The 275809-nt window shown below is 35.1% G+C and overlaps 37 protein-coding genes, 6 long non-coding RNA genes, 1 other non-coding gene and 6 pseudogenes across 72 annotated transcripts; 21 read left to right on the top strand and 29 right to left on the bottom strand.

Annotated features, from left to right (window-relative positions):
* The first annotated feature begins 5165 nt into the window (after positions 1-5165).
* Positions 5166-6213, top strand: LOC104750654 (zinc finger protein GIS3). Its single transcript, XM_010472482.3, has one exon. It carries the CDS (start codon positions 5399-5401, stop codon positions 6140-6142), a length of 744 nt encoding a protein of 247 aa, XP_010470784.1. The 5' UTR covers positions 5166-5398; the 3' UTR covers positions 6143-6213.
* A 236-nt stretch (positions 6214-6449) lies between these two features.
* On the top strand, positions 6450-8920 carry LOC104750653 (uncharacterized). Its single transcript, XR_761690.3, has 4 exons — positions 6450-7408; positions 8005-8244; positions 8351-8448; positions 8567-8920. It is a non-coding gene; the product is annotated as an uncharacterized LOC104750653 (long non-coding RNA).
* Positions 8921-14826: 5906 nt separating this feature from the next.
* Positions 14827-15550, bottom strand: LOC104750652 (uncharacterized). Its single transcript, XM_010472480.2, has one exon. It carries the CDS (start codon positions 15426-15428, stop codon positions 14946-14948), a length of 483 nt encoding a protein of 160 aa, XP_010470782.1. The 5' UTR covers positions 15429-15550; the 3' UTR covers positions 14827-14945.
* An 11715-nt stretch (positions 15551-27265) lies between these two features.
* LOC104750651 (uncharacterized) lies at positions 27266-28701 on the top strand. Of its 2 annotated transcripts, XM_010472479.2 has the most exons (3): positions 27266-28127; positions 28216-28293; positions 28397-28701. In XM_010472479.2, exons 1-3 carry the CDS (start codon positions 27474-27476, stop codon positions 28400-28402), a joined length of 738 nt encoding a protein of 245 aa, XP_010470781.1. In that variant the 5' UTR covers positions 27266-27473; the 3' UTR covers positions 28403-28701. The 2 variants fall into 2 exon arrangements, with proteins under 2 accessions (XP_010470781.1, XP_087346588.1); XM_087490462.1 differs by lacking the exon at positions 28397-28701 and having other exon boundaries at positions 27381-28127; positions 28216-28299.
* Positions 28702-32169: 3468 nt separating this feature from the next.
* On the bottom strand, positions 32170-33871 carry LOC104750650 (uncharacterized). Its single transcript, XM_010472478.3, has one exon. The coding sequence runs from the start codon at positions 33299-33301 to the stop codon at positions 32501-32503; it is 801 nt and encodes a 266-aa protein (XP_010470780.1). The 5' UTR covers positions 33302-33871; the 3' UTR covers positions 32170-32500.
* A 3515-nt stretch (positions 33872-37386) lies between these two features.
* On the top strand, positions 37387-44457 carry LOC104750649 (glutamine--tRNA ligase, cytoplasmic-like; annotated as a pseudogene). The gene is made up of 25 exons (XR_015584865.1): positions 37387-37640; positions 37957-38231; positions 38681-38847; positions 39668-39834; positions 39945-39995; positions 40085-40177; positions 40296-40395; positions 40511-40603; positions 40718-40779; positions 40860-40974; positions 41052-41135; positions 41381-41533; positions 41656-41711; positions 41793-41883; positions 41969-42055; positions 42152-42349; positions 42439-42537; positions 42619-42750; positions 42859-42995; positions 43094-43289; positions 43372-43472; positions 43558-43687; positions 43773-43859; positions 43953-44082; positions 44170-44457. The product of XR_015584865.1 is annotated as a glutamine--tRNA ligase, cytoplasmic-like (transcript).
* A 3449-nt stretch (positions 44458-47906) lies between these two features.
* On the bottom strand, positions 47907-51336 carry LOC104750648 (transcription factor MYB62-like). Its single transcript, XM_010472475.3, has 3 exons — positions 49068-51336; positions 48852-48981; positions 47907-48761 (listed from the first exon to the last, which is right to left on the bottom strand). The coding sequence occupies exons 1-3, from the start codon at positions 49219-49221 to the stop codon at positions 48176-48178; spliced, it is 870 nt and encodes a 289-aa protein (XP_010470777.1). The 5' UTR covers positions 49222-51336; the 3' UTR covers positions 47907-48175.
* Positions 51337-52717: 1381 nt separating this feature from the next.
* LOC104750646 (protein AE7-like) lies at positions 52718-55091 on the bottom strand. 3 transcript variants are annotated; one of them, XM_010472473.3, is made up of 6 exons: positions 54870-55091; positions 54376-54520; positions 54029-54134; positions 53832-53931; positions 53271-53316; positions 52718-53045 (listed from the first exon to the last, which is right to left on the bottom strand). In XM_010472473.3, exons 2-6 carry the CDS (start codon positions 54497-54499, stop codon positions 52948-52950), a joined length of 474 nt encoding a protein of 157 aa, XP_010470775.1. In that variant the 5' UTR covers positions 54500-54520; positions 54870-55091; the 3' UTR covers positions 52718-52947. The 3 variants fall into 3 exon arrangements, with proteins under 3 accessions (XP_010470775.1, XP_010470776.1, XP_019093138.1); XM_010472474.3 differs by lacking the exon at positions 54870-55091 and adding an exon at positions 54713-54851; XM_019237593.2 differs by lacking the exon at positions 54870-55091 and adding an exon at positions 54656-54802.
* Positions 55092-57802: 2711 nt separating this feature from the next.
* Positions 57803-60726, top strand: LOC104750644 (universal stress protein A-like protein). Of its 3 annotated transcripts, none has more exons than XR_015583813.1 (8): positions 57803-58101; positions 58243-58334; positions 58418-58536; positions 58651-58825; positions 58916-59319; positions 59651-60113; positions 60197-60308; positions 60451-60726. XR_015583813.1 is itself a non-coding variant. In XM_010472468.3 (4 exons), exons 1-4 carry the CDS (start codon positions 57909-57911, stop codon positions 58727-58729), a joined length of 483 nt encoding a protein of 160 aa, XP_010470770.1. In that variant the 5' UTR covers positions 57803-57908; the 3' UTR covers positions 58730-58875. The 3 variants fall into 3 exon arrangements, 1 of the variants encoding a protein (XP_010470770.1); XR_761689.3 differs by having other exon boundaries at positions 59651-60116; XM_010472468.3 differs by lacking the exons at positions 58916-59319; positions 59651-60113; positions 60197-60308; positions 60451-60726 and having other exon boundaries at positions 58651-58875.
* LOC104750645 (endonuclease 2) lies at positions 58792-60569 on the bottom strand. Its single transcript, XM_087490461.1, has 9 exons — positions 60435-60569; positions 60183-60354; positions 59967-60077; positions 59817-59872; positions 59658-59741; positions 59495-59587; positions 59346-59410; positions 59162-59235; positions 58792-59065 (listed from the first exon to the last, which is right to left on the bottom strand). The coding sequence occupies exons 1-9, from the start codon at positions 60555-60557 to the stop codon at positions 58971-58973; spliced, it is 873 nt and encodes a 290-aa protein (XP_087346587.1). The 5' UTR covers positions 60558-60569; the 3' UTR covers positions 58792-58970.
* Positions 60727-65829: 5103 nt separating the features above from the next.
* LOC104750643 (acyl-acyl carrier protein thioesterase ATL3, chloroplastic-like) lies at positions 65830-67821 on the top strand. The gene is made up of 5 exons (XM_010472467.3): positions 65830-66087; positions 66217-66317; positions 67168-67277; positions 67376-67471; positions 67578-67821. Exons 1-5 carry the CDS (start codon positions 65939-65941, stop codon positions 67695-67697), a joined length of 576 nt encoding a protein of 191 aa, XP_010470769.1. The 5' UTR covers positions 65830-65938; the 3' UTR covers positions 67698-67821.
* An 11697-nt stretch (positions 67822-79518) lies between these two features.
* On the bottom strand, positions 79519-79625 carry LOC147925709 (small nucleolar RNA R71). The gene has a single exon (XR_015585619.1). It is a non-coding gene; the product is annotated as a small nucleolar RNA R71 (small nucleolar RNA).
* A 17971-nt stretch (positions 79626-97596) lies between these two features.
* LOC109129618 (uncharacterized) lies at positions 97597-98496 on the top strand. The gene is made up of 3 exons (XM_019238087.2): positions 97597-98018; positions 98096-98296; positions 98380-98496. The coding sequence occupies exons 1-3, from the start codon at positions 97737-97739 to the stop codon at positions 98494-98496; spliced, it is 600 nt and encodes a 199-aa protein (XP_019093632.2). The 5' UTR covers positions 97597-97736.
* A 2416-nt stretch (positions 98497-100912) lies between these two features.
* LOC104750642 (transcription factor bHLH109-like) lies at positions 100913-102251 on the top strand. The gene is made up of 5 exons (XM_010472466.3): positions 100913-101226; positions 101312-101377; positions 101472-101537; positions 101622-101777; positions 101872-102251. Exons 1-5 carry the CDS (start codon positions 100948-100950, stop codon positions 101953-101955), a joined length of 651 nt encoding a protein of 216 aa, XP_010470768.1. The 5' UTR covers positions 100913-100947; the 3' UTR covers positions 101956-102251.
* A 162-nt stretch (positions 102252-102413) lies between these two features.
* Positions 102414-102997, bottom strand: LOC104750641 (uncharacterized). Its single transcript, XM_010472465.3, has one exon. The coding sequence runs from the start codon at positions 102810-102812 to the stop codon at positions 102606-102608; it is 207 nt and encodes a 68-aa protein (XP_010470767.1). The 5' UTR covers positions 102813-102997; the 3' UTR covers positions 102414-102605.
* A 2042-nt stretch (positions 102998-105039) lies between these two features.
* LOC104750640 (reticulon-like protein B14) lies at positions 105040-106418 on the bottom strand. Its single transcript, XM_010472463.3, has 5 exons — positions 106139-106418; positions 105863-106049; positions 105651-105780; positions 105507-105576; positions 105040-105376 (listed from the first exon to the last, which is right to left on the bottom strand). Exons 1-5 carry the CDS (start codon positions 106227-106229, stop codon positions 105207-105209), a joined length of 648 nt encoding a protein of 215 aa, XP_010470765.1. The 5' UTR covers positions 106230-106418; the 3' UTR covers positions 105040-105206.
* Positions 106419-106818: 400 nt separating this feature from the next.
* LOC104750638 (uncharacterized) lies at positions 106819-108415 on the bottom strand. Its single transcript, XM_010472462.3, has 3 exons — positions 108118-108415; positions 107814-108022; positions 106819-107283 (listed from the first exon to the last, which is right to left on the bottom strand). Exons 1-3 carry the CDS (start codon positions 108208-108210, stop codon positions 106980-106982), a joined length of 606 nt encoding a protein of 201 aa, XP_010470764.1. The 5' UTR covers positions 108211-108415; the 3' UTR covers positions 106819-106979.
* A 2918-nt stretch (positions 108416-111333) lies between these two features.
* On the bottom strand, positions 111334-114863 carry LOC147925708 (uncharacterized; annotated as a pseudogene).
* Positions 114864-114869: 6 nt separating this feature from the next.
* Positions 114870-115860, top strand: LOC104750636 (uncharacterized). 4 transcript variants are annotated; one of them, XR_015585286.1, is made up of 5 exons: positions 114870-115016; positions 115166-115210; positions 115346-115414; positions 115509-115605; positions 115693-115860. It is a non-coding gene; the product is annotated as an uncharacterized LOC104750636 (long non-coding RNA). The 4 variants fall into 4 exon arrangements; XR_002035926.2 differs by having other exon boundaries at positions 114872-115016; positions 115509-115623; XR_015585285.1 differs by having other exon boundaries at positions 114875-115012; positions 115509-115623.
* Positions 115428-116677, bottom strand: LOC147925707 (uncharacterized). Its single transcript, XR_015585288.1, has 2 exons — positions 116056-116677; positions 115428-115743 (listed from the first exon to the last, which is right to left on the bottom strand). It is a non-coding gene; the product is annotated as an uncharacterized LOC147925707 (long non-coding RNA).
* Positions 116678-117833: 1156 nt separating this feature from the next.
* Positions 117834-121058, bottom strand: LOC104753682 (putative two-component response regulator-like APRR6). Its single transcript, XM_087492733.1, is given in 8 exon segments — positions 117834-118001; positions 118134-119075; positions 119159-119360; positions 119438-119514; positions 119603-120068; positions 120070-120083; positions 120172-120321; positions 120944-121058. Coding segments are annotated over 8 exon segments (2103 nt in total). The 3' UTR covers positions 117834-117864.
* Positions 121059-122745: 1687 nt separating this feature from the next.
* On the bottom strand, positions 122746-125592 carry LOC104750635 (zinc finger CCCH domain-containing protein 15). Its single transcript, XM_010472461.3, has 3 exons — positions 125195-125592; positions 124310-124930; positions 122746-123431 (listed from the first exon to the last, which is right to left on the bottom strand). The coding sequence occupies exons 2-3, from the start codon at positions 124928-124930 to the stop codon at positions 123084-123086; spliced, it is 969 nt and encodes a 322-aa protein (XP_010470763.2). The 5' UTR covers positions 125195-125592; the 3' UTR covers positions 122746-123083.
* Positions 125593-125948: 356 nt separating this feature from the next.
* Positions 125949-128824, bottom strand: LOC104753681 (putative zinc finger protein At1g68190). The gene is made up of 8 exons (XM_087493271.1): positions 128774-128824; positions 128276-128694; positions 127822-128177; positions 127291-127731; positions 126786-127049; positions 126517-126705; positions 126247-126443; positions 125949-126166 (listed from the first exon to the last, which is right to left on the bottom strand). Exons 4-8 carry the CDS (start codon positions 127696-127698, stop codon positions 126154-126156), a joined length of 1071 nt encoding a protein of 356 aa, XP_087349397.1. The 5' UTR covers positions 127699-127731; positions 127822-128177; positions 128276-128694; positions 128774-128824; the 3' UTR covers positions 125949-126153.
* Positions 128378-130685, bottom strand: LOC104750633 (uncharacterized). Of its 2 annotated transcripts, none has more exons than XM_010472459.3 (7): positions 130516-130685; positions 130312-130387; positions 130172-130233; positions 129796-129929; positions 129286-129496; positions 128774-128948; positions 128378-128694 (listed from the first exon to the last, which is right to left on the bottom strand). In XM_010472459.3, the coding sequence occupies exons 1-6, from the start codon at positions 130516-130518 to the stop codon at positions 128781-128783; spliced, it is 654 nt and encodes a 217-aa protein (XP_010470761.2). In that variant the 5' UTR covers positions 130519-130685; the 3' UTR covers positions 128378-128694; positions 128774-128780. The 2 variants fall into 2 exon arrangements, with proteins under 2 accessions (XP_010470761.2, XP_019092988.2); XM_019237443.2 differs by having other exon boundaries at positions 128378-128690; positions 130516-130681.
* A 1252-nt stretch (positions 130686-131937) lies between these two features.
* Positions 131938-133218, bottom strand: LOC104750632 (uncharacterized). The gene is made up of 2 exons (XM_010472457.2): positions 132490-133218; positions 131938-132380 (listed from the first exon to the last, which is right to left on the bottom strand). Exons 1-2 carry the CDS (start codon positions 133175-133177, stop codon positions 132358-132360), a joined length of 711 nt encoding a protein of 236 aa, XP_010470759.1. The 5' UTR covers positions 133178-133218; the 3' UTR covers positions 131938-132357.
* Positions 133219-137773: 4555 nt separating this feature from the next.
* Positions 137774-144434, bottom strand: LOC104753679 (WAT1-related protein At1g68170-like). Of its 4 annotated transcripts, none has more exons than XM_087490352.1 (8): positions 144252-144434; positions 143637-143767; positions 143480-143542; positions 139183-139299; positions 138801-139041; positions 138549-138707; positions 138275-138426; positions 137774-138177 (listed from the first exon to the last, which is right to left on the bottom strand). In XM_087490352.1, the coding sequence occupies exons 1-8, from the start codon at positions 144327-144329 to the stop codon at positions 138009-138011; spliced, it is 1110 nt and encodes a 369-aa protein (XP_087346478.1). In that variant the 5' UTR covers positions 144330-144434; the 3' UTR covers positions 137774-138008. The 4 variants fall into 4 exon arrangements, with proteins under 4 accessions (XP_087346478.1, XP_087346480.1, XP_087346481.1 ...); XM_087490354.1 differs by lacking the exon at positions 144252-144434 and adding an exon at positions 143864-143954; XM_087490355.1 differs by lacking the exon at positions 144252-144434 and adding an exon at positions 143864-143954 and having other exon boundaries at positions 143719-143767.
* Positions 144435-146948: 2514 nt separating this feature from the next.
* LOC104753678 (uncharacterized) lies at positions 146949-148647 on the bottom strand. Its single transcript, XM_010475896.3, has 3 exons — positions 148056-148647; positions 147483-147612; positions 146949-147395 (listed from the first exon to the last, which is right to left on the bottom strand). Exons 1-3 carry the CDS (start codon positions 148547-148549, stop codon positions 147108-147110), a joined length of 912 nt encoding a protein of 303 aa, XP_010474198.1. The 5' UTR covers positions 148550-148647; the 3' UTR covers positions 146949-147107.
* Positions 148648-153731: 5084 nt separating this feature from the next.
* LOC147925706 (uncharacterized) lies at positions 153732-156279 on the bottom strand. The gene is made up of 9 exons (XM_087493270.1): positions 156081-156279; positions 155475-155692; positions 155158-155392; positions 154832-154880; positions 154673-154710; positions 154476-154572; positions 154319-154360; positions 154163-154251; positions 153732-153995 (listed from the first exon to the last, which is right to left on the bottom strand). Exons 2-9 carry the CDS (start codon positions 155554-155556, stop codon positions 153992-153994), a joined length of 636 nt encoding a protein of 211 aa, XP_087349396.1. The 5' UTR covers positions 155557-155692; positions 156081-156279; the 3' UTR covers positions 153732-153991.
* A 75-nt stretch (positions 156280-156354) lies between these two features.
* LOC104750630 (ABC transporter I family member 17) lies at positions 156355-157537 on the top strand. The gene is made up of 2 exons (XM_087493269.1): positions 156355-156852; positions 156928-157537. The coding sequence occupies exons 1-2, from the start codon at positions 156669-156671 to the stop codon at positions 157368-157370; spliced, it is 627 nt and encodes a 208-aa protein (XP_087349395.1). The 5' UTR covers positions 156355-156668; the 3' UTR covers positions 157371-157537.
* LOC104750631 (binding partner of ACD11 1) lies at positions 157460-159480 on the bottom strand. Of its 2 annotated transcripts, none has more exons than XM_010472456.3 (6): positions 159160-159480; positions 158745-158813; positions 158523-158626; positions 158358-158433; positions 158185-158268; positions 157460-158103 (listed from the first exon to the last, which is right to left on the bottom strand). In XM_010472456.3, the coding sequence occupies exons 1-6, from the start codon at positions 159169-159171 to the stop codon at positions 157612-157614; spliced, it is 837 nt and encodes a 278-aa protein (XP_010470758.2). In that variant the 5' UTR covers positions 159172-159480; the 3' UTR covers positions 157460-157611. The 2 variants fall into 2 exon arrangements, with proteins under 2 accessions (XP_010470758.2, XP_010470757.2); XM_010472455.3 differs by having other exon boundaries at positions 157460-158106; positions 159160-159300.
* On the bottom strand, positions 159365-163375 carry LOC104750628 (protein POLLEN DEFECTIVE IN GUIDANCE 1). 3 transcript variants are annotated; one of them, XR_015585284.1, is made up of 11 exons: positions 162425-163258; positions 162179-162330; positions 161847-161950; positions 161584-161668; positions 161249-161322; positions 160913-161063; positions 160661-160828; positions 160372-160469; positions 160169-160291; positions 160012-160080; positions 159365-159915 (listed from the first exon to the last, which is right to left on the bottom strand). XR_015585284.1 is itself a non-coding variant. In XM_010472452.3 (11 exons), exons 1-11 carry the CDS (start codon positions 163086-163088, stop codon positions 159706-159708), a joined length of 1902 nt encoding a protein of 633 aa, XP_010470754.2. In that variant the 5' UTR covers positions 163089-163375; the 3' UTR covers positions 159365-159705. The 3 variants fall into 3 exon arrangements, 2 of the variants coding, with proteins under 2 accessions (XP_010470754.2, XP_087349394.1); XM_010472452.3 differs by having other exon boundaries at positions 161584-161672; positions 162425-163375; XM_087493268.1 differs by having other exon boundaries at positions 161584-161672; positions 161847-161895; positions 162425-163277.
* A 52-nt stretch (positions 163376-163427) lies between these two features.
* On the bottom strand, positions 163428-165328 carry LOC104750627 (heat stress transcription factor A-8-like). The gene is made up of 2 exons (XM_010472451.2): positions 164869-165328; positions 163428-164543 (listed from the first exon to the last, which is right to left on the bottom strand). Exons 1-2 carry the CDS (start codon positions 165109-165111, stop codon positions 163662-163664), a joined length of 1125 nt encoding a protein of 374 aa, XP_010470753.1. The 5' UTR covers positions 165112-165328; the 3' UTR covers positions 163428-163661.
* Positions 165329-167931: 2603 nt separating this feature from the next.
* On the bottom strand, positions 167932-168806 carry LOC147925705 (uncharacterized). Its single transcript, XR_015585283.1, has 2 exons — positions 168693-168806; positions 167932-168149 (listed from the first exon to the last, which is right to left on the bottom strand). It is a non-coding gene; the product is annotated as an uncharacterized LOC147925705 (long non-coding RNA).
* Positions 168807-169113: 307 nt separating this feature from the next.
* On the top strand, positions 169114-181714 carry LOC147925703 (putative caffeoyl-CoA O-methyltransferase At1g67980; annotated as a pseudogene).
* On the top strand, positions 178519-180194 carry LOC147925704 (uncharacterized; annotated as a pseudogene).
* Positions 181715-182988: 1274 nt separating the features above from the next.
* LOC104750625 (tapetum-specific methyltransferase 1-like) lies at positions 182989-184425 on the top strand. 2 transcript variants are annotated; one of them, XM_010472448.3, is made up of 5 exons: positions 182989-183148; positions 183272-183357; positions 183444-183588; positions 183670-183804; positions 184027-184425. In XM_010472448.3, the coding sequence occupies exons 1-5, from the start codon at positions 183095-183097 to the stop codon at positions 184309-184311; spliced, it is 705 nt and encodes a 234-aa protein (XP_010470750.2). In that variant the 5' UTR covers positions 182989-183094; the 3' UTR covers positions 184312-184425. The 2 variants fall into 2 exon arrangements, with proteins under 2 accessions (XP_010470750.2, XP_087349393.1); XM_087493267.1 differs by having other exon boundaries at positions 182993-183148; positions 183447-183588.
* Positions 184426-184520: 95 nt separating this feature from the next.
* Positions 184521-186753, top strand: LOC104750626 (CDP-diacylglycerol--inositol 3-phosphatidyltransferase 1). 2 transcript variants are annotated; one of them, XM_010472449.3, is made up of 11 exons: positions 184521-184722; positions 184895-185005; positions 185103-185187; positions 185290-185339; positions 185564-185603; positions 185696-185740; positions 185850-185915; positions 186005-186119; positions 186208-186264; positions 186340-186438; positions 186530-186753. In XM_010472449.3, the coding sequence occupies exons 2-11, from the start codon at positions 184939-184941 to the stop codon at positions 186587-186589; spliced, it is 684 nt and encodes a 227-aa protein (XP_010470751.1). In that variant the 5' UTR covers positions 184521-184722; positions 184895-184938; the 3' UTR covers positions 186590-186753. The 2 variants fall into 2 exon arrangements, with proteins under 2 accessions (XP_010470751.1, XP_010470752.1); XM_010472450.3 differs by having other exon boundaries at positions 184546-184717.
* Positions 186713-189547, top strand: LOC104750624 (glycerate dehydrogenase HPR, peroxisomal). Of its 4 annotated transcripts, none has more exons than XM_087493265.1 (14): positions 186713-186811; positions 187005-187188; positions 187274-187357; positions 187459-187599; positions 187741-187862; positions 187957-188038; positions 188125-188197; positions 188280-188371; positions 188450-188524; positions 188615-188722; positions 188805-188882; positions 188964-189008; positions 189098-189212; positions 189371-189547. In XM_087493265.1, exons 2-14 carry the CDS (start codon positions 187066-187068, stop codon positions 189391-189393), a joined length of 1161 nt encoding a protein of 386 aa, XP_087349391.1. In that variant the 5' UTR covers positions 186713-186811; positions 187005-187065; the 3' UTR covers positions 189394-189547. The 4 variants fall into 4 exon arrangements, with proteins under 4 accessions (XP_087349391.1, XP_087349390.1, XP_087349392.1 ...); XM_087493264.1 differs by having other exon boundaries at positions 186728-186816; XM_087493266.1 differs by having other exon boundaries at positions 186780-186816; positions 187001-187188.
* Positions 189548-203158: 13611 nt separating this feature from the next.
* Positions 203159-203704, top strand: LOC147925702 (uncharacterized). The gene has a single exon (XM_087492732.1). It carries the CDS (start codon positions 203159-203161, stop codon positions 203702-203704), a length of 546 nt encoding a protein of 181 aa, XP_087348858.1.
* Positions 203705-205978: 2274 nt separating this feature from the next.
* On the bottom strand, positions 205979-209621 carry LOC104750623 (uncharacterized). 3 transcript variants are annotated; one of them, XM_087490397.1, is made up of 6 exons: positions 209519-209574; positions 208677-209326; positions 208542-208592; positions 208411-208451; positions 207771-208005; positions 205979-206464 (listed from the first exon to the last, which is right to left on the bottom strand). In XM_087490397.1, the coding sequence occupies exons 2-6, from the start codon at positions 208693-208695 to the stop codon at positions 206175-206177; spliced, it is 636 nt and encodes a 211-aa protein (XP_087346523.1). In that variant the 5' UTR covers positions 208696-209326; positions 209519-209574; the 3' UTR covers positions 205979-206174. The 3 variants fall into 3 exon arrangements, 1 of the variants encoding a protein (XP_087346523.1); XR_015583767.1 differs by lacking the exons at positions 208411-208451; positions 208677-209326 and having other exon boundaries at positions 209519-209621; XR_015583766.1 differs by lacking the exons at positions 208411-208451; positions 208542-208592; positions 208677-209326 and having other exon boundaries at positions 209519-209613.
* Positions 209622-239206: 29585 nt separating this feature from the next.
* Positions 239207-241246, bottom strand: LOC104750622 (E3 ubiquitin protein ligase RIE1). Its single transcript, XM_010472445.3, has 5 exons — positions 240526-241246; positions 240146-240262; positions 239906-240038; positions 239658-239816; positions 239207-239571 (listed from the first exon to the last, which is right to left on the bottom strand). The coding sequence occupies exons 1-5, from the start codon at positions 240999-241001 to the stop codon at positions 239410-239412; spliced, it is 1047 nt and encodes a 348-aa protein (XP_010470747.1). The 5' UTR covers positions 241002-241246; the 3' UTR covers positions 239207-239409.
* Positions 241247-241435: 189 nt separating this feature from the next.
* Positions 241436-243437, top strand: LOC104750619 (uncharacterized). 2 transcript variants are annotated; one of them, XR_015584852.1, is made up of 8 exons: positions 241436-241589; positions 241708-241834; positions 241908-241983; positions 242074-242146; positions 242232-242327; positions 242405-242455; positions 242535-242881; positions 242983-243437. XR_015584852.1 is itself a non-coding variant. In XM_010472443.3 (8 exons), exons 1-8 carry the CDS (start codon positions 241527-241529, stop codon positions 243301-243303), a joined length of 1161 nt encoding a protein of 386 aa, XP_010470745.1. In that variant the 5' UTR covers positions 241439-241526; the 3' UTR covers positions 243304-243437. The 2 variants fall into 2 exon arrangements, 1 of the variants encoding a protein (XP_010470745.1); XM_010472443.3 differs by having other exon boundaries at positions 241439-241589; positions 242528-242881.
* On the bottom strand, positions 243397-245002 carry LOC104750621 (annexin D5-like). The gene is made up of 6 exons (XM_010472444.3): positions 244764-245002; positions 244527-244672; positions 244225-244443; positions 243943-244158; positions 243771-243860; positions 243397-243702 (listed from the first exon to the last, which is right to left on the bottom strand). Exons 1-6 carry the CDS (start codon positions 244837-244839, stop codon positions 243499-243501), a joined length of 951 nt encoding a protein of 316 aa, XP_010470746.1. The 5' UTR covers positions 244840-245002; the 3' UTR covers positions 243397-243498.
* A 224-nt stretch (positions 245003-245226) lies between these two features.
* On the top strand, positions 245227-248161 carry LOC104750618 (IAA-alanine resistance protein 1). 2 transcript variants are annotated; one of them, XM_010472442.3, is made up of 11 exons: positions 245227-245904; positions 246000-246083; positions 246226-246275; positions 246462-246513; positions 246606-246728; positions 246819-247042; positions 247114-247257; positions 247357-247464; positions 247547-247648; positions 247740-247784; positions 247886-248161. In XM_010472442.3, the coding sequence occupies exons 1-11, from the start codon at positions 245586-245588 to the stop codon at positions 248039-248041; spliced, it is 1407 nt and encodes a 468-aa protein (XP_010470744.2). In that variant the 5' UTR covers positions 245227-245585; the 3' UTR covers positions 248042-248161. The 2 variants fall into 2 exon arrangements, 1 of the variants encoding a protein (XP_010470744.2); XR_015584710.1 differs by having other exon boundaries at positions 245251-245904; positions 247114-247261.
* A 386-nt stretch (positions 248162-248547) lies between these two features.
* On the top strand, positions 248548-250017 carry LOC104750617 (E3 ubiquitin-protein ligase SINA-like 2 pseudogene; annotated as a pseudogene). Its single transcript, XR_015583401.1, has 2 exons — positions 248548-249239; positions 249671-250017. The product of XR_015583401.1 is annotated as an E3 ubiquitin-protein ligase SINA-like 2 pseudogene (transcript).
* Positions 250018-250627: 610 nt separating this feature from the next.
* On the bottom strand, positions 250628-251236 carry LOC147925701 (uncharacterized). The gene is made up of 2 exons (XR_015583720.1): positions 251104-251236; positions 250628-250853 (listed from the first exon to the last, which is right to left on the bottom strand). It is a non-coding gene; the product is annotated as an uncharacterized LOC147925701 (long non-coding RNA).
* Positions 251237-255253: 4017 nt separating this feature from the next.
* Positions 255254-256590, top strand: LOC104750615 (putative clathrin assembly protein At1g68110 pseudogene; annotated as a pseudogene). Its single transcript, XR_015585410.1, has one exon. The product of XR_015585410.1 is annotated as a putative clathrin assembly protein At1g68110 pseudogene (transcript).
* LOC104750616 (protein BASIC PENTACYSTEINE3-like) lies at positions 256469-258100 on the bottom strand. Of its 2 annotated transcripts, none has more exons than XM_010472440.2 (2): positions 257968-258100; positions 256469-257551 (listed from the first exon to the last, which is right to left on the bottom strand). In XM_010472440.2, the coding sequence occupies exon 2, from the start codon at positions 257528-257530 to the stop codon at positions 256706-256708; it is 825 nt and encodes a 274-aa protein (XP_010470742.1). In that variant the 5' UTR covers positions 257531-257551; positions 257968-258100; the 3' UTR covers positions 256469-256705. The 2 variants fall into 2 exon arrangements, with proteins under 2 accessions (XP_010470742.1, XP_010470741.1); XM_010472439.2 differs by lacking the exon at positions 257968-258100 and adding an exon at positions 257812-257938.
* A 5293-nt stretch (positions 258101-263393) lies between these two features.
* Positions 263394-265669, bottom strand: LOC104750614 (uncharacterized). The gene is made up of 7 exons (XR_015583746.1): positions 265354-265669; positions 265043-265065; positions 264758-264877; positions 264582-264675; positions 264097-264416; positions 263783-263968; positions 263394-263619 (listed from the first exon to the last, which is right to left on the bottom strand). It is a non-coding gene; the product is annotated as an uncharacterized LOC104750614 (long non-coding RNA).
* A 1835-nt stretch (positions 265670-267504) lies between these two features.
* LOC104750613 (protein indeterminate-domain 14) lies at positions 267505-270182 on the top strand. Its single transcript, XM_010472436.3, has 4 exons — positions 267505-267632; positions 267982-268213; positions 268305-268707; positions 269175-270182. Exons 2-4 carry the CDS (start codon positions 268060-268062, stop codon positions 269887-269889), a joined length of 1272 nt encoding a protein of 423 aa, XP_010470738.1. The 5' UTR covers positions 267505-267632; positions 267982-268059; the 3' UTR covers positions 269890-270182.
* The last annotated feature ends 5627 nt before the right edge of the window (positions 270183-275809 follow it).

The raw sequence follows: 275809 nt of genomic DNA, 5'->3' as shown, positions 1-275809 counted from the left end.
ATGCCACGAATCTGGATCCAGAAATTAATAAATAGGGGGTTAGCATCTGGTAAATTGGGTTGCCATGATTCCATAGCCACCATCCACTCATTGAAACTCCAGCGTCCCCGACGGTATACTAGTTGGAGAGCTTCATAAGATGGGAACATAAATTGCGACCGCCCATGTTCCACGACTCTGCCAATGACAGAATTATCCATTCCCCAAAGCCGAGGAAAGAAACGGATCATTGCACGGAGATTTTGCCTCCGGGAATTCGCGGGGCGGACAAGGAGGCTGAATTGAGAAACCATAGTTGCTTCTTGACAGAGGTTCACCGGAACTTCAAAAGAACCATTAGCATTCATGTTAACATCGGTCATTTTTGTTGTGAATTGGAATGAAGTAGAATGAAAGACGAAACACTAGGGAAGAAATGGATAAAAGGTGAAAAAGCCAATGATTACACGGCGGGTATAAATAGTGAGAAAAATAACTGCAGAATATTTAGATTGAGAAATCGAATTAGAGATGTGTAAAAGTTGAGAAAAAAAAGGAAAGATAACCGCCCACTCGGATGAATTCCAACCAATATCGTGAGGACAAATCCTGAGTAAAAACCGGCAGACTAACCACGATGGGAAATACCAGAGATAGGCTCCACGGAGGAAAGAGACAACGGTTACGAAGAACCGACACCAACAGAGGGAAACACTTTCGCCCGGATTTTCTCTTATTAAGTATGTTTAATGGACTTCTTTTTAAACTTTAAGTATGGTTACATGTAAACATATTTTTTTCCTAGAATCAATAACTAAAGACAACGTTAAGGCTTAGATGTAAGAAAGTAAACTGTAATAATATTCCATAAATGTAAGATATTTGACTTTGATAAATGTTTTGAGATCGTATCTGAAATATAGATACGCACGATAGTGCGACGGGGACACGTGGGACACACAGAAGTGAGATGTGAGACTTTTGTTCTTTTTATTTTTCACATCTTCAATAGATTCTCATGTTTCTTTCTCACACATTTCAAACTTTTGGGCTTCTGGGTCACTTCAGATCACATCCCACACCCACATTATGATATGATTTGTTATGTTTATGATAATATTTGCTTGCATCTACTTCGTCTTGACTTTACTGATCACTTTCCGTCTGTCGGCATCTTTTTCACTTTGTAATAGTATATTTTTTAGGTGAATTTTAAACAAAATAAGAAATTGAATAAATGTGATAACTGATAACAATGTTCTGAAGTATTTTCTTTTTATATATATAATTAGTTAATTTATTTTTCAAGTTCCAGAAAAATTTAGATAGTTCTAGACAATTCAATTAGGACCAAAATCCACGGTTGGTTTAGCCCGACTAGAAAAACTCTGGATTCAGGCATAAATATATATATTTACAGAAAAAATTAGATTTTTTGGGCTCAGTCCGTTCAGGCTATAAAATTTTATGGGTTTAGTCTTATTGGACTCGAACTAGTCCAAAAAGCCTTTAAACAAATATATTTATACCTTTTTGTTAACATTTTTATTTGATTAATGATTTCTTGTAAATAAAGTTTAAAACTCTAATCTTAGTTTTCATATTTACTTAATAACCTTAATTCTTTTAAAATTTTTTTCTCTTAAATTTTATATGAATTATATATTAGTTTATTTGCTTAAAGTATATAAAGTTGATTTGGTTTTAATATTTTTCTTTTAAATTAAGTTAGTTTTAGTGAATATAAATTATTTAAATTTTGATTGATTTGTTTTATATTGCACATTTAAACATTGCTTTTCAAGACATGTTACAAACTTATAAATTTGAATTTTTAATTTGTAAGATAACTCCGAAAAAACCGGAAAAAATTTGTAACCATGTTAGGACCGGGCTGTGCTTTAAAATATACATTCAAAAATATTTTAGGCTGGACCGGACTCAAATATATGTCGGTTTTATGGATTATAGGACGAGCTGGGCCGAAGCAGCCAGATTAACACCCCTAGATAGTTCATGAAAAAATATATATACAAATCCATTTTTTTAATTTATCTTATTTTATTATAATGATAATTATACGACTGAATTTAATAATCTGCTGAATATGCGACCACAATTTCACAAACAATTCCGATAATCTCGACTGGAAAACCTGATGATTTCTTAGTTTGCATGCACATACTCCATGTGCGAGACTCGCTTTCTCTTATTTGTCTAATTGTATGTGTGTAAGTTTAAATGTTTGCGCGACAATTGAATTTATTGCCATATCTTGATTTACATATCGAATAGAATATGGGAAAATTAGAAATGAAGGAGCTTTTTTAAAAACTTTGTACATTTAGAACTTTTTTAAAAAAGTTTGGTCAATTAGGTTTTAGAGGAAAATTATAGTCCATTTTACCCTTAATCACAAATTAAATTTTTATTTTTTATTAACTGAAATTAGAAGAAAAACAAGCAATGCTAAAAATCAGTTTCTTTTTTTTTTCTTCACATTAAAACCAAATTAAAAAAAAAAGGTAAAGGTAGAAGGTGATGACGTGAGAAGCATGGAGGAAGAAGAAGGGAATTCAAGGTTTTTAAGGTGTAGGATTTCTGTGAGTAGAAGAACAATTGACGCCATTGATTTTTGATGATGATCAACTCTAAAGAAGCGCTTGTTTGTGTATCTCTCAGTTTGTTTTAGAGTTTTAATGTGCAGTTTGTCTTGTCATGTGATGATTCTAATACTTGATGACTTTCTTACTGTTAAAATATTTCCCTTTTTTTAGCATTGAATCTTCCAACTTTGAACCAACATCATCACCAAGATTAGTATTAATAGGCTTTTCTAATAAATCATCATTCAGCTTATGTGAATTCCTTGAAATAATAGCAGCTGATTTTCCCCGATCAACTCCCACATCATCACCATCACTTGTATCATGTGGGTCTTTATTCAAATCGAACTGGACTTTACTCATATGATCATCAACTATTCCTTTGAACGTAACACACAACCAAATCATGTAAATGAAAATTTCGTGGAAGGTGGAAGAGAGGGAAAACAACCGATCATGTTAGGTTAAGTCATGTCGAATGTTGATTTTTTTTTTCTGTATTTGTCTTTTTCTAAATAATTAAGAATACACATTCTTAAATATATTAGAACATATCTAAACAATAAATACAGAATCGTAACCATAAATTAAGATTATTTAAAAAATATTGACTTTCCTTATTTAATTTATTTTCTTTCTATTTCTATGGTATTCTAAGTTTTACAGATTATAAATTCTAAAATGTCTATGATATATCTTCTCCTTCTTTTAGTATACATGATAAAACGTGGAAAATATATTCTGAATTGATGTAGAATGAAGAAAAATGTATAATACATATTCTTAATTTTGTAGAACATACAAAATTCAGGTTCTCAAGTTTTTAGAACAAATTTTCCGTCTAAACTTCGTAGAACATGTACAAACTGTAAAATAAATAATTTAATTGTTTTTTCCAAACATTTGTCCATATACATTTTGATACAATTAAATAAAAAAAATCATCATTTAGTTTAGATTTTTTAATATTTCCTTAACGAAATTATAGTAATTAATTATGATTAGTATAGATGGAAAGAATAAAAAAGCATAAATTATATATATGTAAAGTTGTAAAGTAATTTACAGAAAATGTGTATTGTATATCCCACATCGACTAAATATTTTGGAATATGGTTCATAATCACTATAAATATATGACTAATATGTTTTGAGTACAAATGAGCAGGAAGCTTGATTTATCAGGTATCCAAATTTAACAGTTTAATTTGGTTCTATATTTGAACATATTTCAACTTTTAAAAAGTAAACATATTATAATATATTTACGTTTTTTTAAAAAGTTTAAGAGATTATAAATATTTAAAATTTTATAGAATGTTTAAATTATTATAAATATTTGAACTCCGTCGAAAGTTTAAAATATTATAATATATTTAAGTCTATAAAATATTTAAGTAATACTAATATTTTTACTTATAACAATTTTAAAATATAAAAAAGTTTGAGTTAAACCCGAAAACATGTATTTTTATCAAACTATAAATTAAATTGGTTTTTTACAATTTTGCTGAGATTTGATATATTAAATATTAACTTCTAAATGATAATCTAAATATACACAATCTCACTATAAATACAATGGTTTCCTAACTATTGAAATATCTCACACTAAAATTTAACAAGCAACTTCTTTTCTTTTGACGACAAACCAAAATAAAGAAAAACTTATCCTCTTACAAAACTATTATCCGATATTGCGGTGTGTCTATCCTCTTACAAAACTGCTTTGTGATATTGTGGAGTGTCTATTCTCTTACAAAACTACTATCCAATATTACAGTGTATCCATTTCCGTGAAAAGATACATTCGACAAACTATTTACTTTATTAAGATTTTCAATTTATTGTATAACCCCAAATATACAAATAAATACTATATAAATAAAAAAAAATAAATCAAAATAAAAAACTACATTACAAAAATAAAAAGCACAAAAAAAAAAGTAACTAACAAAATATTTAATCTTGTGCTCGGGTATCACCTAGTTTATTTTTTTTTATTTTGGTTGTAGTTCGACTCTGCTTCCGGATAGTTCCTTTAATATGAAAGACATTTTCATAATGAAGTAAATTAAGAAGAGTTTAAAGGTTAAGGAGATGAATAAAGAAACTAATAATGAAAAACACGGATAAAAAAAACGATTATTCAAGTAAGACATAAGTATGCCACTTCAATGAAATGACAAGTTTGCCTATGACAAGAGAAATAAGCATGTTTCACAATACACATAAATTTGTATCAAAATGCGTTATTGATTTATTGATAATTTTAAAGTTTATTTTGATAATTTCATCGTAATTATTCTCTCTGCTTAGAATCACATTATATATATATATATATATATAAAAAAGTAGGTGGAAACATATGAATTTTCCCGAAGAGAACAAGTAAGAATGAACACATAAAAGTGGAGCCGAACTTAAAACTTTCCCTTCACATGAAAAAAATAAAATAAGGAGACAAATGAAATCCAATCGGGTCCCATTATCCATGTCGTCTCGGTTCGTGTGTTCCTCAAACTCCCACTTTCACTGTTCTTTTTCTTTCTTGGGATGTCCGAAAATTAAAACAAATACGAAGAAAACAAAAACCAAAGTTAATCAACCAAACAACAATCAATCTCTCATATCTTTCACACAACACACACTTGTACAGTGTCTCCCATGTTACTGTTCAAACTCACACATCTCAGTTTATATATAAATAATACTGCCTCCTCCTCACTCATCAACCCTCTTCATATTATAAACCTTATTCTAACCCTTCTCTTTCTTTCTATAACTCTCTCTCTAAACGCGTACATATTATAATGGAGGAGCTAGATTTTAGTTCTAAAGTAACAACTACTTCTCGTTTAAAGCTATTTGGATTCAGTGTTGAGGGAGAAGAAGATTTCTCCGATCAATCAGTCAAAACTAACCAGTCATCCATATCACCGGAACGTGGCGAGTTTCCGGCGGGATCTTCCGGAAGAAGTGGCGGTGGTGTACGAAGCCGAGGAGGAGGCGGAGGAGGAGGAGGAGAACGTAAGTATGAGTGTCAGTACTGTTGTAGAGAGTTTGGTAACTCGCAAGCTTTGGGAGGTCACCAAAACGCTCACAAGAAAGAGCGTCAACAGCTTAAACGCGCTCAGCTTCAAGCTACACGAAACGCAGCCGCGAATTTCTCAAACGCTGGATCAGCGTCTCAGTTTCTAAGGAATCCTATAGTCTCTGCCTTTGCTCCTCCGCCTCATCTCTTATCATCATCATCATCGTCTCCTCAGCCTATGGGAGGTCCTTGGATGTATCTTCCACGTGTCTCTCCTTCTCAGCTCCACGTGTCACATGGTTGCGTGATCCAAGATGGCTCCGGTGGTGCGGGTGTGGGTGGGTTCTCGTATGAGTATGGAGCTCGAGACTCTGGATTTGGGATTGTTGGGTCTCAGATGAGACATGTTCAGGCCCATGGACCGAGACCATCGGTGAATGGGTTTACAAGAGAAGTGGGAACTACGTTTGATGATGGTTTAGGGTTGGATTTGCATCTCAGTCTTGCACCAGCTGGTCATTGACATTTTTTTCTTCCATTTAAGCTCTTTGTATATTTTTCTACATTTTTAATTAATTAATTTATTTCTAATCATTTTTTCCAACATTTTAGTGAATTTAAATGCCTGTAATTTGTTTGTCTCAAAATGGTTAACCAATTCCTAAACTAAAACCAGAATGTAATAATTGTTCTGGAATATTTGTTGAGACTCCAGAAAAAAGAAACAAAAAAAAAACAATAGGACTGCAGACTATAATAATATCAAAATAAACGTTTAGAGTTAGGACATAACTTATATAAGTTGTGTCAGGTGTACTGTAAGTGATTCCATAGAATGTATAAAAACATACAAAATAATTCAGATCCATATTATATCTTAATTTATTGAAAGCCTTTTATCATAGTGGCCAATATAGAATTCAAAGGTGAGTATGAAAACTCTAAAATTTTTTTTTTTTTTTTTTCGTCCTTCAAAAACTTTTCTCACATACAAGTTTGCAGCAGAATTGAGCTTAAAATTAGTCAAAAGGGCCACGTTATGCAATATAACCTTTTGAGTGAATGCCTCTATATATATATCATATAGTTACATTTTTGTTGCTACAAACAAATTAGTAACAAATAATATCTAGTGACAAATTTAAATTAATAAATATTGTAGCTAATTAGTTACTAAGTATAGCTATATAATGACAAATAGTAACATATATAATTTGTAGCAAAATTGCTACATATTTTGTGACACAAAATATTGTAACATTGTGATAAACAACGTTAAATGTAACAAATTTATAGCAAAAATAACTTTGGAAACTAGAACCAACACTCAGGGAAAAAAAATTAACATTTTCCTTTGTCTGTTTGGACTTTGAGACGGTAAAAAAAAAAAAAAAAAAAAAACTTAGACTCGAAAAACAAAACTTCACAGATATTTTTTCCTCGTTTTCACCATTTTCGCCGTCGTAACCTACGATTCGCCTTATCCACTCTACACCATGGTCTTCTCATCCCTCCGGGCCGCCAACACTTCCTCCAGCCACATAATCGCCATCGGAAGCTTCCTCGACGATTAAAACAACCGCATCGACATCTTCTCTTTTGATTCCGATCCGATGACCGTGAAGCCTCTCTCCAATCTCTCCTTCGAGCATCCTTATCCTCCAACGAAGCTAATGTTCAATCCTTCTTCTCTCCGTCGTCCTTCATCCGGAGATCTACTCGATTCTTCTACCATTGAGCATTGAGCCTATCTCGGTTCTCAACAGTAGCAAAACGAGTCTACTCTTCAGTGAGTTCTCTTATGTGTCTCTTGTCTATATTTCTCCTTTTTATGTTTCTTACCGACCTATAACCTGAGTAGATATAACCTGTGAGATTCTTATGTCGTTTATTTATGGAATGTGCTTGTGGCTAGTGAATGCTATTTGATATATCCGTTCATCTTTGTAGAAGAAATTGTTTTTTAAGTGTTATGGTTTGATTTTTCTGTTGTTGAGATATTTTGTTTTTTGGTTGATATTTCAGCAAGACGACCACATTGAACTTTGATGCTTCTGATCCTTTTGTGGTTCTAGAATCAATTCCTATCCCTTTTATCTTGATCTCCAATCTCATACTGAAATTGTTATCAAGTCATGTGTTTCTAATAGCTGATAATCTGAATTCATTGAATGTTGGAACAGAACATTCATAATTGGTCCTTGTTGCAAATAGTGTATCTGATTTTAATGGTAGAGACAAATTAAACATTCATTTTTGGTCCTTGTTAAACTTTTCTTAGATCGGCAAGTAAGAAAAATTTGCAGGTCTGCTAAAGCTTGTAGTTTAGATGTGCTTGTTTGTTTTTAGCTGCTAAAGTTGAAGAGATATTCGTTTCTCTCTCAGGAACCACAGAAAGAGTCTAAGCCTCTCTCACATGCGTTAAGAGAAGACAGAACATCCCATGTGCGTTTATGAGCAGCTCCACTGTCCTAAAAGCTGGAATCAATCACAAAGTTATTAACTTTATAGTCTCTTATTTGTAATTTCCATTTCCTCTTCTAAATACACCACTTTAAATTTCATTCGACCTATGAGTTTTATGAATGATGTAACCTAAACACAATAACGATATTGCTCCCCCATGTAAGTGTTTTCTACGACTCTCTACTATTTCCATGTATATATATATTTGCTGTTGTTTCCCCATCTGGTTGTTTAACTGTGTTCTTACAAATGTTTTTGAGTGTAGGAAGTTGCTATTTTCGGGACTGTAAGTTGTCTTGTATTATGGTGAGACTGAGTTTCTCGATAAACTGGAGATGGTGACTATTGATGGCTGCAAGAAAGGTAATTAACTTCTCTCAATGCGGTCTGATGTTCTTGATGTTTACTTTTTTAATCGGTTCTCAAATTTCTAGTGATATTGTTCTTATACTAGAGGCTAAAGTTTTGAAAATTTCTGCAGGTCAAGTTCAGTTTATTTCAGTTTCCATTAGATGGTATTCACAGGCAACTCAAGTGCACATGGTAGAGTTGGTGCCACCGCTGTCGTTTGCTGCTTCAATCCTTCATCCTTGAGTTCTTGACTGTCGAGGTTCTTGAGTTAGCTGGAAACGCTAGCAAATATCTGAAAGTGAAGAGTATAGCTCCATGGCCTTTGCAGTTGGTCATGAGAGGATGTGGGAATGATAAGTTTAGGACATGATTTTGTGTTTTTGTTTATGAATTGGTTTGATGGTTACATGTTCTCTTCTAGAGTCCATGTTTGTAGTTCACTTTGTATGTTTTTTTAATGGAAAAGAATTTGTAATTTATGATTTTTTTGTTGGCTTTAGATCTTTAGAAATCTATCAATTGATGAGCAGTTATAATAGGTGTACAATTTGTAACGTTTTGTAACCATTTGCTACTAATATGTTTGACGGAAATTGTCGCCAATTAGCGTAGATAACTGTATCAATTAGTGGCAAATGGCGATAATTTCGACTGTCTCTAATCTGTAGCAAGTTGCTACGAGTTGCGATGAAGGAGTCAGTTTGTGACGAATACATAATTACTAACTTTTTTTGTAACAAATCTATAACAATTTATTTTTGGCTACGGAAAACAAGTTATTCCTACACAATTTTTTGTAACTATACAACAAAATTTGACTAGTATATGTGTAATTTTCCTAAACTCCAATTAGTATCGTAGTAATTAAGCGTACGGCTTAGTCAGATACGGTCCGTGTTCTTGTTAGTCGATTACCCAATCTTGTTAGAAGTAAAATTTGGTTAGAATTAAATTTTGTCAATTACCCAATTTGGTTAGAAATAAAATTACTAATCTAACACAATTTGGTTAGAAATAAATTGTATACAGATTGTAGGACCACTCAGTCTTTTTTTCAATTATGGGCATTAGATATGATATTATGATCCAACTCCAAACTATCAAAGTCAATTCCTCTATATTCTTAAGTTTACTCCCGTTTGAGAGCATACATGTACACACTAGCAATAGCAACGGCTATATAATAAAAAATTAGAGTTGATAGTACAGTACATACGTTTTGACGAATAGTAGTGTATTATAAGATTTTTAAATTTCTTTTTCTGTGCTACAAAATTTGCCAATCACGGAAAACCTAATGAATATAATGGGAATTGACTCGAAGTATGAGAGTACTCATACATACCAATATATGTGTTGGTATGTCGAGGCACATGCATATAAACATACATGAGTCGAAAGATATCAATTATATTTGTTAAGTTAAGTGACTGATACGTTATTTTTATTTATTTTATTTTTTGCGGCTTTAGTAAATATTATTAGGAACCTACATGTTATAAGTATAAGGTATAGGAGCACTTATATAATGGAGGAATCTAACACTATTTTAACATTTGTTTATTACGTGTATTTGATTATTTTCTTACGAATGTCGATGTGTATTACCAAAACTAGAACAACTTTTCAAAAAACAATAGCTTAATTGACGTAACATTTAAAAATAAATATGTCACAACTCAGAAGCTAGGAAGGATCCCCGGGTACCTGAATTTGAAATAATAAAATCATTCTAGTCTACTACATATGATATATTATAATATGTAGAGGGTAGACCAGCGCATTTCGTGTTTAAAAGATGAAATGGGATCCTCGTCACCATGAGCCAATAATATAAATATAGGACACAAAGTATATTTTGTTTTAGATCTTTTGTAATGCAACTGGCATGTATTTATTTATGTCCCTGTCTCTGTTTATATAGTATATGGGTATGGATGTGACGGGAATTGGGGCAGCTGGGCATTAAGATTTTTGTGCTCAAACCAAAAAGTTTAGAAAGTAGTTATGGACATTGATTGGTTAGACCATCATTAATGGTGGAATTCATGAACGTTGCACAAAAAAAAAAAAAATTGTTTTCCAATAGTTGTTATTTAGATTTTCAATGTATATGTTTGCTAAAATATCAATTTTATCTCAATTATTTTAATATTTTAACCAATAAAAAAATAGAAAATGTATTAAAAAAAAGGTATAATAGAGCATTGATCTATTTTCTTAATTTGTGTGCAAAGCTCTAAAATGACAAGTAAAAAAAAACGGAGGGAGTAGTATTTTAATTGAAATAAGTGTAAACCAATAATAAGTGAACAGTTGTATAAACAGTATAAGAATTCTTGCTTCCCAAAGCAACATGAGAAACGATTTCTCTTCTCTCTCTTATCATTTAAATATATTATATTTTTGATGTATTAAAATTTTGGTAAAGTAACCAGACAGCAACCACCACTAATGATGCTCTTAGTGACTTAAGAGGATGTAATGGGTTACAATTTTAATTACGGATCATAACGTTTCCACGTAAGATACTTTTCTACCCGTCGGGGACAAAATTGCGTTTTGAAATTTGATGTATGAACGGATTCAAACTAATCCTGAGCAATGGTTTTTAGGCGTTAAAACGTTGGATGAAGGGCTTAATTAGATCGATACGATAAGCATACAAGCGAAGAATGATTCAAGATGTCGAATTAAACAATATCTAGGTCATGTAACACTGAATTATTATTAATCCACTCTTCTGGTATTACACTTTGCACATCAGCTATAACTAGTAATCATTGCATTTAAGCCTATTAAGCTCAATATCCCCTAAGCATTAAACCCCCTGTTCTAAATCATTGATCACTAGAGAACAACATTTTTTTTGTAGCACATGGTCCTGATTAGGTTTCTGGATTCCACTTGGTTCTTTCAGCTTTAACCGAGTCTGGTGGTCTAAAGCGTCTACGTATTTTCTCCCGTGCAATAGTTTGTAATGCTGTTTCAAATAGTTTTTGGCTCTGAAAGTATTTTTCTATCAATACTGCGATATTCTTGCTAGCATTTCTCCCTTATACTTGCGACGATCCCCCAGTGTTAGAGGTCAAACAGGTTCTCATTAGATAAAGATGAAAAAAACATCATTTCGATCAAATAATGTTGAATTTTTTTGCATAGTACAACATTTTGAGAAACTAGTAGTGACTATGGCATTTGTTTGCTTCTTTGTCTAAATGACATTCTTTTCATTAGCTATATTTTTGAGATTTTGCTATAAAAATTGTACGTACTACACAATCACACATCGTGCGTACGTACGTATCTACATATATTTTGGACGTACACAACAACATATCCAAAAGTAAAGATGGTTATGTTGTCATGAAAAGTGCTAATCCAATATTCAAATGACTATTTCCTAATGAAAACGAAAAAAAAACAACTATGAATGTGCTTCTATGTGTTATGTTTTGCTATTAACGGGCTACCTCATCCGCATCACTGACAAAACTGTTTGTAACCGCGTAGCTTCACTCGGTTCTTAATTACAATCGAGCAATGCAAGAGGATGCTCCTGAAACATTGTTCTATTCTTTTCTACTACTCTTAGGAATAGTCTTTAAATTTTCTGTTTTCGAACTAATTAAGCTTTTTTATTACTTTGCTTTAATCAATAAACTTAACATTGAAAATTAACAATAATAATTAATAAGTGTATTTTGTACGAAGAAAAAAAGGAAGTGTATTTAATGTAGTAAAACTGTAAATTAAAAGGTATCCTTTTTGGAGGGAAAGTTTTTTTCATAGTCCCAAAACGTGCCCTTTCGCTGAACCATGTGTCCTTTTTAAGGAATCATCAAAGTCCTTATCACACCATCAATCATACAATATATATACCCTAATCTAAAAGACACCCACTATATTATAACTATTGAGGGTACGTCTTATTTCTGCTTTTGCTTTACCAGTCTGACAATTACACATTATACATTGCATATAATCTCATTGTCGTAAAATATCAAAATCTTCGGATCTTCAAGACTTCAATAATGTATCATGCATGCACATATGCATCCCCACTGAAAACGAAAATAATATAGATAACAATGATTTCTACTTTATTATACACTTAATTAGCCCGCTGTAGACAGTAGACTTGACTTTTAACCTGGCGATAACAAATTCTCTAGCTAATAACAATTGTGTAATACACACAGGCACAGAGACAGGCGTACATATGGAAAAAAGTTCAGTGTTTCGTATGGTCCTCATCATGCATATTGCAGTCCGATTATATCAAACATAAGTACTGTGTGTGTGTGTGTATTACACGATTGTTATTAGAGATAACATAGCATTCTTATATCGAAAATTGGGTTACAAAATTGTTTCCGATGTAAAACAGATTATCTATTGTTTGTTCGAATTAAGAGAAAAACATAACATTCTTATATACTTTTATATCGGAAATTATTTAAGTCGAAATATATCTTCCACCTATTTTCTATTTTATTCAGTCTGTAATTTTTTTGATAATTTAATTTCTCGATGATATTAAAAAAAAACTAATGTTTGACTTAGTAAATTAAAAACTCAAAAAAATATCGAATGTAAAAGTCATATGACTTATACGTATATATAGTCGTTTTGAATAAACATTATTTGCTTATTTTTTATTTCGTTGATGTGGATTACCGGACAAGGGTCAGGCTGGTATGTGACTTCTGTTGGTACAAGTTCGTTGACATTTTTTTTTTGTTTGACATCGTTTGGTAAAAGATCTTTAACACATGTTTTGTTATCCCCTCTAACAAACCAAAAAAAATAATTCTTTGTTTAGGAGTAATGTGTGGAGATAGGGTAGTGGTTAAAGTACGTTGTGGTAGGTTAGGGACAAACACTAAGATGAAAATTCAGATTCCATCCAAGTAAAACGATAGGGCTTGCGTGGAAAGTGATTAAAACATTTTAAAGCAGGACAACCCCTAGGGTTCGGCTTTTGTTGACGTGAAATATGGAAAGAGAAGAAAGTTGCGTTGGATGTGTGTCGAAGCCTCGTTGGTTCCAAGTAAGTTTATGGCTTAAGTATATCCAAAGAAAGTCCCTTTCTCTCTTTAACGTTTTTGCAATGTAGTTACAATTATGATGTCGATGGATCAATTCAATATAGGATAAGAATAAAGTACTAGATCTTGTCGGGGATACACATTTTTTGCCCTTTTGTTAAGATCATTCTCGTTAGTTAGAAAATTTGAAAAATAAATGAGAAAGTTACATGTGAAATGTATAAGAAACAATCCAAATGAGCTTACGATCCATTAAAATGTTTCACGTAATAAGTATATGGATTTGAATAGAACATGGTCTGAGAATTTGGATTCATACATGTAGCCTATTAACTGAAATAAATAAATCAGAAATAGTGGCCGTTCTAGTTTATTTGAAAACACTGATTGCTTGGACATAGGCACAATAATCCAAGAAGAATCTATAACTTTAAACTCACATGGGGCGGGACGTAATGTTCGCTCATTTTAGAGTTCATTGCTTAAGTAGTTGGTCCACATAAAGATATCTTTTGGGAAGCGAAGTGCCATGAGGACCCAAAAAAACTAAAAACAAAAGTGCACGTATGTACGTGTTCGATAAATACATAACAAATTAACAATATACTGTCACTCATGAAGACACTAATTGAAGTGGACTAGCGTACGATACTGTCCTACCAGTTTCAGAACACATTACGAAGCAAAAGTGGTAAAAGGACATGTCTTCTTGACTTCCTCTTGTCGATCTCTCATTCGTTGCTTCAACAAACCTCCTTTTATATCTTTCTCCTGCTAATATATGTTATGGAACTTGCGTATAAACATATTGACTACATTTTGCGAACATGCAAGTACAATTCGACGGCCCAATAGGCTATAGCTAATGGCCATAAAATTGTGTGATTAAAATTGTTCAAATATGGCCTATGCCCATAACTATATGTGATTGGAACTGTTTGGTTTTGGATTCCAAGATATTCCCCAAAACAATTTAAAGAATCAAGATCGCACAAATGTTATAATGGTTCACTCCAAACGTGAGAAATTTTACTTTTACTTTTACTTTTTTGTCAACGGTGAGATGTCACTATAATCAGATTCGAAGTTCTTATAAAACCACTCGCTCTTTGGCGATCTCAACACCTACAAGGAATATATGAGAGGAAACCTGTAAGACAAACCAACATAAGTCTAGAACGGATAAAACACCTAAAATGTCCTTTTAACGAACCCTCAACATAAATGAAGAGGGCTTCATTTCCAATTAGACGGGCCAATTTCTTTTCTTACAAGCCCAATGTAATTCCTTTTTTTTATTTGTTTTCAAGAGCCTTCAATTCTAAACTCAAGCAAGAAGTGATAAAACTGAAAATTGTAAACTGATATAATCAAATAGAGTGAAATAAATGAGACCTTTGATTATAACACGAATATAAAATATTCCAAAATTCAAAAAAGTAAATAATGTTTGGTCAATCAAGCAAATTCCCTCGCCTGCATCCTCATCTCATTGTAGAAATTTTCGATGAATCTCTCAGCCTTCAAGTCAATTGAATCATCTTCACTGAAGTAATCGAACGGCTGTGGAAGCTCCCTTGCTGGAGAAGCAACTCCGAGAGCATAATGCAAAGGCTCCATCTCCATCCAACTTTGCGTTATCGTATCGTCATTGCAGCCAATGCACCGTGAAAGAATCAATAGCTCGTAAATGCGTTTAAGACCCGGTCTAGTTATCCGAACTCGCTTCCTACAGCAACGAATAAGTGATGTACGTGAAGGCGAGAACTGATACTCTTGGAGAAAGTTATAGTTGTATTGCTGAAGGATTTTGACCCTTTTGGATGACCTTCTTCTTTTTATGGGAATGAGCTTGAGTCTAGGGATGATGGGTCTTCCCAAGATCGAGACTTTTAGTAGTTTTGAGACCCTCTGGAAAATGGGTCTTCTTCTTTGGGACATTTTGATATAAAAGAGACTTTAGAGTTTAATTCTTGGAAAGGACATCAATGTTCAAGATTTATAAAAGATGAAAAGTTTTGAGTTTTTAGATCTAAGCAGGAGCGCCAAGCCAACCTGTTAAAAAGTCATGGTCGGTTTGGTTGTCTACTTTTTCAATTATATGTCTATGTATGTAATAAGTAGCCGTTGGAGGTTCCTTTTCAATATAATTTTTAATATATATATATTTTGATAAAGGTAATATTTATAGTTACCTTTTTATATAGGGTTGAAGTGGAAACCAATGCTCTTTCCTGTACACATGTATTTGTCTTGACAGTTTAAGTTATAAGTTAGAGTTTGTTACACAGAAATATTTACATTAAGTTAGGATTTGTTAAATCAAAACCTCTAATTTAGGATAAATAGAGGTTACGTCTAAAATAAATAGAGCTAGGTTACGTTTATAATTGTTGGCAAAAAATAAAAATAAATAGAGGTTACGTCTAGGTTGAGTGGAGATAAATAAAGATTACAAACTGAAGCAAAGCTTAATTCGTGGTTGTGACCGTGAACTGTCACTTTAAGCTAAAAATGTTTCATTCTACTTACTTTAATTAAACTAGATGAATACCCACCCTATGCCCAGACTTATGACTTACTATTTTTACAATTTTGCTACTAATTTGTTTTTTATGTAGAATTTATCTTTGTTTATTTATTTGTGGAAATCTTGAAAAATATAATTTGACGTTAATTGTTTTAGTACTTCACATACGCTTTCTCATTTTGTAATTGAATTATTAGATACATGCATGAACAACTTTGTTTTGAGAGATTTAAACATTCTATAATTTTTGTCTAAAACAACAATTTTTGAAAGCTTGATTTAAGAATGCATATTTTGTAACAAAGAGTTTTTTGGTTGAAATTTTTTTACATTCGTTCAAAAAAAGCTTAAGTATTTAGATATATTCATACTTAAACTCCTGAATTAAATACTATGAAACACTAACATTTTCTTTTATTAAGAATTGCAACTTGACGAACTCTTTAATAGATATAATTAAGATAGACATCTTTCTTTCATGTTAACTCTTCAACTTCTTAAATATAACTCTAAATTTTGGTTTTTAATAAGAATTCATTTTAGTTTTCTTTTTGACAACTTCTAAATATTAGAATATATGAAACCAATAGTCATGAGTTTATTCAACTGTCTTTCTCTTTGTCTCTGTATTTTTCTAAACCAACATTCTACAGTTTTATTCAACTATCTTCCATTTGATAGTGAACAAAACCCCAATCTTCTTTATATATAAAAGTTTATTTCTTTAGGAAAAAAACTTTCATGAATTTCTCTACAATATTAACCGATATCTCTATCACTCCTGCAACTCTTCAAACTATTGACAAAATTGTAACGCCTAAACCATATGCCCATACATTCATGGTTTACGCCAAGAAGAAGAAGTGGCTCTTTGATTCACTCCCGATGATCTTTTGTCTTTTGGTGATACATTTATTTTTTTGGGACATGTTCTAAGCCTCTCTAAATTTCTTATGTAAATATTGAAACTATTTATGATATTAAAAAAAAGAATAAAAGACATGAAATATCTTTCATATTCTTTTTAAATTTAGGTTTGTTTACTAGACATGTGACACTGTCTCAATTACTGATATGTCACTCATATGGAGAGAGTTGACTATCTTTCATGATATAAATTATGAGAGTAAGTTTTATAAACAATTTTAAACTGCGCACAGCTCATTTCAGAGAATTTAAAAATAAATAAGAAAACAAGTATAAAATACAAAAAAAAACTATGATTGATTATAAAAGTTATACGAATTTTAAATAGTTAAACTCTCGTAGGTAAAACTTGGCTTAAGAAATTAGAAGTAATAATTATAAGAGAAGTTTGGCCTATAAAACTGAAAAAAAAAACTAAAATCCAATGGCCACATAATTTACATGGCCGTGGTCCAATTACACTTTGTCTTTCTTCTGTGCATTAAGAATTTTTAACCCCTCATAGTTTTTGGCTCCCATGTATTAAAAAAATAAAGTCGATTTATTCGTACGATGATCCTACTAAAAATATTTAGCATGCTTTTATATATGTCACGTTTATAATTTGTAAAACAAAAAGAAAATAATCGAAATATAAATATATGCTTATAATTAGTGAAACGCATCATTTTATATAGAATATAAGTATATATATTAGGTTAGGCCCTACACAAAAGAAAAAAAAACATGCCCTATGGAAAATTCATAAGTAATAGTAATATGAAAAGATTAGATTATTTAAAAAAAAAATTAGTTTCATAAAAATTTATAAGAAAAAATAACAAATAATGATTTTTTTTCTATGTGAAATATTGCAACACATTTAAATATCATTTTGTTGGAATATAAAAACACACTTAATAATTTACTTGTGTTATTGAAATATATGATTCTAAATTCTTTTAACAACAAACTTACTAAACATTGTTAGTAAAAGTCCACAAACATATATAGTTTTAAAAAATACCCAACAAAGATAAAAGATCTCCTAAATTAACATACTAGAATGATCATCAACCGCTTCACTAACTTGTGTCGTGGACAGAGTATAAAACTGATATTAAATATTATTTTGTAGTTAACAAATATCGTAATTCTATATATAATTGTTTAGGAGATAATATTAACATTATTGCATAATCGAACTTGGTTTCATAGGTTAAGATTAAGACGATATGCATTGGGAGGTTGTCATTAGAATTCTTAAGAATATAAAATAAAATAAAAAGATACTGACTTTCCACATAACAATTTATAATTAGGTTAAAATTTTTTAAAAATAAATAAAAAATAAATTAAATTATATGTATTAAAATAATAAATTTTAGACCAATGCTTATACTCTAAGTTAGAGATATAAAGATAAAATTATATGTCACTTGAAATTTTGCTTATTGGAAGCGTGGACTCTGCTACGGTTTATAGTAATTAGATGATCAAAGTACTTTCTAATCTATGATCATGAGTCGGATCATATAAGTATGTCCTCTAACTCGAAAGGAATTTTCAAAGTATGCTTAAGAATATTGCCATATTGGACTCACAATTAAATCCATACACGTGAAAACTTTTAATCGTAATTAATATCTCACAAGCTACCCATAACATGAAGAAATGAAGATATTTGTCTTACAACTCTCGGGAAAGACAAAGAACACGAAAAGAATGTTGTAGACCCTGCACAAACAAGGACATTGAGAAAACTACAACGGATACGAACACAAATGAGTTACCATCTTCACCCTTGTGCATTTCATGATTATCTTATCGGTCGACTATCAAATGTAACAAGAAAAATGTGTTCAAAGCACTTGAGGACTGTGCCAAATTTTTACTAATCTGGTGCATTTTTTTCTTTTAAATGAGCCCTTCTCTCTATGAGTAGGAGCTGCCACTTTTTTTTTTATCTACTCTTAATTAGTATTCTCTCTAATATTTTTCAAGTATTTTTTGACTTTTCTCTTTATTCTCTATAGTTTAGAATCTTTTTTTATTCGAGCACTGTAACATCTGCGAACCAAATTGGCTGGTTAATGGGTGTGTGTCGATTGACAGTTTTAATCCATTTTTGGTGAGATTTGTTCATGTGGACGAGAGATTTGAGGCTGGAAACGTGATAGAAGCTTGCTAGGAGTGTGTTTTCGCGAGTTTAGAATCACATTCGTCATTTTTAAAGGTGAATGCATGACCATGGATGATCTGTAACAACCCTTCCCGTGGACCCCACTAGCCTCACTGCTAGCTTGCCCCCATAGGCCCAAAGCTGGCCCTGCAGGGCATCGATCCTAACCCCTCACCGTGGTAAATGAAACTACTCATCCAAATCCACAGTAGGTTATTGGTGCGCCAGACGTTCCTCGAACCCTGGTCCTCACCCTTTATCAACCTTCCCATATGACAAGTTGCCACCAATTGATCCTATGGGGGCAAGCTAGCAGTGAGGTTAGTGGGGTCCACGGGATGGGTTGTTACATAAAAATCAATTTTTATATGACAACCCGTCCTGCGGACCCCACTAGCCCACCGTTAGCCGCCCCAATGGACCTCAAGCTGGCCCTGGAGGGCATCCATCCTAACTCATCACTATGGATATCCCAATCCACCAGTTGGTTATTGGTGCGCCAAGCGTTCATCGAACTCTGGTCCCCATCCTTTAACAACCTTCCCACATGACTGCGGGAAGGTTGTTAAAGGGTGGGGACCAGGGTTCGAGGAACGCCTGGCGCACCAATAACCTACTGGTGGATATGGATATCCACAGTGATGGGTTAGGATCGATGCCCTGTAGGGCCAGCTTGGGGCCTATGGAGGCAAGCTAGCAGGGGGAGGGGGGGCTAGTGGGGTCTACGGGACGAGTTGTTACATGATCTAAGCTTGAGAACCCTTTGTTTCGGTGTTTTATTGATTGATTGATGTATTTACCTTGATTGTTATGAGCTTTGCTTGTCTCTGTTGCTTGGATTCATTCTGTGAGTGCCTTGGACGAGTGGAAGTTATTTTGGGATGAAGATTATCGCTGTAGATTACAGGAAAACGATGTTCGGCATCTGCATCGATCAATGCAAGGAGTGTGTCGGTCGACGCAAATGTGAGGACAGCGCGAGAAACCTAATGAGCATCAATCAACGTGAATTAGGGTTTTCGAGAAATGTCGAGCATGCGTCGATCGACACTAGATAGTTGCATCGAGTGACACAAGAAGTGTGTTGGTCGACGTAACCTTCGTCGGGTGTCAGTGTCGATCGACACCAAGAGGCTGTCGGTCGACACATCCATCTGAAGTGTTGTTTGTTGCATGGTTTGATTGTTTTATTTGTTGTTTATTGAATGGAGATTCTCAATTTGTTGTGTTTATAGCCCAATAGATGGGAGGATTGCCTCACAACGTATTTATGATAATAATCATGCATCTCATTTGTGTTGTGGTGCACGTAAAGGCAAAGTGTGATTCTAGAGTCAAGACGATGAAGAGGAGGATATTCTAGAGGCTCAGTTGTTTTGTTTTATGCTGCTGATAGGTTGCTAGAATGGAATGTAGTGGTCTAGAGCGGTTCTTTAGGTTATTGGTTCATTATTCTATGACCTTGTCTATGTCATTGGCATTGTTGGATAGATGTTATTGTTTTATTCGTTATTAGTTTTTTAATTCATTGGTTTAATGTTGGTTATTTCTGCTGTTTGGTTTGATTAGGGGTTAGGTTTTTAGTGAATATGAGATCACTAGTTTAATATTATATTAAAAACATAAAAAATGGGTTGGGTAGTTTCAGTTTGGTCGCAGAACCCTTACGGTTCTATGTACGGGTTTATTAGGCTTTATGTTGTTGATGTTGTGGATTGCATTCTTTGATTGATTATATGAGTTAGTCAATTGTGTGTGGCATAGAGTCCTAGAACATCCTCTTTGAGCCTTCATTGTGATTCCATGGTAAGTTTTGTTTTTGTGTATGGTTTCAGATTCTTTGCTTAGCCTTCTGTTCATGGTGGTGCAGATGGTTAGAGGTGGTGTGTCGCTGGTCGTGGACGCGGACGTGGTCGTGGTAGGGATAGAGGCCCAATTGCTCGTGACACTATGGACCACAGTGTAACGGTGGAGGGCGTCAGCGAGTCATATATATTCCATGAGAGGTCCGTGAGTGTGGCCGGTGGTGGTGTCGATGGGGCCATAGGCACCGGTAGAGCCGGCGTGGGCGGTGTCGGTGCCAGGATGGCCGGTGGTGCTGGACTTCTGGGTACGAGGATTGCAGTAGGTGGAGCCCCTGGTAGAGATGTTAACCTAGCGGGCTTGTTGGCTTAGTTGTTGAAGCGGTTGCCCAGAGTTGTATTGGGTCAAGCTCTGGTGGTACCACATGTGGCAGCAGAGGTGCAACAGCCAGTTGCTGCAGCTGCGGGAGCTCATTCCCAGCATGATGAGGGAGATGGATAGGATCGATACGGTGAATTTCTTGGGTGGTACTAATCCTAATGTGGCTGATGCGTGGAGGACGAGGCTGGAACGCAACTTCCAGTCTCTCAGATTTGCTCAAAAGTATTGGGTGGACATAGGGGTTCACAACCTGACAGATGATGCTCACTTATGGTATAAGTCGGTGGTTGCCAGGAGGGTGCAGAGTGAGGTGACTTGGGTTGATTTCGTGGAGGAGTTCAACCACAAGTATTTCCCTCGGGTGGCGCTAGACAGTATGGAGGTGTAGTTCCTACAGTTGTCTCAAGGGACTTGGTCTGTACGTGAGTTTGACGTGGAGTTTGGTTGGCTATTGATGTATGGGGGCCGAGCGATGGAGTCTGAGGAGGCTCAGGTCAAGAGGTTCATGAGGATCCTTTGTGACGACCTGAGGGTCCACTGCAGAGGACATAGTTATGCTACGAGGGCGGAGCTGGTTGAAACTGAAGCTGAGATCGAGGAGGATATCTGAACACATACAGTGACGGTCAGTCAAACAGTCAAGTCGAGGAAGACTCAGTATCTTGGAGGTTCTGACAAGGGCGGCAAGCCTTCACAGGGAACCAAGAGAAAGGGGAGGCTGCGTAGAGGTCGAGTGGTGCAGGATGCTACGGGTGCAGTAGCACGAATCACAAGGTGGCTAGCTATCCCCAGAGGAGTGCTTTAACGGCAGCTCAGACAGCGGTTCGCGTATCCTACCACTATAAGAAGCCTAGGCACATCAAGTCCAATTGTCCCAAGCTGCAGCAGATGGCGGTGGCAACGGTGAAGCATGGAGTGCAGCCGAATGCACGGATAGAGCATGTGCCAAGAATGTACACGACCGTAGACACATGAGGAACCAGTGCCGGGGCGATCACAAGTATAATTTATGAGACTAAGACTTGGTGATTTTCAATAGTTTGAGATTTTAAGATTTGCTTGTGATAAAGTGTTAGGTTCTTAGCAAATGAGGTTTGTGTAGGGACCTTATTGGTGGGCGGGTTTAGGTCCCACGTCATGTTTGATTCTGGAGCAACCCATTGCTTCATTAACCTGGGGTGCGCTGAGAGAGCCAATATCAGAGATGATCCCGAAAAGTGAGCGGGAGTTGTAAGAGTCGCGGGAGGCGAGTTTCTGAGAGTCTTTGGATGGGGAGGGGTGTGGATATTCAGATAGCAGAGATTTGATTACCATTCCTGTGAAGTTGTATGATGTTATCCTGGGATGGATTGGTTGCATCGGCGCAAAGTACATATGGATTGTCATCAGGGTAGAGTGGAGTTTGAGCGTCCAGAAGGGAAGTTGGTATTTGAGGGAGTGAAATCAACTTTGGGGAGTCTCGTGATCTTGGCCATGTAGATCGGGAAGATGATCGAGAAGTGAAGTGAGGCTTATCTAGTTACAATCTCGATGCCAGAGTTAGTGGAGCAGTCTACGGTTAGCGGTATTCAGGTTGTTGAGGAGTTCGAGAATGTGTTCTAGTCGTTACAAGTGTTTCCACCATCTTGTTCTGATCCCTTTACGATTGAACTGGAACTATGGACGACGCCGTTACTAAGGCGCCTTACAGGATGACTCCAACAGAGATGGCAGAGCTGAAGAAACACTTGGAGGAACTTTTGGTCAAGGGATTCATTTGTCATAGCGTCTCAACGTGGGGAGCGTCTGTGTTGTTTGTTAAGAAGAAGGACGAGAGTTTCTGCTTTTGCATTGATTATTGGGGTCTAAACAGGGTCACTATGAAGAACATGTACCCTCTTCCCAGGATCTATGAGTTGTTGGATCAGCTAAGAGGTGTTACTTGGTTCTCCAAGATTGATCTGGCGTCGGGTTATCATATGATCCCGATAGAGGAGGCAGATGTGAGGAAGGCGGTCTTCAGGACGAGGTATGTACATTATGAGCTCGTGGTGATGCCTTTCGGGTTGACTAATGCACAAGCAACGTTTATGAGACTAATGAACAGCATGTTCCAAGAGTTTCTGGATATGTTTGTTATAATTTTCATTGACGATATCCTGATATATTCTAAGAGTTTTGAAGAGCATGAAGTGCATATGAAAGCAATTATGGAGAAGGTGCAGGAGAAGATGTTGTATGCTAAGTTGAGCAAGTGTAGTTTCTGGCAGAGGGAGATGAGATTTTTGGGTCACATTGTCTCAGTGGAGGGAGTCTTTGTGGATCCAGAGAAGATTCAGGCCATCAGGGATTGGCCTAGATCACGGAATGCTAATGTTATCAAGAGTTTTTTTGGGTTGGCGGGTTACTACAAGAGGTTTGTGAGGGGGTTTGCGAGTAAGGCATGACTAAGTTGACAAGAACCTAAACAACCGTTCTAAACTACTACATTCCATTCTAGCAACCTAACAACAGCATATAACAAAACAAACAAGCATCTAGAACATCCTCCTCTTCATTGCATTGATTCCACATTCGCACTTTGCCTTTACCTGCACCACAAACACAAATTAAGATGCATGAGTTGTCATAAAAACTCAATGAGCAATCCTCCCATCTATTGGGTTATACACACAAGCAATTGAGAATCTCCAATCAACAAACAACAAATAAGTAATCAAACCAGGAAAAGCAAGTATCAGCCGCTTGCTAAAGGGTTTGTGTCAACTGACACCCTCTTGGTGTCAATCGACACAGACACCTGGCGAAGGTTGCGTCGACCGACACACACCCTGTGTGGATCGATGCAAGCACTTTGCGTAGACCAACACACTCCTTGTGTCGATTGACGCATGCTCGACATTTTTCAAAATCCCTAATTGTATCGATCGATGCTCGTAGGTTTCTTGCGCTATTCTCGCACTTGCGTCAATCGATACACGCCTTGCGTCGGTCGACGCAACTGCTGAGCATCGTCTTCCTTGAAGCTCCAAGTCAGATCTCTGTTCCTAAATGCATCAAACTCAATCCACAGCCACAAAGGAGTCTCACAAATCCTCAAGTACCATGAAAACACTCCAACAAACCAAGAAATCAACCACACCACACATAAACATGAAAATCTGAGAATCTCAAACTTAGATAAGCCATTGTCATGCACTTACCTTTGTAATCAGAAGATTCTGACCAAAACTGACGAAAACATACCCTTAGCAAACTTCTATCAGGATTCTAGCTTCAAAACACTCAAAGGTACCTTTTCTCTGTTTTATTTTCTCTCGAATCGAAAAATGAGGCTACTCTAAAACCTATGTCGAGTTCCATCTTATATATCCCGGTTTAGGACTTCCTAAACCCAAACGGCGTCGAACCGATTTGTACCGAGCCAAATTTATATATTCATTAATCGAATATGGTTTAAATTGATTGATTATTAGTTATTTATAAAAAAACAAATTTAAATGTTAATCATAACAACATATTTTTATAAATAGATATAAAACATAAGTTTACCACAAAATTATAATACATTTCACTCAAACTCAAATACCAAACAAAATCAAAACATTTCTCAACTCATCCACTTATATTCAAAATTATGTTGGATACTCTTATTTATAAATAAAAAAAATTCTTAAAATTAAATAACTTACACTAAAATCAGGATTCAACATATTTAAAAACCTTTGACCAGAAAAATGTTATTTCATTTTCCTAATTATTCTATGTGCATGACTGTATATGTGTTTTCTAGTGATGATATATTTAATTAGACGCTATTCAACCCTAAAACTATTTAAAATTTGATTTTATCTATTAGTAAGGGTAATTTAGGATAAGCGATAATTTCATAACAATAACATACAAATAAGCAAACTTGAAAAATAACACCTGTTATTTTAGTTTTCTCATTATATATATATATATATATATATATATATATATATATATATTAAAATTCTCAAGGTAAGGTGATTTAAAACAAAAAGAAAAAGAAAAAAGAAAAAAAAATAAGTAAGTGTAATCATAACTCACAAGTTCACAGCACATGTGAGATTCCTAAAATTGTAGTCTGAAACATTAAACAAATCTTAATTCCCTAAACGAGTTATAGATTCTACAAAGATTATGCGGTATGTTAAGAGATCTACGGATACAATACAATCACAAGTCAGAACAAATCGAACGGTTATATCATGTAACAAATAACATAATGAATAAAAAATACATATTTCTACTCTTATAACGAAATATAACCTGTTAAGGTAAACACAAACTTTTTTAATAAAGGAGATAAATAAATACCTTTTGAAGTAACAATGTTAATAAGGGGTGTTCATTTTGACTGACAAAAAAATAGATGTAATTCGTACCGAACCAAACTTATGTATTCATTAATCGAATCATATTTTAATATGGTTTAAATTGACTGATTATTAGTTATTAAAAAAAAAAGCAAATCTAAATGTTAAACATAACAAAAGATTTTTAAAAAAATTGATATAAAACATAAGTTTACCATAAAATTAAAATACATTTGACTCAAACTCAAAATCTAAACATTTCTTGACTCATCAACTCATATTCAAGATTACGTCAGATACTCTTATTTATAAACTAAAAATTCTGAAAATTAAATAATATGCACTAAAATCAGGATTTCAACATATTTAAAAACCACAAAAAAATGTTTTTTTTTCCAAAAATAACACATCTTAGTTTTTTTTTTCCAAAAATACCACAAAAGTTTTTTTTCCAAAATTACCACAAACACAAAAAAATTGATTTTTAAGGATGTAAAATTTTGTTTTTTAGGTTTTGGGTTGACACATTTAGTTTTAGGATATAGTTTTTAGGAGTAGGGTTTAGTATTTAGAATTTAGGAATTAATTTTTAGTATTAGAACTTTAATTCAATTATGTGGTATTTCTGGAAAAAAATACATTTTAGTGTTATTTTTGGAAGAAAAAAAACTAAATTGTGATATTTTTGGAATAAAAACATATTTTAGTGGTATTTATAACAATTGCCCTTTATTCTATATGTGTTTCCTAAAGATGATATATTTAATTATGCGCTATTCAACCCATAAAACTACTTAAAATTTGATTTTATCTATTAGTAAGGGTAATTTAGGTATAAGCAATAATTTCATAACAAAAACATATAAATTAGCAAACTTGAAAAATAACACCTCTTATTTTAGTCGCCTTGTAATATAAATGAAAATCCTCAAAATAAGGTGATTTAAAAAAAAACAAAGAAAAAAAAAACATAAGTAACACTAATCACAACCAGTGTTCAAGAAAGCGCTAGGCGGTATGTGGGCGGTGACCCAGTGCCTAGCGCCTAGAACGCCTAGTCGGAATTTTAAACGTTTTTAGGCGGTTTAGGCGTTTACAATATGAACATTATATATATGATATTATATGTAAAATTATATAAAAATATATGTTAGAAGAAATAAATAATAATAAATCATAAACTAAAATTAGTAAAAATACATTTCTTTAATTTAGATTAATAACATATAAACATTTATAAATATTTATATGAATATAAAACTTAAAATTTTAAATATATGTAGTTAAAAATAAAAACATACATTAAAATAAAAAAATTTGTGATTTTAGGCGGTCTAAGCGATCGTCTAGGCGTCTGCTGAGCGCCTAGCGCTTAGACGGCGCCTAGGCGGCCGCCTAGACCGTTTTTTTGAACAATGATCACAACACATGTGAGATACCAAAAATTCTAATTAGAAATATTACGGCCCAATTGAACAAATCTTAACTCCCTAAACGAGTTAAAGATTCTAACAAAGATTATGCGGTGGGTTAAGATCTACGGATACAATCACAAATCGAACGGTTATAACCCAATCCCATCACTTAAACCGACATATCAAACCCGGGAAAATCTTAAACCTATGCGCCAAAGGCCCAAAAGAAGAGAGAACTCACAGCGCATTTTAGCAAAACACCCCCACAAACAAAACTTATACTTTCCCCAAAATACCCTTCAATGTTAAAAAACGGCACTTCGTATATAAATAAACCAAACTCTTTCTTTCTCCGTTTCTCTCAAAAAGCCACAGAGCAAAAAAAAAAAAAAAAAATTCCCAAACAAAGAAGAAGACGAAAGCGAGAGAGAAGGTTTAGGTTTTCCAATGGCGACGACGACGGGACACGAGAGATCGAAGGCTCTTTACAATTTCTCGTTACCGAACTTATGGGGCACTCGAAGACAACTAAGGTGTATGAAGGCCGCTGATGATTCCGACGGTGGTGGTCGCTCCGGCGGTGATCAAAGACTCCGACGCCGATCGTCGAATTCCGAATTAGATCATCGAAATCAACGGTCTCAGGTCGAGGAATCTTCTGAGAAAGAAGGAATCGAAGAGTTTAGGGAGAAGATTATGTTAGATCTTAGAAACGTTGCTGATAAGATGACCGAATCGATTTTTAGGGAACAAGTCCTCGTCGGCGACGACCCGGAACCAGAGACGGAGATGGAGATGGAGATGGAGGATTCTCCTCCTCCTCCGCCGCCGGAAGCGCCGGGAGCAACGGTGGAGGAACGGCCGTGGAATTTGAGGAAGAGGAGAGCTGCTTGTAAAGCTCCGATTCCGAGGATGGATTCGAATCAGTACAAAGGGTTAGGGATTGAGGAGAACAAACGAGTAGTGAAGGATTCGGTTTCGATGAGATTGGAGTATACGTTGTCTAAGAAAGAGATTGAAGATGATTACATGAAGATCTTTGGGCAACGACCACCGCGTAGGCCTAAGAAACGATCTCGAACCGTTCAGAGACAGATGGATGTAAAAAGATCGAATCTTTTTATTGGTATGTGAAATTTGTTTTTATTTAAAAACTGATTTTTTTGGGGTTTTTGTTTTTTGGTTGCAGTTGTTGAATCCAGCTTCTTATATAACTGAAATTACTGAGGAGCTTTACAATGTTCGTGACCCAGCTGAGAGGGGAAAGGTATGATTCTTGTGTGTTTTTTTTTTACTTTTTATGTGTTAAAGTTTGTATTGTTTACTTTACTTGTGTGTTTTGCTGAATTTGTGATTTACTGATTCTGCAGAGATGATGATGATGGATTGAGGAAGGAGTTTCATAGCCTTAATTTGCTGACTTGTGGGATCGGGTTGAAGTTTGTGAATTGGTCTTTTTTTTTTTTTTTTTTTTGGTGTTTCTTTTAGTTATTCTTTGTTTAGTTTTGGGTTTCTTGTTATGTTCATTAGCTGAGAATAACCTGTACAAATGATATGGGAACAAAAAGTAGGTTCTGTTTCATTAGAACATTACTCTTTTGTTTTTTCATCAGTTTAAGGCAGCAAAGAAAAGCCAATATTAAATCAAATAATAGGATTTAACATTTTTATCAAATCCAAGCTCAAACGTTTATAAATGTTGTGTTGAGTGTCATTTCTCATTCCTACTGATCGATGATTGCTCCTTTCCGGCGTATTACTTACTAGCCTATCCCCTTTTCGCTTGACCGTGGTGACACGAGAATGTGTTTGAAGACTTTTGTATGTTTTTGCGGGTAATGATTCTTGTTTTTGGGTGCGTTGTATATTAGAAGAAGGTGCAGCAACTTGTACGGTCAATGAAACTCATGTCAATTATATACAATTCAAGGCGTGTGTGCTTATTTATATACATTAAGTGGACCAAATTATTCCGTGTGAGGGCATTCTTTTTCCCGCGTTGGGTTGTTTTCACTCAGTGTGACTCGGTCTCTACCGGTTTACTTTTTTCCGGTCTGATTCAATTTCGTTAACTCAATAGCTACTAGATTTTAACCCGCGGTGTACCGCAGACATATAATTTATATTTTATGTTGTATCCATCTGTTAAATATTAAATGTTTTGTAAATAGATGAATAACTAAATTTTCTAGTTATTGTATGGCTAAATATTTATATTATTTTTTAACCCGCAATACACTTCATGATCATTTGTTTGTTATATTTAGTTTGTTTTGTTTAGTGTTTGAGATTCTATTTTGATTTTTAATTATTATAACAAAAAAATAAGAGATCTAAATACATAATCAGTAATTATATGCTGTGATTAAGTCACATTTTTTCTAATGATTTAATTATTTTATACAATCTTAGTTAAATCAACTGATTTTATGTCAAATATTCTAATATTAGTAGTGTTGATAAATAATTAAATGAGAATTTAACCTGTGTTAACACAAATTTAATAATATTTTATTAATTTCAACATGTTCTCATTATAACCCATCTACTATATAACCACATTATATAGTATTTTAGAATTTTTTAATTTTACATATTCGTAATAATTAAAAATTTTATTAAGTTTATATATGATAATTATAATATTTAAATAACTATCAATCGAAGTTTTTCTTACGTTAAGAATCAAAGCTCACTGATTTTGGAAAACAAAATGGGAATCAAATTGTTTTTTTCTTCGTTTACGAAGGATTCATATATAGAATATCTTCAAAATACAACATAATGTATGGTTAAATATATGATAGTTTCTATTTCCATATTGATTGCTGTTATTTTTTTAATTGAAATAAAATGTAAAATATTTAGGAAACAAAATCTGGAGTAATGTTAGTTTTGAAATTTTTTTAGGGGTTAATGTTGTAAATAACTTTTTAAATAAACAAAAGTAAAAGGGCATAACACAAAATGTATTTCAAAAATGTTAATATAGATGGTCAGCTAGTAAGATGTTTTAGAGTAATGTATTAATTTTGGAAAATAATAATAACTTAAAAGTGTGAGACTATAAATCTTTATGTTATTTACATTATTTCATTTAACTACATGGCTATGATAAACTTTATTTTTAATACTTAACTTTATGATTATATAGACAATACTAAAAAAAACAACAATATTATTAAAAATTAAAAACCTATGATTATCTTTTTTAAAAATTCAATTATTTTTATATTATTAATGATAAATTAACTAATCAAATTAATAAATATTGATAGTATTTCTGTTTAAAATATATTTGGAAGGCGACAATATTACTACTTATTACATGTTTTGATCTTCGACATGAGAAAGTGTATAAATCTCAGCCTACAATTTCTTATTTAACAAAAAATATGTGACAACAACACAAATAAATTTTTTAGAGTTTTTGGTAAATTTAAAATTTTAGATATTATAGAGAATTTTAGATATTATAGAGAATTTCAATATTCTATCTTTGCAAAAAAAAAATCTAGTCAAACACACAATGTTATTTTTTTCTTTCAAGTTTCCTTCTTTGCAGGTTTTATTAATCATATAAAAAAAATAGAAATATAGTTCTCTTTTTATACATCATTTGATGTTATACAAAATCAATATATCTCAATGCACAATCTCGTAATATCTTCCAAAAAAAAGTATAGTAAAAAATTTAAAATGTGATCATACGTAAGCAATTTATTTAAAAATTACTTCAAATAATAGATATGAGATTGTATTGCCTACATTACCCTTTATCTACCTCTTTTATATAAATTTGATATTTAATATATATATATATATATATATATATGTATTTATAAACATTGTTTCTCTAAAAATATGTTTAAACATGTTTCATACAAAAAGTGCTGATCATGTTATGCAAAAGTTACTTCTCATATAAATATATAATATAAAGACAATTGGTTCTCTTACATTGTTTGCAAATTGCGATTGCATTGGTTTGAATTTGATCATACTAAAAATGTGTTTTCTTTTAGAGATTTATTTAGAAATGTCTTTTTTGGTTGTGCCTTTTTCAAAAATATTCATTTGGCTGACTCTTTTTTAAAATACCTCTCTTAGATCTGAATTTTTTTTTTATATGGTCTATAAGATACTTCTAGATGGTAACTACTGCTCGAAAACTTGTTACAAGTATTTATAAGGGTTTTACAATGTCTCACAAAGTATTTAAAATTTATACATGTATAAAGGTAAATTTGTGTATACTTTATTATGTGCCCACACGTATTTGAGTAGATCTTAGACTTTTAGGTGTATTTTTAATAATTTCTTAAAGATGAAACATTTTTGAAAAGTGGTATTAGAAATAGGACACTTTTCAATTTCCCTCTCTCCTTTTACTTTATAGTGCTATGAAACTCTCCAAAATAACAAGATTTTGTGTGTGCATTTCCAATGCAATGAACTATGTTTTGAGTTTTTTTTTGTTTTACAATTTATATGTACTCTTAAATTTACTATATTATTGTAGAATATGTGAGGAAAAGAAGTTTGCATTTTATAGACTTTTTAATTTTAATATTAATGTTTAACTTGTTTTAGAAATAATTTGGATTGTTTTCAAATGTATAGTTGGTAATTTGGTATCCACTTTGATATTTTAACATTCTCAATTGGCTATCCGCTATCATATTCACCTGGATACTAGCTGTAAATTTGTAAAATTACTCTCTCTTTCACAAACATTTCATTCTAGAGTTTTACTTTAATTTTTTAATAAATGTTATTTTATATTTTTATTGTAATTTAAACACTAAAATTCTTCATTTACCTTCAAACCAAAACTACATTTCCTTAAATTTCATTAATTAATAATTTATTAGATAAAAACATACATCGTTTAAAATATGTCATAATGACATACTATACATATATGGAGACTCGTGGCTAATTACCGTACCCAAGTCTAACGAGCTTACCTCAGCTCTATTGCTATTGCGACCTCTCTCGAACGACGTAAAATGCCAGTCAAAGTAAACCTAAGAATATATGCATGGACATATCACCACGAAGATTTTTTTTTTTTTTTTTTTTTTTTTTTTTTTTTTTTTTTTTCTGGTAAAAGGTTAAAACCACGAAGATTTCATTCTTCTTTAATCAACAATTTTATCACCACGATGATCCATTCTTCTTTACATATATCTTTTTCTATTTACGTGTTTACAAAACTAATCTTATTACCACAAAGATCCAATCAACGAAGTGTACCTACGCTTCTGCTACGCTTCCTAGTTTGTCAATTATTCTTGTTTTTTGGTTTTTGAAATTACAGACAAAACCCACATGCTGTCTAATCTTCACATGTGCTGTCTATATTAATATTACACATTATACAAACAGTAAGAAAAATAAATAAATAATAAAGACATTTCTTGTTTGAACTGTTTTTTCCCCCTCCGGCCACAAAATGCCAAAAGATGTTTTCATAATTTTGTCTTTGTGTTGGTCTTACCACTACAGAGAGATCCAATGCTGAAAAATCCCTCGGCGACGTTTGAGATGAACGCCGGCGGTGGGAAGTTCAGGACCGGACTGACTCGAATCCCACCGTTTCCGTTTCCGAAACTCTTTCTGCCGTGTGACTTCGAGTGATAAGGGACTGAAGAAGCTGAGAGCGAAGATGATCTTCTTAAAGGAGACGTGTGTTTAGGAAGATTGTGAGTCTTGTGAGTTTGATGGGTTTCCTTGGGGTTCAAGTTAAGGTTAGGGTTTGGTGTGGAGTTGCTGCGTGAGAGGAAATGAAGCGATCTGATCAGCCCTTTGCTGTTTCGGCCTTTGTCGTAGTTGAGACTTATGCTTCTCTTGAACTGCAAAAACAGTCCTCTTGGCTTGTCGTTGAAATCAGATTCAGGATTTAATAGAAGCTCTTTGAGTCTCATCTTCTTTTCGGGTGCTCTCGATGAGGAAGAAGAGGAAGAGGAAGAAGATGATGATGATGACGAGAGAGAAGCTGATCTTTGAACACGGAAGGTTACTGCCTGTGGTAAATCTTTCTTGATCTGTACGGGAAGAATCTTGCCATCGGAGAAGAGTTCATCAGCCGGAGACACTTCTTGAACGGAACAACTTGAACCAAAGCAGAAATCCAAATCTGAACCTGATTCAAGAAGTGTTGTGTCTAATCTGACTTCACCGTCGTCCGTTGAGTCTATATCGTAGGAGAATGAGATTCTTGGACTAATTCCAGAACCAGAGGCCTCCGAACAACAAACGTCAATAGCCATAACCTCTCTCCCTCGCTCTCTTTTTCTCTTTTACACACACACACACACACAATATCTCTCTCTCTCTGTCTCTCTCTCTCTCTCTCTCTCTCTCTCTCTCTGTATATATGTATATGTCTTCGTTGGATATCATTCAAGAGCCAAAGCCCAGGAAAAGATAAAGAGACCTTGAAGATTTGAAAACGATGTTAAAGAATGGAGAATGGATCGAAGAAGATTTTGAAGTTAAAGAAAGGAAAGAAAAAAAATGAAGATTCTCAAGTCAAAAATGGCAGCTTCAGCTTTTCTTTTCAATTCTTTTGTAACTTGTCTTACGAAGCTAAGGAGACAATAGGAGATGGAGGGACTAATCAGTTGTTGTAGTTTTCACGAGAACACAAAAAGAAAAAGAAGAGGAACAGCTAAAGAAAGATAAAGGAATAGGGAAAGAAGAAAACAAAATAGTAAAGTAATGTTGAGATTTCAATCTATTTGCCCAAAACGAATATAAAAAATATATTTACCCACTATTATTTGTCCTCGTTCGTAAAAAGATGCTTAAAATGTATGTAGCTGAGCAGTTTATGCAACATAAACTATTGTTGATGTGTTCAGCATAATCCATATAAAGACAAATGATATATGACAAAATAAAAAATGTTAATGATGAGTTGAATCTAACCAACTTTAGTTACTATTTTTAACTGTTTGAAATATTAAAGTTAATGTAATCAAGAATGTGTCTTACAATTATCATGCAAGTCGCACGAATACACTGAACGGCGATCACTTTGAGGTTCTCGACTTGCACACAATACATTAAAAACGTAAAAATGAATTAGACAAGTAGCAACATTGAGATTTTTTTTTAAAATAAATGATAATTGGAAGAATTATTAATAGATATAGCAAAATAAACATTCATTTGATAAACTCGATCTTAAGATAGGAAAATAACATAGTCCGGAAAAAAACTTCATTTTTCTTTTAAACATTTGTTTATTGTTAATAACTTTTTTGTTTCTTTGGTAGTAGAATTTCAAGAAAAGTATCACCAAGTAATTTCTTCTGTTTATCTTTTACCTTTATGTTGGAAAGGCCATCTGATAATAGTGTCTGTATTTTGAATCTACATAGTACCACATTATTACATTAATGATAACCGATGGTATCGTTTGATACATTGTACTTGATCATTGCCATATCTTATTTCTTAGATATTTGAATATGTTTTTCACTATTGCATAGATGTCTGCAAAGGACAGTAATAATATCCACCAAGATCACTAAACAACATGTTAAAAATATGATTTAATCAGCAATTAATGCATGTTTTCTGGTTTGAAACATTGCAGCTGTAAAGTCGCTCGCTCAATGATCTGAACAAATTGGTATATATTATATAGTATAATTTATATATTAGGCTTTGAATGGTTGATACATATGTTGTAAATCAGACTTTGCATAATAATATTTTGGTAAACAAAACATCGGACTGTTGTAATATGTAATAGACAATAGTATACACTACAAGATATAACTAGTTTGGACTATTATCACAAAAACCCTGAAAAATGAGACTATATAACCTCTGCAAAGCTCCATCCTTTCATCTCACAATCATTTGCAAGAAAAAAGCCATCTCTTCTTATCATTTTCTCATCTCTCTACCAAAAAAGAAAAACCATGGATGCCTCTTCTGCTGCTTACGCCTCTATTTCAGGAGGCATTTTCACTGCACTGGTTTTCTTACCCATCAAGAAGATTACTAATAATAAGAAAGAGAAAGTTAATATTAAGATAATGTGATTTTGTATTGTTATACCTTGAAAATTAGATACTTATTAATTATAAAGTATAATATAATATATATATATATATATATATATATATTCCGCACATATATAATGCACGTTTAATTTTAAAGATTTATTATAACAAATATTTATTATCATCGAGTTTATTTTGATTGTATTTAAGATTAGTGAAATTATGTTAATTATATTAGTTATATTTCACTAATTTGGTATTTGTTATTAGACTTTTTAACATAGCCCAACTTAAAACGTTTGACCTATTGGTTTTAAAAACAAATAAGATGGCATTTATATGTAAATAAGTTTATATTTTGAGGGTTGATTGCTAATCGGTGCTATAATGCTAACACATCAGTTTTTTTGGCCAAAATGGTTCACTATTAATATATAGGAGATATGAAGTTTATGATAGTACAATGTTTTTGGGGAATAGAAGAAAAAAAAGCAGACCAATGGTAATTAAATTTATGATAGTATGAAGTTTTATACTAAATATGTAGTAGTATGAAGATTTTAAGTTCGGAATAATGCATGTTAAGAGCATCTCCAACCCATTTCTCCAACCATACTCCATTATGGAGTTAAAAATTGAAATCTCCAAATTTTATTGTAAAATAGAAATGAAGGTCTCTAAATATAGAGAAAATAATAGAGATCTCTATTTTTAAGATAGAAATAGAGATGAATTGGAGCAAGATTTGACTCTAAACTCTATTTTGGAGATGTAAATGAAAATGAGCTGGAGATAGAAATAGAGATGGTCTAATCCATAATGGTGAATGGTTAACTAAGTGCAAATATGTCTAACTTTAGTTCACAACTTACTACACAACCATAACCATTCAACGTTTTAAATAGATAAGGTATAGAAGTATTGTATTTTAAATCAAAGGTAATTAGATCAATCATACTTTCCTTATGTATATCACAAATGTAGAAACTACTAATTGCTGGCGACACCATTATGCATATAGTAAATGAAGAGTCAGGAGATGTTTCTGTGAAATAATGGAAGTAATATGCTCTAATCATGTGAAGAGAATATAGATCACGTACGTGAGTTTTACCAGTTTATTATATACGCGACTAGGGAGCATGTGTTGTGGGGTTTGATCCGATCTCTAACTGAAAGATTATAGAATACCGAACAAGATCTAGAGAGAAGCATCTTCGACTTTTGTTAATTTTTTCTTATTTCTTAAACTGATTTTGGTATTTGAATATGGTAAATTCGTGTTCAGCTGAACAGTTCCATAACTTAAATTATACAAACTGTTGATACGTTGTTTGTTGTTGTTTTTTTTTTTTTTTTCGTTTTATAATTTTAAATTGATACGTTGTTGAATGGTAATTGTATTTGCTACGCCCGGCCCTTTTTTTCCTTGTTTTCTTTTCGGTTCAGCAGATCAGTATAGGAATAATCATTAAAATAAATAGAATTTATCCATGCGGTCTTTTGTATATAAAACATAAGTTATGGGTTAATACAACCTAATTATTAAATGAGTTAAGTCAACTAATAAAGTCATTTAATTTTTAACTCATTGAATAATATGTTGAGTTAACCAGTATGACATCCCCTATACATAACTAAAGATAAATTAAAAGCATTAAACGATTTTAAATAAATCGATCATTTTAAATGCCGTATTAAATAAACTTATTGCTTATATAATTATCTTTCGAGAATCGAGACTAATTCATTATATCATAAATATTGTTAAAGTACTTAAATTTTTAACATAATTGATGTATATGTATTTTATAAGTCTGTCACATTCTTTTGTGTTATTATACTTGTAAATAAGACATATCCACCAATAATATTTTCATCGCGTATCACTATTTTTATTTGTGTTTTCTATCGCTTCTAGTAATAATTTTTAACAAAATTTTATAGTCCTAGATATGTTGCATTGACGACCATCAATTATAACAACAATTACCTATTTTGATATTACTTTACAAAAAAAATATCCAATACATTGATCTTTTGGCACAAAAAATTATATTATAAATATTGTAACAAAATAATTTGATTTTATTTTTAACTTTATTTTACCTATTTATTTTTTAACTCTAAATGATGAAAAAAAACAATAAATGTATTTGGAGAGAAAAAAAGACACAAAGAAAGATATGCTACATGTCATCCTTTTAAAACTTGGTTTTGAAAATTAATCTTCAAACTCAAAGTTGACCAGCTCCAACGGGGGGTTTAGCTTAAGTGTCTATCTAATAAGTGTCTATCTAATAAGTGTCTATCTAATAAGTGTCTATCTAATAAGTGTCTAAAAAATAAATTAATAATACCAAAAAAAAAAAAAAACTATAGACCCGCATACGTGTCAGTCAATACGTGACACAATTTTTTTTTTTCGCAAATCGTCTCCACCGACGGGTTCTCAGGCTGTCTCCGTCATCGTCTTTTGTTACCAAGCCATCTTTGCTTCGTCCTTTCGTCTCTCGTGGACTAAAGTCCGATCAGACGCTTCTACAAGTAATTGACTCCGAGATCAAACGATTCTTTTGATGCCGATGTGGTAATATCTCGTCTCTATCTCTTAGTTCCTGGAGAGAAAAGTAACGAATTTTGTGACTACTTTGAATTTCTGATTAGAGAATTGCATGAAGCAGTGTTGACAATTTGACAGATTCTCTGTGGTGAGTTTGCTTTACCCAATAATAAAGAAAGCTATAAAAGCTTCTTCAATGGAAGCTCATAATTAAATCGAACTGTAGACCACTTAGTTTATCTATGCCTTCAGTTCAATTCATTTTCGAAATTTTAATCATGTATTTGCATTTTCACAATAAAACTTAAATGTTTCTTCTTGTTCTGTTTTGTTAAATAAGCAGTTCGCTTGAATCGAGTTAATTCAATGGAGGATTTGCATGGTGGTGCTGAAGAATACACATTTTTTGTTTGAAGGAATGGTGACAGTGGCTTATTACCACCTATGGAGAGCCTCTCTTCTTTTTATCTGTTTCTGGGTATCTTAGGGGGGGGGGGGGGGTAGCCATGGCTTTTGGTTTTCCTAGGTGAAAGCCAATGACACCAAGTCTGAAGAAACTCCAAGTTCATCATCTCCTCCACATGATGACTCCTCTGAAACTGCATCATCACAACCCAGGTACTCTTCTCTTTAAACACACTAGATTCCATTTACGTAGCTTGGTTTGGAACCATCTTGATTTATGGTAGCTTAATTTGTTGATACATACATCATAAAACGAGTTAGGGAATGTTATACATTTGAATTTTGCATTTCTATGGCAAAAGGCTTGTGTTTGTGATAGTACTAAAGAAGTTACAGCGGCTTAATTCTTCTTAGCTACAGGCTAGTGTTTCTATTCTAGCCAAGGACTGAATGTAGCAGATTAAGAGTTTTAAGTTGGTTAAGAGGGAGCAGATAGTGAGTTCTGTCTGGGTTTTGTAAAGGTGGTCTGAGCATATTGTTCTGGGAGTTGGATTTTCTAGGCTTTGTTGTTAGGGCAGTTGGTTGAGAGTTCTGTCTCTTTGGGTGAATTGGAATAAGAAAAGCAGTTGAATAGTTCTGTCTCTTTGTTCGTTTGTATCAAGGTAGTTGGTTTTATGACCCGGGAGGACCTCTGTACATGGACAACTCTTTCCCTGTCCTGACGCAGATGCAGAAATGCCAGGGAAATGGAAGACCTGGCAAGGGATATGCTCTTGAAGGTGTCACAAAACTAAAGCTGCATCTTCCTGATGATTTGGTCTGCCTTTCGGTTAGATTAATCTCTTCAGTTCTCAGTTTCTTCTATATGTCTTGTGTGTTAAGTATTCTACCTTTCACTTTTACAGAAGTTTTTTAAAAATTTAAAATTTTAGATCCTTAATAGGTGTAATAAATAATAAACCTTCAACTTTTGATCCAAGTATCCAACCATTGGAGATGCTCTAAAAGTTTTTTTTTTATAATGGCCATTATTGCCACGGCCCCTAATAGAAACAAAATCCAAAATCCTTTATTCCAAAACATTTAACTTATACATAAAGAGTCTTGGCTTTAAAAACAATAACATTAACATATATTTACAAACCCATAAAAACTGAAATTGAAACTGTAAAAACCTTTTAACTCCCTTCTTCGTTCGTTCATTACGCCGAATCTTCTTCTTCTTCTTTAATCTCCGGTAAATATTTGCTGCCTCTTTCTTCGAAATTGTGAGGTTAATCCCTTTCTTATTGATTTACTTGTAATCCTCTTCACCATCTCTAGCTAGGGTTCTTCCTCGTTTTCGTTTCCTCCTCTTTACAATCTCTCGCTCCCTCTCGTTTGCTTCGTCTTCACCTTCTACTCGCCATCACTAATACGACTTAAAGTTCTCGATTTATATATTGCAAAAAGATTCTTTGGATGTCTCACTGTCATGATCTTTTGTACTTTATTTTGCTTTGGTTTCAATTTTGGGTTGAACTAGTGTTGTTGCTTTAATGTTTGCTTGTGTTAATAGTGATTATAATTTGTAATCTGTTTTTGGGGGTGTGACTGTGCTTATCAAACCTAGATTTTTTTATTGTTTCGTATTTTACTCTGCTTCTTAGTTGGCGGCCTCTCGTAAAAAAACCCTAGGGTGAAGAAGATGAGTGTTAAAGAAGAAACCTCAGCAAACTCTAAGGAGCTCTTCCTCAAGATTGGTTTGGATGAGGAAACCGTAAGCAACATCCGCAGCAAAACTATTACCTCTGATCTCACTGACATCATCTACGAGGTTCTCTTTTATCACCCCATAAGAAACGCTACTCAACTTGATATATCAGATTGGTCGTCTCTCCAATATTTCTCCTCAAAGTCTACTGACTTCTTAGGTTTTTTGTGCAGGCAGGTGTGTCTGATGGATGTGACAGAACTATTGGGAATCTACTTTACTCTGTGAGTTAATCTAAACCCTAATATACTGTAGTTTGTTTGCCAATAATGGTGGTAGAAGCTTACTAATGGTGGCAATGATGTTTTGTTAGGTTGCAACTAGGTTTCCTATAGGTTCTTTTGTGCATCGTTCAGAAGCTCTTGTGCATCGTTCAGAGTTGATCAAATACATCATGTCCTCTAAGGTTTGTTTTCATCAGTTTACATGATCTGTTTTTTTCTCTCTCTTTTTCATATATATATATATATATATATATATAACTAAACGTGTTTTGGTTTTCCTGTGTATTATCACATCTGCAGATTAAGTTACCAGCACAAATGGATGCTGCATTAAAGTATTTTAAGGATGTTGATTCTAATGGCTTCAACCTGAAAGAATTTGAAGAAGCATGTGGTGTCGGTATGAAAATCTTTCCGATGCAATCATGAGCACTAAGTGTATATTATTAAGCCAGTGACGACAAGTACTCGAAGTTACGTTGATAGTTTCATTTGATGTTATATATTGGAACAAGGGGTTGTAGTTTCAGCTGAAGATATTGAGAAAACTGTTAGTGACGTCTTTGAAGAGAACAAGAAAACAATATTGGAGAACCGTTACCGAGAAGGTTGGTCTTTACATAATTGATCTTGTTGCTCTCCTATTTGATTTTTTTTTTTAACTTCTCACAGAACGTGATGCATTTATGTTTCTTTTTTTTTTTTTTTTTTTTTGTGTGTAGAGCGTAAACTATTGGTAGATGTCCGGAAAACGTTTCCATGGGCAGATCCTAAGATTTTATCGGTGAGCATATATTATGTTTTCTTAGATGGAAAAAAAAAAAAAAAACTTCGATTTGCTGATTGAGATTCATGTTTTAATAGAAACTCATAGGTGAAAAATTGTATGAATTGCTTGGTGAGAAGACAGCAGCTGATAATGAGAAACCGGCAAAAAAAGAAGGAGAAGAAAGAGAAGCCTGCCAAAGTTGAGGTGAGTGTACGTAGCTAATGTTCTTATGGTTCTTGTAATGATTTATGTAAGAGTTTTAAGTCTTCATAACTTTGGAAAAGAAGACTAATGTGGAAGCTGCTTCGCAGCCTTCTGAAGAGGAGCTTAATCCATATTCTATATTCCCTCAGCCAGAGCATAACAAAAGGGTAATAAATCACTTGCCTTTAGTCTTTTGAGTTCTTTCTAAATACTTTCAAGTAGTCGTAGCATGAGAATATGAATAGAGGCCATGCATATATGATTTGTATTACTTATAAGCTCTAATTGTGATGAAATGGAACAAAACTGCATTGTGAAACATATGGAAGATATGAATGAGTATTTTGAAAATTTGGTAATATAATTCTGTTGTAACCTTATTATTATTACATGATATATTATTTTTCATCAGGTTCACACAGAGGTGTCTTTCAGTGACGGCTCTGTTCTCAGATATAGCAACACTAGAGAACTTCTTGATAAGCATTTGAAGGTGACTGGAGGAAATGTTTACACCCGCTTTCCCCCTGAACCGAATGGGTATCTTCATGTCGGACATGCCAAGGTAAAATGTCCATATATGAATGAGGTTTTTAGATACTCTCTTATGGATCATAATGTTGTATGCTTGGTAAGACCAACATGTTGGTTATACTGCTTAGTAATCTAACAATGTTTTTACTTCAGGCTATGTTTGTAAATTTTGGTCTTGCAAAGGAGCGAGGTGGTTGTTGTTATCTGCGGTAATAGTTCTTAGCTTTTAGCATAAGATTGCTTCTTCTTCTATAAACACATTGCTTAGGATTCTTTTCATGATGTCTCAGGTTTGACGACACGAACCCTGGAGTCGAAAGAAGAGAGTATATTACTCACATTGAAGAAATTGTTAACTGGATGGGTTGGGAACCCTTCAAGGTATTATCATCATCTTATATGCAACAAATACTTACTAGTTTTGTGTTTGGAGTTGTCTCACCCTTACCTATATTTTTTCTTGTAGATTACATACACCAGTGATTATTTCCAAGAGTTGTATGAGTTGGCAGTGAAGTTGATAGAAACAGGCCACGCATATGTTGATCACCAGGTTGAACAGAACTAAGTTTAAGCTGATAGTGGATTCGTCAGTATCAAAGTATGAGCAGAACTGATTCCTAATAGTATATGGTTTTTGTTATCTCAGACTGGAGAAGAGATCAAAGAGTACAGGGCGAAGAAAATGAACAGCCCTTGGAGGGACAGGCCTATCTCAGAATCATTGAAACTTTTTGAAGAAATGAAATGTGGAAATATTAAAGAAGGGACGGCGACCTTAAGAATGAAAATGGATATGCAGAATGATAATTATAATATGTATGACCTTATTGCATATCGTATAAAGGTAAGTGCAAAAACAGACTTGTCGCATAATCAAGATTTTCATGTTTCTCTTTTGGTGACTTGATTTGACGTGTTAATTTTTGTTTATAGGTTACGCCTCATCCTCGTACCGGTGACAAATGGTGTATCTACCCAAGCTATGATTATGCTCATTGCATTGTTGATTCTCTTGAGAACATAACACATTCGGTTAGTCTTAGATTTTTATTAATATATGTATATCTCTGACATACAATATTCTTATGTGTGTATTGTATATGTTATATGTAGCTCTGTACGCTCGAATTTGAAACTCGGCGTGCATCTTACTACTGGCTATTACATTCTCTGGGACTCTACATGCCTCATGTGGGGGAATATTCACGGTTGAATATAAGAAACACTGTGATGTCAAAGCGTAAGGTTGGTCACAAAACTGGAACCTGATCATACACTAACAGTTATGAAAGCCTTTTTTTTTTTCTAGAGAATCATGATTCTGATTATATCATTTTGTTTCTTTTGTTGTAGTTGATTTACCTTGTGGAAAACAATCATGTCGATGGTTGGGATGATCCGCGTCTGATGACACTTGTTGGTTTGAGACGGAGGGGTGTGACTCCGACCGCGATCAATGCTTTTATACGGGAAATTGGCATTACAAGAAGGTTCATTTCTGTTGTTAGCTGTTTTGGTTCACTAGGAATTTTTTGATCTATCTTAATTATTTTTTTTGCTAATAAACCTTCAATTGTAAATACTGCAGTGATGGTAGCATGATAAATGTGGATCGTCTTGAGTTTCATATCAGAACGCAGTTGGAAAAAAACGCTCCCCGAGCTATGGTGGTGGTTGATCCTCTTAAAGTGGTCATCACCAATATGGAATCCAATAAGGTCATAGACCTTGATGCACAAAGGTGGTACGATGGTCGAAGCGACGACCCCTCGGTCTTTTACAAGGTGAGAACTCTGTTCTTAAGGACTTTTTTAATTTTTATCTATGCATAATGTGAAATGCCTTTGGTTTTGGTTTTTGGTATAGGTTCCTTTCTCTAGAGTTGTATACATTGACCGAGATGATTTCCGACTGGAGGATTCAGAAGATAACTATGGGCTTGCCCCTGGTAAATCAGTTCTACTAAGGTAAATGCAATGCTACAGATAGACACATGAAGCTTTTTTAAGTTACAAAAAAATAATAATAATAGTAATGGTTCATGTTTTGCAGATATGGTTACCCTATAAAATGCACTGGTGTTGTTTATGCTGAAGACAATGAAACTATTGTTGAGATCCACGCAGAGTATCATCCTGTAAAGACGACGTATCATCCTGAAATGCCGAAGAAGAAACTAAAGGTTCTTTTAACAAACACTAGAACTTTTACCTTTGCTAAATGTCCTCATTTGGATTGGTCTTTATATTTTGAGTTTTCTTTGGCAGAGTTTACATTGGGTCGCTGAACCCTCCCCTGGAATAGAGCCATTGAAGGTCGAACTTCGGCTTTTCGATAAACTTTTTAATTCAGAGGTAAGCCATTTTCTATGTTTTTTTTCGTTTTCCTTGTTTTATGGATAATCTAGCCAAGACTTGTCACCTTTTCTTGTCGCAAACAAATAACAGAACCCAGCAGAACTAGAGAATTGGCTCGACGACATCAACACAAACTCAAGAGAGGTAGTTTCAAATGCTTTTGCTGTACCAGCCCTTAAAGAAGCTGTGCTTGGGGACATATTCCAGTTCGAGAGGAAAGGTATATTAAAACATCCCAAGTGTTTGTTTCCTTTTTCGTTTATTGAAAATCAAGAGCTAGAGATGAAATATTTGAGTTTCTTAACAGGTTATTTTGCGGTTGACAAAGATTCAACCCCCGACAAGCTAGTGTTCAACCGGACAGCCAAATGGAAGAGATCCCCGGTAAAGCTAGCAAGTGATAACACTCAGGCCCCTTCTAGATCGAGGACAAGCGAATTAAATAAAAAATAATCGACATCAGTTTTTTTAGTGTATTTGTTACATAGTAATATTAGTGATTACCAAATTTATTGATTGTTTACTTAAAATTTGTTGTTTATATAATGTTTTAATACAAGTTTTCAAAGGAAATAATAAGGAAGAGGTCTTGATAGTTGATAATTGTTATACTATATTGGCTTGATACGCATGGAATCAACAACCGTTGTTGCCTTTGTTTTTTGTTTTGTTCATATCTTCAATGTATATTGAGAGTTTGTTCAAGTCTTTGGTCAAAAATTTTAGCTCGTCAACATTACGAACCATAACCATTGGATCTTCTTTCTCTATCTGCTATAGTGTGATGTTGATACTTACTGTCCTACAAAGTGGCCGAAAGCTTTGTGGTAGAGAGACTAAAGAGAGTTTAGTCTTTTCACGCATGTGATTTTGATTGAGTCGAAAAATTGAAAGTGATTGTTGTATATACGCTAGAACCTCTATAAATTAATACTCGGTAAATTAATAACCTCTATAAATTAATAAATTTTTCCGGTCCTATGTTGGGACTAGTGTAATTTTAGACACTATTCGATAAAATAATAAATTAATAAGTTTTTGAAAATCTCATGTAAAAATATGGTCCTATCAATATCATAAATTAATAATCAAATAAACTAATATATATATATATCTAAGAAAATCTAGTGAAATATGAATTTATTGTTGTTTGTTTGTTCTTGAATTTGCATTCTTGTTGGAGAGCATCTCTAATCTTTCTGACTGCATCAAAAATTTCTGGTGTTGTGTTCTCAAATCGCATCTAAAAATTATAGAGAGTTCTTGACGCGATAATTGCTTCGTTACGTGTAACTGGTTCTAAAGGTACTGTCATATCTTCTTTCAACTACATCATCACCTTGAAAAATAGTAGTATTAATTTTTTCTAAACTCTGAATTTTTGATAAAAAATTCTCTTCATAAATTAATATTTTATTAATTTATCGATAAATTAAAACCTCTATAAATTAATAAAATTTCATGGTCCCGATTTTATTAATTTACACAGGTTCTACTGTAGCTTCATTTTTTTTTAACCTCCGTCGACATCATTCAGTCTTATTTCTACCTCTACATTGCTCAAAAGTTTAATAATTGGTTCGACGAATGTGGAATTTAGGGTGTATGAATATTCTATAGAGGCACATGGAAATATTACTGATTTAGGAAGGAATAAATTGCCCTTTGCCATTGGGGTTTAAGGATAAGAGTGCTGCTGACGTTATTGTACTCCTTTCACTAGGCCTGATTCTATGCTCTCTACATGTGTTTCAGTGCAGAAGTGCATATGGCATCACTTATCTTTTTTTTTTCTATTTGTTAGCCTTCCTTTTTTTTTTTTTTTTGAAATGAGACAGTATAATTTTGTTTCCAATGATCACGATAACAAGACGCAATAATTAAAATTTCATATCTAAAAAAAAAACGAAATTTACATATGATAAGAAATAAACTTACTAGCTAGATTACTTCTCGTGTGGTGCACATAAAATCGTTTGAATAGTTAATTTCATAGAAATGTAAAATGGTCAATCGTGTTGATCTTTGTACAGTTGATAGAATTGTTCACAAACGCACGTGCCAATACACAGTCGACATGTGAGAATGGGATACGAGGTTACGTCACTATTTACCGGAACATGCATGATAATTTTTTCATGTCTTAGGTTTGACTAAAATTTGATTTTGAATAGTTTATGGAAGTGAGGATTTAACTTGTTTGAAAGAATGTGAACTAGATGAAACACGGAACTAGAAAATGAGTATGTTTATGCGTTATACGTGTAACGAGTGGTTGTAGGATTTGGTGCCAAAATAACACTGTTTGCTTTAAGAGATGGTCATACTCATAAGTCAGAACTTTTGTTGTGTAAACTTGTAAATGTCTTGTTTCATGAACCAAACCAGCTGGTCTTGTTTTTTTTACGTTGGTGTCTCTTCTTAAACAACCATCTTGACTTTGGACTTTCGACTTTCTAATAGTCTTTCCATACTAACCTACCTAACCATACTAACATTTAGTATACCGCTCTACTTCATCATAATTTGTTTTTCTTATCCAAAACGTATTGAAATTAAAACTCAGCTTTTTTTTTTAACAAAGTATGGGCGGGGTCGGCTAACATATTTTGTTTGAAGTAAAGTAAACTGAAGGTGGACAGAGGATAGTAAGTTCGAAAAATATGAGTTTCTGGAATTAAAAGTCTAGTTATAGAGCTTTTCTTATAAAACTTAAACATCTATTTCAACTAACATATACATATATCCGTAATTAATGAATATTTGACCTATACAGTAATGTTTCTTTTCAAATTGGGTTTATTTTACTCATGTCTTTTCTAAAAAGCTATTGGCGTTTATTAACCAGGTTTAGATATTATTAATCATACGCGACATAATGAGTATGATTGGTAAATTTGAAGTAATTTAGGCTCAGAGCGGTGATTAATATCTGGATTCAATAATACAGTAATATATACATACTTTTTTTTACTTTATATGTACTTTCTGAATGACTAAATATTTGCGTGGAAAGATTCGTTTATTATTCGAAAGAGTAACATGAGATATATGAAGTACTCCCTTTCCTCTGTCTCACATAGATGGATGTTTTGACACTTTCACACGTATTATTAAGAAAAATTTTAGTTTTTATTTGTAAATTAATTTATAATTATTTTTTGGTAGAGAGAGAAAATATAAACTAATAACAATTCAAAATTTTAAATATTTTCAATGATTACTTTTTAAAATTTACAAAACATCAATCTTTATGTGACAAAAAAATATACCAAAACATCAATGTTTGTAGGACAAAGAGAATAGCATTTACATACAAAGTGAGTATGATCTTTCGTTCATGACCTCTCAAAAGTGCATCAATGTTTGTTCCAATTTTTTAGTGTGGTACCTTTGGGTTCAAATCATTGTGGAGTTTCCATGTACTTCTGAAAGGATTTTTGAAGTGTCCTCCAATAATTCGATCCCATCAACAAGACTTCTCCAAAGCCACCTTTCTCTATCGTTGTAGTTGAAGCTCTTTTGGGATAATAACAATAATAAATAATTGTTATATGGGACCTTTCTCCTCTATAATCTTAAATAAAAAGCATAAGGCATTGAGAATCAACAAATTTACAGAGAGCGCAATCCATATCTATAATCTATGATTCGTTGATTCCACACAAAAAAAAAAAAAAAACGATTTATGTCAATCAAAGCCAACTCTCCTGTTATATCGTCAACGTTCTTCCTGAAGGATCACATCAGATATTGGCGAAGAGACAAATGATTATGTCTCTATCGCCATCGTTAAGTTTTTTCCACCTGTTTAGGTGATCCTCTCTCACTAAAATACATATCTCACAAAGGATTCACGACTAGGGACTACCTTTTCCTATTTACTCCAACCTTAGTCATTTTTTTTTCATCTGAATTATATATATCCATTATATTATACAAAATTGGAATACATGAATGAATACTGTTTTGATACACAACACCGACAAAAGTCGAAACCGTTTCAAAAACTAGAAGAAAAATGCGCAAAAAGACAAAATCAGATCCATTATAACAAACTATTATTATAAATACTTATCAAAAGACTTTGATCATATACTAAAATGACAAATATATAATAAGTAGTTGAATACTCGCAGCAAAGTTATAAAAAACACACTAATTTAACACACTTTAATCCTCGACCCGAGAAGAATATGGGTTAAGGTTAAGAACTTCTTGGTTACTAAAGAAAATTAAAAAAACTAGTATAGTACTCTCCATATTAAATAAAGCCATTGGTGGTGGACTCCACCCTCTCATCTCTTGACGACTTAATTATACTCCCTAAACTGCCAAATGTCATCTATGTTCCACATGGGATCCTGTGTGACATCCTCGTACGCTGAATAACCATCCGCCACATGGCACTGCATTGAGATGTCCGAGTTTCTCATGCAATCCTCCATGCCAGGGATATATCCTCCCAATTCTTGATCATTGCCTTCATGAAAACACATCGAACTATCGGCGATGTTGGTGTTGTTATGATCCATAAAGTGTGGTAGTGTCCATGTTGACGTACTAGAACTGTCCATGTTGCTGATACTTAGGTTCTGACTCGAGAATTGTGTATCTTTTTGTATACTCGTCATGGAGTCTTGAGATTGAGAAGGAAGAAGAAGAGAGTTGTTGTTGTTGTTGTTGTTGTTTTGGGGACAACAATAAGTAGTAGTGGATGAGTTCTGCTCCATCTTCTCGATCAATCTTGGAACCCAAAAACTACGAACAGCGTCAAAGAACTTGTCGCTATTAGATTCGATGTTGAGTTGACGAGCTTGTTTTTGAACTCTTGTTCTCCAATAGTTCTTGATCTCGTTGTCCGTTCTTCCCGGTAAGTACTGTGCAATCTTGGACCACCTTAGGATACAAATATTCGTTTAGAAATAAAAAAAGACCAAAGTAACAAAAGACTCTTTGAGATATGAGAGTTGAGAGTGACTCACTCACCTATTACCCCATTTAGAGTGAAGCTCAAGGATCAAAAGCTGTTCTTGAGGAGTTAGATTCCCTCTTCTGATGTCTGGTTTCAAGTAGTTTAACCATCTCAATCTACAACTTTTTCCTGTTCTCTTTAGCCCTGTTTTATTCAAAGATAGTGATTATAGTAAAGTGAGAGAATCTAGCTAATATTAGCAAATCAATATCATGTTATTGATTTATTACCAGCACATCTGGCGACGTGATTCCAACGACCTTCACCGTTGTGGAGAATGTAATTTGTGAGAAGCGTGTCTTCTTCGAGAGTCCAAGGTCCTCTTCTTAGCTCTACATCTTCACTTTCTTTAATGAAGCTCTTTTTCTTCGTTGATTTTTCCATCCTTACCTTTCAATCTTTTCACTAATGCTTCTCTACTTTGTTTTGTGGGTTTTCGTATATATCTTTTAAGCTCTCTTATGCATGCATGACTGTATACATAGAGAGAGATAGGAAGACTTTAGTACTTTGAGAGGTGAAAGTGAATCCACAGCTTCTTGGGAATATATATAGAGAGACTCGTGGTATTGGAAAATGTTCTTACTTTAGCCATCAGCTTGCTTTTTTCCAATAAAAATTAGTTGTCACACGTTTCCAAATTTAATTATAATTCTTACTTAGTTGGCTTCTCATTCTTCTAACTCATTAAAGTACATATACATTTATTAATTGAGTATGGTTATCTTTATATACATGCAAGAAAGCAAAACCATTTCTATTTTCTAGACAAATTTTCGACAGATTTTCTAAATGAAATTGTGATGGGTTTACAGTAACTTTTAATATTGAAAATTTCATAATAAAAAAAAATATTATTACACAGAAAAATATAAGAATGAAAATAGGTATAACAATTAAAAAAAAATAAAATACATATTACGTTTAGATAAATAATCTGTAACGGAGAATATCACACATCTTATAAGATAATATAACCAAATCATGTTTGAAATCAATTTATTTGCTATCGCAAAATATTTCATTACCATTTTCTTAATTAGAATCGTGTCTCTGCTCTCATCTAGTGCAATTTTCTCTACAAATGTTTTACCGAGCTATCACAAATTCAAAAGCCAAACAAATATCTATATTTGGATTTGTCGAATCCTGCGATAAACCCTGGTCCAGGAATATAATTTATAAGAAGCATAGAATATATCTATACAGTTTCATTAACTTTTTTTTTTTTTTTTTGTGACGATGAAACAGAAATGGAATTTTGGTGACATAACTATATAGATTAGCCTACCGAAAGATGAAGGGGGTTTAGGTTTCCGACGTCTAACGACTTGGAATAAAACACTCTGCTTGAAATTCATATGGCGGTTATTTTCTTCGGATGACTCTCTCTGGGCGAAATGGATCAGAAATAACAAAATAAGGGACGAAGTGTTCTGGCAAATAGATGAGAAGAAGCAGCACTCTTGGACATGGAAAGCCCTGTTGAACCTTCGCCCTCTCGCAATCCGTTTCCTCAAATGCGATTTAGGAAATGGTGTGTCGGCCAGCTTCTGGTTTGATCGCTGGAACTCTCTTGGCCAACTCATACATTTCCTGGGACCTTCAGGTCCATCACGTAGTGATATACCTATTCACAACACTGTAGCTGATGCTTGCTCTGCTAATGGTTGGCTTCTGCGTCCAGCAAGGTCCCCACAAGTTGAACAACTTCAAATCCTTCTCACAACAATCCTTCTGCCATCCCAATCTTCGGAACATGACATTTATCTTTGGAGCTCCCAAGGTGAGGACCGAGACACATTCAGTACCAAGGTAACATGGGAAAGCCTAAGAGAGAGAATGGACCCGCAACCGTGGACAAAGCACGTCTGGTTCAAAGGTGCAGTTCCTAGACACGCATTCATGATGTGGCTCACCCAACTCAATCGCCTCTCCACAAGAACAAGATTGGCATCTTGGGGAATGCAACTAGAAACAGCTTGCTGCATCTGTGGCCTGTACCCGGAAACTCGAGAACACCTGTTCTTGAATTGTGATTTCAGTGAGGAAATTTGGTTGTAGACAACAAGGCGACTGGGATACACTCCGTTTGTCTTTCATACTTGGGAGGCTTTTCTAGCGTGGATGGACTCTACCAATGCCCATTCTTCCCAAACTCTACGCCGACTCGTCTCTCAAGCGGTGATTTATTCCATCTGGAGGGAGAGAAATAACCGGTTACACAACAACAACACTCCACCGCATATTCTATTTAAAGCGCTGAACAGGCAGATCAGGGATGCAATCCTGGGGAAAAGTCACAGGAAAAACTTCAAATCACTTCTTCGGGACTGGTTGATTCATGTTTAACTCTGTTTTTTAACTCTGTTTTCGGTCTAATGTTAAGATTGACCTTGCTTTCTATTCTTTTTTGGCAAGTTCTATCTTCGTGTAATACATGAATTGTACTAGGTGCAATATATTTTCATTAATGAAAATTCACATTTTTGCAAAAAAAAAAAACTATATAGATTAGATGTTCACATGTAAAGAATATGGAATATAATTTTGGATGATGAAAGTACGATTTAGATTCTCAAATAAATTAATTTAACTATACAGAAAAAAAGTTTACAATACTATTCTAAGCCAAAGAACTCATCTACTTCTATAATTGTCTTTACCCCAACTTTGCCTTTATACTACTTTTATATTTGATATAATGTTGCTAGGACATAAAACATAATTATTGAGTATATAGGAAGAATCATACAGATCCTTATTCGAGCCAAACAAAATATTACAAAAAACCTAATAAATCATTGTCCTAGAAATTATTGATTAGATAAAAATTGTATGGAAGCAAACAAAAAAAATTGGTACAAACACCCCAAATGCTTAACCTAAACTAGAAGTCTAGTTAGTGGTCATGATTCATGAATTACTGTACGCCGATGCGTCACTATCCCACACATTTATAAATGTATGTATATAAATATTGTGGATCGTTACGAGTTAGTCCATTATATTCTATGATTGTGGACACATTAGTTTTACATAGCATTTTAGAATTATATAAATTGAAACTTTGATATAAATGGTAAAAGCTAGAAGACAGCTATTTCTTTTAACTATAATTTCTAGAAGCCAGCTAAGTTATGCTGACTTCGTAAAGCATATATCCTTTCAAACTTTGAATATTCAAAAGAGTCTTCCTAAAATAAGTTTTCGTTAGCTCATAACTGTATTATATACTATTTTGTTTAAACAAATACAGTAATTTTAGAAAAATAAGGAAGGGTCGTGTCGCTTTGGTCTACCGGGTAAAGTAAAAAATGTCTATGTGCATGTATTGTAAAACTTATGGTCTTGCTAATATACTCTCTCGTTAACTGTTCAACCCAATCTCTTGAAGATGATGATAACTCCCAGACCCAAAAGAATTTGTAAATAAAGCCTAAAGACCAGGAATAAAGAAAAATAAAGTCGATTTTGACATTTGTGTCTTCATTATCATCTTATTAAACAATCAGCAAAACGACATTTTAATAATTTGTTAGTATATGATGATATATACATTAGCTAGTAAGGATCGACTCTAGCCGATTCTTAAGTCGGTAAAGTTTATATTCAAAGCACCAACATTACGATGATTGCAACAGTCTATCAAAGCGTTACAAATTATATCCTTTCCAAAAATATCCATCTCGCTATCTTAAGTTTCCTTTTTGGTATAGCAGTGGCATTAAAACAAGAGAATCAAATCATTAATATCTCATTCCGTGGATAAATTCTCACAGTTCAATAGTCTGCTTTTGCTTCATAAACAAGTTGCTGACTTTGTAATAATGCATTTAGAGATAGACGGAGAGAGATAAGTGAAGTACCCAACTTGACGTAATGAAATCGAAGTGACACTTCAACTTTTATTAAGGAAAGTGTTATTGAGACTTTATTGAAATGATTGGGAACAAACTTGAAATCTGAGTAAGAATTACAATGCAAGTCCTAGTCGATGCAATGGATCAAAATCTTAGCAGATAAAACAGAGACATGTATGGATAGTGTAGTGTACTCTGAGACCACAAGGCTTGTGTAATCACTTGCTCACAAGAAAATAAAAGCAATTCACTCAGCTGGAAGCAGGCATTCATCGACCATCTCCACGAGGTTTGGATTCTCTAGTGCAGCCGCAACACGTTCTTTGTCGTTTAGTTGTTTATTCACTGCGTTTAACGATCAAGAAACCAAACATCATGTGACATGATTCATGTCTAAAAGAAGTACACTTTTACCAGTAGTTCAAACAAAAAACAGATCCATCCCTTTGGGTATATTTCATTTGCTACTTTGAGAATCAACTGCAACATATTTTCATTGGCAACAAAGGTCGGTCTAAACCAAAACACGCATACCAAAGACAGATGGATAGATTTTGAAACATGACATACCTGCATCCTCTGTTGCATGACTACCAGGTGCTACCCTTATATCAATCTGAAAAATACAGAGCCGTTACAAAAGATTGAGGCACATAAAAACATTGTGCGTGTGTTCTTTTGAGGCAGTGGTAGTGACTATATAGTAGAGGCTAAAGCTATATTCCCTTAGCAAGTATCAGAACAGTTGCTTAAGAATGACACATAAAAGGCCTTTCCCTCACATATCCAAGGAGAATATGTGTCCGTGAACGTTTATTTAGTGTGATACTTCTATGCTCTTTCTTTAATTATGTTTAAACTACTCTCAGCATTGCTCAAGTCAGAAAAAAGGGCTTAGAAGAACATCTTGACAATGCTCAAAATACGCAAGAAAAGAGATCCAGAGCCAAATAACAAGAATTTCACCAAATGTTTGCTCAGTTTAGTTATGTTCAATTCAAACCACTCTCAGTAATGCATGAATCAGAAAATGAACACAGAAGATCATATTAAAAAATCTCAAAAATATGCAGAAACAGAGAAAAAACTAGAGAACCTAACAAACGATGGTAATCATAAAGCTTTGTATACCTTGTATCGAGCAGGAAGGCTACGCAGAAGTTTCACGCGAACACAAAGACCAATAATGGTAGCCATGCTACAATGTTCCATAGTTGGCGTAAACGTAACCCTGAAATGAAACGGCAAGCGCTCAGCAGATTGGCTCAAAGTAAAACTATAATTCACTCCATACAAAAAAAAAAAAAAGGTTCAATCCCAACATTTACCTAACATAACTGTTGTCATCATCCACTTCAACTGAGTCTTCCGTAACTACTCTGAGATCTTCCAGAGTATTAGGATGCTCTGGATCTTTGATATCTCTTATATGATTTGTAAATTGTTAAGGAAAAAAAAGAGATGATCCCAAGTATCTTTCTACTATTATCAACTAACACAAGCTTATGAAGCAAAGTGGCATGTTCAAGTTGTTCCAAAAACCTAAGCTTACACTAACTACTACTAATCTCAAGTCCTAAACAAACACACAAAACTAAGATTTGCAATTGAGTAGTTTGTAAGAGAACTTGATGATTAAAAGAGTGTAGGTAAGTGCAAGATTGAAAAAGGATATCAAAAATCTCGAGATGATCAATTGGTTCTGGTGTAAACTCATCGGTGTTGCTTGAATCAGTTCGAAGACGCCTCTCTTTCTTCGGGTAAATGATTGGGTTCTCGTTGATTAACCCAGACACCATTTTTTTTTTATTCTTCCTCCCCTGCCAAAATTGATCCAATTAGTACAACAGATACAGAGAGACTCGTCTAAGAATCAACGACAGCCAAAAAAAAAAAAAAAAAAAAATCAAAGCTTTTCAATTGGGAATAACAAAACCCTAAAACAAAAACAAAACCCTAAATTCGTAGGGGAGAAGCAAGCGGCGGATTGAAAATGGAAGAAGCAGACAAACCCGAGTTCAAAATCAATCAATCAGCAAAGTTTGAAGCTTTAATTTGGTTGAGTCAAAAGTTTTCAATTTTACGATTTTTTTGAAGAAACTAAATTTACAGGAAAATTAAAAATATATGAGAGATAGGTCAAAGAAACATAGAGTTATATAGGCTTACGTGTACGATAAGGATTTGAGGAAAGCTCTCTGTGAAACCTCGTCGCCAAAAGGAACAGAGATGAGAGATGATGATGCTAATTTATTTTTGACTCGTAATTAAACGATGATATACGCTTCCAAATTTAAACGAAGATAATATGTTTTAACATTTTTAAACGACATCTAATTTCTTTAGTTAGAGTTAAATACAGTAATATGCAAAATGGTTACAAATACAACTACAACGACATATTTTCGAGAATTAAGATATAATTTTAAAAAATTATTGTTAGATATAGGCTTTGCTTCAACATTTCGTGAGGTCCAAACAGAACATCCCGCAGATTTTAGGTTATATAAAATTAAGATTTCACTTTCTTTTTATCGGTCTATTTGACATTTAATTTAAAAAATTTAATATTTACTTTTAATTAAACAACACATTTATTATATACATTAATATACGCTTTTTTTTGAACAAATTTACATTAATGTATACTTTAAATTAATTTTTTACTATTAAATTATAACTGAAATTACAGAAATTGTGAATTAACTTTTTCTCCTCCATTCATTTTTATTTAAACACATTATTAATTATAATTGTAAATTTCTAATTTAATTATTTTAGAAATGTAACTTTCATTCTCACATCCTCCTCCACCATATCCCAAATTCTAAATATTTTCTTTGTTTTTATAATGTTCTTGCAAACTCAAATAAGAATTTGATTATATTTTTTGTTTACTATATATTTTACATTGTTTTGAATTTTATTGTTTCTTTGTTTTATGCACTTCTCCTTTTCTTATTTGTTTTCATATATTACTTTGATTTAGAATACATATGTATTCTAATATGTATAATAAATTTTAATGACCATAATAATATTTTGGTTATAACCATCTCATAATAAGGAATCAAGTTAAAGAAAACATCTTAATTCTTTACTTTAGATGTTTTATTAGTTCTTACAAATTCATGTATATTTATTTTATTCTTAAAATTGAAATGTACTCATGAAAGAAATTTTTGTAATATAATTATCAAATCAATTTTTTTTACCTCTCTCTTACCTCCAACAAAATTGTAATAAATATATTTTAGAATAATCATCATTATATCTACTCTGTGATTCAACATATAAGTATATAAAAGTCATTATTTTTAATTTAATTCAAATATGCACTTTAAGGATTTTGCTATATAAAAAAGCAATTTTGATATTTATTTCTTTCTAGCTTTTACTACAAGAATGAAAAATTGAAACTAAACCTAGCAATATAACTTAAATTAAGGAGAATATTATAAAAATTGTAATATAATTATCAAATCAATTTTTCTTAACTCTCACTTACATCCAACAAATTTGTAATACATTTATTTTAGAATATATTCAGTTTGTGATTCAACATATAATGATATAAAAATCACTATTTTTAATTTAATTCAAATATGTAATTTAAAGATATTTCTATATAAAAAACAAATTGATTTTTTATTTTCTATCTAGGTTTTTATTACAAGAATTATAAATTATATCTTAAACTAAGGGGAATATAAAAAGGGAATCATATTTTAAAACTTTGAGTGCACCTCATATGATTATATAGGAAATACGTATTTTTTACTTTCAAAATAGTTTAGCTTTTAATTATTAAATACTTTAGGTTATGTGATAGTTTATATGAAAAACTTAAATTATATATTTAAATCACATAGTCAAATTTCGTTTTTATTATTAATAATATTTTAGTACATCACATGCTTAAAAATACTAATGAAAATTATTATCAAAGTTAAACAATAAAAAATAAATAACTTTAAGAGATATGTATAATGTATGTATGATTATATGTTAATAAGTTATATGTTTTGATATTGTATGATTTGAATAAATAAAAGTGTAAAAAACGTTAATGACATTTAAATTAATTTGTTAAGTTGTTTTTGTACGATTATCAAATAAATTTAAATTAATTAATATATTCTATTATATAACAATCCGCGCATTTGTGCGAGATATTATCTAATATTATAAAGAAAGAAGACGAGCAGAAGGGAGGAAAAGGTTTGACCAAAGATCTAGCTAATACACTTTTTGTCTTCTCGTTTGAGATTTCTTAGATTTGTTAATCTTGGATCTATCGCGGATGTTAATTTGGGGTTGATTTTGGATCTATCGCTGATCTCAATTCGGTTTTGAATTTATCACTTTTGCAAATCTCAATTCGATTTTGCAATTATTTTGTGGATTTTTAAATAGTTACCATAATAACTTAAGTTTGAGAGCATAAAATTTAGTATTAATTGATCAATACACATCAATTTAATTTTACCAATGTGAAACATTGACCATACATTATCATAAATTGAGTAATATATATTCCTTTAAAAAAAATCAAATCACAACATATACAAGAAAAATCTATATATTTATTAATCAGATATTTTCCTAGATATTATATGATAATTTGTAAGTGAAATCAAATATATACATATTAAATAATAATACTATTATAGAGGATGACAAAAATATATACATATTTGGTTGAGATTACTGTACAAAATATGTATACTTAGTCTTTTTGTGATGATTAGTAATGTAAGGAAACAAGAAAATTAAACTTAAAATTGGCTCAGAATATATATCTTAATAATCTTATAAAGATCTGATAATAGATTGATAAGTAAAAGAAGGCATTATAGATGTTACATGATTCTCTAATAAAAAAAAATACAAACTAAAAAGTTTTGTAAAATTAATAAAAGTCCCGATTATGAAATTTTATTAATATATTTATTTATAATAATAGTATTATTTTGATTCATAAACTGATTTTAAGACCAGAAAAATATTACTGATTTATATATTAATTTATAGGTATTGATGAAAATGAAGTTCTATCTACACACATTAATAGTATCTTTGTGATTTTATTATATCAACACGTGCCTTCCACTATAGATCAACACGTCACACATCATTCTGACTTGATCAAGTCAAAAACTCTTTCTTCTTCTCCAGAAGACGATCACAGAAGAAGAAGAAGAAACCATGGCGGAAGAAGAGAAAAGCGTGAAGAAGCAAGTGATGGTGGCGATTGATGAAAGCGAATGCAGTAAAAGCGCTCTCAAATGGACGCTAGAGTATCTCAAAGATAGTATCGCCGATTCCGATATCATCCTCTTCACCGCTCAACCTCCACTTGATCTCAGCTGTGTTTATGCTTCCTCTTATGGAGCAGCTCGTAAGTATCTTCTTCTTCTTCTTCTTCTTCTTCTTCTTCTTCTTCTTCTTTCTTAGCAGTAGATCCCCGGCGATTTGATTTGTTGAACAGCTTGTTTATGGTTTGGATTTTGAAATTGAGGTTTGGATTTCTGTGGTGTAGCGATTGAGCTTATAGACTCAATGCAAGAGAATCATAAGAACGCTGGATTGAATCGGATTGATCAAGGGGTCAAAATTTGTGCTGAGATTGGGGTTTGTCTCTACCACAACCATTCTTGTTGTTGATTTACAATCTTGTTTGTAGGTATATCATGGTTTGGTTGATTGTGTATCAGGTTACTCCAAGAAAGGTGATGGAGTTTGGAAATCCTAAAGAAGCGATATGTGAAGCTGCTGAGAAGCTTGGTGTTGATTTGCTTGTTGTTGGAAGCAATGGTAAAGGAGCAATACAAAGGTGTGTAGACAATACTTTGATGTTTCAACTTGTTAACCAGAACATTAAGATCGCTGAAGAGTTGAGTTTTTTGAATGATTATAATGTGGCTTGTATTCTCTTGTCTGTGAACAGGACTTTCCTTGGAAGTGTTAGCAATTACTGTGTTAACCATGCTAAGTGTCCAGTTCTTGTGGTGAGAACAAAGGCTTGAAGACCACTTCTCTTCACAGAGATTGATAATACTTGCCTGCTGTATGTGTTGTAAACGTATTGTGATATATAATGCTCTGCTTGTTTAAAATACTTGGTGAGTACACATAATTTATTTTGTTTGTTAAATAAAGAGCTTTTGATGTGCTTGGAGCTTGCAATCAGCATTCTTAGTTTCAACATGCAGTATTAATCTGATACGAAGAGACTTATTAGAGACATCAAATGTTATAAACTCGGCTTCAACCGAAAATCCTGTTTAGGGTAGCTGCCAGTCTCACCCCTCCTTGTGCTAAGCGCTGATACACTATTGGTAGACGTGAATTAAAGTACTCATCTGCAAAGGATACATTATGTTCTTGTTAGCTTCTTTATTTTGTGAATCATCATAGTTTTCAGGTGAATCATCATAGTTTTCAGGTGAATTATGTACCTTCTAGAGTGTCTCCTTCAGTTACCCCCTTATATGCCCAGTCACAGGCTGCTTGAATTCCTTCGGATGCGTATCTGTATATGAAGTTAACAGGGGAAAGCGTGGGGAAGTTAAATCTGGTTCGTGCCGGCTTGAAGAACAATCACTTTTATTCAAAGGTACTGTAATCTTGTATCTGACTTACATATCTGGGCAAGCTGTCTTCTTGGTGCAACTCTCCCATCTCTTCACTTGATCTGCCCATTCTGTCTGCATTTTTAGTAAAATATGTCAGCAAGTTAGAAACACCTTGTAGCAAACAGGTAGAGAACAGTCCTTTTGATTCAAAAGTACCGTGATATTTTTTTTGATTGCGTCCACCATTCCTTCTAGTTCAGAGTTATAGAGATCAGCTTCAGCTGTTTCTATTATGCTGGAATCCCATATCTGTATGAATCTAAATTATAGAGGCTTGTATTATCTGATGCTTAAATTATGTACGTTTGGCAGTTCTTACATGGTGGAGGTTAGCTTTTCTCCTGTACCAATGCACTTCGATGGTGTTCCCCCCTTTGTCCGAAGCATAACCAACATGTAGAGGCTGCATTTCAAAACTATTCTAGTTAGACATATCAAGCTAAGAGAACGGTCATCTTGATCGAGTTTATAATTATACCTGATGGATATCACCCATGAAATGAGACACGAAAAGCAGGGCCTCGGTTAAGTTGTCTGTAGACAAGAAATTTAGAAAAGGAACATGAGAGGGAGATAAAAGATGAGCGAATTGGTGAATAGCAAGAAGGTGGCAATGTCTTGGTACTACATTGTGACTTGGATGAAGCTGCAGTGTTGTAGGAAAGAAGCTGTGTGGTGTAATTGTAAATGGCTCCTGCAACACATCTTCCTTTCTCTCCATCTTCATCCTTGCAGTCCCCTTGAGACCGGAGAAAGACAAAATCCATTAGAAACTGTGGTTTTGGAACCTTCTCACCTATGTTTTTTGTAGTTTTATATGAAAAGGGTCTTATGGAAAACTCACTATTGTATTGGTAGGAACATACATCAGGAGTGTTGATGTAGTGAAGAGGAGAAGACCAGTGGTATCTAAACTTGACACGATCAGCCCATAAACACAAGCTCGACAAATCCCCTTTTGCAGATTCAGGTAACAGCTCTTTCACCGCCTTCGCTGCAGTTTCATCCAATCTAGTCTGTTCTTCTCCTTAACTTGTTAGTATTTACATTATTTTGAATCAAAACTAAAGGAGGGAAGAAGACTAAAAATCAAAACCTGTGCGATTTTACAGATGATTTCATGACCTTCTTTCCCCCAGCCATGGGTGTTAGGTGCTCCATAAAGAAGCCAAACAGTGATGATCATCATCACTACATGTAGCCCTCTTTGGTTTGCCATTTCAGAGTTCTTTGAAATATGTGTTGTTATTTTTCTATGAGATGGGTGGGTATTCATTTGGCTCTTGACTCTTGTATATATATGCTGATGAAGAATAGAGACGTATAAGGAAGTAAATCCAGATATTAATGTGTTGTGTGTGTGAAATGAAAGCAACTTTTTATTTTTACTTTTGACCAAGTGTGTGAAATCTTTTGAATGTCAAAAGAAAGAGATGGGTATATTGATTTGGTAGATACGGTATTTTTTTTTTTGTTCTGTCTTTTTTTTTCCCTTCCTGTTTAGGAAATGAATCGTGTGTGAAATCAAATGGATTCACTTGAAAACGTATGTTTTCTTGGATTTGTTTCGGTTGGATCTGTGATCAATGTATAACTGTTTGTAAATAATGGTAGTCCAAAATCCCAGTACAACAAAAAAAGTGAATCACAAGAAAATATGCACCACAGTGACCACATCGTTAAACTCATACCCTTTATTTGTAAAATAAAAATATGGGTGCAAATATGGATTCATGAATTTTTATGTATTTGAAAATTCAAGCAAAGTTATGTTACGGAATCAACGCTTTTATATAAAATATATACAAAACAATGTATTTTTGGTTTTATCATTTATAGTTAAAATTTATATTGTTCTAGGACTTAGTGATATATCGTTGGATTTTTAAATCCATATTTTCATGGATTTAGATGTGAAAAATATAAAGACATAAATTTTATGTTATTTCAAAATCAAAAGATCTGATTTTAATGGATTATTTTCCAAATCTTATGTGAATTGATAAATGAACCAATAAATACTCCTTATTTTGTTTGTTTGATTTTGAATAACATATTCATATGAATATTATTAGGATCATGAGACACTATCACAAAACGATATGAATCAATTGTGAGGCTAGGACCATGAAACGAGCACATCTTAAGCCATGGTTAACACTGAGTTACAAAAATTATTCCGCTAGTTGCCTAAGTCCTTCAATCCTAAAAACAAGATGAAATTCATTTATCTTATGTGAATTTATAAATGAACTAGTATATTTTGTTTCTTTGATTTTGAATAACATGATATTCATATGAATTTTTATATCTAATATTTTATTATCCGCAATTACCACGATTTATTTGATATCATGTTATTTATATAACTCTCATTGATAATTCACCACATGGACTTTGGATGTCTAATGAATGCTTTGTAAAATTATGTAAACACTAAACAGTATCTGTCCTGATTTAGGGGTGTAAACAAAACAAAATTTGAGATTTATTAATAAATCTTTTCTGAGGTAAAAACAATTTTTTTTTTATAATTTAAGAAAGTATCAGACGTAATTATATATTATTATTTATTACTAAGTAAAAAAGATTATTATGCACAAGTTAAATTGTGTATTTGAAATTAATTAAAATATTATTCTATGAAGATTAATACATGTAATTTATGTATTATGAATAAATGATAAATTGGGCATTAAGTTTTGTTGTGGTTTAGTAGTTGGCTGTATTTTGGAAAGTGTCAAATCATAATATTCAAATTTAAATATAAAAATTACTATTATATGAAATTTTGTTGTTTGTTTTCAATGTACTAAAATCACACAAAAAATCACACAATGGTTCAACTATATCAATAATTCATCTAATTAGATAACACATAATTTGTTTATTAGCTATTTATAAAGAAATTTAAATTATTTTCTACTTTTTATGTGTAAATGCCAATCAATAGTTGAAATATTTTGGTCATACAATTTTCTAATTAAAAATAATATAATTAATATATTGAAAAGTTCTAAGTATCTAAATTTGGCAATAAAGAAAACTAAAATATTTTAATTTGGTAATTTTACATATCAAATCAAAATATATTATGTGTATTTGGCAAATCGGTTTAATAAAATAGGAATAAGTAGTAATTGGAAAAAAAAAATGTTTGACGAAAAAGATAGATAAATTTAAATATAAAATAAAATAAAATATGGGAGTATAATATGGGGCTTGTCACGTAAGCACAAAATTATCTTTTAAGTTTTAATATATAGTAAAATCTCTATAAATTTATATTTGATAAATCAATAAATACTATAAAATAATAAATTTCTCTCCTCTACAATGCAAAAACTAAGATTACAAGATAATATTTTCTTAGAATCCCTATGTAAATATAAATATGTTATTATATAAAGTTGGGTTTTGAAAGTTAGCCATTAACAAGATTTTGACATGTGTCAAGTTATCAATGTTAGATTTTAACATATGTAAAAGTTAATATTTAATAGAAAGAATTTGATTACAAAATAAAAAAATTATTTATAAAAAAAAGATACAAGTTTTTCTAAATAATTATAAGGAGATTATATATATATATATATATATATTTCATAAAATTCGAAACTATAATATTATTTACTTTTTTAATTTTAAGTTATTAATTCTACAAAAAAAATAGAAAAAGGGATAAAAGAAAATATACAGTTAATTATTAATTCTAAATTTCATAAATATTCACTTCTATATAAACATAGATCGTTTCATATTTAAATAATTTATTCAAAAACAAAGTTTTCAACTTTGTTTAATTGGGAGAAAAAATTAATGGGAAGGTAATTTTTTCTTATTTTTTAAAACCAAAATTTTCTCCTACTTTTTCCTTTTTCAGTTGGGAATAGGTAAGATTAATATGTTGACCCAAAAAAGATTAATATATGTGTCTTCTTTTTCTACTACTGTATTTTAAAATTTATTGTAGTACTGTTAGATTGTTTTATTTAATTTATATTTTCATCTTTGAACTATTTGAGATTCATATATTATTATGCTTATAATTTTCGATTGTTTCTTTAATTATGCCAATTAGTTTGCTAATCAAACACAAGCGTACAACAAACATAGATAGATAGATTGGAAAAAAATAAATTGTTGTTGATAGATCCATAGGAGCTCAAAGACTCTAACACCCTGGTCTGCGAAAAAGTTTAAAAGAATTGATTTGGTCACATACGTCACCAAAATATACTTATTTTTTTGTCAGAGGTGGAGCCAAGGTTCTCTCCATGGTGGAGGAGGTTGGACGCAAGATTATCTCCCCAAGGGAGAAAGGTGGAACCAAGGTTCTCTCCATGGTGGAGGAGGTTGGACGCAAGGTTCTCTCCACAGGCGTTGAGGGCGGAACCGAGGTTTTTTCCATGGCGGTCATACATTATTGTGATGATACATCATTGATTAGTATATTATATAATATATAAACACATTAAGCCAACTATTTTACTTTCTCTTTGGTATATTTACTATCACAAATACATTGAGAAATTTAACATTAGTTACTATCAAAAGATTTTGTGATGTTAGAAAAAGGTTTTTAATTTAATTTGTTGTCGGAGCAAGCTATTTTGAGATAGCAAAAATATGTGAACATGTTCTCTCCACATAGGAGAAGGCAGAGTCGAGGTTCTCTCTATGGTAGAGAAAGTTGGACATAAGGTTATCTACCCAAGAGAGGAAGGTGGAGGAGGTTGGGCGCAAGGTTATTGTGACAACCCATCCCGTTAACCCCACTAGCCCACCGCTAGCTTGCCCCCATAGGCCCGAAGCTGGCCCTGCAGGACATCGATCCTAACCCCTCACCGTGAAATGAAACTATTCATCCAAATCCACCAGTAGGTTATTGGTGCGCCAGGTGTTCCTCGAACCCTGGTCCCCATCCTTTAACAACTTTCCTACATGACAAACTGTCACCAATTTACATAAAAGATTTGTAAATGGATATAAATCAGTATATTATAACAAAAATAAAATTTATAAATAACATACAACATATTTTAATATATTTTATTAAATTTAATTTAATTTATAAAACTTTAAATCCGCACATCACACGAGTCTTTTTCTAGTACATATATATTTTCTTCGAAAAAGATGAAAGATGACAATATATATATATATATCCTACTTTTACGATTGGATCAAAAAGAAAAAAAAAAAACTGAAACAATGATAGACAATATCAAGCCCAAAACTAGGGGTGGACATTTTGGTTTAAGTTTGGGACGGTTTGAGTTCGGTTAATTCGGTTTGGTTTGGTTCGGTTCAATTTAAATGCTCACCCCTACCCAAAACGAAAAACTCTAGAGTCTAGACCAAATATGTTATTTACTGTTTTTATTGTGATTATTCTAGAAAAGTCTATAAACAAAAAACTGTAAATCACTTTATATCACTAATTTTACACCACTAACACCCTCCAGATTTATAACTGATTCCTCTTCTATTTAATTTCAATTAAGTTAATTGTATTTCTCTTTCTCTATTTTTTTTTATTATTTTTCTCTGTATCTTCGGCCATGTTTTTTTCATGGTCGGTGCTTTGGCGATCAGCAACACAAAAACACACGTAACTTGATATGCAAGCTTGTGAAGACTAACAACGACAATTTTATAAAATAGTCACATCGACTCTTTTTTATTAGTTTTACTGTCGTTTTGTTTTTGAGCGACACCTGTAACACCGGCAACACTGAAAAAAATAGTCGTTGCGACATCTTTTTTTAATCTCTACCATTTTTCTTGCTTGTTTTGACCTGTAATTTTGAGTCGCTTAAATGTGTCGCAGCGACTTCGAACCGAATAGGGCCTTCGTTGCTTTTTTTTGGTTGTCATATAAATCTATAGTTAATATTTTTTAGGAATGTAAATTGCTTAAAAGAAAATTCATATTCGTTCATTTTCTCTTGAATTCATATTAATTCGGATTTTATCTATTCAATTGGAAGATGCCTCTAAATTATACTCATATATCACATCTAAATTTTTATAGAAAAATAATGGAAGATCAAAGCTCTAATATTCCTCACATGGATATTTCATTGATATATATGTTTTATATATGCAATTTTACATTTCATTTTACACTAAATTTTTTATGCATAGTTATAAAGGATAACTGAAGCAGTAATGTTAATAAATATATTTATAAATATTAGATTGTATTTTAATTTTATCACTTTGATATAAGTTTCCAGTAATAATAATAATTTAAATCTTTAATAAAAGCCAACAGTACCCATGCGTAGTAACAATTTTTTTTTTTTTTTTTTTTTTTGAGGTTTAACTTAAAAACTTTGGTTGCTCTATATGTCACAATTGTATCAAACAAATTATATAGCAAAATAGCACCTGATTAAGAATGTGTTATGATTTCAACAGTTTAAATTCCGTGCGTATGCTCATGTCTAATACTAGTATGTAGTAATAACACTTAAATCCACGCATTAAACCGGTTAGATATATTGGGATTACGTAAGTTAACCAATTTGGTTGGTTCAGCGTTATAAAATTAATAAAAAAAAAGTTCACATCGGTTTTCTCGAAAAGCCAGAGATGTTTCAGGTGACCGGCACGGCGGCTCCGGCGACTCCGTCTACGTCTTTTATGTTTCCCAATTCGTGGAGACGACCGCTGATCCTTTCTCTCCGGAGCTCAAAGACCTTCAAGCCTCTCGCATTTCTCGATCTCAAAGGAGGCAAAGGGTAATCACACATCGAGTTTGTTTCACATTTGCTTCTCTACTGAAATTGGATGCGTAATTGTGTAATATCGGTCTTGAAATCAGTGAGAATGTTTTCTGATTCATAATTGAAAATTTCGGTAATTTGCAGAATGAGTGGGTTCCATGAGGTTGAGCTCAAAGTTTGTGACTATGAATTGGATCAGTTTGGTGTTGTGAACAATGCTGTTTATGCAAACTACTGCCAACATGGTTAGTTTTAAGTTTTAACTTTGCTGCTTTATATTCTTGTGAAAGTTTAGATTCTTGTGAATGTGGTTGAGTAGAAGTTCCAAGAGTATTGGAAGAATAAGTGTGACAAGATCTTACTAGAAGATTGAATAGTTTAATTCAGTTGTAATGTTGCTGCTTTAGATTGTGTCAAAGAGGAGTTTCAGATGTTGTGCTTGACGGAATCTGGAATACATGATCAAAGTTACTCCTTTTATGAGTCTAGTTGGAACACTTGTGATTGTGAATGTGGTTGAGTAGAACTTGAGAGTATTGGAAGGATAATTGTATCAAGATCTTTCTACTAAGTTTAGAGGCTTGCTAGTGAATCGGTTTTGTAGTGATTGTGTACATAGCTATGGTCAAAGAGGAATTTAAGATTGTATGCTTGAAAGAATGTGGACTGCATAATCAGAGTTACTTTCTCAGTCTGATTGTAACATTTGTGAATGTGGTTTAAGTAGAACTTAAGAATACTTGACGAATAAATGTGTCAAGATCTTGCTACTAAGTTTATAGAGTCTTTCTGGTTTGGAATCTTGCTGCGTCAGATTTTGTACATTTCTATTGTCAAAGAGGAGTTTCAGCTTTGCCTTTTTGACAGATTCCGGGCTGTATGATCAATAGTTACTTCATACATGTTCTGTATATGTTGGAAGAATTAAATGTGTTATGATCTTGCTAGTGAAGTTTAGAGTCTTGCGTTTTGTATTTATTTTCGGAAAATTTTGAGAAGTGGATGGTTCTGTAGTTAGAGTTGAGGTGTGTGCTACTTATAAGTTATATCCCATTCTTACAAACTATTTGCTTGTTGATGTCTTTCTAACTAAAGGACGCCACGAGTTTCTGGAGAGTATTGGTATCAACTGTGACGAAGTAGCGCGTTCTGGTGAAGCCTTGGCAATTTCAGAGTTGACAATGAAGTTCCTTGCACCTTTACGTGTAATAGTTATAATATCCCTCTTATCCTCAATTTTAGTACCTCACACATTATGCCATGTCAATGTGTTATGGTATATTCATTTCATCACTTTGAACAGAGCGGAGACAAGTTTGTCGTGAGAGCGAGGATATCAGGCACATCTGCTGCGCGTATTTACTTCGAACATTTCATCTTTAAACTTCCAAATCAAGAGGTTAGTTAATATTCTTATTAAGCCTTTTGTGTTTTGGTTGCTCTGTTTTGTACTTAGTTACTAATGTGAATTCTTTTGGTATGATGATATCTATTAAACAACGCAGCCTATATTGGAGGCGAAAGGAACAGCTGTGTGGCTTGACAACAAGTACCGTCCGGTTCGAATCCCATCTCGTATACGCTCTAAATTTGTTCACTTCCTACGTGAAGACGATGACGTTTGATTTTCCCTCATCAGCCCAATTAAACGTACTTAATGGGCCTGTACAATTGGCTCATATTTGTTTATAAATATAAAACATCTGTATGTATATTTCGGATAATGCAAACAAAATGCAACATTGGATTTTTTTCTCTCGCCGTTACAAGCCAACGAACATGCAGCACGTGAGGAAGCAAGCGGCCGCATGAGAAAACAAAAAAACACACAAAGAGATTATTAAATCATAGTAAAAAAGGAATACGTAATACATAAACGAAATATTATATGTAAAATTCATGTCGCTAAATGTTGCATTGAGTCATGAGGCTCGTAAGTTCATAATCTTTAGAGGAAAAACTTTATCAGTAAGATTGACTTAAGACAAAGGAGCCAAAGACATCTACATCAAGCAAAGACAGGTTAACAATGAAGCTAAATGAAGATGAGTGTACGTAATACACTAACACATTAGCATTAGCATTAGCAACGAGCGTACGTAATACTGTAAGAATCATTGGGAAGTCATATATAATATACTCGGGCCCTGGGATCTTTTTGCTGGACAGTTTATTGGTGATCATTTCTTCGTTGTTCGAGGTTTTGTCCATGTTTTGTATGAATTCAACCTCTCAGGATGCTGTTTTTGAATTTTTCTGGATGAATGTTTGAGTTACGTGAAGGAATCAAGTGATTGGGTCTCTGTTGCCCTTTTGACCATGTTTGCTCTAGTGGAAGTTCATAAAGTTGATAGGTTGAGGGTGTTAACCCATAAGCGGTAAAGCCAAGCTTCGCATTCATTCATTCATTCACGTAAAATTAGATTCTCTTACAGTCGCAAACAGATTTGAGCAAAAAAAAAAAGTAACTCAACATCATATATTATTACAAAAGTAAAACGCATCGGAAGTAGATCATCATAGTTTAGTGTGTTAACTACCATAAGCCAAACTTCAAATTCAAAATTCATACGTTAAACATAAAGAGAGGCAATTTCCTTGGATTTTAAACAAGGCCCCGGATACAAAGCAGCTTCAAGATAGTTAGTATTTTCGACCAGACCACCACCTTGTTGCATTGCCTTTAAGATAGATGTAAAGACTTTCACATAGACCTGATGCATCACCTTTTAGATAGGAGTAAACACTTTCACCTACACTAGGCACAACAATATCCCTCACATCGCCTATTGCCGCAACCGCGGCCTCCCCATACATCTCCTTCCACTCTTGAAATTAAAACAAGAAATGATTTAAGATGAAGCAACAATAGCAATATGGGGACAGTACAATACAATGTCATTTTATTTATTTTATTTAACCTTTTCCCGCCTCTCCTCAAGTAGAGCTACTTTATCCCCAAATATAATAGGACCTTAAACACAAAAAACAAAGCTCTGATTAATTCTCGAGTCGACGAGGAAAAATTAAAGAGGGAAAATAAAATCTCTATCCCTCTCTATACCTGCTAAGCCATATCCCACATAGAACAGTATACCTCGAGATGTGATCGACGAGAAAACAGTCTTCACTTTTGCAATCAGCTCTAAAGTTCACATATGATGACCAAATATTTAAGAAACTTTTTTAAAAAATAGAAAATCAGAATAAAACCGATGCGTTTATTAGATATGATGGACCAGTTATGCAGCTTGGTTATTGCTGATTCAATCTACATGGTGAACCAAGTCCGGTCTACTATTAGTTGATTAGCTTAACTATATAAACAGAGTTTTAGTATCATAAATGAATTAAGCTTTGTATTATCTCGTTTGAGAATTTGTTAATAAAAAATTTGTTTTTTCTCAGATATTTGTTTCTTTTTGAATCTCCTCCTGTTAATCGGAGTTTGTTATGGTATCAGAGCACTTTAATTGAGTCTCGTTAAGCTTATGCGTTATCTTCTTTGTTGATCGGAGATGAGTTTTCCGATTTGCTCTTGGATAGAGTTTGTACAAACTTTCACTATCGCGATTTGCGAATTGTTCACCGAAATCCTTTTTTGCACTTATGATTCTTCTAATTTCTTTTCATTGACCTTGGGTGACGACGAATCTTGTTTTCTTTTAATCGCGTCTCCTTCTTCTTTTGATCTTTTACTCTACTATTCATAAAATGGGATCTAATACAAATTCTACAGTTCTGTTAACACAATCTCAAGCTCCGGGATCATCTAATGGTGGTGAACAACGTTATCCGACTGATCAATATGATAATCCATATAATCTTCATAGTGCGGATCATGCTGGACTTGTTTTAGTCTCAGATCGATGCGGATCATGCTGGACTTGTTTTAGTCTCAGATCGATTGGTTAATCCATCAGACTTTCATTCTTGGAGACAATCGATGTGGATGGCTTTGAATGTTCGTAATAAGTTGGGATTTATCACTGGTAAGATACCTAAACCATCTGATGATCATAGAGATTATGGTGCTTGGTCTAGATGTAACGACATGGTTTCCACTTGGTTGATGAATTCGGTTGATAAGAAGATAGGGCAGAGTTTGTTGTTTATACCTACAACAGAAGGTATTTGGAAGAGTTTAGTATCTCGTTTTAAACATGATGATGCCCCGTGTATTTGCTACAGAACAAAGATGAAGCAAGATAGAGCAAGGTTCTATGGATATATCAACCTATTACACGACTTTGATGACATTGTGGGAGGAGTATAAGAATTATGTAGATCTCCATGTTTGTACTTGTGGTCGTTGTGAGTGTGAAGCAGCTATCAAATGGGAGAAATTACAGCAACGTAGTAGGGTGACCAAGTTTCTATGGGTCTCAATGAGAGTTATGATCAGATTAGGAGGCACATACTTATGCTTAAACCGATTACTTCTATTGAAGAAGTTTTCAACATGGTAACTCAAGATGAAAGGTAGTTGATAGTCAAGCCTGTTACACGAGTGGATAATGTAGCCTTCCAAGCTGTGACTCCTATGGATAATGGTACTGCTTCTGATACTGCGTACATTCTGTAACTGATGGTGGTTATTATGGTTTAGCACTTCCTCAATACACTTCTAATGGTGTGAATAGTGTTATCAATATGCAAGATCTTACTACTCAATAGGTAGAACAATTGATTTCTCAATATAAAGCTCAGAGTTTGGTTTTAGAGCCTGCGGCTACTTCATCAACCAACATTGGTACAATGGCTACTATAACGGATCATGGTCTGATGGCTTCTAATTCTACCTCTTGTATAGTATTTCCTTTTCATTTTACTAGCCTTAGATATCGCAACGATAATCTTTTCTTTCAAGACCATATTCTTTCTTCTCTTCATCAAATTCTTCCTTCTAATGCTTAGATTATACATTCTGGTGCTTCAATTCATGTTTGTTCGGATCTAGCTATGTTTAGAGAATTAAAACCTGTTTTTGGTGTCACTGTCACATTGCCAAATGGTACTAGGGTTTCCATTTCTCATATAGGCACGATTCATATCACACATAAACTGATATTGCACAATGTTTTGCATGTTCCTGATTTCAAATTCAATTTGATTAGTGTAAGCTGTTTAGTTAAAAATTTAAAGTGTTCTGCTCATTTCTTTGAACATTGCTGTTTGTTACAGGAACTTTCTTAGGACTTGATGATTGGGAGGGGTAGATTGTTTCACAATCTTTACATTCTGGAGACATAGAATACTTCATTCTCTACATCAACACCTGCAGATGGTTCCTCTGTTAAGGCTCTTTCGTGTTCTGTACTTGATGATGGACAAGTGTGGCACCAACGTCTAGGTCATCCCTTTGCAATAGTATTACAAAAACTTGTTAGTAAGATACCTTCTTTAAAGCCTTTTGAGTCTGTTTCGAGTCATTGTCAAAGCAAAGAAGATTAGCACATGTGTGTCATAATAATCTTTGTGATGAACCGTTTGATCTAATACATTTGGATATTTGGAGTCCCTTTCAGGTTGAATCTATAGAGGGTTTTAAATACTTTCTTACTATTGTTAATGATTGTACAAGAACAACTTGGGTTTACATGCTTAAAAATAAGAAAGATGTTTCCGTTGCTTTTCCAGCTTTTATTCAATTAGTTTAAACTCAATTTAAAAGCAAACTTAAAACCATTAGATCTGACAATGCTCCTGAATTGGCATTTACAGAATTGATTAAAGAACATGGTATGTTGCATTATTTCTCATGTGCTTATACACCCCAACAGAACTAGGTAGTGGAAAGGAAGCATCAACATCTTTTAAATGTTGCTCGGTCATTGCTGTTTCAATATAGAGTTCCTTTGCATTATTGGAGTGATTGTATCCTTACTACAGCTTTTTTGATTAATCGCCTACCCTCACCATTGTTAAAAGATAAATGTCCTTATGAACTTCTTTTACAAAAAGAACTTGATTACTCGTTATTGAAGAACTTTGGTTGTTTGTGTTATGTTTCAACTAATATCCAATCTAGAACTAAGTTTGATTCTAGAGCAAGATCATGTGTTTTCTTAGTATACCCTACAGGTTATAAAGGATATAAGGTTCTAGATTTGGAGTCACATACTATTTCTATATCTAGGAATGTTGTTTTCATGAGAACATTTTTCCTTTAAAAACTTTTGATATGTTTCATAATACTGTAGACATGTTTCCAAACAATATTTACCAATGCTTACACCTTTTCATTTTGTTGAAACTATGCCATTGATAGATGAAGAGATGCTTGTTTATAATTCTACACCTACACCTGAATCTATCTCTGCACCTGCATCTAGTTCTACACCTGCATCAACATCTGCATTATCATCATCCTTACAACCTAGTACCGACAACACAGGGACACTAGATACAGAGGTCGATTCTTTGCCTATAGCTAGACCTAAGCGAACCTCTAAGGCACCTAGCTACTTGTCGGAGTATCATTGTTCTCTTGTTCCTTCCATCTCCACTTTACCTCCTATTACTAACTCTCCTTCACCATTCCCTGTTTCATCATTACCTGTTTTACCTTCTACTGATCACTTTCCTATACTATCCACTATTTCTCCTAATACTACCAAAAGTACCACACTCTATCCTATCTCATCTGTTATATCTTATGAAAAATATACACCCCTTTTTCAATCCTATATTTTTTCCTATAATCTCGAAACAGAACCCAAAACCTTCCAACAGGCCATGAAATCTGTAAAATGGACCAATGCGGCAGATGAGGAGCTTCATGCTCTTGAACTTAACCAGACTTTTCTTGTGGAATCTTTGCCTCATGGAAAAGTAGCAATTGGCTGCAAATGGGTGTTCACTATTTAATATAACTCTGATGGTTCTGTTGAACGGTACATGGCCCGTTTGGTGGCACAAGGTTTTACGCAATAAGAGGGCATTGATTACCTTGATACTTTTTCTCCTGTTGCAAAACTTACTAGTGTCCAACTGATGCTTGGCTTAGCTTCTTCGAAAGGGTGGAGTCTCACACAGATGGACGTCTCCAATGCTTTCCTCCATGGTGACTTGGACGAAGAAATATATATGAGTCTACCACAAGGATATGCGCCTCCACCTGGAGTTGTTCTGCCACCAAATCCGGTATGTCGTTTGCTTAAGTCTCTCTATGGCCTCATACATGCTTCACGAAAATTGTATAAGCGGCTTTCCTCTGTCTTCTTGGGTGCGAATTATATCCAGTCAACTGCAGACAATACACTTTTTGTCAAGATAGAGGGAGATGTCTTTGTTGCAGTGATGGTTTATGTGGACGATATCATGATTGTTAGCAACAATGAAAGGGCAGTTGAGTCTCTTAAAGCTTTATTGCGGTCAGTATTTAAGATCAAGGATCTAGGACCTGCAAGATTTTTCCTTGGCTTGGAAATTTCGAGATCATCAAAGGGGATTTCAGTGTGTCAACGCAAGTATGCTCAGAACCTGTTAGAGGATGCAGGCTTTCTTGGCTGCAAACCAAGCTCTATTCCAATGGATCCGAACCTACATCTTACTAAAGGCATAGGAGTGTTGTTGCCAAATCCTCGATCTTATAAAGAACTCGTTGGTCGATTACTATATTTGACCATCACCAGACCTGATATTACTTTTGCGGTGCATCAGCTAAGTCAGTTCATATCTGCTCCAACTGATATCCATCTGCAGGCAGCACATAAAGTGTTACGGTATATCAAAGGTAATCCAGGACAAGGTTTGATGTATTCGTCAGATTCTGAGATATGTTTGAATGCATTCTCTGATGCAGATTGGGCTAACTATAAGGACATGCGATGTTCTATTACGGGATTTTTTGTTTACCTTGGTACTTCTCTGATATCATGCAAATCAAAGAAACAGGGTGTTGCTAGTCGTAGTAGTACATAGTCTGAATATATGAGTATGGCCCAAGCAACATTGAAATCATTTGGTTGCAGCAACTTCTTAAGGTTCTTCATGTTCAGGTCACTTGCCCGGAGAAGCTTTTCTGTGATAACAAGTCAGCTCTACACATCGCTATGAATCCTGTATTTCATGAGCATACCAAGCACATTGAAATTGACTGTCACACTGTAAGAGATCAGATTAAAGCCGGAACCTTGAAAGCTCTGCATGTTCCCACTGGAAATCAACATGCCGACCTTCTTACTAAACCATTGCATCCAGGACCGTTCTATAGTCTTCTTCACAGGATGTCATTATCAAGTCTTTATCTTCCTAACCAGACACTTCAAAGGTAAAGACTTGAGAGGAGCGTAATAGATATGATGGACAGATTATGCAGCTTGGTTATTGCTGATTCAATCTACATGGTGAACCAAGTCCGGTTTACTATTAGTTGATTAGCTTAACTATATAAATAGAGTTTTAGTATCATAAACGGATTAAGCTTTGTATTATCTCGTTTGAGAGTTTGTTAATAAAGAGTTTGTTTCTTCTCCGATCTTTGTTTCTTCTTGAATCTCCTCTGGTTAATCGGAGTTTGTTAGCGTTAATCAGGAAACAATACTACTTCTGCTACTATTAGGCGATGAAGAAAAATTGCGCCGACGTCCCACAGATTTTCCAACCTGCGCCACGACGGATACCAGAATCTTCAGTGGCTGCATCATCGGAAACTAGGGTTCGTCTCTCTGATTCTTACCAAGAGGTATGTTTCTTTTTTTTTAAGACCTCCTATACTGTTGGTGCCCTAGTTCGAAAATTTTGTTATATTTCTCATAAAAAACTGTTATTTGGCCAGCCCATTTCAATTTATATGTTTGGTAATTGGAATTTACAGTTTTGTTTTTTTTAATATTGCCAAGAAATATATACTTTTATGTTAAGTTTAATAACATTAAAGTTGTCAAAAATATTTCTACCAACAATAAAAAAGAAGTTGTCAAGAAGATAGGTCACAATCTCCAATTATGTCTCAGTAGTTTTTACTTCGGATCGTGGATAATGATCAAGCATCTAAAAAAGCCAAAAGGCGCATTATATTTGATGTTTTTAAAAACTTAACAATTTGTTTGTTTGAACAAAGAGACTTGTGACTAGTCCTGGGCGTTCGGGTATCAGGTCGGTTTAGGGTCGGGTAATTCGGATTTCGCATAATTTGGATATTGATTCTAATATCCATACGGACAATTATGCATAATTGTTCGGATGTCGGGTTGGTTTTGGACCGGGTAATTCGGATTTCGGATAATTTGGATATTGATCCTAGTATCCGTACGGATTATTTGTAAAATTCGGATCGGATTTCGGATCGGGTTTTCATGTATCGGATATTGTTTTCGGATATTTCATACTTGATTATTCTTTGCATATCCGAACAATCCGAGACTTAAAAAAAAAGTCCAAAACATCTTAAAATGTTGAAAACCATGTCGATAACATCTTTAAAAATTTGAAAACCATGCCAATAAGGCAATAACATCCTAAAAAGGTGAATCACCATCCAAAAGAACAAAGATAAGTAGAAAGATAAAACCAAGTAAATCACCATCCTAAAATTTCAAAACCAAAGTAGAGCACCATCCAAAAACACCAAATAAGTAGAAAGATAAAAGATGATCTTGCATTTACGCCCTCAAATGCAAGCCAGCAACAACGACCTCCTTAAGCTTCTTCTTAGTCCCATACTACAACGTTTTCATGTCCCTAATACAACAAAGAAACAAATTCTTAGTTAAAACATCGGTTTTTCATTTAACTTCTTCATGTCCCTAACATAAATCAAACATCCAAGTTTTAAACATTTACCTTTCATACGAGTGATGTATTTATGCAAGTCATCTAGTTTAAGTCTTGACATTCAAACTCTGAAAAGAAAAAAAAATAGTAATTGATAAGTGTCAGTTATTAAAACTAGTAACTACTAAGAATGAAGTAAGTAGGATTGGGCATACCTTTTTCAAGTTTACCAACCAGTTCAATGTCTGCAAGCAATTGTATGTTCGTAACAATTGCTTTATCGCCAAGGTGATTCTCATTCTTCATCCACTGTTGCGTGCATATTAAAAATTCCACCATATAATGCGTTAAGCAACTTCTGTGTGGCTCTATGACCCTTCCACTAGTACTAAATGCACTTTCAGATGTAACTGATGAAATCTGCATTGCAAGAAGATCCCTAACTATTTCTGATAAAATTGGATACCTACCACAATTGAGCCTCTACCAAGACAATACATCCCACTCTGATCCAACCATAGTTCTAGGATTTTTCACTTTTTCTTTCAAATATACATCCAACTCATCCCTACCATCGCCAATCCCAATCTCACCGACCAACTCCTTATAAGCAAAGTCCATCCTCTTATACCCCATACTATCAGACATTAAATCAGTGGACTCACCTTGGCTAACAGAAGTTGCTCTCTGAGTGGACTGTGACGATTGCTATACTCCTTAAACAGAGATGTAAAAAAAGTGGTGATTTTATCACTCATCTCCTTCGAATCTGTTGTATCTTTCCCATAAAGCTTATCAAAGCAAATCTTAGCAAATTGCATTTTTTCCGTGGATCAAACACACTTGCAACAATAAAAAAATATTGATGTTTCTCATAGTACTTATCACATTTCAACAACATAGCATCGGCTTTTGACTTGAACTCACTATCAATATTATTGCTTAGTGACATCAAATTCCTCTCTATAGTCACTATCTCTGTAACATCTACGAACCGGAATCCTGGTTTGAGATGTGCATCGATCGATGCTGGTGGAGCATCGGTCGATGCTAACTCAATTTCCTGCGTTTTGACTTAAGTTAAACGCTGCGTTTTGGGAAAAAGGGAAAAGAAAACCCTTAAGTCGTTACTTTTGTCCCATTAGACGACTTTGGCCGTTTTTGAGAGAAAAGAGAAGAGAGAAGAGTGTTCTTGGAGAATTTTGTGGATTGGTGGCTTTTTCTGGTGAGATATGAGGTTTAGGACGTTGTAGGAGGCTACTAGAAGTGTTTTCCCTCGTGTGTAAGGTTCAGAATCTTCTTGGCAAAGGTAAGTGCATGACCATGGCTTATCTAAGCTGGAGATTACTCTGATCTGTTTTGTTTTTGTGTTGTTAGGCTTATTAGTATGTTGTTTGAGGCGATGGGAAGCTTTCTTATGGCTTGGGATCGATTCTTGTGGTTGCAGGAACGGAGATCCGGCGAGAAGCTTCGGGGAAAACGATGCTCGGCATGAGAATCGGTCGATGCACTATGTGCGTCGGTCGATGCTACTGCGAGGACGGCGTAGTTTGACCTAGGAGCATTGGTCGATGCCATCTAGAGGCGTCGGTCGATGCGATTAGGGTTTCCGCGTGATGTCGAGCATGTGTCGATCGATGCAAGTGGAAGCATCGGTCGATGCAAGTGAACCTTGTGTTGATCGATGCATACCTTGTGTCGGTGGATGCTGGTCCCTGATGATGTCGGTCGATGCAATCTTTGTGTCGGTCGATGCAAAGCCTGGTTTGTTTGTTGATTGTTGTTTGATGGTTAGAGTATCTCTATTGCCTGTGTGTATAGCCTAGTAGATGGGAGGATTGCCTTATTGAGTGTTTATAAAATATTTATGCATTGCAATTTGTGTTTGTGGTGCAGGTAAAGGCAAAGTGTGATCATGGAATCAAGGCAATGAAGAGGAGGATGTTCTAGTGGTTCGCTTGGTTGTCTGGCTTCTGTTAGGTTGCTAGAGTTGAGTCCTAGAATGTTGTTTAGGATTGCTGGTTCTATGGTTTATGCTGTTTGTATCATTAGTTTATGATTTGGAATTAATATTGGTTATTGGATTATGATTGGAATATTTATTGGTATTGGTATCTGTTATTTATGCTGTTGGTTGTGTTTGTGGTTAGGTGGCTAGTGGGTATGGGACCACTATCTGTTGTGTATTTATTATTTATTATTTAAAAATGAAACGGGTCAGGTTGTTTCAGTTTTGTATCACAGCCCTTACGGTTCTAGGTTTAGGTTCACTAGGTTTCTGTTGTGATGTTTGGGGTTGCATGTCTTGATTGATTATGTGAGTTAGTCAATTGTGTGTAGCATGGAGTCCTAGAACATCGTCTTCGAGCCTACAGTGTGATTCCACGGTGAGTTTATGTTTCTGGGTTATGTTAATTATGTGCTTAGCCTTCTGTTGATGGTAGTGCAGATGGTTAGAGAGGATGCTGTTGTGGGTCGTGGTCGTGGTCGTGGACGCGGACGTGGTCGTGGTAGGGGCAGAGTCCCAGTAGTTAGTGAAACCGAGGACAAGAATGTGACAGCAGAGGATGTCAACGAGTCACAGGGTGTCCAGGGGGATTCCGTGAGTGTGGCCGGAGGGGGCGGTGTTGATGCTCCAGTAGCTGATGATGTTAGGGCCCCTGGTGCGGGTGTCTCAGTGGGTGGAGTCCCGGGTGTCGATCTTGCGGGTTTTCTGGAACAGTTGATAGCGCGGTTGCCTGAGGAGTTTTGGGTGGACATTGGGGTCCACCATTTCACTGGTGATGCTCAATTGTGGTGGATTTCTGATGTTCATATATTTTACCCTGTTTTCCCTTAATATATTCACATCTTTTGCATCTTTTGCTATCCTTTTTGACCATTATTGCATTGTTTTAGGATTGTTCATGCATTAGAGTATAGTTGCATTGCATTTGGATCTTTTCTTGCATAAACAGGTGATTTTGGAGCCTAGGGAGCATGGAAGCAATGCTGAAGAGGAGAAAGCAAGGGAGTTAGAGCTGAAGAACCAAGGTCCGGAGTACCACTCGACCTTCAACTCAACCACCACTCGACCGAGTGAGTAATCGAGTACTTGATCTAACCAAGTCCCGAATACAAATAGACCTCACTTCCCAGTCGACCCGACCATCAACTCGAGCCTGTGCTCGACCGAGTACCTGTTCGAGTGGGCGATCGGGTTTGTTAATGCAAACAAGGTCTCAGGGTAATCACAATCTCCAACGGCTTCTTCAGAACATCAACAGGCTACCTAGAGGTTTAAGACATCAGAGAAGAAGAGTAGTGCAAGAACAAGAGGATCAAGTAATCATGGAGCAACAAGATAACCATGATCAAAGAGCTAGACACATTGGTGCTGGGGATGCACCAAACACACATAACCAAAGAGCTGGTATTGTGCCTCTTGCTGTTGCTAATAATAATTATGAGATCAAGAGTGGATTGATCTTTATGATTCAAGCCAACAAACTCCATGGGTTGCCAATGGAGGATCCCCTAGATCACCTTGATGAGTTTGACAGGATTTGTGGACTCACTAAAATCAATGATGTGAGTGAAGATGGCTTCAAGTTAAGGCTTTTCCCATTTTCCCTTGGAGACAAAGCTCATCTCTGGGAGAAGACTCTTCCTACTGGAGCAATAACCACATGGGATGCTTGCAAGAAAGCTTTTCTAGCCAAGTTCTTCTCCAATGCAAGAACTGCTAGGTTGAGGAATGAGATTTCTGGTTTTGCTCAAAGGAATAATGAAACCTTTTGTGAGGCATGGGAGAGATTCAAAGGTTTCCAAACTCAATGTCCTCACCATGGTTTCAGCAATGAGTCCTTGCTCAGTACCTTGTATAGAGGAGTCCTACCTAAGATAAGAATGCTTCTTGATACAACCTCCAATGGAAATTTCCTCAACAAGAATGTGGAAGAAGGCTGGGAGTTGGTTGAAAATCTTGCTCAATCAGATGGGAACTATAATGAGGACTATGACAGAACAGTAAGGTTCACCTCCAGTGATCAAGAGGAAAAGTATAAGAAGGACTTGAAGGAAGTTAATGAGAAGTTGGACAAGATTCTCCTAAGCCAGCAAAAATCCATTCATTTCATTGGTGAAGAAGAGGTTCTATTTCAAGAAGGAGATGCAGAGTTTGCTGAGTTGTGCTACATACAAAATCAAGGAGGATTCAAGAACAACAATCTCTCCTATAGAGGCACTAATGTGGCCAATCCTCAAGATCAAGTCTACCCAACTCAACAACCTCAACAGCCTCAACAACAACACAACTATGTACCCAAGCAGCAACATCAAGTGTTCCAGCCCCAATTGTGTCCCCCACCAGGGTTTCAAACTAACCAAGGCCAAGAACCAGATTTGAGAGCTATGATGCAACAAAGGTTGATTGGGCAAGCCAATGGAAAGATGGAAGAGGCAAAGCAGTTTGCTGAGTTGAACCAGCGGTTAACATCCCAGTATAATGATCTCAACATGAAGTTTGAAGGTCTCAACTCTAGAGTGAAGTATATGGAGAGCAACCTTACATCTACTTCAGCTCCTAAGCCTAACCAACTCCCTGGAAAAGCTGTTCAAAACCCAAGGGAGTTCACTGCTAAGGCCATTCATGTCTACGAAGAAGAAGTCACTGAGGACAGTGAAATTCAAGCTGGGGAGGATTGGTCATTTCTTGAAGCCCAGAGTGAAGATTGTGCAAAGCAAACTGAATCCGACATTTCACTCGACCATGTGCTCGAACCAGCACTCGACCTAGTGTCAGCTCGAGTGGTCGATCGAGTTGAAGGATCAGAAGCTGTCAAGCCTGCTAAGTACATTCCTCCTGCTTACAAACCGCCTCTACCATTCCCAAGACGTTTCAAGGCACATAAGCTGAATGAACTAAGGGAAATCATTGAGAAAAAGGAAATGATGGCTTTGCAACAAGAGGAAGTGAGGGCTTTGAAGGAAGAAGCTGTGATTGAGAAGAAGGAAGTGATGGCCATACAAGAAGTCATCATTGCTTACCAAGAAGAAGAGAAAGGACCTGCCTTGGAACAATATGATCCATATCCTCTCTATCAGGATTTTTTGCTTGAAATGTCAAAGAAGAGAGCCCATGCTCAAGACGAAAAGGACCTTGAAGAGCTTGAGGGAGTTATCATCCCAATTAAACTTGAGGATCCAGGACCATTCTATCTGCCTTGCTCACTTAGCTATCTTCACTACAACCAATGCTTATGTGACTTGGGAGCATCTATTAGTGTGATGCCTTACTCTATAGCACAAAAGCTTGGGCACACTGAATTCAAGTCCACCAACCTTCACATATGCCTAGCTAATGGGTCAAACAAAGATGTGGTTGGTAGGTTGGAAAACATTCCAGTCAAGATTGGGAAGGCAAGGATTCATATAAATTTTGTGGTTCTAGAGATGGATAAGGAGCCTGAAGATCCTATCACTCTAGAGAGGCCATTCTTAGCCACTGTTGGAGCTGTTATAGATGTCAAGGAAGGTCTTGTAACCTTGAACATTGCTGAGGTTTTAACCATGAAGTTTAACATCTATAACCCAACCAATCTGCCTACCATTGATGATCAACCTTTCACTATCAAGGACAAAGGAGGTCATGAGGTCTCAAGTGAAGTGGCAACTCCAAAGGCTAAGCTCTCTCTTCAAGAGGATTCAGTGGAAAAGCTTATGGGTTCTGTTCAAGAGTTGACTGAATTGGTGAAGGATCTCCAAATCAAGCTTAACAAGAGGTCTTTGAAGAAAGCAAGACCAAGACTCAAGATTAAGAAGAAATATGGTTTGTGTGTTAAGGGTGAAGTGATCAAGGGTCAACTTCACATTGATCAAGTGGTACCAGGGAGGATTTCATCACCTCCTTGGTCTCTAAACCAAGCCTGAAAAGGCATCAAAAATCAAGCTTAGTGACTTTAAACAAGCTCACTAGGGAGGAAGTCCCTAAGGTATCATTGTACATATGCTTTATTTTCCTTGTAGTTTTGATTTCTTTTCTTTTATGTCTGTGTTGGGCAGGCTTTTTAATGAAAGTGTAGATGGGTATGGAGAGATTTGGACTTGGGGAAGTAGACTCGCGAGCCCACTCGACCGGCCCACGTGAGGTACTCGACCGAGTTATCAAGAAACTAAGGCCCACTCGATTCCCATTTCTCTTGAATGATCGAGAAGAGGGAGAAAAAGAAGAAAATTTTTTGAATTTCAAACTTTCGTCAAGGAGCTCGACCACTTGCAGTCGAGTGTGGGGACGAGTGGCAGCAAAAAGCAGGTCAAAGATTCCCATTTCAAATTTGAATGGTATGGACGCTTCACCCTTGTCTCCTAGTCCCCTTAGCTTCTTTAAATATAGCTTGACTCGATTCTATGCCTCTCACACTCTCATTTTCTTAAAACAGTTAAAATCAAGTTTAAAATCTCTCTCAAAGTTCATCTTTTTGCTCAAGCTTAGCTCTTTTAGTTTTTGGGTCACTAACCTATTAACTTTAAGCTTTGAGTCTATTCCTTTCAGTTCTATTCGAAAATGTCTTCAAAGATTACTAGGAAGTCTCGATAAGCGGCTGAAAGCTCCCTGGATCGTCGTGATGCTCGTCTTGAATCAAGAGGAGAAATTGGAAGAAGCACTCGACCCACCACTCGAGCAAGCACACGACCGAGTGGTGGTCCGAGTATGCGGTCGAGTGAGGTTGCGAGAGAGAGGCATCAGTCAGATGAGGAAGACCCTGAGCGAACTGAGAGTGAAGAAAAGATGGAGTTCACTCTTAGGGAGCACATTAGGAGACACAAGGCCAAGGGGAAGAGGCCAGCATTTGAGGTTGAACAAGAGGAGATTGAAAGTGAGAGTGAAGAAGAAGATGAAGAAGAAGAGGGAGAAGATGATGGTGAAGAAGAATCTTGTGGCTTAACTTAAAGGCAGCTTTATGAAGCCTTCTTGAGGATGCAGTTCTTGGGGACTAGATACCCACACAAGGAAACCATGGAGAAGCTAGGCATTGATGAAGATGTGGAATGTCTTTTTGAGAAGTGCAACCTAAGCAAGTTCATGGGGCTTTGCATGGAAGGATATAAAGAAGAAAGCTGTGAATTGTTAGCCACAATCAAGATGCATTGCTACACAAAGAAGGATAAGGAGTTTGGACCTGGTCATGTTGACTTCACTATCAAAAGGAGAAGGTACGAGCTTTCATTGAAAAAGATAGCCAATATATTTGGCTTTGAAGTTGGTAGTGAGAAGAGCATGGTCATACCAAGAGAAGAGCTCTATGCTATTTGGGAAACCATTGGAGACAACATCACATACTCATCCTCCAAGACCAAGGGTTCCAAGATAAGTAACCCAGTCCTAAGATACTTCTACAAGGCCTTAGCAAACACCTTCTTTGCTAGGAAGGAAACTGAAAATGTGAATGAAGGTGAGCTAAAGATGATTGATGTGGCACTCAATAGCATAATCCTTCAAGCAAAAGATGGAAGCATCATCCTTGGAAGCAGAGAAGGAACTGACCTTGCAATGGTGCTCATTGACCACATGATATACTTGAGAAGCTGGGTAGGCAAATTGCACAACAAAGGCTCAATGGGAGCCCTAACCATTGGAGGCATCATCACTCCATTACTACAAGCTGCTAAGGTGCCACTTAGAGGAAAGAAGGTCATGCCAAGATGGATTGATTCAAGCTACCTCACCTCCACCTTAATACTAGCCAAGGAAATGCATCAAGGAAATCACCTTTTCAATTTTGAGCTTCCAACAATTGGGAAAAGACAGCTTGTCCTACCCAATCAAGAGCTCACCACCATACAAGAAGGAGCAAACATTGACTTTTGGCCAGCTGATGAGTTCTTGTTTGATGGGACGGCTCAAGTTAGAATTGATGAAGCTAGAGATGTAGAAATGGCTGATGGGGAAGAGCAGTTTTACTTTGAAGATTATGAGCCTAACCCAAGAGATAGTAGAGGAGTGATAGAGACTAGCAAGAGGTTGACACTCCTACAAAAGTGGAACAAGTGGCATGGGAAGAAGTTTGAAAAGCTGAAGAAGAATGTGGGCAATATGGCTAAGTCCATCAAGGGCTTAAAGAAGGAGATTGCTGAATTGAAGAGTGCAAACTCATCTCCAAGCCATTCTAGCCCTTTGAGGAGGTGTAGCTCAACTAGAGCACTTTCAAGATCTGAAAACCCTGTGGAACCAGCTAGAGTTTCAATGTACGAGCCAATTCAGAGGAAGAGAAGTTCAAGTAGTTGAGAACAACAATTTTCGAGGCACTCGACCGGTTCACTCTTGCAGCCACTCGACCGAGCACCCCAGAAGCACTCGGCCGAGTTCGAACCCAGAACTCCTTATGGATTCCCAGCTCCAGTAGCATATCCAGGCTATCCAGGTTACCCTCCCTTCCCACCCCAGTACTTCATGGATCCAGCACTCCTGCAAGGTCAGCATTTTCCAACTCGGCATCCAACTCGACCCCCCCCACTCGACCGAGTACCATTCGATGGCAATAGTCGAGTTGCCCCAATCTCCTTCTCCAAGTCAGCAACAAGACCCCAACTACACTTTGGAGAACATGAATGAGGATGTGGATAGCTTCTTCCACAATCCATGAGATAACACTATCACATTCCTTGTAAATACCATTGCCTGTCATATTGTGTTTTGTTTTAGTTTTGAATCCTCTATCAAATTTTTTTCACACAGAGGACTGTGTGATTTAAATTTGGGGGAGGGTTTGAGAAAGTATTTGATGTTGTGTTTTGTTTTCTTATTTCAAATTTTTAGCATAATCATGTTAGTAATTGCATTTCATCTATGGCATAGAAAAACCCCAAAAATTTGAAAAATTTAGCAAAAAAATATCTTTATAAAAAAAAAAAAAAAAAAAAAAAGTGTTCATGTAGTTTGCATTGCATATTAGGATTTTGTTAGCATGTTTCATGAAGGACTGTTTAATATTTGCATTAGGGATCTATGATGAGTTTTGCCTTGTTAGCTTGCTTAATTCACTAAACTAGGATCAATGTACAAGTTAATAGTACTTTGATGCTAGTTGAGTAGTTAGAAGCATAAGATTGAACCAAGCCTTGAATTCCTGCATTGCATTTGGTATAAATTGAAGCATGTTGTGATTTGATGTCATTTCCTACTTATAAGAACCTAATATTGACTTTCAATTATCAACTTGTGCATTGCTTTAAACTCATGGATATCATACACATATTTGGATCATCTTTCTCCTTTTTACATTAGGGATCTATGATGAGTTTGACCTTGTTAGCTTGTGATGTTCATATATTTTACCCTGTTTTCCCTTAATATATTCACATCTTTTGCATCTTTTGCTATCCTTTTTGACCATTATTGCATAGTTTTAGGATTGTTCATGCATTAGAGTATAGTTGCATTTTATTTGCATCTTTTCTTGCATAAACATGTGATTTTGGAGCCTAAGGAGCATGGAAGCAATGCTGAAGAGGAGAAAGCAAGGGAGTTAGAGCTGAAGAACCAAGGTCCGGAGTTCCACTCGACCGCCCACTCGACCAGACACTCGACCGTGTGCGGAGAAGGACTCGACCGAGTGGAGGGAACAGAAGAAAAGCCAACTCGACCGGTCACTCGACCGAGGACCTGGTCAAGCTGACCGAGCCGCCTAGCTATTTTGTCTTCTAGTATTTTTAGGGCTTCCACTCCTTTTTCTATATAAGGCCTTGTACCCTGCAGCCACCAAGGAGTCCAGTTTTTTAGATATTCTCAAACCTAGTATTTACCCTTTTGGGAATTTATGCTCTTTGCACTTTTATTTTCTTAGATCTCTCATCTACTTTTGAAGGAAAACAAGAGACTCCTTGATATTTGTTGGTTTCATAACTTTCAAAATATTAAGAATTCGAGTTTGATTCCTTCTTCAATATTGTAGATCTCTGTTTCATCTATCTAATCATGCAAGTTTCGTTATTTTCTGGGTTTATGACTTTGCTCATCATGTTTAGCATTTGTGAATAGTTGCTTAGGATCTTGAAGATGGGTTAGGCTGGATTGTGGTTGAGGTTTGTTTAGCTAGGTCAAGCTTGATTGTTATAGATCTCTTCTAGGCTAGATGTACTCTATGCTGATCCTATAACCGAGAGGGTAGGGTTTGATTTTAAGCTTCTTAGCATCAGACCAATGTCTAGGTTGCAAGATAAGGCTAGATCTAGAGATTATCATTAGGCATGCTAAGAGATTAGATGTCTTGTTTGATTTTTGACATAAATGATATGTTGCTTAATTCTTGCTTGTACAAGTTCTTTGCTTTGTGAGAACAAGTCTAGAAATATATGAGCTTGATTGTTTCTGCCATGAGAGTGGATTAACATGTTCTAGGAGATCATTGTCTAGAGATTAGCTCAAGTTGATTGAGATTTGTTGACCAAGTTAGATGACCTTAATCATTAGTCCAGCCCATGAATCCTCCTCAAGACCTTCCTTGTCTATTGATTTCTTAGTCTAAATCCTGTTGCTTGGTCGTTGTTTGATTTACTTTTGTCTTGCTCTGTTTTTTTTGCATTGTTTTGTTTCTCGCATTTATCCGACTCGACCCTGTACTTGATCGCACACTCGATCGAGTGCTTGCTCGAGCTCATCCCTAGAATTCTTGTTTATGCTTTGTGTTTGTTCTGTTTCAATTCATGTTTCATTTTAGTTGCTTTTCTATTACATTCATTTAGTTTCATGTTCATTACTTGCCTTGCATTAGTTTATTACTTGCATTACTATAGTTTCTATTTCTGTTTCATTGCATTGTTGTTTAGATCATCCTGTTCTCTTTACTTTTAGCATCTAGTTTTATAAGCTTTTACATTCTGCATTTTACATTCATCATTAGATTGTTAGTGACAAACATCTTTTATAATTGACTCAACTTAAATAAATGTGCATGTCCTGATTGCTTGCATCTCACTCAGATTTGGATTGACACCCTTTATACTGCAACATCATAAAGGGAATTGAAACCCCTTGCTTTCTACCCATTCTTTCATATCTCATATCATTCACCAATCATCACCACCACAAGAAAGCAGAGTACCAATTTCTATGGCAGCCAGGAGAGTGCAGAGAGAGATGACTTGGGCTGACTTCGTCTTGGAGTTCAACCGCACGTATTTCCCTAGAGAGGCACTGGATAGGTTGGAGGTGCAGTTCCTTCAGCTAGCTCAGGGAACTCGGTCAGTGCGGGAGCTTGACATGGAGTTCAGTCAACTTCTGAGGTATGAGGGTCGGGATATGGAGTCTGAGGAGGTTTTTGAAGGCCCTAAGTGATGACTTGAGGGTTCACTGTAGAGGGCGGAGTTACTCTACGCGTGCGGAGCTGGTTGAGACTGCAACAGGGATTGAGGAGGATATCCGGGCACAGTCAGTGGCGGCTAGCCCAACAGTCCAGCCTAGCAAGGCACAACATCAGAGAGGTTTTGGCAAGGGCGGCAAGCCTGCGCAGGGAACCAAGAGGAGATGGGAGGCTACACAGAGGTCGGGTGGTCCGAGTTGTTTCGGGTGTAGAGGCAAGGATCACAAGGTTGCTAGATGTCCCAAGAGGACTGCTCAAACGACAGCAGATCGTGTGTGCTATCATTGTAGGGAGCCAGGGCACATCAGGCCCTATTGTCCCAAGTTGCAGCCGGTAGCAGTGGCAGCGTTGCAGCAGTTGCAGCCGGGAGGGCAGCAGGTGGCACGGATTGAGAAGGCGCCACAGGTTTACACGACTGCAGAGACTGGTGGAACTAGTGTCGGAGCGATCACAGATATAATTTCTGGTACTTTGTCTTTGTGAATTCTTAGTAAGTTCAGATTTTATGTTGTCCTGTGATAAACTGTTAGGTTCTCAATACATGAGGTTTGTGTAGGGACCTTGTTGGTGGGAGGGTTTAAGTCCCATGTTATGTTTGACTCTGGAGCTAATCATAGCTTTGTTACCCAGAGTGTGCAGAGAGCGCGGGTATCGTAGGAGATCCCAGAGAGCGCGCGAGAGTTGTCAGGGTTGTTGGAGGCAAGTTTCTGAGAGTTATTGGTCGAGCGAGGGGTATTGATATTCAGATCGCGGGAGAGTCTTGGTCTGCGGATTTGTTTATCTGCCCAGTGGAGTTATATGACGTTATCCTGGGGATGGACTGGTTGCATCGGCATATGGTTCATCTGGATTGTCATCGGGGTAGAGTGGAGTTTGAGCGCTCAGGAGGGAAGTTGGTTTTTCAGGGGATTTGACCGACTTTGGAGAGTCTCGTGATCTCGGCCATTCAGGCTGGGAAGATGATCGAGAAGGGCCGTGAGGCTTATTTGGTTACCATATCTATGCCAGATTGTGGAGGAGTTTGAGGATGTGTTCCAGTCATTGCATGGATTACAACCTTCTCGGTCTGATCCTTTTACGATTGAACTGGAACCAGGGACGACACCGTTATCCAAGGCTCCTTACAGGATGGCTCTAGCAGAGATGGCAGAGCTGAAGAAGCAGCTAGAGGATTTGTTGAGCAAGGGATTCATCCGTCCTAGTGTATCACCGTGGGGAGCGCTGGTGTTATTCGTTAAGAAGAAGGATGGGAGTTTCCACTATGAAGAACAAGTACCCTCTTCCGAGGATCGATGAGTTGTTGGATGAGTTGAGAGGTGCTACTTGGTTCTCCAAGATAGATCTGGCGTCGATTTATCATCAGATCCCGATAGATGAGGTAGATGTGAGGAAGACCGCTTTCAGGACGAGGTATGGGAATTATGAGTTTGTAGTGATGCTGTTTGGTTTGACTAATGCACCAGTTGCGTTTATGAGATTGATGAACAGCGTGTTCCAGGAGTTTCTGGGCATGTCTGTCATCATTTTCATCGACGACATCCTGATTTACTCTAAGAGTCCTAAAGAGCATGCAGTGCATTTGAGGGCAGTTCTCGAGAAGCTGCGGGAGCAGAAGTTGTTTGCTAAGCTGAGCAAGTGTAGTTTTTGGCAGTGTGAGATGGGTTTTCTGGGTCATATTGTGTCTGCAGATGGGGTTTCTGTAGATCCAGAGAAGATTCAGACTATCAGGGATTGGCCTAGACCGCAGAATTCCACGAAGATCAGGAGTTTTCTCGGGTTGGCAGGGTATTACAGGAGATTTGTGCAGGGGTTTGCGAGCAGAGCACGTCCTATGACTAAGTTGACGGGGAAGGTTGTTCCTTTTTTCTGGTCACAGGAGTGTGAGGAGGACTTTGCAAGCCTGAAAGAGATGTTGACTACTGCTCCGGTGTTGGCTTTGCCTGAGCAGGGAGAACCCTATGTGGTTTATACGGATGCATCTAGAGTGGGTTTGGGATGTGTGTTGATGCAGCATGGGAAGGTGATTGCCTATGCTTTGCGGTAGTTGCGGAAGCATGAGGACAACTATCCTACTCATGACCTAGAGATGGGTGCTGTAGTTTTTGCCCTAAAGATTTGGAGATCTTATCTTTATGGTGCAAAAGTACAGGTGCTTACAGATCCTAAGAGTCTGAAGTATATATTAATTCAGCCCGAGCTGAACTTGAGGCAGAGGCGGTGGATGGAGCTGGTGGCAGATTATGATCTGGAGATTGCCTGTCATCCTGGTAAGGCTAACTTGGTTGCATATGCTTTGAGTCGGAAGCAGGCGGCTTTGGCTCAGGAGCAGGATATGGAGTCTCTGGTAGGGGAGATCAGTGCGTTGAGCTTGTGTGCGGTTTCTCATGAGCCGTTGGGTTTGGTTGCAGCTGATAAAGCAGATTTGTTGAGCAGAGTGCGGTTGGCTCAGGAGTCGGATTTAGGGCTGGTGAATGCCTCAAAGGATGTTGACTCAGAGTATCAGGTTTCGGCTAATGGTGCTATTCTGGTGCATGGGCGGATCTGTGTGCCCAAGGATGAGGAGTTGAGGCAGGAGATTCTGAGAGAGGTTCATGCTAACATGTTCTCTATTCATCCAGAAACGGATAAGATGTACCGAGATCTCAAGAGGTACTATCACTGGGTCAGGATGAAGAAGGACGTGGCTAGTTGGGTTGCGAGGTGCGATGTGTGTCTGCTAGTGAAGGCTGAGCATCAGGTACCAATTGGTTTGCTGAAGAGTCTTCCCATTCCAGAGTGGAAGTGGGATATGATTACTATGGACTTCGTGGTGGGTTTGCCAGTGTCCAGGACGTTTGATGCTATTTGGGTCATTGTGGAACGGTTGACTAAGTCGGCACATTTTCTGGCCATTAAAAAGACAGATGGAGCAGCAGTCTTCGCTAAGAAATATGTAAGAGAGATAGTCAGGTTGCATGGGGTGCCAACGAGCATAGTGTCTGATAGGGATTCCAAGTTCACTTCGGTGTTCTGGAGGGCATTTCAGGCAGAGATGGGCACTAAGGTGCATATAAGTACATCCTATCATCCCCAGACAGATGGACAGTCAGAGAGGACGATCTAGACGTTGGAGGATTTGCTGAGGATGTGTGTGCTGGATTGGGATGGCCATCGGGCAGATCATTTGAGCTTGGTAGAGTTTGCTTATAACAACAGTTACCAGGCGAGTATTGGCATGGCTCCTTATGAGGCTTTGTATGGGAGGCCGTGTCGTACACCTTTATGCTGGACTCAGGTGGGGGAGAGGAGCATGTACGGGGCAGATTTTGTTCAGGAGACTTCAGAGAAGATTCAGGTTCTCAAGCTGAACATGAAGGAAGCTCAGGATCGGCAGAGGAGTTATGCTGATAGGAGGAGGAGAGATCTTGAGTTTCAGGTTGGAGATAGAGTGTACCTCAAGATGGCCGTGTTGCAGGGTCCGAACAGGTCATTGACTGAGACTAAGTTGAGTCCGAGGTATATGGGTCCGTTTGGAGTGATTCAGCGAGTTGGACCAGTGGCATATAGACTGGAGTTATCTTAAAATGAACTTTCTAAATAAAAATTACATGAATAAATGTTAATAAAATTTTACAAAAAAAAACTTATGTAAAATTGAATAAAATAAAACATTATTGTAATTTGTTTTATTATTAAATATCAATGTATAGCTATTAAACAAAAATACATTAAAAATATTTTTACCCAAATTATATAAACATACCCGCGCATAGCACGGGTTCAAAACCTAGTTTTAATAATTAACTATAGAGTTATCAATGAGCATTTACTTAGGTACTACAATTATAACTTCAAAATTTTACAAAATAAAATTATATTCGACTTTTTATGTCTTCTTTAATATTTTAATTTGAAATAATATAACCGGTCAAATGCTTTGATGTATTTTGGAGAAACCTGATGATTTTTTTTTGTTGTCAACATGATCACAACTAAATATTAACATTGTAAACATTTCGAATATAGAAAACTTTGTATCCCATTTCTTGTACATCATATTCCATTCAGTTAAGGATATATCTTTTTATGTCATTTCATTTTATTATGTAATCGAAAATGTCAAATATTTCAATCTTTTCTTGATGAATTGTCAAATATTTCAATCTGGAAATGTATTCACTCATGTAAATTAAAATTTATTTTTTCAAACTCAGGTAGCAACTATTAAAGGTTGTAACAAACGATATTTTCTCTTGAATTAATTTATCATTAAATTCAAAAAAAAAACATATTCACGTGTTAAACCGGTCAAATATATGACTGTATGTATAAAAGAATGTCGACGGCGTAATCAAAATTACTTTCTCAGTCTGATTGGAACATTTGTGAATGTGGATAAGTAGAACTTGAGAATACTTGACGAATAAATGTGTCAATAACTTTCTACTAATTTTATAGAGTCTTGCTGGTTTGGAATCTTTCTATGTCACCTCAGCTTGCTTTTTTTTACAGATTCTGGACTGCATGATCAATAGTTACTTCATACATGTTTTGAATGTGGTTGGAAAAATTAAATGTGTTAAGATCTTGTCTTTTGCGTTTATCTTCGGAAAATTTTGGGAAGTGGATGGTTAATTATGTGGTTACAGTTGAGGTGTGTGCTGCTTATTAGTTATATCTTACCAACTGTTCGCTTGTTGATATCTTTCTAACTAAAGGTTGACAGGAGTTTGTCGAGAGTATCGGTATCAACTGTGACGAAGTAGCCCGTTCTGGTGAAGCCTTAGCATATTCAGAGTTGACAATAAAGTTCATTGCACATTTACGTCTAATAATAATATCCCTTTTCTCCTCAACTTTAGTACCTCTCACATTATGCCATGTCAATGTGTTGTGGTATATTCATTTCATCACTTTGAACTGAGCGGAGACAAGTTTGTGGTGAAAGCGAGGATATTCGGGCCCATCTGCTCCGCGTATTTACTTTGATCATTTCATCTTTAAACTTCCTTATCAAGGTTAGTTAATATTCTCAGTAAGCCTTTTGTGTTTTGGTTGCTAAGTTTTGTACTTGGTTACTACTATGAATTATTTTGATATGATGATATCTATTAAACAAAGCAGCCTATACTGAAGGCAAAAGGAACAGCTGTGTGGCTTGACAACAAGTACCGTCCTGTACGTATCCCATCTCGTATACGCTCTAAATTTGTTCACTTCCGACGTGAAGACGACGACGTTTGATTTTCCTCATTAGCCCAATTAAAGCTACTTAATGGGCATAAATTAGCCCATATTTGTTAATAAATATAAAAATATGTATATTTCGGGTAATGCAAACAAAATGCAACATTGGATTTCTTCTCCCGCCGTTACAAGACAACGAACTTGCGCGTGAAGAAGCAAGAGGAAGCAAGCGGCCGCATGAGAAAACAAAAAAATACACAAAGAGATTATTAAATCATAGTAAAAAAACGAATACAAATACATAAACCAAATATTATATGTGAAATTTATGTGGCTGATGTTGCATTGAGTCATGAGGCTCGTAAGTTCATAATCTTTATATGTACGTTTCCTAGCTAGACTCCAAAAATGTGTGTTTATAGATTAGGAAATAAACAACCAAATTGTATTTTATCTCATTTATGTAAAAAATTTGTTTGCTAATTTTGCGGCGAGTCATGCGGCTCGTACGTTGATAACCTTGTATGTACGTTTACAAATGCGTCACTATGTTTTACTTCTTTTTGTGTGCACAATGCATCACTATAATTTGTCGTCTTTATGTGTTTTGGATGATCACAAGAAATAAAAAATAAATATTGGAACTTGAAACATTAATTCAGGTGTATGGTTTCATCAGGCGAAACTCAGCTGCTATTCGTGATTTTATACAATTTTTTTTAATTAATGGATTAGGAAGAGTATGATAAATCTTTGCCAACTAAAAAAGTTTTAGTCCTATAATCCCGGGGGCGGGGTCATTCAACAATCGTTTCGAGATATTTTTTTTTTAACATGAACTACAAAAATAACTTTTCGAAGTTTAAAGAATTTAATTAAGAAACAACACCATAATTCAGTTAATTAAAAGAAATCAGTGGATGATGAAGAAAAAAAAACAATGGAAACCCCGACATCAAAGCATGCTTAATACATATTAGTTCGTACTTCTTGCCATTTTTTTTAACAGCCGTATTTTAGGTTTAATGGAATATATAGTAGGAAAAAATGTTAAATAATTTTTATAAAAATTTATTTTATCTAAAATTTTCACCTTAATAAATAATAATTATTAACTTTAAGAAAAAGAAAATAAAAAGGACAAATCTCTTTATATCTTGGATCTAATCAAACAATGGAACTCTCGGTATATATTGGATTACGTAATTTTTTTATACAAGTTTATTTTTTAGATATTTAAACTGTATCTACTATTTTATTTGCTAAAATATCTCTCCATTTTCTTTTTTCTTTTTCTTTTTAATCATTTTGCATCGTATTTAGTTTGTTTTAGTTGCCCTACATTCATTCTATCGTTTTGATTTCTAAGTGAAACAATTGTAAATATTCAATCTAAACTACCATCAATAATATAATTATTCCCTTTAAAAAGAAAAAAAAAATATATTATAATAACCGAAAATTAAATACATGAACAAGAGTTCAGGGTCATGCATGTTATGAAACTAGCATAGAAAGGTTATATTCTGAAATAGGAATGTAAAAATGACCATAGATTTTAGAGTAAAATCTAAATTCTTATATCAACTAGTTTAATAATGAAATAATTGTTTCTTTTAAACTAGTATTTGAACCATAAGAATATATCTATACAGGAAACTAGTATTTGACAAAAAAAAAGAATATATCTACACAGGAAATTAGTTTTTGCTTTAAAAAAAAAAATCTGAAATGATAATCTGGATTAAAGCTTCTTCAATATGTATTGTTGTTCTTTTCATGTCTAATAGTTATCCATCGAACCTAGACCTAAAAGTATTTCTTATAGATATAATGACTCGGCAAATTTTTTATTTTGTTCTGAAATATTTTAATGTCGAAAACATCCGTAACACATCTTGCTCCCCAGAAATCGACATGTGTTCGGGAATAATGTTACCTAAGTTTTTTTTTTTCGTTTTGTTCTTGTTTTTGTCAACAAGTTCTGTAACATTTTTCATTAAATCAAAATTATAAATCATCTAAGTTTTACAATAACTTTTATATGAAGAAGGGAATTTTACAAGAATTAAAACATTGGTACTATATAAATCTTGTTTCCTACAGAATTACCAAATACCAGCCTGTAATGTTTAGCAGTTCTTAGCATCGATAAATTGTACATTGAATCAAAGAATATAGTAGAATTTTCTATTATTATTTTGAATGATAGTTTATAATTTTCTGTAAAATTTAAATAGAAAGACAACATAAAAATCTCATTATATCTTGAATCAAATCAAGTGATTAGACTTTCTATCTATACTTAATCAAATGATAAGACTTTCATTTTGTAAAAGTCTAATCACTTGATTACGTAATCTTTTACAAATCTTTTTAAATGTACTTAAAAATTATTTTATAATATTTACTATTTTATTTGCTTCAATACATCTATATATTTATACTCTTTTTATTTCACTTGAAAATACATTTAATTGTTCACTTTTTTAGTCTAAATAATATCTGGCATTTTCTAAATATATTTTTTAGAAGTGATATCCCTATTATTTTAGTGTGAAAGTATATAACCTTGAAGAAAAACGATCACAGTTAATAGTATTTGTTGCCTTGTTTCGTTTTAGAGTAAATGCCCTTATATTATCCCTTTTTAGTATTAAATTTGTTTTTTTTGTTAAATAAATCAAGAACAAATACTAATTATTAAATTAAAAGTAAATAATACACGATGATGATCAAAAGCTATAAATATTGATTCAACGGAAATGCAGAAATACCAGCATGTTCAATATTTTGTTATTTCTGATTTTTTAGCATTAGTTATTCCAACAATTGTGTTTTAAATTTGAATAATATTTTTGGTAAATAACGTTAAACATTTTTTCATTTAAAATTCACCATAATTAATTGAAGTAAAAGACCAAAAAAAAAAAATTATCTCCACATATCTTGGATCAAATCAACTGATAAGACTTTCCGTACATATTGGAATATGTAACTTTCTGTTTTCACATATTTAAATATTTTTATTAAATTATTACTTTAGCTCCTATAATATCTCTATATTTTGTTTATTCACTCTTTTCTCTTTTTTTTGGTTGATACAATTTTATTAGAAAGATTTCTTTGTTAAAGTTAAAACACTTTTTATTTCAGTTGCCTTGAGTTAAGATTATATCGTATTGATTTTCTTAGTGAACTAATTTCAAATATTATTTCAAAATATTATTAATGTAAAACACTTACCGTTCAGAATGGATCATATCTGAATGTATTTATCCTATATCTAAAAACTTTTTATTTTAGGAATATGGGAATATAAATGTATCGGCAAAACTTATTTTTTTCTGAGATATGTAATGTTAAAACATCCATATCGTGTCGCACCCTCCACATGCGTTTGGCAGTGTTCGTAAGTTTTGTTTTTGTTTCTTTGTTGTGAATTAACAAGTTTCATATGCTAATTAATGTAACTTCAGGAAATCCATCAAGATTTGATACTTTTACTGGCGTACGTTAAATTAGCTTTAGATTAATAGTTGTATCTGTACGTATGAGTTACCAGTTTAAATACCTTGAAAACTCATGTACTCGTTTAGTTTGTATTAGAGAATTTTTATTACTTTTAGGGAATTGGTAAATAAAAGTTATAGTCGTAAAATTAATATTTAATTTAAAAGTATATCAATTTTTAGCAACGGAAAATAGTAGTATATCAATAATAATGTTTCAGTAAAAAGAAAAAAAATGCTCGAAAAAGAAGGCAAAACATGGTTGACAGTAATTCCAGTTCCGAAAAGGAGGCAAAACTTGTTTAACAGTGATTTCTACGAAATATAATGACAACACACTAAAAAATACATTTATTTTAAAATGATAATTTCTAATTCTTGTATAAAAAAATACTTGAAATAAAGACAAATAAAACAAATCTCCATATATCTTGGATCAAATCAACTGATAAGACTATCCACGTATCTTGGATTACGTAACTTTTTTCTATATATTTTTTTCTTTTATTTAAAATATCTCTTTTTCTTCTTATTTTTTTTAATTAAACTTTTGTATTTTAGAAATTGTATTACTTACAACAAATCTAAAAATCTATCAGTATTTGACATAAAAAATATACTGTCGTTACATTTAAATTAGATTTTAATTTTATATTTGTAAGTACGAGTTCTGAATTTCTCAGTAAAACAAATTTAAAGTTTAGTAAGTATTTTTCTTATGTTTTTCCGTGTGTGTGTAGAATTGCTTATGTACTAATTGTGGCTCCATAAACAAAAATTCTTTGTCGATTTGAAGTTCTGGTCAAGTATCCAGATTGCATTTTGCTCAATCTTTACTTCTTTGTTTCTTGAGATCTTCATGGCAGAGATCAATAATAATGTTTAAGTGAAGAAAAAAGAGAATACACGAAAAAGAAGGCAAAACTTGTTTAACAGTGGTTTCTACGAAATATAATGACAAAGTAAAAAAAATATTTATTTTAAAATAATAATTTCTAATTTTCTGTATAAAATAATACTTGAAATAAAGACAAATAAAACAAATCTCCATATATCTTGGATCAAATCAACTGATAAGACTCTCCACATATCTTGGATTACGTAACTTTTTCTATATATTTTTCTTCTTACTAAAATATATCTTTCTTTTTTTATTAAACATTTTGTATTTTAGAATTTGTATTACTTGTTAAAACAAATCTATCAGTATTTAACATTTAAAATATATAGTCGTTAAAGTATTTTTCCTATGTTTTGTGTGTGTGTGTGTAGAATTGCTTATTAATTGTAACTCCATAAATAAATAAAAAAACCTTTGTCGATTTGAAGTTCTGATGAAGAGAACTAAAACTCGTGTGTGCGTGTGTGTGTGTGTAGAATTGCTTTTTGATGTAACTCCAGATTGAAAGTTCAAGGAAAAAAAAAGCATGGCTTACATCGAACCCATACATCAAAATTGAATCACAAAAATTGTATGGTTTGCTTAAGAAATCAATAAACTTTTATGCTTTTTACAACATTCATATCTGAAATCAGTAGTTTGCCTACTATAAAATCGTTTATAATTACATTTTCACATTAACTATCATTTATAAATACAAAATTTCTCAACATTTTGAAACTTGGTGAGAAGTAGCTAATAATTCGGTAAATTTATTTTTTAGTTGATAAGTGGGAAAAGCTGGATAACGAAATTGCAAAATTGATGGATATAGAAATCAAGATAAAAACAAGAAGATGGATAAACAATATATATTCTCAAGCGGCAAAATAGAAATCGAGTGCGATATGATCAAGTTCCGACAGGGGTTTGAGTCAAGAACCGTCTTTCCCGCTCTTGTTCACTCTCCTATATAAATGCCTCTTCCTACTGGCACAAGCTCTTCACCACTACTCTTATTCTTCACTTAGTTCCCCTATCGATATCATGAATTTCAACTACTACCATCAAGGTAGCAACGAGTTTTGGTCCTCATTTTCCCAATCCTTCGCTGTTCCAGACCCTAGAGATGAGTTCTATCCTGGGATAATAAGCCCGATAACGGCGATGCCTATATCGATGGACGTTGATGTGCCAGCTGAGCCATGGAAGGTCCTTGAAGACGGTGATAAGGATGTTGGACTGTGGAATAATGCTGCAGCCGAAGTTGATGCTTACAAGAATGATGAGCTGCTTGAAGCCATAATTGCTTGGAAACCGATGGAGGAGGTAGTTGTGTAGTTGGTTTTCTTAGATGTATTTATATATACATAAGTTATGTCGTCTTAATACGTTGTCTTATTTAGGGTAAGGAGAAGGAGAAGGAGAAGGAGAAGGAGAAGGAGAAGGAGAAGGAGAAGGAGAAGGAGAAGGAGAAGGAGAAGGGGAAGGGGAAGGAGAAAGAGAAGGGGAAGGGGAAGGAGAAGGAAGATGTTGCTGTAGAAAAAACGATGACTCTTAGTAAGAGACGACGTGGTAATACTGAAGGTCGTAATTTGACCGAGAAGGTGAGGACACTCCTTTGTTTGTTTAATGCGTGGCTCCCAAGGAAAGTTGTTCAATCTTTTGTCATTTTGATTTCATAATGCAGAGGAGACGCACTGATATAAATGCCAAAATTAAAACGCTCAAGGAACTGACACGCTGTACTGAAAAGGTTCACACCAATTTTTTTGCCTCTATTCTTTTTCATATAATTAATTATTGATACAAACACAAATTAATACATGTGTTTATATACATAATATAAGAATAAATTTCTTATCTCATAATGTGTGTTTGAAAACTTAAAATATGTCTAATAACTTGTAAGAACAATCACTAATTAATAAAAAAAGATAAACAACACAAAGTTAATTCTTATATATATGTTAGCTAGCATGGTACTAATACAACTTTACTATTTGTTATTCGCATGCATTAATTTGTAGAAAGACTTGGTCTCGAGCCTTGACTGTATCATCAGTAACATAACGGAGATGAAACAATACGTAGAAGTAAGTAATCTTAATCGTTACCTTTTTTTTTCTCTCAAGAAGACATGCATGTATATATAGGGTTTAATCTATGTTTTCTGATTTTTAAAAGAAAAATTATTTGTTACTTTATATGGTTTCATTCAATTAAAACAAAAAATAGTATAAGAAAATATACCATTTTTAACCAAATAATTAAGTTTTGTTTTTCTTATTTATAAGAAAGGTTTTTTTTTGGGCAAATAAGAAAGTTAAATGATGTTTTGGTTTAGTTCAGTTTATCATATGTGTGTATTCTTTGCGAAACAGAAAAACAAAAACGTATTGTCATTCTTTGACGTGCTGGATTAGACAAAAGCAGCGATAATAAAACCATTTCTCATTACAACTTTAACAATGCAGGGTTTTTACTACCCCCCTCCCATGGTGCCGCCAACGGGCATGGGGATGGATTATCGACCGGGACCATGGATGTACCCTTATAATTATGTCCACCCACAATACATGATGCCTTATAATTATAACCCCTATGTATACGGACAAGCTACCGGCTATGGCAACGAAATGGTACCTGCAGCTGCAGTTCCCACTAATCAGGTTAAAATTTGATTTTCTTCTTCATGCATGTCTTAAATTTTTGTGATTATTGTTGTTAAGCTGTTGCTTAATTTATTGATTAATTTTTTTTTTTTAATGAAAAATTTACAGGGAGTCAACTATGAACCAGAGACGGCAAACCCTATGTAATAATAAGAGCGGTTCATGTCTAAGTATTAAAAGACAATAATTATAGTATTAGGTGAACATTATGGTCACAATCAAGTAACTGTAAAACTTTAACTATTGGTTTTTTTAACCAAAAACTCTAAATATATTATTTTTGGCTAAATTTCTTATTTTTTAATACTATAGACAAACTCAATAAACTAGGTTTTTTCTTTATATTTGAGCAAAAAAATGTAGTTATTCATGTTGTAGAATTCATTTCTCTTAAATAAATATTTAATATATTACATTAAATGATATTGGAAAACTGTTGTTGGCCACATTAAATATAGCAATAAAAAATCATTATCAGTTCAAAGAACTCCAAATCGGTCAGATGAAAGACATCTTGGCCAAATATTATTATATTGCGATGCATCACTTAAGATATATCCCCTTCACATTGAAGTAACTAGACGGTCTTATGATTTTGGGTAATAATGGCGAAGCTATTCGAGAGTTCAAAATATATGATCAGGAAATGTTAATATGAAAGATTTTGGTGGCTGAAAATATCTGTGAGAACTCGACAAATATATACTTAAAAATACGCCCTAGCTAGATATATATACATATCAGAAGCTACAGCTTGCTAAGTGTTAATCCGGTCAGTTTTGTTCTTGACCTTGCATGTCTTGCGGCCCGTGCATGCATGTTGTTGATAGACGGCAAGTTTGTCTCGTTGTTAACCAAAAAAAAGAAGAACAAAAAAATTAAATTCGGAAATATGTAATTTATGTTCAAGCATATACTAGATGTACAGTACAGTTCTCTTTTGTTTTTATGTTTTGGTCTCATCTTTATGTATTATATATATTCATCAAGTTCCCTAGCTAAATATAGTAGCATTAAGAATTATGATTGTATATCTACATTGGATCCAGGATTCCGAAATTTCCAACTACATTACTTTTCATTCTTAGTCAATTTATTGCAACGATAGCTAACAAATTAAGATAGTATTAAAAAAAAAAAAAAAAAAAAAAAAAAAAAAAAAAAAGACGCTAAAAATTAAGGAGTGCCGTTCATGAACAAGAACGACACTATTTGTTCCACTGTCGTTTTCAATTTGGTGCTTAGAATTTCAAGAAAGAGTGAGAAAACATATGGAATAAAAAACAACAACAAAATAAACGTCTTCTTCTGTCTAGTTGACGTGTGTAAATATTGTTCACAAAACCATATAGCAAAATATAATAAACGGAAGAGTAAATAATATTTTTAGATAAACCCATAGGACGAAGCAAAATCATATGTTTTCTTCCCGCTTAGTTGAGGCAACTTTCAAAAGCAGCTAACTTCTTCTTCGATCTCTCCCCCCCCCCCCCCCCCCCCCCCCCCACTATATATATAGCTTGTGGCTTCTCGTTCAGTCTCACACAAACTCAAAAAACAAATCTTACTATAATCAATCAGCAATGGAGGGAAACAACCGGAAGGATGAGGGTACTTATGAAGAAGAAGAAGTATGTTCGTTTCCTAAAATTGTTAATGCGGTTTGTTCAAACGATCGTACTCGTCGTGAACAAAACCCTTTGCAACAGAAACTTGGTGCCCACCCGAGTTCAATGCCTAACGATGTTACCATGAACAGTGATCATGGTGAGAAAGTCGACGAGAATCTGCCAGACGAGGAGAGTAACCGTACGGCTAAACTGCAACGTCATGTCCTGAATCATCGTATGGTGAAGGAGAGGGTACATGATGACCATATGATCTTTTCTGCTTCGCTTACGTGATTCCCAAGCTAAATAATGTTTTTTCTTTTTCTTAACTATGCAGAAAAGACGACAAAGTTTTAAAGAAAAAGTCGAGATATTGCAGAGCATGATGCCTATGCCCCCAAAGGTCAACTTCTTTACTTAATACATATGCAAGAGTCGAATATAATGTCAAGTTTGATATATCTGAGCTAGTTTCTTGTGTGTTTGTTTGTCTACAGTCGGACACTGCCGGAAAGCTTGATAATGTCATCGACTACTTACAAAGTTTGCAATATCAAATAGATGTAAGCTATAGATATATCCAATTATTATTACGTGTACCCATAAAGTATGGAACTAACACAAGTCTTATGTGTTATGTGGTCTAGTTAATGAATACGGCATACGCAGCAGGTGCTAATTCGGGTTACATGTTACCATATTATGGAGCTCAACCACCATCTATGTCTCCATGGGGCTATTATCCACCACCGATACCAATGATGCCTCAGCAAGTTATGCGCAATATCCCACAAATTGGCCAGGTTTGATCCAAAATATTCCAACTTCTTTTTTTTTTTTTATAACTTATATCTGATTTCAACAGATTCTTAATTTTGCCATCAATCCACATCATAGGGAAATAACAACGTGGCGCAGCCTGCTCGAACTAAACCTCCGCCTGGTCAAACTAAACCTTCGCCTGATCAAGCTAAACCTTAATATAAGAGCTTTGGCTTTGTGGCGTGTTATGATCATCGGGATGTAGAATCGTTTCTTTATATATAAATATATATATAGAAAGTGTCGTTGGGAACTAAGATGTATACGTAGTTTTACAATAAGGGTTAAGTTGATGCCCACAATATGTGAAAACACTTTCATCTGTTCTGTTATGGTTGAGCATCGTTCCTCTGTTATGTTCTGTTTTGCTCAACCTTTTTATCTTTTTTTTTACTGTATGTAAGATAAATAAACATGAAAAATATATAAAATATACGTGTGGTGGCACGGTTGTATTGGATCCTAAGTTCGATTTAACTATGGACAAGCCCTGCGCTCGGACCACTTGATCTTTTAAAATTTGGCTCATGTGTTGTAATCTGTGGTGGACTAGCATAAAAATCACCCTGTTATTAGTCGATCACTTCGATGCAAGAATACTCAATGCTACAAAGGAAAACACAATACTAATTCTGTCCTTGAATTATTGAAAGCCAATTAGACCAACACATTGTTGCATTCAAGAAGGAGAAAACATTCACAGCCTCCACATTATCTACATACTTTTAAATTTTTTTGTTAACGCAAGAAGACAACATGGTTAATCTTCAAATATTACTAAAGTGAACGAAAAGATGTCTCTCTCCCTTTTAACCTCCACAACCACCACCGCAGCCTGCCGCACACGCAGAGCCATTGACGTCTTCAGTAGTGTGAGGTTTAGAAGCTCCGTCGCTACATGAGAAAATCACGGTTGCTATGATGGAGAAAGCCACAAATGCTGCCCAAATGTAGAGTAAGATAAAGGCCCCTTCGCCTTTACCAGCCTTGACATCCGCGAGTTCTCCTCTCACCATCTTAAGAGTTTATGTGCATCATTCTCAAGCAATTTTTGGCTAGTTGATAAAGAGAGTTGTAATTGGCATATGTTTCAAATGAGTGCTTTTGCGTTTTCGAGTCAGAAGTCACCCAAGAAAAAAAGATGCGACGACTCTTTTCTTTACACTGCCCTTTGGTTTAACTCTAGGGTCACACTAATTTACCAACTGTGTGCGCGGCAATTCGTCAGATCTCACCACTTAAATTAGTTTTCTTACCATTTACAATATTCTTATTGTTATCCATAAGAGGGAATTTGTACAATGATCATAAAGTAGAACAAAATTAAAAAAAAAAAAAAAAAAAAAGTAGCACTATAGATGGCTTTCTAGATGTATGGATCCATATACGAAATATTATTAGAGACCGCTTTCTAGGACCCCAATACATATAACAATTTGAAAATACAAAAAGACAAAGTTCTTAAGATGTATTTGGAACTGAAAGACTTTCTTTAAGTTATTTTTTTTTTGTCATCTTAAGTTAAATTATATATGCATATTATTAATTAAATACAACAAGAATTTTCACAGAAAAAATAAAACATGCATGGATTGTAGAAATTTCCAGTTAAATATTAGGTTGTATAACTAATTTACTAACGCATTGGAAATTGAAAACACATGTCGGAATCGAGACAAGGAAAATAGATATGTGTAGACGAGTGTCGAAAACCTAATCAAGCTTCGTTGCAGCCTTGCAGGTTTTTTTAAGGACTTAGAAAAAACCTCGATTGCTCAAAAAAAATATATGTAAATAACAAAGATGGTTTTACCGAAATTATACAATAACCGAAAAAGAAAACGCAAAGCAAAAAAGTAAATATATACCCGCAGGGGCGGATCTAGGGTCTAAGTGGGTGGGGCACGTGCCCCAGACTACTTTTTAAACATTAACCATTAACATTATTTTAGGTTGATCCTTTAGTTCATTTGGTAAATAGGCCCCTATGTGACATTAAATGGTCGTGAGTTCAAATCTCCTTTCCCCCTTTGTACTATTTATTTTTCTCTTTTTTTTGGGTTAATTTTATACTTGTTCTATATCTTTGTTACCAATGCATTTGGGATCTTCTTTATTCTATTTAATTATCTTTCTTTAACAAAATTAAATGCTTTTATTTTTATTTAATTTTCCTATTTCCAGTTTATTTTTTAAAAAGTTAATTCGTATTTTTTGATGTATAATATACATATATATTAATTGAAAATTGATGGTAAAACCAGTTAATTAGTAACACTAAAATTTATTATAATTTTTAAATTAATTTGTTATTTCAGGGTTTAATTTGTGTGATATGGTTAGATAAGTAATTTTAATTATTTTTTATAGTCAATAGTAAGTTTGTAATTGTGCATTTGTCTACTTATTTTTTTAAAAAATATTTTTCTTTACCAGTAGAAAAATACTTATAAATTTTTGGTTCATTAAAGATGCTTAATATGTTTTCAAATTATCAGAAATATATATTATATTTATTATGTTTTATTATATAATTTTAATATTTTTATTATATATCATTTGTGCCCTATACAATATATTTTTCTAGATCCGCCACTGTATACCGGTCTTTAAACTAATGGGGATAGCCAAGCAAAGAAAAACAAATTAAGGGGGGTTTTATATATTTTTTATAAAAATGAAGGAAATTTTAAAACATTAAAATAGTGGGGAGCCTATTTTGCAGTTAGAAAATGTTTGGGGACATTTTTATACATGTAATGTGCTAAAATAATTTTGGGGTCCTAAAGTTCTGAAACCGAGTAAAATATGACTTTTTAGAAACATTAATAATGAAATTAAATTTGGGCTTAAAAAAAATACAGGTGAAATGGTTCAGTCATGACCGTATTTATGTGATTTATGGTTATGGCGTTTTGATTAATATGGTCTTTGAGGTCAGAACCATTTCATTTGTGCCACACGACTTTACTTGCAGCACGATAGAACCTCGTCGATAAATTTTGCATTCATAATCTACAAAAAGAAACATTAGTTTTTCAATCGATCATTATACCAAGAGGCTTCCATGTGTTTTAAACATTTTAAAACGTTGTGAAAATTCATTTGCTTATTTTTTTTCTCTTCTAACCCAAAAAAAAGTAGTATCTTGGACTTTAAATCATATACAAAATTGTGATAGACAGAATAATAGCTTTCTAAGAGATTGTCTTCATCGTGCATAACTGAATAACAAATGAAATCTTTTTCTAATCACATCGAGTCACCTTTCCATAGTATACGAAAATATAAATGAACTATACACAATGAATCATGGATTCCTGATGAACAATCATGATTACATAATATAATATATATTTTTAATATGTAGCAACATATACAGATTCAAATGATTGCTATACACAAAGTTTTTACATAGTCTTCCTACTTTTAGTGTGAGCTTTAGGAATCTTGTTAATGACTTTGGAGTTGAAGTTGTTTAAGAGCTTCTTCATGTCCCTCCCGCTTTTACTTGCTGCGTAAGTCAGTTCTTCTTCGTATAGCTCATACAACATTGGTACCGTCTCCAAACCCACAAATACTTTAGCAAAACACCACACATACACACACACACGAAAATGTAATTATTAAACTTAAATAAGAAAGGCAAATAAACATTTTTGTTAAATAATTGTCTTAAAATTTTGTTAGATAAAAGCATTAAGTCTCACCAATGTATAACAGAGTTAAAGAGCTGAAATAGTTTCCAACTACTGATAATATCCATAGTGAAACAACGGCCTGAAATAGAAATGAAACACAAGACTTAAAATCCAAACATCGGTACAAAGTTAAATTTTGTATATTGATTTTACCAGAAAAAGGAGCCTGAAGTCTTTGCCACTTGAGATATCATACAAATTGATGATGAACCAGTTTATCTTGGTGAACAAGAATCTCCAAGTCGATTCCGAAACCTTTAGATCATTGATACTTGGAGGTTTTCTGCGGGAAAATGGCGCTTGTGAGAGCTTGGTTGATTCATATAATAAGAAGTGTCAAGAAGTAGTGTATATGTTATTTTTACCTCTGGATTAGTTGTGAGGAGCCAATGTAAGACCAAATGAGGAAGATGAAAATGGAGATCAAGAGGATCTGGCAGAGGAATGTTATGAAAGGATACTCAACCACTTCGAACAAGAACCATATCAATGTGAATACCGCTAAGATTGTTCCTGATTCTTTCTTGTTCTTCCAGAACATTATATCAGCAACTACAGTATTCCAAGATAAAATCATTCAAAAAAAGAAGATTAAAGAACATAAATTAATGCAAAAGGGAGAAAAATAAAATGTATGTTACGGCGTCCTCCTCCTAGATTGTGGTACAAAGATCTTCGCCTTCTTGATGAAGAAGCTCTATGTTCATCCATTACATAACCATAAACAGCCATACTTGTGTGTTGGTTCGGATTTTGAAACAACTGTAGCCTTTTTTGTGAGCTAAGGTCTAATATTCAAGGTTTATTATATAGTTACGAACTCTTAGGATGAGAAATGTTTTGTTCTTGGATTCGTAAAGAAGAAAGCAATTTTGAGAAAAGGGAAAGGTATGGCTTTAGCATATTGCAAAAATTCACCCTTTCATTATTACTATATGAATAATTTTATATTTTTATACCTTTGTAGAGAATCGTTCATAACTTGAGCTAATGATCAAAAATGTATTCCAAAAAGTTGTCAACATTTTTTTGATCATAGTTCTTTGGTAAACCCTTTTCCATGCTAGTAAGTATATTCCAAGTTGAGGCTAAGAATCTTCGGAGTGCAATAATTGGGCCTCTCCATGGCCCAGTCATTATGGGACCAAGTTATTATTCTTGTTTAAGCCCAGATCTAGTGAAGCATGTGGGATAAGGGGGTTTGTTTATGGTCAATTCTGACCAGGACCAGGCTTGACCCTGACTTTATGTGAGGACACGACACGAGTCGAGCCAAACGGAGCCAGCTCACGGATGACAAAACATCTCAAGCAATGATGACTGAGCCAATCCAATTTTGTTATAAGACACACATAACATAAGCCAACATTACCAATCTTACATTGAGAACATAAGTTTTATATGAACAATTAACAAACAACTATTTTATAGTTTACCCCGACTTTAAAAGCATAGCCATCATAACCAAACACAGAAACTGGTTTAGACCTTGTTGAAATCGGGGTTCTGTTGCTTTGGAGCATCTGTAGGACTAGTCATACCAATGTTAATGCCATCGTTCTGATGCTTCTCCCATCCACCAGTATCAGCCTTAGAATGAGCCAAGTAGTAAAGAATGGTTGCAATCAAAGACATGAGAGTGAAAGCAGCTCCAGCAGCAAAGACCCCAACTGGTAAGACAGCACACGAAATCTCTTTCCCTTGGTAGATGCCTTTACTTTTGGTGTGGTACATGTTCCTTGCTGATCCAGCCAACAAGCACGCCTCAGCTCCTAAAAAGCTTACCCTGAAGTTTACACAAATACAGACGCGTAAGACAAAACTACTCAAACATAGAGATGAACTAACTAGTCATTATTGTTATAAGGCAGTTTCTTTTCCTATAGAATCCACATAGTTTGGTAAGATCACAAAATGTACATACAACCGAACAATCCCATATCTTGTCGGTTGTAGCAAGTACACACATAGTAGGATATTCAATTACAACGATGAACATGCCTACCACTATCATTGCCTTGGGATAGAGATATCTACAACTCACAAGTAAGAGTTTGCCAGAAAGTGACTTTTAAAATCATGATTCCTCACATTAACCTACTAATCTGCAAGTGTATGTACTTTCAACTTCACAATACCAAAAAAAGGAGTTGGAAAAATCATTCCTTTTCACTTCAAGTCGAAACCCATAAACATAAACAATCAAATCACAAATCCTCTTAGCTCAAAAGAGACAAAAATTACTCCAATTTCAATCAAACTCAATAAGCCCTAACTAGAAAGATTCAATAAGAGAAGTAAAGGATTGAACTTTACCAAGAGACAACGAAGAAGACAATAGCCCAGACAGTGTAAGAAGTACCAGTAACAAGACCCTTCCCGAAACAGAGACACTTAGTCACGCCGTTAACCACCGCTTGACTAACAAGAAGCAACCCAAACGCCGACATACCGTACACCGTCGACGCCTCAGTTCCGTACTTACAAAAAGTCTTCTCATCGTACTGGTCCGGTACCGCCACAGCCTTCCAAAAAAAACCAAACAAGAAAGATCGATTAAAGCGAACACAAATCGAAAGACAAAAATTAGTAAGACAGGAGAGAGATGTAAAGTGGGTACGGTGCTACGGCGACGCTCGGCGCCGAAAGCGAAGACGAAAGCGAGGAGGTGAAGAGCAATGACGACGGCGAGAATAGAAACGGAAACCGCCATTGATTTTGGTTCGTTCTCTGCTTCCTCTTCACTCTTATTACTCTTTTGTCTTTATCTTTATTAGAGAGCTTTGTTTTTTTGGTCAAGTGAGAACTGAGAAGAGACGTTAAAGTGTCCTTATAACACTAGTATTTTTTTTTCTTTTTTCTTTTGGGTTAGACGTAAATGTCAAAGTGTCTACATCTAATCATTTTCTAGTTTCTTTAGTTTCTCAATGTGCTTTACAAAATGTTTTGTGGAGAATTTTTTTGGAGAGAATTGAATTTGAGAGTAGAAAAGATAAGTAACTAAAATTATTCCAAAGACTATTTTGATCATGGGTTAGTGAAATATTCTCAAGGTCACTTATCTCTTGTTCACTGGAATAATTTTTGCAAGATTTGATGAAGTGATGAGTGATGGTGCGGACCGGATTAAAGTTGACCTAGTTAGCATTTTAGTTACCATTTAACAAATCAACTTAATATGCGCATTTTGCACTATAAATTTCATGATCTATCAATTTTGAAGTATGTTTGGCAATCTATATTTTAGTTATAATAAATTACAAAGTTAATGATTAAAAAAAATTCACAAAATATTAATTAAAATATGGCTATAAAATCTCAAACAAAATCAATTCCTAAAATATCTCTATAAGTTAATTCCTAATTTACCTTAATTAATTTCAGTTTATATTTTTATAATCTTTACATTAAACATAACATCCCTAAAATATATCTACAATAACTTTTTGTTTTTCTTCAAAACTAAAATATCTCAATGTTTTCTAAAAAATAAAGAATCTAATATTCTACAAAATCTGATGCAGATTAAAATTAAAATTTTGACTTCAAAATATTATAATTAAGAAAATGAAACTGAATTTATTTTCTACACTAGCAAACAAAAAAATTAGTAACTTTGGTAATCAAATGAATATAAGTTATGTCACTTGGGTTATATCTAAAAAAATACTTAAAAGTAATATAATTTTAATACTAAACTAGAAAACGATAAAAAGATAATATATATGTAAAAGTAAAAATTATCTCGTGGTGCACCACGAGTTAAATCCTAGTTGGTATAACTTTTTTGGTGTACTTTTTACAAGCTCCTTACCAAGTGCATACCAATAGTTAGAGGGGGGTATTCAACTATTTTTTTAGAAGATTCTATAATATTCTTAAAATCACTTGTTATTCAATTGACGAATTTAAAAAATCTATTAAAATCTAATGTTATTCAACTTGGATTTATGTAAAATAATTTAAAACAATTTAAAATATCTTGTTATTCAATCAAGTATTTATACAACTTACTTGAAATATACTGTTATTCAAAATATCACAATTTTAAAAAAATTGAGGTTTTGTGGGATAGGTCTTCTTAGGGAGAGATATAAATCCGATACAGAAGCTTACCAAAAGCTCGGAGAACGGTGAATCACAAGCTAGAAGGTGAAAGAGATAAGAATATCACCTCAGAGCAAAGGATTCGGCGGTGGTCGATGATGAGTTAACAGAGAGAAAGGTGTAAGAAAATATTATTATTCGATTAACGTTCATGTGCGGTTGTATGTCTTACATATATAATAAAAAAGCAAATCCAGTTTACATAGATACCGGTTAATTAGGGAAAACGAAATACTAAACCAAAGTAATAGTAAAACCAAATAAAGAATAAAACAGAGGAGAAGAGATGCTTGAGAGACGTCTCTCAAGAGACGTCTCTTGAGAGACGTGTGATTCCTATCACAATACTCCCCTCTTCAAAGAATTCTTGTCCTCAAGAATCAAATGCAGGGTATTTGCTAACAAAATCCTGATAATATTCCCATGTAGCTTGATCTCGAGATTTTCCTTTCCACTGAACAAGAATCTTAGTGACTGCTTTGTTGTGCCGCTGTACGGTTTTACGGTCAAGAATGAATTCAGGTTCCTTTGCAACACCCACGTCCATCATAAATTGAGGCAAGGAAGGAGCATATGTAGGAGGGTTAGGACAAAGTTTCAGCTGACTAACATGAAACACATCATGTATGGTGGTTCCACGTGGTAGAGAAAGTTTGTAAACAACATTTCCTACACGGTCAATCACACGAAAAGGGCCATCGAAGCGAGGTGAGAGCTTGTGAGGTACCTGCTTGGTTTTGAGAGAATTCTGTCGGTATGGTTGGAGTTTGAGATAGACATGATCTCCGATAGTGAATTCCCTAAATGACCGACGAGAATCTGTTTGTTGTTTCATTCCGTTTTGTGCTCTGAGTATGTGAAACTTTAGCATGTTAATTATTTCTTCCCTTTGTTGAAGGTTCCGATCAACGACGGCAGAAGAACTTTCGCCTGGCAAGTAAGGCAAGTGCACTGGAGGTGGCTGGCCGTAGATAACCTCAAAAGGAGAGCAGCGAATAGCACTGTGATATGTAGTGTTGTACCACCACTCAGCTAAAGGTAACCATTTGCTCCAAGTATGTGGGGCATCATCAGTCATACATCGTAAATAAGTTTCCAAAGTCTTAGTAGTTACCTCGGTTTGACCATCCGTTTGTGGGTGATATGATGTAGAGAACTTTAAATCCACACCATGAACCCGAAACATCTCTTTCCAGACTTCAGTCAAAAAGGGGGGATCTCTGTCACTTACTATGTCTTTAGGCATACCATGGAGCTTGAATATGTTATCCAGATACAACTGAGCCACATCAACCGCTGTGTATGGGTGAGATAAGGCTAAAAAGTGAACATTCTTACTTAGCCTATCAATAACAACTAGAATACAGTGTTTGCCTGATGATGGTGGTAGTCCCTCGATAAAATCCAGGCTGATTGATTCCCAAACGCCAGTAGGGACCGGTAGAGGTTGCAGCAAACCCGGTTTGGCGGCTAAGTCATACTTATTCTTTTGACAAACAAAACAATTCCGCACGTAGTTCTGGACTTCCAAACTCATTTGTCGCCAGTAGAATAATGACTTCACTCTATGTAGTGTGGCGTCTCTGCCTGAATGACCCCCTATTGTTGAATCGTGTAACCATTTAAAAATGTGAAGCTTAACCTTGGTGTCATTACCAACTACCAATTTTCCTTTTCTTCGGAGTTCATCATTAGTATAAGTAAACGTAGGGTGAGAGGCCTTGTCAGATTAAAGCTCAGATATAATTTTCTGCAAGTGAGGATCAATTTGCCATAACAACTTGAGAGAGTTGTAGAATCCATGATGAGCTTGAGAAAGGGTGATATGGAGAATTTGAGACACTGAAACCCTTGAGAGTACATCAGCTGCACAATTTTCCTTTCCCTGCTTATATTCGATCTCATATGTGTACCCCATAAGCTTAGACAACCACATTTGTTGAAAGGGAGTTGTTACCTTCTGTTCCAAGAGAAATTTCAAGCTTTTCTGATCTGTCTTAATAATGAATGGTCGGTGGGCAAGATAGGCACTCCACGTTTGTACAGCGTGCACCACTGCCATCAATTCTTTCTCATAAACAGATAGGGATTGATGTTTAGGACCCAATGTTCTACTAATGTACCCAATTGGGTGTCTATCCTGCATCAAAACGACACCAATTCCAGAGTTAGAAGCATCTATCTCTATCACAAATAACTTGTTAAAGTCAGGGAGAGCTAGAACGGGAGACGAGGTGAGGGCTGCCTTTAGTGCTATAAAGGCTTGTGTAGCATCTGAACCCCATAAAAATCCGTCCTTCTTAAGCAGAGTGGTGAGTGGGCGAGCAACAACACTATAGCCCTTGATAAACCGTCTGTAGTAATTGGCTAGTCCTAAGAAACTCCGCAGCTGCTTTTGAGTCGAGGGTATAGGCCACTGTTCAATTGCCTTGATCTTGCTAGGATCAGTGCTCACACCATCTGCACATATAAAATGGCCCAAATATTCGATAATGGTTGCTCCAAAAGTACATTTGGAAGGTTTAAGATACATTTGTTGTTCGCGGAGTATGGTGAAAACCATGTTCAAGTGCTGGAGATGCTCTTCCCACGTATGACTGTACACGAGAATGTCATCAAAGAAGACAAGTAAACATTTTCTGGCAATACTCTGAAATACATGATTCATGAGGCTTTGAAATGTGCAAGGAGCATTTGTAAGACCAAACGACATCACCAAATACTCATAGTGTCCAGAGTGTGTATTGAAAGCTGTCTTATATACGTCGGATGGTGACATTCTGATTTGATGGAATCCAGCCCTGAGATCCAACTTGGAGAAATATTTTGATCCACCTAACTCATCTAATAAATCTTCAAGCAATGGTATAGGATACTTATCTTTAATTGTCTGCTTATTGAGGCCTCTATAATCCACACATAATCTCCAAGAGCCATCTTTTTTCTTAACAAGCACAACGGGAGAGGCATACGGACTAGAGCTGTACTGAATAATCCCTTGTTGCAGCATATCCTTAACCATAGTATCAATCACATCTTTCTGTAGTGAGGAGTATCTGTAAGGTCGTTGATTCACAGGATTGGCTCCAACGACAAGGGGAATCTGGTGATCAAATCCTTCTCTAAAAGGAGGAAGTTCAGTAGGCTCCGCAAACAAGTCTGCATAAGATGTTAACAGAGGCTGCAAAGAGGTTAAGTGTACAGAATCAGTTCTTGTGGCAGAGTTATAAGAGAACAAGGCGTCTGTTTGCAGAGATTTGGAGGGAGAATCTGAGTCGTCGATTTCTCTGAGCTGAAGCACTGCAATTTTTGGTTCTTGAAGCAACAACTGATTGAGACAACCACCGCTAATCAACTTACATCTGACTTTTCTAACACCACGCAAGATATGTCTAACGCCGTTGAAAGTGAACTCCATTCTCAGGTTCAAAAAGTCCCACAAGATAGGACCAAGAGTAACAAGCCACTGCACTCCTAACACCAAATCACAATAGTCGAGAGGTAGAGTTCTGATTTCTGTAGTAAAAGTGTAATTCTGCATAGACCATGTGAAATCACTGCACTTGAAACCAGTTTGTAAATTGTTCCTATTTGCTGCTGAGACAGAAATGGGCTTGATAATTTCCAGCAAACAACCCAAGTCTTTAGCTGCATTTAAATCCAAAAAGTTGTGTGTACTACCAGGATCTAGCAAAATATGAATCTTCTTCTTCCCATACTGACCAATGATCCGCATACAATTGAATGTGGTAGAGCCGCTCAGAGCATTCACAGATATAGTTGGTGTTTTATTAGGCCGATCTTCTATTACTTCGTATAGCATTAGCTCTGTAACTCCCTCTTCATCTGACATAATATCTTCTTCACCTTCCATGTAAAAAATTTGCTCTCTCTTATGTTTCAAATGATGTCCTGGAGAAAAAGGTTCATCACAAAACATACATAAGCCTTTGGCTCTCCTATCTTGCATCTCTTGGTAAGAGAATTTTCGGGCTGGTCTTTCAGAAGTTGTTCGTGGTGTGAAGGTTGGTTTGGGTGATGGGAGTATAGGAGCAGTGGTCAGATTGAGGGTGGGCTGGGGTTTGTAGTATGGGTTGAAAGAAACTCGATTTTGTTTGGATGGAAATTGGAGGAGGTAAGTTTCGTGTAATTTGGCAAGATGACATGCTTCCGAAACTGTTTGCACCTCGAACTGTCTCACATGTAAGGCTAGATGTGGAGTCATATTTGCCAAAAAGATGCTGAGCGCATATGACTTTGGTAGCGACAACCGTGTAAGAGCACATTCAAATTTATTTAAGTAAACATCCAAAGTATCACCAGCTTTGTTCAAGGTGACTAACGAAGACAATGGATCATCGTAAGGTTCACCAAAGCGACTATAGATGGCAACGATGTATGCTGGCCATAAAGGATAACCACCACATCATTCATGGATGTAATTGTGATGCCATTGCAAAGCATTCCCCTCGAGATAAAGAGATGCAAAACGAACTTTTTGCTCCGGAGGTGTGTTGTCAAGCATGAAAAATTGCTCACACCTATAAATCCAGTCATTGATCTTGGTGCCATCAAAGGTAGGGAAGCCAATTTTCGTCAGCCTCGAAGCCAGTCCATTAGGCAAAAAAGGTGTTGTCTCTTGCTCAAGTGGAGGTGTCGGGTTAAGATCGTGTGCATATTGGTTAAGACTGGGTGGGTCGGGTGTGTTTGGGTTTTGTGATGACGATATGGCTGAGGCGGATGGGTCTGATTCATGAGGTTGGTTAAACTAGGTCAACGTCTGTGATCTGGTCTTTAATCTGGTAGCATCTGCCATGATTTACGGTCCGAGGTTCGTTCTGCTCTGATACCAATGAGATAGGTCTTCTTAGGGAGAGATATAAATCTGATCCAGAAGCTTACCAAAAGCTCGGAGAATGGTGAATCACAAGCTAGAAGGTGAAAGAGATAAGAATATCACCTCGGAATAAAGGATTCAGTGGTGGTCGATGATGAGTTAACAGAGAGAAAGGTGTAAGAAAATATTATTATTCGATTAACGTTCATGTGCGGCTGTATGCCTTACATATATAATAAAAGTGCAAATCCGGTTTACGTAGATACCGGTTAATTAGGGAAAACAAAATACTAAACCAAAGTAATAGTAAAATCAAATAAAGAATAAAACAGAGGAGAAGAGATGCTTGAGAGATGTCCGAATGATTTTACAAAAACTTTTTTTTGTTTTTAATTAAAAAATACCATTTTTAAATCATACATCTGAGTTAGAATTTTAAAGGATTTCATAAAAAAAAAAAAATCTACAACAGCTCTAAGCCAAAATGAAAAATCCTTGACGTCGGCCACCTTCTCCACTGGTGAACCTGAAGCTTTGTCTCTTCCTGGGAATCATACCACCACCATCTATGGTCGGTAAGCTCTCTCTCTCTCTCTTCTTCCTCTTAATTTGAATCTCCATCTGATTCAGCTTGTCAATTTCGGGAAATTGGTATTTTGTATCTTATCAATTTCTCAAATAAAAAATTAACTAAAAAATGAGTGAGGATGAATCTTCTGAGCAGATGAGCGAGGAGGGGATGTTTTATTGCAGTGTGTGTGAAGTTGAGGTGAGGGGTATACATATAGACACATGCTTGTCTTATTTTATCTTGTGATTAGCTTTACATTTTCCTTGCTTCATGATTCAATGTCAAGATAGCTTTACATACTTCTCTAGACTAATTATTGTATTCCTTTTGTAGGTTTTCAAATACAGCAAGCATCGCAGGGTTTGTAAAAAATGTGTGGACTGTTTTGATCATCATTGCAGGGTATTATAAGGACTTGCCTGAAAATCTCATATTTTTAAAAATCTCTTCACATTGTGTTAAATCCTTATCTTCGTTTGCTTATGGACTTTTGTAGTGGCTAAAAAATTGCATTGGCAAGCGGAATTACCAATGACTACATAGTTGCATTTAGAGATGAAGAGCAAGAACTAGAAGTTGGAGGTGGTCAACAGGTTCATCCTTGGGCTGAGGTTGTGAACGTGGTTTCTGCTATTGTGACTGTTGTTGTTCCGTTTGTGACTGTGTCGTTGTTGCTGCAGACTACAGTGGAGGTAGCAATTGGCGAGGAGGTTCAACAACAAAAGGTGAACCTGAGAAATCAAAAATGATTTGTGACTATTGTTGCTGGGTTGGAAATAAAAAAATGATTTGTGACTATTGTTGCTGGGTTGGAGGCGGTTAATGAACAAAGGACATAGCTTCAGACTCTTGATCCGATTTTGTTTATGCTACTTAGAAATATATATATATATATATATATATATATACATAAATATATATGTTTACATTCTTAAGAAGATGCAAATGTTGTTATAATTTTAAGACCACAAAAATATATATTTGAGATGTAAAATATGTTAAAATCACCCAAAGTTTAACAATCAAATTTCATAGAATTATGCCTGAGATGGGTCTGGATATCCGGGTTTTTGGGGCTATCCGGATCCGGATCCGTATCCAGCGGATATGTGGTTTTAGTCTCCGTCTCCGGATCTGTCTACTCAGGTCGGATATCCGTGTGAAAACCCGGTTATTCGCGGATATCTGGATCCATTCCAAAGCACTTTCAAAATCGATGAAACTCTAGATCGAGCCGTCTATTGAAGGAAATCTTCCCGTTACGGCCAATACTCGCTCTAGATCTCGTCATCTCGTTCTGAAATTGACCAGAGAATCAAAAATCTGATGAAGCAACCACCGTAAATCATCGAACAGAAGCTTGTGGCATCGCATCAAGTACCATTGGATTGAATGAATCCACTGTATATATGGGAACACGAAGCGGAGCCGAGGCGTGACGGTAGTCTTTTAGCTGATTCGTCGGAAAAGAAGAGGAAGAAGAGAGAAAACGAGGTGGAGAGGGAGGCTGCTTAACCTAGTTTTTGTTACTATGATTTTTTTGCTTCTTACACGTAGTGGGCCTAGAAAAAATATTAAGCCCAACGTTATTCTTTTTTCATAATATACGTAATGGACCATAATTATATATTAAGCCCAACTTCAATAATATGCATGCATATTTGCCGGATAGCGGATACCCATTTCCTTTTTTAGTGTTATCTGGATCCGAAACGGATCCGCCAGATTCAAAAAATCACTATCCGGATCCGGATCCGTTTTGCCGGATATCCTATTTTCCGGATTCGGATTCCGGATTCGGATCCGGATATTCGCAGATCTCGGATATTTGTCTCAGGGCTACATAGAATCATATTTCATTTTCTTTTTTAAAAATATAAAAACTCTAAAGCACAATCAAATCTCTTAAAAACCTACCTAAATCTTCAAAAGTCCTAAAATGTTAAAATCCTACCAAATCATTTAAGATCTAAGTTGAATACCCCCTTTTAGTGTTCAAAAATCGACTTATTGTCATTTTTTATTAATTCAATTTGGTTTTTTATTAATGACTACAATTAGTTTGTTTAGTTTGGTATTCTGTTTACAATTTTTTTTAATGAATTTGGATTGATTTTTAAAAAATTGATTGAATTTGGAATATTTTTTATTTTGGATTTGATATTATATATCAAACCTGTTCCGAACGCAAGATAATTTGAAGTTTGGGATATAACTTGAAAGTACCAAACTCAACGGGTGTTTATCCACACTTGACAGGAAATTTAAAAATACATGAAAGGGTCCTAAACCTCTAAACCCAAAAATTAGAAATACTTGATGCCAAATCTGAACGGATACCTGAACGCACAAGTTTTGAAAATATGTTTCGCAAATGAGATATTATAATATACATTGAAAAAATGCAAGAATGATTTTGAGGTTGCCACATAAAAAACACTAATTTCATATCTTGGAAATAGTAGTATTGATAACTGATTGTAAATCTGGAAGAAATTTACTATTAATTATAATATATTTTCCTTAAAATTCAGTATTAGAGCATTTACTATGTGATCATATAATTTATTAGAATGGAATTTAGCAGAAAATACTAACTTTAATCAAATTCAAAATACATTTAACTACATTGTAATTGTAATGTGAAAATAAATTACCGAAAGAAAAAAAAAACGAAAATAGAAACTCAAATCAAATAGTGCAAATGAAAATCTGAATAACTTTTAGAATCTCATACATTAGTGTTTATGATATGAATATGAGAATATGCATTATACAAATATGTTTATAATTTTGATTTTGTTGTTATCCTTTTCTTCACCATTAGGAAAACATATACATATATATATATGTCATGCATCTTTATTCATCATTTGATCAATCCAATCTATGCAGTCACGATAATCTTCAAGATGATCTTCTCCCCCTATATCATCATTTTGATTCACAGCTTCTATATTATGATACTCGCAGGATTCCATCGTATTATGCTGCTGACTTGTCGATCCAATATTTATAGAAATAGAATGATCATGGTTCTCCATACTAGTGTTAAGGGTTGAATTTATTGGTTTTCTAAAGGCAATATTGTCTGTAAGATAACTAGAAGGCAAAGGATTATTTTTCTCAGAAAAACCAGTTTCTTCTAACCAATAAGCCATATTTTTCTCGACGCCAATGTCAAAAGAAATCAGGTTTTCGATAGAAACAGCTGGACCTTCATTTGTATTGCTTTCAAAACTGGTCATATTGGTTTTAATAGGGAATTCATAAGGCATTTCACCAGAAACTAAACCCACATGGTTCATACCAACTTCTTCTTGAGGAAGAACATTTTCTCCAAAATAACCTATGCCCATTAAATTAATATCCACTTCAGATGGAATCTTAATTTCAGGAGGAACATAACCATCTTTTAAAGAAACTGACTCCTTCTGGTTTGTATTATTTCCCGGAAAAGTTATATTCATATCAGTTTGAGGAAAAACATAATTTTCTGTTGAAGGATGCCAATCTACATGGTTCATATTGATTCTATGATGACTATGGTTTTCTATTAATGGATTTGAACTCATCTGGTCTATATTGGTTTCAAAAGAGTTCATGGTACTATTTGGAAGAAAATTATTATTTTCATCCAAATTGCATAGATCCTCTAGACGAACAAAAGAAGCTGGTACAGAAGGAAAATCTAAATTTATGTGGTTTATATCATCTTCATGGACAAACTTAGGTGGGTGAAGGGGGTTAGGATCATAGTGCGGAATGGAAACCCTCACGGATTCTGTTTGATATGCACATGTGTTTGATGGTAAATCAGAAAGAATATGAATGATTTCACTACCTAAGCTAGTATGAACTAGACCAATATGGTTAGCATTACCAATAGAAAGATTATTGTAAGTTGGATTACTACTTATGGTTGAAGGAATAGAAGCAACATTCATGGATGACTTGTTAAATATGTTACCCAAACGCGAATGATCGTTGAGGTCCAATTTTTTGTTGTGATGAAACTTTGACATATTTTTCTTTCTCTCGACGGTAGGATTTTTAAATAAAACTGTATATTAAAAATGATATATTAATACTTATATCACACAAAATAATAGAATTGTGAAAGTTATATAATAAAATAATACTTACATGGATTGATGGGTGATGATGATGAAGAAATTTTCTTTCTTAAAGAATTCCACAAGGAGTTACTTGCAATGAGATTCTTTGTTAAGTTGGATGTTTTGAAAGGATATTTGTAATCCGAAGGGTATTCGACTGTTTTATTTGTCGATTTCCATTCATTTCTCGACAATACGTCTCTTATCCGTTCAATTTGAGTTTTGTATTTCTGAAACATTATAGAATAATAAGATTCTCAACAATATTTTATGTTGAAGAAAATATTTAATTATTATATATATGAACCTGAAGGTGGCTAGCGACTTGGAGATGAGTTAAGTTTGGGTCATTCATAATCCTCAATATGGATTTGGGACGAAACTCTGCAAGATAAAATAGTGTTAGAAACTAGTATAAGAATCTTATATATATGTGAAAGCAGATACGTCAAATGTGAAATATAATTTTTACCTTTTTCCCCCAAAATGGAAAGAGCAGCTAAAAACTTCATGTGGCGCTCATTAGTCCACAAACTTTGACGTCTTCCAACACTATTATCCACTTTCATCCATTCTCTTCTCTTATTCTCAACCTCAATAGGACAACCTGGTTTAGATTTCCATTCGACATTTGTTATAATTTTTCTCTTATGGTATGCTTCAGAAGTTGTGACTCTGCTGATGAAATGTCGTCTTCCTAACAAAGAAGCTTGACTTGTTCTCTGCCTCTTAAGGCTTGCCCTAAAAGCTTCAATCTGATCTATATCTTTGTCTATAACATTTTCTTGGTCTTCAGTCATATTAATTTTCATTAACTCTTGATTCTTTTTATGTAACATGTGTTGCCACATGTTTTTAATGTCGATTTCAGAAATCGGCATGTTTAGAATAAAAGAAGCTCCATTTGTCAAAAGATCAGATGTTTTTTTTGTTTTTTTTCTCTGGATTGATCACTTTCACAAAGAAAAAAAATTAGTAATTAGTGGATCAAAAATATGGTGAAAACTATAAACAAGGAGAAAATTATGAACATTGTCATACATGTGAGAGGGATGTTCTTTTGAAGCAAAGCAGTGAGAAAGGAATATGAATCTAATTGAGGCATTTCAATGTTGGCTATGACAAGTCCGATGTCCTTTTTCTGTTTCTCAATTATCGATAGAGCCTTGCTTACCGCATCCATGCTAATCACTAGTAAATTAATTTTTATATAAGATATTTATAATATTTAAAAAGGTTAATAATACTCATTTATTATATTTCATTCATTAAAAAATGAAAAAGACTACAATAATGAACACATATATTAATTAGATTAATCGGTCAAAAATACATAAATAATTATATATATATAATTATGAAGTATTTGTTTGGGTAGCAACAACATTATAAAATCTTAATATCCGATAAAAGTACAAATAATATCTTAAACTCAAAACAGTTTTGTCAAATGAAAACAAATATGTAAAACACGGATCATACATCCATCAAAAAACATTTGTGAATAAACTTTTTGATTAAACAGAAATTTGTATGTGAATTAATCATGGAGATCTAAGACCAAATAGCCTCAAATATATTTTTCTATTATGAAGATTATGATTCATGCATTTTTGTGATTTGGATATATAATCAATACAAATAACCACAAAATCTAGAGATTTAGAATTATTAGTCATCATGAAAATTTTCAACAAATGGTAAAATTTAACAAGGAATTGCAACATTTGTGAAGATATAGAATAAATTTGATATGTAAATGAAAAATAATCAACATAAAATAATTGTTTGGCAAGGATCAATTGTCCTTTACCTTTTTTTGAAAATGGTTCAAGCATTGACGTGAGGGACGCGACTGATGCAGTGTCATGTTCGATCAGCAAGACGAAAATATCATCAACATTTTGAGGAGTTAAGCTCTCAACCATTTTCTCTGATATTTTGGACAAGAATTATATGATTTAAGGCTTTTGAGAAAATTGTTAAGTTGAAGGAGAGATACTAATGCCTGGTCATATATATAAAGAACAGATAGAATCAGTGGACCCAACTAAGTCATACATTGCAAATAATAGACTTATGAATAGTATATGACTTAATTTCCTTCTTAATTTTAATATCATCAGTTTGACCTTTTGATGTTAAAAAAAAAACTGACTATTATGTCTAAAATAGAATTTCTTAATTTTATATATTTATAAACCTTATGAAACCTCTAGTCGCTGAAAGTATAGTTTGAAAAATGTATTTCAATGGTCATCTTTTGTAATACAAACGATAACAATTTTAGAAAATTTTGAAAATAGTATAAAATTCAATCAGTTTTTAGTAATAGTATAAATCCTTTGACTATAGCTTAAAAAGTTATGATGTTGTCCATTTAGCAAAAACCAAACATAGTTAGTCAAAAAATTATTTATAAAATTTTGACTCATAATTTTTTAATTTTAATCTGTTTTTAATACTATGTTTCATATACTGAAGTATTAAAAAATATATAATTAATTTTAAATATGTATAAATATATATATATATATATATAAACTATTATAGCATTACCTTTTCTGTTTAGGTTTTTTCAAACAAAAGCCATGTTTATGTTTTTTAATTCCAACATTACCATACATTTATATATATAATTTGTTATTTTATTTAAAATTGTGGTGAGAAACAACATGTGTCTTGTCAAATTTTTCTTTTTTGATTTGAATTGAATGTAAAATTTTAGTCAACCAAAAAACTTTTTACAATAAATGCATCTGTTTCTGAATCACAAGTTGAAAATATATAGAAGCTAAAGATCAAATAAACTTCCTTAATTATTTTTTGGAGCCCAAAATTTTTCCAAATTGGAACAAATGTAGATTTTATGTATGACTTGAAATGTAAGAACATACACTATAATTAATTTATTAAATTAGATAATTCAAAATTATTGTTGTAAAGTAAATTATTAATCTAAGGTTTAAAACTGAAAATAAGTACCTGTATTTTTTGAAGTATCAACAATGTACAAAAGAACATAGCAAAAAAAAATAAGGAAAAAAATGCCATTTACAAAAAGTGGTGACAACAAGTTTCTTTACCATTATTGTTAAACGTACGTAATCATCCGTATAACTATGATGTTCTTCTTTGTCATTTGATTTTTTTTTTTTCTGTTTTCTAATGATGTATGCTAAATGAACACAACTTAATACAGAGATTCGGGCCTTGAATATTATTTATGAGATTAGGATTAATGTACCCTAAGACTAAAGTATACATACATATGTATGTGAAGCGGTTTATTTCAATAACACAGGATTTTCAAAATCATAGTATAATTCTAACAAAACTTTTTACACAAAGTTTGCAATCGGGAGAACATGTCTAGAGTTATGTGCTTAGGGGTAAAGTATGTTATTAATCTAGATAGTAGATACGATATCAATATTTACATGGAATATATAAAACCTCCCATTAAAATTTTTACAATATCCCAAACACAACGTTGATCTTTCTTACATCGATGAATTAGACCTCTCTATTTAAGCCCTCGCTTGGTTCAAATAATATGTACCTCTTGTTTAGTGCAAATAGGTACAAAGTATATCATCAATATAGGCTCTGTAGTACCAAAAGACTCCTTTTATAACTAGTTCATTCACCACATATGAACAACCAAATGATATACACTTTCCTCGGGTTTTAAAAGTCTCAGAATAAACCAGAAAAAAAATATCAAACAACAACTACTAGACTCAAACTGTTTCCAGGACGCTCTTACTTATGCACATTATTTATTCACTTTTTACCAAATGCTATATTTGCCAATCGTTTCAATAGCTATCAATACCATCATTGTACTATCTGTGGAATATTATGTATGAGTTTCGGACCTTTTTCCGCTTTACCTTTGAAGTCATGTAAGCAGCTGGAAGGAGGACTGACTTGGGTTTAGACAACCAGGGTCATGTATGCAGCTTCAAGGATGACTTGGGTTTGTAGCCAGCAGCCACGAGCTTCTCCTGCTCGGATAGTGAGTGACGGAAGTGGCAACGGTGACCATAAGGACAGATATCACCAGCAAGAACCATTCTGCAAACCTCAGTCTTGTAACGGGGATGGCGGATCACAGGGCGGAGTTCCTTAATGCCGTGAGCGAATTGGCAGTGGTCATCATATGGGCATGTCCCTGTCTCTTGCCATTTGTTGCACAGCTCTGTCTTTGTCATCCCTTGATTGTAGACCTCCACTTCTATTTCCTCCTCCTGATCTTCTTTCTTCCCTCCTCCTCCTCCTCGCACATACACCTTTTGCTGCAATTCATTTATTCATATATCCACCATTACTCTTTACATCTATACTTCAAAAAAAGCAGAAGAATAGAACACAGATCATATATGCAGCACAGATTCAACAGTCTATATAGTGTCCTAATGATTACCTATTTCCCAAAACACTAAACCAAAACCGACTCTAGTTAAAAACCTCCTCTCAAATATACTGTTTCCTGCATTTCATTCATTCATCCACCAAAAATCTTTTTACATCTACAGTTCAAAGAAAGCAGAGTGCTAGAGGATTCTGGTATCATCAAAACAAGGCAGATTGGAATCATATATGTAGCTCACATGCAACAGTTGATCAAATCTATTGTATCTCAATGATTACCTACTTACCAAAACACTAAACTAAAACCGTTCCCTGCATTTCATTCAATCATCATTGATTACTTAAAAACTTATATAGTTCAGACTTCAGAGAAAGTAAACAGCATCAAGACAATTGTTTCTTCATTTTCTTTCACAAGCAGAACAGCAAATTGTTATCAACACTGGTTTTCTAATTAAAGCCTCTTCTCAGATATACTTTTTTTTCCTGCATTTCATTTCATTCATCACCATTACTCTTACAACTATACTTCATACTTCAGAGAAAGCAAACAGCATCAAGACATTTCTTCTTTTGTATCTTTCCCCTGCTCAAGAATCTAAAACTACACTTAATTGACTGAGTTCTCAACACAAAACCTTTCGCCTACACCACCAAGTGTAACAAACATTGATTGTAATTACATTCAACAGTGAACCAAGTCAACATTCTCAATGATTACCAAAACACTAAACCAAATTATTACCAAACTTGACTCAAACCCACAGTAATCAAAGAAAACAAAGAAGCAAAAGATAATTACCGTCGTACTGAGCTGACCACCACAAGTCCCAGTCTTAGGTATGGTTCCACGAGATTTACCAGATTGAGCAGCTCCACCACCACCACCTTGGGTCGCCTTAGAGTAACCGCTAGATCTCACAGAGATGCTCTTAGGGAGCGAAGAACGGTTCATATCCTCATTCTCCATAACACTCGTCGGACTCTCATCACTAACGTCATCTCGCTTAACCGTACGGTTCTGATTCTCCACTCCGTCTTTACCTCCGATCGAAAGATTGCTAAGCATCCGCAACGGAACCCTATCGCAATCGAGTCGGCTCTGGATCGAGGATCTGATGAGACTGTTAAGCTCATTCTTGAGGTGACGATTCATCGATCGGAGCTCAGTGTTCTCAAGACGAAGCGCTTCTGCTTCCAGCGAAGCCTCATGGAGACGCGTGTAACACAACGCCTCTCGATTCACCATATCTTGACGCTGCTGCATGATGTTGCGACTCGATTTGTAGAGCTGATCAGAGAATAGAGACGACGAAACGACTCCTCCTCCGCCGCCGCAGGACGAGTCTCCTTGGGATTTCTTGATTCCGACGACTCCGGCTGAGCTTCCGCTGTAGTTAAACGGCGCGATTTCGTTTTCCATCTTTCCGGTAGTTATGTTACACAATCGCCACAAATAAATCAAAAATTTAAGCATCTCTAACGGAATCGCGAAGAATCAAACAACCGTAATCAAGCAATTGATGATCGGAAAGTTCAAAATCAGATCTAATTTTTCCCGAGAAAATCAGATCTAAGTTTCCGGGAAAGATAATCTCATCTATAGATTCAAAGCAATTTCAAAATCAAACGAGTAGATTTCAAGAATCGGAGACGAAATTGACAAGTAAAAGCGATGGAAGATCACCTGAAGTAAGAGAGAATCACCGCCGGGAAAACGAGAGAAACTGCCGAGAAAATGTAGCGAAACAAACAACTGAGATAATTTTCTTGGCTCTAGAGAGAGTTAGAGAGAGAGACTTCAAGTTAGAGAGAGAAAGCAACTCGAGAGAGGAAGCTACACAGAGTATTTATACAGGGCTTTGGATTCGCATCGCGAGGGAAATTATAAGGATTTAATCATTTAAATTAAATAAGTAATTAAGGAAAAAATTATGCGGTTGTTACGGTTTAACAGAAAAGAAACAAACCAGAGTCTTTGAGCTATTAATAATTACGGCTATGCCACTATATTTATTTTTGAGCATATGTTATAAAACTATATATTATAATATTTGATGTAGATGATTTAAGAGGAGTGTGTGTGATCTAATAAGTAGGAAGAAGCCATAATAAGTAGCTGGAGATACTAATAACATGGCCCAATTGTGGTTAAGAGAATCATTTGTTTCAACTAATTGCTTGATTTTGAAGATTATTTTCAAGGGATCATATTGGTCATTTTTTTTTGTTTACAAAACTTGCTTATTTATCACAACTATAACTAACCCCTTTTGTAATGTGTCTTGTCAATATTCATCAAAAACAGTACTAATTATGATTCTGGTAACACAAAAGTTTCCCTATTTACACTGTTCCTTTATCATCATTGTGTCAATGTCATTGTTTGTTAAGTAACCTTTGTGATTTATCATTACTGATAAAAAGTCATTTCTGGTGAATTTGGTGTAAGAACCTGTCTGTGATTAACAAAGTAAATGTTGAAGCAAAATAATCAGTCTCATCAGATACACAGTTACATGCAAGAAACTGAGTCACGTAAAAATAGATGAAACGGTAGATTAGTGAGTCTTATGTACAAAATGGCTTGGTGCAAATCCAGTAGCTATGCGTTGTACTGAGTTCTTCTTGGGGACAATACTAAATTCATTTCTCCTCCCTGAATCCAAATTACGAAAAGTTTAAGATAGACTCTCTTAATATAAGATAGCTCATATATATATATATTAAGAGACTTACGCTCGTGCTCTCTTCTTCTCCTTGAGCCTTGAGATGGCCTTTTGACGTGCATTGTTAGAGACAGGGGAACAAAATGAGATTACTTTCTCTGAATGATTGTGAGGGTAATCAGTTGCGCTACTTGAGAATGAGATAGATGATGAAGCTGGTGTAGGTGCAAATATGGGATTATTGAATGAAGAAGAAAATGTCTTCATCTGAAACACAGAGAGATCTTAGGTTATATAACATGAAAGTATAAAACCGATATAGTATTAGAAGATTTCAAACCTTGCTAGACTTGTCTAAGGAAGAAACAAAGAACATGTTGTTACTGTCTGCAATAGGCTCAGGATCAGCTCCAAATTGCTCTTCATCAAAGTTTCTGAAAGTGAGATCAATGTCAGGTATATGAAAGTCATCATCTTCGCAAACGGTCTCTTCACAAACTCCAATGTCTTGTAGGTTTTGATGCCACAACTGCAGGAACAAAGCTAATCTCATGTAACTAATTAATGGTTCGACAAAGACTAATGTAATGTATGATATATAAACCAAACCTGATTGTTCTTATTATATGGACTTTTATTGCATTCCCAAAAGGAATCACCAAGTGTAGAAGACGAGGACAAATGTGAAAAGTCTACAATCAGCTCTTTTCCGGTCTGCGGAAGATCAACTAACCGTTCCTCAGATCTCTTCGGAAGCTCCAATGGAGATGGATCAGCTCGTTCTGTCAAAGACAAATCATCATCGTCTTCCTTGAGCTGAAGCTTCTCCAATTCAAGAATCTGTTCCAAGACAAAACCAGCTTCTCTTTGCACCTGAAACCATCAAAAATCATCGGTACATCAGCAGCTACTGAGAGATCTATTCATCTACAAAGTTTAAAACATATATACAAAAGAACTAAGAGCATATGGCATAATGGTTTTTTCGAGTGGGTTGAGGACTCGCCCTATAAATCAAGATCGTTGTGGTTCCCTCTTGGCCACTGTAAACGCCTTAAGGATTAGTCCTACTGTCAAACTAGTAACGAATCTATATACAAAACAAGATTCAAACCTTGTTCATCTCCGATCGTCCCTTAGGTTTAACCATTCGTAAAGATTCCTCTAACGAAATACCATCATCATCCATAACTCGAAAACCCCACATAACCGCGAAATCTCTAGCACGAGGACACCCGGTGTAACACGCCACATCATCCCTTCTATGATGCTCAGACACACCACCACCACCAACATGGAACTTATCGTTACATCCATGGCAAAGAAACATTCTATGGTCAAAACATCGAACAACACAAGGCTGGTCCTTACAAGAATCACATAAAACCGTTCGTAAATGTCGTCCAGATAGTGAATTAGCTGAATGAACCTTTGCATCACATGTCAAACAAAGATTCGCTGCATCGGCTATACAATAAACCACTGCTCTATACGCTTTACAAAACTCGCATACTCTTTCCATTTTTTTTCATAACATAATAAAAGAGATTCGTCCCTGTTACATCAAAAAAGTTTATAAATCGATCAGAGATCTCAAAGATTGAACAATAAAAGTAAATAAAAAAACAGAGGAAAAAGTTTTTACCGAGGAGAGAACTACCAGAGATTGGTGACACAAAAAAAAAGCTTTCTCTGTTTTAAGAACTTTCCCATCTGATAAAATCCGTCGGTTAGGATGATGTGGCAAAGCCACGTAGATAAAAGGGTGGGGACTTACAAATTGGTGATTACGTTATCCGTATGCACGTGAGATATGGGGAAGCCACGGACGTATGTAACACTATGACAGCTTCTTTCTCGACCCATCATCTCTAAGCTTACCTTTTCCTAACCAATAAGCCCATGCCACATGTCGTACCCAACCCCGGACCAAACATAACTACAAATATCCATCCGGTTTCAAACTAAACTTGAACTAAAGAAAATAAACTATACAATACGCTTTTTAGAAAAATATCTTATATATTTATTTTTTTCACGAAAGATATGTCTATTTTATTCTTAAAACGACATTTACAATGAGCAGATGCTTCTGTAGCGTTTTTGTCAGAGCTTACTGCTTCCACAATAGTAATTTTTGAGTTTGTTTCAATCATACCTGCTTACACAATAGTTTTGATTGTTATAAAATTGTCAGGCAATTTCAGAATGGATTTCTTTGGTTTAGTTAAGATCAAAATGGTCCCGGTTTATCTTACATATTGTACATACATCCTAAATAAAAAAGCTGAATCTACTATCAAACCGATGAAAATAAAGAAAGAAAGATAAAAACTTCCGATAAAATGAGAAAGGTCACAGATACAACACCAGAGTTAGCAGAGATCCCCCTTCCATGCCCATGTTGATGTACAAAACAAAACTCTGGTTTTCGCAAAAGTTAAACGCATTGACATTCTAGATTTGGCAGACAGAACAGAAGCAACATGCAGGTGGTTTCAGTCTGATTTATGCCTGACTGAATCCAATCAAAGATAGTGAGCATCATCGTATCAGGAATAAGACCCAAGAAAAGATAGAGGACTTTCATTAGTTACCTATTTGTCAACTTTTTTTGGTGTGTACTTCGATCATATCATGATCCTCCATATCAAGTTCAGCAGGAGTGGTCGATGGATCAATCTTATCACCGTCAAAAATAAATACAAGATTTTGCAGGTTAAGCTTAGCTTTCTCTGCATACATTTTGAAAACCTGCTCAAACTTCTCATCCTACAACAAAACGGGAAAATACCAATTCTACATCAGTATACAAAGCCATTTCATAATTTACACATTGATAAAGACAGGGAACTCTTATATTATTACTTCAGCGACCCCTCAAATAAGCCTCTATGATCCAGAGACGCTTCTCAAAAAAAACTCAACCCCTTTCAATATTTAAAGTGATCTCTTCAATCCCCAATCTATACTCATGCTTTCCAAGAACGCTCGTATTCTCTAGCTATCCGAATGTTAGCGAGGGTGACATAACAACTAACTCTTATGCCTACCTATCCCACATGATGGCAGGTTGGGTACTGAGCCGCAAGCAACAAACAAAACTTACCGCAAACACTCGGCATTGCTTCTTTTCATCTTTGTCCTGAATTGTAATGACAATCTTGGCCCTGTCATTCGTAGGCTCTGGTGGTGCCTCATCAGCAGCCTCTGAAGGTGGATTGAGTGATACTTCAATCTCCCTTTTAGCAGACTCCTCAACTTCCTGCATCACATCTGCTACAGTTTTTGTGAATGACATGAGCTCCATCTTCTTCGTCCTACATTACATATTTCAAATTAGTAATATGGAATCAAAGTATAAACAATAAGACTAAGACTCTTCACGGATAGCAATAAAAGAAAAAAAGTAGAAGGAAATGACTAAATCACTCAAACGAAATCGTATCATCAGTATGCATTAACAAAATACTAAGATAGACTTACCAAATTTAACTCTTTATGGGCAAGTTAAACCAACCAAGAGCTTTATATAAATTTGGAATTGAAAAAAACTGTTGCCTCTAACAGCAACGTGGGAAGCCTAGAGATGAGATTACAAGCAAACAAACAAAACTACCTTAATGCTTTAATGGTTGAATCTTCGACAGACTCCTTATTTTTGTCGAAGATAACCTTAGGCGGAGGAATCAACCAATCTTCATCACCCGTTACTTCAATCACTTTCACATCATCATCATCAAACTTTTCAACCTACATAAAAGCAAATCGATAGATTTCAAAAACCAAAACAAAGATTCAAGATTCCAAAAGGGATGATGATATTCACCATAGATTCTGAATTAGAACTGAATCAGTAACCAAAAAAAAAACTTAAAAGAAACACTCTTTACAATCCCTAAGTTTCTATAATCTGTTCTCCTTCCCCATTGTGAATTTTTAAGTTAAAACACAAAGAGCTCACTGAACCCAATCATAAAAGATCACTTTCTTACAGTTTGTGAAGTTTTTTTAGCTCTCTTTGGAATAGGCGTCACCGAGGCATCATCATCATCGTCTACAAAGATTTCAGAGCAATTAAGAAAAGAAAACTTTATTACTCTGGGCTGCTCAGTCGCCAAAATTAAAAACTCACCATCAATACAAACAAAATTGGCTGGCTGAACACGACGATAATCAAAAAGCGGCTCTAGATCTTCTCCTTCACCTCCCTAAAATCATTTTCAGTAATACAACAAATTCAGAAAAATTCAGGAATCAAAACAAAATCTCACAAAAGCAACAAAAATTAGGGTTTTTGAAAATTAAGATCTCTAAGAAAAAACCCAGAAATTCTCACCATTGTAGCAAATTTGAATCTTCTCCGAATCTTGATTTAGTAAATTTGGATAGGTATCGTCGTGATGAGGAGAGATCGCTGTTTTGTAGCTTAACGAGAGCTTTCAAGTGATTTTGAATTTTGAGATATAGAGAGAGAGGCTCGACGATTCGATATACGCGCGTGTGGTTACGAACACATCATCATGGTTTTTTTTTTTTTTTTCCTAATCTTAACTTTGGGCCTACATATTGGGCCGAGGCTTTATTTATATGATCTATATGCTTTAAACCTCTTTTTTTAGATAGTCCCATTCCCATAGTCCATAGAGGTTGAAGTAACATGCACAAACTTTCTAGTCAGCTTTAGGTATAATAAATCAGACATATGATATATCCAATCCTTAAAAATAATTGAAAACGAATTCCAACTGAAGGTGTTACAAGGTTACGCCTCTACTAAAGTATTTGCTTACAGTGCTCCATATAGCTTCGAAAAATCTTGAAGTTAAGCCCTCAGGTCGTCCTAGCTAGGGTCATACGTTTCCATATATTTGCGTCATTAAAACATAAAAAAAAAAAACAAACATAACAATCATGACCAAAATCATTCTTCATTAGCATTAGGATCACATTCTTGACACGTTTACAACATGCACTTATTGTTAAAAGCTTCCCTCTAGTGCATCTTCTCCAAAAATAGAAGCCACGATTGTTGTTTTTTCTTTCTTCTTCATGTGGGCTTGACATCAAAGTCTATCATAAAAGCACATTTTGGAATATGAAAATGTAAAGAATAATCTCCTTTTTGTTTTATAATTAAGAGATTTTAATTGGCTAATTAATTCATATCTTGAACTTTTATTTGGTCTTAAAATTATTTATTTTTTAGATTATTGTAAAGATATAAAAGTTTAACTTGACACATCAAAATTTAAATTTTGTTAAAGAAAGACAAATACTGAACTAACAAAATTGATTCGGTCGGGTACCCACAAATATAACACTGATAATGATGCCATGAAGACCATGGAAAACAAAAGTGCACTTTTCGTTTTCACCATTTTTCTTTTTAATGGTTGATTAATGATTATATATGTTGTGTTGTAGAGAACATCAAGGGGGTGGTATGTATTTATATTAGAAATTAGTATTATAATACAACTTGGGTGATGAATGTTGCTTATTTGATTAGATACGATATCTTGATTTTGTTGTTATGGGTTTCGAGTGTGTTGTCTTTTTCGTATTTACTGTCACTTTTATCTTATTCTAGCTAACGACTATTTATATCAGATCATCCACCTAAAAATTCTATCACCAAGCTTTCTTTTGATAAGAGATTTTCTATTAAATGCATGAGAATAAGAGAAGGTAGACCAAGAGTAGAGAAGTTCATGGAAAGTCAAACCGAAAAGTCACAAACCCGGCCGAATTTACAAAATCAGACGAAAAAAGATATCTGCAATTAAGAAGGGTTGGTGAGGGTACCAACTAAACTGTCTTGAGAGAGAAATAAACAATCAAACAAAGGGTGAGAGACAATGCGATTTCAGACGATTGAGGGATCATGGGACCCTAGCTACTAGAGAACTGAGTTTATTACCAAGATATTTTATTTACTACAGTTGTTACAACTTACAAATGAATAAAATATAATTATTAATGCATTATGCATATATAGTCTTGCTAATGCCAAATTTTTGTTTCATGAAATGTTCCTTAAACGCCGCTTCTAGCCTTTTACCCTCTTTGCCTCTTTATATAGTTTTCTCTTCCCTCTCTTTCATTATTAACCTAATTATGTAGTCAATATTCCTAGTTTCCTACATTCTTGTTTGCAATTCTTTAACTTTTTTTTTTGTCAAGAGTTTGTTATTCTTATATCTGCGGAAATTATATATATTATTAATTGTTAATTTAAAATATCATAGTTAAAAAATGTAAAAGCATAATAGGAAAGCCATGAAAGTTATATTGGGAGTTGGAATCTTACCTATGAGATTATGTACCCAATCAATCATCATTCGGAGAGGCCACAAAGAACATACCCGAGTCCTAAACCGATTTGTTCGATCATAGTCAACGTGGTGAGACGACTCTCCTTCTTCTAGGTTACTTTCGGAAACACCTAAGTTAACCTCAAAGCGACAAATGGGGCAAGTGTTGTGAATGTTCAACCAAGACACAATGCAACTTGCATGGTATAAATGTACGCATTTCAATTCTTTTCCTTCCTCTCCAACTTCAAACTCCTCCTTGCATATCGCACAAACCTTCTCTTTCGCTAAATCCTCTTCCGTGATTATCACCGTTTTCACAGCCTGGATGGCGGATTGCGAGGCAGGTGGTGGACCGATCTGTACGCTGGGCATCACATCAGCGAATTCCTCGTCGGTATTGTAAACTAGATCATCATGACTGAACCGGTTACTTCTCGGTTGGTTGACAAGATGAAACGTGATCCAGTCGGTATCGCTATCCCAATAAGGTCGGCTTGGCCTCATAATGTCAAGCTCATCATGGAGATTGATCTCTCTAGAACAAAAAGGACATAAGGGACCATATAGACCATAGCTAGTCAGCCTAATGGTACGGCTACAATGACGACAATAGAAGTAATGGAACATTCTTGTTCTTCTTGTTCCATTAACAATAACTCTTGGACGATACGCAGATGTCATATTTCCAATCTTTTTTATGTTTTTGTTTGTAGAATCTAAAGATATATGCATTTATGCTTAAATACGTGCACATGTTTTTAAAAAGAGGCAAGACGAAGCCTATTCGAGTGAATGTGTTATTCTTTTCTGTGTCTAGGACGATGTCGTATGGTCTCTGCTATGTCAACTCGAGAATCTTTGGTGATTTTTCTTGTACGAATCAACGATTGCAAAGGATGCTTGGAGAATCAATTACCGAGAAAGGGTGTAGGTTAAGACTTAAGAATTTAAAAAATAAAAATAATCTATATATAATAACAATCCGAATAAATGCTGTGTTTTCATATTTTTTGGACATTTTTCGAAAAGTCGTGATGGTTCATTAAAACTGTTATTTATGAAAAGTTAAAATTGGTCACTGTAGAGTTATGTTTATTGGGACATTCATATCTTTTGAAATCTGTATATATTTGTTTGTTTGAACTGTTTTCATTTTTTTGCAATGACACAAAACAATATAAATTTTCAATCTCAATTATTCTCTAGCATTTATTCTTTTAAAAGTAAAGAAAATCCTCCAATTCTTGATATAACAAAATATTTTTGGAATGATGAATCTAATTTACAATTTTTATTTAATTTTAAATATAAAAATTTAATAAAAATTGTCAGAGTTTTATTTCAAGAGTTAGATGGATTATATAGTGAGTTTTTGAATTTGACATTTCCAATATGGTAATAAAGATGTCTTCTATTTAAAAGCAGTTTATATGGATTATTAGGTACAATGAAGTGCAAACAGTTGCGATTTTTCGTAGTACCTTTACGTAAAATTTTTGTTTTTATATGCTTTTTAAAAAATTCAAACGGTTGTATCTGTTCATTATAAAGTTGTATATTTTCACTATATTTTATTTATATTTTTTCATCACAAGTTTCATTCTAATAGGCGTATGACGTAATTGGCGTGTGTCTATTTAAATAGTCATGTCTTCTGAACTCTCTTTATATTTGTCTTTTCATCAGTAACCAACAAGTTCGTTGAAACAAATTTTTTCATTTTATGTTGAATCTAAATAATTGAATATTAATATCTAATATTCAATGTTATTCTATAATCTAACTAAAATTTTAGAAATGATTATAGCAATAGAGAAATTTAATACAACTTACTATAGAATTTATAGTTGCTTCTATTTATCGTAACTTTTCATTAAACAATATTTTAATATTTAATATTTAAAAGTAATAATAACAATCTTAATAAGTGAGAACAACAATTGCGACATTTTTAGTATTTTTTGTGAAAAAAAAATTATTTGTTTTTTTAAACTCAAACAGTTGTATCTGTTCATTGTAGAGTTGTGTCTTTTTGCACTATATTTTAATCATATTTTATCATCACAATTTTTTCGTTCTAATATGTGTGTCTATTTAAATAGTCATGTCTTTTGAATTTTCTATATTCTTGTTTCTTCATCAATAATTAACAAATCATAGTTCGTTGCGACTTTCTATAATATAACATTTAATATCTAATATTAAATGTTATACTATAATCTAACTAAAATTTCAGAAATTGTAACATCCGTGAACCAAATAGTGTGATTTGGGGATGAGTGTCGATCGACACCAGGGGTGTGTCGATAGACACCAGCTTTTCTGGTTCAACCAGATTGTTTTATTTCGCGATTTCGGGCTGGTTTGATTTAATTGGTTATCCAAACCGAGTATATAAGTGGAGAAGCGACCTAGGTCGAGGGTTTTATGTGCTTTTGGTCGCCGTTTAGTGAAAAAAGGAGAGGAAAAGGAGAGAAAGCATTTGAGAATGTTCTTGAGAGTTTTTAGGATTGTTCTTGATGTTTTTGGTGAGATATGTGGCTGTGGAAGGGAGAGCTGTGGCAGGGAAATAAGGAGAAGAAGGGAGATCCGTCTTCTTCATGTGTGAGGGGATGGATGGGAGATTGGTGGTGGATTGGGAGACACAAGGAAGCTTTCTCATGGCTGTAATCCAAGTAAGTGTTATTGTTTTAGTGTTAGATCGATTAGAGAATTGATGGTTGTAGTGGGTAAGGGATTTGCGGCGAGAAGGAGTTTGAAGGGAGGTTTCGATCGTGATTTCTAGGTTGGTGTCGTTCAACACCATCACCAGCGGATGAACAACGTGAACTGGTTCGAGATGGCTACTTCGGGGCAATGTTTGCAGGATGAAACGGAGTCCGATTTAGCTGAATTTTGGTAGGTAGCTTCGTGGTGCTATAAGCTTCATATCCAACGGTGGGTTTGTGAAATGAACGGTTAGTGTGTGTGTTAATCAAGTGTTTGTATTGTGGTCTCGTGTAGACGGTTTTGTAGTAAAGTTGGGGTGTCGAGCGACACCAAAGTGGTGTCGGTCGACACCAAAGTGGTGTCGGTCGACACCATCATGTTGTTATGTGTTTGGGTCTTTGGAAGATAGTTGGAGTTAAGTTTGGATGATAATAGATTGACTGAAGTGATGTCATGGGTTTTAGGGGTACTAGAGGAGTTTTAGTGAATTGGAGTATTTTTGGGGAACTGTTGTCCGTGGCTAGACGAAATACAATATTCCAGCCCACCTCTCTTGTTACTTGGTCCCTAGGGGTGGTTGGTTGTTCCACTAAGTAACTAGATGAGGTGGTGTTTGGTTTATTGTGGAAGTTTTTGTAAGAAGCGATTTCAACGCCGGTTGTCTGAGTCCTAATATTAATAAAATTGGGTTGACAAAATTGAGTTAAGTTGTTTTGAACAATTAAAAGCATGTAAATAATTAATGAAAAGCTTTTTCAAGGAAAATTAATTTCAAAATTAACATGAGAATATAACATAAGTTTACATAAAATTATGTAATTGCTTTTTTTGGTTCTCTAATAGCTTAATCAATATTATCATGAATATGAAATTGTTAAAGTTTTGATATTTTGAATAATATGTTTTAGGCTAAAAATTTTTAGCACAATTATGAATTTTTAAAAAGATTTAAAAGTTTATTTAAAATTATCTTTAATTAATCAGAATATCCGAACACACGACTCTACTCTTGTGCGAGGTTTTTCTTCTTCTTAGCAAGGAAGATCAAAGGAACATCTTATACAAAATAATGAACCAAGCGATTACGTTGAGGACTAATCTTGGACAAATAAACAAAGTAAAAGATGAAGGTTCTTCTTGCTTGTGAGAGCAAATGACAAAGTCTTTGTACCGTAGATTTCCCCAAAACATTAAATTTGTCAAAGAGATTAATTTTTTATGATAACTTTTTATAATTATTCATATCAATTTAATTTATTTTGTATAGATGATAAATACATTAATTAATTTACCGCATATACAAATAATAATCGTTAACAATATATTTTGATTCAAAAAAAAATTGTAGCAAAAAATAAAGCTTTAAACTCTACAAAAACTTTTTTTTTTTTGGCAGCAAAATTCTACAAAAACATCAAAAGAAAAGATGACAGTTGTAACTATTCAACCAATTGGTAATCAATTGTAAAAAAAACACACTTGAACCCGCCGGGACATATAAAAGGTTGGTGTGTCATTGGGAAATTCTTATTCTGTAGTGGTACCCGCGGAAGAATACTGTGGTGTTTGCCAAATGAGTTGGATTGGAAGGAAGTGAGGGTTTGGAAGACTTGCAACAATCTAACCAGTGGGGATTTGATATCAACAGACTCTGCAGCAACTATGCTAACAATATTGTCATCTTGTGGAATGTGCAGTCTGAAGGTCCTGAGAGTTTGGAGCTTTGGTGTGCCGAGATTTCCCTGGTGACACGTGAGGGACCCGAGGGATGAGAGATTTGGGGGGAGTTCGAGTGGTTCGGTTCCATCTTCAAACTTGATCCTTTCTCTGACTCGTACAGCGTTAAGGTCTTATCTGCTGATTTTATCCTTGCTTAAACGACTACTTATTATACATGGAATCACATTGCCGGGTTTACTCTTGTCCATTTGTTCTTGTCGATTCTTCATCTTATATGATATTCTTGTTTTTTTATGACAAGAATATTTATTACAGTCTTTCAGTTTTGTTTCTGGCTATTTTGATTAGGTGCACAAACTTCATGAGCTACAACAAATATAGATATAGGTTCGTTGCTTGGAGGAAGGTTTAGATGAACCTTGTCCATTTGTTATTTATTTTTTTTTTTTGTTGGAAAGTTACTAATCAGAAAATGACTATTTTTTATTCCTTTGTAACTCCTACTTTGGCTCCTTTTTTCCCATTTTTAATCTTCAATATTCTAAGAGGGGTGTGTGTTAAGGTATGTGAGTGATGATAATGAATGTGAGGTTGATGATTATGGTACCAATTACATACCTTAACGCATCCTTTTCGATTAGTGATAACCGAACAAACTACTACTAAATTGGCTAAAACATCTGTTGTTCTTTTAGCAGGTGCAACTGGAGCATGACTCCGATTTTAAGATAAATAATATTCTGTTTATGTATGTATCTAACTTTAAGTTCCCTACTTTAAATTAGATTCTTTGTTTCATATAAAAAATAGTTTGATATATATTATGCTCACAAGTTTTGAAATAATATGAGATGAGACTGTGAAATGGGCATGCAGTATGACAGAGTATTTATGCCTCAAAACAGAAACTAAGTAGAACCAATAAAGATTTTACAATTTTGTCTTAATTTTGAAAATAATCAAACATCTGAAAATATTGATTTTTTTTAAATGTGGTATAGAACAAAGGCATACAAAGGTTATACGAAATCGTCGTTAGATAGAAGAATCCTGTTAACACTCACTTGTTCAATATATAACGAGCATTATAAATTGATCGATGGTCGATATGTAAGAGGAGGATTCAAGGGACATTTGTACTTAATGTAGGAAGACTGTTGAGGATGTTGTCTTTGCTAGTCTTATTTGTTTCAATATGACCCGAGGTTATCGTAACGATACTCTTCATTTCCTTGTTTTTACCCCATAGCACAAGATATAATCCTCCCACGATAATCACTGTACCAATGATGCTGTAATGTTGCCAAGTAAAAAATAAACCATATTATATATACATACGTACGTCAAACCCACCTCCACAAAACAATACAATATACACGAGTTTTGTACCTCCCAAGATGAAGTGTTTCATCTAGCAAAAATGATCCAACAACGGCTACGATCACTAGTCCTACAGGGCTAAATACCGATACAAATAGGGGCCCTCTAGACTCGACGCACCATGCATTAACAGCTACCGCCATCCCAGAAATCACAATTGCCTGCGATGGACAACATAAATTATATATTTCAAATGCTTAAATGAATCTTCTCTTACAGACTCGTAGGAATTTAATACATATACAAACAAGTCCCTTATTGATTTGAATGGATTGATAATTACCGCATACGCAATGGTTAAGAGTCTAATATTCCATCCTAATCTCCATTCATTTAAATCGTGTTTCCAGCAAAGAGCGACAAGCATAGCCACTATGCTTCCCATCATGTTCATTAGTGTCGCGTTCCAATAAGCCCCTCCGAATATTTTGCCTATCTTAACCTGTAAACCAAAAAAAAAGTTACATATGCCTTTAGTAAACAAACACACATGAAAATATACATAGAAAAGAAAGTTGAAAAGGATAAAACTTGCCTGCAATAAAAACCAAAGTGCAATGGAAATGTTACCGCCAAAAACTAGAAGAGCACCAAAGATAGAGATATGGTGAGTGGTAGCAGCATCACGTGGTTGGGTCACTAGGTTAACGTGAGTTGACCATAGATGAATCTCTTTTCCTCTGTAGAATATAAAAACAAGAGCTCCACCAACACCAAGCAATGTTCCAAAAACCTTAGCCAACCCTACGCTCGACCCAAGCCGTACACTCTCCATCCTTTACACGGAAAATGGATTATATATCTTTTGTTTAATAATGGTATAAATATTTCCGACCAACAAAATAATAATAATGGTATAGATATATATTAATTAAAAGGTCTTAATTAATCTAATTGATTTGACGTGTGTCACTTGCCTAAGAAGTGCAGCGAAGATAAAAGTGATCAATGGAGTGAGAACGCCAGCAGCGGAGGTGAATGTTGCTGACGTTAGAGCCAGACCCGCAATGGTTAGGATACTCGGTATTACCACACTGTTTAATTATCACCACATTAATTAAGTGTTATAATTCCAATATATATTTGGTTTTTTAAAACAATATTATCAACTACGTACTAGTTTCAGTAATTAAGTGTTAAGTCTTCTATATTTTTGGTAACACGTTGAATCATATATATAAAAGTAGAGTTTCAGTCTCTCCTTATTGGTCCATTTGGCAATGCAATTTTAACAAAAAAAAATTATATTAAAACACAAATTTAAAACAATTAATTTTCACATTTAACTCACATAATATAAAACTGAAATCTTTATAACTTCTCCCTATAAATTATGCATTAACTTTATTTCTCCACTAAGTTGTATTAATCAATTGTATTAAAAAAAAACAATAAATTAGAATTGTAACTCTCATTTTTCTAAATGTAATTTTTCATCATTTCTCTTCCTATAAATACTCATTATCTTATTCTCTTAGTCTATCACTCTTTTAGTCTCTCATCTTCTTCCACTACTCTCAAATCTCTTTTTTGTTTTGTTTTGTTTTGTTTTGTATTTTTTTGTTATTGTTGTTATATGGGTTATAAAAATCAAATCAAATATCATTGTAAAAGCTTAGTTTTAGAGTTTGTATGATATGTATATCTTATATATTTATTTTAATCTTTTAAAATGTTAATCTCCATTTTCTATTTTATATTAACATCTTATAAGTCATTATTTTCATACTTCCTTACAATATTCACCACACAATAAGATCATAAAGTTGAAATGATCCATATGTAATTATCTATTATGTCTATGGATATCTCACATATTCATGTATCATTTTTAATAATTTATAAAGATCAATATAATATTTAAAGATCAATATAATTATCCATTTATCCATTTATAAAGACTATTTTGTTTTGTGATCCAATTGTTAAATTTGCAGATATCAATATAATATATATATATATATATATTTTTATGATTTGAGGTTTTTGAAAACAAAAAGAACATAATTTAACAATTGGTTTTTTGTGTCTTTAATCAAAATAAAAAAATGATCCAAAAAACAAAACATATTCAACTGGAACTTAAATATAAAAATAAAATATAATTTTAAAAATATCATTTCACTAAATTCTCTAAAGATGAAACTATTAGTATGAAATCTAGCACTATAAATTAAATTGATACGTGAAAACCAAAAAAATATATAAGTTATCCTTGGGATTTTAAAAATTATTGAGATTGAAGAATTCATATAATTTTATAATAAAACTAATTTAGTTTGTCACTTAAAAAGTAATATTTTTTATTTTGAAATATTATGTGTAAGTGTTGAGTTTATATCAACAAACAACCAAATCATGTGAATTTTGATTCAGCCACTTGGTATTCTTTTTATTTTAGGTTATAAAAAATTAAAATATTTATTTATAATTAAAGACATTTAACTCCATTTAACTCAAATGTAACTCCTATCCAATAATTGTACATTAATTCATTCCTCCTACTAACTTATTATCTTTCAAGAGAAATTATTTTTGGTTAAATTTTAATATTTTTTATTTATTTTGGTTGGCTAAACTTATATTCATATTTTGGTTGGCTAAATTAATATATTTCTCATGTAAAATTATTGTTTATAATATATTTCTCATTTCAAAGTTTAAAGCAATATATCATATATATAAAAGTAAGGTTTTGGTCTCTCCTTATTGGTTGATTTTCATTTAATGTTTTCTAATTTTTTTTTATTTTTTTATTTGCTTTCTAATTGCTTTAAAAAATATTTAAGATCCAATAAACACAATACATTTAACTCACACATTAAAATAAAATTATAACTGAAAATAAAATAAATTATGCATTAATCATATTCTACCACTCAATTTTATTCAAACACAGTAAATTACTATTGTAACTCCATAGTTCTAAATGTAACTTCCATCATTTGTTATCATATAAATAAGCATTCTCTCAATATATCATTCTCTCATATTTACATTCTTTTACTATCTCATTTTCACATTCTCTCATTCTCTTCTACAATACCTCAAATCATTTTTGTTTTTTTTTGTTATTTTTGATTTCTTATTTTTGTTGTATGGGTTGTAAAAAAAATGAAATATCATTGTTAATGCTAAATTTTAATTTTAGAGACTACATGATATATATTTTACATTGTTCTTATTTTAAAAGATTTATCTCCTTTATCTAATTTGGATTATTATCTTATAAGTAATCATTATCTCTTCCTCTCCCACCAATATCAAATGTTGTTATATCTCATATGTGTTGTAAGAGTTTGATTATATATTTTAATTTAGAAAGTATTATATATATATAGATATTACATTGTTCTATTTTTTAAAGATTCATCTCCATTATCTAATTTGGATTACCATCTTATAGTAAACATTCTCTCCTCCTCTCCTACCAATATCAAATGTTATTATATCTCATATGTGTTGTAACTTGTAAGAGTTTGATTCTATATTTTAATGTAGAAAGTATTATATATATTTAACATTGTTTTCAATTTTTCTTTTATTTATATAAAAAATATTTCTTTTATATTTCTTGCCTTTCTAATCTATTCATATTTATTTTTTAAATTTGCATAGTTAAATTTAAATTCACATATGTTGGTTTTAACAAAACAATCAACTTTATTTGAGAATTAGATGTTCCTATTCATTTTTAAACAATCAATGTGTAACATATAAGCATTTTGTCTTGCAATCATAAGTTTCATTTCCATTGCTTAACTTCATGGTTAAACTATAATATATGTTGTCCTATTTGTAGGAATAACAACATACTTATTTAATTTATTTAAAAGAGCAGATGATTAAACGAAATAAACATTTCTCCAAATTTTATAATTCAATCAGTGAGTGTACTTATTACTTTGAAAAACTTTTACATTGAAGTTCATAAAATCATATTAGAAAACTAAAATACTATATCACTTCAAATTTGGAAGGAAACACTTGGTATTCCTTTTTAAAAAAGTCAAGACACATATAAAAATTTATTAATATTTAACTCACTTTAAAGACATTAAAGGTCATTTAACTCAAAAATAACTTCTATCCAATAATTTCATACATTCCTCCCACAAATAAATATATATATATATATATATGTTCAAAATTATATTTAAATATTACATAATTTTTTAGTTAGCTAAATTTATAGTCACATATATACAATATATATACATAAGAATTTATATTACTTATTAACACCATAATTCGACCCATTATTTGCTTAACTCAATATTGGTTTCAAAGCCAACTAAAGAAAAACAGAAACGATCTTATTGATATTAGACCAAAACATGGGCATACAAACATAATCACTTACACGGAAGATATTTTAAAAAAATAACTTATTATTGCAACATCAACGTATGAAGAGTTTACATAAGCAGTTAATTAGAAAAACTATAATACAAAAAATGTATTGGAAACAATATCAGTCAATGATAAGATTGGATCCTCAAAAGCAAGAAACAACATCTTCATAATTCATAAAAAATAAATGCCACAATTATACAAATCTGAACGAAATGGTATAAACATATAGTGTATAAATAAAAGTGACGGCAAAGCCCGTATATGCCTAATTAAAACAAAATAATACAAAAGAGAATACGATAAAGACCAAAAAAAACAAGAAAGTGCCAACTACACCACAACCCACGCGTTGCGTGGGGAAGCACCTAGTCTTAATGTAAAACCACTGGTTGATAATATTGACTAATTAAAATGGTTGAAGCTACTTAGTACTTGTAAATGACTATTATAAGATATAAGACACCCTAAGTACCCGACGACTTAACTAGCTATCTAGTGGATGTGTATTTTTGAAAAATCTATAGAGAATTGAACTTATTTAGGATTATATGAATTTTAGAGTCTTGCATCAAACTTGTGTAACATTTAGATATTTTTTAAAAAAATTTCATCTGAAAAATGATGGATTTAGTTTGACAAAGTCACAAAGACATGAGCATATAAATAACTTTGGGACACAAGGGAACAAAAAAAACGAAATTGCTTTCAATTTCCGTTCGAAATAATGTGGTTTTAATTTGACAAAGTCACAAAGACACATGAACACATGACATTGGGACACAAGAAGACCAAAAAAGAAAAACAACCGAAAAAAGCTTCTTTCTTTTTATGTGTTTGTGACAATTAGTGACTACGTACCCGAGTAACCCTGAGAGTAATGCTAGTAACATCAGACGCCATGTAAACTCCGGCTTCCTCTTCCTATTCGATCACATGTAGTTTAAAAACGAGACATTATCTAATTAATATCAAAACATACAAACACAACCATATTATCATATACAAGAAAATCAACCTTTGAAATATGAAGGACAAAGGAAGCATGAAAATTGTAGCGAATAAGAGACGATAGGCCACGAGTACACTTGGGTTCATACCATCTTCCATGGCAAGCTTGAACAATATGTTTAGCCCTGCCGTAGCTATCTGCACCACCACCATTGCCGTTATACTCCTCATTTCTCTCCACATTTCACATATTCTATCAAACATTTTTTAAATTCCTTGTAGCTAGTTTCTTACCTCACACTTATATACTTATCAATTAATTTATAGAGAGAGAGAGAGGGAGAGAGAGAGAGAGAACAGCTAGCTAAATGAGTTAAAGAGTCCTGACTCTCCTGAACTCCTGAGCTTCTTTATTTATCACACCAACACTTCTCTTTTTTCCTAGCTGTGGTCCACTAAATTTTAGTACCATAAATGAGTTATGTGATATAAGTTCAGATTCCGGAATATGATTATAGATATGTCATATCCCACCATAAAACCTAATGTAAAGTGCTTCTAAAACTCTTTTACGATTCTAGTTATCCAAAACACTTTGGAAATCTCCTCTCTAATCACAAACAACGGGTTGTGAATCCAGAAAATAGATACCCAAACATTTCACTTCAAGATTTATTCTTACCATGGAGAAAAGATTCAACGTCGGATAGATGTGAAGGAATTTGAGTAATATATAAAGGGTCAGAACCTCTTCATTCATTGCCAATTGGTTTTGAATTGGAACCCCACAGTAAAACCCGAATTTAACATGGTATCAGAGCCTACACACGCTTGCCCGTTAATTAATTCGGCCCGGAAAGAGGTCCAATCACCCCATTAATTGATGGTCCAAAGGAAAGCCCAAAGGAAGGTCCAATTCCATCGAAATAACTAAAAAAGGAGCATTATGTCGAGATTAATGGTCGGAAGAGCCATTATCTCGAAAAGGCATGTGAAGAAAAGATATCACATCGGATAGATGTGAATGAACTTGAGTAATATATAAAGGATTAGAGTCTCTCCACTCATTGTCAATTGTTTTGAATTGGAAGCCCACAATAAAACCCAAATTTAACACTTATAAGCCATCATGATCCTGAAAATTTTCTCTATAGAAGTGAAATATATAATAAAAATTAAATTAAATCTTTGACAAGAAATTATTATTCTAAAATTTTTCTATAAAAGCAGGTGATTTTGTTACTTTACAAAACTAGTTTATAAAAAAAGAACAAAGAAAATATAATTTATCTTAATACCTTTTATATACAAACCAAATCGCAAAGGAACAAAATGAGAATCCAGCAACCACACACTACCTTTACCGTATACCCTCCACGAATATGAACTGTTGCACTCCACCTTGTGAATAGAGTTTACGTGTTAGATTTGATATTGTTACTTCACAAAAGTAGGATTTAAAAAAAAAATTTTTGATTTGTCTAAGCAATAGTTTACTGTTATATACAAAACTGATAATGCATAGGAACAAAAAAATAAGGAATACATCAACGTGTTCGGATGCTGTTGACACGTGCAAGGCATGCTTTGTGCTTTGTGGTGTTCTCCATTACGTACGTACACCCAAAAAGTATACAAAAAGCTTGTAACCATCAGTTTTGTTTCTAATTGTATTCTGATTTTCCCTAGTACAGTGTGTTTCGAATTGTAGAGGGTCCAGGTAGCTAGTTTCATGCATGGCATTAGTATGGAAGGTATATAGACTTATGCAAATATGCTTCACCTTGGCCGTTGATTTTTTATCTTAGCTTTAAGGAATCTCATCTTTATTTCTATTCACGAACATAGTTCTAGTAACGTACGTCAGTTTTGTGTTATACCTTCAGTATACACCGTTACTTTAAAGTTAGTAAGTTACAGATGAATTATCTCTGACAATTTTACACTTTTGAGGTTTTCTTTAGTGGAACAAGCTTTATATATAGCTTCTAAATTATTCTTACTTTCTTTCTAATTTCTAAAAATATTACCAAAAGAATGTGAGAGTGGTTTCAGAAAAATTAGCTAGGACTACTTACATGAGGACTATATCTATATATGAAGAGAAAAATAAATGAGAATGTGATGAATTAGTTAAGGTTGGGGTTGAAGAAACCAAAAGCAGGGAAATAGCATAGAAATTTCGAGATGCTTAGGCCACAAGATTTCTGTTGAGGGATGATTACATATGTGTTTTTCATTTTTTTGTTGTTGTTGTGGTAGTTAATAACATTTTCAGTCCGTAAACCATAAATCTAGTTCCTGCCAACAATTTTAGCATATAGAAATGGTGCTCGTAAAGCAAGTAGCCAAGTATAATGTGCAGTCTCGGTTCTTGGCCCATACTATTTGAGTAAGATAATCAAATTCTAGAGCCCAAATTTCAAAATAAATTCCCTAATTTTAGCAAAATTATATACGGCAAACAAAACGTCTTTTGTAAATATTGCACACACAACCCAATATAATGAGCCAGGCCTGATGCAATTATGCTTATTACCAAATTACCATCCTTGTCATATGAGTAAAAGTATTGATGTGTTTAAAGTTTAAACTCCTTTATGTCAGCAATTTAAACTCATTAATATGTCTACAAGTTTGTTTGCTTCTAGGCTTTGAACTGTTGTTTAGACCGTAAAGTTGTTATAGAGACACATTCGATAATTTACAAGTCATTATTCCAAAGGGACATGTAAATAAAAAAAAAAGCAAGACAACATACATAATGTGCTGTTCTGAGCAAACTTAGAACCTAAGTGATCTCTCTCAGATTCTGCACAGACAGCTTTTTACTATAGATTATGGTTCATTAATTGTTCGTCTTACTATATTATAGATTATTGTTTTGTGAGCCAACTAATCCAATAATAGCTACATAAGCCAAATCTTTTTACTTTTTACTTGTCACTACAACATGTCGTTTACGAATCCTATAAAAGTCGCTAAATAGTTGCAAATAAGAGTTTTGCATCTTCTTAGCGTCCATTTTTGAGAGTCGTTAAAAAACGGTCGCAAAATAAAATGGTCGCAACATTGTCTCTAATTTGCAACTGACTTCTGATTAAAAAATATAGTCGTATAGAAGCGACTGTTAAGTGACTGTAGCTGGAGTTGCACATTTTCGACTGAAATGCAATCAAGTTTACTTACGGACTGTTTTGTGACCATATTTAGAATCCTTTCGCGGGAAGATTTTGGGACTAATTACAAGAGTCCGAATTTGGAGTTTTTGTTTGTTATTTTGTTTGATCACAAACTGGTCACATGTTTGTTATTTGGTTTGATCACAAACTGGTCACATGTTTGATATTGAATAATTTCCAATTTAAAATGCTATTAATTAAAAAAAATGATGATTAAAAATACTAATCATAGCAAAAGATTATCCTTATGATACCATAATATCATCCTAATCTTACCATAACATCATCCTAATCATACCATAATATCATACAAATCATACCATAACATCATCCTAAAAGAGTTTAAACACAAAAGATCATCCTTGATGAACTTGCACAAATGATTTCTGACCGGCTAAGTGTTTGTGCACTCCAAGACCTCCACGAGTAGAGTTTCTGCACTGTGAAGCATCCTCACTCTTCTCAATAGCATCATGGGTGTCCCAATATTCCCACATCTCAGCCCATAATGTATCACGAATCCATGATGGTTGCACACCCCTCCTCTTTGCTTGACTGACAATGCCTTTCATCCGCTTCTTGGCAATATTCAAGAATCCTTCTTTAACAAGGTCAGTAATCCCGAAATCCCACCTAAACTTCCGCTACATCACACAAACAGTTAAAGTTAGCAACAATTCTAACTCATACATATAGTAAACAATAACATGTTGTGAAAGAGTCAACATTACCGCAAACGTCTTGAAGTATCTCTCTTGAATGGGTATTGGTGTCACCTTCCAACTGTAGTAAGGCCCATCAAACTTCCTCCTAAAGATTGTTGCAATCGCTCGAGACAGTCTCCCTTTATGTCTGTTAAACCTATTATAATAAACAAGAACAACAACAACTTATATCACAGACTAAAACTGAATGGTCCCAGAAGACTAACCTATATCACAACAAAAAACTTATATCACAACAAACAGCTTATATCACCACAACAAACCTATATCACAACAACAACTTATATCAAATCTATATCAAACTAAAACTGATATCAAACTTATATCACACAAATTACATCAAACCGATATAACTAAGATAATTTATACCATTAATATCAAACCGATATCAAACTTATTTGATTCTTATCACAATATCAAATAAGAATCACAACAACAAACCTATATCACAACAACAAACTTATATCACAACCTATATCAAACTTATATCACCACAACAAACCTATATCACAACTAAAACTGATATCAAACCTATACCACAACAAACCATAAAGAAAATGTAACTAAGAGAATTTATACCATAAAGTCTCGATTCCTGGAATAGGTTGCTCAGACAGCAATGGTAGATGCTCGCGACATGGAAGAGCAAGCAAACGATCCAAAACATCATTGTAGTCAACATTTGGATTATGATTTTGTTGAGGTGGATTAGGATGTGGGATTCCTCCTTTGTCGCCATCTTCCTCATTAGGGTTTGGTGGCGGTACAGCTTCTGGAGCAGGAACCGGTGGTGGAAGAGTAGGAGACCATGGCTGTGTCCGCGGCGGTGATTGTGAAGGAAGGCTTCGATGCGAATGGGTCCCGGAATGGTTCCCAGACTGTGTCCTCGGCGGAAACTGCGAAGGACGACTTTGATGTGAATTGGTCCCAAAATGTGTCGCCGATGGGTTGGACGAGTGAGAAGAAGTTCCGGGAGCACTAACACCTCTGGTGGCGTTTTGACCATTGTATGTCCTTACACCCGACGCAGTCCTGCCTCCACGACCTCGAGATCTACTACCAGTGAGAACCATTAGATCGATGAATGAACAGAGAAATCAGATGAATGAGAAGAGAAAAGTTTGAGAGAGAAATCGGCAAATTGCCCTTTGAGAGAGGATAGAGTGTTAAACCTAGATCGAGAGTGGCTAATAATAAATGAAGAGCACTCGTTGTGGTTTACCTAGTTATTAACGAAAAGAGTAGCAAATTAGTCGCAAAGGAGTCGCAGAGTAAATTAACCTAGTTATTAACGAAACATGTCTCTAATTTGTAGCAAAAGAGTGACAAACAAAAATCGTCATAATATAGTGGCAAATCAGTCGCAATATGTGACCATTTTACGACTACCATATATACGTCACAAAATAAAAATCTTGAATTCTACACATTATGAACAAAACTGTTGATATAAATCACTAAAGAGAACTCATATTAGTAGTATAAAGTACATGTAATAGTAAGATTTAGTAAAACAATGATTACTTCACTTAGTTTTGAATTTTTCTTTATTGCAACACATTTTCACATAAAAGAACATGTAACACTTGAGATAAATTTTGAACTTATTGATGTTTAGTTTATAGTCATGGAAATTTAATACTTTGAGAAAGTTATTATTGATAAGGTGAGCAAAACAAAGCATAAACTTCAACCTAAACATGTAAATGAATCACAAATGTGAAATTTCAAAATAAAAATATAGAGAGTGGCTAAATAGTCTTAAAAGTGTAGCTAAATCAGGTGTTAGTCGCAAAGTATTTAGATATCAGTCACAATATCGTTGGAAAACAGGTCTCTAATTGGTAGCAAAAGAGTGACAAACAAAAATCGTCGTAATATAGTGGCAAATCAGTCTCAATATATGACCATTTTACGACTACCATATATACGTCATAAAATAAAAATCTTGAATTCTACACATTATGAACAAAACTGTTGATATAAATCACTAAAGATAACTCATATCTTATTATATAAAGTATGGTTACAAAAGTTACTAACTCACCATATCGTAACACGTGTCAATATTAAAAGTTATTAACTCATAAGATCATGACAACTGTCAATTTTACACAAATTTTTAATTTTTAAAAAAGGAATCTTTTAAATCAAGATTTTGACATGTGTAAAAGTTAATATTTAATAGGAGAGATTTGAAATTACAACAAAAAAACCAAAATATTTCGTTTTAAACAATATTAATAATGTAAAAAGATAATTATCAAAAAATTACAAAAAGTAAAACAAACATAAATCATTGTTGATAGATCTATATGAGCTTAAAAACTCTGACACCCTGGTTTGCGAAAAAGTTTAAAAGAATTGATTTGGCCACATACGTCAACAAAATACACTTATTTTTTTGGTCAAGGGTCTTGAAAGAACTTCATGATGGGTGACATTCCTGGAAGTGATTGTCGGAACTGTGCGAGTGAAGACAAAACACAGAAAAAGATCATTTGTTGATTTGTAAGGTTGGTAAACAAGTTTTTAAAGCCTCCCAGATGTAACAAACCGACCATCGAATATGGGTGGGTCTACGAGCCGGGATTACATGTAGGGACCACTTAGGAAGGTTGGCCCATGGACTGAGAATGGACATGGGCTCACTAAGCAAGGTGGCGGTTGAGGCGTTACAGAGACAGATGCTACATCATGGTATGTCAAAGACATTTCCACGAATACATTCGGAAATTTAACATTAGTTACTATCAAAAGATTTTGTGACGTTAGAAAAAGGTTTTTACTTTCATTGGTTGTCGTGGCAAGCCATTTTGAGATAGTAAACAGATGTGAACATTTTATCTCCACAAAAGAAGAGGGCAGAGCTGAGGTTCTATCTATGATGGAGAAGGTTGGACACAAGGTTATTTACCTAAAAGAGGAAGGTGGAGGAGGTTGGACACAATGTTATCTCCCCAAGGGAGGAAGGCGGAGCCAACGTTCTCTCCATGGTAGAGGAGGTTGGACGCAAGGTTCTCTCTATAAGGGATGAGGGCGGAGCCGTTGTTTTTTCCATGGCGATCATATATTATTGTGATGATATATCATTGATTAATATATTTTTTATTCAAAATATTTTTTGAGCCAACAAGTTTAGTAATTAAAAAACTATGGAGAAGTGAAAGTAAAATAGTTGGCTTAATGTGTTTATATAGACATTTTCTAGGTGGTGATAAAGAATTATTTGTAACATAGAGTATACTTAGGTGTAAAAACAATACACTTTTAGTAGTAACATACATAAAAGATTTGTAAGTATAAATCAGTATATTATAAAATTTATAAATAACATACAACGAATTTTAATATATTTTTGTTAAATTTAATTTAATTTAGAAAACTATAAAACCGCACATCGGACGGGTCCTCATCTAGAATGTTTACTTGACTTATTTTTGAAATTTTTTTCATCGCAACACATTCTCATATAAAAGAATATGTAACACTTGAGATAAATTTTGAACTTATTGATGTTTAGTTTATAATCATGGAAATTTAATACTTTGAGAAAGTTATTATTGATAAGGTGAGCAAAAAAAAGCATAAACTTCAACCTAAATATGTAAATGAATCTCAAATGTGAAATTTTAAAATAAAAAATATAAAGAGTGGCTAAATAGTCTTAAAAGTGTAGCTAAATCAGGTGTTAGTCGCGAAGTATTCAAATATCAGTCACAATATCGTTGCAATTTGTGACGTTTTTGCTACTAAATAGGGGTATAAAATGTGGCGCAAATAAGTTCTCAATATGCGACATTTTTGCGACTCTCTTTACCGACTATATAGTTCGTCACAGAGTAGCCGCAAAATTGTGACCATTAAGAGACAAATTTGTTTTCGATGCAAATCAGTCCTTATGTAGTCGTTTATGTAAGACCATTTTGTGACATTTATTTTTCGTCATTGAGTTGTCGCAAATTAGTCTCAAAAACGTTGCTGTATTTTGCGACCGAATAAGTAGTCACAAAATGTAGTCCCAAAATACATGTTTTCTTGTCGTGTGTTTCTTTAGCCTAAGAGATTACCTTCTCATTGTAGCATCAACCTTATCCCATGCTTCCTTCTTCTGCAAAATCGTAGTGTCAAACCCGGGGAATATAAAATAATTTTACTTTTTTTTGGGAAAAAAATGTACGAAAGAGCTTCTAATTTAGAAAACACAGCAAGATCAAACATGGATCTATGAGGAAAACAGAAACAAAGAAGAAGCAAAACAGCACTGTATAAAATATCTTGTAGAGGGCAGGTGAAATAGTCAGTCATTGAGGAGGACTCTATAAAATATTCATCTGTTTGAGCACCCTTTCTTCCTCTTCCCGCATTATCTTCTCATGTCAGTATGTCACAATATAAGTAACATGAGAAAGAAGTAGATATATATATATATTCTGTTTTGATCCCCTATAAATTTTGTGTTAGTAAACCTTTTCTTGGTTCGTCACAATGACCAAGGCTTCCTTTAGTTGGGATTGCAGCAATTACACCTCAGCGAAAGTCAAACCGTCAAAATCCTTACCAGTCATTCTCCTAGGAGTGAATAAAAAGGAAAGCTAATATGAACATCGATTCGTGGAAACAAGAAATGAGACAAGTTAATGTATATTTACCTGGTCAAAAGCCATAATCTCTTGAGTTCGCTCTCCGAAGACTAGGTGTAAAAACAATGATGTGAGTAAAAAAACAGAGAAAAATCTAAAAGGTTCATAACTTTGAAAGGATGTATGTGTATATGTAAACGAACCAGTGATTCATCTTCTTTTTTGTGTGGGCATTGTTCATATCTGGAAAGAGATCAAAATGCACGAAAGAAGTAATTCAACACAAGAAAGCCCTAGAATACAGAACCGTTGTTCGTGAAAATGTATGTTATTGTGAGAACTACCTGTTGCTGCTGGATGATCCGCAGAAATCGCAGAGCACTCTCACCTGTTGCTTCTTCACATCTTTTCTCCTATTCTGCGGCTTCATCTTCTCTTCCACAGCCTAATGCAAGTGTCCTCTTTGTGTGTAAGTAAAAAATGCCTTATACCTTTCCATTGTGATACGGAGGAAATCGAATCTGTTTCTCAAGGATATATACGGAGGTAAACATTGATAAATCTATACCTCTTTGCCTTGCCTTCCCATATTTTCCCCTCCTGGTCCCATCATTAGATTATTTACACCATTCAAAGTACCTAGTATCTGAGTTTCAAGTCCGCACAGGTCCTCGTAGGAAGCCATACTCTCAATCTCTCTAACATTCATTCTCCTGTGAAGATGACCAAAGAAAATAAGAGCTATTTGGAGTTTTAGTACGTTTTCCAAACATATTTGGAAAACTAGTACATTCACTATTTATAATTAGTGAAACCCACATTGACCAATATTTCATGCTTTTCCACTCTCTTTTTTGCCATTCAATAATCTGCATATTTACCATTCATGCCATTACTTCCATTTTCTTCCGATTTTTTTATTTTTTTTTCAAATAATTGTTATATATAATCATTTTTTAGAAAGTTTATTAGATAGAAAAAATATAGATTTTTTTCTTTACAATTTGATAGGAATTTTGTTTAATAATTTTTAAATATATTATATATATTTAAAATCCGTACATCTTATTAAGCTGGATGGTTTTAACCGTACTCAAATATTGACGGTGTGTATCTATCCAACATGATGTATGATTTAAACCGTACACAAATATTAATGGACGGTGTGAATCTATCCAATATGCTAGATTGTGTAAACCGTACACAAATATTGTTGGATGGTGTGAATCTATTCAAAATGTTGAATGGTTTAAACCGTACATAAATATTTGCTGGATGGTTTGAATCTATCTAACATGCTGGATGGTTTAAACCGTACACAAATATTGTTAGATTACATCTGTACACCTACTAAATTGTACAAATAAAAAAAATATGAAATATATTTAAAATTATCAAACAAAATGCATATCAAATAATAAAAGAAAAAACATAAATTTTTATGTATCTAAATTTTTAAAAAAAAAAAAATTACAACAATTAGTATTTTAATTACTAGAATTTAGGGTTATGTTTAAAAACAAAAATAAAATAAAAATAAAAATAATAGAGAGAGGGAGGGAGAGAATCGTGTGATGCATCATCACTCACATCTCAAATACAAAACCCCAATTTTTGTAATTTTCTCCTGCTCCCTCTATCCCACCTCTTTCTCTATTACGCAACATCTCTATGTTACAAACTCTATTTTTCCAATTATGAATAGTAACTGTACTAGTTTTACAATTATGTTTGTAAAACGTACTAAAACAAAAACACATCCAAAAAATTAACTCTAATATTTGAAAAAACATAGAGTTCTAATTTGCAGAGCAATAAGATGTAGTAAATATGCTCTAATGAGTAATTATTATTACTCGTTGAAAAGCCACAATCTCTCCAACTTGCTATGCAAGGGTTCCGATTTTCGTCTCTCGAATTCCCTCTCCATTCTCAGCTGCAAAAAAACAAGAGCATGCATTTTTAAATACACAATCTCTGAGGCAAGAAGAAGAGAGAGTCTAATAATAAAAAGAAAAAAGCAAAAAGCAAGATATCATAACGTAAGATTGTAAAAAAAGATCTCTCACAGAGTCTGAAAGATAAAAGGATTCAAGATATTACCTGTTCTTAGAGGGAGCCGAAACCCCTCTCCCCGTACCCCACGAAACCCCTCTCCTTGCACCATCATTCTCATCCTTTGCTTCCTTCTTCTGCAAGAATCATAGGGTTTGCGATTTATGTCAAGTAACTAAATGCAGGGGAAAGCTAACTTTTTACCTGTTTGAGCAGCCTTTCATCTTCTTCTAGCTTTATCTTGTTCTGAAATATATAGTCATACAAGATAGGTTTTGAGAATCACTAGCATTTTACAATAACAGAAAAGGAAGTAAATTCATTCTTCCCACACCACCCCTTAATGAACAAGTTTCCTCACCATTTTGTCCACCACAATGACCCTGACATCTTTGAGACGACTTTTAAGTGCTTCCAGCTCAGTGTAACTCACATCGTCGTCTAAACCACTCATTCTCCTGAAAAATAAAATATATATATATATGAATGAAGAACATTCAAAGTTCATGTGAAACCTGAAGGAATCTGAAATGTAGTAAACGAGGCATATATACATACCTGAGCAGGTTTCGTAATCTCATGACTTCTTTCCGAAGCTGCAAGCAACCAAGAACATAGATATATAGAAGCATATATATATATATATATATATAGAAATCCATCTGATGATAAATTGTGTTACAAAAATAAGATACAATGGAAGTGATATATACATACCTCTGCTGCTTCATTGTCTTCTTGATCCTCTTCAGAACCACATCCATATCTACAAGAAAGAACAGGTTAAGGCGGAGGATACATAAAAAAACCCTAATCCAGAAACCTATCCGTATTGAAGCATTCTCTGTATCAATCCTAATCATGCTGCAGCACTTTCTCTCGGATTCGGATTTCGAGATCCAACAATATCCCTTAATCCAGAAACCATCTGAATCGTATGTTTGTGGTTTTGCCATATCCCAATCAATGTTACCTAATAAGACCTAATTCCAACGAAACTACAAAACCCTAGAAAATAGATTTCTTGTTCGACAAAATGTTACCTGTTGCTGGACAATTCGCAAAAATTGCAGGGCAGTCTCGTCTTCTCCTCCGTGACATCATCTCTGCGCCTCCTACTCTGCAGCCTCGCTTCCACCATATCTATCTTTTGTGTAATCAATCGGATCCAACGAAATGAGTGAGAGACGTTAAGAGCACATGATTTACTAGTGTGTTTTGCCCTATCTACAATTGCATCCCTCCGATTGTATAAAACGTGTTTTTGAGAGTAGATCCCTAGAAGCATCACAAACTCAGTTCTGTAATATTATCGTCATCATCACTATAACAAATTGCTCTCTAGTCGGATATGACTGACCTGACGATATTATATTGTAGGAAGCCTTATGAGTGAGCTTACTACGAAAAAGTTTGACTGGTCTCAACCAATCAAAGATCATGTGACGCACATGTCTAACTTGGCATCAAAATTATCGACTTTGGGAATGGAAGTTCATGACTCATGAGCCATTCTTGATCCAATTCATTCATGAACTCCGTACCTCTTGAGTGTAGCCAGTTCCAGTCCCAGGTGAACTACAACACCATTAAGGATAAGATATGCAGCTGAATCTTTAAGAGAGATGCATGCTGCTAGATACATATATATGGTTATGTGGCGAATGGGTTTATGTGGTTATGTCAGAATGATACAATCTTGTGGTTTGAGTTATTTTTAAATGATTAACTGGTTCATTTCTCAACTTCCAAGTGGGAGTAGAAACCAATGATTCATGATGTATATTATTCATTGTAGTTGACTCTGCTTACTGTGTGCTTGAATGATTACTACTTTGTGTATTGGTGAGTTTTGCTTTGAGATAGAACCAAGTAAACGGATTTATGAATGAATAACTTTACCATTTTCATCAAATGATATTTTGAGATCTAACCTGTTGCTGCAGAAATCGCAGAGCACTCTCACCTGATATACTTCTTCACATCTCTTCGCCTCCTCTGCCACATTATTAATTCGCATCTCTTTTTACTGTAGTTTGAAAAGTTTCAAGTTTGTCTCAAGTGTGTCTTCTCTGGTTTGACTCTACTACGTAATGATACTAAAAGTTTAATACTTGCGTTCTCCTGAGCTTTCTATATGCTGAAGCAAATAAAATTGCAGATCTGAATTGAAGATTTAGTCCTGAGAAGATTCCTTAAAGTTGAGTTTTTTTTTTTTTTTAAAACAAAACAAGAAGTCTTGATAGGCCATATAATGTGAGTGGTGAAAGAATATTAAAATGTCTACATCTATAGACTTCTTTGGAACCTGTTGTGGTGGTGCGTCTCATACGGACACAAAAGTCTTTTTTGATCAAACAGAGTTGAAAACTTTAAAGGCGATAATGCCATCACTTTGGTCTAACGAGTCCGATGGGTTACGAGAACATCTTGTGGACGTTGTTGTGTCGTCCGGTTCAGAAGAACCAAAGATTCGTGTACATGATCTGACCCGAGTCGCCGATGATGGATCTCGGATCTTGAAAGGAGTGAGTATTGATATACCAAAAGGGGTATGATCGTTGGTGTGATTGGACCTAGTGGAAGTGGGAAGTCAACTTTTTTGAGATCTCTGAATCGTCTTTGGGAACCACCGGAGTCAACTGTTTTCTTGGACGGTGAAGATATAACCAAGGTTGATGTCATCACTCTTCGTCGTAGAGTTGGAATGCTTTTCCAGCTTCCTGTTCTCTTTCAAGGTAATATCAAGATTTTGGAATTAGATTAGTTTAATAGTTTCCGTAGGTTTTTGTTGATGTCTGGTTTGGTCACAGGGACTGTTGCGGATAATGTGAGATATGGTCCGAATTTGAGAGGGGAGAAGTTAAATGACAAAGAGGTTTATAAGCTGTTAAGTCTTGCTGATCTTGATGCTTCTTTTGCTAAGAAGACTGGTGCAGAGTTATCTGTGGGTCAAGCTCAACGAGTAGCACTTGCAAGGACTCTAGCCAACGAGCCTGAGGTGTTGTTGTTGGATGAACCAACAAGCGCTTTGGATCCGATTTCGACAGAGAACATTGAGGATGTTATAGTGAGACTGAAGAAGCAGAGAGGGATTACGACTGTGATTGTGTCTCATAGTATCAAGCAGATTCAGAAAGTTGCTGATGTCGTTTGCCTTGTTGTTGATGGTGAGATTGTTGAAGTTCTTAAACCAAGTGAGCTTTCGCATGCTAAGCATCCAATGGCTCAGAAGTTTCTTCAACTCAGTAACTGAGACCAATTTCTAATTGTCCTGCAGGTCATTTGCTACTTTTCTTTTTCTTGAATGTTAATAATCTCTTTTGAGAGAGGGCAAATGCTGTCTGAATGTAACAACACCTTTTCTGGTTTATGTCTTTTTTTTTTTTTATCTTTTCTTTAGTAAATGAAAGCATTTATATATCTATGAACAGCAAACCTATCAAAAGAATTGAGTTGAGAAGCAAATTGAAAAACTTGATTCGTTGAGATCTGCATCAGCCGAGCTTAACAGGAACAACAGCAGGATCTTTAGGTGAAGAAGGATCAAGTTGGATGATCTCCTTTCTTCCTTCTCCTCCATTCTCAGTTCTCTCTTTAACCGCCTTTGTCACTGCACCAAACGCGTTTGAAAACCACGAAGCTCCACTTGACACATAAGGGTTCGCCATTAAAGCCGTTCTTGCGCTGATTGCTGTCTCTTCAGCAGCTGCTAAAGCAGATTTGGTAATCTCCCTCACTTGATAACGCTCGTCGATATCTCTCAACTTCTCATTCACCACAGTTGTACCTATGCTTAGCTTCTCGCTCAGACCCATCTTATCGTCAAGAGAGGCAATGGTAGCTGAAGCGTTTGAGATCAAATTGTGTCTGTCGTCAAATGCTTTGGCTTTCTCCAGGGCATCTTTTCCAAGAGCATAACCCCTTCCCACCATGATGTTCACCACATCTTCAGCTTTCTTGACAGAGAAACCGTTAAACGAATGTTCCTGCTACCAAAGAAGAAAGACAAGATTATAAAAAAAACTCGTAGAGTAACCAATCAATAAAGAAGCAAAAGAGTTGTCTACCGATTCAAGTGCAAGGGCTTCAGGTGGCAGCTCGTAGTTCACAGCAGGAGTAATACTAACACGATGATCTGCAATGACAGCTCCCTGGAGGAAATATAAGACACATTATATATTATACCCCCCTCCAAAATGATGCATAAGGGAAAAAGCAAAAGTAGAATAAGAAATAATACCGTTAAGAGCATTGCAGTTTCTGCACCTTGTGGATCCTTAAAAGTAACGTAAGCAACCTGAGATTCTTGTGTCTCACTGTGTGATTTAAAGAAAACATTAGACATTGGCAAAGAGTCATCTTTTAAAAAAAAACAATGAGATAAATAACAAGATGTTTACAGAACCTTCGGATCTCGACGAATTGAATGTCACCAGAGAAAGAAAAGAACTCTTTGATATCTTTCTTAGTTACAAGAAGTGAAACATTACTAATCTTGACAGTTTTCACCTGCACCAACCAAACAACAAAAAAAGTACCCAAAACAAAAACTGAAATCAATCAAAGAAGCTTTTGTGGCAATGACAACATAGTGAAGATTGAAACAAAATGTTGGTGTTCTTCTTACACCGGAGACAGTTGACTGTGAATCCATAAGAATGTTGTGATGAGTTTGATCCGAATCAATGAAAGCATCCTGCAATGTAACGGGAGGGAGATCAATAATACACTTTCCAATTAACATCTGGGGAATAGGATCTGGAAAAGTGTAGAGATTTCAAAAAAGTTGAACTTTTTTCCTCTTTTTTTTGTTTGGTTCATAACACAAACACAACACAGTAAAGAGAGAGAGAGAGAGATCTCAGACTTCATCATATAATCAAAACCACAAAATCTTAGCAAGAGATATCTATAGTTCTCAGTAGCAAACGCATGAAACACTCCAATTTAGATCTCAAATCAGCGAAGAAGAAGAAGAAGAAAAAGGTCAAAAGCAAAGACGAATCTAAAGAACGCACAAAGATGGAATCGAGACTGCTTACCGTAACCGACATTGTCTAAAATGAGAGATTCTCTGAAGAAATCGTAAAAGAGAGAATTAGGGATTGTTCAATATTCAAAGTCCTTTTTGAGTCTCTCCACAGTGACAAAATTATTTATTACGTTTTTTTCTTCTTTTTTTTGGGTTCTCTTTTGTTTAAAAAATTTCACAACCTCAAAATCAAAATATTTGTCATGTGAACAAAGTTTTGAAAATGTGATGACTATTTTTATTGTCTTAAGAAATAAAACAAAAAAGGAAGAAGAAAGAGTACAAAAAAAGTGTATTTTGGCTATTTGTCTTTGTGATCAAATTGTACCATGAGGTCTCTCTTTCTTTTGTACACATATATATATGACTAAACCCACAACAAAATCGCTTCATGGAATTATATTAAGGGACCATGTGTAATGATGAGATCACAGAGATGATCCCAAACAGAATTGTAAATTGGATCCGACGGTTGCTCCTTTTGTTTCAAACTTTCATCCGCTGATGAGATGTTTCTTCACTCCAAGTTGTGTTTTCTTTCTAAGGAAGAGTGGGCCTAATCATTGTGTAGATGGGATGAGTTTCTTCTTCGGCATCTATTAATGTACCAAGTTGCATGTTTCCTTAGTCCCATGCCTATGAGAACTTTGAGGCTTGTCAGCATTATATATGTTATGATAAATAAGATAACCATCCACAACATTCTCCATGGGAGAGGACTGTACGGCAAGTGTGCTGCGTATACTGGAGTCAGTACCCGGATCACCTGAGGCCCAAAACACACTCATATCATTCCGCGCTTCTTCTTTTTACTTGTCAGAATGTGTATTTATTTATGTCAAAGGGAAAGAGAAATATATACCACACAAGCGGGTGCAAGGGGAACGAAGGTGAGATTTGTCTTTCTATCTTCCGGGCGAATATTTAGAGTCTGACAAACAAGACAAGGATAAGTGGACGTAAGAAAATAGAATACTCAACGCAGCAATGGAACTTTATAAATGCTCTATCATCCATACCTGCTCGCAGAGAGCTTGAAGAAACTCAGAGTACGCTATAGGTTTGATGTCATTGAACTTGGCAAGAAACGAATGCTTGATGATGTCTATCATCATCTCACAGAAGAAGACCGTCGTAGCATTCTGCAGAAGTCCAAGTTAATTTAAAACTACCAGAAACTATGTACAAAATATTAAAACTACCAGAAACTATGTACACTTACGTAGATAAAGTTTCCAAACCATGGACCTTCAGATTCAAGAATATTTTGAGCCAAAACAGACACCAAGAAGGCTGCTATGTGGAATCTCTCTATTGAATCTGGTAGAGAAATTGCAAAGGGAAACCAGAACATACCAATCAGAAACCAAAGGTAATAGCTGCAATTACAGTCTCAATCAGACCCCATCTTGAAAGGTGATTCAAAAATTATAAGAACTAAATCAGGGCAATTGGAGACATAGTATTCAAGACATAAAATTCTACAAAAGAGCATGGAGTAAAAGCTTTACCCGCATATACTAGACCATGAATGTTGTCCTTGCTGAAACGCTTAAAGACACTGCTTTTGATTTCAGCGAAGTTATTTGACACCAGGAGAGCCAACAAGGCATTGTTGTGAGCAACAATACACGTTGACAGCGTAATTGCCTGAGCTAATAAAACGAATGAATGGAGAAGTGAACACAGTTAAGGAGACAACAGATATAAAGATTTGGAAGTAGCTAACAGAAATTAAACTAGCAATCACATTGTAAGGATATTTGAGGCAGCCATAGTTAATGCTAGGTCAGAAACAAATCTCCAAGTCGAATATCTCAGTTTCTCAGGAGGGGAAATCGCCACTCCCTTTGCAGAACTAAATAGGGCCCCAAATACATCTCCACAGAAACTTTGACAAAGTCTATCAAATATCTGAAACACAACTTTTATGTCAATACCAGTTGGTTTAGTAGAAAGTAAAAACTGGACGGAAAAGTGTGCAGTGAAAGCACAAATATTACCAACTAAATCATGTAGAGATGCAAGGAAGAAAAGTGAAATGGACAAGAAAATTTAGAGCAGGAAACACAATCTAAAAGGGAGTTTATTTACATTACCTCTAAGATATTATAAACCACATATAGTTTTATAGTACTTTGACCACGAATCATGTGGTAAATAAGACTGATATCTGCGTAAAAGTAAAAAAAGAGTCATGATAAGCAAAAAAAAAGAAACACATAAGAGGACCGTTTGAAAATTCATTTTCTCATCACTTTGATGCGATTAAAAGACAAATCCATTCTTTCAAAAGAAGCGCTGAGATTATCCATCTAACAATTAACAGATTAAGTAATGCCCTATGCAACCCTTTGTACCACTTCAGATGTTTTCATAGATTAAACATAAAATATATTACAAGCTTAAGCAAGTCAAGAGATTTGTATTGCACCTGTTCTCCCGAGAAGAATGGTACCAGAAGCCAAAACTAGAAAACAAGCAAGATCAGACAGCTCCGATGAAGAGGGCCTCCTGAACTGCCTGCCACAAATATCATAAAGTTACGTCCTCACAACGGGAAAAGCAGAATCATGTGAATAGAGAAAAGTATGATCAAGGCATATTCCACTTTCATCAAGATGCACAATGTGGTGACAAAGTCTAAGAGCAATATTAAGTGTGTTAATGTCAAAGAAGAATCTAAAAATGACTCACCTTTTCTTAAAAGCATCCCATAATATCAGCAGGACTCGTATTGGCATGACTGTCAACAATGACAGAAATGAGTTGACGCAGACAAAAAAGCCAGTATCTATAAGCTGCATTAAAATTCTTTACAATGTGAAAAACCTCTGTGTAAATCACAAAAACAGAAGCATACATATACATATACACTGAACTCTAATTTAAGTAGCCCCCTTCACAACTACATAACAGGTGGATTCCCATTGTCACTCATACAAACTTATCAACAGAGATACACAACCAACACACCTAGCTAAACTACGAATGTTCATTCTATAAGAGAAGGGAATAGCCGGTTTTACCACTTCACATCGCCAAGGCAAGCGAAAGATCGTATCATATATCCTTTCTCGTTCAATATCATTCCCAGGAGTCGTTGTGCTCCGCAATGATATCCCACCATAAATTTCCTCCACAAAGTAAGCCATAGGTGACCTCGTCTCAGCGGAAAGATCTGAAGACAAACAGATACTAGACATTATAATACAGAAAAATATATAGTGCAAACCAAGTTAAAATAGAGAAAATACAAAAGTTGGGAACTTTACAATCAGGATCATCCGCCACAAGCTGTTTCCAATCCAAAGAGGCTTCAGTATCTAACCTCCTCACAACATTCCCATTGATCTCACTTCTTGGAAACTGATGCTGCACTTCTTGAAACGGTTGATTCTCAGAAGAAGAGCTTAGCTCCGCACTAGTCTCCTCCATATATAACTTACTCATAGTATCACTCCATCGTTCATCGTTACTCCCATCAATACTCCCATTAACATTCCTCTGTCTCAACTCACCAAAATTGAACCCATTGTGATGTACAGTTTGCCCATCTAATAGCGTCACAACGCAGCCACCACCACTACTACTACCACCACTGCCACCACCATAGTAACTCAATCTGTTCTCAAACATCGTTGTAGTCTCTCCAAAATCATTACTTGAACCCTCCACGATCGTTGTTGAATGAGAATCTCCATTCTCTGGAATAGTCTCGACTTTGTTCTTCTTCTTCTTCTTCTTCTTCTTCTTCGATCTCTTTCGTTTTGGTGATTCAACAGCTTCGTTTCGGGTAATCGGATCTGAGCTAGATCGGCGAATTGATGATTGAAGTGTATCATCATCACCACCACCATCATCATCACCATTCTCAAAGGAGTTGCTTCGGCTGAGAATCTCAAATGACAGGTTCCTCCTGGAGGATCTAATCGTCATTTTTGGATTATACAAGGATGAAGAACACAATGAAGAAACGAAGCTAAAACATTAAAAAATTAAAAGAAACCTAAAAAGACACAAAATTTTGGATTTTTACGAAACCGAAAAAAACCAGAGAGACAGAGGAGGAAGGATAGGTGATTGTGTACTCGTCGAGACACACAAAACGCTGTTTTGGAAAACGGCGTTTAGATGATTGACATCCGTCGTAACGCGATTAAGAGACTCTGACAAAGCAGGCCAATTATATTCTGACACGTCTTGATTTTAACCGCTTAAACAATGACCCAAAAAAAAATCGAGTTTCAATTATAAAATGTTTTTTGTAAAGTCGTCTTTCATCTAAAAGATTTTTATATTATTTGCCAAAAAACAAAAACAAAAAAGTCTCAACCATGTTATTTTTTGTAGCAAGACGCCTTAAGCTATAAGCATCTATGAGGATTTGCTCCGGTGATAATAATAATAATATTCCGAGAGCCTACTTCAAAAGGTTACATAACAAAAGGTTGAGGCTGATATGTTCAAAAATCCAGCTTCTGGTTCATTGCAGCAATGCAGGTGCAGGAGCTATTCATTAGAAGCAAGTAAGCTCATCTGCTCAGTCATAATATCAAGATTCCTAGACCTTTCTGGAGTAAGCTGTCCATATTCAAAGTCATCTGATTTCTCCATCTCTTCTGATATCAGCTCGAGCAGCCGGCTCTTGTCTGATTCCATCTCCTCCAATGTATCGTCATCTTTTCCTTTCTTCAAACTGTTCTCCTGCTGCTTCTTTGTCTTCTTCTTTGAAGGGCTCAGCAACAAAAGCTTTTCCCATGCTCCATCATCGTATAGATCAGGTATGATCAATGGCACGTGGTTTTCATCTAAGCAGAACTTCATCATATCGGCGTTTCTCAAGAAATCATTCAGGTCGTTCGAGCTTGACTTCGATGCTCCGTTGTCTGATGGTGGCTGGTATGTGACTAAAGGAAGACCATATGAGTTTGAGTCTCCTTCATCAGTCACTTCTTCAACAATCGTTGCACCTTCCCCTGCCTTACGCCAACTGTTTTTCTCCTTTGGCTGAAGCAACTGGACTAGTAGACTTGGATTCTTCATAACCATTACCAAAAACGAAAGCATCTCCTGCTGACTCTCTTCCATGCCTTGAACTCTGTCTTTTAAGTTTAACATCTTAGTATCTGTGATCTCCTGGTACTGCCTAACTTTGATCAACTCTTGCGCCAACACCTGCTTATCCCCTTTCAAAATATCAACTTCCTTCCACAATCCACTCTTCTCAAGCTTTCCCTGACCATCATCTGTTGTACTTTTGCTCTCCTGTTTGCTCTGTTCGTTACTTTGAACATTCTTCCTCCTGATAACATTCTTCAGTAAATCCTTTTGACCTTTCACAAACCCGTCATTCGCAAACTCCCAACGATCTGCATCAACTTTTTTAAAACCCTGGAAAACAAAAACCCCCACTTCCAAGAATCAGTCACACATTTAACCAAATAACACTACATAGAGTCTTCAAGATAATGACTAGTACTAGAACAAAAACATCTTTCATCATGCTTCTTATACCCAATTCATCATCTAACCATGAGATTGACACTCTCTAAAAATCAACTTGCTCTACTAAAACCTATCCACACGTTATAGAAGCAGAGGATAACAAAAAAACTGAAACTTTGCTCAACACAACAACAGCAAGTAATCACATCAGTATTGAAAAGAGCCAAATTGTAAAATAAAGATTGAAGAGTGAGAGGAGAAAGACACTAACATAGATATTGAGTTGACGGATAAAGCTAGAGAAATTGCTGTGTTTAAAGTACTTAGGCAAGAGTTGAACAGAGAAGACGGTCGTGTCCAAGATAACGAAGCTATTATCAGCACTTGTACTCCACGAGATTATAGAATCAGTAGAAGAATCATCAACCATCTCGTAACATTTTCTCAAGAACGGCGCAACTGAAGAAGACCCACCACCACCGCCACCGTCGTCTGCCGCCGCCGATTTCACCATAATCTCAAGAGAAATCTCCAAACTTTAGATGAAATCTTGAATTTTGAATTCTGAAATTGAATCTGTTTTGTCGGGAGAAAAGAAAAGGGATAAAGGAAGAGACTATGGGTTGAGGGAAGACGATTGAAACTTGTGCGCTGGGCAAGGGATCGTCGTTTAAGGAAATTTCAAGGAAGAGAGAAAGGAGAAGAAGTCACGGTTTTTAGATATTTGTTTTAAAGTCTTTGGCCCTATTAAATATTTATATTAAATATCCAAAATAAAAACAAACATTTTTTACAAATTAGGTATTTACAATTTTACATGGAAATAAAAATGTTTATAAACCACTAAACCAGTAAAAAAATGTTAATTTGGTAGAAGGATGAAATCAAATCCCAACTACTAATGTTAATCCTATTATATAAACCTTAATTTCCAAGTTACTAATTCATATAATCGCGACATATATTAAGTATATCAATAATATTCTGACATGTGTGAAAAAAATTATTTAATAATAATAGGAAAATTAAAAATTCTAAAAATAAAAAGATTACAATTATTATTTTTGAAAGTATATAAAACCAAAAGTAATCTATTATATCACTAATTCAAATAGAAAAGTTATCAGTTAAATTACTAATACTAATATCAATAGTAAAATATGTGCAATTGATAAGGAAAATATTTATAATTTAATTGTAATTATTATTTATTATAGTCATATAGTAAAAAGAAATTTATACAGAAAAGTGATTAAATTACAAAAAGGGTTAATGTGTTAAAATTAGTGTTTAACATAATATAAAAAATAAGATAATCAAAATAAGAAATTAATGTAATTTTCTTAAGTATTTCAATCGGTGAATGATTTGATAGCGTATTCAGTATTATGTTATTATATAAATGTTGATTTTCAAAGTTAGTAACTCATGTTATCGCTACACATGTCAATTTATACAATTTAAGATTTTACCATGTGTTACACAAAAATTATGTTTTAAAATATATGTACATTATAAGAACTTAAAAATTTAAAAAATTTAATAAATATAAAAATATAGTTCATATATGTATATATGAGATAATACTAATTCTAATTTTAAATTACTAATTCTATAAGAAAAAATGAAGAAAATTATACAATTAATTACTATAATACCATAATTAAATAAATTATACTATTAATTATTAATCCTAAAAGAAAAAGGACTGTAGATCTCACCTTTACATAAACAAATAATTTTATCATAATAACGTCTTTGAATTTTTGATTAATTTACGACAATGTTAATATAGTTTTATTTAAATTTTGGTTCGGTTCAAAATTCGGTCTAGGCTAAAAGTTAGAAATTCTAAATAATGAAAATAAAAATGGTAACCAGATTGTGTTATTAGAATTCCAATCTATAAAATGCATATTGATCTAATTGAAAATATCATTTACTTAAATAACATATCAAATTCATTAAGTATATATATCTATGAACATTTGTCATTTTCGCATGAATAATCTTGTAAATTTTTAGCATCCATTCTATTATGATAGTCATGATTATAAATTAAGAAAATTTCTTAGAAATATGAATTATAATAAAAGTATCGTATTTTTAATAAATTTTTTTAAAAACTATGAAAATGAAAAAAAAAATCTTCATAAGTTAATATTTTATTAGTCAAATCGAGTAGGACCCCATTTTGATTTTCAATATTAGGCCCAATAGAAGTAAGAGCCCCTAGTAATATATCTTAGAGCAAGGCCAATGTGAGGCTCAAATTTGGAGGTTCATAAACACTGTTTGATTTTTTTATGAATTAATTGTGTAGTGTTTTAAATTCTAAGAACCCTTGATCTCTTAATTAAATTCTATCCTCCAATGGTAGTATATAATTATGAGTCTCTTATTTTGTAAATATTGTTGCCACCTAAATGACACAAATGGGATTACATCAGCTACATTCCAAACACTAAACCAAAACCGAAAAGTGTTCTTTTGTGCTGTTGTTAAGACAAAGGATTTTTTCCTTTGGTTCCTTGTTGGTTTATACGCTTGAGGATGTCAATCTCCTTGGCTTGTATCTACAATTGGTGAAGAAAAAAAAGTTATAAAGATTAGGAAGGACACCAAAAAGATATGTTCTTAATCTACTTTGAGAAGAGAAGAAAAAGCCGACCTCAGATAACCTTTGGCCAGGTAAACATCAAACACTCTTCAGTTAACCGCGACATGGCAAAGTCAGTTGCCTTTGTGGTCCCAAAAATCACAAGAGCCCTGCCTGATTTGGTAAATGCAGTTTAATTTGCTGCCATTGAAATTTAAAAAAAAAACATTATGAGCTAACAAATAGCAAACAGGTAGATGTAAATATACACATGTACAGTAAAACCTCTATAAATTAATAATGTTGGGACTGCAGAAATTTATTAATTTATAGAAGTTTTATTTCATCAATAAATTAATAATTATTAATTTATAGAGACATTATCCATATTTGGTCTTTATAAATTAATAATGTTGGGACTGCAGAAATTTATTAATTTATAGAGGTTTTATTTCATCGATAAATTAATAATTATTAATTTATAAAGACATTATCCATATTTGGTAATTAAAAAAAAACTAAGATTTAGTTGTTATAAAAAATATTTTTATATAATCAGTTAGAAGGAAAATAATAATTCTCATGTTTTGAAGAGAAAACTAAAAGTTTTTGATATAGTAGAAATATTAGAAATGAGGTCTACCAAAAATTAATGTTCATATATATACATATATTTTGATAATTTTATATAATTATTAATATATAATATTGTTGGGACCATATATTTACAAAGGATTTTAAAAAAAATATTATTTTATTATATTATCGAATTATGTCCAAAATTACACTGGTTCCAACTTGGGACTGAAGAAATTTATTAATTTAGAGAGAGTATTAATTTACCGAGTATTAGTTTATAGAGGTTTAATTGTACCACAATGTGGGCTAGACATGAGACTAGAAGGGATCCTCTTAGCATCAACTCCTTAATAGAAAGCATGTCAACAAAGTTCCTAAATAGAACAAAAAGGAAAAGACTAGTGTTATAATTTACAGGCTTTGTAGAATGATTGCTAACTCTGCGTGTCTTTGTAGATGACATTGCATTGCCAACACCAACTAAGAATCAGAAAATGTTGTACTTAAAAACAATTCTCGAAAATATGGCAACACATGTATACACAAAGACAACAGGTTTTCACTAAAAAATTGGCATTGAGTGAGATTCATAGCATGCCCTTACCTTGAATTAAATTGCACCTTTGGATCAACCACAAAAAAAATACCCACATCGGTTTAAAACATCACTTATCAATCATGGTCATCACTTTAAATTGGAAGAACACATAAACACCCAAATCTTTTCTGCTTCCTCCTAATCGAACATTAAAAAGACAACTTCTACCAAAAATATGGATCATATCGGAACACATCCACACCAAGAGCCCAAATTTTCCAACAAACATCAATTAACCCTAAATTGTGATCCTAAATCAAATAAACCCTAATCATAAAACACTAATCGGGATTACAGTCTATTGTACTGAGAAACTTACCCTCTGATTCCAATTGATTCAATTTCTTCAGATTGAGTCGACTCCAAACATAAATCACCGTTTCGAGACTTCGATGGCGAGAGAAAGAGAGAGAGGAAAAGAAATAAAATTAGATCGACCTAAATTTTGTTTCTTTTTTCTATTATTTGTTTGTCTAATAGAACGTCGACACGTATAGCTTCTTAGATCAAATTGGGTATACTATATAAGAGGCTCTCTTATCTTTTTTTTTTCTTCTGATTTTTTTTTTTCCCAAAACACTAACAACCCCTCTATGAACCTCCCGTTTGAGAAAGTCTCAGTAGCTCAACTAATTTGACTAGAAAACCACTATATACTGATGACCAAGTGTACATGACTTCATACTTATAACAAAGACATCTGTCACATCTCGAGCATTTCGCACAACCACAGAGACATCATGGCCAATGAAATACCTGCCAAAAGGATTCTCAAGAGCGAAGCTCTGAAGCAGGTAAAAAGTTTCACGTTGGAATTATAAGTTTTGTTGATAATGAGTAACATTTGGTTTTGTCTGGTTAAAACAGGATCTTTGATTTTTTTTTTTTTTTTTTTTTTCCTTTCCCGAGAGTTATGATTTCCAGGATCTTTGATATATAGTAATTAATATGTATGTTTCGTTTGGTCGTGATCCTCAAAGTACATCATGGAAACGTCAGCGCGTACTCAAGAGAGCATGTATTCCTCACGGAACTTCGAAAAAGCTACCGTCCAAAATATAACGGGTTTTTTCCTTTTAATAATAGTTTGTATGTTTTGTTAAAATCGTTAATAGTTGTTGAATTTTTATAAAATTTTACGTCTTTAATAAAAGCACTCTTGAGCTCGGTGTGTTTTCACCGGTTACTCACTTCTTACCACAGCACTTGCTTTGCCTGATGATGGCCGTGTAATATAGTGTTCCTTGCTGTTGGGAATTTCTTGAGTGTTCAATCGTGAAACTATCAAGTAAGACTAACAGGTTTGTGTTTCCTTGTGTTCTGTTTTTATGTTTTGCAGGTTTGTAAGTTTGTAGTGCAAGAAAGTAAAAGGGACACGAGGATGTACGAATTCCTAGGATCGATGTGATCCTCGTACGTCTCGGTGAAGCTGAAACCGGTTTACAAGGAATATTAGAGTAGTAATTACAACTTGAACAAACTCATCCCAAGCTCCCGTCTCTCACCTTACAAAGAATCAAACCCCAAGAAAGACCAAGAACAATGAAGAAGACAAAAGTCTCTCCCACACACTCTACGTTTCTCTCTCTCTCTCTAACCTCCTAGTCCTTTTCTATGTAATGTAACGTCAGATGCTTATCTATCTTGTTCCCTCTGCTCCTCTCTCCTTTAATAGCACTCTGTCGTCGGCTTGTAGGGTGATACAAGCCAAATCTGTATGGTACACACAACAGGCGTGATACCAACCAACTCGACAGCGTCCTTGTCGTTTGTCGCCCAAGCTTTATCCTTAGCAGACCAAGCTAGGCCTATTCATCATTTACCGGCCCAAACCTTTAGCATAAGCCCACCTGTCTAATCCAAATCACCAAAACGACAATCTCCACCTTGATTTGCTCAGACAGACCAACCGAAGAGTCGACCCTCTTCTCATTTCCGATTTCACCACCGGAAACCACTGTTCCGCCTTCACCGCTGGAACCCTAGCTCTTTACCGAGCTATGAATCAGTGCCGAAGCACCTTCAAGTTACTCAGACCCTCCTCAAATTTCTTCACCGGTATCGATTTAGTCAATAAATCGGCCGGATTCTCTTTTGTGTTGATCTTCGAAATTTTCAGCGTACCTGTAATACCCCTGACTTTGACTTAGTATACAGACGGAAGGCCGCGAACGTGGACGTGCGACCGAGACTTGAAAAACTTTTCGAAAAGAAAAATTCGATGGATCCAATAGTGAACCAAGCCTCATTTGAAGGATTGATCGAAGAAAAATGGTTGAATTGATTTTTCTATCAAACCATGAGCAATTTAAAGATTTTTATCGGCTACCGGCAAGTATCAAGAAGAGAAGGACCGGTTATCAGTGGCATTGGGCAGTAAGGCTATGGGAAGATGATATGCATTCGGTCAAAGGACATGATTGAGTGTTTACTAAAGATTATTAAGTTGGCTATCAAGGGTTAAACAATTTGGTCGAAGGAAAGATCAATTGTACCGAGAAAACTAGTTTTATGTGAAGGAGCTGTTATGGCCGAGACAAGCAAGCGATGTTCGAACGGGTTTGGATACGGACACAACAAGGTTAGTAAGTGGTTGAGGAAAAGCCACATTACATGAGTTTAGATGTAAAAATCGGTCGGAAAACTCTTAGTTCAGTTTTGGCCACAAAGCTACTTTGTCGTAGAGGTGCTTGTGGTGTAAGTAGCTGTGTCACCAACTTCGAGTGTGTAGACCACGAGATGGCACACTTTTGGATGGGGATGGCGTGTGTTCAGTGTAAGTTGGCGCAAGCTTGAGTTTGGATAAGAATGGAAGAGGATAAAGATAATGCTTATCCGCCACCTCGTGCTTGCCTTAGCTTAAGAGCTAAGACTCCTCTCCATATATATATAAGCCATGAAATCCTAGCTTTAGTTCTTTAGCTTCCCACCTAAATCCCACCTTAGATAGTTAGTTAGATCGAGAAGCTTGTGGAGGCGAGTCAGGTAGAAGTTGGTCGAGTCGAGAGTCAGGGTCGAGTTTCCGGTAAGTAAGTCCTGCCCTTAGTGTCTTATTCTTTTTAGAATATTTTTCTAAGTTTTTGGTTTGGTCCGAATCTTAGATCCATCCTTGGAGAAAGCTAGTCGGATCGAGATCAATAGGCGGGCAAGGAAAGAATGTTGTTTTCTCGACCTTAAGGCCAAGGTGAGTACCGAAGCATGTGTAGTAGCACATGACTAGGATCTATTTTTTGTATGAGTTTAGGATGGAGGTTGCATGTTTATATTTGTGTATGATAGTTAGATTTGCGTTCTATGTTAGATCTATATGTTTGGTTGGGTTAGATCTAGCATCCTCGCTTGATCTATTTTCTTTTTGTGAAGTGTGTGTGAGGTTTAGGAACTATACTTGGTATAGTTTCAAAATCTATTTGAAGTTGTGAAATTGCTTTTGCAATTTTACGAGGTTAGGCTATCGTTGGTATAGCCGTTATGCTGCTTGGTTGATCATGGTCAATAATCGGTATTTATTGGCATGATAACCGGGCGTTGTGTGTGTTGTTGTTTAATTGCATCATGTTGATTATTTGATTGTTTGATTTGTTTGATTGTTTGATTGATTGATTGTTTTTAGTTAGTCTTGTTGTTGCTTGACTGACTTGTGTGTTAGTAGATCTTGTTGCGAGTATTACTGACTGTATGTCAGGCTCGTAGTAAGTAGTGTGGTTCTAGTCATTTATATGGCTAGTGTGTGGCGAGTTCGTGATTGTCCCAGCGGCTCGGAGCGGTTCGCTACCACCAGGCACTACTTGACGAAGTAGTAAATTTTGCCGTAAGGGAATAGGTCCCTTGTACACCGTTTTTGGGAAAGGGATGTGATCGTTCTAGCCTTTGTGTCTAAGGGTCGGAAGACATTGCCTTGTGGGAAATCAGAATCGCATTATTAGTAGTAAAGGCCTTTATGTTTTGTAGTGAGTAGTGTGATGGTTGTGGTGCCATTTTGTTTATGTTAGTTAGCTTCCATTGTGAATACTCTGTATTGAGTATGATTGCTTGTTTAAGCTTGATTGTGTGTTGTGTTCTTGATTGTTGTTTGGGGGTTGTTGTTTGGTTAGATCTCGGACTCACTGAGTAATCTTATATTTCTCAAGATTTTACCTTTGTTTTTTTTCAGGTAACCATAGTTGGGAGACCTTTTGGGAAAGCACGGACGCTGGACACCGGTGTAGAGTTTGTTGCCTTTGTAAAGATATATTTGTAAAAATAGATTTATTGTTATTGACTCGATTTGGGCCTTAGGCTCTGGGATCCCAATCCTTTGTAAGTATTTTCAACAATTTAAATTAATAAAAATGAGATTTTTATTAAAAGCCTTGTGTTCTACTCGATATTAGTCTTGTCTGGACTAACACAACTCCTGGACATGGTACGGGTTGAAAAGCCTTAGATCGTGTTCGAGAGGAACGATACCCGCTGATGGACTGACTAAGGTATTGGATTCGTTCTAATAACCTCGGTTGGATCGTCTACGGGTATCACAAGTAACGCGTCCGATTCGTTCTTAGTTCTAGAACAGTTCGGGGGTGTTTCAGTACCCTTCTCAATTTCAACTCGTATGAAGTGGTATCACACCTAGATGTGCTTTGTGCGTTCATGATGTACAATGTTCTTGGCCAAACAAATGGTGCTTTGGGAATCACTGAAGATTTTAACTTGCTTCTGCGAAATACCCAGCTCACTCACAATTCTCATCAGCCACAAAGCTTCTTTGGCAGCTTCAGAGAGTGCCATATACTCTGATTCCGTCGTCGATTGGGCTACCACTTGTTGAAGACCGGATCTCCAGCTTACCGTATTTCCACCAACCTGAAATACATAACCGGTAATTGATCTTCTTTTATCTAGGTCTGCTTCATAGTCACTATCACATGAGAATGTGAGCTTGAAATCTGTTGTGTGCTTTATGTACCGCAACACCCATTTAATTGCTTCCCAATGTTGTTTGCAAGGAGAGCTCATGAATCGACTCACCAGACCCACTGCATATGCTATATCCGGACGTGTTCCAACCATGGAGTACATGAGACTCCCTACAGCACTCGCATAAGGTAAGCTTCTCATCTCTGCCTCTGCTTCTTCTTTATCTTCTGGTTTCGTACCAGACAGCTTAAATTCTCCCCCATAGGCGTTTGAACTAGTTCAAAGTCTCTGTACACCACCATCGACAACACCAGCCTAATTGTGATATGTTTAACCACTGACGCAAACACTTCATGATAGTCTACCCCTTCAATCTGAGAAAATTCTTTAGCTACCAACGGGCTTTGTATCTCGGTTCTTCCACTCCTGGTATCCCTGGTTTAAGCTTGAAAATCCACTTACAACCAATGGTTCTCATACCTTCTTTCTTGTCTACATATTTCCATGTTTGACTTTTCCGATGTGAGTCCATCTCCTCCTTTATTGCAGCAATCCAATTCAGTCTTTCTTTACAGCTTAGAGCTTCCTCATAGGTTCTAGGTTCTCCAGCGTTTACAAGCTGAGACATGGTGAATGCAAATGCAGCAACATCACCATCATCAAACCTGCTTGGTGGTTTGATGTTTACTCTTCGTTCCCTATCTTTTGCGAGTTGGTAACTTCTGAGCGAATCACCACTCATGTCAGACTCTTCTTCTAACTCTCCTTGGGATCAACTTTCCAAGGTAGCTCCACCTTCTTCTATTGGAGCTCCACCTTCTTTGATTTCTTCATTTGTGGATCCAGAAGCCTCTCCTCTTGCAACTTCACTGGGTAAAATAAATGTCACTTGTTTCCCACGTTTCCCATATATCGCCTCTTCACTTTCAAGCAATTTACCGATATCCTTGTACAGAATATCTTCACAAAACGTTACATCTCGACTGACAATGTACTTTCTGTCCTTGTGGATACCCCATGAACACCCCCTTCTTGGCTCTTGGTTTTAATTTACCTTGATCACAATGATAGTAAACCAAGCAGCCAAACCTTCTTAAGTGATCATACTCCGGTTTCCTTCCTGTCCAAACCTCTTCAAGAATCTGAAAGTTTAATGGAGTGGATGGAGTCTTGTTCATCACATACACGACTATAGACGAAGCTTCTGCCCATAATGGTTCTCTTAATCCAGTTTCACTCAGTAAGCTTCTCACCTTCTCAAGCACTGTCCGATTTAAACTCTCTGCCACCCCATTTTGTTGTGAGGTATAAGGACAAGTTTTGTGCCTTAGTATCCCCTTCTCCTTACAGTAGTCATCAAAGATTTTATTGCATTACTCCAGACCATTGTCTGTCCTTAGAGCTTTCAGCTTCTTTTCACTTTGATTTTCAACTAGAGCAAGCCATTCAACAAATCCTTGCCTTTCTAGAGAAATCGTCTACAAACGATTTGTAGTATTGGCACTTTGCCAAACTTGGTGTCAAATTCGGAGACCCCAAAAGGTCAGAATGCACATACTCAAGTGTTTCACTCGACGTATATTTACCAGTTTTGAATGATAATCTGTGAGATTTTCCCAAAATGCAGTCTTCACACTGCCCCAATTCTGCTATCTCACTTTCTTTGAGTAGTTCCTTCTTGACTAACAATTTTAACACCATTTCACTTGTATGGCCTAGTCTGCTATGCCATAAAGCAGTTGTGTTCATTGTTCTTTCAGCCACATTTACCTGCTCAAGCTCTGCCTTTCCCTCTAGGAAGTATAGAGTGTCTCTATCGTTTCCTGCGAGAGCTTCTCTGTTTCCTTTAAACACTTGTAGTCAAAAATGTTTAGACTTGAACCAACATCCGTTTGATTCCAACTGTCCTAAAGATATTAGATTTCTTCTTGCTGTAGGTGAGCATGTGACTTGAGACAACACTACTTCAGTCCCATTGTAGTTCACAATTTAAACTTTTCCGATTGCTGTGATTTCACAGAATGTGTCATTTCCCATCAGAATCCTTCCTCCATTTACCTCTTCTACATCAAACATCATATCTCTTTTGAATGTTATGTGGTAAGAACATCCATAATCCAAGATCCAAGCATCCTTTGGTTGTTATTCTGAAACTGTCAACATCAATAGTTCAACACCTTGAGCTTTTGCAATACCTGCTTCACCCTTCTGACTTGTGCTCGCTTGGTTCTTCTTCGGACAGTCTTTCTTAAAGTGATATTCACTACCACAAATCCAGCAAGTCCTTTTCTTGGTCTTCGACTTGCCCCTTGAGTCTACTTTACCCTTTGGCTGAGTCTTCTTTTCAGTTCTGCCTCTTGTTTGTACAACCAGTCCTTCCTTTACAGGCTTCTTTAGTACCCCCTTATCTTTCAGCTCCAATTCGATAGAATATGCTGACGTGATAATCTCCTTGGGAGTAACAAAGTCCTTGTCTTTGCTGCTATAATTCAAGGTGTGTACGAGGTTGTCAAACCTCTTAGGCAAATTGTTCATGAGGATTGTAGCCCTGTCTTCCTCACTCATATCCACGTTTAGGCTAGATAAGTCTGATATGAGCTTATTGAAGGTATCTAGATTCTTGTCAAGGTTCTTTTCCTCCTCCATCTTGAAGCTGAAGAACCTTTGCTTAAGATAGAATCGGTGTGGTAATGTCTTATCCTGATAGTTGTTCTCTAGAGCCATCCACATAGCATATGCGGTTGGTTCCTTCATGACTTTTCTAAGCACCATATCTCCTAGACTGTGACTCAAGAGGTTCCTTACCCTCATGTCTTTATCTAGGCATTTAGGATCTGACTTTGCTGCCCCTTCTGAGTCTTCACCATCCTTTGCTTCAGCACTTTCTGTTGTTGGTGGTTGTAGTATCGACTCAAGGCCCAAGATTTCCAGCTGAGCGCACATCTTGTGTTTCCACAAAGCAAAGTCACCCTCTCCATCTAACTTCTCCACGTCAAATCTTCCTTGTGTAGTTTCAATTACGGAGACCTCTTCAGAACCCGAGGCTCACACCACAAAACCCAACACACAAAAGAACAAAACAAACAAACTGTCTCAGCAAAACTCTCAAAACACCAACCACACAACCAAGACTATCAACAAGACTTTAACTTTCTGACTCTGTTTCTGTATCTACTTCAGAAATAACCCAGATACATAAAAAACCGAACTTGGTGAAGAAATGTACCTTAAAGGTTGGACCTTTCTGAGTCTTAGAACAATAACTTCCTCATACTTGTAGAGCTTTTTGTAGATATACTCTTTCTCCGGTTAAAACGCTCTAACTTGGCTCTGATACCACTGTTGGGAATTTCCTTGAGTGCTCAACCGTGAAACTACCAAGACTAACAAGTTTGTGTTTCCTTGTGCTCTGTTTTTATGTTTTGCAGGTTTGTAAGTTTGTAGTGCAAGAAAGTAAAAGGGACACGAGGATGTACGAGTTCCCAGGATCGATGTGATCCTGATACGTCTCGGTGAACCTGAAACCGGTTCACAAGGAGTATCAGAGTAGCAATTACAACTTGAACAAACTCACCCCAAGCTCACGTCTCTCACCTTACAAAGAATCAGACCCCAAGAAAGACCAAGAACAATGAAGAAGACAAAAGTCTCTCCCACCCACTCTAGTTTTCTCTCTCTGTAACCTCCTAGTCCTTTTCTCTGTAATGTAACACTACAAGAAATATCCACATTCATAGCATACCACAATAGCTCATTTTTTGTAACTGCTATGAAAGATGGTACATAAGATTTGTTATTATGTTATAGCATTTAATAAACGCTATGATAGAAAATTCATAAGCGGGAACCTAAAATCGATTAAACTGGAATGTTGTTATGAGTGGTCCTTCAAGAAGATATAGTGGAGAAGATGCAGAAGACAATATTGGTCCATTGCCATCAAATGTTGACATGGATATTGACATGGATGAAGCTGAAATTTCTAGAATTGATTGTGAAGGGATATATGTGTGTTAAATGTAGTTTCTTGATCATTTGTTATTTAAGTTTTTTTTATGTTTTCTAATCACTTTCTTTGTTATGTAGGTGACTTAAGATGGGCCGTCCAAAGAAAAAGAGTGCACCTAAAAAGAAGGCTGTGCAAGCGAATGATGAGGTAGAATATGTGCATACTGTGGAGCCAGAGACTATAGCAGTAGAAAAGTCTTTACTAGAGGAGCCACAGACTAAGCAGTAGAGGAACCAGGGAACCTCAATGAGGATGAGCCTGTAGGGGAAATTGAGTTAACTGAAGAACCTGAGCGTCCGACTAAGCGTAAGCGAGGACCAACAAGGATGAAAAACATTGCCAAAGACCCAAATGTTCGTGAACGGGTAGATTACACTCTCATGGGAGATCATTATGGTTCGGGGTCTGTTAAGTTGTCCTCTTACATAGGTTCGTTGGTACGGAAACATGTTTCTATAACAATTGATAATTGGAAACAAGTTAGTCCAGAAATTAAAACAGTTCTGTGGAGATCTATTCAGGTGAAATTTTCTATACACTTAGCTTTTGAATTCAGCTGGCAATGTTTACTTTACACTTAGTCCAGAAATTAAAACTATTCTCTTGGCTTTTGAATGCAGGCAAGGTTTGAAATTGATGAAGAGTTTCAAAAGCATGCTCTGATGAAGCATATGAGAGGTTTATGGAGGGCATTCAAAGCACGGGTAGTCAAGGATGTTAATAATGCTACAAATAACCAACAAAGGATGAAATTGCGTCCGAATAATATTTCTCCAACTGAATGACGTAAATATGTCAAGCTCAAAACTAGTCCAGCCTTTAAGGTAATGACTCTGATTTAAGTAAGTTATTTTGTTGGATTGTTGATTATTAACATTTTTAGTTGTTAGGTTGTGAGTGATCAATATAAGGAACGAAGGAGGAAACAAATTCCTCACACTACTAGCCGTAAAGGAATGGTCAGACTAGTTGAAGAAATGGTAAGTACCTATAATATTGTGAATGATTTGTTACTTGCTAGTGGTTAGTATACTATAATATTGTGAATGATTTGTTACTTTTTGCATCAGAAAATAGAATCTGGGGATCCATCTACAACGACAAGACGAAAGGTTTGGGTCAAGTCGCGTACCAAAAAGGATGGTGCGCCAGTGAATATGAATGCTGCTGAAAAATTGTAAGTTACAAGCCAAGCATAATTTGTTTTTATTTACATTACATTACACCATCCAACACGATGTTAATTTTTTTGCAGCAAAAGGCAACTGAACTGGTTGGTACTGATGCTCCAACAACTACCACAAATCCTAAAGAAGATCATCTTACCCAACTTTTAGGGCATGAAAATCCTGGTTGTCTAAGGGCGATGGGAAGAGGCATGAGTAAGACCAAATTAGCTTGTTTCCAAGTGAGGACAAAGTGTATGACTGACATGCAGGAGAAACAAGTTCAATTAGTGAAACAATTGAATGAGTTGCAAAATAAAGTTATAGTTTTGAAAAAGCAGGTATATATTACAACAATTCTTAATATATACACTTAATTTGTTGATTTGTTATATAGATCATGACTTTCTTTAATCTACAGAAACAAGAACCTAAGATAGGGGAAAATTCAGCTATGAGAGTAAGTTTTAAGATCAGATAAGTAATCATCTCTTGTCTAGTTTAAGATTTCTAACATCTATCTAATCAATATTTTGTAGAGTGTGAACAAAAAACAACACCCTAAATGTGTGTTGGTTGATTGGACCGACAATGATGAAAATATTGGTGAGGGTCAAGTTATTTCTTCTGATCCTGATGAATTGGTGAATGACGCTTGCCTAGGCCCTTTGGATCTTAAAGTATTGGTTGAATCTGCTACAAAACCAGATGCATTCCTTTGGAGACCTGCAACTAACATGTTTACAATTGATTCAGCTGTCGGACAGATGAATGCATGGTCTGCCTCTAAGTGTGTTCTCTTAGACAAATACATCCAAGTATAAGACATTGCGCCTTTGGTATAATTCAGTATTAAAAACATATTGAGTATTTAATTTGCACATGATCAATTTTCTGATTCATATTTTTCCTGAATCTGTTCTTGCAGGGTCTAAGAGGAAATTCTGTGAACAAATTCAAACTCCTTGATTTGTCTACGGATGGAGTGATTGTTGCTGAAGGTCGTTGGCTGACACGAGAACCAAGTGCATTGGTTAATGGACTTCCTCTCGGACCAAAAGCAGTTTAAGTGTTTGTGGATGTTGTGCTTCAACCAGAAACATTTATATGGAGGCCTACCATGGAAACGTCATACCTTGACGACTGTTTGATGGCTTTTGTATCATGGCCTGCCCATAAAGTTGTTTTTGAAAATTCCACGGAGATGAGTGTTCCCATATCTCCTCATCAGTATTCTGCAGCAACTGATAAAGCATCAGGTTCTAAATCCACATCAGGTCCAAAGTCTGGAGAAAATGTTGTTGAATCTCCAATTGAGGATGCTATATGTCCAACGTTTCATATAAAGGAAACCTTACCAGCTTTACAACCTAACCTGCAGTAATCTCATGTTTTTTTTTTATTTTGGATCTGATAAGCAGTTTCTGAAGGTTAATCTTCTGACTGTTGGGTTATTTTGTAAACATGGTAGCATAACAAGAAAGTTGTTTCCAAGGAGAATAAGAAGTGCATGTTGTTGGACATTACCGAAGGGAAGCTGGTTGTTGCAGAAGGACGTTGGGCTTCAAACGACCCTGAACAAAAGACACACTTTGTACGCTTAGGGTCTAATGCAGTTAAAGTTTGGATAGACGTAGTGAAGGTTAGTGATGCAGCAGTTTGGAGACCATCTGATGAAATTGAGCGTATGGAAGATGCTATTGGTTCAACTATTGCTTGGCTAGAGGACAAAGTTAAAATGTGCTAAACAGATCATGAGGTTTAATTATTATGTTGATATGTTGTTGTAAGGCTTGAGACTTGTCTTATGTATTTGGCGTTCAGACTTATTTCTTGTATGTTGGATTGTGATCATCTTATAAAACAGGCAGGTTTCGTGTCAATTTCTACATAACAAACAACAAATCAGTGTCATGAAATTTGATATAATATCTATCAAATTGTAATGAAAGATGTTATGATGGAACCATCTATCATAGCTCTCAGATAGAGCAATTATATCAATATTTTGAAAATAAGAAAAACACTATGAAATAGTGTATTACAACACTAAAAAAGACATATTAATAAAATTTCTGAAAACACGAATATGTAGCTATAGTAGAAGCACTCTATCGTAGCATTAACATACAGTCATTATATCAGGTTTTTTATTTATTTATTTTATGTATCAAAGCGTTTTGCTAATGCTATGGTAGAAAACTCTATCATAACACCTGAGAAAAACGCTAATCGTAGGTGGGGGGTCTACAATTACTGGGACAAACATAGCGTTTATGAAATCGCTATTAATGACATATTATAGCGTTTCTCTAATGCTAACAATGTAGATATTTCTTGTAGTATAACGCCAAATGCTTCTCTATCTTGTTCCCTCTGCTCCTCTCTCCTTTAGTAGCACTCTGTCGTCGGCTTGTAGCGTGATATAAGAAAAATCCGTACGGTACACACAACAGGCGTGATACCGACCAACTCGACAGCGTCCTTGTCGTTTGTCTCCCAGGCTTTATCCTTAGCAGACTAAGCTGGGCATATTCATCATTTACCGGCCCAACCCTTTAGCATAAGCCCACCTGTCTGATCCAAATCACCAAAACGACACTTGCTATTAATTTTTAAGTTGTATTTCAAATTTATTTGTTTGTATAAAGAAAATAGAAATAATATATATAAATGGAATTTGGATGTAGATGGCTGCAACAAACATTGATCACAAAGAAGCTTATTACGAAGTGGGACTAGAGTTTATCAACAAGGCTGGTTCCGATGGTCTAAAGGCCTTAGACTGAGTCAACGACGTACATTGTGTATTATCTTTGAGTACTAAAGCTTATTTCACTTATTTTGATTGGCCATAAATTGAAATAAGCAAAAACAAGAAATTGATTTCCCATTTTCCAATGCTGACAAGTCAAACTACGTAAACGACTTCCATGAGAGGCTTATGAAATTGGTGAAGGTAGGAAAGAAGGACCATTGCGTTCGACAAGACCTTGTGGTTTGGTTTTGTGGCTGAAGATGAAGAAGGAGTTCTGGATCCAGAGCATATTGATCTGTCTGGATTTTATAGGATTTTAACAATAGTTTTCTTACTTGTTTTGAGTCTTTTGTTGAGTCCAAGTGTGCTTTTAGAGTCTTTTTAGTCTTGTGTGAGTCTTTACAGGTTCTAGGTGACTTTGGAAGGAATCTGAGCGCTTTGAGGATGAAAATATGCATCTGGAGCTAGATTGGTTGAAGACTGATCGGGCTAGCAAGCAGATGGAGTGAGAGCAGAAAAACATTCCGGATCGGCTGATCTACATTCGGATCGACCGATCCCGTACCCGAAGCAACTTTTCCTTTTTCGTTTTAAACCAACTTTTAGGGTTTTATTTTAGTATTTAAGCACGAGGCTCGACCTCTAGAAAGACAAGTTTTATTCTACGCAGCTTTTGAGTACTTGTAAGCCTTGGGAGAAGATCTCTTATCCTTTCTAATCCTTTGGAGAAGAATTCTAAACCCTATTACTTTCTTTTGCAATTCAAACATGTCTTTTTTCATATTTGATGTGTGGTTGCTCTTGTTCGATGTCCGAATAGTCTCTCTGTTGGGTTTCAGGTTTCAAAAAGGGGTTTTATGATTCTCTAACTTAGGTTATTGTATTTGGGATAGATCTATTGTGTTCTTCATCTATAGTTGTGTTTAATGCTTAAACTAGATTAGCTACCTAGTTTATGATTGTGGGTTTAATTCTTCTAGGCATCAAAAATGTTGTTGAATTGCTTGAACAGAACATAGGTGAGCAATGTGATCCTTAGCCAACGAAAGTTGAAGTTAAGGCACCTTGTGAACAAAATCAAACTTGAACTTATTGCTTGCTAGGATTGCTAGATTCAAACGACGTTTTAGAGTTTATTCAATTCCTTGCATAGATAACTAATGTTGCGACAGTAGGTTAGTTTTACATTCGAGATTTGAGTTCAAGAATGGTATCTATTGCTTTTCCAATCTATCATCTAAATTTGTGGTTGTAACCCCTGATTGATTCCCAACTCCCACTATCTTCCCTTGATTTCGAAACTCCTATTTATTTTCTGTTTTTAATCGGTTACTTGAAAAACAATCTTTCTCATTGCCTTAGCTATATTTGATCTATACAATTTTATAGTGCATCGCTTGGTCTTTGTGGATTCGATTCTGAAGTGTTACGACGACACCACTAGATCGTGGTTGAGTGCACATTAGGTTTTAATTGACCTTTGATCACATATGGGAGAATATAGAGTGGTTCTTATAGGTTCAATAAGAAATAGATGAATACACGTACTAAAACTAAAAACGAAATCAAATCAAATAAATAAAACATAAAAAAATGTATATAAATGAGGTAACAAACTTGGTTTGGTTCTGTTTGTTCAGGTTTTTGGGGTAACATGTAATATGTGTGTTTGCCTTTAGAAAACAAACACATGCATATGCACACTACGTACACCAGCTTCTTTCAATTCCATTTTTTCTGCCAAAATTACATATCCACCCAAATCATATGACACAAGTGTCCTTTTTCAGTTAATTCATCAGCCAATTTTAAAGCTACTATTTAAAGCCAACATAGACACATGTGCTAACACTCAATAAAGGTATTCTCACGAGCAAGAAGAGAAAGAGATGGATGGTCGATTACCTGACAAAGGGATTCTCAAGAGCGACGCTCTCAAAGAGGTTCTAGTTTTGCTAGTCCTTTATCAATGAAGAAATATAAGAATTGAACCGCTATATATTTGTAAATAAATGTGCTTGCTAGCTTATACGACGGCATGATGTGTGTTACATATGATAACGCAGTATATCATGGAAACGACGGCATATCCAAGAGAGCATGAATTGCTCAAGGAACTTCGAGAAGCTACAATACAAAGATATGGCAATTTGTAAGCCTCAATCCATTGGACTATATTGTATACAAGTAAATAAGATATGTACGATTTGCAGAATTATTTTATAAAATTAACGCCAGAAGCGAGATGGGGGTTCCGGTTGATGAAAGTCTATTTCTATCGATGCTTGTAAAGATCATCAACGCGAAAAACACTATCGAAATCGGTGTGTTCACCTGTTACTCGCTTTTCACTGTAGCTCTTGCTTTACCTGAAGATGGCCGTGTAATGATTCTTCTTCTTGCATGCTAATGGATCAAACAATTATTCATGTTAGGGTTAACAATTTTTTTTTGTTGTATGCAGATTACTGCGATAGACATTGACCAAGCAGGTTACAATTTGGGACTAAAGTTTATCAAAAAAGCAGGTGTTGATCACAAGATCAATTTCATTCAATCTGATGCTGTTAGAGGCTTAGACCAATTATTATTGAACGGGGTACGTAAATTAGTTTATTATCTTAGGACCACCAAATTAGTAGTATTTTTTAAAACCAAAGAATGTTCAATTTTGTTTGAAAAAGTATTTTTTATCAATGTTTGAAAAGTATTTAATAAAGTTATTAATTTTTTTTAAATGAACAAGGGATAATTGTTTAGTCAGTCTATAATTTTTAAGAAACCGATAAACCTAATCAATATTTTGTTTTGGGCGGTGAAGGAGAAACAAGAGTATGATTTTGCATTTGTGGATGCTGACAAGACGAACTACGTTCACTTCCTTGAGAAGTTGCTTAAGTTAGTGAAGGTTGGAGGAATCATTGCGTTCGACAACACCTTGTGGTTCGGTACTCTAATTCAGAAGGAAGAAGAAGTTCCAGGCCATATGAGGGCTTATAGAGAAGCACTTCTAGAGTTCAATAAGATTTTAGCTCAAGACCCTCGAGTCGAAATCGCTCAAATATCTATCGGAGATGGTCTCACACTATGCAGACGCCTCATATGATGATGAACACATGCTTACAATAAAAACTGTTATATGCTACAAAGCTTACAATAATGAGTTTGTAATGATATAATTAGTACCTAATTAAAAAAAACTTCTCTTTCAATTTGCAAAGAAGGTTCGGAAAATGATTTTTATTTTGTTGCGGCAAAATATTGATAATGTTAAAACTTTGAGGGTTTAATTGGTAAATTAAGATAAACATTGACATTTCTAAATCAGAAATCTCAATACTTTTTTTTTTTTTTCTTTTTCTTGAATGTTCAAAAGCTGCCAGATTGAGAATATTTCGTTGAAACTTCATAATAGCGGCGAATCTGATTCGATTTTGGGTTCCAATTCAAGATTAGAAAGCTTTCGACATCTCTCACTTGTAGATCTTCACATCGCCTAACCCATTTCACAAGTGAGGTTTGTTCTCTTTCCTCTTCGATTTCGTTTGTTTTCTACTGAATTTGGATTTCTGGGGGTTTACGAGAATCGAATGAAGTTGTGTTTTTACAGAGATGGGTTCGTGTCTATATGCATTTTCCGTTGATGGGTTTTGAGAAAAGTGTTTTCTTTTTTTTTGCTATGTGTGTAGGTGGATCTTGAGAAATCGATTTTGCAAGTTCTTAAGCTTTTGTGATGGCTAAAAAGGAGAGACCTAGACCTCAAAAGTTGTCTGTTTACCTTTATATACCTAATATTGTTGGTGGGTCATTGATATATATATCTTAACGCAGCTTTTTTCTTTACTTAGCATTTAAGATTTGTTGCTGTGATGATTTTTTTTGTATTGATTGCTTCAGGGTACATGCGAGTTCTCTTGAACTGTGTTGCTTTTGCTGTGTGTTTCTCCAACAAGACACTTTTCTCTGTCCTTTATTTCTTCAGGTCCTGCAACTTTCTTCATTGATCTTTTTTCCATTTGAGATTTATCATGTTTTGGGTAATGGCTTTAATAGTCTTTATTGATCAATGTGGCTTTCTCTCTAGCTTTTGTTGTGATGCTGTGGATGGATGGGTTGCTCGTAGATTCAACCAAGGTTCAATTTCTTCTCTCTTGTTTTATAAATTCACATTTTCATTGCGTATGATTGCTCAAAAGATCCTATGATCAAGATTAGGATAGTATATTGCTAGTGTTTAGTTTCAATGTAATAGGCTTTTTTTTCTTTGTGATTCTATAATCTAAGACATGCATCCCATGCCATTACTGTAATATTGAGGAAGCTAGAACTTGACTCGCTTCTCTTTCTTTCTTCCTCAGTTTCAACATTTGGAGCTGTTCTTGACATGGTCACAGATAGGTGAATCTTCTTAGACATATATATGCAAGGATCAAACTACTTATCTGTTTCATAAATTCTGACATTGTGTCTGTGGTCATTTTGGGTTACAGAGTTAGCACGGCCTGTCTACTCGTGATTCTCTCTCAAATCTACAGGTGAGGATATTTCTATGTACTACAGTATCTCTTTTCCGTAGCATCTCTGGAGTGTGGTGTAGACTGGGTTCATCCTTATCTAATGCATTTTCCTTTCTCTTGTAAATAGGCCTAGCTTGGTCTTCCTTTCATTGCTGGCTTTAGATATTGCTAGTCACTGGCTGCAGATGTACAGGTATGCTAATTAACCTTTTCTTATTTCACCGTGAATTCTTCTCTAAAATTTTCAAATCTCCAGTTTCTAAGCCAATACAATACTCGCAGTACGTTTCTAGCAGGGAAAAGCAGCCATAAGGATGTGAAAGACAGCACAAGCTGGCTTTTTAGACTCTACTATGGAAACCGGATATTTATGTGTTATTGCTGTGTTTCTTGCGAGGTGATTGAATCAGTCTCTTTATTTCCATGTTAATCCTTTAAAACGATGTCATCCTTCTTACAGGGCAAATCTTCTTCAAATTGTGCAGGTTCTGTATATCATCCTCCTTCTCATTGCAAAGAATCAATCCGAAAATCTCCTGAATGTTAGCTCTTTTCTTTCATTTAGTTGCTCTCAGTCTTACTGCTGCTCAATTATTAAAAGATGGCTTTCACTGCAGGTCGTAGTTGCCACATTAACTCAGATTTCACCACTCTCTTTTCTCCTGGCTTTGACATTGTTTGGTTGGTCGATGAAGCAGACCGTCAATGTCATTCAGGTAAAAGCTAATAATATCTTAGCCAAATCTGCCACTAATCCCCCATTATTAGAAGCTGTTTTGGTTCTAAATGGATTTTGACTTGTGGCAGATGAAAACGGCTGCAGACGTTTGTGTACTGTATGACATAGAGAAGCAGCAGAAGCCTTGATCTTCCCCTTTTTCTGAACCTGCAACTTTTTCATTTTTTTTTAACTGTGTGTTCTGTTTTCACTGTGGATGTAGATAGTTGTTTTTAATGGAGATGAAGAATATTAATTTGCCTTTTGACATAATCTTGTTTTGTACATATAATCTTGATTACTATTTTATTCAGTTTATGATGCAGAGTTGAGTCGGATACGGACACGTCAGCATTATCTCGTTCTGAAACGTAAGGTCGAGCCTCAGATAATACACACGAATCAGTTTCTGTCACTCATCATCAACATATGAACCACACCAAAAACAAAACAGAAAACGTAGATAATAATCATCCAAAATCGACCGTTGGATCTTGATTTCTATTACAAACCACATAAATCCTACTGACTGAGCTAAAGAACTGAACTTTTTTTAAAAGGCAGGACCTCCTCGGTTTCCAAATTCTCACCACAGAAACAACTGAAGCATTCTCTTTTCTCTGCCATGGCGAAACCGATGTCCATTGAAGTGTACAACCCGAATGGGAAGTACAGAGTCGTCAGCACAAAACCGATGCCTGGTACTCGCTGGATCAATCTCTTGGTAGACCAAGGTTGTCGTGTTGAGGTATGATTCTTTCTTGTTTGTAAGTATCAAGAATATTACAGTTTTGATAAATCCGGACTAAAGCTTCTGTTTTTTTGGATAACAGATATGTCATTTGAAGAAGACGATCTTGTCTGTTGAAGATATCATTGATCTGATTGGAGACAAGTGTGATGGAGTCATCGGTCAGGTAATGATATGATGGAAAAAAGAGAAAGATGACAGTGTCTATTTCTATACCAATCCATATGGAAGTAAAGTAAAAATGGGTTAAGTTTTGGTTTGTTATAGTTGACGGAAGATTGGGGAGAGACTCTGTTTTCAGCTCTGAGCAAAGCTGGAGGGAAAGCTTTCAGTAACATGGCCGTTGGTTACAACAACGTCGATGTTGAAGCTGCCAATAAGTATGGAATTGCCGTTGGTAACACTCCGGTAATATATCGAGAACTATCCTAATATACAACAAAAAACAAGTTTTAGTTCCATATATAGGTTTAGGAAATGGTTACTAGATCATTTTGACAAGACAAAACATAAAGATGTCGATGAGTGTTATTTGTTTGAATTGGATAGGGAGTGTTGACCGAGACAACGGCCGAACTAGCTGCTTCACTTTCCTTGGCTGCTGCAAGAAGAATTGTTGAAGCTGATGAATTCATGAGAGGTGGCTTGTACGAGGGATGGCTTCCTCATCTGTAAGATCTCACTGCACTTTTTCAAATCAAGAAGCCTGTTTTAGTTTCGTCCTTGGAGCTTATCTATAAATTTTGTTTGTTTAATTTTTGGTAGGTTTGTTGGTAACTTACTTAAAGGACAGACTGTGGGAGTTATTGGAGCTGGACGTATTGGATCTGCTTATGCTAGAATGATGGTATGCCTCTTACAACATGGCATTTGTAAATTTTGATCGTACACAAGAGCTTCTTCCTTTTGTTGACCTCTTTGAATTCAAAATAGGTTGAAGGGTTCAAGATGAACTTGATCTACTTTGATCTTTACCAATCTACTCGTCTTGAGAAGTTTGTGACAGGTATGTACAGTATCTAACAATACCTCTACTCTCTTTTCTTCTTTCTTCATGTTGAAGTTTATGAGATAATGGTCATTGGCAGCTTATGGACAATTCTTGAAAGCAAACGGGGAGCAACCTGTTACGTGGAAACGAGCTTCGTCCATGGAGGAGGTGCTGCGTGAGGCTGATCTGGTAAAAGGAATCCTTAGAGACACCAACTGTTAGTGTAATATCTTAGCTAGAAACTGAACTAGTTGTGATCTGAAACAGATAAGTCTTCACCCGGTGCTTGACAAAACCACTTACCACCTTGTCAACAAGGAGAGGCTTGCCATGATGAAAAAGGTGTGATTTCGCTTTAGCTATTTGATTTGATCCCTTCTTATTAATGGTGTCAAGTTGATCTTGTTCTGATGGAATATATAAATGCTTTAGGAAGCAATCCTTGTGAACTGCAGTAGAGGTCCCGTGATCGATGAAGCAGCTCTGGTTGATCATCTCAGAGAGAACCCAATGTTCCGAGTTGGTCTTGATGTGTTTGAGGTATATGCTATGATCAACACAAAACAGAAGAGTTTATCTCTGGGGGCTTAACAAGTAACTGGTAAATATCACATTGTTTCAGGAAGAGCCATTCATGAAACCAGGGCTTGCTGATATGAAAAACGCTGTTGTTGTTCCTCACATTGCTTCTGCTTCAAAGGTAACAAACTGAAATGTTTCTTTTTGTCTAAATAGATAATTAACAAAACTGACTTGATTCTTCTTCTGATGACGATGACAGTGGACTCGTGAAGGAATGGCTACACTTGCAGCTCTCAATGTCCTCGTATGCATTCTCATTCCAAAAACCCTCTTTGTTTTGTAAGATTCAAAATGATAACTTCTGACCATCTTCTTCTGGAAATGTTTTAACAGGGAAGGGTCAAAGGGTACCCAATTTGGAATGACCCGAACCGAGTAGACCCATTCTTGAACGAAAATGCTTCACCACCTAATGCAAGTCCAAGCATCGTCAACTCAAAGGCCTTAGGTACTACACTCAAGACTCAATGCCTCCATTGCAGTTCAACAAAAGATTCAAACATAAACACAAACAAACAAACCATTTTCTATGCCACTTATACCAATTTGTTCCAATTGTTTATTGAAAGTACTCTCATGTATATATATATCTTTGGGATTTTTCAGGATTGCCTGTTTCGAAGCTATGAGTTGAGTATGAAGAAGGGGACATTTGGAAGAATCCTTTTAGTGAATATATGATGGTGTCAAGTTGTGTTTATGGGTAATGTATATGCAACAACCATGTTGGATCACATATAAATCACTCTTTTAAAGTGTTATATTGCTGAAGACTTTTCTTAACTTCCTTGATTCCATAAATTTGCTACGAGTACATGTTAAGTAAACAAATATATATATATATATCTATATATATATATATATATATAATAGCAGAGTTTTCTCATTTTAAAGCTATCCATATCAGCATCTCAATATATTTTACTAATTTTGTGAAGACTACTAAATTTATGCCCACTAAATCTGTGCAAGCCTTTTAATATTGGACTGGCCCATTTGATTATTTGATTTCAATATGACATATACCTAGGATTTAGAGCTTAACCGGATTCCATCAACGTTAACTTCATTAATTAACCAAAGTCATCTATGTTGACCAAAACTAATGGCCAGTGTCAAGATAAACCAAAGTCAAACTGGTTTTAATTTCAAAATTAAATAATTCCAGTTTAAACTGAAATTAGATTTGAAATTGATTTAAATTTAAAATTTTAGCAAGCTGAACCAACAACTAAATCAATGGGAAAGAAAGACTCACATATCTAATAAGATTAGTGATTAATAAGATTTTTTTTTAAAAAAAAACATAAGAATTAAATGGTTTAGTAATCAAAATAAGAAGTTGTTCATTTTGTGTTCAATTATATATTCATGTCACCAATTAAAAAGTAGAAGGATTTGATGCATATTATTAGTTACAGTATAATAAAACAATATATATATATTTTAAACTTACGACTTTATTTGTTACTGTTAAAATAAAAAAATCATATCATATTACCGATTAAGATGTAAAGAATTGGTGCATATTATATATGATCTATGTTATTTATCGTATTAAAAATTAAAAAGGTGAATTTTGTTAAACAAAGGTATATCAAAAAAAAGGGGAAAATACTATCAAGTGCTCAAAAATAAAATGATGTATATATTTAAGATAAATGTATAAGGTTACTTGAAATATAAAATTTATAAAAAAAAAACTTATTCTGAATATAACAAAAAGGTAGAAAATTTTAAAACAAATTTAAGAAAGTTATTTGCAATAAAAATTATTATAGTAGTGATAGATTCATAATAATTAGACATTAAAAGAGCAATAAAATTATAGTTGTGAAACTGGAGAACGTGGGCATTTTACATACGAAATAAATAGTACACAATGAACCATATTTAAGATTATTAATTTGGACGTTCACAAAAAAGGAAAAATTCATCACATATGTGTGATTATCTACTAAAATTTGATAAAATTAATATGAAAACCAATCACACACTAAAAGAGCATTAAAATTAAGCTTGTGAAATTGATCGGGCAACGTGGGCATACATACAAAAATAAATAATACACAATGGATCATTAATATGTGTAATTAGGATGTTCAGGAAGAGGAACGATCAATCACATTTGTGATAAATCTATTTAATTTTGTAGAATAAAGATACTTCGCAATTTGCACAATTACAACAGTTCGATTTACAACAGTGGATCCGAAAAACACAGAAATAAGTCAACTGGAATCACTTCTTCAATCTGAGAATAATAGTTAATTTTAAAAGTCGCTGCTACCTCCGCCGAAGATTTTCCATAACTGCATCCGCTTTCATGCAAAGAATTCGGCGCATCAGCAAATGACGAACGTGTGCTCCAAAAACTCAGTCTCGCTCCAAAAATTCGGAGCCTTTGTTGGTGAAGAAACCATTACTATCAATCCAATACATTGCCCTCATGATCATGAAGAAATGTCTTAATGACTATGACTATATGAGTCTATGTCACAGGTCTCCACCATTTGAGCTTCACAGCAAATGCAGGGAAGCTAGAAGCATTCTACTTGTATGCCATTAATCGTAGAAGGAAAAATCTATCTCAACAAGCTTAAGTGGACTGAAGACACTTCATGGTTGACACTTGCTGGAAAAACATCAAAATCCCATTACATGGGATTATAGTGGCAAGAAAGCGATATTATTTCATCTCACTTAAACATATGAAACCAACAAGATACTCGCACCTCAAAGACATGGACTCCACATGTGAGAAGTGTTTCTACTACAAACAAAAGTATAAGTTTATCTTTTTACTATAGCTTAACATATCGAGTTGGAAAAGTAGTTTTTGGATTTTCCCAAATGCGAAACAAAATGATACAGATGAATAAGCAAAATATATGATTAGAATAAGGAAAACAGTAAAATATACCCAAACTAATAGGAAAATGCAAATACAATCAACCATCTATAAAATATAATTAAAAATAGTGAACGGAAAAAAAAAATAACAATAGCAAACAACCCCGCGCAACTCGCGGGCCTCATCCCTAGTAATGGTAAATGAGAGTCAAATTCAAATATTCTATTAGTGGTAGTTATAATAAATTAATAATAGTAAACTTTAATATAGCAGTGAAAATCTACCAAAGGCTTTTGATATGGTTTAACGTAAGGCATTTTATTTTTAGTCACTTTGCCATATCTACAAGTACAAAATCTTTTGAAAGATCTATGGACTTTGAACAAATAATTTGCTGAAAAAGGGGTATTGGTTTAGGATTTAGAAAAAGTTTTAATGACTTTAAAGTTATGTAAAATATGTTGTTATTTGGGAGGTACCCGCGTGTAAGCGCGGTAATAAAATTTTAAAAAAAATAGTTTTGATACTTTAGGATATGCTGCTTTTTTTGATTTAATATGTAATATGTAAAATATAGTGTTTTATCTTTTGAAAAAAGTTTATAATGATTTTTTTGATTGTCAATAACTTTTTGTATTTGCACATATACAGAAAGGTTTACTTTCTAAAGATCCATAATATTCTCAATGTAAAATATTAATTAAGTCTTATAAATAAACAATTAACCTGTAGTAAATAGATATTAAGATTCAATAAGTAAATTCAAAATTTTTTTAAGCGTAAGCAAATTCCAAAAGATCAATATTATAATGTGTTATCTCAGTTACAAAATAAAGATGAGAGTAAAACATATTTGGATTTCAAGTAGCGGTTAGTATAAACATTCAGAATTTTTTAGACATTCAAATATATATAAAAAAAAATCTTCAAGGCTCCATTCTTTACATCTAAGTTCCTGAGTTTTCACCTTGATGCTCCATCACATGATTTATGTAATAACTTCCAGCGAATTCAGACCTGTAAATATATAAAGTGTAATAAACAATTTTACTTTAACATCATAGACAACTTGATTTTAATGTACATAATAACATCTTACATAGCCTTGTGATGTTAAATACCTTCATATTCTCCGATATTCATAAACCGCATTACTCAAAACACAAGTTCTTATTTATATATGAGATGGCAACCATTTGATTCCCATGAATACATGAATTGAGAAGCGTAGTTGTCTTTGGCACGACACTTCAAAGTTTCATTCCTACACGTTTAACAAATTTTTAAAATCTTAACAGAGACTACTTGAAATGTAAGTGTCTTAAAGATAGAGTAAATGTCTTTTACCTGCCATTTAATAGCGTGATGACAACTTCATTACTATTATTGGCACTCTCATGTCTTTTTTTGTCCCACATCTATTATACACCCACAAACATCTAATTCGAGAAGAAGACAAAATTTAGCTTTCCAAAGTGTTGCATATCTATTTTTGGTAAAAGTTTAATTTGTACTTTCATATGGGAGGGACCAATACACAAAGTTACAAAATACCTAAGAAGATTAAAGATTTCCAAACACAAAAATACATTTAACTATATTCACGGATTGTACCATAACAATATAAAATTTATTAAAGAAACACTTACCAAAAGAGATGGGATGATTTATTCTTCCACGATATATATATCATCCAAATCCACGAATCGAAAGTAATTCTTTGGACTCAATGGTTGGAGCAGCTTCATCGTGGTATCATTCTTTTCTCCAAGAATGTAAGATCTTGGCGTGGATACACCAATTAGTTCTTTCAAGATGAAGATCAGCAATATAATCGAATCTCATGATTTTCTCAAATTAGGTTTTTTCTTGTTTCTTCTCTGTTATCGAAAAAGAAAAAGGGAATTGAGATTTGTATACAAAGAGTCACGATTAAAGGTAATCCATAAACGTGAATACTGTTTAAGAATTCCTAAGTGTAGATCATATCGTTGTAAGCACTTGTATCGGAAGTCTCAATACTATCTGAACTCAAATATTGTCTCTCTTCCCTAGTATATAATAAAACCAAAATAAGAAAATGTTTATATTGAATTTTGTATACAAAAATGAACTCTTAATATACCTGGAAGCTGTGATTAATTTAATTTATCAACGTCATCATTTCTTTGACTAAAAATAGCTCTTTCGCAAACGATTTTTGCATCGGTCCTTCTTGCAAACGAATTATCGTAGATCTCTATAACAATTGCTTGTACATGATCGTCACATCCCATAATTAATAAATCCACGGGTATTTCTATTTCGACCTCTCTATTGTTAGGCTTGTTGTTTTTTCCATCCCCATCGATTAGCTATTTTGAAAACGTAGAGAGAGCATCCGCATCTTGACTATTAACTGGCCCTCAAAGTCTCATGTTTTGTGTAAGCTGCCCTACAACTATCTCAAAGCAACAATGAGTTTATAGAGGCTAAAACTGTCCCAACTCTACCAGCCTCTGGCACAACCAGTAGAATCTGTCTAAATTACCCCCTAAAACAAAAACTTTACCTCCAAAAACTCGATCACATTTCATAATATCTCGCATACTCCTATCCAACGTTTCAAAACAAAATATTTTCATCATTGGAGCCTCATCCAATATAATGAGCTTTGCTTCTCTAATTAACTCAGTGGGATGGGATTGACCATCTGTTGAACATGTTGTATATTTATCCACATTGATGGGTATACTAAATCTAGAATGAGCTGTCCGACCACCTTCCATAAGTAAAGCAGCTATACCACTTGATGCAAATTAAGAACAATATCATCCCTAGATCGAATATCAGCGCCAAGAATACTCCACAAGAATGTTTTTCCAGTATCACCAACACTACAAGAAAACACGCGTTTTGCAAGGACGAGTTGCGACGGACTATAGCTCTCGCAAATTTGCGGTGGATTTGCCAGGAAAGTACGAGAAACAAAAGATCCCTAGCAAATCCCTCGCAAAATTGCGAGGAAGCCAGTCGTCGCAAATCCGCTGCTCATTTGCGAGGCATTTACGAAAAATTCGCAGGGAATGTCACCTTCCTCGCAAATCAATCGCAATATTGCGACGCATTTGCAAAAACACAATCCATAGCAAAATTGCTATGGACATGCGAGTGAATTGCGATAGCCATAGCAAATCCATTGCAAAATTAGGAAATTATTTTTTTTATAAATATTACAAAACTTAATATAATTATTCTGAAATATATTTCAATGTGTTCATAAGGTGAATTATTCTGAAATACATTACTAATACATTACTATTAATGATTAAAAAGATGATAGAAAAGAGTATGATGAGACATTGGACCTTATAATATACTTGAAAGTTAATTTTACTAACTTTTAAAATTATTTTGATGGTTTTTATAAATTAAATATACAAGGTTTGCGACAAATTTGCGACTGATTTGCGACTGATTTGCTAGATAAACGGGTCTGTAAACCAAAATGTTTACACCCAGTTCATATCATCTCAAGGGTTATTGATAACTCTCTAATTTACATGTTTTTAGCATCCTTTTTTGTCCATATTTTGCATTGTTCATACCCTTAACTTAGTATTTTTTTAGGTCATTAATTGTAGGAATTCACTTTTAGGCTATTTAGGGTGTTGCATTTTTGCATTTGCATATTTTGGATGAAAAAATAGGTGCTTAAGAGCCTAAAATGGGGAAAAACAAGGACAAACCCGAGCATGTACCCGAAGGAGCCATCGAGCTGGAAGAACAAGTCCGAACCCCAACACAATCGAGGAGGATCCAAGAGCCGGAAGAACAACCCGAAGATCTACTCGAGGAGTAACCCGACTTCATCCTCGTGTACCCCATCGAGTGGACCATCGGGCAGGTCTGGGAAGCTAGGTCAAAGGGGTTTCCATATATAAACCCCTCCTCTCCTTCCTCGCAAACGAGCACACTGCAGAACCTCAAACCAGAGAGCGAGAGCTTCTGTGAGAGAATTGAGCGACTCAAACACTTTTCCCTTTTGTTTTAGATTTTATTTCATAACTTTTTATCATTTCTTTAGATTTCCTTCTTGTACTCTTATACCTCTACTCTATCGTTTAATATAATGCAATTTTCTTTCATATTTGTTGTTATGTTTCTTGCTATGATTTCCGAGTAGTGTAGTAATGTTTCTAGGGATGGGATAGATGATGTTGTGTTCTTGATCGGTTAGGATGTCTTAGTTGATTGTATATGTTTAATAGATTTCCGTCTAGATTGGTGTTCTTAATGCTGTCAACAAACCGAGAGGGTGAGATTAGATCTAAGGTGTTTTACCACCGAGAGGTGTAGATGAGATGTTTGAATCAACCAATGCTAGAGGTTTACTCACTTAGCCTAAGAGATTAGATGAGTAAGGGGTTTACTGACAATAATAAATCAGATCTTAATGTCTGCTTGGTCATGTTTCTCCAACGAGAGTTGGGTAGGGGAGTGATCAAGGTTGATTGTTTCTATCACTAGAGTGTTTTAACAAGATTTGAGAGATTCATTGTCTAGGAAATATATTCTTTAGGCATGTAAGGCATATGTACTGGTTAGGAACACTTATGATTCGATTACCCCATCCTTAGAAGCTTTCGTATTTTAATAGCTTGCATTTTCATTCGTTACTCGATCTCTTACCCGATCAGGTACACGATAACCTACATCGAGTAACCCCTCGAGTTGTTCATATTTCATTTGCTTACTCGATCACCCCACCCGATCATGTACTCGAATGCTTGCATCGAGTGCTTAGGTTGTGTGGTTCTTTGTTTATATTCTTTTCTTTTATTATTTTAGGATTGTTAGATAAAACCCTACAACTGCTTGGCTTGACTTGCATTATTCTGATTGCATCCTTCCTGCTAGCATAAACAACCATTTGGATTGATAACCCTTTGTACTACAACTGCATAGAGAATTGATACCCTGGGTGAAAACCTGTCTATCAGTTATCTCCTCCCATCTCTGCTTGATGGATACGCTCTACTGGCCCTGCTCAAAGGGTACCTTCTCCCGCTTCTTCTCAGGGAACCTCACCAGCAACACAAGATAACCGTAATGCAACCTCTTCAGGGGTGCAAAATGATCTTCCTCCTCAGCAATCAACTTCGCGTGTCAACAGTATGTCTGTCTCTCAAACTTTTTTCACTTTGGAAGAGTTACTTGCAAGTCTCGGGCGTGCTGGCTTACCAAAACTGGACCTAAGCGACCTCCGGGTACTCTCTGGTGAGAATGTTATGTATCTAACCTATAGTTTATCTTTATGTTTTGTATTTTCAATGATCCTCATTCCTTTTATCTTATGTTTTGTAGGTTTGACCAGGATTTTCGGTTGCTGCTACTGTCCGGACCATTTTTGAAAGAGATTTCAAATCAGCTCATGTCAATTGGACCCAAACACCAGGTCCGGTTGTAAACCGGTGGTTTGAAACTTTTGCGGTAAGTTACAGATTTGTTGATGTGTTTAAATTACAGATTTTGTGTGTTTATCACTTGATTCTAGTTATGATTCTGATTCTGATTATGATTTATGTCTTTACAAGCAAACATATAACTGGGATGTGTCCATCAATGGAAGAGTTAGAGCTGAGTTTGAAAAGAAGTTGAAGACCCGGATGAGTAATCAAGTATCTCGGTGGTAGGGTAAGTGGAAGAAGAAAGGTAATGACGCAATGCCGCGGTGGCTTGATCCTACCGTAGAGGATGGCTTGGTCAAGTTTTGGTGTGAACCATAATCAGAAGCAAAGAGTATCAATAGTTGTAATGCTCACTATAGTGATCCTGGGTGCACCGGAATACATAAGCATTGTTTTAGTCAGACCACTTTTAAAGCCCGAGCACGAAAGCTTGTAAGTACCTCTGTTTAACACAAGTTCTTTAATCATATCATATCTACAATATAGTAATATAGTTGTTTCTCTGTTTTTAGTCTGAGAGGACTCGTGAGCCACTACCTGATTTCCTGCGAGTCCTAAAAGACACTCATAGGAAACCTGATGGGTCGTTTGTTGATAGAATGTCTGAGAAGGTGTACAATGAAGTGTCGTCAAAGATAGGTGAAGCCGAGTCTGAGCTTTTATCAGCAGATAACATGGAGAGTAGTGCTTCTGGCGGGTTATCAGTAACTGTGAAGAACCAAATTTATGCCGAGTAAAACATGATTCATTGTTTATGTTAATGTTTGTGTTTGTGTAAACTATTTGTTATGGTGTATATGTTTATGTTTTTGTAAACACTTATGGTGTGTATATGTTTTTTTGGCAGGTTGCTCCGAAGAAAAAGAACCGGATATATGTTGTTGGTAACATGCAAGCAGAAGCATCTTCAGCTCAGATTGGTCAACCGCCTCCTCCTTCTGAAGATCCACTTGTTATAGCTGCGAAGCTTGCTGTTGCCGAAGCTGTCCTTGCAACTCAGGCCACTCAACTACAGGCCAATGCAGAGAAGATGCAAGAAAATTCTCTGAAGATGCAAGAAAATTTAGAGAAGAGGCATAGTTATGATGCATACTTCGATTATCTTGCAGAGAAAGATCCAGACTTTGCTGCTAGATTTCCTCGAGAATATTCGGCGACCAGACCTGCGACCGGAGATGTAACCACCAAAGAACCTACCATCGGACAGTAAACACTGATGAACTCTTGTGACAACCCATCCCGCGGACACCACTAGCCCACCGCTAGCCGTCCCAACGGACCATCCGTGGACCAAATGCTCTCAAACTTTTTTCACTTTGGAAGAGTTACTTGCAAGTCCCAGGCGTGCTGGCTTACCAAAACTGGATCCTAAGCGACCTCCGGATACTCTCTGGTGAAAATGTTATGTATCTAACCTATAGTGTATCTTTATGTTTTGTATTTTCAATGATCCTCATTCCTTTTATCTTATGTTTTGTAGGTTTGACTAGGATTTTCGGTTGCTGCTACTGTCCGGACCATTTTTGAAAGAGATTTCAAATCAGCTCATGCCAATTGGACCCAAACACCAGGTCCGGTTGTAAACCGATGGTTTGAAACTTTTGCGGTAAGTTACAGATTTGTTGATGTGTTTAAATTTCAGATTTTGTGTGTTTATCACTTGATTCTGGTTATGATTCTGATTCTGATTATGATTTATGTCTTTACAAGCAAACATATAACTGGGATGCGTCCATCAATGGAAGAGTTAGAGCTGAGTTTGAAAAGAAGTTGAAGACCCGGATGAGTGATCAAATATCTCGGTGGTAGGGTAAGTGGAAGAAGAAAGGTAATGACGCAATACCGCGGTGGCTTGATCCTACCGTATAGGATGGCTTGGTCAATTGGTGGCAACTTGTCCTGTGGAAAGGTTGTTAAAGGGTGGGGAACGTCTGGCGCACCAATAACCTACTGGTGGATTTGGATATCCATAGTGATGGGTTAGGATCGATGCCCTGCAGGGCCAGCTTGGAGTCCGTTGGGCCGGCTAGTGATGGGCTAGTGGGCCTACGGATAGTCCGTTGGGACGGCTAGCAGTGAGACTAGTGGGGTCCATGGGACGGGTTGTCACAACTCTATCCTTTGAACCTCTCATATGTAATGTTTTGTGTAGAACAAAATCGGTTATTATGTTTTGTTAACTTATTTTGTAAACTTAGTATTTCTAATTACAACTTTAATTTGCAAAAGTTTTCAAGGTTTAATTTTAATTACAGGTTTAATTCTCATTAAGTTTACCAAAACGAAAATTTTAATTTTTTATAGGGAATTTGTTAGAAATACCCTTTTTGATATACCTTTTTACAAAAATATCATTTTTTTGGTCATTTTCATTTTTGCCCTCTTTTTTTTAATGACTATTATATCCTTACATGAAAATTAATTTAATCAATAAAATGAAAAACAAATTTTTTCGACATATTTTCCCGCCAAAATTTTTTTCTGCCAAATAAATTTCGAAAAAGTTTTCTCGCCAAAACATTTTTGTCAAAAAAAGTTTGACAAAAAATTTCGACAAAAAAATTTTCCCGCCAAAAACTTTTCCACCAAAAAAAATTTGCAAGGCTTTTATAAGGTTTCTAAAAGGTTGACAACCTTATAAACACTTTTACAAGGTTTTTAAAAGGTTATTAAAATGTTTTTAAAAGATTTTTAGAAGCGTTTACAAGCTTTTTAAAAGGTTATTATTAAAAAAATCTTTTATAAGCCTTTTAGAAACCTGTTAAAAACCTTGTAAACGCTTTTACAAAACATTTTAAAAGAATTTATAAGGTTTTTAAAATATACAAAATTCTAAATTTTTGGTGGGAAAATCCAATTTTGTAATTTTGGCGAGGGTTTTTTATTTTATTTTTTGGCGGGAATTTTTTTTTGCGGGATATTTTTTCAATTTTGATGACTGTACATTTTTGTTGTCACTCAAAAAGGGTAATTTGGTCATTTTGCACATAAATAGGGATAGTTTTAAAAATGGTCAACATGGAGGAGCATTTTTAAAAAAAGGCATGGAAAAAGGGGCATTCACCGTTATTAGAATTTGCAATGGAAATATTAATTGCAAAAACATCGCAAATTTGTGAGGGATTTATTAGATACAAAAGTTTCTAGGATATTGCTAGATAAAAAGAACCTCGCAATATGCATGGGATTTGCGAGGGAAAATTATTCCTCGGAAAACTTGTGAGGGATTTGCAACGTTGACCAATTTGCGAGAAACGATTTGCGACATTTGCGAGGGATTTGCGATATATATGTCCATCACAAAAGGCATGTTTTCTTGTAGTTCAAATCCATGAACAAAAAACATACCTCCCTTGTTTCGATTCACAACATCAATTATTTGTAGGTAGACACTTTTTTGCTCATCGGTTGACATACTTAATAACCTGTCGTAATCCTCTCTTTGGTCATCACGGTTATAGTTTCTCTTATCTCTGAAAAGCATATTCTCATTATTATCTATCAAATAATCGTCTGGTTTAGACATATTCACAATAGTTGATCGATTGGTTGAACCAAGTGGGAGAGATTTTTCTTCCCATAAACACAAGATTCTAATCCGGATTTTCCATTCGTGATTTGAAGGATTCAAACGTGAAACACGATCAGTTTGAGAATATATGACCATAATATAACCTGCACTAAATATTTCAAAACTATAAAGCACTCATAATTGAAGCTTGGTTAGCAGCGTATCCCCAGTCCTTAGCCCTGTACGATGCACCAGGTGGCTCAGATCACTCTCCTATCTTGGTGGCAACATCAGACGAAGCAACACGGAGGAAAATACCTTTCAAATTCTACTCTTTCTTCACCACTCATCCCGACTACGGAAATCTGGTTGCTACAGCTTGGACTTCGACTGACTCAAGGGTCTCAGCAATGTTCTCTCTATGCCAATGGATGAAAGCAGTAAAGCTTGCTTGCAAAGCACTAAACCAGAGGAGTTACAGTAATATCCAATCTAGGACAGCAGAGGCTTTTGAAAATCTCACGAATATTCAGTCGTCGATTCTCTCTAATCCAATGCCAGTTTTATTTGAGGAGGAAAGAATTTGCAGAGGCCGATGGATCCCACTAGCAAATGCAGAAGAGGCTTTTCTAAGGGAAAAATCCAGGGTCAGGTGGTGTCTAGAAGGAGATTCAAATACACGTTTCTTCCATATCCGAGACTAAAGAAAGATTAACAGATAAGGCTATTCTTCAAGATATAATAGTAGTCTACTATCACCAGCTCCTAGGCACAAAGAACACTCTAGTTGAACCACTTTCGGTGCAGAGGATCAAGGAAATCACTACCTATCGATGCACCGCAGATCAGGCTTCTGTTCTTACAGCAATTCCAACTCCATAACAGATTACAAGTACTCTCTTCTCTCTTCCAAGAAGCAAGGCCCCGGGTCCTGATGGTTTCACAGTGGAATTCTTCATCTCTTCTTGGGGTGTTGTCGGACCAACTGTGATTGAAGCGGTAAGGGAGTTCTTTATTACCGGAAAGCTACTAAAGCAGATCAATGCAACCATTCTGGTGCTACTACCAAAAACAGTATCGGCAGAGCGACTCACTGATTTTAGACCATCTCTTGCTGCAACACAATCTACAAGGTAATATCCAGACTCCTAGCAAAAAGACTCAAGCTCATTACCTCTCAAGCAGTTCAGAGGAATCAGGTTGCCTTCATCCCATGCAGGATACTCAGTGAAAACGTGCTGCTAGCCTCAGACCTCGTAGCTGATTTTAACAAAGATGGTCCAATCACAAGAGGATGTCTCCAAATTGATTTGTCCAAAGCTTTTGACAACGTCGATTGGGGCTTTCTAACTAACATTCTCACTACTAATGATCTCCTTGCAATGTTCATAAATTGGTTAGTGACTTGCTTCTCCACTCCTTCCTACTCAGTGGCTTTTAATGGGGAATTAACAGGCTATTTCCCGGGAAGGAAGGGCCTAAGACAAGGAGATTCTATCTCAGCTCCCTTATTCACCTTGGTCATGGACGTCCTCTCAAAACAGTTGGACGAATCAGCTTTAAGGCGCAGCTTTCAACCGCACCCCAAGTGTCTCCAGCCACTCATCACTCATCTTAGCTTCGCTGACGACATCCTAGTCTTCTTTGATGGAGGAAGGCAGTCTTTGGTTGAAATTCTTCGAATATTGGATCAGTTCAAAGCTTTTTCAGGTCTCGGAGTCAATCTTATTAAATCGTGTCTCTACCTTGACGAAAACAATAGAGACATCATAAGTGAGATGGCGACAAGGCACAATCTGGCATATGACTCAGTTCCCCTGACTCCACACAAGCTCCAGCCAACAGATTATCAACCGTTAATAGACAAGGTTCAAAGTCGCATCTCAGGCTGGACAAGTAGACACCTCTCCTTTGCAGGTCGACTACAATTGCTTCATTCTGTTATCAACAGCACAATAAATTTATGGGCATCAGTTTTTTTCCTACCAACCAAATGTTTGGAAAAGTTGGAGCGTATTTGCAACGCTTTTCTGTGGAACGGTGTTGCATCCTCTGCTCGCGGAGCAAAGGTCTCTTGGGAAGTGGTTTGCTCGCCAAAAGCATCTGGAGGTTTGGGTCTGAAGAGATTGGTTGACTGGAACTAGGTTTTCGGACTTAAGATGATTTGGCTACTCTACTCACAGGCAGGTTCCTGATGGGTCTCCTGGGTAAAGCATCACTTAATTCGCGATAGAAGCTTTTGGGAAGCAGACTTTCAAAATACAGGGAGCTGGATCTGGAAGCGGATGACGAAACTAAGGGCGTTGGCAAGACCTTTTGTGCACTGCAGTGTTGTATCCGGTTTCTAAGCCTTATTTTGGCATGATAATTGGACAGGTCTCAGCCCTTTACTGGATATCCTTGGAGACTCTGGTCCTCGAGTTACAGGCATAGGCATTCTCGCTCCGGTCAGAGCTGCCTCAGTCAACAATGATTGGCTTATACCAAGGGGACGCCACCCTCTCGTACAACTCCTCAGAACCTGTCTTCACAACCAATCGCCGCCTTCATCAACCATAGGTGAAGATTAGTTTCATTGGATGTTAACTCCGGATGATGCTCACAAAACTTTTTCCACAAGTAGAACTTGGCGACATTTGCATCCTGTGGGTCCAACCGTTCCATGGTTCTCTCAGTTCTGGTTCAAGCATCATATCCCCAAGATGGCTTTCATTACTTGGCTGACAGTGCAGGATAGATTGACGACTCGCGATCGCCTCCGGAGGTGGAATCTACCGGTACCAAGTTCTTGCCTTCTTTGCCAAGCTGGTAATGAATCACGAGATCACTTGTTTTTTGATTGCCTCTACACTAACAATCTCTGGTTAAGTTTCTTTGCTCAATTCCAACCACCTTCGAGTCCCTCTTTCAACAACTTCTTAACCTGGATCAAGAGACCCACATCAAACGCAAAGCTCAACTCCGTCTGCAAGCTCATTTTCCAAGCCTTGATATACACCATTTGGAAGGAACGCAATGCTCGTTTACATAGCTCAACAATGCGTTCAGAGGCTCAGCTACTACGAGAAGTCCAGCTCCTTCTCCGCAGGAAATTACTAGGTCTTTATCGCAAGCATGATACATAGCAACCCGCCAACTCGCTACAAGACTCATACCTTGCTATTTGGTTCACTTACTTCCAATCACCATAACTTTTCATGCAAATGTATTCAATGATGTGTTTTTTTTTTCTACAATAGCTCCACTTATGTATAACGTTTATCCGATATTTATTCCGGATTTCTAATGAAATCGGTATTTATTATAAATAAATAAAAAAGATTTAGGGATTTTGAGAAATTGTTAATTTGATTGATTAGGATTGCAAATTGTGGCTAATGCAGTACATATAGAAGCGAGAAAGATGAAATAGCCTAAACCAGGTTATTAACCGATTTATCCGATAATAAATCCGATCTCTAAAAACTAACTACATACAGTAAAACCTCTATAAATTAATAATGTTGGGACCATGAAATTCTATTAATTTATAGAAATTTTTTTAAAAATAACTCTAATAAAAATTAATGTGTATATATATACATATATTTAAATATTTTTCTAATTATTAATTTATATTATTGATGAGACCATATATTTACAAAGAATTTTCAAAAAAATTATTATCCCCTAATATTAAAAGAGAAGCACATTCTTGAAAAAGCTGATGAGCCGTCGTCAGAGAGCTCGGTGTATTTTTTAACAAAATACCCTAAAATTTCCTACTTAATTACATTAACATGCCATTATATTTATAAAAAACAATTAACTGAATAATAATTAGATAGGTCATCATTTTCACACAAATTCAAATATCACATATTAATACTAATTAAATAATACATACTATTTTAAGACAAAATTTCACTAAAAATTAATTATAAATATACAAGTCAAAGTTATATTAATTTTAAGAAATCAATATAATCAATATTTAGTAAAATATTCTAAAGAGGCTATCAAAAACATATCAATTAATATAAAGTTAATAAAAATAAAGAAAATATAACTTATTAACAAAATCATATAAAACAAAATGTTATTTTTTTATGTTAGTATTATTACCATAATAATTAAAATAACAAGCTTTCAATAGTTATTATAATTGATTATAAAAGAAGTATATTACCCCTGAATTGTCTCCAACTCATTAAAAAAACTTAATTCCCAATAAATAAATATAAAAATGACAACAAATTAGAGGATATCATGATGTATGATTATATATATATATATATATATATATCTAAGTATGTAAACTAATTAATCTCAACATTTCTTGTGATTATTCATTAAACATGGAAATATTGATAACCAAATAAGAATATATGTTCTAATTGTACAATCATCTATGTGCTATTAAAAAGGAATGAGACAATAAACTTTATCATTATAAATAAATTTAGTACCAAAAAAATCATAATATATTTAAAATGAGTGATTATTAGATTATGAAAAATTGTTATAGTTACTCGATTAACCTTAAATATAAATTTGATTTTAAGCACACAAATATATATATATATATATATTGCAAAAAAATGTAACATTTTATAAATATATATTGCCAAAAATTGTAATATTTCATAATGGTTTTTTTGGTAATAATCCGTCATTTATAGAAAATATTAACAGACCGACTAACTCAAAAAGATTTAAATAGCCTAATCAAAAATATTAAATCAATAAATTAGATTATCTTCATAAAATTAAGTTTATAATCCGATTTTTACTAACATGTAATAAAATTAAATAATTGAACTACCAAGTAATTTAGTATATGTTGTTATGGTTACATAAGAAACATGCAAAATTATTATGATTACAAATTAAAACATAAGAGATATGAATTTGATTTTTAAACCACACAAAAGACATGTTGCAATAAATAGTAACATTTTATTAATATTTTATCCACCGTAAAACCTCTTACACATTCAAAGATTTCACGGGTGAAACGTATTTTTTACATGAAAAAATGCAGCTTTGAATAGATAAATAAAAAACTTAAGTTACATATTATTGATTCTAGGATAATATTTTTACTTATAATAATTTTCTTTAATCGCACATAATGCGGGTTGTTACCTTGTCTTATTATATTATCGAATTATGTCTAAAATTATACTAGTTCTAACTTAGAATTAAATAAATTTATTAATTTATAGAAATTATTAATTTATGGAACATTAATTTATAGAGGTTCTACTGTATAATAAAAGATAAAAGCCAAAAGGAGAGCGGAAAACCAAAACAAAAGGTAATCTGATTAAAATCGGAAAATAAAAGCAAGATCTAACTTTTCTCTCTATGAAAGATTCGAAAGAGTTAAGATCCGATTACCCGACCCAACAATGGCATTTCGTTAAGCAGATTTCAAATTTTAATACTTAATATGGTCCATTTCTCTGATTATGAATTAAAAAAAAAAAAAAAAAAAAACTTGAAACATTACATTACAAGTGTTCGTGCATAGGAACGAGTGTATTAGCAAAACACAAAAAAAAAATGAAAACCCATTTCCAAAGTCAAAAGCCCTCAGTGTTGTGTATTTCTTCACTTTATTAGCTGAGCAATTGCTGTCTTCGTGAGTGGATTTCCTCCAGCTAGTAAACTCGTCCAAAGCCAAACCTGTTTTCCCGCAATGACGAGAGAAGGGGAGGCTCCATTTAGAGGCACTCCTAGAAGGATGTTATACCTCCTCAACCTAAGTTGATGTAAGGCGACCGAATAGTCTTTATCGCCGGAAATGACCATAATATTAGCAGGGATAGGATTCGTCATTGTCCAGTTAAAAATATCTCCAATGATCTTATAGTCACTCACATCCTTATCATCGTTATCTTCTGAACAAGGAAATAAAAGAAAACAAACTTAGAATGTTTGATTATCAAAAGAATAAAAATACAAAACTTATAGATAACAAATAGCCATGTTTGATTGTCTTGGACGAAGAAAGGGTTTGCAGGTTATGTATTTCTTTTCTAAAATCTCTTTGATAGACAACAAGTAAAAAACCTTTTTAATATGAAGATTTAAAATGTTAACAGCAGATTTTGCATAAGTACTCTACATTTTTTCCCCAGATTATTCCCCTTTTTAAGGCTTAAAAGAAGTGTATCTTATGGTTTTCATACTTCAAAATTGAATGAAAATTAATTATTTGTTGAATACTTTCGTACGTAATAATATTGAGAATCTAATTACATTTGTAAATTTTGGTAAGAATTTTGACAATTTTTTGGAGAAAGATAGTACAGTAAAACTTCTATAAATTAATTATGTCGGGACCATGACATTTTATTAATTTATAGTGATATTAATTTATCTATAAATTAATAATAATTATTTTATAGTGTAAATTAATAATTATTAATTTATAGGTATATTTTTAATTGTTAAATTTTTTAAAAATTATGAATTGAGACAATTTTTGTAAAATAAAATTAGAATTTTGGATGTTGTAAATTTTATGGTACTAGAATTGAATTTTAAATAATTAACAAATATTATAGACAAGTTCACTTATACACATGACATAAATATTCAAATTTATGAATAAGAATATCGATTGTCAGATTTTAATAGTCTATCAAACTATCAAAAAGTAAATGATGCATATTTAGAAATTGAAAACTTTAATAACTTTTAACTATTTTATGAAATGTTATAGAATATTTTATATCATTATAGTTTGAAGATACAACATAACAATTGTTTTATAGATATAAAGTTTAAGAGAAACATATTTTACTATATCAGCATATATATATATATATAAATTTATATGATTATTAATTTATGATATTATTAGAACCATATTATACATGGAGATTTCAAAAAAAATTATTATCTTGTCCCGACTTGGAACTACCAAAATTTATTAATTTATAGTGTTTATTAATTTAGAGTATTAATTTATAGAGGTTTTACTGTATGTTAAATTTGATAGCAATAATTCCAAAATTTTAGATTGATTTTTTACATTAAAATTTTGATTTTGCTCTTTGAAATTATATTTCGTAGTGACATCATGATGTAATGATTTTTATAAGATTTTAGGTTATTTTTAAAGATGTAACCTTGTATTTTTTTTTTCTAATGCTTCCAATGAAAAAAATTGAAAGGAAAAAGAAAAGGTAAAAAAATTACTTGGTGGAACATGATGCAAGTCTATTCCAGTAGAGATCAGAGCCTGCTGGGTCAAATGAGGAATCAGTTGCATATCACCGAAGGCATAGATCGACATGGGACCTCGGTAATTCGCTTTTTCAAGCGAGTCCCTAATGCTCCCCCCGAGGCGGCGCGCATCATAACCCTTAGGAATGTGGCAATTCTCCGTGTCCCACCATACAGCTATTTTGGCTGTCGTAAAGTCTATCCCCTCCTTCGTAAAGGAAAAAAACAATGAGATGGAAAGCGTAAGGGATTTTATATAACGAGTTAATTGAATGTATTATAAAGTTAGAGAAAAAATAATGTTTTATATTATGAGGTTTAATAGTATAATCACACTTGTCATGGATTCACAGTAGATATAATTCAGAAAACGCAATTTACTAATGTGTTATGTGCTATATAAATATAGGGTATGATACATTAATCAATTAAGAAAATAATAGTAATATAATATTATGGATGACGGTTTAAATTAAAAAAAAATATTAGAACACAGATGCAAGCATATATTTTTTTGTTAAAGACTATAATATATTATATTGGCGTGCAAGCATATATTATAAAGTTAGAAAAAGGACTATAATTAAATATAAGTATACACTATAGCAACTACCTGTGGTTGAGGCGGCGAACAAGGTACAGGTGCATGGGTGGCTGAATTTTTATTTTTAAAAAGTTATATACAAATAAAAATTTTCAAATAAAATTCTTAATGTATAAAATAAGAGAAAGAAAAAAAAATACCAAATCTATGCTGAGGCCTATTAAGAACCCATAGAGGCGCACGACGAGCCCCTAGAAAAACAATTGTAATTAAAAAAAAATAGAGAAAAAAAAAGAGAGAAGGAGAAAGGAAAAAAAAAAAAAAACAAACATTACCTAGAATAGGCCTAGACATAAAAATCGTACCCGAATATCCAACTCGGAACTCAACCCAAAAAACCAGATTCGGGTTGGGTACGAGTTTGTCTATAATACCCTATTGGGTTCTATTTTCTAATACTCGTGGGTTCGGGTTAGGGTCGGGTAATACCCGGTACCCGTTTGGGTACCCATTAAACTCGAACATATAAACATATTTATAATATTTATCATTAATATAATGTAATTACCCAAATTATAATTTTGAATATTTCATTTAGTTTTATACTTAAATATCAAAAATAATCAAAATATCTAAAATATTTTGTTATGTAAGTCAAAATTTAACTAAATTTATATAAATTTAATTATATTTTTTCGGGTATCCGGTAGTTCGGGTACTAATCGGGTTCTAAAATTTGTAACCCAAACCGACTTGAACCTGATAGTACCCAAACCGAACCGAACCCATATATCTAAAAATACCCAATAGGTTTTATTTTTTTAAATCCGTTTACCCGAACCCGAATGGATAATATCCAAACCCGAACGGGTTATCCGAATGCCCAACCCTAACCCAGAAAGCGGGGGTTTACAAATCGATCACCGAAACTGGCTGTGCGAAGTAGATGCCTAAACATCATTTTTTTGAACAATCGAATCCTACCCTGCTGAATTGAATCGTAAACCTGGTTATTAACTAAGTAATGCAAACAAAAAACAGAGCTCTGTTTTAGCGACAGATCTGTTTAAATCCGGTCCGATTGTACAGATCATAATCCGACTCCGAAATAGATCAAAACCTAAACGCATGATCAAAAAAACAAAGAGAACGAGGGGCTGAGATCGAGAGAGCTTACCACGATGAGCTGGTGAATTTGCCTGCAATAGATTCTTTTTATTTAGTTCGATGGAGAACAATGCTAAAAAGAGGGTTATATATGAGTATCACATTACGTAAACTGATAAAAAGAGGGTCCTTAAAAAAGTAGTACAAAGCTAAGATGTGACTCATGAAGGCCCAATACCTACATGGCCGAAGTTACATTATTTCAGACCATTTGTTTTTTTTCTTATAATAATTTCTGGTAACAGTATCATTTTTTATTTATTTTATTTTTTTGTCAAAAGGTAAAAGTATCATTTAACTCACGATTTTTCAAATTTAAACCATTTTAATCATAAATTTCATATGTGACCATTTTCAAGATGAATTTTTCGTTGACTTTGGTCTTTAATTATTATTTTCTATTGACGAGCGAAAACAATCATCACGTTAAATCCTTTAACAGAGCATGTAACAGACGTTTAATTATTGTTAATTGATTTCTGTTAAACAAAAATGACATCATTTAAAAATGTAAAGAATTCAATCTTTGTTAACAAAAACGATGTCGTTTAGGCAAGAAACAAATCCCAAATCGATTAATCCCCCAAATTGAAATCGAGAACCCTAATTTCTTATTTCACCATTTCTCCTCTCGATGCTCCAAAATCCCTAATTTCGTCTGCCCCAAATGGCGTGACGAATCACAAAGTGTTGTAGGAGAGGGAGTCGAGATGCAGCTCCTAGAGATGTTGAAGATCCAGAGTTTTTGCTAGCATTGGAGAAAACTTATAACTCGCCGGATGACTTCAAGCTTGCAGTTTTGAGTTACTGTTTAAAGACTAGGTATGAAATTAAGCTTTATAGGTCTCAAGCTTTGATTGTTGCTGCAAAGTGTTAATATGTTGATAAGTATGGTGTTAAATGTCCATCGAGAGTTTATTGCTCATATGAGAGGAGGAAACATAAGATGCAAATAAAGGTTTATATCAATGAGCATATATGTGTGAGGTCAGGTTATTCTAGGATGTTGAAGCGGTCTTTAATTGCATTATTGTTTGAGGAGAGGCTAAGAATGAAACCAAAGCTTACCAAAAATGAAATGGCTACTAAGATAAAAAGAGAATACAATTTGGAAGTGACTCCAGACCAGTGTGCAAAGGCGAAGACCAAAGTTTTGCGTAATTGAAAGGCTAGCCATGAATCACAGTTTGCATGAATATTGGATTATCAAGCATAGGTTTTAAATCTGAACAAGTACTCGGAATTTGAGATTGAGACAGTGTCAAGGCCAGTAATTGGAAGCAAACAAAGGTTTTATCGTTTATATATTTGTTTCAAATCATGGACAGAAACATGGAAAAAAACCTCTAGACCCATCATAGGATTAGATGGAGCTTTTCTGAAATGGGACATAAAAGGTCACCTTCTAGATGTAGTTGGAAGAGATGGGGATAATAGGATTGTTCCTATTGCTTGGACAGTTGTAGAAATAGAGAATGATGATAATTGAGAATGGTTTGTGAGGCATCTTTCTACAAGTTTGGGTCTTGATTCGATGACAGATATAGCTATCATTTCAGATAAACAAAAGGTTTGTGGTTTTATTATTTTAGTCAAGTTGCTTATGATTTCAGCCTTTTAGTCAAGTATGCTAATGATTTTAACTTTTTTTGCAGGGTTTAGTGAAAGCTATCCATGGAATACTTCCACATGTTGAGCATCGACAATGTGCAAAACATATATTTTGCAGGGTTTAGTGAAAGCTATCCATAGAATACTTCCACATGATGAGTATCGACAATGTGCAAAACATATAATAATGGATAATTGGAAGAGGGACAGCCATGATTAGGAACTTCAACGTTTTTTTGGAAGATAGCTTGGAGCTACACGACAGGGGAGTACAAAGATCATATGGAGGCACTAAAGAAGTACAATGCACAAGCTTATACGTCTCTGCTAGTTACTAATACTACAACTTGATCCAGAGCTTTCTTTAGGATTGGTACTTGCTGCAATGACAAGCTCAACAATCTTAGTGAGTCTTTCTATAGGACTATTAGACAAGTTAGGAGAAAGCCTTTGTTGGATATGCTAGAGGACATTATAAGGCAGTGCATGGTCAGAAATGCGAAGAGGTATATCATTTCTTGCAGGATAAAGACAAGGTTCACAAAGAGACCTCACATAGAGATTAAAAAAGATGAAAGTTGGGGCACAACATTGCACTAGATACCTGGCCAGAGACAATTACCATAAGATTGACGTGAATGATGTTACTTACTCTGTTGATATGAACAAGTACACTTGTGGTTGCAGGAAGTGGCAGATGGTTGGAATCCATGTATTCATGCTGCAAGTGTGATCATTGGAAAAAGGGAAAAGGTTGAGAACTATGTCAGTGGCTATTACACAACGTTGAGGTGGCGAGAAACATATATGGATGGTATTAAGTCTGTCTAAGGGATGCCTTTATGGCCCAAATTGAATAGGTTGCATGTCTTGCCACCACCATGGAGAAGAGGCAATCCTGGAAGGCCATCTAATTATGCTAGGAGGAAAGGAAGTAATGAAACTTCATCTTCTTCAAATAACAAGATGTCAAGGGATAAGAGAATCATGACATGTTCCAACTGCAAGGAAGAAGGACACAACAAACAAGCATGTAAGAATCCAACTGTTGCAAGTCAACCAAAGAGACCAAGAGTTCGACCACGAAAATATCAAGAAGGAGGATCCCAAGGGCGAGGATCACAACCTCAACACGGATCCCAAGGGCAAGTAGGATCAGAAGGGCTAGGATAACAGGGGCTAAGAGCATCATCACAAGGGCTAGGATCACAACCGCATCACAGATCACAAGGGCAACAAGCATCGCAAGGGCAAGCAACATCATCACATGTGCAAACACACGGTTCACAAGCCCAAAGAGGATTACAAGGAAGAGCACATGGTTCACAAAGAAGAGCACAAAGATCACAAGGACAAGGAGCACCACAAGGAGGAGAAGAACAAGGATGTGCTCGATTTGCAACATGGTTTGAGTGTTCCACCTAGATGTGCATATGTTACATGTATGGTTGGTTTGGCATTATTGTCTATTTTTTTGTTTGGTGGAACCTAATCTATGTTGTTTGTTTTTTGTTTTAAAGAGCATAATATATGTGGTTTATTTTTTGTTTTAAAGAACCTAATCTATGATGTCTGGTTTGGTCCATGCTGAAAAACTGAATGGTTAATTTGGTTCATGTTGTCATTTCTAACTTTCTTTGATAATTACCATTACCAAAGTAGCATTTCAATACCAAAGTACCATTTCATTACCAAAATAACAAGACAAGACAAGACAAAATCTAAGACAAAAGACTCTAATAACCAAGAACAAATGTTTGTTTCTTGGTTTTACATAACATTAGGATCACAATGGTAATGACAATAAAACAAAGGCGCACCAAGCATAATTTGATCATCAATTTCCATTTCTTGATTTCTCTTCTTCTCCAGATTCCATCTCCCTTCAATCCTTCGATCATAGTCTTCAACTCTTCAATCTCCACTGCAACCTCAGACTTCGCATTGCTTATCTCACTGTCAATGATGGATAATTTTGGCAAAGCATCTACAAGCTCCTCGTACACACCATCTTCGACCCATTTAAACAAATGGTCCTATAAATGCAAAAGATAATAATTACAAACGAACTACAAAACATAAAATCAAAATTACTTACATGTCGTTTGGTTGGACATCGAAAGAAAGGTCTTCCTGGGTTTTGTTCTGTGGTCGATGTAGAGATAACAACGTCTAATCCGAAATGGCATTTCGAAGGCAACCCGAGGTTTCCATTTCTCCACTCGATTGCCCATAATTGCAACTCATAACTGAAAGAGAAGATGGAGAAATTAAATATAGAAGAAAAACGAGCTTGGTGAAAAGGACGACTTGGTGAGAAAATAAGAATGAGAAGATGATGATTTGGAAAATTAAGGATTTGATTTTTGAGTTTGGGGGTTTTGTTTAACAGAGATCAATTAACAACAGCTAAACATTTGTTAGATGCTCTGTTAGGAGATTTAACTTGATGATTGTTTCGGCTAAGTTGTTAGGAGATTTAACTTGATGATTGTTTCGGCTAAGTCATGAGAAGATGATGATTAAAGACCAAAAGTTAACGAAAAGTTCATGTTTTAAAATGGTCACATATGAACTTTAGGATTAAAATGGTCTAAATTTGAAAGTTGGTAAATTAAATGACATTTTTCTAATAATTTTTTTTTTTTTTATCCTTACAGTATTATGATTATCTAATAGTTCTCCCTAATATTTGATATATGTATTGTATCCATTTCGTATTAAAATTATTACAAGAAATTCTTTTTAAATTATCAATTACGTAGTAACCCGTACTACAGGAACATAATATTTTTTATATAAATTTTAACTTTTTAAATTGATTATAATAATTTTTAGTTGTATAAAGATACACACTAATATTCTGAGGAAAAAAAAAAAAGATAGACACTAATACATGTTATCTATATTTATTCCGTCTCGGAAAAATACATAAAAGAGTATTTTAATTCTATTACTAGTGGGCAAAGGTCGTGTATCGGTATTCTGTTTTTTTAATACCCATCCTATTATCGAGGATTCATTATTCGACTGTACCCACTTTTTAATGTTTATATAAGTCGGATATTTATTTTCCAGTTAAAGTAGTTTAGAATGACTTTGCAACATAAAAAAAAAAAAAAAAAAAAAAAAATCCTTGGGAACTCTCCCTTCTCTCTCCTCTTCTTCTTTTGGTTTAAAAAAAATCAGAATTGTCAGTGGTTCCTCTCCGGCGGCCACCACGGCTCTGTGAGGGGAATTAGTTAGTTTAATTGCTTTTTGTTTCTAGGTTTTTCTCTAGGATCGGATGAATCTAGACTAAACGGTGGTGTTGAAATTAGGGTTCTGAGTATGGTGGTGTGATTTCAAATCTGCATCCGGCGAAGATTCTTAACGGTGGTCTTTTCTTTGCAACGACTTCATCCTTTGATGAAAGAGTTGTGAAGGCTTTTTCGTTAGCCTCAATCTCTCTGTTTGTCTCTGCTTCTGTTGGCTTAGTTTATGTGGAGTTCTTTGCTTCTGTTTGTGGTTTGTTGTGGGTTATGTCTTAGTTTTAGATGTTGGGTTGCAATTTGTGATTCCTTTTACTTCGACTCTGTCACCTCCTCTTGAGTTGCTGGTGTTTTCCGTTGGCCAAGGTTTCGATTTGTGGGTTCATCATTCGGAAGGTAATTTTCTGCAAAGGCCTCTACTACCCTTCTCTAAGTTCTTGTTGGGCTCAAGTTTGGTTTCAAGACGATGCGGTGAGTTCGATCTCTATTCCTTCTCTGGCGTGGCGTTACCAGTTTCTGGTCTGTAGGTGGCTTTTGACTAGGCCGACGAATGTCCGTGTTAAGGAATGGGTATCCTCTTTGGCGTTTTCCCCAATCGGATTTCAAGGTTGTCCTTTGAACCTTTGCTTTCTCGATTCTTCTGGTTCTTTGAAGTGGTTGTGATGGGTTAGGTTATGTACTCTTTCCTTGCTGCTTTGCCGTTTTCATTTCCGTCGTTGTTGTGGCTGTGTGAGCTCGATATAGCTCCCTTCTTGGGCTTTCAGTTTTAGAGGCTTTCTTTTGATCGGTTTTGCTCGAGGCTCCTGTCTGTAGCTCCTCTTCGTCATCTACCTGTTCTGTGGAAATGTTTATCGGAAACATTTGGATTAGAGTTTGTAGTTTTAATTATATGGAATTTCAAATTTCAATCTTTTATGTTTGATTTTGAGGTTTAATTCCTCCTTTTGTCTCCCCTTTTTGGGGTTTAGTTCTTTCAACTAGCCAGATTTTGTCTCCGGAAGATCAGATATTTACGGCTTTGATTCCCTCTTTTGGGCTTGGATTCCCTCGTTTGGGCTTGTGGCTACGGTACTTTCCCGTATTTGTTAGTGGTTTAAGTATCTGTCTTTGTCTTTGTAACCTTGGATGAAATAAAATGAGACTATTGTGAAGAAAAAAAACGACTTTGCAACATAAAATTATTAGTTTTTTGTTTTGAAGTTGTAGTACAAATTAATTTGGTTTGTTTTCTTAAAAAAAAAAGATAAAAGAGTTTTGAGTTTACCCAGGTCAAATTGATACATGTAATCATTATGAATGTATTTAGAAAAAATGTTCTAAATATTATAAAATGTTCTGAATTTTTCTTTTAAAATCAGAAGCTAAAATTATTTTTAATGTTAGTTATGAGCTAAAATTATTTGTATTTATATTTAAATATAAATACTACAATACAGCTTTAATATAATCAATTAAAAACCAAAGTCCTATTACACTAGATAAGGGCCCGCATGATGTGCGGGTTTAAAAATTGTTGAAGAAAATAAATCCTAAACCTTAAACAATTTTTTGAAAATATATAAAAAAATTTTATTTCCTAAAGTAAATATATAAATAATTGAAGTTAGAAAATATTTTTATTTACCTTCATACATTTATTTCTATTTTTATATTTTTAATATATTATAACAATTATTACAATAATCTAAAAGTAAATTATATCCCCCTAAAACTTTTGCCAAATACTCATCATTACAAATATTATTATTATTATCAAATTTCAAAAACGTTTCACAACTTATTTACAAAATATTTTACATGCAACAAATTCATCAAAGCAACATTAAATAAGTAACCACGTATAATTTTACTCTATGACTTCAATTGGTGACCACATTTTAGGAAAAGAATGAGGAGGACTGTGATATTCCTCTTTATTCCACAATATTTTTACCATTTGATAGTAATAATTTTTCCTTTACAATAGAACAAAAATGTTCCTCCCCAACATTGATGAGGAACAAGTGGAACAGAAAAAGAACAAATATTGAAATTCGTTTTTCTATTTTAAAATAGAGAAAAAATAAGTTTATTAATAATATTTTAATATTCTAATATAATAATTTTCATATTTTCATAATGTATTGACAAAAAAAATAATTTTTATATGAATTTCATGTTAAACTAATCTTAAAGCTATTTGAAAACTATATATGAATAGTAAAATAAATTTAAGAGACTCATGTTTACATCGTAAATAAAAATTAAAAATATTTTAAATTACCTTTAAAATTGTATTGTAGGTTAATATTAAATATTAATATTTAATATGACATATCTAAAATTTAATTTACAATTTTTTTTTAAAAAAAAACAAATGTAAAATTCATTGTATATACATTAGAAGTAGTATTAGTATTATTATGGAATTTGCTTTATTTAATATTTAATATATTTAAAATAATATTTTTATTGTTTGGTTACCATTTACTATCTTGTTCCTTCTCTGCAGATTTTCATTTCATTCCTCAAAAATTGTTTATTCCATTCCGCATTTTTCTTTTTGTTCTTTTTCTTTTTATTCTTATAATGGTTATCAGTAGGAGCCTATATTTTACCATTAAAAATATGTTCTTACACCCAAAACTATTTTATTGTTAAAATATGCTCTTTATCACCACCTATAAAATGTCTTATAACAAATTAAACAAATATTATGTTGTTTTACTATCATTTTTGCATAATTATAGTTCTTATAATTACTAAAAAAAAAATTGTGACATAATTTATTTAACCATGAAGTTTTTTATTCCAAAAATATTTTGGATGAACAATTGGTGAAAATTATCTACTCGATTACAATGATTTTATGACTAACCCAATAAAAGTTGAGAAATTAAAAAAACATAAAAATATAATATAAAAAAAATTAGAAAATGAGAATAAGGATGATATATATAAGTCTTAGATAATTCAGATGTACAAAATAGAAACTTTATATACAATTCAAAACATGACATATGTCATAATCACGTTAAGAATCGACGACCTATTTACTCTTCAGAAATATCCAATTGTACTTTAAAAACTTAAAGCTACGACCTCGTCTCAAATATTCTTGAATCATAAATTCTCAACTTATTTTTACCCGAATCAAAAATTCTCATTTATTTCTCTATATACCTGGTTTAAACGGTTTTCCAAACCTAATTGTAATAACCCGTCCCGTGGGCACCACTAGCCTCACTGCTAGCCCACTAGCCTCACTGCTAGCCGCCCCAATGGACCCCAAGCTGGCCCTGCAGGGCATCGATCCTAACCCATCACTGTGGATATCCCAATCCACCAGTAGGTTATTGGTGCGCCAGGCATTCTTCGAACCCTAGTCCCCACCCTTTAACAACCTTCCCACCGGACAAGTTGCCACCAATTGACTTTATGTGACAACGTGTCCCGCGGACCCAACTAGCCCACCGCTAGCCGTCTCAATTGTAACATCCGCGAACCAAAACTCTGCGTTTTGGGGATGGGTGTCGATGGACACCAAGAGTGGTGTCGGTCGACACCACTTATTTCTGGTTCGACCAGATTGAGTTTTTGATCGTTTTGGTTTGATTTGGTTTAAGGAAAACCATTGGGTAGTGTCGGTCGACACCAATGCCAGTGTCGGTCGACACTAGGCTGGTGTCGGTCGACATCTCCCTTCCAGTGACACATGTTCGTTTTCCTGGTTTGTGTGTTTTGTTTGTTGATTGTTTGGAACATTGGAGTCACTGTTGCTTGTGTGTATAGCCCAGTAGATGGGAGGATTGCTTCACTGAGTATTTATCAAATACTCATGCATCTCAATTTGTGTTTGTGGTGCAGGAAAGGCAAAGTGTGATCGTGTAATCAAGGCAATGAAGAGGGGGATGTTCTAGGGACTCGATTGGTTGTTGTCTGACATTGTTAGGTTGCTAGAGTTGGGTCTTTAGAACTTTCTAGGTTGTCAGTTCCTTGTTTCCTGTTGTTTGACGTTGGAATGGTTATGTTTGGATATTGGTTATTCTTTTATTGAGTATTATTGGATATTGGTATTTGTTATTCCGTTGTTGTTTGTGATTGTGGTTAGGTGGCTAGTGGGTATGGGACCACTAGTTTTAGTTTATCTATTATTAGTATTTATTATTTTAAACAAAACAAAAAAAAAACGGGTCAGCTTGTTTCAGTTTGGTATCAGAGCCCTTACGGTTCTAGGTTTGGGTTCACTAGGTTTCTGTTGTGATGTCTTGGATTGCATGTCTTGATTGATTATGTGAGTTAGTCAATTGTGTGTGGAATGGAGTCCTAGAACATCCTCTTCGAGCCTATAGTGTGATTCCACGGTGAGTTTACGTTTTTGTGTTATGTTAATTGTGTGCTTAGCCTTCAGTTCATGGTAGTGCAGATGGTTAGAGAAGATGCTGTTGCTGGTCGTGGTCGTGGACGCGGCAGTGGTCGTGGATGCAGACGTGGTCATGGTAGGGGGAGAGCCCCAATGGTTAGTGAGACTGCGGACCAGAGTGTGACAGCAGATGGTGTCGGCGAGTCGCAGGGTGTCCAAGGGGATTCCGTGAGTGTGGCCGGAGGGGGCGGTGTTGATGCTCTAGTAGCCGGTGATGTTAGGGCCCCAGGTGCAGGTGTCCTAGCGGGTGGAGTCTCGGGTGTCGACCTTGCGGCTTTGCTGGCACAGTTGAATGAGCAGTTGCCGCCAGTGGCACCGGCTCAGGCTCGGGTAGTGCCACCAGTGGTGGCAGAGGAGCGGCAGCCAGTGGCACCGGCTCAGGCTCGTATTCGTACCGAGCGGTTTTCGGGAGGTACAGATCCTACCACTGCGGAGGCGTGGAGGACAAATGTGGAACGTAACTTCCATACTCTGAGATGTCCTGAGGAGTTTTAGGTGGAAATTGGGGTTCACCATTTGACTGGTGATGCTCAGTTGTGGTGGAGTACTGTGGCAGCCAGGAGAGTGCAGAGGGAGATGACTTGGGCTGACTTCGTGTTGGAGTTCAACCACAAGTATTTCCCTAGAGAGGCACTATATAGGTTGGAGGTGCAGTTCCTTCAGCTAGCTCAGGGGACTCGGTCAGTGCAGGAGCTTGACTTGGAGTTCAGCCGACTTCTGAGGTATGGGGGTCGGGATATGGATTCTGAGGAGGCTCAGATCAGGAGGTTTTTGAGGGTCCTACGTGATGACTTGAGGGTTCACTGTAGAGGGCGGAGTTATGCTAAGCGTGCGGAGCTGGTTGAGACTGCAGTGGGGATTGAGGAGGATATCCGGGCACAGTCAATGGCGGCTAGCCCAGCAGTCTAGCCTAGCAAGGCACAACATCAGGGAGGTTCTAGCAAGGGCGGCAAGCCTGCGCAGGGAACCAAGAGGAGATGGGAGGCTACGCAGAGGTCGGGTGGTCTGACTTAATTCGGGTGTTGAGGCAAGGATCACAATGTTGCTAGCTGTCTTAAGAGGAGTGTTTAGACGGCAGCAGATCGTGTGTGCTATCATTGCAGGGATCCAGGGCACATCAGGCCCTATTGTCCCAAGTTGCAGCCGATAGCAGTGGCAGCATTGCAGCAGGTGCAGCCGGGAGGGCAGCAGGTGGCACGGATTGAGCAGGCGCGACGGGTTTACACGACTGTCGAGACTGGTGGGACAAGTGCCGGAGCGATCACAGGTATAATTTCTGGTACTATGTCTTTGTGAATTCTTAGTAAGTTCAGATTTTATATTGTCTTGTGATAAAGTGTTAGGTTCTCAACACATGAGGTTTGTGTAGGGACCTTGTTGGTGGGAGGGTTTAAGTCCCACGTTATGTTTAATTCTGGAGCTTCTCATAACTTCATTACCCCGGAGTGTGCAGAGAGTTCGGGTATCGTGGGAGATCCCTGAGAGCGTACAGGAGTTGTCAGAGTTGCTGGAGGCAAGTTTCTGAGGGTCACTGGTAGAGCGAGGGGTATCGATATTCAGATCGCGGGAGAGTCTTGGCCAGAGGATGTACTTATCAGCCCTGTGGAGTTGTACGACGTGATTCTGGGGATGGACTGGTTGCATCGGCATATGGTTCATCTGGATTGTTGAAACAAGTATTTTTGTGGCGTGTGTGATATGGAATATGAATGAATGATATGATGATGAACAATGGTGAAAGCAAGGTGTTTCAATTCCCCTTATGCAGTTGTAGTATAAGAGGTGTCAATCCAATCTGAGTGTTTGCAAGCAATCAGGATGGGCATATATGTCTAAGTCAAGCCAAATATTAAGGATGTTTGTCACTAACAATCCTATGATGAAATGTAAAATGCAGAATGTAAAAGCTACTAGAACTAGGTGCTAAATGTAAATGAAACAGAATGATTATAACAGTTATGAAGCTAGAACAGAAATAGAAACTATGGTAATGAACTAATGCAAGGCAAGTAATGAACAGGACACTAAGTAAATGCAACAGAAATGCAACTAGAATGAGACAGGAAATAAGACAGGACAACTACAAAGCATAAACGAAAGTTCTGGGGATGAACTCGAGCAAGCACTCGATCGAGTGTAGATCGAGTGCAGGGTCGGGCTGGACAAATCCGGAAAACAGAGCAATGCAAGAAAAACAGAGCAATACAAAAGCAAATCAAACAACAGGAATTAAACTAGGAAATCAATAAACAAGGAAGGTCTTGAGGAGGGATTCATGGGCTTGACTATGATTGAGGTCATCTAACTTGGTCAACAAATCTCAAACAACTTGAGCTAATCTCTAGACATATATTTCTAAGACATGTTTAATCCACTCTCATGGCAAGAAACAATCAAACTCATGCATCTCTAGACTTGTTCTCACAAAGTAAAGAATCTACACAAGCAGGCATTAAGCAATATGTCAAAAATCAAACAAGACTTCTAATCTCTTAGCAAGCCTAATGATAGTCTCTAGATCTAGCCTTATCTATGCTTCTTAAACATTGGTGTGATGCTAAGATGCTTGAAATCAGATCCTACCCTCTCAGTTATAGGACCAGCATTAAGAACATCTAGCCTAGAAGAGATCTACAACAATCAAGCTTGACCAAATCAAACAAACCTCAAACACAACCCAGCTTAACCCATCCTCAAGATCATAAGCAACTACTCACAAGAACACATGATGAACATCAAAGTCATAAACCCAGAAAATGATGAAACTTGCATGATTAGATAGATAAAGCAAAGATCTACAATATTGAAAAAGGAATCAAACATGAATTCTTAATATCTTGAAAGTTATGGAACCAACAAAATCCAAGAATTCTTTGTTTTTCTCCTTCAAGGAGGTACAAGATCTAAAATATAAAAGTGCAAAAGGAATAATTCCCAAAAAGGTAAAAACTAGGTTTTTGACTCTCTAAAAAGTTGGACTCTTTTGTGGCTGCTGGTACAAGGCCTTTAAATAGAAAAAGTAGTGGAAGCCCTAAAAATGCTAAAAGACAAAATAGCTAGGCGGCTCGGCCAACTCGACCCGGTGCTCGGTCGAGTGACCGGTCGAGTTGGCTCCTCTCATGCTCCTTCCACTCGGTCGAGTCTCTCTCTACACACGGTCGAGTGTCTGGTCGAGTAGGACTCCGGACCTTGGTTCTTCAGCCTTAACTCTCTTGCTTTCTCCTCATGATTGCTTCACTTCTCCTCAGCATTGCTTCCATGCTCCTTAAGCTCCAAAATCACATGTTTATGCATGAAAAGATGCAAATGCAATGCAACTAAACTCTAATGCAAGAACAGTCCTAAAGCTATGCAATAATGGTCAAAATGGATAGCAAAAGATGCAAAAGATGTGAATATATTAAGGGAAAACAGGATAAAATATATGAACATCAACACCCCCAAACTTAGTGTTTGCTTGCCCTCAAGCAAATGAACAAGACATAAGAAGGTAGGTGAGGTTTGAAAGTGGGATCTCAGCTCCTAAAGCTTGCAAATAGACCATCTAGAATCAATGTTCAAGTTACTAGTACTATGATGCAAGTTGAATGAGTTGTACTTAAAGATTTTAGACAAGCATATCACAACCTTTACTAATTTGAGCCTTAGATGTCCACATGCATTCAAATCAACCATTTCCTTTAACATTCATTAATCAAGAACATGAATCAATTCTATGCAATGCTTAAACTCATTTGGCTTGGTAGTAAAAGGTTTAGAGACAATGATGGTCTCTCTTTAGAGTGGGGCTTATCAATATCACTGGATTGGGATGAAGAAAGAGGTGGCTAGTTGGGTTGCGAGGTGTGATGTGTGTTAGCTAGTGAAGGTTGAGCATCAGGTACCAGGTGGTTTGTTGAAGAGTCTTCCCATTCCAAAGTGGAAGTGGGATATGATTACTATGGACTTCGTGATAGGTTTGCCAGTGTCCAGGACGTTTGATGCTATTTGGGTCATTGTGGACCGGTTGACTAAGTCGGCACATATTTTGGCCATTAAGAAGACTGATGGAGCAGCGGTCTTGGCTAAGAAGTATGTGAAGGAGATAGTCAGGTTGCATGGAGTGCCAGCGAGCATTGTGTCTGAAAGGGATTCCAATTTCACTTCGGTGTTCTGGAGGGCATTTCAGGCATAGATGGGCACTAAGGTGCATATGAGTACAGCTTATCATCTCCAGACGGATGGACAGTCAGAGAGGACGATCCAGACGTTGGAGGATTTGCTGAGGATGTGTGTATTGGATTGGGGTGGCCATTGGGCAGATCATTTGAGTTTGGTAGAGTTTGCTTATAACAACAGTTACCAGGCGAGTATTGGCATGGCTCCTTATGAGGCTTTGTATGGGAAGTCATGTCGTACACCGTTATGCTGGACTCAGTTGGGGGAGAGGAGCATGTACGGGGCAGATTTTGTTCAGGAGACTTCGGAGAAGATCCGGGTTCTCAAGCTGAACATGAAGGAAGCTCAGGATCGGCAGAGGAGTTATGCCGATAGGAGGAGGAGAGATCTTGAGTTGCAGGCTGGAGATAGAGTGTACCTCAAGATGGTCATGTTTCAGGGTCCAAACAGGTCATTGACTGAGACTAAGTTGAGTCCGAGGTATATGGGTCCGTTAAGAGTGATTGAGCGAGTTGGACCAGTGGCATATAGATTGGAGTTACCTGAGGTTATGCGTGCATTCCATAAGGTTTTCCATGTGTCTATGTTGCGCAAATGTCTCCGCGAGGATGATCAGTTGTTGGCTAAGATTCCTGAGGATCTTCAGCCTAACATGACTTTGGAGGTGAGACCAATGAGGGTTCTCGGGAGGAGGATCAAGGAACTTCGGAAGAAGAAGATTCCTTTGATGAGAGTCCTTTGGGACTGTGATGGTGTTGAGGAGTAGACTTGGGAGCCTGAGGCGAGGATGAAGGCAAGGTTTAAGAAGTGGTATGAGAAGCAAGCCGCGACTTGAGCTTGCCTAGCCTGGTCCCATCTGTAATCCGTGGCTGGAGCGGGAATGGAGTATTCCAGCCCATCTCTCTTGTTTACTTGTTCGCTTAGGGTGGTTGGTTGTGCGACTATGTAACAAGATGAGGTGGTGTTTGGGGTACAAAGTTTCCGCGAGGCAGTGTGTTGGAGGAAAGTTTCCTGTTTTGGAAGTTCTATAAGTGGAAAGTTTCTAGAAATGGAAAGTGCTAAAAATGGAAAGTTTTATGTGAGTTAGAATTTGTCCATTTTTAGTGGCGGAGAGCCTTGGAGAGGGCTTGTGTGGCCTTAGTGGCGGACTTTTGGGTCATTGCGCCGTGTGTGGCGGTCTTTTGAGTTATTGTGTGGCCTTTGTGGCGGGCTGTTTAGCCATTGTGTGGTCTTTGTGGCGGGCTGTTTAGCCATTGTGTGGCCTTTGTGGTGGGCTTTTTAGCCAGAGTTCCTGTTGAGGTGGTCCTTCGGGACAGATGGTCTTTGTGACGGTCCTTCGGGACGAGTGGCCTTGGTGGCGGTCCTGTTTAGGACAATTGTTTGGCCTTGGTGGCGGTCCTGTTTAGGACATTTGTTTGGCCTTGGTGGCGGTCCTGTTTAGGACATTTGTTTGGCCTTTGTGGCGGCCCGGGTGGCAGTGAGATGATCCTTGTGTGGTCATGAGGTATTACAGTGAGGGGCTATGTGGTTGGTAGGGCATCGTGTTGTCTTACGCGAGCCACGGGAAGGAAACCTGGATAGGGATAGGACTTAGACGTGTTCAGAATTGTTTGCTCACGACTCTTGGGGGACTTAGGTCCTCCTAGTATCGTCATATTCTAAGACTTTGTGGCTTGGGAGTATGGCTGGTATATCGACTTCGGATGACGATCGGGGGGAGGCGATGTAGGGTGGCAACCCAAGAGACGAGTATTGGGCTCCCTTATATACATTATGGCATGCGGGCTTAGGCCCGATGAGGAGCCAATCTTATGGCATGCAGACTTCGGTCTGATGAGGAGCCAATAGAAACTCAAGGTTTAGGCCTGTGAGTAAAAAGGAGAGTCCAAAATTCAAGAGCAAATAATGCCTGGAGCGTGAGTTTATCGCCTAGAGGTGACCTTCTGTATATCGGTCGGAGGAGTGCAGGCCGTGGATACGGTTGCACGGGAGTCCTTGACTGATGGTTGTTCGAGATTCGAGGACGAATTTATATTGGTGGGGGAGAATTGTAACATCCGCGAACCAAAACTCTACGTTTTGGGGATGGGTGTCGATGGACACCAAGAGTGGTGTCGGTCGACACCACTTATTTCTGGTTCGACCAGATTGAGTTTTGGATCGTTTTGGTTCGGTTTTGTATAAGGAAAACCATTGAACCGAGGTTTATAAGGGAGAAAACAACCTAGGGTCGTGTTTTTGTTGTTTTATGCCGCTTGAGAGAGAGAGAAGAGGAGAAAACAGTTTCTAAAGGTTCTTGAGAAAGTTTGTGAGATTTCAAAGCTTTGTGGGTGAGATCTTGCTCTGGGAGTGAGGATTCAAGGCTAGGAACGTGTTAGAAGGTTGCTGGGAGTGTAGGATTTGTTGTTGTTGGTCTAGATCTTCCTGCAAAGAGGTGAGTGCATGACCATGGCTAATCTAAGCCCTTTATTTCCTTGTTCTTGCTTGTTTGTTGTTGTTTTGTGTGTTTTCTTGCTGGGGATTGGATGGTTTGGAGGAGATTGGAAAGCGAGATTCAACTCTCGGCTTCGTGCGGATCACAGTTGCAGGTGGAGTGTCGATCGACACCACTTGGTGTCGGTCTACACCAGCAAAATGGGCATCGATCGACATTGTTGGGTAGTGTCGGTCGACACCAATGCCAGTGTCGGTCGACACTAGGCTGGTGTCGGTCGACACCTCCCTTCCAGTGAGACATGTTCGTTTTCCTAGTTTGTGTGTTTTGTTTGTTGATTGTTTGGAACATTGGAGTCATTGTTGCTTGTGTGTATAGCCCAGTAGATGGAAGAATTGCCTCACTGAATGTTTATCAAATACTCATGCATCTCAATTTGTGTTTGTGGTGCAGGTAAAGGCAAAGTGTGATCGTGGAATCAAGGCAATGAAGAGAGGGATGTTTTAGGGACTCAATTGGTTGTTGTCTGACATTGTTAGCTTGCTAGAGTTGGGTCTTTAGAACTTGCTAGGTTGTCGGTTCCTTGTTTCCTATTGTTTGAAGTTGGTGGCAACTTGTCCTGTGGGAAGGTTGTTAAAGGGTGACGACCAGGGTTCGAGGAACGCTTGGCGCACCAATAACCTACTGGTGGATTGGGATATCTACAGTGATGGATTAGGATTGATGCCCTGCAGGACCAGCTTGGGGTACGTTGGGACGGCTAGCAGTAGGCTAGCGGGGTCCACGGACGGTCCGCTGGGGCAGCTAGCGGGGGAGCTAGTGGGGTACACGGGACGGGTTGTTACAATAAAAATCGATTTTTATGTGACAACCCGTCCTGTTGACCCCACTAGCCCACTGCTAGCTTGCCCCCATAGGCCCGAAGCTGGCCCTGCAGGCATCGAACCCACTAGCCCACTGCTAGCTTGTCCCCATAGGCCCGAAGCTGGCCCTGCAGGCATCGATCCTAACCCCTCACCTTGGCAAATCGAACTATTCATCCAAATCCACAGTAGGTTATTGGTGCGCCAGGCGTTCCTCGAACCCTGGTCCCCACTCTTTAACAACCTTCCCACAGGACAAGCTGTCACCAATTGAGCTGTCAATTGGTGGCAACTTGTCCTGTGGAAGGTTGTTATAGGGTGGGGACTAGGGTTCGAAGAACGCCTGGCCACCAATAATCTACTAGTGGATTAGAATATCCACAGTGATGGGTTAGGATCGATGCCCTGCAAGACCAGCTTGGGGTCTGTTGGGCCGGCTAGCGGTGGGCTAGTGGGCTGTACGGACGGTCCGTTGGGGGCAGCTAGTGGTGGGCTAGTGGGGTCCGCAGGATGGTTGTCATACTAATTCGCTAAAAAACCACATAAATCCGGTTTGAAACCAATTATAAAATGGTATACCGTTCCAACTTCCCAAATTTGAAACCGCTTCTCAAATACTCCATCAAGCAGCTCTTGTTTCAATACCGGAATCATCAACATTATTCAGAAAATCAGGTTTGAAACCAATTTTAAAATGGTATACCATTCCAACTTCCAAAATTTGAAACCGCTTCTCAATTACTAAATCAAGCAGCTCTTGTTTCAATACCGGAATCATCAACATTATTCAGAAAAGACAACTCTAAATTTTGACCAAAAACATCAACCATCGACTTAGCTTCCAAACTTATAATGCTACTAACTCAAAATCACTTTTGGAACCTCCATCAGTGTCACCATGCTCAATTAAATTAGCGGGCTTATATACTTCGATTTCATTTTGCATATGATAGCTTCCATTGAAAAACCCGCACGAATCAAAGACCCACGCAATAGATCGACAAAATTATATAAGAAAAAAAAATCAAATATCAAAGCTTTCGATAGAAACATGTAATGTTATGTAGATATAATATTATTTTCTTAATTAGCTGTCCTATTATGTTTCAAAAATAATAATTCGTTTTGACATAACTTATGTTATTCTTTTTAAATTGAAAAGATCAGAAGTATACTTTGTGAGTGTGGACTTCCCAAGACTTTCAGGGCAGATGGTTGTCACGCGAAGCTATAGTGAAGGTGCACGGGGTCTTACCGTCTAGCCGTTGGTACTCCGCATCTTCACGGAGAATTCAATTTTTGTTATTCACTATTTATTTATTAATAAGCTAATAATATACATGCTTAGTGAATTACTTTTTTTGTTTATACATGTCAAAATATTATTGAGAAAACACGTATAATATAAGTAACCTACAATGGAAAATAGATTAGTTTTGTTAATTTTCTTTTTTGATTTAGAATTTTTTTAAGATATAAACATGTAAATTTTATTTAGATTTGATGTTATTTTCTTAATTATCTGTTTTGAAAAATAATATTTTTTGACACGTGTCAACATCCCATCCGTTATCTTGACACATGTCATGATCATGTTAATGACTAATTTGAAAATCCTATTTTATATAGTATGTTTTTTAGTATAATAAAAAAAATTAGTTTAAACTTCAATTCAAGCTTTTTTCCCAAGACTGCCAATCGGGTTTTTCATGATTTTCATTTTCTTCGTTTTCTTCGCATGTGCCTTCACAAATCTTGTTGCAGTACTCAGTGTCCGAAATCGGCTAACCATAGAGACATAAAGTTTATTTATTTATTTTTGTGTGCAAAAAATGACATAAAATTTAATGTGTTAGGTTATATAGTATAATTATACGACCAAATATGGATGGCATATAGTATATTTGTTTTACCATATAGTGGTTGAGAATCTTTTGTAACAGTGAAACTTTGATATGGATGACACATAGTATATTTATCTTAGTTGTTTTTTTTTTAATATAATATGATTACAATTATCTTACGCTTTCTTTTATCAAGCTTTAAAACTGTGATTTCTTATCGTTAAAATTGACACATGTCACGATTTGATGAGTTACTAACTTTGAAATTTAATCGTTAAAATTGACACGTGTCACGATCTGGTGAGTTACTAACTTTGAGAACCAAGGTTTATATAATAAGATAATGAATTTGCAAACATAAAATAATGTTAGGAATTTTTTGGTCAAGTGGTCTTAATACCTCAAAATATTTATAATGACCCATGCTAAAATAAATCCTTAAGTTGGTTGTAACGCCCCAACCGCCACCTTTTAGTGGGCCCAACGTCCTATCCCAGTCCATAGGTTCACCTTCCTTAATAAGCCTCACGTCCTCTCACTAGGCCCGTGAGTCCATCCATATCCGACGGCCGGTTTGCTACGTCTGGGAGGTTTAAAAGAATTAATTTGACAACCTATGTCACCAAAGTGCACTTATCTTTTCGGTCAAGGGTCCTGAGAGAACTCCAGAGTTAAGCGTGCTTGAGCTGGAGTAGTCTCAGCATGGGTGACCTTCTGGGAAGTGATTGTCGGAACTGTGCGAGTGAGGACAAAACATAGGGAAAGATCATGTGGTGATTTGTAGGGACGGTAACAAGTCTTTAAAACCTCTCTGACGTAACAAACCGACCGTCAGATATGGATGGGCTCATGGTCCTAGTGAGAGGATGTGAGGCCCATTAAGGAAGGTGGGTCCATAGAGTGGGATTGGACATAGGACTCACTAAGAGGTGGTGGTCGGAGCATTACAAGTGGTATAATAGCCGAACCCATACGAGTGTGGAGTCGAGTGGGCTCACACTGTCGGGGGTGATGGTCTTGGTGCGCAACGTAGACGTTGTTATCTCTTAGTGGGGGTGCATTGTGACACCCCGGTTTGCGGAGAGGTTTAAAAGAATTGATTTGGCCACCTATGTCACCAAAGTGCACTTATACTTTCGGTAAAGGGTCCTGAGATAACTCTAGAGTTAATTGTGCTTGAGGTAGAGTTCTCAGGATGGGTGACCTTCCGGAAAATGATTGTCGGATCTGTGGGAGTGAGGACAAAACATAGGGAAAGATCATGTGGTAATTTGTAGGGACGTTAACAAGTCTTTAAAACCTCCCGGACGTAACAAACCGACCGTCGGATATGGATGGGCTCATGGGCCTAGTGAGAGGACGTGAAGCCCATTAAGGAAGGTGAGCCCATAGATTGGAATTGGACATAGGACCCACTAAAAAGTGGCGGTCGGGGCGTTACACTGGACATATACAACTTGTACATAGGAATCTAATTGAAATAAATAATAAAATAAACAAAATTCAGTTATTTATCGGCGAAAATTTATGTAATGCATTGTAAAATAATATTCAAATTACTGTATCTTTAATTTATACATATATCTTTATTTTTTTATATACATATTTTTATCGTTTTACAAAAACTACTATTTTTAGAAATATATACTTTATTCTCATGAGAAGTAATTTTCTTTTTTAAAAACTAAATTATTGAAGAAAAAAAAATCTGATTACATTTTATTATTTATGGAATCCAACTTGATTAACGAGAATGTTTTGAGGAGTAACTCTTTTTCTACCCACCCCTATCGCCATCGTCAAAGCCAATGGAATGAATTAGGGAATGAATGTAATGTTGTCCTTACTCCTTAATGTTGAAGGGGTCCAAATTCTAGATTTTCATTCATAATAACTCTTTTACGGAAAATGAATTATTATGGAATGAATGAAAAATAAAATTTATTATTTTATATATTTATAACATTTTATATAATTTATTTTATGCAAATGGTCGTCTCAAATTTTAGAATAAATATTTATACTGAAAATTTTAAAATATTTATATTATCAATTATCAATACAATAAAATAACAATGTGTTGCTTTCCTTTTGTGACACATCAGCCTCAACAATGAAGCTGGTGTTGACACCTCATTTAAAATCAATAGCCAATGAAAACATTACAATTAATACAACTAAGATTTCTAAACCAATAAAAAAACTGTGTGTTACTAGGCATGTCAATTAGGCCCAAAGCCCGCAGGTTGGCCTGGCTTGGCCCAGTCTTGAAAACACCAGGCTCGGACTAAAATATATATCTAGAAAAATCGGGCCTTTTGGACTCATCCCGTTAGGGCTTTAGAGTTTTTAGGGCTTAGTCTGATCGGACTCGAACGGGCCCGAAAACCCTTATACAAATATAATTATATTTTTTTGTTAACATTTTTGTTTGATTGCAATATTTTTTAATGATTTATTGTAAATAAAGTTTAAAACTCTAATTTTAGTTTTCATACTTACTTAATAACCTTACTTAATATTTGTAAAATTTTATCAGTGATATTTTATATAAATTATATATTTCATATTTGGTTAAAGTATAAAAATTTATTTGGTTTTAAATTTTTTATTGTAGATTAAGTTGGATTTAGTGAATATAGATGAGTTATTTAAATTTTGATTGATTTGTTTTATATTGCACCTTTAAACATTGCTTTTTAAGACATATTATAAACTAACTTATAAGTTTGAATTTTTGATCCGTAAGATAAGCGCAGAAAAGCCCAAAAAGTCTTTTAGCCCTGTTAGAGGCGGGTCAGGCTTTGAAATATAGGCTTGAAAATATTTTGGCTCGGACCGAGAAGGGGTCAAATTTATGCGGGTTTTGCAGATTTTGGGCCGGACCGGGCCGAGCCAGCCCGATTGACACCTCTATGTGCCACATCACGTTCTCTTTCACTTCATAAACCTTTGCCAACATAATAAAAAAAACACGACGACTCTAATTTTTTGTTCTTCTCCTTCACACTATAAGACTGCTCTTGGATTCAGTTAGAGAGAAGAAACAAAAGAATCGTCACAAAGTTTTGCCTTCACTGAAACAAACATAAAGAGAAGAAAACGCACGACTCGTGCGGCACGAGACATGGAAGAAGCATAGGTCATTGTTAAAGAGGCAAAGCAATCTTACCAAATTCGCCTCTGATTAATTCGAACAAGAATTTCATCAAAATCTACAGATTCTGAAATCAAATTCTCCGGTTATTGAGAACTCTTTGGAAGAAGAGGCGAGTTTAAAAATTAGGATAGGAAGAAATTTGAAAAGATAGAATAGAGAGAGAGAAGGAGAAAGCAGAGAGAGAGAAACGCATAGTGATATGAAGAAGAAGAAGGAAGAAGAGAGAGAGACATAGAGATATCAATTCCTCATGTAAACCCCTCCCTAACCACACAATTGACGTCTGATATACAAAATATTAAAAAATTCAGAAAAAAGCAACTTCAGCATGACAAAGTTCTTTAATTTCTTTTAGAATCGCAGGTCCAATCGAGGTAAAGATGTCATTTTTATTCAAGCTTTTAGGGTTGATTCAAGAAAAAATATTAGTGTTTGTGTAAATTGACTCACCTCTCCTTTGTTGACTTAGGTCTTAAATGAAGATGATATTGAGCAGATTGCTGCTTTGGATCAGAACATTTTCTTTTTTCAAGGTTTAGTACAATACATATTACTTACTACTACTACTAGAACTCTATATGTAAATTATCATTTTTTCTTTTCCTTTCGATCTTAGTAAATTTCAAAAGGTTCATCTTCAATTTATGTGTAACATCCGTGAACCGAAATCCCGGTTTGGGGATTGCATCGGTCGATGCAGAAGGTGCATCGCTCGATGCAGGTTCAGTTCTGATAAACAGGTTTTCACCCAGGGTATCAATTCCCTATGCAGTTGTAGTACAAAGAGTTACCAATCCAAATGGTTGTCTATTGCTAGCAGGAAGGATATGATCAGTACAATACAATTCAAGCCAAGCAGATAGGGTTTTTGTTCTAACAGTCCTAAAATGAATAAAAGAAAATAATATAAACAAAGAAACCACTCGACCTAAGCACTTGATGCAAGCAATCAGGTACAAGATCGAGTGGGGTGATCGAGTAAGAAAATGTGATATGAACAGCTCGAGGTATTACTCGATACAGGTTATCGTGTACCTGATCGGGTAAGTGATCGAGTAAGTAAAGAAAATGTAAACAATTAAAATACGAAAGCTCCTAAGGATGAGGTTATCGAATCCTAAGCATTCTTGACCAGTACGGATGCCTTACATGCCTCAAGCAATTATTTCCTAGACAATGAACCTCTAAAACTTTGTTACCACACTCTCGCACTAGCAACAATCAACCTTAATCACATCACCACACTGTCGCACTAGCAATATGACCAAGCAGGCATTAGGAACGATTAATTATTGTCAGTAGACTTAAACTCATCTAATTTCTTACTCAGAGTCACGTAAACCTCTAGCATTGGCTTATGTCAAGCATCTTATCTACAACTCTCGGTCGCTAAAACGTACTAGATCTAATCTCAACCTCTCGGTCTGTTGACAGCATTAAGAACACCAACCTAGAAGGAAATCTATCAATCATTTACAATCAAGCTAAGGTATCCTAACCGATCAAGAACACAAAATCATCTATCCCATCCCTAGAAACTTTACTACACTACTCGGACAAAGAACACCAACCTAGAAGGAAATCTATCAATCATTTACAATCAAGCTAAGGCATCCTAACCGATCAAGAACACAAAATCATCTATTCCATCCCTAGAAACTTTACTACACTACTCGGACATGATAACAAGGAATAAAACAACGAAATTGAATGAAAATTGCATTGTATTAAAAGATAGAGTAGAGTAGAAAGAGTACAAGATAGAAATCTAAGAAAACTACAAAAACTATGAAATAAAAATGTAAAAATGGAAGAGAAAGTGTTTGAGTCGCTCAGTTCTCTCACAGAAGCTCTCGCTCTGTGGTTTGAGGGTCTGCGGCGTGCTCCCTTGCGAGCTAGGAGAGGAGGGAGTTTATATATGGAAACTCTTTTGACCTAGTTTCCCAGACCTGCCCGATGGTCTACTCGATGGGGTACACGAGGGTGTAGTCGGGTTACTCCTCGGGTGGATCTTTGGGTTGCTCTTCATGCTCTTGGACCCTCCTCGATCGTGTTGGGGTTCGGACTTGTTCTTGCAGCTCAATAGCTCCTTCGGGTACATGCTCGGGTTGTCCTTGTTTTTCCCCATTTTTGGCTCTTTAGCACCTGTTTACATCCAAAATATGCAAATGCAGAAATGCAACACCCTAAATGGTCTAAAAGTGGATTCCTACAGTAAATGACCTAAAAATGCTAAGTTAGAGGTATGAACAATGCAAAATATGGACAAAAAATGATGCTAAAAACATATAAATTAGAGAGTTATCAAGTTCTCTGCGTTTCGACTTCAGTTAAACGCTGCGTTTTGGGTTAGGAAAACCCTTAACTCAAGTTTTTTGTCTCATTCGGCGAGTTTAGCCATTTTTGAGAGAAAACAAAAGAGAGAAAATTTCCCTAAGTGTTCTTGGTGAATTCTGGAGATTTGTGGCGTTTTCTGGTGAGATCTGAGGCTTAGAACATTGTAGGACCTTTCTAGGAGTGTTTTATTGCCTTTTTTAGGTTTAGATTCATCTTGGCAAAGGTAAGTGCAGGACCATAGCTTATCTAAGCTAGATATCTCTCTAATTTGCGTGTTATGTGTTGTTAGACTTGTTAGCTTGATATTTGGGATGATTGGAAGCTTTCTTGTGGCTTGGGATTGTGTTTTGTGGTTACAGGAACAAAAATCCGGCGAGAAGCTTCAGGGAAAAACGATGTTCGGCATTGCATCGGTCGATGCACTATGTGCGTCGGTCGATGCAGATGCGAGGACGGCGCGTAAAATCTAGGGTTTTCGTGCTATGTCGAGCATGCGTCGGTCGATGCAAGTAGCCTTGTATCAGTCGATGCAGATCTTGCGTTGGTCGACGCAACCTCCAACTGGTGTCGGTCGATGCATGTTGGTATCGGTCGATGCTGAGTCCTGGTTTGTTATTGTTGATTGTTGATTGTTTATTGATGGTTAGAGATGTCTCTATTGCTTGTGTGTATATCCTAGTAGATGGGAGGATTGCCTTACTGAGTGTTTATAAAATACTAATGCATTGCAACATGTGTTTGTGGTGCAGGTAAAGGCAAAGTGTGATCGTGGAATCAAGGCAATGAAGAGGAGGATGTTCTAGGGACTCGATTAGTCGTTGTCTGGCATTGCTAGGTTGATAGAGTTGGGTCATTAGAAACATTGCTAGGTTGCCGGTTTTATGTTTCCTGATGTTTGGTATTTGGATATTGTTTATGATATAATATTGGTTATTATTTATTGGTTTATTGTTTGGATATTGGTATCTGTTTTCCGCTGTTGGTTGTGCTTGGTTAGGTGGCTAGTGGGTATGGGACCACTAGTTGTAGTTGATTATTATTAATATCTTTTAGTATTTATTATTTATTATTTAAAAAAAAAAAAAAAAAAACGGGTCAGGTCGTTTCAGTTTAGTATCAGAGCCCTTAAGATTCTAGGTTTGGGTTCACTAGGTTTCTGTTGTGATGTTTAGGATTGCATGTCTTGATTGATTATGTGAGTTAGTCAATTGTGTGTGGCATGGAATCCTAGAACATCCTCTTCAAGCCTACTGTGTGATTCCACGGTGAGTTTTTGATTTGTTTGTACTATGTTAAGTGTGTGCTTAGCCTTCTGTTCTCGGTAGTGCAGATGGCTAGAGAAGGTGCTGTTGCTGGTCGTGGAAGAGGACGTGGTCTTGGTAGGGGAAAAGTTCCAGCAGTTAGTGAGACTGCGGACCAGAGTGTGACAGCAGAGGGTGTTGGCGAGTCGCAGGGTGTCCAGGGGGATTCCGTGAGTGTGGCCGGAGGGGGCGGTGTTGATGCTCCAGTAGCCGGTAATATTAGGGCTCCAGGTGTGGGTTACCTAGTGGGTGGAGTTCTGGGTGTCGACCTTGCGGCTTTGCTGGCACAGTTGATTGAGCGGTTGTCGCCAGTGGCACCGGCTTAGGCTCGGGTAGTGCCACCAGTGGTGGCGGAAGAGCGGCAGCCAGTGGTGCGGATGTGGGGGTCCATTCTCGTTATATCAGCATGCTGACAGAGATGGATCGTATTCGTACCGAGCTGTTTTCGGGAGGTACAGATCCTACCGTTGCGGAGGCGTGGAGGATGAGTGTGGTACGCAACTTCCATACTTTGAGATGTCCTGAGGAGTTTTGGGTGGACATTAGGGTCCACCATCTGACTGGTGATGCTCAGTTGTGGTGGAGTTTTGTGGCAGCCAGGAGAGTGCAGAGGGAGATGACTTGGACTGACTTCGTCTTAGAGTTCAACCGCAAGTATTTCCCTAGAGAGGCACTAGATAGGTTGGAGGTACAGTTCCTTCAGCTAGCTCAAGGGACTCGGTCAGTGCGGGAGCTTGACTTGGAGTTCAAACGACTTCTGAGGTATGGGGGTCGGGATATGGAGTCTGAGGAGGCTCAGATCAAGAAGTTTTTGAGGATCCTACGTGATGACTTGAGGGTTCATTGTAGAGGGCGGAGTTACGCTACGCGTGCGGAGCTGGTTGAGACTGCAGCGGGGATTGAGGAGGTTATCCGGGCACAGTCAGTGGCGGCTAGCCCAGCAGTCCAGCCTAGCAAGACACAACATCAGGGAGGTTCTAGCAAGGGTGGCAAGCCTGCGCAGGGAACCAAGAGGAGAAGGGAGGCTACGCAGAGGCCGGGTAGTCTGACTTGCTTCGGGTGTGGAGGCAAGGATCACAAGGTTGCTAGCTGTCCCAAGAGGAGTGCTCAGACAGCAGCAGATCGTGTGTGCTATCATTGCAGGGAGCCGGGGCACATCAGGCCCTATTGTCCCAAGTTGCAGCCGGTAGTAGTGGCAGCGTTGCAGCAGGTGCAGCCGGGAGGGCAGCAGGTGGCACGGATTGAGCAGGCGCCACGGGTTTACACGACTGTCGAGACTGGTGGAACCAGTGCCAGAGCGATCACAGGTATAATTTCTGGTACTATGTCTTTGTGAATTCTTAGTAAGTTCAGATTTTATATTGTCCTGTGATAAAGTGTTAGGTTCTCAACACATGAGGTTTGTGTAGAGACCTTGTTGGTGGGAGGGTTTAAGTCCCACGTTATGTTTGATTCTGGAGCTTTTCATAGCTTCATTACCTCAGAGAGTGCGGGTATCGTGGGAGATCCCAGAGAGCGTACAGGAGTTGTCAGAGTTGCTAGAGGCAAGTTTATGAGGGTCATTGGTAGAGCAAGGGGTATCGATATTCAGATCGCGGGAGAGTCTTGGCCTGCGGATTTGCTTATCAGCCCAGTGAAGTTGTATGACGTTATCTTGGGGATGGACTGGTTGCATCGGCATATGGTTCATCTAGATTGTCATCGGGGTAGAATGGAGGTTGAGCGTTCAGGAGGGAAGTTGGTTTATCAGGGGATTAGACCGACTTCGGGGAGTCTCGTGATCTCGGCCATTCAGGCTGGGAAGATGATCGTGAAGGGCCGTGAGGTTTATTTGGTTACTATATCTATGCCAGAGTCAGTGGGGAAGTCTACGGTTAGCGGTATTCCGGTTGTGGAGGAGTTTGAGTATGTGTTCCAATTATTGCAAAGATTACCACTTTCTCAGTCTGACCCTTTTACGATTGAACTGGAACCAGGGATGACACCGTTATCCAAGGCTCCTTACAGGATGGCTCCAGCAGAGATGGCAGAGCTGAAGAAGCAGCTAGAGGATTTGTTGAGCAAGGGATTCATCCGCCCTAGTGTATCACCGTGGGGAGCGCCGGTGTTATTCGTTAACAAGAAGGATGGGAGTTTCTACTTGTGTATCGATTACAGAGGTCTCAACCGGGTCACTGTGAAGAACAAGTACCCTCTTCCGAGGATCGATGAGTTGTTGGATCAATTGAGAGGTGCTACTTGATTCTCCAAAGTAGACCTGGCATCGGGTTATCATCAGATCCCGATAGAAGAGACAGATGTGAGGAAGACTGCTTTCAGGACAAAGTATGGACACTATGAGTTTGTGGTGATGTCGTTTGGGTTGACTAACGCACCATCTGCATTTATGAGATTGATCTGCAGATCAATTGGTGGCAACTTGTCTTGTGGGAAGGTTGTTAAAGGGTGGGGACCAGGGTTTGAGGAACGCTTGGCGCACCAATAACCTACTGGTGGATTGGGATATCCACAGTGAGGGGTTAGGATCGATGCCCTGCAGGGCCATCTTCGGGCCTATGGGGGCAAGCTAGCAGTGGGCTAATGGGGTCAACTGGATGGGTTGTCACATTATGTCAGATTTATGAGACAAAAGATTGAAGTGGGTGAACCTAAAGAACTCTAAGAGATCCATCAAGAACATTTAAAATGTAGACATCAAAGAGTAATATGTTTTACTGTTCTAGAGAGTTTGTGAGTGAGAAAGAAATCAAGAACTAATGATTTGTAATCACTAAACTTATTTGGTAATAAAATTTAAAACCTATTCAGAAACTAAGTTTATGAAATAAAAAAAAACTCAAGTATCATCTGATGATGTAAATAATAATAATAATAATAAAATACTATTGAAATTATCAAAAACTTATGAATTGCTTCTAAATAACATATATTAAATTATGAATCTAGAAAAATAAAACAGAAAAATATGACAAAAATAATATAAAAAAAATAATCTCGCGGCGTAGCGCGGATACCAACCTAGTTAGTTCTTAAAAAATTTCTTTTATTTATTTTGGTTATAAATAAATAAAAAGTTAAAAATTAAAAGAAATACTTTGTAAATTAAATAGTTTAACTCTAATTATAGAGTTAAAATAGAGTTTCTCTATATATAGAGAAAAAGATAGCAATCTCGTATACTTATCACTTTAAAGCACATGCACTACAAAAACAACATTTATATTGTTTTGCTTAATTAGCAAGATTTTGTATCATTCGTCATTCTGAACTTCAAATTTGGGTTACCAAAATTTACGTGAAAAATAGAAAACATCTAAATTTTTGGTGTAAAATACAGCAATATTACCAAATATATTCAAAATATTAAAAGGATTATTAACATAACACTATCTTATAAATAACTTGAAAACTTTATAAATAGATGGATCAAATTTCCAAATTAATATTTATACTACAAGAAAACACGCAATTTGCGACTCCTTTTATTTGTGACTACTTAGCGACCATTTATGTTCGTCGTAAAAAACGGTTGCAAAATAAAACGGTCGCAATATAGTGTCTAATTTGTGACTCACTTCCGACTATAAAGTATAGTCGTATATAAGCGACGATTAAGTGATTGGTATTGGAGTTGCACATTTCCGACTAAAATACAACGAAGTTTACTTAAGGACTCTTTTGTGACCATATTAAGTAGTCCTATAGCGGGACGGTTTTGGGACTAGTTACAAGAGTTTGAGTTTGGAGTTTTTGTTTGTTATTTGGTTTGATCACAAAATAGTCACATGTTTGATATTGGTTAATTTCCAATTTAAAACGCTATTAATTAAAAAGAAAATGATGATTAAAAATACTAATCATACCAAAAAGTTATCCTTATCATAGTCTTACCAAAATATCATCCTAATCATACCAATCATCATCCTAAAAGTGTTTAGAACACAAAAGATCATCCTAAAACAGAGGAAATACAAATCAAGTTCATACGATGGAAGAAGTGTTAGACAAAGGAGAATTGGCAGCTGAGGTGGTGCCTACTCTCGTGTCTTGTGTGGTGGCTGTAGAGATGGCAGGTGTGGTTGGTTCATGGTTAGTAAGAAAAACACACACATTATGCAATTTTGCGTACCAATTACAAACGTGACACGCAACGTCGTTTCATCGAAATGGTCGATGAAAACTATCCCGATCTCCCGGACAACCGTCAAAAGTCAAAACCAAACCGGTGCTTGTGTTTGTCTTTGTTGGACAGTTAGACCTATGCAATTTTTTAATCATGGACCAAAACCGTCAAAGATCCTCGGATCTTGGGTCTTGATTTGTTTCAAAGATATATCTACATTATACGAATATTTTTATTAAAAATAAAGGGAATGACAACAAATTCTTTTGTCTTACGAGTTACGACTTACAAAACGATACAAATCATTTTCATTTTCCTTTTTCTTTTTATCTACTCTCTCTCTCTATACAACAAGAAGAAGAACACAACATAGAACAAAAAAGATGAAATGTTTCCCTCTATATATATTTAATTACTTCATTCCTGTTCATTACCTTTGAGAATATTGAACTTGCAAAGTGGACATGTAGCATTCATTTTCAGCCATTTCGCGATGCAAGTCGAATGAAAGTGGTGGTGGCAAGGAAGTGAGACCAGCTCTGCTCCATCTTCATATGAACTCAGACATATACAACAATCCTACACAAACAAAAAAAAAATCTCTGAATCTCAATTCCATCTCAAAATTTCTTATACAAACATCCACCAAAAAAATCACCACTTACAGCATCTTCGGAAAGAAGCACACGTTCGTTTCCCAAATTCTCACTGCCTGCCTCGACGGGTATCATTTTCCCACCACCGTCACTTTCCTTTTCATCATTATTCATCCTCTGAAACCTGTACTTGGGAAGGATGCTGAGATCTGCTTCTGATGCACCCTCCTGAACAAATCACAAATGATGTTCATTGCTTTCATTTCTTCCAAAGGTAATTCTGATATTCAAAAGGGTTGCTGTTTTTAAGCTCATACCTGTCCAGCAACTGCGTAAAGAAGAGCAATAATACAAGGGAGGCAGCAACAGAGTGCGATTCCAATAAGACATGCCAGCACAACACAAAAGATGGCAAAGAACACATCAAATGCTAGGAAAACAAAGGTTAGCCTGCAAGCATTCAATAAACATAACGATATCATCACATTTCAGCTTGAAAAAAAGAAGAGAAACAATAGAGTTTCAGTAACAAAAGATTCAGCCAGATCAACCCATACCAGTACAAATGCGATGCATTTTCAAGAAGTATCTCACCACCAGATACAAGCCAGTAGAAGCCAACGATCCACCAGACAAATGATATAATGGTGTTCATTGATTCACAAGTCTTAGTACTGCAAAAAGAGAAATAATTAGTAACTTTCCTGAAGAACTAACAAATCTAATTAGTAACTTTCTCCCCACGACTAGGCTACTAGCTTCCTTGATCACACACATTCTAGAGTTCCATCATTGATGATACAAGTTCAGAATTTGAATCTGCCCTTTTCGAATTATGCAGAGATTAATAGCAAGTAACGATTCTAAGACCAAGAGAACACAAGAAGGCATTCAAAACCCTCAATCACAACTTCAAGAAATCAAGAACCAAACTAACCTCAGGATGCTCTCATCGCTATCCTCATCTTCACTATCCTGATTCGTATCTTGTTGAGCAGCAGATTCCAAATCCCCAGGTCGGCTTCTAGCGTTCCTCTTCCTAAACTCAAGCCAAACAAGGACAACATGAACAAGACACTGAATCGCATACCCACAGATCCAAATCCTAATCGGCACATTCGGCTTCTCATCTTTAAAAACCAAAAGCATCGCAGCCGCAACAACGACGAAAGCAGAGTTCCAAAGCATATCCAAAGCAACAACAGGCTTCGAGTAACCCCAATCAGCTCGTCGCTCCTCAAGCTCCTGAGCAGCGGTCTCTCTAACAACCATCGAAGCTCCTCCTCGTCTCCCTGAAGCTCGGCCTAACAGAACCGCGATTACAGGCTGACGCCGAGGTGATGAAGATTGCCGTGAACGGAGAAGCGGTGTGGATGAGCCGGAACCGGTGGGTGAGTGAGGTGAGGAAGACATCGTTGATTTGATGATTCCTCCGTTGAAAGAAAAGTGAGGTTAAAATCTAGGGTTTGTGTTTCTCTGGTACCTACCAGTATTAGATTAGAGAGTTCTCAAAATAAAAAGAAAAGTCAAAATAGACAAGACAGAGTTAAGTAATAAGTACTACTAGTACTTGGTCTTGGTGTTATCGATGTGATCATTAATGTGCTGATTTTTTTAAAATTTAATTGCCTGTTTGAACAGATGTGTTGGTGTTTGGAATTAGAGTAGAACATTTGGTTAGTCATTAAATTGGACTAGTTGGTAGACGTCTGAACATTTCGGATAATTTGGTTTAATTTCGATAATTATTGAATGAAATTTAAAATAACAAAATCTATATTTTAAGTATTTTAATTTAAAAAATAACTGAAAAATTTTAAAAGTTTATAATTGTAATTTTGGATAATTAGTGAGAAATCCTAAATCCGTGGTCAATTCCCAACAAGTGTGAAATTAGAAAACCCTAAACAAACCAATTCGAATAGAGAGAGGAAAGAGATGTCGGAAGGAGAGCATCCCAGGCTGATTCTACACAATTTCTTGTCGCCGGCAGAGTGCAAGGTTGTCCCTCTCTCTCTTTTTTTTTTTTTGCTTAAAGTTTTGTGTCTTTAAGATTTGGGCTAATCATGTGGTTTGGTTACACTTTGCCGTTAATAAAAAAAAAAAAAAAAAAAAGCAGGAGCTTGAGTTCATACACAAGAGTTGCAGTACAATTGGGTACAGACCAAATGTCTTCTCCACTACTCTTTCTCACCTCATTGCCACCGATTCTCCTCACCTCATCATCCCTTTCGTCTCCATTCGAGGTCAGCCGCCTATCTTTCTTCTCTGTTTTTAGCTTTTAAGTGATGATCTTTTGTTGTGTTTTTTGAGTAACAGAAAGGTTGAAAGAGAAGATAGAGGAAACATTTGGTTGTGAGTTTGAGCTTTTTATTGAATTCACTGGTTTGATCAGGTTAGTCAGCTTTTTTTCTCTCTCTCCCCCACAGAACAAGCCAGGAACAAAGAAATAATTTATTTTTGTTTTCTTTGGTATTTGAATCAGTTGGTGCAGAGGAGCGAGTATTGGTTGGCATAGTGATGATAACAGACCATATCTGAAACAAAGGGATTTCGCGGTTCGTAGTTCAGTATTTCTATAGACGTTATTGTTGATATGAGGTTTATGTGGTTATATGACTTTGGTTTTTAGTTGGTTTGAAGGCAGTTTGTTACTTGAATAGTTACGGGAAAGACTTCAAAGGCGGGCTTTTTCATTTTCAGAGTGGCGAACCAGCAACTGTTGCTCCCTCTGCTGGAGTAAGTATTGTTCTTTTTTCAGTTGAATCAACAGTTACTACTCAGATTGAAGAATAATGAGTCTGTGTCTTGACCAGGATGTTATCTTGTACACAGCTGATGACCGGAATATTCATTCGGTTGATGAGGTTCGCCTCATTTATATAGCCTCTTAGTTTGTTTGTATGCCCCTAAGTAAGTTACTAATGGAAACTTAACAGGTAACAGATGGAGAAAGATTGACTCTTGCACTTTGGTTTAGCCGGGACTCATCCCATGACGAAGATTCTAAGCTTCTCACCCGTCTTTCTCAATGCACATTACATGAATTTTGCCTCCCTTTGCCTGCATCCACTAACATGTACTGGTTCTGTCCTCATCAAGATGCTTCGAATCAAAACATTGGTTTCAATATCTGCTTTGCGAGGTTGCACCTTCTTGGTTTTGGTTTACATAGCTTACAAGGTGAAGATCATTCTACGGATGCCTCAGAACAACTCATGGGAACACTACAAATAGCTAAAGGAGGAGAGTTACTCACCCGAAAATTTGCCAACGTTCTTCATGCTCTTCAGGTACTTTCTCTTAGACCTTAAGGCTTTGAGTGATTAGTTTAACTGGACCTCAGTTTCAATCATTAAACTGGCTCTTTTTGTTTCCATTTACTGGATAATAGGTTGTTCAGTTCTACAATTGGAAAGCTTCTGAACTCAAAACTTTTAATGTCGAAAATGACACGGTAGAAGCTATGTCCCAGCCTCAGTTGGAAACTGTCAATGCTCTGAAATCAGTTTTCCTGCCAGATGAGAACCTTGTGACCACAACTTTTGGATATTCATGCTCTAATGAGGATCTGAAGGAATCACTCGACTTAACAGGTATATCTCTTGCTGTTACCTCTTGGGAAGAATATACATCTAAGTTACTCCAGGTGCTGTTATTATGCTTGCCTCAATGGAAAACTTATCAAACTATACACAAAGTCGAATTTGATTAGATATTATTTATGTGTTGATGATGAATTTTAAGTAGCTTCTCAGTTTCTCTCTTTTGCCAGTTTGAATTGCTCCCTTATTTGTTTAGACATATATAAACATAATTTTAATATCCTTTCAAGATTGTTGCAAGAAATGTTGTAAGATACAGAGAATCAAAAGTGAAATGTTGGAGTGGATATAGATATATAAAGAGATCAAACGTTAGGGCCTAAAAGAGAGAGGAGAAAAGTTCTGTAATGACCAGTTGTATCAGAATGAACAGCGTTGTGTAAAGTCTTCTTGTATCTCTTTCGGTATTCTGAGATGATGAACTGCATATCCACCTCTGCTCTTGTCACTATCACTCTTATCAACGCCGTGTCATCTGTTCCCAATCCTTTCATCGACTTTCTCAGCGCCTGCGCTTTTCAGATTTTTTTAGTTTGTTAACTTTGTGATATAAGAAAAACATCAAAGTTAAGTTTACCTTTGCGAAATAGAAACAAGAGTTTTCAGCACATTGTAGGATTGTCAGAAGGACATGCTCAAAGTTCCCGCGGGTCTCATCTCTTATGGCCTATCAAGATTGAACAAAAAAGAGAAGTTCAAGATTTTTTGGAAAACTCTTTGGAGTCAAGTTTCTGATTTCTTGATCATACCTTTCCAAGTTCTTTGCCGAACATGGAACGGTAAGTAGATCTAACAGCGACCAGATGAGTCCTGCTTCGGTCTGTGAATATCTGAATCAACGTCTGGTCATCAGATTTATGCTTCCTTGCAACCGCACTCTTGAGAGTCCTAGCGTCGTTCTCCACACTCGCATTATCAATCTCTGGTCCTTCATAACGTGTAGTGTTCAAATATGCGAGCAAAACCTGTTACATATTACATATGTTTATGTCAATCTCTATTGTCATTTGAATCAAATAGAGGTGACATACTCTTTTGTGATTGCCAGAAGCTTCGGATTCGATGTCCTCTTCAAGTTTCACACCGAAAGTGTTGTTGTAAACCTGTTTGATCTGACGAAGCTGAGAACCAGATCGTGTACATATAATCTCAGCAACCGCTTTGTGATCAGTCACGGCTCCTCTCAAGGAACGTTTCAGTATTGAAGCGTCTCGCTCCACTGCTTCAGGCATCCACAGAAGAACGGCTTTCTAAAAGAAAAAAAAAGAAAAAAATTGTTGTGTTAAAATCATGCATGAATAAACATTTCTTTGTAAGGCTTAGATTTACGTACCTTGAGATGACCATGAAGCTCGGAATGGAGACGTTTTCGAAGGTCATCTGAGAATTTGGTTTCGTATTCTTGTTCGATGAGAGCTCTTTGTGTTGCATTGCGATGAGCTAAGATGTTGATGATCACCGAAGTATCACAACCTCTTCCTGAAGAGTTGCACAAAAGATATAAATTGAAAACGTAACAAAACCAGTTGTTATAAAACTTACATAAGAAGCGATCGAAGCGAAGACATACCTTTAAAGGCCTTAAAGAGCTGATCAACATCGACACGAGGAGAAGGTACCGTCATTGGTATTTTCATTGTTGCCATTGTTTCTTTCCTTCTCTAAAGATTCAAAAGAAGATATCATACAAACTCTCTATACCTTTCTTCTTTCTTCTTGATTTTGTTTTTGGTTTTTTTTTCTTTTTGTTTCGTTGGTGTGGGGTGTGTTTTGTGGCGATTGTGTTTTGGGAAATGGACATTAGACCTTGATTGTAGGAACTGAATCCTCTGTTTCCTTCGTGTGACGATAGATGCTTTGATGAATAAAATTTAACAGATAACAAGTCTAATCTCTCTATGTTTCACATTACAATATATCATATATACATTTTTGTCACATTTTGTTTGATTTTTCGAAAGCCTGCGGAAGTTACAAATAAATCTAATAGTATATTATACATATATACAGTATTCTAAAAAAATCATTTAATAGTTGTAAAACAAATTCATTTTCACAAAACCAAGATTGGATCTTGAACTTCTAACTTGACATCTTCCATAATGAACATGGTATAGAAACCTTTCATGTGGTCCGGAAGGTTCATCCGTGAGTGGATGAGTCCCAGTCTCTTTAACTGAAGTTCCCAGTAAAATAGGGTTTTCTAGTTAATTTTCGAAACAGAGGGCCAAATTTACAAATTATAAAAAGATACGATTTTTGTTAATTATTACAAAAAAATGGAAGTTGTCACATTCGGAATCATAATCGGAATTATCATTCTCTTCTTCTGCATCGTCTGCTTCATCACCATTGAAGCCACTTGCAGTAACCGTCGCTCTTCTTAGCTCTGATGTCGTTCTCGCTGAGAAACGTCTTGGTTCCGATTATGTTTTTGGTCCTGTTTCTGGATCTGTGCGTAGAAACCGGATTCTCTCAGTCTACGCCGGCGCGTGACGTTCACGTTCATCATCACGGTGGTGGGTGTAGTCATTCTCATGACCATGACCATGACCACGATCATCATCATGTGAAGAAGACGACGGCGAAGTTTGAGATGAAGTTGCCGGAGGAGCTTGCTGAAGAGGAGGATATGAGGTTGTGTGGGTTTGAGCCGTGTCTTCATGATCACGATCACGTTCACGAATCAAGCTCTAGTCTTACTGGGTTTGGTAAATTTGGTTCCTTTGAGCTACATTGGGTTTTACAAATTAGTGGGAGGACTTATGAATCTCTCGACTTATTGTTCTTGTTTTTTTATTTGCAGCTTTGTGGCTCAATGCATTGGGATGCTCTCTTTTAGTTAGCTTGGCCTCACTCATCTGTCTTGTTTTGCTTCCAGTTATGTTTGGTAAGCAATTCTTTTGTATCTCTATGAACCAAAAAGACTTGCTTTTTAATTGTCCTGGAGAAAAAGTCTCTGTCTCTCTCTTGAGATTGACTGTTTCAAGTCTTTTGTTGTAAGTTGTAACTTGTTCTGTTTCAATTTACAGTTCAAGGGAAGCCATCAAAATGGTTTGTTGATGCGTTGGCTCTGTTTGGGGTAAGTCATTTTTTTTTTTTTTTTTACTACATTAGGTTTTCTTTGGTGGTGGTGGAGTGGTTCTGAGAATTTGTCAAAATACTTGATTTAGCAATCTCTATACATCATAACTTTTGGAAATGTGTCTGTATGATCTGTTGTTACTTCAAATAGTCTTTTATTGATTCAATCTATTTTGTATACCAGGCAGGAGCTATGTTGGGGGATGCTTTCCTTCACCAATTGCCCCATGCTTTTGGTATATTAATGGACACATTTATCTGATTCTCATTTTAGTATCTGCGTTGTTCCATGAATTGACATTAAAAGCCTTCTCATTTCGTTTGGCAGGTGGTGTTCACTCTCACTCTAATGATCACCATGAGAACCATGCCCATCATGATCATTCTCATTCGGATTCGCCTTCACACTCGCATTCTATACAAGATTTGTCTGTTGGATTGTCTGTACTCGGTAAGTATCAGAACACACTTCCTCTTGTGTACATTGAACAATATAGTTTGACTAAAGTGAAACTTTCAAAATCTCGTCTTGATTGTCCAGCTGGGATTGTGGTCTTCCTTCTTGTGGAGAAGTTGGTGCGGTATGTTGAAGAAAACTCATCTGGTTCCAATACCTGGGGCCACCATCACCACCACCATGCAGGCAGTAAGAAACTTAAGGATGAAGCTGATCATAAAAATGTGGACCAACAATCTTCCTCTGATGCTATTGTAAATTCATCAGAGAAAGCCTCTAGCAGCTCTACAGATGGATCTCTCCGTAAGGTGAGTTAGCATACTTCATTTACGGGCTATTTGGGAAACCGCCATATTATGACTTGTATGTTTCATTGCAGAGAAAGACTTCTGCTAGTGACGCTGCTGATAAATCAGATTCAGGAGCAGAAATGACTTCTGATGGAAAACTAGACAACCCAGAAGAGGAGGAGACGCATTCAAGCCTAGTCTTTGGTTACCTCAACTTGTTCTCTGATGGTGTTGTAAGTACGTGCTCCTTTTTCATTCATTGAAAGCTTCGACAAGGCTAATGAAAGATTGTTCAAAGATGAGAATTATTTTTGGCTCATTTTGTTGTGCAGCACAATTTTACTGATGGAATGGCATTAGGAAGCGCATTTCTCATCTATGGATCAGTTGGTGGATGGTCCAGAACTATGTTCTTACTCGCCCACGAGCTACCCCAAGAGGTCGCCTACTCTATATTTCCTAAACAAACTTGAAAATATGCATAGCAACAAGTATGATTCCTTAAAAAGATTCCCCTTGCAGATAGGTGATTTTGGGATTCTAGTAAGGTCAGGCTTCACTGTAACGAAAGCACTCTTCTTCAACTTTCTCTCTGCACTCTCCGCACTTGCAGGAACTGCATTGGCAAGTCTTTTATATCTTCACACAGCTTAACAGAATTCTAGAATATTCTAACTGAACGAACTCTGGTGATGTTTTTTGTCACGGTCCATAGGTTTTGGTATGGGGAAATGAACCAGGACAGTCATCGTTGATTGAGGTAGTAAATATGATATTGCATCGCTTTGATAGTGTAACTAACATAACACATCTAAAATGTTAATGAATATATATTTGGTTGGTGAATTGAAATCTTTGCAGGGATTCACAGCAGGAGGATTCATATACATAGCTGTTGCTGGTGTTCTTGCGGAGATGAACAACTCTGGGAAATCGACACTTAAAAACAGCGCGTGCCATTTGATATCTTTGATTCTTGGCATGAGTGTTGCTCTTTGCATCTCTCTTATAGAATGATCTCATAACAGTTGTCTTCTTCTAACATATGTAGAAGTCCCAAAGCTCGGGTATTGTTGTTTTGAACTACAGGAAAAATACTCAACTTTTGAATTGAAATTAGACATGAGCATTTAAAAACCAAATGTTGTATGAGAACGTTTCAAAACGGGGGTAACGATTTTTTTCAATTATGGTTATTGGTGTGATCATTAATGTGATGATTTTTTAAAAAAACCATTCAATTATTTTATTTAATAGAATAGAACTAAACCAAATTATCCGTTCAGGCGGCTCTAACTTCCTTACCAACTAGTCCAAATTATTGACTAAACCAAATGTTCTACTCTAATAAAACTCAGTGATCCAACTCTTAACACCAAACAAACACATGTGTTTAAACCTCAGATTATCCGAAATTCAGAATTAAACCAAATTATCCGAAACGTTCAGGCGGCTCTAACTTCATTACCAACTAGTCCAAATTATCATCTAAACCAAATTTTCCACTCTAATAAAAGTGTAAAACTCAGTGATCCAATTCTTAACACCAAACACATCTGTTTAAGAAGGCATTTAAATAAAATAAAAAATATCAGACCAAGTAGCCATGGATGGTGGAGAAGTTGAAGCAGTCATTGTTCCATGCCCATACGTCAACTTTGGTTGCACAGAGAAGTTCACTTATGGCGAAGAATTAGTCCATGAGAGGAAATGCAGGTTCGCTGTGTGCCGCTGTCCTGCACCATACTGTCGCTACAGCGGTGTGTACAAGGATCTCTATAGTCACTTCTCTGCTAACCACAACGACGAGGACTACTATGCTAAATTCGTGTGTGGCAGTTTCACTGGCGCACGGCTGTCCATTAATGAGAAGATTTTATTCCTTCAGGAATCTGCAGATGGTCCCTTGGTTGCGGTTCAGTGTTTCGCGGTGGAAGAAGGGTTTTACGTGACAGTGAACTGTATAGCACCTTCTTCTCCAGGAGTTGGGGAATTCTCCTATCATCTCTCGTACACGACACCGGTGGGAGGTCGCAAACGCACTATGACGTTTAAACAATCCGAGATGAATAGAATTCAGAGATTTAGCTCCGAAACTCCTGAAAAGGATTTCATGTTCGTCCCTTACGATTTCGTTGGTGACACAGATTCAATGAAGATGGAAATTTGCATCAACCGGAGATGAAAGAGGAATCTCTCAATAAGATGAAGAAGAGTAAGAGGAGTGATATTTTCTTTATCATATATATCCTTTGTTTTGTTATTTAATTATATCAATGGCCTACCTTTATATGTAATTCTCATCTTTTTGTTAGCTACTTTTTATCCACTATGCACTCTAAACTCTACTCTTATGTTTTTCCTTTTTATGTAATCTCGGATTTAGATTCATCTGCATAAATTATGGATTTTCTTATAATTTTACTTGGTTGATTACGGGTTAATTTGTCTGTTCTCTAGTGATTGATTGTTAAATTTGACGGGTTAATTCTCCATGATTAAGATGTCCAAAATCTTAAGAACAATTGCTTTTGCAAGATTTCATCATATTGCTATCTTTCTTAATACACTGTTAACTAATGGTGATTTAATGCCTAGCTTTACAACACAGTGGCTCCTAACTCTTATGGTTTAATATGTTTTCAGTTCTCGTTCGTAATTTGGGACACACGACACCAGGAGTCTCGAGTCTTACGAGGATAAAGTGATTTCGTCTCTTCCAGGGTGCTCGATAATTAACTGGATCATATACGTTTCTCGAAAGTTGTATCAAACCATTTTTCATGATCAAGTGATCATGTCATATACATATCTTCGTGTTGCGTTGGTTAGGTGACCAGCTTGATGATGCTGATAACATATGCGAAGGATTTCCTAGTTTCAATAGGTTTGGAATCACAATGCTTATGAATTCTGATCATGTGTGAGAACGTAGTTGCTTAAAGCAGAACACACACATTCAATTTATAAAGACGAGATTCTCTGTTTGTTTTCCTCTCGCTCCCTGCAGATTCTGTGTTTTATTTTTGACTGGTTAGTTTAGTCCTAGGTTTTTTTTCCTTCTGTCAACAGAGAGCAACTTTGATGGTCTCTGTTGTTTGTTACAAACTCAAGAATTAACTTATATAAAGAAATTGCAGGACGTAGAATCAAAATGTATTCGAACATATAGTAAACTAGGGGCCATCCCATGCTAGATTTTTGTTTTCACTTTTTTTTTGTTATTTCAATTATTGTATTTTAATTTTGGTGTTTTTTTCCTCCATTGTTATTGTATTTTTTGGTTAACTTGAAACCTTATTGGGTTTCTTTCTATATTACTAGGTTTTGAACCCACGACGCGTGAGTTTATTTGATATATTTTGATGAAAATTATATACGATTGATGTCCTTTGATGAAATATTATCTTATAAAAATTTAAATTAGTATTAAGGAAAAAAAATTTAGATACACAATTTTTATCTTATATTATCTTATAAAAATCAGTTGTATTATAAAATCAAATCTGATAAAAAAAAAATCATGAATTTAACTCCACGTCCAGGTGAGGCGGTTCAAACTGGTGACCTCACATATCCTAAACCATTTCTTTCACCACCAGGAAAACGAAACAATTTTATAATCATTAATTTATTTCGTTTTTCATATTTAATTGATCGCTACCACCTATATTTTCATGTTTTTTATTCAATGTTTTCTTATTCTTCATATTCTTTCTTGTCATTTTTATTGTCAAATTTTATGGTAATTGTCGTCATTACTTTTACCGTCTGGTTCTTCATTATACTCTTTTTCTTCTTTTTCCTCGTCAACTTCTTCTCATTTTTCCTATGAAAAACCTTTTTTTAGACTACCACACAACTTGTTAACCCTTCAAACTCCAAGACCAAAATCATTTTTTATCATAAAATTTGTGCAATTCATGAAGACCAGCATAGTCAACACATGCACCCAATTATTTATAATTTCATCCATATTATTCGGTTTTAGATCCACACATATTGAAACTTCTCAAACTAAAATCTATACTTGCAGAAAAAGTAATATGAACACATGTATAGTTAAAAAATATTTGTACTTTTCGTCGATCCTTCTTCATTAAACACAAATAACATCAAATCAAAGTTTTACGACGTCAATCCTTCTTTCTTAGACTTAAAAATAATTTTTTTACTGCAAGAATATCAAATCATCTGTAAAGTTATAACAAAAAAAAAACATGTTTTACAGCTCATAAAAAATATAAAGCACAAATAGATATAAGTAAGGTATTTTCAAGATATTAAAAAAATTGATAGATATTATTTATTAATTTTTCAACTTTAAAATTTTTAATAGAGATTATATATTTAAAATATTTTAAACTTTAGATGTAGTTTAATTATTTGTAACATTTTTTTTAGAGTTAAAATAATTAAAATATTTTAAACTTTTTATGGAGGTATTTATAATATTTTAAAACCTTTATAAAAGTTAAGAACTTTCAATATTTATAATATTTAAACATTTCATTTTTTAAAATATTATAATATTTTTTTTTTGAAACTTAAAGTTGTAATTTGATCAAATAAAAAACTGGATCAAACCGAATAAAACTTTTAAACTTGGACGCCTGATAAATCAAGCTTTTCTGCTCATTTGTTGTTGGAAACATATTAATCTTATTTATACTGGTTCTGAAGCACTGTCTAAAAAATTTCTAGCCAATGTTAATGAATTATTTCCATAAATTTAAAATTCTGGAAATTTAGAAAATGTTAATGAATGACATGTCAAATCTTGATTAGTTGTTTAGAATAATTTTTAATATAAAAAAATTTGGAAATCTAAAAAATGTTAATTAGTGATATGGAAAATCCCAATTGGATGTTTTAAATCATATGTGGATGGTCTTAGAAGCTTATAGCTCCTACTTTTATTTAGTATAGATTAATATTATTATTTTGGATATATCTGGTAAATAGTCTACAATTTTTTGTTAATTAATATATCTCCACTTATTAATTAATAATAATTATTATACTGCACATAATATATTACCATTTCTGTAATTATCTCATGATGCCCGAGATAAATTAAATTAATTTTTCAATAATTCTGATATATCTTTAGTTTATAAAAATTGTATTTTAGTTGTTCCAAATTTTTGTTAAAGTCACTGGTTTACTTTTAAAATGTTTAATATGTATTATTTTATATTTGTAGTTCCTCATGTTTTACTGATAGTGAGAATTTGATAGAAATTTCCTTTTTGAGATACCTTTTTCAAAACTAACATTTTTTGAATATTTTCATTTCGCCCTCTTTCGAATATTTTAATTTTTAGAATTTTTTTTTGGTTTAGATTCTCTATTTTATATTTAGCGTAGGGTTTTAAAGGGGTAGGGTTTTAATATTTGGGATTTAGGATTTAGAATTTAGTCATTTTGTATATCAAAAAGGGGTATTTTTATAAATGGACAATATAAAGGGATATTTTTAAAAAATGACATAGAAAGAGGGATATTTTTAAAAATGCCAAAAAAATATAAATAGCATTTATTTCTTTTAATGATTTGCTAATATTTGTCTTCTTTGCATCCTATTTCTTTGAATATCTGTTAAATCTGGAAAAAATACAAAATACAATGTTTGTAGAAACGTTAAGGGAAATATGTGGTTAATGAACGCAAACTTATTAAAAAAAATTGTTTTTTTTTTTTTAAAGAAATGGGTAATGAAACACAAACCTTGTACGGTGGTAACAGGAGGTTTTTATTAGATTGTGTTCATTGTTTGTGGGTTTATATTGTTTTTTGTTAAGCTCAAGACATAAATAATGGAACAATTCTTTAGTTCACCCCTCTCTTATTCATCCATTCTTAATTAAAGAAACAAATCTTAATTTAAAAACAAATTCGGTAGATCAATCAATTTTAAAATTATTAATTCTAATATTATATCAGAGATTTTAATTATAACATCTAATCGTAACCATTTTTTATAGACCTAAACCAAAATATAGTTTTGGTTAATTAAGTAATTTAAACCCTAACCATTTATAAATTCAAACTGAAATATAATTTTATTTAATTGTAAAATCTAAACCCTAAACTCTAACCATTCTTTTATAAACCCAAACCGACATATAATTTTGTTTAGTTGTAAAGTCTAAACCCTAAACCCTAACCACTCTTTTGTAAATCCAAACCGACATATAATTTCATTTTATTATAAAATCTAAATCCTAACCACTCTTTTGTAAACTCAACCCGACATATAATTTCATTTAGTTGTAAAATCTAAACACTAACCATTCTTTTATAAACTCAAATCTACGTATAAATTCTTTAATTATAAAATTTAAATCCTAATCCTCCTTTATAAACTCAAACTAACATAATTTCCTTTATAAAAAAATCAACATAATTTGTTTCCTTAATTTATTTTATCTTTTTATTTTAATTTTGATTTACTTTTTAAATATGATATGATATGACATACTGTTGTATTTTGATTGGTTAATTAAGAGGGGTGAATAAGAAAGGTTCACCCCTAGAGGTGACCCATAATTTTTCTAAATAATATATGAGTGGTTTTGACTTTTAACAATGATGGTATTGTATTTATGTGTGAAAGTTTATATTTAATTAAGGAAATTCAAAACTTGTTTTTATATATTTGGTATTTTAATTAATTTTGGGTGTTTGGATCACATGTTGTGCGATGGGTGACAATCGACACCAGGTATAGGTGTCGAGCAACACTGGAAAAGTTGATGGTGATACCTAGTGGGGGTGTCGACTAACACCAGGTGGAGGTGTCGATCGAGACCAATGGTTAGCGCTTGCAGAGTGTTTGGTGACTTGATTTCGGACGAGAATCGTCGAGAGTATTTAAGCGGTTGTTGGAAGTGAACCGTAGTTATTGTTATTGGTTGGCAGAAAGGCCAATGGGGGTCGAAGCGGATCGTTGGTGAGGCGAAGTCCGTGGTTAGAGCGGAATGGAGTGTTCCGGTCCATCTCTTTTGTTACTTGGTCGCTTGGGGGTGGTTAGTTGTGCAGCTATGTACCAAGATGAGATGGTGTTTGATTAAGTGAAGTTTGTTCCATGAAGTGGAGACAAGTGGCTTGTTTGGTCGAATGTCGAAGGAGTCTAATGCAGGGTAATCGAAGTCTACAAATGTAGGTGCTTGTGGAGCTGAAATACATTCGGATGAATGTGTTTTGTGGATGGGGAGTATGGGTTAGTTAGACCTAACGTGTATTTGTGTTAGTTTTTGTAAAGAGAGATTTCTACGTCGGTTGTCTTGTCGAAATTATGGGGTTCTGATGAGATTGTTTCGCGTGTGTCTTGTGTAAGGATTGGGAATTCGGGTGCAGCCGTCTCAGTTTGGTATGAGAGTGTATATGATTTTAGGACAAGTTGTTGAATGGAAATAGACTTGTCTAGGCAGTTGAGACGTAGTAAGTATTAAAGATGAGCACAAAAGTGTTGTAAGAATAATTGACTCGAGAGTGATTAAGTAGGAAACTGTTCAAATCATGTGATCTGAGAACGCAGTTCCAAACATCTAAGTTAAAGACTTACTTCGTCGGAGTGACTGTGCACGAAAGTGTTGTGAGAGTGGTTAAGTAGAAAACTGTTCGGATCATGTGATCCAAGAATGGAGTTCCAAGAATCTAAATCAGAGAACACTGATAAATAATAAAATCAGCTGTTGTTGGACAAATAAATTCCAATCGTTTGCTTTATTTGACCGAATAAACTGAACGGTAGTCGTCAAACTTAGCATCTGTAATAGATTAATATGTCAAATAAAGCAAGAAAGGAAAAGACAAAGTTTGACTTACATTAATTAACTGTAATACATAATTTGTTTTATGATTGACTTTAAACAATTACAGAAAAAAAAAAAAAAAAAAAAAAAAAAAACATTCTTTGCCATTTAAAATAATAATTTAGGAAATACGGGAAAATGGTTATTACCCTTTTCGGTTTAGTTACGATATATTCTAATGTATTCTCGTCGTTTCTCATATAATTTCTTCGAATTCGGCTTGGTTTAGAATCTTCACACTATGTAAACCGAATCTACCCACACACGTGCATAAGATCGCACGTGCAAACTTTCTTTTTTTGACTAAAAAAATCAAAAAAGTATTTGAAAAACAAAGCGGTTACGACGGTTGTAACGGATGGTAAAGGAAATAAGAACCTCAAAATAGAGAGAAGACATTTTTACAGAGATGACTTTTTTGATTTTCAAGATAGAAGAAGAGAGGTTTCACATAGAGAAACAGAGCAAAAAGAGATAGGAGGGAGGGGGCTTAAATGATGAAGCTGTGGAAACGAGCTGCCGCCGCAATCAAAGACCGGAAAAGCTTACTAGCCGTTGGATTCTCACGGCGAAGCAGCAGCTCATACCGGAACGCGGATCTCGAAGCAGCTATCATCAAAGCCACCTCCCACGACGATACATCCGTCGACTACTCTAACGCTCACCGCGTCTACAAATGGATACGTTCTTCTCCTCTCAACCTCAAGACTCTAATCAATGCGCTCTCAACCCGCGTCAACCACACGCGGAGCTGGATCGTTGCGCTCAAATCTTTAATGCTTCTTCACGGTGTTCTCTGTACTAAAGTTCCTTCCGTTGTCGGAGAGATCCGTCGTCTTCCTTTCGATCTCTCTGGTTTCTCCGATGGTCATTCGTGTCTCAGCAAGACTTGGGGGTTCAACATCTTTGTTCGGACATACTTCGCTTTCCTTCATAACTACTCTTCCTTCTTGTCCGATCAGATTCACCGCTTCCGTAATAACAGAACTAAATCCTCTGAGAAAGGCGAAAAGGTGATCCAAGACCTCGAAACGATACAGAAACTTCAGTCTCTCCTCGACATGATTCTTCAGATTAAACCAATTGCTGACAATATGAAGAAGACGTTGATCTTAGAAGCTATGGATTGTCTCGTGATAGAGAGTATCAACATCTTCGGTAGAATTCGCAGCGGCATCATCAAAATCCTTCCATTGGCTGGCAAAACAGAAGCTGCAACGGTTTTGAAGATTGTCCATAAGGCCACCTCTCAGGGAGAGGATCTCACCATCTACTTCGACTTCTGCAAAGGTTTTGGTGTCCCTAACGCGCGAGAAACCCCTCAGTTCGTTTGTATACCCGAGGAGGAAGTAGAAGGAATCGAGGAAATGATCGAGAAGCCGAAGCCAGAGAAAGAAGAAGAAGTGGAAGTAGAGGATGAGAAGGCTATGGTAGTGTTGGAGCAACCGGGGAAGCTGCAGACGATCATCACAGACAAATGGGAGATTTTCGAAGACGACTATCGTTGTTTCAACAGGAAAGAAGACGAGTATCATCAAAATCATCTGCCTCTTATAGTAACGAAGCAACCAGTTTATATCAATTACACAATGCCAGATTTGATTACTTTCTAGTGAGTGAGACATTGCATTACAACCAATCTGGATAAGATTGACATTTTTTTTATTGGTTCTGTACATAAACACACAATTTTTTACGCTGTTATCTGAGTTAAAATTCAAAAAGAGGTACAACATTTTGATGATACATTGCCGAGTTTGACTCCAAGTTCTGATCATAGAGGACACAAAAAAAATTGAATCAAGATCTATGGTGCAGGACACAACCCACAACAACAAAAAAAAAACAGAGGTTAGACTTTTCATCTGATAGTGACAAACTTATTGGTTCCATGTTTTGCCCAATGAGACTTCAAATCAATAGGGATTGAGAAATCGAAACCATCAGCAGAGAGTTTCTCAAGAACCTTTCTAAAGGCACCTTGGCTCATTTTCCTTCCAGCAATCCTCGCACCGCGTCGTTTCGCGCTTATGGGCAAAGGATACATCGAAACATTAGTGGTACAGCACGCAGACTGCCATCCCCCGCAACCCCATCTGTAACACTGTTGAGGCATCCCGGTACAAGAGCAGACAGGAACTGGTAAACATCCAATATCCATAGAAACCCCGTTGATCACCATCTCTATACTCTTCCTAAACAACGGACTTCTCTCTCTTTGAACTCTCAGCATATTGTTATCCTTCAGTTTCTTCTCTTTCTTCGCCTTTGGAGCACCTCTCTGATGCTTTCTTTTGAGAGATTCATCCTCGACCTCAGGCTGCAAAAGCTGCATCGGTTGAGTCATCCTAGAAGTCTCCCGAACAAGAAGGTTATGATGATTAGAAGGATTATTAGGTACATTGCTAAAGAACTTGCTATCTCTATGCTTGTTCAACCAACTATAACTCATGAAAGGTGCATCAGAGGCAGTGTAATCACGCGGAAACGACATAAGGCTACTACTGCTACCACCACCACGATACAACACACTAGGAGTGATAAAGTTTTGATTTTGGTTCTGAGGGGAGACAACAAATGGCTTCTCGTTTCTGTCTGGAATGAGTTGAAACCCTAGATTTGGCCTGAACTGAGACGGTTCGTAATATCCCCAGTTTCGATTGCTCAATCCATCTTCATCCATCATAATCAAAACAAAACACTTACGCTGCAAACAAACAAACAAATAAAGATCATTCCTTTTCATATCTGTGTATCAATCTCTGTTCTGTTCTACTAACATTCGAAAATTCTAAAACCAATCCTCGAAAGAACTCAACTTTATAAAAGGGTTTATGTTAATTTTGCGAAATTGAAATCTAGGAGTCAATGTAAGAGTTAAAAACCAAACCAAATCTAGGAGTCAATGTAAGAGTTAAAAACCAAACCAAATCTAGGATTCGTTTATTAGGGTTTTCAGAATCTGACATTTTTCCAGGTAAACAACAAGGTATATGATGCAGAGAGGGTTATGTGACTGTGGAGATAATACGTCATCAATGGAGATAAAGAGAGGAGGAGGAAGAGGAAGAGGAAGAGTACAAATACTAAAATATTTTATGAAATTGGAGAGAGGAAACTTACCGAGGATGGTGAATTCGATTGCTTTTTTTTTTGTTCTTTCTTTTTTTTGCCTTTTCAGAGAGAGATAAAGGGTGGGGGGGGGGGGGGACGGTATAGGAAGATCAAGGTAGAAACTAGAAAAGATGAGAACGATACTATTTTAGTATTTTAATCAAATAATATAAATTAATATTGTTGTCAATAAAAAAACATTACAGAAAACAAAGGAAACAAATTATGAAAAGTATTTTAAATAGTTATAAAGAAATTTGAACCAATCTGAAAAAAGGAAATTACTATAATTCTACAATATCAAGAAACAATTAGTTTTGATGAATTTTAATTGTCGTAGCAACAATATTTTCTTGACATTGACTGAAAAAAAAACAGTTAAAAATGATACTATTATTTTTATATCAACCACAACCAACAACAAAACATGAGAAGACTAACATATATTCTAACAAAACGGAGTCCAAGCTTAAAAAGGGAAAGAACCAAATAGGAATTAAAGGTGGGCGAGTAGACCAAGGGTGAGAGGAACGAAAAAGGCTGGGCCGATAACGCAATCACAGCCAAACAAACAAAATTGACGGCTTCAAACAATGAGATACATATGAGCAGTGTTAACACTAGGGAAGAATTAAACAAAGAAGGAACATTAGTCTTCAAGTCGCACCATTGATCTACCAAATCGGGAAAATACTAACTTCTTCTTTGCAACCACAATGTCCAAAAGAATTGACAGCTCCATCCGCCTCCACAAAACTCAAACACGAAACTCCAAACAATCGCCCAATCGAAGGCCAAGTTTCTGCTTAAAAGAACCCTAACTTGAAACAAACTAAGCCGACTAGCAAATATAGCAGATCAACGAAGAAGCGAGACCAAGAGATCTGCTTACCAAGCCAAGTAGCCTACTTCTTCACCAAACCAAACCAGATCTAACCGAATCGGAGACAAAACACCAAAACTAAAGATAAACAAGAAAGGGACCCTTTCCTGGCACCAGCGAGGACCTCCGACTACCAAAGAGGGTAGGCGGAGATCAGATTTCAACTTTCTCGGTAGCTAGGGCGAACTCACGGAAAAGAGTATGAAATTTTCCGACCTTAAAATGTTGCGCCTTAAAATGTTGCTATTTAGTAAAAAAACAAAAAAGGACAGACGTTTAGCTTAAATATTTTTGGTCTTATAATGATATTGTGAACCTCAGTGCAAAACTAAATTAATAATGTGTGTTTTGGCATTGATCTTTAATTTGATTCCTAAGTAAAGTCATAAGTTTTTTTATGTGAGATTCTTAAGATTTTTTTTTGTAGAAGGCTTACTATTTTCTTAAGCATTATTACCTCTTGGATTTGTTTGATGAGAAATGAGTGGGTAGTAAACTCTTCTAAAAAAGATTCTCTCTCACGCACTACTATCGTGACCTCAACTTCGCCAACCTCTTCCGACGCCGATACTTTTGCTCGCTGGCATTTGAATCACATCCGCTCTACTCTCGTTAAAAACTTTTTCTAGTTTTTGTTTCACCTTTTCTCCGTTTCTCTTTTGGCTACAAATCCCCCCTCAACCCTCAAATTTTGGTGAGATATCAATAGCCAGAGCTAGAGGACGCATATGTTTTCCGGTGAACCCCCTCCCCTTTTCTCTGAACGCTTCAGCTGGTGTACCGGATCCACAAAAAAACGACGTGCATACCCTCTGATCTGGATGTCTACTCACCCCTGAGAAAGCTTCTACTGAGGCACCAAGGGAAACTGGTGAGCTCTCCTTTGGACCACCGCTACATTTCACCCGGAGGAGATGTCGATAGCACATGGCGCCTCCCTTTTCAGACGAAGTTCTCATCCTTCCAAATATGAATCGCCTTTGTGGTTCCCCGTTCCAGCCTCTGACCTCCTATTTGGCTGGTTGTTGCTGGAACCTGCCTGCCGGAGAAGCGTACTACCTTGCAAATCTATTCCCCACTATGAGTCGCCGCCGCCGTACGACCACTCCAACTAGGTCAACCAACAAGAATAGTGGACTTTTTTTGGTGGGCCTTGTTTTTTTCGGCCCGTTAACTTTCCATGAAGCAAAATCCACAAGGAAAAAGCCCAAGTTTCACTCATCTGAATATTTACTAAGGCCTATTGTATCGATCTCTCGTTTTGATAGTTAGGGCATGATACACCCTCTACATCTCATCTCGATAGCTCTGATTTGGGTCCGTGAATGCCATCTCCAATCCCTGGTTCAAAGTAATCCCTTGGCGACCACTATTTATCTAAGATCTAGGCTCTCAGGAACTTTCCTTCTGGTTTCTAACAATTGCTATGGAGTGAGGAAGAACAACATTATGGCCATGCCTCCACGGAACGCTGGTTACCAAAGCTTCCTCACTCATGTGCCTCCATATCTCATGATCACTGAACTTGTTCATGTTCAATCTATCAATCTCCAGGAAAAGTTCATACAATGGTGGCTTCAATCCTAGAGTTATTTCAATCTAGATACGCTAATTTACATCTGGTATTGATGATAACCTTTAGCCAATGGTGTGATCTAGATTAATTTCTCTATGGTTCCCATCTGAGAAGTAATTCATCATTGTTTTTTTGGCGTCACTCGCTCCTGAGAATCCGGGTAATAGTAACCTATTTGGCCCTGACCTTTGAACCCTATCGCTTTAGTGTCTATGGTGTTTGGATCCAAAAGTCAAGTTGTCCGAGATTTGTCTTTGGTTTTGGTTTATCCAAGACCATTCTACACTTTTTGGCAACTTTACTAATTATAATCATCCTCAAGCGACAGAGCATTTCAAACCTTGCTCAAATTTGTGTCAAGCTCCTACTCCGTATAGACCTTCTCAAACCGGTGAGAAGCTCAGCCTTAACCCTTTCTCTAACGCCATCGTGTCTTATGATTGTGGCTACCTCTCATCCATTGATTTGTTCATGGAAGAGTTTGTTCGACAATCTTGATCTCACATGTACCAAATTTTTTCCAAGATTCGGGTTCAAAGCTTTTAAAAACCTATTGCCGATTATCTTTATATTTGCCTTGTTTCTTTGTTGTTGTTGCATTGGGAAATGCCTTGTTTTTTGTTTTATAAGCCTTGTTTTTTGTTTTATAAGTTTTGCTTGTATGAAATTTCTCTTTTAAGCAATGAATGCAAGTGTTTTGACAAAAAAATGATTTTTTTTATGAGCATCATAGTCCACATTGTAGGAAAATTATCATCAGCTTTGTGTATATTTGCGTATATCTACTAGACTTTATTAACGGTTAAGCGTAACTATGAGAGTGATTCTTCATTTCTTCATTATGTAATGAGGCGAGAGACTTGGTTGAAAATGCTAGATCGCAATTTCTTAGTCAATAAATTTCAAAATGTCATCTGCATAAGGACCATTTCGGTTTATACAATTAACTAACATTCAATGTATTAAGCTCTTAGCTAGTTAGACTTTCAAATTATTTAAATAGATGAGCGTATGATCGTTACAAATGTATTCTTAGTCTTTTTGTGTTGTGTTTGTATTCTTAGTTAGTCTTTTTATTGATGTTTCTCGAAACATATATATATATATGCGTCTGTTGACTTTTTTTGACATGAAATGTTTGTAACGGAAGCAATAAAGCCGATGGGAAATCACTATCAATCATAAAATTGGTATGGCCAAAGCAAAGACTTTAAGGATGTACCATAAGTTTCGAACTTTTTAGAGACTACTACTTTCTCATAATACTCTCCTGGCCATATCTTAACATTTCGCAAACAATTTTAATTCTCTTCACCAATTTTAATTTTTGAAAAACAAAAACTTTATTTCCTATTTAAAATTTTCAATGACTATCTAGATATATGACCACACAAATTGAAAGGCAAGTTGATCAAATATTTATGCGTGAAATGTGTTTTTACATAAAATAAACACAAACTTGCATAAACAAAAAAATAAATTTTATTTAGATATTTTTTTCTTACACAAACCAATCTTAAATCTCACAATAATATTATTCATGATATTTTATTTGAATCGGTTTATCCAGCGCCTAGTAAGAGTTGATATCTAATTTGTATTATGCACACAAATAGTATAATCCAACATATATTACAAAAAAAACTCTCCAATCTCCATCAAATACAATCCATCAAATACAATACTTTTTGCGAGAATTAACTATCAAAAAAAAAATATTTTTTATCATTTCAAGAAAAATCTCGAGCCAGTGAACTAGAGACCAGCCCCTTTTGTACCAATTGATTGTCGTAACTGGTAAACCAGTTGCAACTTAACATCACAAAGGCATTCTAATTTCTAGACAAGAAAGGCAAATAAAAAGTAGGGGTCATGTTCATCCGTGAGCATTAATAGGCTCAGCCTATATTATGAGCATATGAACAACCCATAATGATGACAATTGAAACAAAAGTTACATTACTAGTATAAGATGTAATAATGATGAAAATGCAAAGGCAATAGATGAGAGAGTAGCGAGTAGGGTAAAGGGCTTACACCGTCCATGTGGCCATAAGATTTGGCAATGCTTTCTATGAAGATTATGACATAGAGACAAAGTCACTTTTTCTCTATATAATTATTATACAAAAAAAAAAAATTGTAACCATATTTTAATTAATCTTTATGCGTTGTCAATATAAGTTTTCACCGATACATCATTACTGCTTGGAAAGCAAAAAGCCAAAAGGGGCCAACTCCCATGTTGTCATCACTCATCACTATTCTCCTATCCCCCTTAATTAAACCTAATTAATTAATACACTTTTCTTTGTTTGTTTTCTTGTACTCCTCTCCTTTATTCGTACTTCTCTTTTTATAAAACGAATCTCGCATCTAATCTTACCCCCTAAATCTTGCTTTTTCTATTATCATGTCCACATCACTCAAATCTCGTGGAATACCTCTACTTCGATCTTATTAAAATATCTTATATAATGACAACTTTGGTTTGCATCAGTGTCGATTCATAGGCTAAATAAGTTAATGGGTAATGTAGGTATACAATTATAGTTTTAAATTTGTAGTAAGAGAAAAATGTGATGTATAAAGTGATCACAAAAAAAAATATCGTATAGATAAGCATCTGCTTACTATTAATTTGTTGGTTACACTACATGGACATTACTAGCACATGAAAAATGCTACTAAAAGGCTTTTTAGCGCATTTGAAAACGTTGTATAACGAGGAGCTATAGTAGACCCCCCTTCTACCATAGCAGTTTTTACGCGCTATGATAGATTGACCTATTATGGCGCTAATACTCCACTATTTAATATTATTAAATAACGCTTAATTCGTGCTATTATGTTTGTTTTTATAGCAAACATTTCGTGCTGTAAAATATTGTTTTGTTCATTTTGATAATGCTGTTGTAATGTATATTATTATGTTCTATATTTCAATTATTTGAAACCTATAGTGCATAAAATATAAATTACAAATTGATTCATAAATAAAATTAATATTACATTAAATTTATAAAACACACATTTTACATAAAATCATTCTATCAAATACCCAAAAGATATAAATGCTTGAATCACCAAGTCATAAAGAAAAAGAAGGTAAGTACATTTCTTTACCAAACCAAGTAATAGAGAAACCGAAGCAGTCCTAGTAGATCTCCACTCATACCATCAGCATATCACCTTATAGTAACTGTAAGTGGGAAAAATAAAAGAGTGTCAGCATAATAAAATTGAATCGGTCATAAGCAATGGTAAAACTCTTACTTTCCTAAGGTTGGTGAACTCGCAAATGTTACAAAGGATTAAACAAGAGATATGAAGAACAGGAAAATGGATTTAAAGTGTTTACAAACCTGGTTTCCAATCACCATCCTTTAAAATCCATCCCTCTCCTGTTGTAGCTATTCAATCTGGGACTTCAAAGCAGATGTGTTTTTGGCTTCCTATCTTGCAGCCATCTTACAGGCGGAGAAATAGAGAGAAGAACAAACTTGTTGGAGTTCATGGCAGCTAAAACAGGCCCCCTTATCGATCAATAGCTGTGAAAACAAATGCCAAATGAATTCATATGTGAGTACAGATTCCTACAAAGCTAACTAAACTCCAGATGTGAAGAGGTACATAACCACAAGAGAGAAAACAGAGAAGATTGGAAAGAGATTCTTACTCGCTTAGAACCAAACCATGACTAAAGAAGACTATGACCACCAAAACGAATTTGGAACCAAGAGTCACTGAATTGGTAATATGCGAATTAGCAGACCTAACAATCTACAATGAGATCCCAGAAAAAAACTAACTTCACCTAAATATCTTAACTTTAAAAAAATAAAAGCACTTTTTTATCTTGGATCAAAATCAGCAATTGAGGATTTATTATTCTTCAACAAGCTCCAACAGATGGGAACACTTGGTATATAGTCCGAAACCAAGATCTTGATACACCGAGGGTGACTACCTGGCTTCCTATCATATTGGAAGAGTCACCTGCAAACATTAGAATTCAACTATCAAATTAATCTCAATCTTTGTAGAAGAAAAATGACGTAATGAAACATACAAGACAAAAACTATACATGTCTTGATGACTTTAGAGTTCTAAAAAAAGTGTTGATAGAAATACATCAGACCGCATTGAGAGAAGTTAGTTACCTTTCTTGCAGCCATTAATTCTCATCATCTCCAGTTTATCGAGAAACTCAGTCTCACCACAATACTTAAGGACTTACAGTCCCCAAAGTAGCAACTTCTTGCACCCAAAAAATATTTGTAAGAACACAGTTAAACAAAACAGATGGAAAGAGTAGAGAGTTGTACAAAACATTTACATGGCGGAGCAGTATTTTCATCAGTAGTAAGTCCCTTGAGAGGTTCTGTCTGTTCTGTCACTCCCTTGAATGAGGGTGTGAGCTGGGCTTAGCGAGTTGTCAACTGCAATAGACACATTGCTAAAGAAGAAACATAACAAACTGCACAAATCAGCCCCAATTAAAAGTAGAAAGATTCAAACTTTTAACATTCATACTCTTCATCTAAAACCCAACAGAACCTTGTACAAATACCAATCCTAGCTAAGGTACTAATATGAGGAAAAACAACAAAAACAAGCCTACCTTTTCTTCTCCATCTCCAGCCTCTGTATACCATACAAACAAAATCAATAATAATTCAAACATAAGAATTCACACAACAATGAAGGCATAAAAAGCAAAAAATAGTAGGACTTAAATCCGTTGAATAAGATTCAGAAAAATGTCAAAGGAGAAACATTCACCTAGAGGAACTATTAAAGGCTAAGTATTTAACCCTAGAACCGAGATGAAAAAAAGAAAGGTACACACGAAGCTTCCATTTCACAGAATCACCATCGAGATTAAAAAAAAGACTCTAACTTTGTTTCCTTGAGAAGAGAGAGAGAGAGAACCGTGAGAGAGAAGGGAAGAAGAAGTCGTGGAAGCCATGTAAGAAGCCATCGGAATCAGTCTCAGATCCAGAATCTGAATCGGAAGCGACATCGGTGGTTTTGTTTTCACTCTGTCATCGGTGTTCGAAAGGCGACAAAGGTTTGTTGGTGTGTTGTTGTCTCCGTGGTGGTGGCGACGGAGGTTGAGAAGCGATGGAGGATGGATTTTCTGAGAAAATGAGATATTTTTTTTTGCTAAATTTTTTTTTTAAGTATTTGGTCCAAGTGAGAGGGTGGCGGAAAAAACAAAGTTTTAGCTAAGTGTTTTGCCTCCAAATGATTTTTCAGCTATTGTAGTGATTTTTGGTGATTTTTGGGTTCCCGCTTATTGAAAATTTTCCCCAGCACTAATCAAATACTACAATAGAGCTCACAATCTATTTTTGGCACTTTTAGTAGCAGTTACTGAATTAATGCTACAAATAACTGCTACCAAAACCCAAATTTGTTGTAGTGTTATAGAGTTATGGAGAAAAATCTTAAAACACACACAAAAACAAACAAATTATTAAAATGTAAATTAAAACATAACATATTTCGACTAAATAAAAAAATAATCAAACTAACGATGTCAAATCATATATATATATATATATATTACGAAAAACAATGCTGATGCCAACTTATCTATTAAAACGGTTTTGAAGTTTGGTTTAACATGTACTCGTACTATACTACTTTTTACATGTATATGTAATTTCTGCAAAAGGCTACATAAAGTCATTACTCTCCGTTTTGGGTTTCAGTGAAATCTAAAAAATGTCAATTTTACTTTTCAAGTTGCAACTTTCAGATAGCAACAAGAGCGAACGAGACAAATGCCTCAGGTTTCAGTGCACAGCTCCACTAAAGGTTTTTTTTTTCCGGTGTTATTGTTTGTTTTATTTATATAAATACTAGTTTCTGTATTACCAAAAAAAAAGACAAAAAAAGTTATATGTATGATAATGCTAAATCTAAAGACCGAGGTTAATTCAAGGTAAGTACAAGTGAACAACTGATTATAAGGGTGAATTGAGTTTTCTTTCCAAATATAGGATTATTTAGTGCATATATTCCTTAAATAAAGGAAAGAAAAGTGATTATTATACACCAATATCTTAAGTAACCAAGAATGGTGATTGTGAAGGATTTATATATCAAACTTTGCAAAAAGAGCATTGCATGTGATGAGAATCCATCTCCCCCATCCTCCCACCCAATCTTTCCAACTCAACCCTCTCTTTCTCTTCCTATTAATAAAGTATCATCTTCTTTTTGTTTCAACTTTTTATTTTTAAATGCAAAAAAAAGTAAAACTTTTTTCAAAATTTGTATTTACTTCTATTTTCTTACAGTTCCACTTGGTTAGACAAATGCCCTTTAACGAGATGGTGGACTTTATCTATATGTTATACGCACAACACACACTTACACTTTTATAGACGACATAATTTATTTATTTTTGGTTTTTTAAAAAGAAAATTCTTTTGAACATATTCCAGATCTACATTTTTTTTTTCTTTTGTTTGAGATGTAAAATTGATCTCAGCTGACACTCCAAAACCAAATCTGACTCTAGGGTTTGTGTTTGTTTTCTGTTTTTCTTGTAAGAAAGACTATCTTGCAAATTTTCTGATTCGTCTCACTTTGTGGGCACAGTTTTCATATTTGATTAAAACCTATTTCTTATATAAAAAGGTATGAGATGATGGCACCACATTGTATATTTGTTTACATATGGAAAAACATGAAATTGGGTATATGCATGTGTCTTATTTCCAAAACATATATTCTCATGTCCCTTCCCTTATATTTACACCAGCCCTAAAGGCTACACATACATTTGTCACCATTAAAAAACATGTACTCTTTAACAATCAATTTTTCAAGATTCCATTTGAATTTTCACCAATCCTTTCTTTATTTATCTTTGAACAAGAAAAAAAAAAGAAAATTTACTCAGTCCGATCGAATATTGTAATGTATGATATGAAATAATAATGACTTGTAATTGTTTTGTAGTGAAAGGGGATGTTTTTTTGTTTCTTGTCCTGATGCTAATGTGGGCTCCAAGCTCCTTGTCCCACTCTCTTTATATGTATAAACATCTCTCTTTCTCTCTTCATATATATGTTTTGTGTTTGTAAACAAACAGTGTACAGATAGAAAGGAGAGAGAGAGATAAAGAGAGAGGTTCATAACTACTCTGAAAGAAGATTGAAGCACCAAAGACCATACAATGCATTTCTCCATCTAAGGTAAGAGGTCAATGAAACAATTAACAAAAAGTTGAAAGTTTCATCTTTCTTTTTTTCTTTCTTTTCCAAGAAAATTATAAAAAGATGGATAGTAAAAGGGGAATAGAAAAGCTTTTCTTCCCTTTATGTGAGAAAAAAAAATAAAGATGATTTCAGAAAACAAAGCTCCCTTTGTTTCTCTCTCTTAACTCATCTTACTTTCTTCTTCTATTAGTAAAGATAGATGAGTACTGATCACTCTCTACCAAATAAATAAGGAAACATAAAAATAAAAAAAGAAACAATCTCTCCTTTCTTTCTTTACATGAAAAACAAAAGATTCCTCAATTTTGTTCTTATTTTTCATTAGTCACAGTTCCCCTTCTCACTATAAACCACACTGTCTTTGAGATAAAAAAACAAAAAGAGAGATTAAAAACCTCATCCGATGATAGACTACGAGAGAAGCAATAACACCAAGAACCTCAACAACCATCATCGTCGCAACCCTCCTCCGTCTTCATCTTCCTCCGATCTTCTTCCCGACGGTAATGGAGCCGCCGTGACTCAGAAGAGGAAACGGAGACCCGCCGGGACACCAGGTATATCAGCAATTCCGTGCAAGTTTTTTCCCTTTTTAGATTAAACACCGAGTAAACTTTGGTTATAAGTTTTTTTGTGTTGCGGTGGCAGATCCAGAGGCGGAGGTGGTGTCTTTATCACCAAGAACGTTACTAGAATCGGATCGGTACGTGTGTGAGATCTGTAACCAAGGGTTTCAAAGGGATCAGAATCTACAGATGCACAGGAGACGGCATAAAGTTCCATGGAAGCTTCTTAAAAGAGAGACCAACGAGGAAGTGAGGAAGAGAGTCTACGTCTGTCCGGAACCGACATGTCTCCACCACAACCCTTGCCACGCGCTCGGAGATCTCGTGGGAATCAAGAAACATTTCAGGAGAAAACACAGCAACCATAAGCAATGGATCTGCGAGCGATGCTCGAAAGGCTACGCTGTTCAATCTGATTACAAAGCTCATCTCAAGACTTGTGGCACTCGTGGCCACTCCTGTGACTGCGGCCGTGTTTTTTCCAGGTTCCATTTCTTAGTCATAAACCCTAGCTTTTTAATTATTATTTTTACTATATATATGTGTGTATACGAATCCTTAAAATAAATCAAAAGAATGTTTTTTCTAGTATGGCGTGTACATGTTTTGATTTTAGATAACACATACAGATCTTAAAACAACGTTACTAATGGAATATGATGATGTTTTTGTTTGGACTGTTGTCTGAAAACACTTTCATTAATTTATTAATTAGGAACTGTTTTTTGATTACTTACGTTGACCCCATATCACAGATTTCATTATCTCAATTTGTTAATTATATACCATACCAAACCTTGAAGTCTTGCATCTCATACTCATATATATAATCCAAAAGATACCTAACTCCACTAACTTAATTATTTATATTATTTGCTACGACTACGAAACAGAAATATTCCTTTGTGCTTTCCATTTTAGTTAACTTATGTAATACACTCTTGTTTATCAGAGTGGAGAGTTTCATAGAGCACCAAGACAATTGCACCGTTCGACGATCCCAACCCTCCAACCACCGTTTACCACAGCAACAACATACCACGAACGGTACACAGACTACTTTAACCGCTGATAAGAGCGAAAACGCTGACCTCTCCATTGGTCCTATATTGCCTGGACATCCTTTACAAAGAAGACAATCCCCACCGTCCGATCAACAACCATCCTCTTTGCTCTATCCTTTTGGTTCCTTGTGCGCTACTAATGGTAGCATCGAGCTTCAGCTACTTCCGTCGAGGTATAGTACTAATGAGACCAGCCTTAGTCTGTCTATAGGGACGTTGGATCAGACGACTATGTCAGAAGTTGAAAGGAAGAGCTACGAGAAGGGAGAGACGAGCCTAGAAAGAGAGGAGGCTAGAAGAGAAGTGAAAAGGCAGATAGAAATCGCGGAATTGGAGTTTGCTGAAGCCAAGAGAATAAGGCAACATGCGAGAGCTGAGCTTCACAAGGCTCAGCTTTTTAGAGAAGACGCAAGCAGAAGGATTAGTGCAACGATGATGCTAATCACTTGCCACAATTGCAAGCAACACTTCCAAACCCCGGCTGCTTCGGTTCCTCCTCCTTCCCAGCCGCATTGTACTGATGAGAGCACCTCTCTCGCGGTGAGCTACGTGTCTTCGGCGACTACCGAAGGAGAAAAGGCAAGTGATAGAGCATCGTCATAGACCTTAAAGAGAGAACACAAAAGATAAAGAAAATATTCTTCTTCTTCTTTCTTTTTTTTTTTGTTTCTTTGATTGGAATTGGAGATCTTTTCATATTCGTTGGTTTTTTTTTATATATCTCTTGGTTTGTGGGTAACCAGGGTTTGGGTATTCAGTTGGGTTTGATTTTTTTGTTTCTCAAACAAAACCGAAGAAGAGAAGAATTTAATTTGTTGTATGAATGAATGTGTTGGGGTATGTTGGTTGCTGGATATTGTAACTTGGTTAATGTAATAAACGGGTAACTCAAAACATACGTTTATTAGTTAGAGATAACTAATCTTACTTTCAGTTTGGTAAGGATGTTTTGGTTTTTTGCAAATCCCCACAAATATTTGCTTTTTCAACAGACAAAATATATTTGCATTAAATGCAAGGCATAATGATTAGGTCAAATAAGTAAAATTTTCAGGTAGAAACTATTCTCTTCACATCTCACGCCCGTGTAGAGTAGACCGTAGTTTGTAAACGTCTGTTGAATTGGATGGTAAACTTTAATTTGATTAGTTGTAGATATTATCTGGATTTTGTGGGTTTTGGGTCTCAATGTGACCAAAAAAGAAATCATTTCTTTTCACTTAAAGACAAATTCTAATGAGATATCTTTTGACCCTTATAAGTTGATGTGTGTATATTTAAACACAACTTAATTATTTTTACTCGTAAAAATTAAATAAACCTCGATTAAACTTTTGGTTTGTAGAAAAAAAAAACAATTTTGATCTCTATGCATTTTCATTTTGAACTTTGGTTTTCTTATTTTTCTAAAATAATCAAAAATGATTAATCTAATATTTATAAGACTTTAGAAAACTGATTAAATCTGAAAGAAAAAAAATTGTAAAACAAACCTTTCTTCGTATCTAATACTTCCTCTCTCTCATAAAGATTGATGTTTTGGGATATTCTTTTGTCCAACAAAGATTGATGTTTTGTAAACTTATTGAAAATATTCAAAATTTTGAATTGTTATTGGTTTAAAATTAAATAATATCTCTTTAGTCAAAGAAAAAAATATATTTAAACTCAGTAATCATTGTTTTCTTAAAATGTGTAAAAGCTTCTAAACATCAATCTTTATGAGAGAGAGAGTATTTTAGAAAGCTTTAGTTTTATGTTTCCACAGTTTCCTGAACTTATAGTAATAATAAGGTTTATATTAACAATATATATAACATTATCAAAAAAATCAGCAAAGACAAATTTTAAATTCCATAACCAAGATTTTCTTTTTGCTTTATATAATATAGATTCATTAAATTTTCTACTACTATGTAGAATTATCAGTTTTTCTTGTCGATAGATCATGCAACTTTATTATATTATGCCATATATATACCAAGTTTATTCTACATTAAAGTATCATCTAAACTCTCTTAAATTAAACAGTATAATAAAGTAAAGATACTACTCCCTCTGTCTCATAAACATTGACGCTTTGGGATATTCTTTTGTCCCACAAAGATTGATGTTTTGTAAACTTCAAGAAGTAATTATTGAAAATATTCAAAATTTTGAATTGTTATTGGTTTAAAATTAAATAATATCTCTTTAGTCAAAGAAAAAAATATATTTAAACTCAGTAATCATTATTTTCTTAAAATGTGTAAAAATTTCTAAACATCAATTTTTATGAGACATGGGAGTATTAGAATCAATCATTATTAGAATCAAAAACTTTTAGAAAGAAAATTAGAAAAACCATGGCGAAAAACGAGATATTTATTTGGTGCGAGTCATAACTACAAAATTAAACGCTTGCATGGTTGCCATGTGGGTCTCTTGAATACTCTAACAAATCATTTCCTCCAAGGTTATAATTATGCCTCACTATCTATGGTATTTAAATGTACTATTATATGAAATACATTGTAAACGTCGTTTTCTAACAAAAAGCTCATAATCATTATCAGGCGAACAAAATCTGTAATCAAGTGGTGGATTGTATTGGTATGGTTAGTGTATCACTATTCGGATTAGAATTTGATATAACTCTAGTTGACAAAAGAATATAGTTTTAGTTATCATTAATTATTTTTTTCACTGACTAATTAGCAATATACACATAAAGGGGTAATGTCCATTAGCATTTTACGCGTTACATAGTATATTTGATTATATTATTAAAAATTAATCTAAAACTTTTACAGAACAACTAGAAAAAGTTTCACATATACTACCTATATTTTATTAAATCAAGAGAGTGTACACCTCCATATTCACCAAATTGTTATTTTGTTCTTGTCACCAAAATATAATAAGCTTTATTTTAACTTTAAATTTACTAATAATATCTATAAAAGGGAGTATTTTGAAAGGAGCTTAGTTAGTTTTGAATGTTGTAATGACTAATTGACTAATGAAACCTAGAAAACGAGGGTTGGTGAAAGAATAATTTGACAATGGATAGGATTGTGTGTGTATGAGTGTTCATAATAATAGTAATTATTATTTTATTTTTTAGTGAACAAAAAAGGAGTACATTAAATAAGAAGAAAGAAGGGTATTCAACTTCAAGTGTGCATGTATGTCGGAGAGTAATACAGAAGGAAAAGGACTGCTCCTGGTGAAGCATTACTACTGCTTGACACATCCATGTGTGGTTCAGTTCAGATTCAACTAAAGCCAATCCCTTTCCTTCCCTTTCCTTTCTTTCGTATTCTATACTAACTATATCGTACTAGCTAGACATATATATTTGTTTTACACTATGCACCTCCTTTTTTTGTCAACGAATTTAAAAGAATCGGTGTATATGGTAAAACAAGTACGTAGTACATATTCCACACAAATTTATTTCCACGCAAATTTATAAATGTATTATTAAATTTAAACCATTAATATGATCATATATATGAAAACTCAAATCCAGCGTAATTGTATTATAAGACTATGCTTAGTTGTACAATCTGATCTGAGTTACACGATATTTTTCAAAAAGTATACTTCAAATAAATGATTTTAGATGTACCTAATCAGTTTCTAATATTAGCCGCAACCCAAAATGGACAATCTTGATGATACAAACGATGGAACCGGCGAAATTTTAGAACTACACTTTTTTTTTAACATCTGAAAGGAAGGACCATGTGCTATAATTTGGGAGGAACAAACTAGAAAAAGCTCAACTGCCCATTCATGCAAAAGTGAAACCAATGTGAGCTATACATTTATATGTAAAATTAGAAGAGAAGAGAGAAGTCGTTTTCAGAATAGAAGAAGTGGGTGTCGTTTCATTTACACGAAAAATAATCAAAAAACCTGAAATAAGAGAAGAAAAAAAACGCCATGGATTTCAGTGCCAATGTTAGAAATGGTTAGGAGTCAGTCATCAGTCTCTCTCACTAGACCCCTCTTTCTTCACTCACTTCCATGATTTCCTTCTTCTCCTTCTTTATGCAGTCATGTCACATCGTGACGAGATAAAACTTTTAATACTACGTATATTACTTGCTAGTTTATATATTAATTTCTTTTCTTTTTTAATTACAAGAAATATTTATAGCATTGTCATTGGCCTATATCTATATTTCGTTTCTTTCCTTCTTTCAGCCTTTTATTTCTTTCCCAAGTTTTTGATATATTGTTGATAAGACAAGATTTGAATCATGACATAGAATTGATAGCTATATTGGAAAGAAAGAAAAAAAAGGAGTGCTACAAAAAGTTTTAAAGGTATACATAAACAATTTTTTTTATAACTAAAAACATCATGTCTTGGTGTATTTTTACTTGTATATAAGATTGTCTATCACCAAGCTTCAAGCAAATAAACATTCGAACTGAAATTTAAAACATATCCTTATTATATTCACCTATATTAAACAAACCATTTATGTTATCCATCTTCAAAGTACAGTGTGGTCTATCTTTTTGTAGTAATAGTATCTTTAGCGGTGTCAATCTCATGGATTGGTTCGTTTAGATGTCACATGATGCAACATAACAAAAAGTACAAAAGCTGCATGTTATCATCATTTTCCTCATGCATGCATATCTGCATCGCCAATATTCCTATACATCTGTTTTCCAAGAAGAACTTAACCACTACAAGAAAATGTTTGATATCCTACCACACAAATTAAAGGAAATTAGTAGGAAATAGTTGTTTCTTACCGTTTTCCTACGAAAAACGAAGGAGGAAAGAGCCCAAAGGAAATCGAAATTAGTGGAAATTTGGAAGGAAAAATCTTTCAAAATTCCTTCAAAACTACTTTCGAAGGAAGTCTCGTAGGAAAAGCGAAAGAAAAGTGAAGGGTGGCATTCGTCCATTTTCCTACGAAATATTAGAAAGAAATTCATTCTTACTATTTTCCTACCAAAGTGGTCTTATAATTTTCCTACAAACTTAATAAAAAATAAAACTAATTAATGTTGTTTTCTATTAATTTCAAATTTAATAAAAATTTATTAATTATTAATCCGAATAATATATAAAATCAAATTATTAATTTAATTAGAAATACAATTCATTTTTTAAACTAAATTACAAACCTAATAAACAAATATTTACAAACTAAATACTAAATATAAAAAATTAATAGGTTTTGTCGTTTTAGCTTGAGACGCTTAAAGCTCCTCCAAAGCTTCAGATATGGAACTCCGCTGCCTTCAACGATGGAGATTCTCAGGTTATTTCGGCCAGCGTAGATCAGATTAGGCAGAGTCTAAAGCTTCTAAGTTGGGTCTGTTAAATCGATTGTTGGTGATGTATGGATTGATTCAACTGTTGGTGATGTCTTGGTTTCTTTTCCAATGAAGAAGACAATAGAGATGGAAGAGGTAGAGAAAGAGATCAGTTGCTTCAGTTAGAGAAAGCTGAGCAAAATGTTGGGTTTTCTTAGAAGAACAAAGGAGAAAGAGAAAGAAGAGGAAAAAGGAGGAGGACAAATTTTTGACCCATCAAAAAAAAAAGGAATAAGAAGTATAGAAAGGAATGAGATGGAGGCTGGAGCGTTTCTATATCTAGGGCTTTTACCAATTTTCCTACCAAATTTTCACTACAAAGCTTTTTTAGTTTTATTTTTAATATTTTACAGAAAAAATTCGAAGGAATTTTTCCTACCAAATTCATTCTACGTCTTCTCTTTTCATATTCCTTCTGGGTTCCTACGAGCTTTAGTTCAACAAACTTTTTGAAAGAAATTTAAAAGAAACATTCCTACCAAATTCATTCAACATCTTTTCCTTCTATATGATTTCTGTTTTCCTACAATTTTTTTCCTTTGGCCAAATTATTTGTAGGATTTTCGTAAGAAATTTCCTACCATATTCTCATAGTATTTTCGTATGAAATTATTTTCCTTGTTCCTACGATAATTGCTTTTCGTCAAAGTAAGTAGGAAATTTTTCATACCAATTTTTTTATAGGAATTTCGTACAAAAACATGATATTTTCTTGTAGTGAACGTACGTAATTAGGTATATGAAACAAAATGATTGAAAACACACACACAGACTTCTGTTACTACTAGTATTTAACAATAATGCTAAATTTTCTCAAAGATACCGACACCTATAAAAGTAAAACTTTATTTTACCTCAAACTTTTAAAAAGCTAAAACATTTTTTCCTCTTTTTTTTTTTTGTCTCTGTCTTCTCGATAACGCTTTCGGCTGATGAGATCTTAAGATTCCCAAATGCATAGGTGAATGAAGTATGATTATAATTTTGTTTGAATATCCATCAATATGGTGTAGCTAGGGAGCTTTGAGGAACATGGAGATAAGGCTTATAATGATCCAAATGGACTGATATATGAGACATTATCTTCCATAGACCATTTGTTTATCTTTTGGCTTTTTTGGTGGATGACACTTTTCGCTCAATTCCAAACCCAAATGTCTTTATATTTTTTTATTTTGCCAATTTGTTCACAATT

The sequence above is a fragment of the Camelina sativa genome, chromosome 16, assembly GCF_030686135.1.
Source record: "Camelina sativa cultivar CO46 ecotype springtype chromosome 16, ASM3068613v1".
Taxonomy (NCBI): domain Eukaryota; kingdom Viridiplantae; phylum Streptophyta; class Magnoliopsida; order Brassicales; family Brassicaceae; genus Camelina; species Camelina sativa.
The sequence above is the reverse complement of the archived record's forward strand: the minus strand, read 5'-3'. Positions and strand labels throughout refer to the sequence as shown.

What these genes read in the sequence shown, in the direction of transcription:
- LOC104750619 (XM_010472443.3), top strand. Translation starts at nt 241,527, where the DNA reads ATGTCGGAAGGAGAGCATCCCAGGCTGATTCTACACAATTTCTTGTCG. An exon ending in TGTCGCCGGCAGAGTGCAAG is followed by an intron (nt 241,590 to 241,707) that starts GTTGTCCCTCTC and finishes AAAAAAAAGCAG; the next exon opens with GAGCTTGAGTTCATACACAA. An exon ending in CTGTTGCTCCCTCTGCTGGA is followed by an intron (nt 242,328 to 242,404) that starts GTAAGTATTGTT and finishes TGTCTTGACCAG; the next exon opens with GATGTTATCTTGTACACAGC.
- LOC104750632 (XM_010472457.2), bottom strand. Translation starts at nt 133,177, where the DNA reads ATGACATCTGCGTATCGTCCAAGAGTTATTGTTAATGGAACAAGAAGA. An exon ending in TTGGGTACATAATCTCATAG is followed by an intron (nt 132,381 to 132,489) that starts GTAAGATTCCAA and finishes TAATTTCCGCAG; the next exon opens with ATATAAGAATAACAAACTCT.
- LOC104750640 (XM_010472463.3), bottom strand. Translation starts at nt 106,229, where the DNA reads ATGGCTGTTTATGGTTATGTAATGGATGAACATAGAGCTTCTTCATCA. An exon ending in CAATCTAGGAGGAGGACGCC is followed by an intron (nt 106,050 to 106,138) that starts GTAACATACATT and finishes GGAATACTGTAG; the next exon opens with TTGCTGATATAATGTTCTGG. An exon ending in TCCTCACAACTAATCCAGAG is followed by an intron (nt 105,781 to 105,862) that starts GTAAAAATAACA and finishes ATTTTCCCGCAG; the next exon opens with AAAACCTCCAAGTATCAATG.
- LOC104750652 (XM_010472480.2), bottom strand. Translation starts at nt 15,428, where the DNA reads ATGTCCCAAAGAAGAAGACCCATTTTCCAGAGGGTCTCAAAACTACTA.
- LOC104750616 (XM_010472439.2), bottom strand. Translation starts at nt 257,880, where the DNA reads ATGACGTATTATCTCCACAGTCACATAACCCTCTCTGCATCATATACC. An exon ending in TGTTGTTTACCTGGAAAAAT is followed by an intron (nt 257,552 to 257,811) that starts GTCAGATTCTGA and finishes GTTTGTTTGCAG; the next exon opens with CGTAAGTGTTTTGTTTTGAT.
- LOC104750654 (XM_010472482.3), top strand. Translation starts at nt 5,399, where the DNA reads ATGGAGGAGCTAGATTTTAGTTCTAAAGTAACAACTACTTCTCGTTTA.
- LOC109129618 (XM_019238087.2), top strand. Translation starts at nt 97,737, where the DNA reads ATGAATTTCAACTACTACCATCAAGGTAGCAACGAGTTTTGGTCCTCA. An exon ending in CTTGGAAACCGATGGAGGAG is followed by an intron (nt 98,019 to 98,095) that starts GTAGTTGTGTAG and finishes TGTCTTATTTAG; the next exon opens with GGTAAGGAGAAGGAGAAGGA. An exon ending in GTCGTAATTTGACCGAGAAG is followed by an intron (nt 98,297 to 98,379) that starts GTGAGGACACTC and finishes TTCATAATGCAG; the next exon opens with AGGAGACGCACTGATATAAA.
- LOC104750643 (XM_010472467.3), top strand. Translation starts at nt 65,939, where the DNA reads ATGTTTCAGGTGACCGGCACGGCGGCTCCGGCGACTCCGTCTACGTCT. An exon ending in GATCTCAAAGGAGGCAAAGG is followed by an intron (nt 66,088 to 66,216) that starts GTAATCACACAT and finishes GGTAATTTGCAG; the next exon opens with AATGAGTGGGTTCCATGAGG. An exon ending in AGTTCCTTGCACCTTTACGT is followed by an intron (nt 67,278 to 67,375) that starts GTAATAGTTATA and finishes CACTTTGAACAG; the next exon opens with AGCGGAGACAAGTTTGTCGT.
- LOC104750646 (XM_010472473.3), bottom strand. Translation starts at nt 54,499, where the DNA reads ATGGTGTCTGGGTTAATCAACGAGAACCCAATCATTTACCCGAAGAAA. An exon ending in TGATCATCTCGAGATTTTTG is followed by an intron (nt 54,135 to 54,375) that starts ATATCCTTTTTC and finishes AACAATTTACAA; the next exon opens with ATCATATAAGAGATATCAAA. An exon ending in GCCTTCCTGCTCGATACAAG is followed by an intron (nt 53,317 to 53,831) that starts GTATACAAAGCT and finishes TGTATTTTTCAG; the next exon opens with ATTGATATAAGGGTAGCACC.
- LOC104750622 (XM_010472445.3), bottom strand. Translation starts at nt 241,001, where the DNA reads ATGTCTTCCTCACCTCACTCACCCACCGGTTCCGGCTCATCCACACCG. An exon ending in AGCGATGAGAGCATCCTGAG is followed by an intron (nt 240,263 to 240,525) that starts GTTAGTTTGGTT and finishes CTCTTTTTGCAG; the next exon opens with TACTAAGACTTGTGAATCAA. An exon ending in TGCTTCTTTCCGAAGATGCT is followed by an intron (nt 239,572 to 239,657) that starts GTAAGTGGTGAT and finishes TTGTTTGTGTAG; the next exon opens with GATTGTTGTATATGTCTGAG.
- LOC104750631 (XM_010472455.3), bottom strand. An exon ending in CACAGTCAACTGTCTCCGGT is followed by an intron (nt 158,627 to 158,744) that starts GTAAGAAGAACA and finishes TGGTTGGTGCAG; the next exon opens with GTGAAAACTGTCAAGATTAG. An exon ending in AAACTGCAATGCTCTTAACG is followed by an intron (nt 158,269 to 158,357) that starts GTATTATTTCTT and finishes TATTTCCTCCAG; the next exon opens with GGAGCTGTCATTGCAGATCA.
- LOC104750623 (XM_087490397.1), bottom strand. An exon ending in GTTCGCCGCCTCAACCACAG is followed by an intron (nt 208,006 to 208,410) that starts GTAGTTGCTATA and finishes TCCTTTACGAAG; the next exon opens with GAGGGGATAGACTTTACGAC. An exon ending in CTTGCATCATGTTCCACCAA is followed by an intron (nt 206,465 to 207,770) that starts GTAATTTTTTTA and finishes TTCCTTGTTCAG; the next exon opens with AAGATAACGATGATAAGGAT.
- LOC104750630 (XM_087493269.1), top strand. Translation starts at nt 156,669, where the DNA reads ATGATCGTTGGTGTGATTGGACCTAGTGGAAGTGGGAAGTCAACTTTT. An exon ending in GCTTCCTGTTCTCTTTCAAG is followed by an intron (nt 156,853 to 156,927) that starts GTAATATCAAGA and finishes GTTTGGTCACAG; the next exon opens with GGACTGTTGCGGATAATGTG.
- LOC104750627 (XM_010472451.2), bottom strand. Translation starts at nt 165,111, where the DNA reads ATGGTGAAATCGGCGGCGGCAGACGACGGTGGCGGTGGTGGTGGGTCT. An exon ending in TCCGTCAACTCAATATCTAT is followed by an intron (nt 164,544 to 164,868) that starts GTTAGTGTCTTT and finishes TTTGTTTTCCAG; the next exon opens with GGTTTTAAAAAAGTTGATGC.
- LOC104750635 (XM_010472461.3), bottom strand. Translation starts at nt 124,930, where the DNA reads ATGGAAAACGAAATCGCGCCGTTTAACTACAGCGGAAGCTCAGCCGGA. An exon ending in GTGGTCAGCTCAGTACGACG is followed by an intron (nt 123,432 to 124,309) that starts GTAATTATCTTT and finishes AATGAATTGCAG; the next exon opens with CAAAAGGTGTATGTGCGAGG.
- LOC104753681 (XM_087493271.1), bottom strand. Translation starts at nt 127,698, where the DNA reads ATGGAAAGAGTATGCGAGTTTTGTAAAGCGTATAGAGCAGTGGTTTAT. An exon ending in GACGATCGGAGATGAACAAG is followed by an intron (nt 127,050 to 127,290) that starts GTTTGAATCTTG and finishes TGATGGTTTCAG; the next exon opens with GTGCAAAGAGAAGCTGGTTT. An exon ending in CATATAATAAGAACAATCAG is followed by an intron (nt 126,706 to 126,785) that starts GTTTGGTTTATA and finishes TTGTTCCTGCAG; the next exon opens with TTGTGGCATCAAAACCTACA.
- LOC104750625 (XM_010472448.3), top strand. Translation starts at nt 183,095, where the DNA reads ATGGATGGTCGATTACCTGACAAAGGGATTCTCAAGAGCGACGCTCTC. An exon ending in ATACAAAGATATGGCAATTT is followed by an intron (nt 183,358 to 183,443) that starts GTAAGCCTCAAT and finishes AATTAACGCCAG; the next exon opens with AAGCGAGATGGGGGTTCCGG. An exon ending in ACCAATTATTATTGAACGGG is followed by an intron (nt 183,805 to 184,026) that starts GTACGTAAATTA and finishes TGGGCGGTGAAG; the next exon opens with GAGAAACAAGAGTATGATTT.
- LOC104750633 (XM_010472459.3), bottom strand. An exon ending in CTAAAAAAACTTCACAAACT is followed by an intron (nt 129,930 to 130,171) that starts GTAAGAAAGTGA and finishes GCTTTTATGTAG; the next exon opens with GTTGAAAAGTTTGATGATGA. An exon ending in AGCAATGCCGAGTGTTTGCG is followed by an intron (nt 128,949 to 129,285) that starts GTAAGTTTTGTT and finishes GTTTTGTTGTAG; the next exon opens with GATGAGAAGTTTGAGCAGGT.
- LOC104753679 (XM_087490352.1), bottom strand. Translation starts at nt 144,329, where the DNA reads ATGAATGAAGAGGTTCTGACCCTTTATATATTACTCAAATTCCTTCAC. An exon ending in TTACTCTCAGGGTTACTCGG is followed by an intron (nt 139,300 to 143,479) that starts GTACGTAGTCAC and finishes ATAATTAAACAG; the next exon opens with TGTGGTAATACCGAGTATCC. An exon ending in CACTTTGGTTTTTATTGCAG is followed by an intron (nt 138,708 to 138,800) that starts GCAAGTTTTATC and finishes TTTGGTTTACAG; the next exon opens with GTTAAGATAGGCAAAATATT.
- LOC104750641 (XM_010472465.3), bottom strand. Translation starts at nt 102,812, where the DNA reads ATGGTGAGAGGAGAACTCGCGGATGTCAAGGCTGGTAAAGGCGAAGGG.
- LOC104750618 (XM_010472442.3), top strand. Translation starts at nt 245,586, where the DNA reads ATGTCGTTCTCGCTGAGAAACGTCTTGGTTCCGATTATGTTTTTGGTC. An exon ending in TGTTGGATTGTCTGTACTCG is followed by an intron (nt 246,729 to 246,818) that starts GTAAGTATCAGA and finishes TTGATTGTCCAG; the next exon opens with CTGGGATTGTGGTCTTCCTT. An exon ending in CCCACGAGCTACCCCAAGAG is followed by an intron (nt 247,465 to 247,546) that starts GTCGCCTACTCT and finishes TTCCCCTTGCAG; the next exon opens with ATAGGTGATTTTGGGATTCT.
- LOC104750650 (XM_010472478.3), bottom strand. Translation starts at nt 33,301, where the DNA reads ATGGCTATTGACGTTTGTTGTTCGGAGGCCTCTGGTTCTGGAATTAGT.
- LOC104750645 (XM_087490461.1), bottom strand. Translation starts at nt 60,557, where the DNA reads ATGGCAAACCAAAGAGGGCTACATGTAGTGATGATGATCATCACTGTT. An exon ending in TCATGGGTGATATCCATCAG is followed by an intron (nt 59,742 to 59,816) that starts GTATAATTATAA and finishes TTTGAAATGCAG; the next exon opens with CCTCTACATGTTGGTTATGC. An exon ending in TGAAGGAGACACTCTAGAAG is followed by an intron (nt 59,066 to 59,161) that starts GTACATAATTCA and finishes TATCCTTTGCAG; the next exon opens with ATGAGTACTTTAATTCACGT.
- LOC104750648 (XM_010472475.3), bottom strand. Translation starts at nt 49,221, where the DNA reads ATGGAAAAATCAACGAAGAAAAAGAGCTTCATTAAAGAAAGTGAAGAT. An exon ending in TCACGTCGCCAGATGTGCTG is followed by an intron (nt 48,982 to 49,067) that starts GTAATAAATCAA and finishes TGAATAAAACAG; the next exon opens with GGCTAAAGAGAACAGGAAAA. An exon ending in CACTCTAAATGGGGTAATAG is followed by an intron (nt 48,762 to 48,851) that starts GTGAGTGAGTCA and finishes TTGTATCCTAAG; the next exon opens with GTGGTCCAAGATTGCACAGT.
- LOC147925706 (XM_087493270.1), bottom strand. Translation starts at nt 155,556, where the DNA reads ATGATCTTTGATTGGTTGAGACCAGTCAAACTTTTTCGTAGTAAGCTC. An exon ending in AAGACAATGAAGCAGCAGAG is followed by an intron (nt 154,711 to 154,831) that starts GTATGTATATAT and finishes GGTTGCTTGCAG; the next exon opens with CTTCGGAAAGAAGTCATGAG. An exon ending in ATGAAAGGCTGCTCAAACAG is followed by an intron (nt 154,252 to 154,318) that starts GTAAAAAGTTAG and finishes TGATTCTTGCAG; the next exon opens with AAGAAGGAAGCAAAGGATGA.
- LOC104750642 (XM_010472466.3), top strand. Translation starts at nt 100,948, where the DNA reads ATGGAGGGAAACAACCGGAAGGATGAGGGTACTTATGAAGAAGAAGAA. An exon ending in TGATGCCTATGCCCCCAAAG is followed by an intron (nt 101,378 to 101,471) that starts GTCAACTTCTTT and finishes GTTTGTCTACAG; the next exon opens with TCGGACACTGCCGGAAAGCT. An exon ending in ATATCCCACAAATTGGCCAG is followed by an intron (nt 101,778 to 101,871) that starts GTTTGATCCAAA and finishes TCCACATCATAG; the next exon opens with GGAAATAACAACGTGGCGCA.
- LOC104753678 (XM_010475896.3), bottom strand. Translation starts at nt 148,549, where the DNA reads ATGGTTCTCACTGGTAGTAGATCTCGAGGTCGTGGAGGCAGGACTGCG. An exon ending in CCAGGAATCGAGACTTTATG is followed by an intron (nt 147,613 to 148,055) that starts GTATAAATTCTC and finishes TTATTATAATAG; the next exon opens with GTTTAACAGACATAAAGGGA. An exon ending in GATACTTCAAGACGTTTGCG is followed by an intron (nt 147,396 to 147,482) that starts GTAATGTTGACT and finishes TGTGTGATGTAG; the next exon opens with CGGAAGTTTAGGTGGGATTT.
- LOC104750613 (XM_010472436.3), top strand. Translation starts at nt 268,060, where the DNA reads ATGATAGACTACGAGAGAAGCAATAACACCAAGAACCTCAACAACCAT. An exon ending in GAGACCCGCCGGGACACCAG is followed by an intron (nt 268,214 to 268,304) that starts GTATATCAGCAA and finishes TTGCGGTGGCAG; the next exon opens with ATCCAGAGGCGGAGGTGGTG. An exon ending in TGCGGCCGTGTTTTTTCCAG is followed by an intron (nt 268,708 to 269,174) that starts GTTCCATTTCTT and finishes CTTGTTTATCAG; the next exon opens with AGTGGAGAGTTTCATAGAGC.
- LOC147925702 (XM_087492732.1), top strand. Translation starts at nt 203,159, where the DNA reads ATGTTAACTCCGGATGATGCTCACAAAACTTTTTCCACAAGTAGAACT.
- LOC104750621 (XM_010472444.3), bottom strand. Translation starts at nt 244,839, where the DNA reads ATGGCAACAATGAAAATACCAATGACGGTACCTTCTCCTCGTGTCGAT. An exon ending in GCTCTTTAAGGCCTTTAAAG is followed by an intron (nt 244,673 to 244,763) that starts GTATGTCTTCGC and finishes GCAACTCTTCAG; the next exon opens with GAAGAGGTTGTGATACTTCG. An exon ending in AGCTTCATGGTCATCTCAAG is followed by an intron (nt 244,444 to 244,526) that starts GTACGTAAATCT and finishes TTTTTCTTTTAG; the next exon opens with AAAGCCGTTCTTCTGTGGAT.
- LOC104750644 (XM_010472468.3), top strand. Translation starts at nt 57,909, where the DNA reads ATGGCGGAAGAAGAGAAAAGCGTGAAGAAGCAAGTGATGGTGGCGATT. An exon ending in AAATTTGTGCTGAGATTGGG is followed by an intron (nt 58,335 to 58,417) that starts GTTTGTCTCTAC and finishes ATTGTGTATCAG; the next exon opens with GTTACTCCAAGAAAGGTGAT. An exon ending in GGTAAAGGAGCAATACAAAG is followed by an intron (nt 58,537 to 58,650) that starts GTGTGTAGACAA and finishes GTCTGTGAACAG; the next exon opens with GACTTTCCTTGGAAGTGTTA.
- LOC104750626 (XM_010472449.3), top strand. Translation starts at nt 184,939, where the DNA reads ATGGCTAAAAAGGAGAGACCTAGACCTCAAAAGTTGTCTGTTTACCTT. An exon ending in TCTGTCCTTTATTTCTTCAG is followed by an intron (nt 185,188 to 185,289) that starts GTCCTGCAACTT and finishes CTTTCTCTCTAG; the next exon opens with CTTTTGTTGTGATGCTGTGG. An exon ending in AATCCGAAAATCTCCTGAAT is followed by an intron (nt 186,265 to 186,339) that starts GTTAGCTCTTTT and finishes CTTTCACTGCAG; the next exon opens with GTCGTAGTTGCCACATTAAC.
- LOC104750638 (XM_010472462.3), bottom strand. Translation starts at nt 108,210, where the DNA reads ATGGCGGTTTCCGTTTCTATTCTCGCCGTCGTCATTGCTCTTCACCTC. An exon ending in CCGAGCGTCGCCGTAGCACC is followed by an intron (nt 108,023 to 108,117) that starts GTACCCACTTTA and finishes TTTTTTTGGAAG; the next exon opens with GCTGTGGCGGTACCGGACCA. An exon ending in GTCTTCTTCGTTGTCTCTTG is followed by an intron (nt 107,284 to 107,813) that starts GTAAAGTTCAAT and finishes TGTAAACTTCAG; the next exon opens with GGTAAGCTTTTTAGGAGCTG.
- LOC104750628 (XM_010472452.3), bottom strand. Translation starts at nt 163,088, where the DNA reads ATGACGATTAGATCCTCCAGGAGGAACCTGTCATTTGAGATTCTCAGC. An exon ending in TGCCTTGGCGATGTGAAGTG is followed by an intron (nt 161,951 to 162,178) that starts GTAAAACCGGCT and finishes ATTTTAATGCAG; the next exon opens with CTTATAGATACTGGCTTTTT. An exon ending in TGGTTTATAATATCTTAGAG is followed by an intron (nt 161,064 to 161,248) that starts GTAATGTAAATA and finishes GTTGTGTTTCAG; the next exon opens with ATATTTGATAGACTTTGTCA.
- LOC104750624 (XM_087493265.1), top strand. Translation starts at nt 187,066, where the DNA reads ATGGCGAAACCGATGTCCATTGAAGTGTACAACCCGAATGGGAAGTAC. An exon ending in TTGCCGTTGGTAACACTCCG is followed by an intron (nt 187,600 to 187,740) that starts GTAATATATCGA and finishes TGAATTGGATAG; the next exon opens with GGAGTGTTGACCGAGACAAC. An exon ending in TCTTGAGAAGTTTGTGACAG is followed by an intron (nt 188,198 to 188,279) that starts GTATGTACAGTA and finishes GGTCATTGGCAG; the next exon opens with CTTATGGACAATTCTTGAAA.
- LOC104750651 (XM_010472479.2), top strand. Translation starts at nt 27,474, where the DNA reads ATGGCGACGACGACGGGACACGAGAGATCGAAGGCTCTTTACAATTTC. An exon ending in CCGTTCAGAGACAGATGGAT is followed by an intron (nt 28,128 to 28,215) that starts GTAAAAAGATCG and finishes TTTTGGTTGCAG; the next exon opens with TTGTTGAATCCAGCTTCTTA.